This window comes from Monocercomonoides exilis (genome assembly GCF_001643675.1).
Source record: "Monocercomonoides exilis strain PA203 chromosome Unknown scaffold18-1597598, whole genome shotgun sequence".
In the NCBI taxonomy this organism is placed as follows: Eukaryota; Preaxostyla; order Oxymonadida; family Polymastigidae; genus Monocercomonoides; species Monocercomonoides exilis.
Window position 1 is genome coordinate 693014 of NW_027150563.1, and position 274866 is coordinate 967879.

The 274866-nt window shown below is 34.6% G+C and overlaps 65 protein-coding genes across 65 annotated transcripts in view; 35 read left to right on the forward strand and 30 right to left on the reverse strand.

The window, feature by feature from the left end:
• The first annotated feature begins 4990 nt into the window (after positions 1 to 4990).
• MONOS_14328 (uncharacterized protein) lies at positions 4991 to 7038 on the forward strand. Its single transcript, XM_067867123.1, has 4 exons — positions 4991 to 5224; positions 5318 to 5387; positions 5448 to 5941; positions 6006 to 7038. The coding sequence occupies exons 1-4, from the start codon at positions 5204 to 5206 to the stop codon at positions 6768 to 6770; spliced, it is 1350 nt and encodes a 449-aa protein (XP_067728825.1). The 5' UTR covers positions 4991 to 5203; the 3' UTR covers positions 6771 to 7038.
• A 4019-nt stretch (positions 7039 to 11057) lies between these two features.
• On the forward strand, positions 11058 to 12361 carry MONOS_14327 (uncharacterized protein). Its single transcript, XM_067867122.1, has 3 exons — positions 11058 to 11742; positions 11832 to 11954; positions 12048 to 12361. The coding sequence occupies exons 1-3, from the start codon at positions 11080 to 11082 to the stop codon at positions 12192 to 12194; spliced, it is 933 nt and encodes a 310-aa protein (XP_067728826.1). The 5' UTR covers positions 11058 to 11079; the 3' UTR covers positions 12195 to 12361.
• Positions 12362 to 13813: 1452 nt separating this feature from the next.
• Positions 13814 to 14341, reverse strand: MONOS_14326c1 (uncharacterized protein; the record flags this gene model as incomplete). Its single annotated transcript, XM_067867120.1, has 1 exon — positions 13814 to 14341. One exon carries the CDS (start codon positions 14339 to 14341, stop codon positions 13814 to 13816), a length of 528 nt encoding a protein of 175 aa, XP_067728827.1.
• A 162-nt stretch (positions 14342 to 14503) lies between these two features.
• MONOS_14325 (uncharacterized protein) lies at positions 14504 to 14965 on the forward strand (the record flags this gene model as incomplete). The annotated part of the gene is made up of 1 exon (XM_067867119.1): positions 14504 to 14965. The coding sequence occupies one exon, from the start codon at positions 14504 to 14506 to the stop codon at positions 14963 to 14965; it is 462 nt and encodes a 153-aa protein (XP_067728828.1).
• A 4286-nt stretch (positions 14966 to 19251) lies between these two features.
• Positions 19252 to 21212, reverse strand: MONOS_14324c1 (uncharacterized protein; the record flags this gene model as incomplete). The annotated part of the gene is made up of 3 exons (XM_067867117.1): positions 19252 to 19530; positions 19705 to 19860; positions 20715 to 21212. 3 exons carry the CDS (start codon positions 21210 to 21212, stop codon positions 19252 to 19254), a joined length of 933 nt encoding a protein of 310 aa, XP_067728829.1.
• An 8162-nt stretch (positions 21213 to 29374) lies between these two features.
• Positions 29375 to 31336, forward strand: MONOS_14324c2 (uncharacterized protein; the record flags this gene model as incomplete). Its single annotated transcript, XM_067867118.1, has 3 exons — positions 29375 to 29872; positions 30728 to 30883; positions 31058 to 31336. 3 exons carry the CDS (start codon positions 29375 to 29377, stop codon positions 31334 to 31336), a joined length of 933 nt encoding a protein of 310 aa, XP_067728830.1.
• A 4294-nt stretch (positions 31337 to 35630) lies between these two features.
• MONOS_17465 (uncharacterized protein) lies at positions 35631 to 35996 on the reverse strand (the record flags this gene model as incomplete). The annotated part of the gene is made up of 1 exon (XM_067870388.1): positions 35631 to 35996. The coding sequence occupies one exon, from the start codon at positions 35994 to 35996 to the stop codon at positions 35631 to 35633; it is 366 nt and encodes a 121-aa protein (XP_067728831.1).
• Positions 35997 to 36254: 258 nt separating this feature from the next.
• MONOS_14326c2 (uncharacterized protein) lies at positions 36255 to 36782 on the forward strand (the record flags this gene model as incomplete). The annotated part of the gene is made up of 1 exon (XM_067867121.1): positions 36255 to 36782. One exon carries the CDS (start codon positions 36255 to 36257, stop codon positions 36780 to 36782), a length of 528 nt encoding a protein of 175 aa, XP_067728832.1.
• Positions 36783 to 43531: 6749 nt separating this feature from the next.
• MONOS_18611 (uncharacterized protein) lies at positions 43532 to 45589 on the reverse strand. The gene is made up of 4 exons (XM_067871646.1): positions 45365 to 45589; positions 45202 to 45271; positions 44648 to 45141; positions 43532 to 44583 (listed from the first exon to the last, which is right to left on the reverse strand). Exons 1-4 carry the CDS (start codon positions 45383 to 45385, stop codon positions 44086 to 44088), a joined length of 1083 nt encoding a protein of 360 aa, XP_067728833.1. The 5' UTR covers positions 45386 to 45589; the 3' UTR covers positions 43532 to 44085.
• Positions 45590 to 53406: 7817 nt separating this feature from the next.
• Positions 53407 to 55440, reverse strand: MONOS_15070 (uncharacterized protein; the record flags this gene model as incomplete). Its single annotated transcript, XM_067867923.1, has 6 exons — positions 53407 to 53641; positions 54124 to 54298; positions 54375 to 54399; positions 54470 to 54535; positions 54676 to 54713; positions 54809 to 55440. The coding sequence occupies 6 exons, from the start codon at positions 55438 to 55440 to the stop codon at positions 53537 to 53539; spliced, it is 1041 nt and encodes a 346-aa protein (XP_067728834.1). The 3' UTR covers positions 53407 to 53536.
• A 702-nt stretch (positions 55441 to 56142) lies between these two features.
• Positions 56143 to 58096, reverse strand: MONOS_15069 (putative 26S protease regulatory subunit 6B). Its single transcript, XM_067867921.1, has 5 exons — positions 57631 to 58096; positions 57424 to 57537; positions 57089 to 57283; positions 56656 to 56931; positions 56143 to 56445 (listed from the first exon to the last, which is right to left on the reverse strand). The coding sequence occupies exons 1-5, from the start codon at positions 58064 to 58066 to the stop codon at positions 56276 to 56278; spliced, it is 1191 nt and encodes a 396-aa protein (XP_067728835.1). The 5' UTR covers positions 58067 to 58096; the 3' UTR covers positions 56143 to 56275.
• A 3281-nt stretch (positions 58097 to 61377) lies between these two features.
• MONOS_17466 (uncharacterized protein) lies at positions 61378 to 61994 on the forward strand (the record flags this gene model as incomplete). The annotated part of the gene is made up of 2 exons (XM_067870389.1): positions 61378 to 61529; positions 61796 to 61994. 2 exons carry the CDS (start codon positions 61378 to 61380, stop codon positions 61992 to 61994), a joined length of 351 nt encoding a protein of 116 aa, XP_067728836.1.
• Positions 61995 to 63124: 1130 nt separating this feature from the next.
• Positions 63125 to 64680, forward strand: MONOS_15067 (putative 3' exoribonuclease family, domain 1; the record flags this gene model as incomplete). Its single annotated transcript, XM_067867920.1, has 5 exons — positions 63125 to 63167; positions 63294 to 63416; positions 63467 to 63748; positions 63829 to 63997; positions 64128 to 64680. 5 exons carry the CDS (start codon positions 63125 to 63127, stop codon positions 64591 to 64593), a joined length of 1083 nt encoding a protein of 360 aa, XP_067728837.1. The 3' UTR covers positions 64594 to 64680.
• Positions 64681 to 64745: 65 nt separating this feature from the next.
• On the forward strand, positions 64746 to 68796 carry MONOS_15066 (Sec23B). The gene is made up of 7 exons (XM_067867919.1): positions 64746 to 64977; positions 65077 to 65921; positions 66025 to 66155; positions 66419 to 66499; positions 66628 to 66821; positions 67248 to 67413; positions 67770 to 68796. Exons 1-7 carry the CDS (start codon positions 64760 to 64762, stop codon positions 68436 to 68438), a joined length of 2304 nt encoding a protein of 767 aa, XP_067728838.1. The 5' UTR covers positions 64746 to 64759; the 3' UTR covers positions 68439 to 68796.
• A 14-nt stretch (positions 68797 to 68810) lies between these two features.
• MONOS_15065 (Centromere protein K) lies at positions 68811 to 70069 on the reverse strand. Its single transcript, XM_067867918.1, has 6 exons — positions 69833 to 70069; positions 69697 to 69780; positions 69512 to 69641; positions 69424 to 69468; positions 69237 to 69342; positions 68811 to 69119 (listed from the first exon to the last, which is right to left on the reverse strand). Exons 1-6 carry the CDS (start codon positions 69952 to 69954, stop codon positions 69019 to 69021), a joined length of 588 nt encoding a protein of 195 aa, XP_067728839.1. The 5' UTR covers positions 69955 to 70069; the 3' UTR covers positions 68811 to 69018.
• Positions 70070 to 72408: 2339 nt separating this feature from the next.
• MONOS_6809 (Vacuolar protein sorting 29A (Vps29A)) lies at positions 72409 to 73636 on the forward strand (the record flags this gene model as incomplete). The annotated part of the gene is made up of 6 exons (XM_067877073.1): positions 72409 to 72432; positions 72504 to 72695; positions 72768 to 72856; positions 72912 to 72982; positions 73069 to 73150; positions 73281 to 73636. 6 exons carry the CDS (start codon positions 72409 to 72411, stop codon positions 73411 to 73413), a joined length of 591 nt encoding a protein of 196 aa, XP_067728840.1. The 3' UTR covers positions 73414 to 73636.
• A 234-nt stretch (positions 73637 to 73870) lies between these two features.
• On the reverse strand, positions 73871 to 78371 carry MONOS_6808 (uncharacterized protein; the record flags this gene model as incomplete). Its single annotated transcript, XM_067877072.1, has 3 exons — positions 73871 to 74048; positions 74249 to 77167; positions 77681 to 78371. The coding sequence occupies 3 exons, from the start codon at positions 78369 to 78371 to the stop codon at positions 73945 to 73947; spliced, it is 3714 nt and encodes a 1237-aa protein (XP_067728841.1). The 3' UTR covers positions 73871 to 73944.
• Positions 78372 to 78864: 493 nt separating this feature from the next.
• Positions 78865 to 84630, forward strand: MONOS_6807 (kinesin, unidentified; the record flags this gene model as incomplete). The annotated part of the gene is made up of 10 exons (XM_067877071.1): positions 78865 to 78939; positions 78994 to 79089; positions 79144 to 79255; positions 79370 to 79551; positions 79609 to 79698; positions 79814 to 79897; positions 79977 to 80035; positions 80200 to 83910; positions 84009 to 84138; positions 84399 to 84630. 10 exons carry the CDS (start codon positions 78865 to 78867, stop codon positions 84480 to 84482), a joined length of 4623 nt encoding a protein of 1540 aa, XP_067728842.1. The 3' UTR covers positions 84483 to 84630.
• Positions 84631 to 84770: 140 nt separating this feature from the next.
• MONOS_6806 (Rac3a, Rho family GTPase) lies at positions 84771 to 85953 on the forward strand. The gene is made up of 6 exons (XM_067877070.1): positions 84771 to 84832; positions 84938 to 84986; positions 85074 to 85141; positions 85194 to 85237; positions 85307 to 85391; positions 85461 to 85953. Exons 1-6 carry the CDS (start codon positions 84788 to 84790, stop codon positions 85734 to 85736), a joined length of 567 nt encoding a protein of 188 aa, XP_067728843.1. The 5' UTR covers positions 84771 to 84787; the 3' UTR covers positions 85737 to 85953.
• An 8-nt stretch (positions 85954 to 85961) lies between these two features.
• MONOS_6805 (uncharacterized protein) lies at positions 85962 to 86421 on the reverse strand. Its single transcript, XM_067877069.1, has 2 exons — positions 86296 to 86421; positions 85962 to 86241 (listed from the first exon to the last, which is right to left on the reverse strand). The coding sequence occupies exons 1-2, from the start codon at positions 86410 to 86412 to the stop codon at positions 86119 to 86121; spliced, it is 240 nt and encodes a 79-aa protein (XP_067728844.1). The 5' UTR covers positions 86413 to 86421; the 3' UTR covers positions 85962 to 86118.
• Positions 86422 to 86425: 4 nt separating this feature from the next.
• MONOS_6804 (uncharacterized protein) lies at positions 86426 to 87314 on the forward strand. The gene is made up of 4 exons (XM_067877068.1): positions 86426 to 86648; positions 86696 to 86797; positions 86846 to 86933; positions 86995 to 87314. Exons 1-4 carry the CDS (start codon positions 86463 to 86465, stop codon positions 87168 to 87170), a joined length of 552 nt encoding a protein of 183 aa, XP_067728845.1. The 5' UTR covers positions 86426 to 86462; the 3' UTR covers positions 87171 to 87314.
• Positions 87315 to 87327: 13 nt separating this feature from the next.
• MONOS_6803 (uncharacterized protein) lies at positions 87328 to 89305 on the reverse strand (the record flags this gene model as incomplete). The annotated part of the gene is made up of 3 exons (XM_067877067.1): positions 87328 to 88994; positions 89057 to 89187; positions 89244 to 89305. 3 exons carry the CDS (start codon positions 89303 to 89305, stop codon positions 87328 to 87330), a joined length of 1860 nt encoding a protein of 619 aa, XP_067728846.1.
• A 241-nt stretch (positions 89306 to 89546) lies between these two features.
• Positions 89547 to 98225, forward strand: MONOS_6802 (putative Tat-binding 7; the record flags this gene model as incomplete). Its single annotated transcript, XM_067877066.1, has 1 exon — positions 89547 to 98225. One exon carries the CDS (start codon positions 89547 to 89549, stop codon positions 97905 to 97907), a length of 8361 nt encoding a protein of 2786 aa, XP_067728847.1. The 3' UTR covers positions 97908 to 98225.
• Positions 98226 to 98515: 290 nt separating this feature from the next.
• Positions 98516 to 100419, reverse strand: MONOS_6801 (uncharacterized protein; the record flags this gene model as incomplete). The annotated part of the gene is made up of 3 exons (XM_067877065.1): positions 98516 to 98879; positions 99372 to 99827; positions 99926 to 100419. 3 exons carry the CDS (start codon positions 100417 to 100419, stop codon positions 98516 to 98518), a joined length of 1314 nt encoding a protein of 437 aa, XP_067728848.1.
• A 2059-nt stretch (positions 100420 to 102478) lies between these two features.
• MONOS_6800 (uncharacterized protein) lies at positions 102479 to 104189 on the forward strand. Its single transcript, XM_067877064.1, has 4 exons — positions 102479 to 102565; positions 102681 to 102715; positions 102774 to 103276; positions 103348 to 104189. The coding sequence occupies exons 2-4, from the start codon at positions 102682 to 102684 to the stop codon at positions 104110 to 104112; spliced, it is 1302 nt and encodes a 433-aa protein (XP_067728849.1). The 5' UTR covers positions 102479 to 102565; position 102681; the 3' UTR covers positions 104113 to 104189.
• A 2767-nt stretch (positions 104190 to 106956) lies between these two features.
• MONOS_6799 (uncharacterized protein) lies at positions 106957 to 118545 on the reverse strand (the record flags this gene model as incomplete). The annotated part of the gene is made up of 5 exons (XM_067877061.1): positions 106957 to 107286; positions 107429 to 107492; positions 107552 to 115338; positions 115516 to 117042; positions 117804 to 118545. The coding sequence occupies 3 exons, from the start codon at positions 118543 to 118545 to the stop codon at positions 107585 to 107587; spliced, it is 10023 nt and encodes a 3340-aa protein (XP_067728850.1). The 3' UTR covers positions 106957 to 107286; positions 107429 to 107492; positions 107552 to 107584.
• A 678-nt stretch (positions 118546 to 119223) lies between these two features.
• MONOS_16789fu16810 (uncharacterized protein) lies at positions 119224 to 123521 on the forward strand (the record flags this gene model as incomplete). Its single annotated transcript, XM_067869660.1, has 7 exons — positions 119224 to 119442; positions 119512 to 119608; positions 119659 to 119750; positions 119804 to 119834; positions 119892 to 119995; positions 120576 to 121298; positions 121684 to 123521. 7 exons carry the CDS (start codon positions 119224 to 119226, stop codon positions 123412 to 123414), a joined length of 2997 nt encoding a protein of 998 aa, XP_067728851.1. The 3' UTR covers positions 123415 to 123521.
• A 69-nt stretch (positions 123522 to 123590) lies between these two features.
• Positions 123591 to 125069, forward strand: MONOS_6798 (putative 60S ribosomal protein L13a-1). The gene is made up of 4 exons (XM_067877060.1): positions 123591 to 123639; positions 123770 to 123870; positions 123980 to 123994; positions 124062 to 125069. The coding sequence occupies exons 1-4, from the start codon at positions 123611 to 123613 to the stop codon at positions 124907 to 124909; spliced, it is 993 nt and encodes a 330-aa protein (XP_067728852.1). The 5' UTR covers positions 123591 to 123610; the 3' UTR covers positions 124910 to 125069.
• A 56-nt stretch (positions 125070 to 125125) lies between these two features.
• On the forward strand, positions 125126 to 128347 carry MONOS_6797 (EpsinR-like protein C; the record flags this gene model as incomplete). Its single annotated transcript, XM_067877059.1, has 4 exons — positions 125126 to 125154; positions 125211 to 125409; positions 125465 to 125603; positions 125667 to 128347. 4 exons carry the CDS (start codon positions 125126 to 125128, stop codon positions 128345 to 128347), a joined length of 3048 nt encoding a protein of 1015 aa, XP_067728853.1.
• Positions 128348 to 128727: 380 nt separating this feature from the next.
• MONOS_6796 (uncharacterized protein) lies at positions 128728 to 130194 on the reverse strand. Its single transcript, XM_067877058.1, has one exon. It carries the CDS (start codon positions 130188 to 130190, stop codon positions 129354 to 129356), a length of 837 nt encoding a protein of 278 aa, XP_067728854.1. The 5' UTR covers positions 130191 to 130194; the 3' UTR covers positions 128728 to 129353.
• A 180-nt stretch (positions 130195 to 130374) lies between these two features.
• On the forward strand, positions 130375 to 134141 carry MONOS_6795 (uncharacterized protein; the record flags this gene model as incomplete). The annotated part of the gene is made up of 7 exons (XM_067877057.1): positions 130375 to 130434; positions 130510 to 130794; positions 130848 to 130922; positions 130978 to 131082; positions 131216 to 131590; positions 131672 to 131749; positions 131898 to 134141. The coding sequence occupies 7 exons, from the start codon at positions 130375 to 130377 to the stop codon at positions 133896 to 133898; spliced, it is 2979 nt and encodes a 992-aa protein (XP_067728855.1). The 3' UTR covers positions 133899 to 134141.
• Positions 134142 to 137243: 3102 nt separating this feature from the next.
• On the reverse strand, positions 137244 to 145430 carry MONOS_6794 (uncharacterized protein; the record flags this gene model as incomplete). Its single annotated transcript, XM_067877056.1, has 2 exons — positions 137244 to 143772; positions 143938 to 145430. 2 exons carry the CDS (start codon positions 145428 to 145430, stop codon positions 137244 to 137246), a joined length of 8022 nt encoding a protein of 2673 aa, XP_067728856.1.
• Positions 145431 to 146706: 1276 nt separating this feature from the next.
• On the forward strand, positions 146707 to 149508 carry MONOS_6793 (uncharacterized protein; the record flags this gene model as incomplete). The annotated part of the gene is made up of 4 exons (XM_067877055.1): positions 146707 to 146714; positions 146851 to 148717; positions 148774 to 149172; positions 149386 to 149508. The coding sequence occupies 4 exons, from the start codon at positions 146707 to 146709 to the stop codon at positions 149506 to 149508; spliced, it is 2397 nt and encodes a 798-aa protein (XP_067728857.1).
• A 652-nt stretch (positions 149509 to 150160) lies between these two features.
• On the reverse strand, positions 150161 to 151653 carry MONOS_6792 (uncharacterized protein; the record flags this gene model as incomplete). The annotated part of the gene is made up of 1 exon (XM_067877054.1): positions 150161 to 151653. The coding sequence occupies one exon, from the start codon at positions 151651 to 151653 to the stop codon at positions 150430 to 150432; it is 1224 nt and encodes a 407-aa protein (XP_067728858.1). The 3' UTR covers positions 150161 to 150429.
• Positions 151654 to 152763: 1110 nt separating this feature from the next.
• Positions 152764 to 154181, forward strand: MONOS_6791 (putative ATP-dependent RNA helicase FAL1; the record flags this gene model as incomplete). Its single annotated transcript, XM_067877053.1, has 3 exons — positions 152764 to 152774; positions 152893 to 153250; positions 153303 to 154181. 3 exons carry the CDS (start codon positions 152764 to 152766, stop codon positions 154179 to 154181), a joined length of 1248 nt encoding a protein of 415 aa, XP_067728859.1.
• Positions 154182 to 155516: 1335 nt separating this feature from the next.
• On the forward strand, positions 155517 to 158473 carry MONOS_6790 (uncharacterized protein; the record flags this gene model as incomplete). The annotated part of the gene is made up of 4 exons (XM_067877052.1): positions 155517 to 155547; positions 155615 to 155817; positions 155950 to 156121; positions 156250 to 158473. The coding sequence occupies 4 exons, from the start codon at positions 155517 to 155519 to the stop codon at positions 157971 to 157973; spliced, it is 2130 nt and encodes a 709-aa protein (XP_067728860.1). The 3' UTR covers positions 157974 to 158473.
• Positions 158474 to 161416: 2943 nt separating this feature from the next.
• MONOS_6237 (putative Poxvirus D5 protein) lies at positions 161417 to 161927 on the reverse strand (the record flags this gene model as incomplete). The annotated part of the gene is made up of 2 exons (XM_067876454.1): positions 161417 to 161754; positions 161828 to 161927. 2 exons carry the CDS (start codon positions 161925 to 161927, stop codon positions 161417 to 161419), a joined length of 438 nt encoding a protein of 145 aa, XP_067728861.1.
• A 504-nt stretch (positions 161928 to 162431) lies between these two features.
• MONOS_6236 (uncharacterized protein) lies at positions 162432 to 163046 on the reverse strand (the record flags this gene model as incomplete). The annotated part of the gene is made up of 1 exon (XM_067876453.1): positions 162432 to 163046. The coding sequence occupies one exon, from the start codon at positions 163044 to 163046 to the stop codon at positions 162432 to 162434; it is 615 nt and encodes a 204-aa protein (XP_067728862.1).
• Positions 163047 to 165303: 2257 nt separating this feature from the next.
• On the reverse strand, positions 165304 to 167566 carry MONOS_6235 (acetyl-CoA acetyltransferase). Its single transcript, XM_067876452.1, has 7 exons — positions 167458 to 167566; positions 167336 to 167395; positions 167173 to 167255; positions 167023 to 167113; positions 166568 to 166956; positions 166116 to 166370; positions 165304 to 165926 (listed from the first exon to the last, which is right to left on the reverse strand). Exons 1-7 carry the CDS (start codon positions 167525 to 167527, stop codon positions 165651 to 165653), a joined length of 1224 nt encoding a protein of 407 aa, XP_067728863.1. The 5' UTR covers positions 167528 to 167566; the 3' UTR covers positions 165304 to 165650.
• Positions 167567 to 167897: 331 nt separating this feature from the next.
• On the reverse strand, positions 167898 to 169281 carry MONOS_6234 (putative Ubiquitin-conjugating enzyme 6 B (Ubc6B)). The gene is made up of 4 exons (XM_067876451.1): positions 169135 to 169281; positions 168939 to 169059; positions 168805 to 168891; positions 167898 to 168744 (listed from the first exon to the last, which is right to left on the reverse strand). The coding sequence occupies exons 1-4, from the start codon at positions 169252 to 169254 to the stop codon at positions 168068 to 168070; spliced, it is 1005 nt and encodes a 334-aa protein (XP_067728864.1). The 5' UTR covers positions 169255 to 169281; the 3' UTR covers positions 167898 to 168067.
• Positions 169282 to 170246: 965 nt separating this feature from the next.
• Positions 170247 to 172590, forward strand: MONOS_6233 (putative sulfite exporter TauE/SafE). The gene is made up of 2 exons (XM_067876450.1): positions 170247 to 170599; positions 170682 to 172590. Exons 1-2 carry the CDS (start codon positions 170249 to 170251, stop codon positions 172245 to 172247), a joined length of 1917 nt encoding a protein of 638 aa, XP_067728865.1. The 5' UTR covers positions 170247 to 170248; the 3' UTR covers positions 172248 to 172590.
• Positions 172591 to 173821: 1231 nt separating this feature from the next.
• MONOS_6232 (putative sodium-coupled neutral amino acid transporter) lies at positions 173822 to 176093 on the reverse strand (the record flags this gene model as incomplete). The annotated part of the gene is made up of 3 exons (XM_067876449.1): positions 173822 to 173931; positions 174111 to 175943; positions 176000 to 176093. The coding sequence occupies 3 exons, from the start codon at positions 176091 to 176093 to the stop codon at positions 173822 to 173824; spliced, it is 2037 nt and encodes a 678-aa protein (XP_067728866.1).
• An 859-nt stretch (positions 176094 to 176952) lies between these two features.
• Positions 176953 to 177962, reverse strand: MONOS_6231 (putative Haloacid dehalogenase-like hydrolase; the record flags this gene model as incomplete). The annotated part of the gene is made up of 6 exons (XM_067876448.1): positions 176953 to 177151; positions 177227 to 177369; positions 177424 to 177543; positions 177591 to 177737; positions 177822 to 177866; positions 177939 to 177962. 6 exons carry the CDS (start codon positions 177960 to 177962, stop codon positions 176953 to 176955), a joined length of 678 nt encoding a protein of 225 aa, XP_067728867.1.
• Positions 177963 to 178035: 73 nt separating this feature from the next.
• MONOS_6230 (putative DENN domain-containing protein 11) lies at positions 178036 to 183748 on the reverse strand (the record flags this gene model as incomplete). The annotated part of the gene is made up of 4 exons (XM_067876447.1): positions 178036 to 180197; positions 180504 to 183228; positions 183303 to 183393; positions 183466 to 183748. 4 exons carry the CDS (start codon positions 183746 to 183748, stop codon positions 178176 to 178178), a joined length of 5121 nt encoding a protein of 1706 aa, XP_067728868.1. The 3' UTR covers positions 178036 to 178175.
• Positions 183749 to 183875: 127 nt separating this feature from the next.
• Positions 183876 to 185701, reverse strand: MONOS_6229 (putative Meiotic recombination protein DMC1). The gene is made up of 4 exons (XM_067876445.1): positions 185594 to 185701; positions 185229 to 185321; positions 184436 to 185105; positions 183876 to 184262 (listed from the first exon to the last, which is right to left on the reverse strand). The coding sequence occupies exons 1-4, from the start codon at positions 185669 to 185671 to the stop codon at positions 184087 to 184089; spliced, it is 1017 nt and encodes a 338-aa protein (XP_067728869.1). The 5' UTR covers positions 185672 to 185701; the 3' UTR covers positions 183876 to 184086.
• A 351-nt stretch (positions 185702 to 186052) lies between these two features.
• Positions 186053 to 187255, forward strand: MONOS_6228 (uncharacterized protein; the record flags this gene model as incomplete). The annotated part of the gene is made up of 4 exons (XM_067876444.1): positions 186053 to 186079; positions 186232 to 186336; positions 186387 to 186461; positions 186525 to 187255. 4 exons carry the CDS (start codon positions 186053 to 186055, stop codon positions 186603 to 186605), a joined length of 288 nt encoding a protein of 95 aa, XP_067728870.1. The 3' UTR covers positions 186606 to 187255.
• A 2101-nt stretch (positions 187256 to 189356) lies between these two features.
• On the forward strand, positions 189357 to 190919 carry MONOS_17467 (uncharacterized protein; the record flags this gene model as incomplete). The annotated part of the gene is made up of 4 exons (XM_067870390.1): positions 189357 to 189391; positions 189475 to 189530; positions 189871 to 189956; positions 190022 to 190919. 4 exons carry the CDS (start codon positions 189357 to 189359, stop codon positions 190415 to 190417), a joined length of 573 nt encoding a protein of 190 aa, XP_067728871.1. The 3' UTR covers positions 190418 to 190919.
• A 4116-nt stretch (positions 190920 to 195035) lies between these two features.
• Positions 195036 to 197200, forward strand: MONOS_6227 (putative 26S protease regulatory subunit 10B). The gene is made up of 8 exons (XM_067876443.1): positions 195036 to 195279; positions 195347 to 195458; positions 195516 to 195702; positions 195794 to 196066; positions 196175 to 196291; positions 196470 to 196554; positions 196699 to 196704; positions 196872 to 197200. Exons 1-8 carry the CDS (start codon positions 195072 to 195074, stop codon positions 197054 to 197056), a joined length of 1173 nt encoding a protein of 390 aa, XP_067728872.1. The 5' UTR covers positions 195036 to 195071; the 3' UTR covers positions 197057 to 197200.
• Positions 197201 to 197237: 37 nt separating this feature from the next.
• On the reverse strand, positions 197238 to 202733 carry MONOS_6226 (Replication factor C subunit 1, RFC1). Its single transcript, XM_067876442.1, has 8 exons — positions 202486 to 202733; positions 202322 to 202424; positions 201724 to 202225; positions 201422 to 201577; positions 201071 to 201183; positions 200813 to 200924; positions 197817 to 200614; positions 197238 to 197687 (listed from the first exon to the last, which is right to left on the reverse strand). The coding sequence occupies exons 1-8, from the start codon at positions 202654 to 202656 to the stop codon at positions 197488 to 197490; spliced, it is 4155 nt and encodes a 1384-aa protein (XP_067728873.1). The 5' UTR covers positions 202657 to 202733; the 3' UTR covers positions 197238 to 197487.
• On the reverse strand, positions 202659 to 208543 carry MONOS_6224fu6225 (uncharacterized protein; the record flags this gene model as incomplete). The annotated part of the gene is made up of 1 exon (XM_067876441.1): positions 202659 to 208543. The coding sequence occupies one exon, from the start codon at positions 208541 to 208543 to the stop codon at positions 202787 to 202789; it is 5757 nt and encodes a 1918-aa protein (XP_067728874.1). The 3' UTR covers positions 202659 to 202786.
• A 719-nt stretch (positions 208544 to 209262) lies between these two features.
• On the reverse strand, positions 209263 to 212822 carry MONOS_6223 (putative epidermal growth factor receptor substrate 15; the record flags this gene model as incomplete). Its single annotated transcript, XM_067876440.1, has 5 exons — positions 209263 to 210471; positions 210715 to 210826; positions 211022 to 212373; positions 212428 to 212456; positions 212525 to 212822. 5 exons carry the CDS (start codon positions 212820 to 212822, stop codon positions 209263 to 209265), a joined length of 3000 nt encoding a protein of 999 aa, XP_067728875.1.
• Positions 212823 to 213157: 335 nt separating this feature from the next.
• On the forward strand, positions 213158 to 215917 carry MONOS_6222 (Ca2+:Cation Antiporter (CaCA) Family Protein; the record flags this gene model as incomplete). Its single annotated transcript, XM_067876439.1, has 2 exons — positions 213158 to 214783; positions 214906 to 215917. The coding sequence occupies 2 exons, from the start codon at positions 213158 to 213160 to the stop codon at positions 215224 to 215226; spliced, it is 1947 nt and encodes a 648-aa protein (XP_067728876.1). The 3' UTR covers positions 215227 to 215917.
• Positions 215918 to 216181: 264 nt separating this feature from the next.
• MONOS_6221 (uncharacterized protein) lies at positions 216182 to 219088 on the forward strand (the record flags this gene model as incomplete). Its single annotated transcript, XM_067876438.1, has 1 exon — positions 216182 to 219088. The coding sequence occupies one exon, from the start codon at positions 216182 to 216184 to the stop codon at positions 219086 to 219088; it is 2907 nt and encodes a 968-aa protein (XP_067728877.1).
• A 4853-nt stretch (positions 219089 to 223941) lies between these two features.
• On the forward strand, positions 223942 to 225272 carry MONOS_6220 (putative DDE superfamily endonuclease; the record flags this gene model as incomplete). Its single annotated transcript, XM_067876437.1, has 2 exons — positions 223942 to 224277; positions 224325 to 225272. The coding sequence occupies 2 exons, from the start codon at positions 223942 to 223944 to the stop codon at positions 225270 to 225272; spliced, it is 1284 nt and encodes a 427-aa protein (XP_067728878.1).
• Positions 225273 to 228621: 3349 nt separating this feature from the next.
• On the forward strand, positions 228622 to 235578 carry MONOS_6219 (uncharacterized protein; the record flags this gene model as incomplete). The annotated part of the gene is made up of 1 exon (XM_067876435.1): positions 228622 to 235578. The coding sequence occupies one exon, from the start codon at positions 228622 to 228624 to the stop codon at positions 235576 to 235578; it is 6957 nt and encodes a 2318-aa protein (XP_067728879.1).
• A 2181-nt stretch (positions 235579 to 237759) lies between these two features.
• Positions 237760 to 238942, forward strand: MONOS_6218 (uncharacterized protein; the record flags this gene model as incomplete). Its single annotated transcript, XM_067876434.1, has 2 exons — positions 237760 to 237878; positions 237992 to 238942. 2 exons carry the CDS (start codon positions 237760 to 237762, stop codon positions 238731 to 238733), a joined length of 861 nt encoding a protein of 286 aa, XP_067728880.1. The 3' UTR covers positions 238734 to 238942.
• A 1143-nt stretch (positions 238943 to 240085) lies between these two features.
• On the forward strand, positions 240086 to 240744 carry MONOS_6217 (uncharacterized protein; the record flags this gene model as incomplete). Its single annotated transcript, XM_067876433.1, has 2 exons — positions 240086 to 240203; positions 240545 to 240744. 2 exons carry the CDS (start codon positions 240086 to 240088, stop codon positions 240742 to 240744), a joined length of 318 nt encoding a protein of 105 aa, XP_067728881.1.
• A 2824-nt stretch (positions 240745 to 243568) lies between these two features.
• On the forward strand, positions 243569 to 245336 carry MONOS_6216 (putative 40S ribosomal protein S6-1). Its single transcript, XM_067876432.1, has 4 exons — positions 243569 to 243605; positions 243696 to 243760; positions 243833 to 243999; positions 244075 to 245336. The coding sequence occupies exons 1-4, from the start codon at positions 243600 to 243602 to the stop codon at positions 245205 to 245207; spliced, it is 1371 nt and encodes a 456-aa protein (XP_067728882.1). The 5' UTR covers positions 243569 to 243599; the 3' UTR covers positions 245208 to 245336.
• An 862-nt stretch (positions 245337 to 246198) lies between these two features.
• MONOS_6215 (putative DUF2804 family protein) lies at positions 246199 to 247999 on the forward strand (the record flags this gene model as incomplete). Its single annotated transcript, XM_067876431.1, has 1 exon — positions 246199 to 247999. One exon carries the CDS (start codon positions 246199 to 246201, stop codon positions 247756 to 247758), a length of 1560 nt encoding a protein of 519 aa, XP_067728883.1. The 3' UTR covers positions 247759 to 247999.
• Positions 248000 to 249648: 1649 nt separating this feature from the next.
• MONOS_6214 (putative DDE superfamily endonuclease) lies at positions 249649 to 250803 on the reverse strand (the record flags this gene model as incomplete). Its single annotated transcript, XM_067876430.1, has 1 exon — positions 249649 to 250803. One exon carries the CDS (start codon positions 250801 to 250803, stop codon positions 249649 to 249651), a length of 1155 nt encoding a protein of 384 aa, XP_067728884.1.
• A 1095-nt stretch (positions 250804 to 251898) lies between these two features.
• Positions 251899 to 252427, forward strand: MONOS_17468 (uncharacterized protein; the record flags this gene model as incomplete). Its single annotated transcript, XM_067870391.1, has 2 exons — positions 251899 to 252037; positions 252105 to 252427. 2 exons carry the CDS (start codon positions 251899 to 251901, stop codon positions 252425 to 252427), a joined length of 462 nt encoding a protein of 153 aa, XP_067728885.1.
• A 1057-nt stretch (positions 252428 to 253484) lies between these two features.
• On the forward strand, positions 253485 to 253928 carry MONOS_6213 (uncharacterized protein; the record flags this gene model as incomplete). The annotated part of the gene is made up of 1 exon (XM_067876429.1): positions 253485 to 253928. The coding sequence occupies one exon, from the start codon at positions 253485 to 253487 to the stop codon at positions 253926 to 253928; it is 444 nt and encodes a 147-aa protein (XP_067728886.1).
• Positions 253929 to 254912: 984 nt separating this feature from the next.
• MONOS_6212 (uncharacterized protein) lies at positions 254913 to 255544 on the reverse strand (the record flags this gene model as incomplete). Its single annotated transcript, XM_067876428.1, has 2 exons — positions 254913 to 255149; positions 255515 to 255544. The coding sequence occupies 2 exons, from the start codon at positions 255542 to 255544 to the stop codon at positions 254913 to 254915; spliced, it is 267 nt and encodes an 88-aa protein (XP_067728887.1).
• A 4037-nt stretch (positions 255545 to 259581) lies between these two features.
• On the reverse strand, positions 259582 to 260455 carry MONOS_16376 (uncharacterized protein; the record flags this gene model as incomplete). The annotated part of the gene is made up of 2 exons (XM_067869286.1): positions 259582 to 260184; positions 260444 to 260455. The coding sequence occupies 2 exons, from the start codon at positions 260453 to 260455 to the stop codon at positions 259582 to 259584; spliced, it is 615 nt and encodes a 204-aa protein (XP_067728888.1).
• An 8682-nt stretch (positions 260456 to 269137) lies between these two features.
• The window catches only part of MONOS_12396 (uncharacterized protein), a gene marked incomplete at its 5' end in the record, with an annotated part of 6737 nt that continues 1008 nt past the window's right edge, over positions 269138 to 274866 (reverse strand). The window contains one exon of the mRNA XM_067865014.1: positions 269138 to 274866. This exon is cut by the window's right edge and continues 911 nt beyond it. Coding sequence (XP_067728889.1) covers positions 269764 to 274866 — 5103 coding nt within the window. The 3' untranslated portion in view covers positions 269138 to 269763.

Below are 274866 nucleotides of genomic sequence, written 5' to 3' on the forward strand. Positions count from 1 at the left end.
ATCAAAGCAATTTCCACTTCTTTTTGCGTTTCCTCATTTTCCTCTTTGTTCAATGCAACTTTCAGAAGACAAGGCAAGCTAATTGAAATCAATTCTTTTGAAATGCCTTCAAAGAGCATAAGATAGCATTCACAAAGATCAACAAGCAGGTTTTCGTTTTTAATTTCTTTTTTCTTATCTTCTTCAATAATCATCTTCTCAAATCTCATGGACAGTGAAGAACAATAAAAGCCATAATTAACAAAGGCATTAATCATGCGACAATAGCCAACATTCTTCAATATCAAAATTGTATTTTCCATTGAAAGTTTCTTTTCATCAATCATTTTGTCCATTTTATTAAATATATGCTCTCCAAAAGTCGATGCAAATTCATTTTTATCCATTTCACCCACCACTTTATTCATTTCTGCGATTTTTTGTTTTAGTTCATTGTCATTGCAATGTTCCAGCTCAGAGAACAATTCTACAATAAAAAACAAAGAAAAAAAGAAATCCAATCATCAAGAATTCAAAAGAAACAACATTTGCACACCAGTGAACATTTTAGTGTTATTCGTCTCCTGCTTTTTTGAAAATATATTGAAGATATAAAACAACAAATTTTTAACATTTACAATTATTGAGCACACGTTTGGATAGAAGAAATAGACGAAAAATTAAAACTCAAAAACAGTCGTATAAAAATATCTGCTTTCACACCATCGTTTTTTGCATTTTTATTGGCAAGTATTTATTGAAAATGCAAAGTTAAATCTTTTTCTGTTTGTTGTTATGGATGCAATGATCGAATAATTTTCTTTTAACTGGAATACCATATTGCAAAATGATAGGGAGGTAAGTGAACATTATCCGTAGAATTAGAAATATTATTTCCTGTGGAGACAACAAGAAGTGGTGGAGATGCGATAATTCTGAAATTCTGCCTGATGATTTTTGTTAATTGGATGACCAAGGGGAATACAACAATATCATCAATAAAACAAAAGACGGAATGTATGCATTTTTTATTGTTCTATTGATTGTGAAGATATTTCCGTCTGTATCCTTTCCAAAGCCCAGGAATCAGACTTATTGTTGAAAAGGCCAATCTCCGCTTTGTGGAGCAATACGATGAGAACGGAGCAGATTATTATATAACATTGGGAAATAAATGAAGTTACGCAAGATACATGATTTTTATTTGGAACAAGAGGTGAAAACAAATTCAATTGTTATTTTATTGAATGAAGATAATAAGAAGGAATTCTGTGAAGGCCAAAATCTGCACAAAATTATATAGCATTTTGGAATGTTAGGCAGGGGGAGCAGTTTGGGGTATTTTTTGGACAAGGAAAGTGGCTGGCAATATCGAGGGAAGGATATTTATCACAAAAAAGGCAAAAATTCAATGGAAAAAAGAACCCCAAAATATCTATTTTATTTATAAGGTTTTCCTGTTTCTCGGACTGCTCTGGGAAGATATGGAAAGCGACGAATTTCTATTTCTGATTCCGTTTTTGCCTTTTAACAAATGAGAAACGCAATCGATGAGATATCCAATTGTCGAATATTTGCTGGCAGTCGAACAATATTCAGTCCAATCGCCTTTGGATTTCATTCTTCGAAGAGACAGCCATTTTGAGTGAGCAAGGTGATTATTGTTCGAGGTTAATTTTCTTTATCACCACGGCAGATGAAAGAGAATTTGATGGTTTTTGTTTTCATCGTTTGTTTTTCAACAAAGCCGTTGTTTCGCTCAGTTTCTATGTTTGTTCATGGTCCTTTGAATTTTGTGCCTTGAGCATCAGAGAATGCATTTCAGATGCATTGTCATCTGCATCATGAACATTGATGAATGAATGCCAACCTTTCCATCTGTCTTCTTCGCTGTTGAAGCACAGCCAACTCATTCTCTTCGTTTTCATCAGGATTTATCTTCCTCATCCGCAATCTCGTTGGCATTTGATGCCTTCCAATCACGCAGGCCGAAGAGCAATGTCCTTCAAACACAGAAATGTTAACATTCCAATCTTCCTTGTTATCTCCATTTCGTTTGATTCAATTATCAAATCATCACCTTCATCACCTTTGCCTTCTTATTCTTATTTTTCTTCTTCTTCTACAACTACTTCTACTTCTATTTCTTCTTCTACTACTACTGCTGCTGCTGCTTCTTCGCTTTCTTCAACTTCTTCTACGTCTTGTCCTTTCCCACAAACTGTGCCATCTTGAACTTTATCTTCTGCTTCTTCTTCAACTCCTTCAATGCCATTTTCACTTTACTGAGTTTGATCAGGCTATCTACCATCAAATGCATTTAAGCTGTACAATCAGAATCACAAGCAAATTGAACAAAAAATAGCTTCATTCACAATTTTTCCTCTCAACGACCGTTCACCAAATATGCCTTCTTTTCATTCACGATTCTCGTGATGAAAAAAGGTAATTTGAACGAATTGATTTCATTTCGTTTCTTCTTCTTCTTCAACTCCTTCTTCAATGAAAATCAAAAATTATGTTGATTTTTATATTTCGTTCAACTCCCTTCGAATTCAGCGCTAGGCCTCATCTTCGTTATCAATTTGGATACACAAAAAGATATATCTATTTTTTACTCAGAACATCAGCTGAAGTTATATGATAATAGAAGAGACACTTAATTTAACACGAAAAGCCGATCCGAAGGAGCGAAATCAAAAAAGGAGGATGATTTCTCCGTTCTTATTTGAATGCTGAAAGGGACACAGATGAAAAGGAAAGTCCAACGAGGCGATTTTTGTTTGGAATGAATGGGTTCCAAAATGGCCTTTGGCAGATTTCACAACGTCACGCACCTTCAACATATCGCAGAAGATGAAACAAAGAGAGAAAGCAGTTGTTTCAGGAAAATCAATTATCGAAGGATAATTCTATGAAATAAGTGCGTCTGCAGCGCTCAAAAAAGGAGAAATGGGAATGGCAAAAGAAATTGAAAGTTTTGAAGAGATTGTTGCTATGCTTGAAGAAATGCTATTTAAAGAAAAGAATAATTGAAAACATTCATTTAAGCAACGAGTTTTATTTGAATTTGATGAAGAAGAAAAATTAGATGAGGAGATTTCAAAGAAATATTTCTATATGAGCTGATTTTCGGCTCTATGAAAGAAAAGTGATGATATGTCCTTCAGTTAAAAGGAAGATGATAGGTATAGGATATTTCTCTGATGTGGAAAATGACCGATTTAGAAAATGAAAGAATTAATTTGAGAATCAGATAAAGTCCATTATTTCCAGTTTTTTTTGTATCAACTGCGCTAAAAGTGAGCGTATGAGAAGAAACAAATGTTGAGGTGAGGAGGGTGAGGGAGGCGTCTTGGAGGAGGGAAATGAAACCGTTGAAGACAGGCTCCACCGTGATTCATGTGGTCTGTTGGGGTCTGCCACAGGCATCAGAATTAATTTCACCATTTGCAACGATTTTGTACTGTGCGATGAGGGGGAGCCAGCCATTGAAAGTTTCATTGTCAGCTTGTCCATTATTATACACTCTTTTAGTTGGGGCTGTTGAACCGCATTGCTGGAAAGGAGATTGAGTGATGCTGCTTCCATTGAAGAACACATCATTCCATCTGCCATTTGTTGCAGTGTTGCCATCGAAGAAACAGAATGTGATGAATTTTACTCTATTCATCCAGGAATATGTGTCTCTGAAAAACATTGCAGCACCTCCCCATGATGTTGATGAACTTGTTAATTTGTTGTTTATGAACTGGCAATCATCAACCAAAAATTGATTTGGTTTGTTATTCGGAGGCCAATGATATGTGAGAGAACCAGTTGAATCGCCACCAGAGTTTGCGATGCACTTGCATTTTGTGAACAGGAATTGGCCGTTTGAAGAAAAATCACCAATATAGAAATACAAACCAGCTCCACACCAATCAGTTATTGAACAACTTTCCACTCTGTTTTCTGAGAATGAATAAACAGAATTTGTTTGAGGATACCATATTGCAGCAGCTCCTCCATGAGCAGCTGAGCAGCTTGTGAAATTGGATTTTGTGATATCTATGTTTAGCAAATATGAACATAATAACGCTCCACCATTATCACCACTTGAACGATTGAAAATAAAACATGATGTGATTTCGAGATTAGCATTTGTGCATTCAACATGAAGCGCTCCTCCCCAATCACTTCCTCCATTTGAATCATTCCATTCGCACCACTCGAAGCGATGACTGTTTGCATCGAATAAAGCCTGTTATCCAATTTCTTCACAACCAGTTTCAATTCCAACATGCTAAACAGGACATTTGGTGAAAAGCTTGCTTGGAATACGAAGTTGTTTGTTCCAAAAAGGAGATCGAATCGAATAAGAGGTGCGGAGACTGGAATGGATGGGAAGAAAAGATGAAAAAGAGAAATCTTTGAAGAAAAATAGACTGAAAAAGTGAATCTTCAAAAAAATATAACAAATATGCAAACAGAAGAGATATTCAAAAATAATCAATTGAACAATAAAATGTTAGGGAATGACATCGCAGAGGAATAAAAAATTCGATTGAAAAATGGAAAATCAGAGTATTTTTTAAAAAGTTCAAACTGAAGAAACACGATATACAACAATGGACATATAATAATAAACATGATGTCACATCATGAACATTATTGCGCAAAATAGGTGTGGGATCTCTGACTTAAGAGCAATTTATTCAAAATTCTAAAATGAAATCATTTTATGGGAAATTGAGGATAAATTAAACAATTAAATCTTTTGAAAACAATTCTTTAAATAAATTTTTTTGTTATTGAAATTGTACACTTAAAAAAAAATTAGATTTCTTGTCAAAAAAAAAAAAAAAGACGTAGAAAAACATCACTGATAGACGTGAAGACAAAAATTTCGTCACGTCACACAGGTTAAATGAAATGATTGAAGAAAAAGTTTGGAACAAATCTCAGTTTTTTTCAAAACTGATAAAATTTTGCCCTATTTCGTTTTAATAATCATTAAACAGCATGGGATGATCAACATAAAAATGTTCTAATCTCTTTTTTGGGACAAACTGTACACACTGTACTTATTTACAAATGCTATTTTACAGTTAATGTCGTTTCGTTAATCTCTAATTTTCTATTTGGATATTTTCATCCCAAGAGAACCATCCGATCAGAATCTCCGCTGCCTCAAAGGAGAAATAACAAAGCACATTTTTTTTTCCATTATTGATTATCGGAAATGTATAGGAATTTACAGATAGTTTGAACACTGACGTTTTATTGATTTCCTTGAATTATTCTTTTCCTCATTTTTTACTCTCGATGCGTTTTGATTTGTATTTAAACGATAAAGTCTGTAGCAATTATTCATCAACTTTTATATTTGGAAAAGCAGAAGATGTACCGCGCAAATCAGTTCATCAGTTTGCAAGCATTGCCATACATTAAATCTGATTAATGTGATTCTTTTCTTTCTTTTTCAGAAGCATTTTGTGAACTAAGTTATTTAAATGGAGTTGAACAAAAGCAAAAGATTGAAGAAATGAATGAATTGATGGACAACATGACGATGAAAGAATTTTCATCTATTCTTAAAATTGAAAATTTGGACAGAATAATCGAACTGATTGATTTAAATACACTGCCGATGGAAAATGCATTCTTGTTGTTGAAAAACATGGGATACTGGAAAGTGTCAACAGAAACGTGGATTTACGATTTAAGTGTTTCCATACTTTTCAAAAGATTTGAGAGAATGATTGCTAAAGAAGGGAAGAAAAAGGAAGGAAAGAATGAAAAGCTACTGATTGGTCTTTGCCAATGCTATATTTTGCTGATTAAGGATGCCTCAAATGAATTAATACCAATTATCGTCCCATGCCTTCTGAATGCCGCCTTAAAGAAAGAGGAAAGTGATGAGGCACAAAAGGAGGAGGAAATTACGTTACTGGCTCTAGGTAACTTTAGTAGGTTGGTGGTATGTATATTTCTGAATCATTTCTGATATTTTTTTTGATATTTCTTTCTCCTTTTACAATTAGAAAATAGAAAAAGAGCTGTATTTGAATGAAATCAAAGAAATCATCAAAAATCATCAAAAGCATCACAATCTGACGCGGCTCGCCTATCAATCTGCTTGGGAGTTTTTGATAGGCAGATTACCAGATAACAGTTTGGAAGATGTTATTGCGAATGAGCTTCATTTTGCGAGAGAAGCGGCAAGAGAGCTGGAAGAGTCATCGAGTTGCATGGATTGGAAGAATGAAGATGCATTTGAAGAAAAGAGAATTTCGGAATCGAAAAAAGAATATCACACATTAAAATGGCTCAGTGCAATAGACCATTTTTTTTCTTTTTGCGAATTATGGAATGAAGAACTTAGCATTCTTATCGGCAGAGTTTCAAGGATATTTCGGGTGACAAAGGATAATGGCCATCACTTTAGCGAACATGCAATTCAGTGCTTATACAGTGCGATAGAAAACAGTGCCGTGGGGGTTATTGACTTTTTTAAAAACGGATCAGTTGATATCATTTTAGAGGAAATGGTTCGATTAGATACAATAACCAAATCAATTGCATTCAGTGTCTATTTTATGAAAGATATTTGCCATGCATTGGAGTTAAAGATGGAAGAAAAGGAAGAGGAGACAAAACGAAAAATAATGAAAAGAAAGATTTTTGAAAAGATGGAGGAAGAAGGATACGAAAATTTTATCATTGGGTTATTCCGTTTCACAGTTAAAGAAGATTTATACTCTTATGTTTTGATTGTAAATATCAACGATTTTTTTATTAATTGCTGATTTAAGTGCTTCTTGTTTCACTTCATTTGTGTTTGAACAAGTGCTTTCCACTTTCTTTTCAACGAAAAGAACATATGGCTTTCATATTCGTTGTACAGTTTTGCTTTTCATTCATTACATTATCATCATTATCATTATTATTATAATTTAATTGATTAATTAATTGATTGGAAATCTGAATAATTTGGTACAGTTTCATTTTTTTTTTCATTTTTCATATCTGTTTTCGCTTCACATTTTGATTCTCCTTAAACAATTGTAAATAAAATGCTTCTGTCTATTGTTGAATCACGATATTGCTAATTGAAGAATTTTGTGGCAGGCAATTAATCTCTGGAATAGACTACTCTATCATCCATTTCTCATTCTTTAGCCTTTCACACCAAAGCAGTTTCTTTTCTGCTTCAGTGACATCAGGTTCTTTGAAAACGAAATGATTGAGGAAAAACATTTTTGAAACAAAATTTCAAAGAAGAGGATGTTTGAGATACTGCTCAAATGGGAAAGAATTCATTTTATTATTGTTTGTGAAAGCAACAATTCATTTGAGAAAGATTTGTTATAAAAAAGGAAAAATTGCAATATATCATTTTTGTTTTTTGTTTTTAAAATGATTTATTACATTTTGAGGTTATAATTTGAGGATTTTTAAATAAACTTTAAAAAGCCCCCACCTTCATTTTTTTTTTTTTTTTTGCCATTTTGTGAAATGATGAAAAAAGAAAAATAAAAAGAGTAACGAAATATGAAACATTTCAGTTGGTTAGATATTTAAAAAATAATCAGAAATATTCAATGATAATGCATTTAAATATTTTCTATCAAGAAAATCCATTTTTTATGAAAGCTTGCGATGGCATCGTATCCATTTTCTTTCATCTTTTCCAACAACCCCATATTGGCTGCCTTTCTTTTCGCTTCTCTCTTTTCGAATATTTTCTTTCCTTTCGTTTTTTCTGAAATATTCATAAAAAGGCACCAAGCTTTGGCTTGCCAATTTGCCATTCAACGTTGGCTGCTGTACCTCCTTAAAAACAGCATTAACTGCTTCTTTGCTCGGCAACTCATCAACTGTGACAACTTCTCTTTCAGCAGCATTTCGAAAGGAACAAATGCACAAATTGCTAATTTCACTTTTGTTTTCTCTTGCTGCTCGAAATACCTGTGCAATGCTTCTGACAAATCCAGCAAGTTCTTCATTCCACAACCGAAAGTATTCAAAAAAATTAGCCAATGTTTGGATCCATCTCAATAAAATAAATTCTTCTTTTTTCTTTTCCAAACCACACATTTCCACAGCTCTTCTAATTCTCTTGCTTCTCTCGCAAAATGCAGCTCATTCACAATTGCATCTTCCAAACTTTCATCTCTTGCATGATGCAGCCCATAGACAATGATTCCTTTCAAGATTTTATCGATAAAAAATCTGTTAATCAAAAATTTCCAAGCAGACTGATACGCAAGACGAGTCAGATTGTGATGTTCCTGATGATATTTGATAATCTCTTTGATTTTATCCTGGAAAAGTTCTCTTTCAACACTCAATTCAAAAATTTTTAAAATGAAAATAAATGAAATTAAAAATTATTCTATAAACAAACAAGCAAAATGGGCATACAACCAGCTTCCCAATGTTTCTCAAAGTCAGAAAAGCCATTTCCACTTCTTTTTGAGTTTCTTCGTTTTCTTCCTTGTTCAATGCAACCTTCAGAAGGAGAAGCACACAAATCGATAATAATTCAGGTGGAAACAGGCTGCTAAGCAAAAGATAGCACTCGCAAAGATCAACAAAAAGCTTTTCATTTTTCCCTTCTTTCTTCTTATCTTCGTCAATTATCATCTTTTCAACTCTTTTTTTCAATTTAGAATAAAAAAATCCACTACTCCATATATTCTTCGATGCTTTGAAACATCCAGCACGCTTCAACAGACAAGTGCGTTATCCATTGATATTTTCTTTTCTTCAATCATTTTGGATATTTTGTTGGCAGCTCTACCGTGAAAACGGACTTGATTTCTTCTTGCCAATCTCTTCTACTTGTTCCTTCATTTCTTTTATTTTAATTTTTTATTTTTGTTTTTCCTCATCGCAATCTTTCAGTTCTTCAAACAATTCTTCAATAAAAAATAAAAAAAGGAAATCCAATTGACATGAAATCAAGTACAACAATGATGCAAACCAGTAAATCTTTCAGTTACGTTAATTTTCTTCATTTTTGAAAACATAGCTTTCAGAAAACAACACTATTTTAATCATTCACATTGAAAGCGTTTTCGATTGGATTGAAGATATAGATGAAAAATAAAAATTCAAAAAGACCATAGAAATATACTCATTTATACTATATATGTATATATATATATTATATATTAACATTTTTGATTTGTAATTACAAAGATAAAGAACGCTTTGTTTTTTCTGTTTGTTATAATGGATGTAATGATCGAATCATTTTATTTGACTGGAATATCCGTCCACGAAATGAGAGAACGGTGAGCGAACATTCCCTGTAGAATTAGAAATATCCTTTTCTGTGATATCAGCTAGTATGATGGCAATGCATCGACTTTGGATTTCTATCTGAAAATATTTGGAAATTTGCTAACCCAAGAAAAACAGCAATTTTATTAATAACACAAAAGATGTAATGCATGTAATTTTTATTGTTCTATTTATTTCGAAGATGATTCTATTTTTGACCTTTCCAAAGTCTAGGAATATGAGTTATTGTTGAAATGGCCAGTCCCCGCTTTGGAGAGCTATACTATGAGAATGGAGCAGATTATTATATGGCAATTAAGAAATAAATGAAGTTACGCAAGATGTATGATTTTCATAATTTTTATTTGGTGCAAGAGATGAAAACATATCCAACTGTTATTTTATTGAATGAAGACAAAAGATGATCTAGTTCAATGAGAAAATAATATCTGCACAAAATTATATAGAATTTAGGAACATATGGCAGAAGAGCGGTTTTTTGGCAAGGAAAGTGGCTGGCAAAATGGAAAGCAGGATAAAAAATTACGAAAAAGGAAAGAATTCAACGAAAAAAAGGATAATACCAAAATGTTGATATAATTTCAAAAGTTTTTCTGTTTCTCTGACTGCGCCAGACAGATATGGAAAGCGAAGAAATTCTATCTTTGATTTCGCTTTCGAACCAAGAGAATGGAGAAACGCCATCGAAGATACATCCTATAATCGAATATTTATCGGCAATCAAAGGGCATTCAGGTCAGCCGCATCTTGATTTCATTCTTCGAAGAGACAGCCATTTTGAGTGAGCAAGGTGATTATTGTTCGAGGTTAATTTTCTTTATCACCACGGCAGATGAAAGAGAATTTGATGGTTTTTGTTTTCATCGTTTGTTTTTCAACAAAGCCGTTGTTTCGCTCAGTTTCTATGTTTGTTCATGGTCCTTTGAATTTTGCGCCTTTGAGCATCAGAGGATGCATAACGGGCAATTTGTTATTTTCTGAATGAGCATCGATGAATGAATGCCAACTTTTCCATCATTTTTCCTCCTCGTTGTTGAAATGCAACAAACTCATTTTATTCGTTTTCATCAGGGATCATCCTCACATTCTGCAACTTAGTTGACTTTTTATGTTTTTTAATCATACATGTCTAAGAGTCATGCACTTCAAACGCAGATATTAAAATTCTTGTTTTTTTCTTCCGGTCCATTTCGTTTGCTTCAATCATCCAATCATCATCTTCATTATTTTTACAATCTCCTCTTCCTCTTCCTTCTCCTCTTCCTTCTCCTCTTCCTTCTCCTCTTCCTTCTCCTCTTCCTTCTCCTCTTCCTTCTCCTCTTCCTTCTCCTCTTCCTTCTTCTTTCTCTCGCCTTTCCTTTATTTTCAATTATTTTCGTTCCATTTTCGTCTGGTTGCATGGATTTGTTGTCTTTGCCTTTGCCTTTTCCTATTCCCATCCTCCACAACATTTTCCTCACTCTCTCTCCCAAGGCATTCACACACAATCCTCTTCAGTTCTATTGGCTGTTTCAATTCAGAGCCGCTTGCATCGATTCTGCGGGAAACAATCTGTTTGGAAGTGGAAGGAATATTTGAGGGGGAAGGTGGCTTATGTGCCTCAGGTGCTAAAGTTAGAAAAAATAAAATGTGAATTATTTATTTATTTATTTATTTATTTATTTATTTGTTTGTTTGTTTGTTTGTTATTTAAAATGGCCTGTTGAGTTATTTCATGGGGGAAAAAAGAAAGAAATACAAGTATCACAAAATTTAAAAAAAATTTTTTTGGTGATAGCACATAATTTTTTTTTGTTGTCATTTCAAATGTCCAAAACTGTAAGAAGCCAGGAAAGAAGGTTCAGCACGAATAATGAAAGGATGCATTTCATTTCATCTTCGTCAAAATTTCCCATCGTCAAAAAATTGCATGCATCAAAACTTAAGGGAAAAGTGCCGTCCAATGAAAAAACTACGATTTTTTCAAGTGCTACACCTGATACTTCAAAAAATTGGATGGAGGCGAAATCGAAACATTTGATTGACATTACAAGCACCGTCGATCAAAAGCACAATGAGAAACTTTATGAAAGAGGAAGCGAGAAACCAAATATCTCCAATTTGGCAGTTTTTCATTTGAAACAAAAAAGCCTTCTTGAAAAGATGCATTACACTAAGGAAAAATGCAATGACTTGCTGCGAGACATGACGATCGCGACACACGAAGACGATTTATCCGATTTTCATGATATAAGTGAAGATTTTGACATGACAAATACAGAAAAGGTGAAAACTGACGAAGGGTCAAATGAACTTACATGGATGCCCCACGCAAATGATGCTCTCGAAGAAGAGAGGCATGTGAGGAAAGCACCCAAAGTTTTTCGAAAGAAAATTTTTCCTGAAGCTATTGCTTCGAGCAAAACTGGACTTGAAAAACTCGTGAATTCAATTTCATCTGCGAATCTAACTTGCACAGAAGGAGGAGAGGTATCTCAGATTTATATTAAAGTTTATTTTATTTTATTTTATTCATTTTTTACATACTTATTTAAAAATCATTCTCATTTCTTAATTAGTTAAAATATGTCACTGATCTTCTTAACCAATATTACTTGTGGGGTCAATCTGTTGCACCTTCTTTTTCCTTTGCAACATTTCTGAGTAAACTTGAAGCTTTGCATTCCAACGAACTAATTAGGGTGTGTCATCAATCAGTTTCATACTTCAATTTTTCATAATTTATAACTTAAAATTATTTTCTTTTGTATTTGATGAATAAAACACGAGCACAGACTTCCCTCTCTAATCTTTCTAGTCGGCTCCTTGCAGTTTCACGGAGACGCACTTCTTTGAGTAATTTTCCGATTGGTGAAGAACTTATTGAGCAAGAGCCGGAGATTGATGATGGCGAGGCGTTTATTGAGAAAGAAGAAAGTTAATGAAGTGCTTTTTTCATCTCAATATTATTATTTCTATTACTATTATTTTGAATAAAGCTAATATTTCATGAACATATGATATTTATTTTATAAAATTTTCATTTCATTCAAAACATTCAAATTGTTTTTGAGTTTTTGAAAAAATAATCATCTTTTTCGAAATTCAACAATTTTTAACGAAGTCTTGTTTTAAACAAATTATAAAATTCAGGGCAAAGGAATGAATGCATATTTCACCATCCCCAAGTTGAGCCATTTCAATGACAAACAGAATTGAATGAAATAAAACAAAGTTGAATCAAAAAGCAAGCACTGCTTCGCTCTGAACAATTTGGATCACAAACGCTAATATATGCAAAAGTTCTTTCAACAAAATTTTCCATTTTAAATGAATTCTTTTCTTTTCCTGTTGTGTTGCTAATCCATTCAGAACAATTTTTCATGAAAGAATAAGAAAATGCAATAAAAACTTCGAATTATAAATATTTTTTCAGTCAGGTTTGAAATTCATCAATATCACGAGGATTGCTTTCCATAAGAACGCAACGCTGGCTTTTTCTGTTTCATCATTCTTTCATTCAGCTCACAATCCCATTGAATGCGCCATCTTCTCTTCCTTCAAGATATCTTTCATCCACCAAACATGCTCTTTGCTAAATGTTGTTAAACTATATGTCGGAACTGAATCTCACGAAAAACACCTAGAAGAATGACTTCGCTTGATGCAAAAAGCCATCACTTTGAGTGATGCGAACAAGAAAAATACAAATGGTGGATCAAATCATAGAGGTGCGCTTCATGTTGAATGCAAAAATGCAAATCTCACAATCACTTCGTGCTCATTCAACAATTGTTCAAATGCCAATGATGGAGTGTCGTAATTGGTTCAAATTTTGTGAAATGTGTTCATTGCAAAATCCAATATCACAAGTTGCTCTGAGTTTCATGGAAGAACGAATTGCACAGCTTGGCCCTAATCCACTTCTGATTGGTTATTCTCGGAAAACAAAGTTGAAAATTGGAAAATAACAGGTGATTGTGGAACTGGTTGGCATTTCGTTCTCGACAACATGCCATTCGATTCAAAAGTTCAATTTAAAAAATGTCAGCATATTACTAATATAGGCAGCAATGCGGCAGGGACAATAACGTTTCATTTTGCTCCACCAGAAAAATCGTTTCCATTTTTTCTTGAAAAGAATCAATTCATCAGTAAAATATTAGCAAATTCACAATATAATTGTGGTGCTGTGCTATGCCACACAACGATTTATAATTGGATAAGTGGAACAAAATTCATCTCGTTTTGTTTCTTCAATGGCAACTCTTCTGCATGTTACAGACAAAACAATATGTTATTCAGCAGAAGCACATCAAATCTCCATTCAACCGGCACATATCAATGAAATACACCAAAATGAGTGTGAAATAACAATATATCTTACAGTGAGACTTTCAACAGTTGGGTTCCCATCATCGCCCAGAGTTAACTTGTTGCCAGCAATGGAACTGATGCTGATGCCTGTGGCAGACCCCAACAAACCCCATGTGCCACCATCGAGTATGCCCTCAACGGCTTCATTTCCCTCCTCCAAGACTCCTCTCTCACCCTCCTCACCTCAACATTTGTTCCCATTCAAACACTCACTTTCAGCGCCATTGACACCAAACTCACTAGAAATGGAACAACTTCCACAGCCATAGCCTTCAGTGGTGCAACAATCAAACTCATATTTACAATCATCACAATCAACATCATCAACATCTTCTTCACCAGATCCATCTGCCTTGTCTGCCCTCTCCATCGCCCACAACTCCACAAACCCCATCACCCCCATTCTCTTCCACCTCTCCGAAAATTCCCCTTCCCTCAACCTCAACACAACCACCATCACCGGAACAACCTCCATAACAATTAAAACTCCCCTCTTCTTCCTCACTGCTGGCTCCCTCGCCCTCAACCACACAGCAATCACCAGTCTCACCCTCAACAGCCAAAGCATCTTCCACCTCACCTCCCTCACCGCTCCACTCACCCTTAACTCATCCAACATCACCAATATCACCTCCACAGCCATCCCCGCCAGCTGCATCCTCTCCTCTGCAACCACCCCTGCCCTCTCCCTCTCCCCCGCCAACTGCACCATGATCAACATCGACTCAGAACAGTTGAGCCAACAGACTCCCACCAATGGCGGGTGCATCTCATTCGCCTCATCTGCCCCTGCCAACTCCTTTTCGGTAACACCACCTTTTCCACCTGCTCTGCGAGCGAGGATACAAGTTCTGGAGGAAGAGGCGGTGCTCTCATGATCGAGTACAAGGATGATTCAGAAGTGTCATCCACAACCTTTTCCATCACCAATATCGTGTTTTCAGCCAACAAGGCCAGTGTCGGAAGAGATATGTATTTTGTGTGCGAAACATTTGTCGCTTCTGTGAAGGAACCCTTGTTCGCCTTCATGGGAAACATCACTCAGAAAGACAATTCAGTTGTTGGACATGACAGAACAGAAGCAAATGGAATTTCGATTAATAAATCTTTATCAACGGGCATGCAGCTGAATGAATGCGTGGAAAACATTCTTGGTATCAAAGCAATGTATTTCTGGCCATCAAAGATGTCATGCAAGAGCACACAACGCGATGGGTCTTCTGAGGAAGGTGCAGATCGTAAGGCAGAAATCATTTCATCATCTGACTTGTCGGTGAATTTACGTGCAAGTGACGACAAGGTCGAAGAAAGTTGGGGAGATGGCACACAAAATTGAAGAAAACATCTCATATGTGCATTTGATGAAATCGGCATTGCTTGTCGGGCATTTATTCTCTTCTTTCATAGAATTTCTCTTCAAATATGTCTTTCCTCAAAAGCTCTTTCCTTCATCGGTTCATTTTCTGCAACTTGTTGAAGATTTGTGACCTTGCGTAACCTGCCGAATGATATTTTGGAACTCATCCATTTCAATAAATCATTGTTCTAATACTCTTTCTTTTTGTCTGTGCCTCTTTCAGTTTCCTGATGAAAAGGCAAAATTGTCCTCCATTTTTATTGTACACGTTCCGATCAGCTTTTTCCAGCTCAAAATAATATTCATTTCATTGACATATAATTTCGGTTAATATTCTGCGAATGTATGCATTAAAAATTCGTTTTACACTTCTGAATATAAACAATCCGCAAATCCTAAAATTTTTTAAAAAAGAAGTTTCATGAGCACATAATATCAACATCATTATTATCTTCAAAATTAATTGGCCGAAAAATGAGAAGAATATAAAAAAAAAAAAAGAAAAGAAAAGAAAAAATGAATAATAAAATATATTATAATACAAAAAAATATGAGTGTGAAAGGAAATAAAATTATTAAATAGAAAAAAACAAAAGAATGAGATAAAAAAGAAGAAGAAGAAGAAGAAAAAGTGGAAGTTGAATGAGTAGAAAAAGGTGAATGAGAAGAAAAAGGTGAATGAAAAGGTGAAGAAGAAGGTGAAAAAGATGATGAAGGTGAAGAAGAAGAAGAAGGGCAAAAAAGAGAAGGAAAAGAATGATCTGTTTGACAAGAGAAGAATCCGCTATGACTGAACAGAGTTAGGCATTCCATCTCTTGTTTCTGAAAGAGAATTATCTGCGTTGTCCTGTCTAGCCAATTAACAGTCCGTACAAACAAAGCGAGGCTTTGAAAATGGCAGGAGAGGAGAGCATGCTGCACAAGGGAGTGGAAAGACTGCTGGGAGCGGGGCAGAAAAATGGGGCTCGTCCTCTGCGTGCATTTCCAGCTGCTTCCTCAGCAACACCACAAATGTTCTTGGCGATAAATTTATTGAAGGACTGGCATCGATTCCCACAAGCGCCATCTCTAGCCGCACACTCATCACTTAGAACAGCATTGTTGCAGACAAAGAAAGCAAATTCGTCCCAATCATTCTTTCATCCTTCAATCTTCCTGTGATTATAATCTTCTTTTCCCCAAAATTGATTGTTGCTGCTTCGCCTCAATACTTCCCACCCAGCATTGTGATTGCAGAGCTCAGCTGTGCCATGCTCGTCCCGACTGCGTGCCTCATTATCCAGCACGGTGCTGCATCATTCATCCCACATAGATCACTCACGTCACTTCCACTCACCACAACATATCAATCCTTCATCTCCTCCTTGCCAAATTCTTCCTTTCTGTGTACTGAACTGATCACACGTTTGGATTTGAATAGTTGTGCGCATTGCACGCAACCTTGTTATCTGTGTTTGTGTTGTAACATTCATGAAATGGATTTTCTGAATTCAAATAGACGTTTTTGATATCGACATATTCAACATCATGCCCACGTGGATTGGTTGCATCTCTGAAGCTGCATTGGTGAAAAAATAAGAAGAAGCAATAGAGTTTATTGTCGGATGCTGTTGCTTGATTGGATAAAGATGCAATCCACCTCCCTCTTGCCATGCCGAGCATGAAATGAACTTAATGCTCCTCATTTTGAATGCAGCTGGAACACTGTAACAATGCATCACTCCTCCACAATTTCTTGAAAGCGAGTATGAAGTGAATGAGCACTCAAACACGAAAGTGCTCTCCTCCTTGCCATTTTCAATCCAATACAGATTAAATCTGAAAATATCAAATAAGAAATCCTTTTTCGTATAACGCATTTCAAGTTTGATTTTAACTCAAATCCATGATTCTTTTCTTTGAATTATTTTATAGATTATGCTTTTTTTCCTCGCTTTATTAACGCTTCTTTTTTCATTGAGTAAAACCCTTCAAATATTTCATATAGTCTGCTCTAATAAAAAATTTCCTGACACCATCTTTTCCATTTGTAATATTTCATGTTATTCTATTCGATCTCTCAATCCTTTAGGCAAAATTTCTGATTTTCCTTTTTTATTGGATACCAAAACTGTCAGATGTGATTTTTTCTGAATTGTTTATCTTTAAAATAATAATGTGCATTAATGGAGAAGTTGAAAATTTTTTGATACATTCATTTTGATGTAAAGGATCAGAAAAACTTTTATTGAAGGACTAACTGCAATTAACTTGGCATTTCATGAATCAAAATTTTTTATTCGAATAAACTGGTGTTTTCTGGAATAAACACTGATAATTCGAACTAACATTTTTATTTTAAGAAAACAAAAAAATTCCAATTCCATCAATTATATTATAAAATAATACGATCAAGTTGATGCGAAAAAAATTTGTTACACACATAATATTTTTTTTCCACTTTTTTCTTATGGGTTCTATTATTTTTTTATCAGTCAAAAAATATAAATAAGTGAATAATTTAATATAAAAATGAACGGTTTAATAAATAAAAACAAAGATATTGAAAATAGGTGCTCCGAACATGATTTCTGCCAACAAAATAGTAAATATAAGTTATAAATAGAAAACAGTTTTTGCGGATGACAAGTAATTTTTCAATCTCAAACTTTTTTTCCCCTTCTTCTTCTTCTTCTTCTTCTTTTTTTTTTTTTTTTTTTTTTTTTTTTTTTTTTTTTGTTTGTTTGTTTGTTTGTTTGTTTGTTTGTTTGTTTGTTTGTTTACATATCTGTAAAAATATTTTCAAAATTATCTTTTTGCTTCAAATTATGAGATCAGAAAAATGTTTCATAAATATTTCAAAAAAATTTTTTGACTTCATTAGAAACGAAACTAACAAAAACAAAACTCAATAGCTTTAATATTGTGATTTTTTAAGTTTTGTAATTTTTGAACCCGTATTTTTCTATCAAATATTACGGTTTGATAATTTTCTTCAAATATTTATAAATGAAGACTGAAAAGTTGCAACTCTTTTCATAGAAAATTTTTCATTAATATTATCTCGTTAATCTTCATTTTGAACTATTATCATGCTTTTTTCATTTTAATGAATAATGCCTCCTCAAATGAATTAAACCTTTGAAGAGTCAACAATCTGAATAAAGGAATGATTTCAAAAATTGTCACACATTTAGCGAATCAAAAAAATAAAATAGATTAAAAAAAAGAATGAAAGAAAAAAATGAAATTAAAAAAACATCCTTCTCAATGAATTATATAGTTGCGTAAAAAAATGTAAATAACACTTTGCTTGTGGGAAAAAAAAAGGAAAGAAAAGAAAATGAAAAAGAAAAGAAAAGAAAAGAAATAGAAATTGTAATAAGAAAAAATCTCATTCAAACGCAAATCTTCTAACCATAACTTATATATTTTCATTTAATGAAAAGAAAAGAAAAACGTGAAAAAGCGTTCATAAATTCATCTTTAAGTATGAACTTGCATTATATTCTTATTTGTGTTTTTTGTATATTCAGATGATCTTCCAGACGATGTTTTAAGAATGTGTGGACAAATTCTTTATTGAAATTTATAATCGATTTAATGATTTATTTTTAAATACTATTGATTATTGATGTAGAATTGTAACGAACTGCGACTGTTCATCTATATGTCTAAATTTTTTTGAAAAGTTCCTTTTGTTGAATTTTCAAATAAAGAAATAATTACATGTTTCGATCAAATTTCTGTTCTTTCTTATGAAACTTCACAAAATGGGAAATAATCACATTTTCAAGATTTTATTTTTATAACAACAAAATTTGGTGAGTGGAAACAGAAATTTGATCGAAACATGTAATTTTTATTCTTTTTGAAAATTCAACAAAAGGAACTTTTCAAAAAAATTTCGACATATATAAGATTCAAAACAGAAAATTTAAAGAATCATATACTCATGAACAATTTTATGATATCATTAGAAATAATCAATATTTTTATTTAGCATGGTGCATATTTCCTGGAGTTTGTTTTTGTTGCAGATGTGAAATTGTTGAATTATAGAAATTTTTATAATCCTCTCTAAAACTCTTTCAATCTTATCATCGATCTCTCTTTTCTTTAAATCTTTTCTTTTCACAGCTTTCTTTTGAAATCATCTTTTATCTCAAGCAGCGTCTGCCTTCTCCTCCGTTTCCGCTCTTCGTGATAAAGCGTCTGTTTTTTGTCTCCAGTCGAGTTTTGTTCTTATGTTGTTCTGCTTCCTGACATTGACTCACTTTCAACTGCTACGCTTCTCCTTTTTTCTTTCCCTGGCTTTGTTTGGCAAGTGCTGTGGTTTCTTCTTGTTTCTTTTTCTGCAGCAATTTGAAGCGGTTTATTCGCAATGCTTGTTCGCTTCCCTCATCTTCTGTTGGCTGATTTGTTGAAGCTGCTACAAATTTGTTGTTTCCAATTTCTTTCACAGACGCATCCGCCACTTTCTTCATTCTTGACATAAACATAGTGAAAACATCTCCTTCTGTTGTTGTCTTTGTTGGCTCGGTTTGCATTTTCCACAACTGCTGCTGTCATTCGCATTTACTGTGCGCAGAATATATAATTAAGTTTGCTTCGCTTCTTCTTCGTCAAGATGCTCTGATTGCTCTTCCTCTTTGTGTTTTTCTTCTTCTTTCTCATTTTTCTGCTGTTTGTTATTGTGTGTTTCTTTACCAATAGCATCCTTTTTTTATTAATTCTACATTTCCAGATTTATCGAATTCAATTTCATCTTCTTCATTCTTCGATTTTCCTATTATCTTCTTCACTTTCTCGCCAAGTGGATCGTCAATATCAATGTCTGATTCTTCTTCATCCAACCCGTCTTCCATGTACTCATCATTCGAAATGTACTGATTCTGCAATATCGTTGACAGCAGCCTTGATATGTTAATGAGTGAATTCTGCTCCCAATTTTATTTTTATTATTTATTATTTTTATTATTTTTATGATTATTTTATTTTTTTGTTTGTAGCAATGATTAGAGAAATTTAACAAAGAGAACAAAAGATATTTTAAATAGATAAAAGAAAATCGGTGTCAATGACAGTTATTATGTTAAAAAAAACAAACCCTGATTAAGTCATCAGTGTGAAATGCATCCAACTTTCCCAGAAATGTCAAGAACGTAAATGAAGGAGCAACACTGTTTCCACACAAAATAACAAATAATACATGAGTCAACGAAGTATTTTTGGAGTAAAAGCAGTTTGGGTGAGGAGGTGGAAAAAAAAACAATATATATAAAATTAGAATTAGAATTAAATAAAACAAATTAAAAAAATTAAAATAATTAAACAAATTAAACAAATATAATAAATATAATAAATGGGTGATTATTTTTGAAATCATATTTTTTCATAATAAAATTTCGCTTCGAAATATTCACTTGAATATAAACTAAAGAACACTGAAAAGTGAAAATACTTATAAAAGATATCTTCTTCTTTATATTAACTTAAGAACTTTGTTCTTTAAACAGTTGTGATAGTTTTTGCATTTTATTTCAAAATCTTTTCACAATGACAAACAATCTTTGAAAAATCAACACCCCGAAAAATATATGATTTCAAAAATAATCACCCAAATATAATAAATATAATAAATAAAATTATTATAAAAATAAACTGAAAAGAAAGACAGAAAGAAAAAAGAAATATTAGAAATAAAATTGTTTAATAAGTTCCATTCTTCTCCACCCTCTGAACAAACAAGATTTGCTGATGTTATTGAAGACATAAGAGCTTCTAGCCCAATTGTTTTCGATGCAATTGCCTCTGGATATATTTTTTTTCTCAGTATCGTTGGAATTTTTCCAAGATAAATTTCATTCTCTGGATTTCCGCTTGTCTGAATCATTCCAGATAGCGCAGATTTGTTCTTGTCGGACTTGTGCTTTTCAGGCTTTGAAGGATCATATTCTTCACTGCTGTCATCCAAGTCGAACGAATCTTCTTCATCTTCTTCGTTATTGTTATCTTTTTCCTCGATTGCTTGTGATGACTTTTCGTCTTTTTGCTTAGAGGGGCGTAGTTGGTTGAACAGTGATGGCTTCTTCTGAGAGGAAAATGCTGATGACTCAGGAAGACCCAATTTCTCTCGCTCTTTCTGAACGCGCTTTTCTAGTCGCGCTTGTTCCACAGCATTTGTTAGCTCTATGAGGTGCCTTGATTCGTTTCTCGTCCAATTTGTTGACGCATCGGCTGTCATGCTTGCTAACACAGAATCCTTTTTTGCTGAAGGAAGCTTTCCTTTGAGCCTTGATGCGCGAGAATTTCGTAAAACTGAAAACTTAGATTGTGCTGAAACGAAAGGTCTTCGTTCTGCGCCTCCGCTGAATCCTCTTCCCCAATTTTACCCAAATTGAGACATTTTCAAAAAAATAAAAAATTAATTACATGTCAAGCATATGTTTATTTCTCTCAAATTGTAAATGCTTTATAATGTTAAAATGAAATGCGAACCTTTTCTGTATTCAATTGCAGAAAGAGCAAATGCACACGATTTGATAAGATAAAAACAAGTCTCCCAAATGACTGATAAAAGAATGAATTTTCCTCTTTCAAAAATTTCCAAATTCAAATTAACTTTCATAAAATTTTAACGAAAAAAAAAAAAAAAAAAAAAAAAAAAAAAAAAAAAAAAAAAAAAAAAAATTGGCAGGGACTTGAATTTTCAAACAATCAATACAGTTCTCAAAGAAATCTGTATTCCTTTGCAAACATTTTACAGCATAGATATGAACATGTTGATAAAAAATAAAAAAGGAAATAAAGAAAAGGAGAAAAAGATCGAAAGAAAGCCATTCTGTCATAACAATAAAAATAAACAAATTTTAAATTCAAAAAGCATCAAACAATGAAAAATACATATATACAAGTAGAAGAAGAAATTTGTAAGCTTAATAAAAAACAAAGCTTTCTTTTTTTAAGAGTTTGTCAAAGAAGATTTCTCGCTTTTGGCTGACTCTTTTCTTTGGCCATGTAATAAACTGTCTATAGATAAGTAATAATCCTTTCACAACTTCAATGTTTTTTCAAGCAAGTGCTCCTCCCTCCATAAATATGATAATCTTCTGTTCAGATTTTTGTGTTTTTTATCGAAATTTTGTTATTTTCGCTGTTTTTCTCTGCAAATCCCTTCACTCTCCCGTCTTTCGGGTGACTTCTGAGACCAAATTGCATTCTTAGCCAATCAAACTTCTGAACTCCAAAGCAAACAGCTGCCTATCTCTCTCCGCGCTCCCACATGTTTCTCAGATTTCTCCTCTTAGTTTCATTTTTAGGTGGATACAAAAAATACGCGGAAAGAAGCAATATAAAATAAAAAGAACTGAGACAAAGGCCAAAATGGAGGTTGATAGTGCAATCGAGCTTCAAAGGAACCAGAATCATTACAGGAAATTTCACTAAGCATGCAAATCTAATGGATAAAGAAAATAATCCCATATCTTCAGGAGACAAGTAGCTGTTTTGTATTTGAAAGAACATCGTAATGATTAATGATGCAATGAAAAGGAAAGAGGATATTAAAAACAGAGAAAATACTGTTCTCCATATGAGTGACTGAACAAATTGAGATATTTTGGACAGATGGGGGAAAATATGGACTTTCAAGCTTTTTATGCGCATTGATTGAAATAATAGTTTCACTTAAAACATTTTCAAACTTTATCAGATTTCAAAATAATTTTGATTTTCGTATCTGTAATACAAGCATCATTCATATAATAACATTATGTTTTATGACCTCATATGTATTTCAAAAAATAATCCCATTTATTACAAATTTTTTGATCACAAAAAGTTCATCAAAGGTGCATAATTTTTCAATGAAAATGCCTGAAGTCAAATATTTTACCCCAGATGGGCTTTTGGAGATCAAAAAGACAAAAGAATGAATCCAATACAAAATGTGAGACAGAAATAAAAGTGAAAAATAAAAAACAACATTTTCATAAAAGAAAACAAAATGAAAATGAAAAAAAGAAAAAGAAATAAGAAATAAGAAAAAGAATTAAAAAATGAATATTTAAATAAAGATATAAAGCAAGAAAAGAAAGAAAGAATAAAGAAAATAGCAAACCATCTGCTTAAAGTGAAATAAGCGATATTGAAAGCATCGTAAAAGCAAAAAATATTATATCAATCATCAATAAAATGAATAAGGCCAATGGATTAACAATATCTCCCTGGGCACTGAGCAATAGAACAGTCAAGCCAACTGCAATTGAATTAAACGGCCATGAAAATGAAAACGCCGAAACGCCTTCCCAAAAATAATAAAAGTCCAGAGCCGGAAGCGTCAGAACAACACAACATGCAAAAATGATACCTGCGATGATTGCTTCTCCATTCACAAGTGCAGCAATAGAAGTGTAAATGAAATAAGATCCCAACAGCAGGTCAGAAAACGTCAAAGAATCTGTGAATGATCCTTTAACTTCATTTCCGTTCGAATTAGTCTGAAAAACGATTTCGCAATTCCTCGAGAAAGCACCCAATCCCAAAACAAACAATAGTATTAGCATTATTTTCGCGAATAAACATATTTTATAAAAAGAACAATCAAATGATATTCAATTCTTATTCTCCTGGAAACTTGAGGGAAATCTCGCTTTTCCACCAACCTTTTGTAAATATAGGGTAGTCCTTTATATTTTGCACAAAGAATAAAAAATGGGTAAATAAAAAATGAATTATCAAAATTTTTTGATATTACAGAGTTTTGCACTCTGATTATTACGAATGCCGAACAAATATATGAAAAACTGCAAATTGCGAATGGTTGAAAACTTCCGGATATCATAACTATTCGTTCATGGAACATTAGAATTCAAAGGCGAGAAGAAATTGATAGGAGACATTATAATCACGGCAGGCCAACTAATGAAGTGTTGATAAAGAAGATACAACAAGCAGTGGAAGAAAATCCTCATATTAGCTCCAGAGCGTTGGCAGAACAATTTAGTGTTGGAAAAACGACAATTTTAAGGATTCTTCATGAAAAATTACATTTCCATTCTTACAAAATTAGGTGGGTGCCGTACGCACTGAATGAGGATCAGAAAAATCCGCGTTCAAACTGGCTTGCTATTATTGGAGAAATTGCGAGATTCACAGAAAAGAAATTTTGAAGCGCTGATAATAGGAGATGAATCCTTTTTCCACAGAAGGAATAATTTCGAATGCGAATGGAGAAAAGAAAAATCTGAAGTGTCAACCGTAGCAAATTACACTTATTCAGATAAGAAATTCATGTACACGATTTTCATTTCAGTTCATTAGTTGTTTTTTCTTAATATTCTACCAGAAAAAACAAAAATGAATGCAGAGTATTTCGTAAATTCGATATTAAAGCCCATTTGCCATATTCAAATAGACATTTCTTCCGTTTCTCCTATGGATTTTTTTATTCGCTTCGATAATGTTCGTCCGCACACAGCGGCAATATCAAAGATCTTTGCGGAGGAGCATCATTTAAATATTCTTCCGCATCCTCCTTATTCTCCTGATGTTGTACCATGTGATTTTTTCCTCTTCGGCTACATAAAGCAGGCTCTGAAAAGGGAAAAAATATCTAATTATGAAGAATTAGAATTAGAAATAAGAAATATTCTTCATTCAATATCTTCAGACATGATTATTCGTGCCTTTGAAAGTTGGATAAAGCTATTGGAATTTATGACAACTCATATCGGTGAATATTTTTATGATTGAATTTTTTTTTTTCTCATTAATTTTTTAACCATATCAAAATTTTTTAACAAAAATATAAAGGACCACCCTTCACTACAAGAAAAAGATTCCATTCGTCAAAAATTGGACAAAAAAATTTCAATAAATGATAAAATATTTCAACAATTCCGTATAGAAACCGAAATGCATCCTCCCATCCCTTAAGACTGATTCCATATCTGTAACTCTCCTTCAAGTCTTTTCCAGAACAAGGATGAAATTTTGAAACATTATGAAACGCGCATTTCGGAAGAAGACAAATCTTGTGGATGAAACGAATTATTGTCCTGCACCATATTTCTGTTGTTCTGCATGAGATTAGCAAATATATAATTGAAATAAAATAGAAATATCGTTTTTTTGCAAAAATGAAAATCAAACTTTTCCATTTTTGTTAGAAGATAAAACCGACGACTTACTCGCGAAAGCGATAATATGTCTAAATTTTTTTGAAAAGTTCCTTTTGTTGAATTTTCAAATAAAGAAATAATTACATGTTTCGATCAAATTTCTGTTCTTTCTTATGAAACTTCACAAAATGGGAAATAATCACATTTTCAAGATTTTATTTTTATAACAACAAAACTTGGTGAGTGGAAACAGAAATTTGATCGAAACATGTAATTTTTATTCTTTTTTAAAATTCAACAAAAGGAACTTTTCAAAAAAATTTAGACATATTATCGCTTTCGCGAGTAAGTCGTCGGTTTTATCTTCTAACAAAAATGGAAAAGTTTGATTTTCATTTTTGCAAAAAAACGATATTTCTATTTTATTTCAATTATATATTTGCTAATCTCATGCAGAACAACAGAAATATGGTGCAGGACAATAATTCGTTTCATCCACAAGATTTGTCTTCTTCCGAAATGCGCGTTTCATAATGTTTCAAAATTTCATCCTTGTTCTGGAAAAGACTTGAAGGAGAGTTACAGATATGGAATCAGTCTTAAGGGATGGGAGGATGCATTTCGGTTTCTATACGGAATTGTTGAAATATTTTATCATTTATTGAAATTTTTTTGTCCAATTTTTGACGAATGGAATCTTTTTCTTGTAGTGAAGGGTGGTCCTTTATATTTTTGTTAAAAAATTTTGATATGGTTAAAAAATTAATGAGAAAAAAAAAAATTCAATCATAAAAATATTCACCGATATGAGTTGTCATAAATTCCAATAGCTTTATCCAACTTTCAAAGGCACGAATAATCATGTCTGAAGATATTGAATGAAGAATATTTCTTATTTCTAATTCTAATTCTTCATAATTAGATATTTTTTCCCTTTTCAGAGCCTGCTTTATGTAGCCGAAGAGGAAAAAATCACATGGTACAACATCAGGAGAATAAGGAGGATGCGGAAGAATATTTAAATGATGCTCCTCCGCAAAGATCTTTGATATTGCCGCTGTGTGCGGACGAACATTATCGAAGCGAATAAAAAAATCCATAGGAGAAACGGAAGAAATGTCTATTTGAATATGGCAAATGGGCTTTAATATCGAATTTACGAAATACTCTGCATTCATTTTTGTTTTTTCTGGTAGAATATTAAGAAAAAACAACTAATGAACTGAAATGAAAATCGTGTACATGAATTTCTTATCTGAATAAGTGTAATTTGCTACGGTTGACACTTCAGATTTTTCTTTTCTCCATTCGCATTCGAAATTATTCCTTCTGTGGAAAAAGGATTCATCTCCTATTATCAGCGCTTCAAAATTTCTTTTCTGTGAATCTCGCAATTTCTCCAATAATAGCAAGCCAGTTTGAACGCGGATTTTTTTCTGATCCTCATTCAGTGCGTACGGCACCCACCTAATTTTGTAAGAATGGAAATGTAATTTTTCATGAAGAATCCTTAAAATTGTCGTTTTTCCAACACTAAATTGTTCTGCCAACGCTCTGGAGCTAATATGAGGATTTTCTTCCACTGCTTGTTGTATCTTCTTTATCAACACTTCATTAGTTGGCCTGCCGTGATTATAATGTCTCCTATCAATTTCTTCTCGCCTTTGAATTCTAATGTTCCATGAACGAATAGTTATGATATCCGGAAGTTTTCAACCATTCGCAATTTGCAGTTTTTCATATATTTGTTCGGCATTCGTAATAATCAGAGTGCAAAACTCTGTAATATCAAAAAAATTTTGATAATTCATTTTTTATTTACCCATTTTTTATTCTTTGTGCAAAATATAAAGGACTACCCTATATTTACAAAAGGTTGGTGGAAAAGCGAGATTTCCCTCAAGTTTCCAGGAGAATAAGAATTGAATATCATTTGATTGTTCTTTTTTATAAAATATGTTTATTCGCGAAAATAATGCTAATACTATTGTTTGTTTTGGGATTGGGTGCTTTCTCGAGGAATTGCGAAATCGTTTTTCAGACTAATTCGAACGGAAATGAAGTTAAAGGATCATTCACAGATTCTTTGACGTTTTCTGACCTGCTGTTGGGATCTTATTTCATTTACACTTCTATTGCTGCACTTGTGAATGGAGAAGCAATCATCGCAGGTATCATTTTTGCATGTTGTGTTGTTCTGACGCTTCCGGCTCTGGACTTTTATTATTTTTGGGAAGGCGTTTCGGCGTTTTCATTTTCATGGCCGTTTAATTCAATTGCAGTTGGCTTGACTGTTCTATTGCTCAGTGCCCAGGGAGATATTGTTAATCCATTGGCCTTATTCATTTTATTGATGATTGATATAATATTTTTTGCTTTTACGATGCTTTCAATATCGCTTATTTCACTTTAAGCAGATGGTTTGCTATTTTCTTTATTCTTTCTTTCTTTTCTTGCTTTATATCTTTATTTAAATATTCATTTTTTAATTCTTTTTCTTATTTCTTATTTCTTTTTCTTTTTTTCATTTTCATTTTGTTTTCTTTTATGAAAATGTTGTTTTTTATTTTTCACTTTTATTTCTGTCTCACATTTTGTATTGGATTCATTCTTTTGTCTTTTTGATCTCCAAAAGCCCATCTGGGGTAAAATATTTGACTTCAGGCATTTTCATTGAAAAATTATGCACCTTTGATGAACTTTTTGTGATCAAAAAATTTGTAATAAATGGGATTATTTTTTGAAATACATATGAGGTCATAAAACATAATGTTATTATATGAATGATGCTTGTATTACAGATACGAAAATCAAAATTATTTTGAAATCTGATAAAGTTTGAAAATGTTTTAAGTGAAACTATTATTTCAATCAATGCGCATAAAAAGCTTGAAAGTCCATATTTTCCCCCATCTGTCCAAAATATCTCAATTTGTTCAGTCACTCATATGGAGAACAGTATTTTCTCTGTTTTTAATATCCTCTTTCCTTTTCATTGCATCATTAATCATTACGATGTTCTTTCAAATACAAAACAGCTACTTGTCTCCTGAAGATATGGGATTATTTTCTTTATCCATTAGATTTGCATGCTTAGTGAAATTTCCTGTAATGATTCTGGTTCCTTTGAAGCTCGATTGCACTATCAACCTCCATTTTGGCCTTTGTCTCAGTTCTTTTTATTTTATATTGCTTCTTTCCGCGTATTTTTTGTATCCACCTAAAAATGAAACTAAGAGGAGAAATCTGAGAAACATGTGGGAGCGCGGAGAGAGATAGGCAGCTGTTTGCTTTGGAGTTCAGAAGTTTGATTGGCTAAGAATGCAATTTGGTCTCAGAAGTCACCCGAAAGACGGGAGAGTGAAGGGATTTGCAGAGAAAAACAGCGAAAATAACAAAATTTCGATAAAAAACACAAAAATCTGAACAGAAGATTATCATATTTATGGAGGGAGGAGCACTTGCTTGAAAAAACATTGAAGTTGTGAAAGGATTATTACTTATCTATAGACAGTTTATTACATGGCCAAAGAAAAGAGTCAGCCAAAAGCGAGAAATCTTCTTTGACAAACTCTTAAAAAAAGAAAGCTTTGTTTTTTATTAAGCTTACAAATTTCTTCTTCTACTTGTATATATGTATTTTTCATTGTTTGATGCTTTTTGAATTTAAAATTTGTTTATTTTTATTGTTATGACAGAATGGCTTTCTTTCGATCTTTTTTCTCCTTTTCTTTATTTCCTTTTTTTTATTTTTTATCAACATGTTCATATCTATGCTGTAAAATGTTTGCAAAGGAATACAGATTTCTTTGAGAACTGTATTGATTGTTTGAAAATTCAAGTCCCTGCCAATTTTTTTTTTTTTTTTTTTTTTTTTTTTTTTTTTTTTTCGTTAAAATTTTATGAAAGTTAATTTGAATTTGGAAATTTTTGAAAGAGGAAAATTCATTCTTTTATCAGTCATTTGGGAGACTTGTTTTTATCTTATCAAATCGTGTGCATTTGCTCTTTCTGCAATTGAATACAGAAAAGGTTCGCATTTCATTTTAACATTATAAAGCATTTACAATTTGAGAGAAATAAACATATGCTTGACATGTAATTAATTTTTATTTTTTTGAAAATGTCTCAATTTGGGTAAAATTGGGGAAGAGGATTCAGCGGAGGCGCAGAACGAAGACCTTTCGTTTCAGCACAATCTAAGTTTTCAGTTTTACGAAATTCTCGCGCATCAAGGCTCAAAGGAAAGCTTCCTTCAGCAAAAAAGGATTCTGTGTTAGCAAGCATGACAGCCGATGCGTCAACAAATTGGACGAGAAACGAATCAAGGCACCTCATAGAGCTAACAAATGCTGTGGAACAAGCGCGACTAGAAAAGCGCGTTCAGAAAGAGCGAGAGAAATTGGGTCTTCCTGAGTCATCAGCATTTTCCTCTCAGAAGAAGCCATCACTGTTCAACCAACTACGCCCCTCTAAGCAAAAAGACGAAAAGTCATCACAAGCAATCGAGGAAAAAGATAACAATAACGAAGAAGATGAAGAAGATTCGTTCGACTTGGATGACAGCAGTGAAGAATATGATCCTTCAAAGCCTGAAAAGCACAAGTCCGACAAGAACAAATCTGCGCTATCTGGAATGATTCAGACAAGCGGAAATCCAGAGAATGAAATTTATCTTGGAAAAATTCCAACGATACTGAGAAAAAAAATATATCCAGAGGCAATTGCATCGAAAACAATTGGGCTAGAAGCTCTTATGTCTTCAATAACATCAGCAAATCTTGTTTGTTCAGAGGGTGGAGAAGAATGGAACTTATTAAACAATTTTATTTCTAATATTTCTTTTTTCTTTCTGTCTTTCTTTTCAGTTTATTTTTATAATAATTTTATTTATTATATTTATTATATTTGGGTGATTATTTTTGAAATCATATATTTTTTCGGGGTGTTGATTTTTCAAAGATTGTTTGTCATTGTGAAAAGATTTTGAAATAAAATGCAAAAACTATCACAACTGTTTAAAGAACAAAGTTCTTAAGTTAATATAAAGAAGAAGATATCTTTTATAAGTATTTTCACTTTTCAGTGTTCTTTAGTTTATATTCAAGTGAATATTTCGAAGCGAAATTTTATTATGAAAAAATATGATTTCAAAAATAATCACCCATTTATTATATTTATTATATTTGTTTAATTTGTTTAATTATTTTAATTTTTTTAATTTGTTTTATTTAATTCTAATTCTAATTTTATATATATTGTTTTTTTTTCCACCTCCTCACCCAAACTGCTTTTACTCCAAAAATACTTCGTTGACTCATGTATTATTTGTTATTTTGTGTGGAAACAGTGTTGCTCCTTCATTTACGTTCTTGACATTTCTGGGAAAGTTGGATGCATTTCACACTGATGACTTAATCAGGGTTTGTTTTTTTTAACATAATAACTGTCATTGACACCGATTTTCTTTTATCTATTTAAAATATCTTTTGTTCTCTTTGTTAAATTTCTCTAATCATTGCTACAAACAAAAAAATAAAATAATCATAAAAATAATAAAAATAATAAATAATAAAAATAAAATTGGGAGCAGAATTCACTCATTAACATATCAAGGCTGCTGTCAACGATATTGCAGAATCAGTACATTTCGAATGATGAGTACATGGAAGACGGGTTGGATGAAGAAGAATCAGACATTGATATTGACGATCCACTTGGCGAGAAAGTGAAGAAGATAATAGGAAAATCGAAGAATGAAGAAGATGAAATTGAATTCGATAAATCTGGAAATGTAGAATTAATAAAAAAAGGATGCTATTGGTAAAGAAACACACAATAACAAACAGCAGAAAAATGAGAAAGAAGAAGAAAAACACAAAGAGGAAGAGCAATCAGAGCATCTTGACGAAGAAGAAGCGAAGCAAACTTAATTATATATTCTGCGCACAGTAAATGCGAATGACAGCAGCAGTTGTGGAAAATGCAAACCGAGCCAACAAAGACAACAACAGAAGGAGATGTTTTCACTATGTTTATGTCAAGAATGAAGAAAGTGGCGGATGCGTCTGTGAAAGAAATTGGAAACAACAAATTTGTAGCAGCTTCAACAAATCAGCCAACAGAAGATGAGGGAAGCGAACAAGCATTGCGAATAAACCGCTTCAAATTGCTGCAGAAAAAGAAACAAGAAGAAACCACAGCACTTGCCAAACAAAGCCAGGGAAAGAAAAAAGGAGAAGCGTAGCAGTTGAAAGTGAGTCAATGTCAGGAAGCAGAACAACATAAGAACAAAACTCGACTGGAGACAAAAAACAGACGCTTTATCACGAAGAGCGGAAACGGAGGAGAAGGCAGACGCTGCTTGAGATAAAAGATGATTTCAAAAGAAAGCTGTGAAAAGAAAAGATTTAAAGAAAAGAGAGATCGATGATAAGATTGAAAGAGTTTTAGAGAGGATTATAAAAATTTCTATAATTCAACAATTTCACATCTGCAACAAAAACAAACTCCAGGAAATATGCACCATGCTAAATAAAAATATTGATTATTTCTAATGATATCATAAAATTGTTCATGAGTATATGATTCTTTAAATTTTCTGTTTTGAATCTTATATATGTCGAAATTTTTTTGAAAAGTTCCTTTTGTTGAATTTTCAAAAAGAATAAAAATTACATGTTTCGATCAAATTTCTGTTTCCACTCACCAAATTTTGTTGTTATAAAAATAAAATCTTGAAAATGTGATTATTTCCCATTTTGTGAAGTTTCATAAGAAAGAACAGAAATTTGATCGAAACATGTAATTATTTCTTTATTTGAAAATTCAACAAAAGGAACTTTTCAAAAAAATTTAGACATATAGATGAACAGTCGCAGTTCGTTACAATTCTACATCAATAATCAATAGTATTTAAAAATAAATCATTAAATCGATTATAAATTTCAATAAAGAATTTGTCCACACATTCTTAAAACATCGTCTGGAAGATCATCTGAATATACAAAAAACACAAATAAGAATATAATGCAAGTTCATACTTAAAGATGAATTTATGAACGCTTTTTCACGTTTTTCTTTTCTTTTCATTAAATGAAAATATATAAGTTATGGTTAGAAGATTTGCGTTTGAATGAGATTTTTTCTTATTACAATTTCTATTTCTTTTCTTTTCTTTTCTTTTTCATTTTCTTTTCTTTCCTTTTTTTTTCCCACAAGCAAAGTGTTATTTACATTTTTTTACGCAACTATATAATTCATTGAGAAGGATGTTTTTTTAATTTCATTTTTTTCTTTCATTCTTTTTTTTAATCTATTTTATTTTTTTGATTCGCTAAATGTGTGACAATTTTTGAAATCATTCCTTTATTCAGATTGTTGACTCTTCAAAGGTTTAATTCATTTGAGGAGGCATTATTCATTAAAATGAAAAAAGCATGATAATAGTTCAAAATGAAGATTAACGAGATAATATTAATGAAAAATTTTCTATGAAAAGAGTTGCAACTTTTCAGTCTTCATTTATAAATATTTGAAGAAAATTATCAAACCGTAATATTTGATAGAAAAAATACGGGTTCAAAAATTACAAAACTTAAAAAAATCACAATATTAAAGCTATTGAGTTTTGTTTTTGTTAGTTTCGTTTCTAATGAAGTCAAAAAAATTTTTTTGAAATATTTATGAAACATTTTTCTGATCTCATAATTTGAAGCAAAAAGATAATTTTGAAAATATTTTTTACAGATATGTAAACAAACAAACAAACAAACAAACAAACAAACAAACAAACAAACAAAAAAAAAAAAAAAAAAAAAAAAAAAAAAGAAGAAGAAGAAGAAGAAGAAGAAGAAGAAGGGGAAAAAAAGTTTGAGATTGAAAAATTACTTGTCATCCGCAAAAACTGTTTTCTATTTATAACTTATATTTACTATTTTGTTGGCAGAAATCATGTTCGGAGCACCTATTTTCAATATCTTTGTTTTTATTTATTAAACCGTTCATTTTTATATTAAATTATTCACTTATTTATATTTTTTGACTGATAAAAAAATAATAGAACCCATAAGAAAAAAGTGGAAAAAAAATATTATGTGTGTAACAAATTTTTTTCGCATCAACTTGATCGTATTATTTTATAATATAATTGATGGAATTGGAATTTTTTTGTTTTCTTAAAATAAAAATGTTAGTTCGAATTATCAGTGTTTATTCCAGAAAACACCAGTTTATTCGAATAAAAAATTTTGATTCATGAAATGCCAAGTTAATTGCAGTTAGTCCTTCAATAAAAGTTTTTCTGATCCTTTACATCAAAATGAATGTATCAAAAAATTTTCAACTTCTCCATTAATGCACATTATTATTTTAAAGATAAACAATTCAGAAAAAATCACATCTGACAGTTTTGGTATCCAATAAAAAAGGAAAATCAGAAATTTTGCCTAAAGGATTGAGAGATCGAATAGAATAACATGAAATATTACAAATGGAAAAGATGGTGTCAGGAAATTTTTTATTAGAGCAGACTATATGAAATATTTGAAGGGTTTTACTCAATGAAAAAAGAAGCGTTAATAAAGCGAGGAAAAAAAGCATAATCTATAAAATAATTCAAAGAAAAGAATCATGGATTTGAGTTAAAATCAAACTTGAAATGCGTTATACGAAAAAGGATTTCTTATTTGATATTTTCAGATTTAATCTGTATTGGATTGAAAATGGCAAGGAGGAGAGCACTTTCGTGTTTGAGTGCTCATTCACTTCATACTCGCTTTCAAGAAATTGTGGAGGAGTGATGCATTGTTACAGTGTTCCAGCTGCATTCAAAATGAGGAGCATTAAGTTCATTTCATGCTCGGCATGGCAAGAGGGAGGTGGATTGCATCTTTATCCAATCAAGCAACAGCATCCGACAATAAACTCTATTGCTTCTTCTTATTTTTTCACCAATGCAGCTTCAGAGATGCAACCAATCCACGTGGGCATGATGTTGAATATGTCGATATCAAAAACGTCTATTTGAATTCAGAAAATCCATTTCATGAATGTTACAACACAAACACAGATAACAAGGTTGCGTGCAATGCGCACAACTATTCAAATCCAAACGTGTGATCAGTTCAGTACACAGAAAGGAAGAATTTGGCAAGGAGGAGATGAAGGATTGATATGTTGTGGTGAGTGGAAGTGACGTGAGTGATCTATGTGGGATGAATGATGCAGCACCGTGCTGGATAATGAGGCACGCAGTCGGGACGAGCATGGCACAGCTGAGCTCTGCAATCACAATGCTGGGTGGGAAGTATTGAGGCGAAGCAGCAACAATCAATTTTGGGGAAAAGAAGATTATAATCACAGGAAGATTGAAGGATGAAAGAATGATTGGGACGAATTTGCTTTCTTTGTCTGCAACAATGCTGTTCTAAGTGATGAGTGTGCGGCTAGAGATGGCGCTTGTGGGAATCGATGCCAGTCCTTCAATAAATTTATCGCCAAGAACATTTGTGGTGTTGCTGAGGAAGCAGCTGGAAATGCACGCAGAGGACGAGCCCCATTTTTCTGCCCCGCTCCCAGCAGTCTTTCCACTCCCTTGTGCAGCATGCTCTCCTCTCCTGCCATTTTCAAAGCCTCGCTTTGTTTGTACGGACTGTTAATTGGCTAGACAGGACAACGCAGATAATTCTCTTTCAGAAACAAGAGATGGAATGCCTAACTCTGTTCAGTCATAGCGGATTCTTCTCTTGTCAAACAGATCATTCTTTTCCTTCTCTTTTTTGCCCTTCTTCTTCTTCTTCACCTTCATCATCTTTTTCACCTTCTTCTTCACCTTTTCATTCACCTTTTTCTTCTCATTCACCTTTTTCTACTCATTCAACTTCCACTTTTTCTTCTTCTTCTTCTTCTTTTTTATCTCATTCTTTTGTTTTTTTCTATTTAATAATTTTATTTCCTTTCACACTCATATTTTTTTGTATTATAATATATTTTATTATTCATTTTTTCTTTTCTTTTCTTTTTTTTTTTTTATATTCTTCTCATTTTTCGGCCAATTAATTTTGAAGATAATAATGATGTTGATATTATGTGCTCATGAAACTTCTTTTTTAAAAAATTTTAGGATTTGCGGATTGTTTATATTCAGAAGTGTAAAACGAATTTTTAATGCATACATTCGCAGAATATTAACCGAAATTATATGTCAATGAAATGAATATTATTTTGAGCTGGAAAAAGCTGATCGGAACGTGTACAATAAAAATGGAGGACAATTTTGCCTTTTTCATCAGGAAACTGAAAGAGGCACAGACAAAAAAGAAAGAGTATTAGAACAATGATTTATTGAAATGGATGAGTTCCAAAATATCATTCGGCAGGTTACGCAAGGTCACAAATCTTCAACAAGTTGCAGAAAATGAACCGATGAAGGAAAGAGCTTTTGAGGAAAGACATATTTGAAGAGAAATTCTATGAAAGAAGAGAATAAATGCCCGACAAGCAATGCCGATTTCATCAAATGCACATATGAGATGTTTTCTTCAATTTTGTGTGCCATCTCCCCAACTTTCTTCGACCTTGTCGTCACTTGCACGTAAATTCACCGACAAGTCAGATGATGAAATGATTTCTGCCTTACGATCTGCACCTTCCTCAGAAGACCCATCGCGTTGTGTGCTCTTGCATGACATCTTTGATGGCCAGAAATACATTGCTTTGATACCAAGAATGTTTTCCACGCATTCATTCAGCTGCATGCCCGTTGATAAAGATTTATTAATCGAAATTCCATTTGCTTCTGTTCTGTCATGTCCAACAACTGAATTGTCTTTCTGAGTGATGTTTCCCATGAAGGCGAACAAGGGTTCCTTCACAGAAGCGACAAATGTTTCGCACACAAAATACATATCTCTTCCGACACTGGCCTTGTTGGCTGAAAACACGATATTGGTGATGGAAAAGGTTGTGGATGACACTTCTGAATCATCCTTGTACTCGATCATGAGAGCACCGCCTCTTCCTCCAGAACTTGTATCCTCGCTCGCAGAGCAGGTGGAAAAGGTGGTGTTACCGAAAAGGAGTTGGCAGGGGCAGATGAGGCGAATGAGATGCACCCGCCATTGGTGGGAGTCTGTTGGCTCAACTGTTCTGAGTCGATGTTGATCATGGTGCAGTTGGCGGGGGAGAGGGAGAGGGCAGGGGTGGTTGCAGAGGAGAGGATGCAGCTGGCGGGGATGGCTGTGGAGGTGATATTGGTGATGTTGGATGAGTTAAGGGTGAGTGGAGCGGTGAGGGAGGTGAGGTGGAAGATGCTTTGGCTGTTGAGGGTGAGACTGGTGATTGCTGTGTGGTTGAGGGCGAGGGAGCCAGCAGTGAGGAAGAAGAGGGGAGTTTTAATTGTTATGGAGGTTGTTCCGGTGATGGTGGTTGTGTTGAGGTTGAGGGAAGGGGAATTTTCGGAGAGGTGGAAGAGAATGGGGGTGATGGGGTTTGTGGAGTTGTGGGCGATGGAGAGGGCAGACAAGGCAGATGGATCTGGTGAAGAAGATGTTGATGATGTTGATTGTGATGATTGTAAATATGAGTTTGATTGTTGCACCACTGAAGGCTATGGCTGTGGAAGTTGTTCCATTTCTAGTGAGTTTGGTGTCAATGGCGCTGAAAGTGAGTGTTTGAATGGGAACAAATGTTGAGGTGAGGAGGGTGAGAGAGGAGTCTTGGAGGAGGGAAATGAAGCCGTTGAGGGCATACTCGATGGTGGCACATGGGGTTTGTTGGGGTCTGCCACAGGCATCAGCATCAGTTCCATTGCTGGCAACAAGTTAACTCTGGGCGATGATGGGAACCCAACTGTTGAAAGTCTCACTGTAAGATATATTGTTATTTCACACTCATTTTGGTGTATTTCATTGATATGTGCCGGTTGAATGGAGATTTGATGTGCTTCTGCTGAATAACATATTGTTTTGTCTGTAACATGCAGAAGAGTTGCCATTGAAGAAACAAAACGAGATGAATTTTGTTCCACTTATCCAATTATAAATCGTTGTGTGGCATAGCACAGCACCACAATTATATTGTGAATTTGCTAATATTTTACTGATGAATTGATTCTTTTCAAGAAAAAATGGAAACGATTTTTCTGGTGGAGCAAAATGAAACGTTATTGTCCCTGCCGCATTGCTGCCTATATTAGTAATATGCTGACATTTTTTAAATTGAACTTTTGAATCGAATGGCATGTTGTCGAGAACGAAATGCCAACCAGTTCCACAATCACCTGTTATTTTCCAATTTTCAACTTTGTTTTCCGAGAATAACCAATCAGAAGTGGATTAGGGCCAAGCTGTGCAATTCGTTCTTCCATGAAACTCAGAGCAACTTGTGATATTGGATTTTGCAATGAACACATTTCACAAAATTTGAACCAATTACGACACTCCATCATTGGCATTTGAACAATTGTTGAATGAGCACGAAGTGATTGTGAGATTTGCATTTTTGCATTCAACATGAAGCGCACCTCTATGATTTGATCCACCATTTGTATTTTCTTGTTCGCATCACTCAAAGTGATGGCTTTTTGCATCAAGCGAAGTCATTCTTCTAGGTGTTTTTCGTGAGATTCAGTTCCGACATATAGTTTAACAACATTTAGCAAAGAGCATGTTTGGTGGATGAAAGATATCTTGAAGGAAGAGAAGATGGCGCATTCAATGGGATTGTGAGCTGAATGAAAGAATGATGAAACAGAAAAAGCCAGCGTTGCGTTCTTATGGAAAGCAATCCTCGTGATATTGATGAATTTCAAACCTGACTGAAAAAATATTTATAATTCGAAGTTTTTATTGCATTTTCTTATTCTTTCATGAAAAATTGTTCTGAATGGATTAGCAACACAACAGGAAAAGAAAAGAATTCATTTAAAATGGAAAATTTTGTTGAAAGAACTTTTGCATATATTAGCGTTTGTGATCCAAATTGTTCAGAGCGAAGCAGTGCTTGCTTTTTGATTCAACTTTGTTTTATTTCATTCAATTCTGTTTGTCATTGAAATGGCTCAACTTGGGGATGGTGAAATATGCATTCATTCCTTTGCCCTGAATTTTATAATTTGTTTAAAACAAGACTTCGTTAAAAATTGTTGAATTTCGAAAAAGATGATTATTTTTTCAAAAACTCAAAAACAATTTGAATGTTTTGAATGAAATGAAAATTTTATAAAATAAATATCATATGTTCATGAAATATTAGCTTTATTCAAAATAATAGTAATAGAAATAATAATATTGAGATGAAAAAAGCACTTCATTAACTTTCTTCTTTCTCAATAAACGCCTCGCCATCATCAATCTCCGGCTCTTGCTCAATAAGTTCTTCACCAATCGGAAAATTACTCAAAGAAGTGCGTCTCCGTGAAACTGCAAGGAGCCGACTAGAAAGATTAGAGAGGGAAGTCTGTGCTCGTGTTTTATTCATCAAATACAAAAGAAAATAATTTTAAGTTATAAATTATGAAAAATTGAAGTATGAAACTGATTGATGACACACCCTAATTAGTTCGTTGGAATGCAAAGCTTCAAGTTTACTCAGAAATGTTGCAAAGGAAAAAGAAGGTGCAACAGATTGACCCCACAAGTAATATTGGTTAAGAAGATCAGTGACATATTTTAACTAATTAAGAAATGAGAATGATTTTTAAATAAGTATGTAAAAAATGAATAAAATAAAATAAAATAAACTTTAATATAAATCTGAGATACCTCTCCTCCTTCTGTGCAAGTTAGATTCGCAGATGAAATTGAATTCACGAGTTTTTCAAGTCCAGTTTTGCTCGAAGCAATAGCTTCAGGAAAAATTTTCTTTCGAAAAACTTTGGGTGCTTTCCTCACATGCCTCTCTTCTTCGAGAGCATCATTTGCGTGGGGCATCCATGTAAGTTCATTTGACCCTTCGTCAGTTTTCACCTTTTCTGTATTTGTCATGTCAAAATCTTCACTTATATCATGAAAATCGGATAAATCGTCTTCGTGTGTCGCGATCGTCATGTCTCGCAGCAAGTCATTGCATTTTTCCTTAGTGTAATGCATCTTTTCAAGAAGGCTTTTTTGTTTCAAATGAAAAACTGCCAAATTGGAGATATTTGGTTTCTCGCTTCCTCTTTCATAAAGTTTCTCATTGTGCTTTTGATCGACGGTGCTTGTAATGTCAATCAAATGTTTCGATTTCGCCTCCATCCAATTTTTTGAAGTATCAGGTGTAGCACTTGAAAAAATCGTAGTTTTTTCATTGGACGGCACTTTTCCCTTAAGTTTTGATGCATGCAATTTTTTGACGATGGGAAATTTTGACGAAGATGAAATGAAATGCATCCTTTCATTATTCGTGCTGAACCTTCTTTCCTGGCTTCTTACAGTTTTGGACATTTGAAATGACAACAAAAAAAAATTATGTGCTATCACCAAAAAAATTTTTTTTAAATTTTGTGATACTTGTATTTCTTTCTTTTTTCCCCCATGAAATAACTCAACAGGCCATTTTAAATAACAAACAAACAAACAAATAAATAAATAAATAAATAAATAAATAAATAAATAAATAAATAAATAATTCACATTTTATTTTTTCTAACTTTAGCACCTGAGGCACATAAGCCACCTTCCCCCTCAAATATTCCTTCCACTTCCAAACAGATTGTTTCCCGCAGAATCGATGCAAGCGGCTCTGAATTGAAACAGCCAATAGAACTGAAGAGGATTGTGTGTGAATGCCTTGGGAGAGAGAGTGAGGAAAATGTTGTGGAGGATGGGAATAGGAAAAGGCAAAGGCAAAGACAACAAATCCATGCAACCAGACGAAAATGGAACGAAAATAATTGAAAATAAAGGAAAGGCGAGAGAAAGAAGAAGGAAGAGGAGAAGGAAGAGGAGAAGGAAGAGGAGAAGGAAGAGGAGAAGGAAGAGGAGAAGGAAGAGGAGAAGGAAGAGGAAGAGGAGATTGTAAAAATAATGAAGATGATGATTGGATGATTGAAGCAAACGAAATGGACCGGAAGAAAAAAACAAGAATTTTAATATCTGCGTTTGAAGTGCATGACTCTTAGACATGTATGATTAAAAAACATAAAAAGTCAACTAAGTTGCAGAATGTGAGGATGATCCCTGATGAAAACGAATAAAATGAGTTTGTTGCATTTCAACAACGAGGAGGAAAAATGATGGAAAAGTTGGCATTCATTCATCGATGCTCATTCAGAAAATAACAAATTGCCCGTTATGCATCCTCTGATGCTCAAAGGCGCAAAATTCAAAGGACCATGAACAAACATAGAAACTGAGCGAAACAACGGCTTTGTTGAAAAACAAACGATGAAAACAAAAACCATCAAATTCTCTTTCATCTGCCGTGGTGATAAAGAAAATTAACCTCGAACAATAATCACCTTGCTCACTCAAAATGGCTGTCTCTTCGAAGAATGAAATCAAGATGCGGCTGACCTGAATGCCCTTTGATTGCCGATAAATATTCGATTATAGGATGTATCTTCGATGGCGTTTCTCCATTCTCTTGGTTCGAAAGCGAAATCAAAGATAGAATTTCTTCGCTTTCCATATCTGTCTGGCGCAGTCAGAGAAACAGAAAAACTTTTGAAATTATATCAACATTTTGGTATTATCCTTTTTTCGTTGAATTCTTTCCTTTTTCGTAATTTTTTTATCCTGCTTTCCATTTTGCCAGCCACTTTCCTTGCCAAAAACCGCTCTTCTGCCATATGTTCCTAAATTCTATATAATTTTGTGCAGATATTATTTTCTCATTGAACTAGATCATCTTTTGTCTTCATTCAATAAAATAACAGTTGGATATGTTTTCATCTCTTGCACCAAATAAAAATTATGAAAATCATACATCTTGCGTAACTTCATTTATTTCTTAATTGCCATATAATAATCTGCTCCATTCTCATAGTATAGCTCTCCAAAGCGGGGACTGGCCATTTCAACAATAACTCATATTCCTAGACTTTGGAAAGGTCAAAAATAGAATCATCTTCGAAATAAATAGAACAATAAAAATTACATGCATTACATCTTTTGTGTTATTAATAAAATTGCTGTTTTTCTTGGGTTAGCAAATTTCCAAATATTTTCAGATAGAAATCCAAAGTCGATGCATTGCCATCATACTAGCTGATATCACAGAAAAGGATATTTCTAATTCTACAGGGAATGTTCGCTCACCGTTCTCTCATTTCGTGGACGGATATTCCAGTCAAATAAAATGATTCGATCATTACATCCATTATAACAAACAGAAAAAACAAAGCGTTCTTTATCTTTGTAATTACAAATCAAAAATGTTAATATATAATATATATATATACATATATAGTATAAATGAGTATATTTCTATGGTCTTTTTGAATTTTTATTTTTCATCTATATCTTCAATCCAATCGAAAACGCTTTCAATGTGAATGATTAAAATAGTGTTGTTTTCTGAAAGCTATGTTTTCAAAAATGAAGAAAATTAACGTAACTGAAAGATTTACTGGTTTGCATCATTGTTGTACTTGATTTCATGTCAATTGGATTTCCTTTTTTTTATTTTTTATTGAAGAATTGTTTGAAGAACTGAAAGATTGCGATGAGGAAAAACAAAAATAAAAAATTAAAATAAAAGAAATGAAGGAACAAGTAGAAGAGATTGGCAAGAAGAAATCAAGTCCGTTTTCACGGTAGAGCTGCCAACAAAATATCCAAAATGATTGAAGAAAAGAAAATATCAATGGATAACGCACTTGTCTGTTGAAGCGTGCTGGATGTTTCAAAGCATCGAAGAATATATGGAGTAGTGGATTTTTTTATTCTAAATTGAAAAAAAGAGTTGAAAAGATGATAATTGACGAAGATAAGAAGAAAGAAGGGAAAAATGAAAAGCTTTTTGTTGATCTTTGCGAGTGCTATCTTTTGCTTAGCAGCCTGTTTCCACCTGAATTATTATCGATTTGTGTGCTTCTCCTTCTGAAGGTTGCATTGAACAAGGAAGAAAACGAAGAAACTCAAAAAGAAGTGGAAATGGCTTTTCTGACTTTGAGAAACATTGGGAAGCTGGTTGTATGCCCATTTTGCTTGTTTGTTTATAGAATAATTTTTAATTTCATTTATTTTCATTTTAAAAATTTTTGAATTGAGTGTTGAAAGAGAACTTTTCCAGGATAAAATCAAAGAGATTATCAAATATCATCAGGAACATCACAATCTGACTCGTCTTGCGTATCAGTCTGCTTGGAAATTTTTGATTAACAGATTTTTTATCGATAAAATCTTGAAAGGAATCATTGTCTATGGGCTGCATCATGCAAGAGATGAAAGTTTGGAAGATGCAATTGTGAATGAGCTGCATTTTGCGAGAGAAGCAAGAGAATTAGAAGAGCTGTGGAAATGTGTGGTTTGGAAAAGAAAAAAGAAGAATTTATTTTATTGAGATGGATCCAAACATTGGCTAATTTTTTTGAATACTTTCGGTTGTGGAATGAAGAACTTGCTGGATTTGTCAGAAGCATTGCACAGGTATTTCGAGCAGCAAGAGAAAACAAAAGTGAAATTAGCAATTTGTGCATTTGTTCCTTTCGAAATGCTGCTGAAAGAGAAGTTGTCACAGTTGATGAGTTGCCGAGCAAAGAAGCAGTTAATGCTGTTTTTAAGGAGGTACAGCAGCCAACGTTGAATGGCAAATTGGCAAGCCAAAGCTTGGTGCCTTTTATGAATATTTCAGAAAAACGAAAGGAAAGAAAATATTCGAAAAGAGAGAAGCGAAAAGAAAGGCAGCCAATATGGGGTTGTTGGAAAAGATGAAAGAAAATGGATACGATGCCATCGCAAGCTTTCATAAAAATGGATTTTCTTGATAGAAAATATTTAAATGCATTATCATTGAATATTTCTGATTATTTTTTAAATATCTAACCAACTGAAATGTTTCATATTTCGTTACTCTTTTTATTTTTCTTTTTTCATCATTTCACAAAATGGCAAAAAAAAAAAAAAATGAAGGTGGGGGCTTTTTAAAGTTTATTTAAAAATCCTCAAATTATAACCTCAAAATGTAATAAATCATTTTAAAAACAAAAAACAAAAATGATATATTGCAATTTTTCCTTTTTTATAACAAATCTTTCTCAAATGAATTGTTGCTTTCACAAACAATAATAAAATGAATTCTTTCCCATTTGAGCAGTATCTCAAACATCCTCTTCTTTGAAATTTTGTTTCAAAAATGTTTTTCCTCAATCATTTCGTTTTCAAAGAACCTGATGTCACTGAAGCAGAAAAGAAACTGCTTTGGTGTGAAAGGCTAAAGAATGAGAAATGGATGATAGAGTAGTCTATTCCAGAGATTAATTGCCTGCCACAAAATTCTTCAATTAGCAATATCGTGATTCAACAATAGACAGAAGCATTTTATTTACAATTGTTTAAGGAGAATCAAAATGTGAAGCGAAAACAGATATGAAAAATGAAAAAAAAAATGAAACTGTACCAAATTATTCAGATTTCCAATCAATTAATTAATCAATTAAATTATAATAATAATGATAATGATGATAATGTAATGAATGAAAAGCAAAACTGTACAACGAATATGAAAGCCATATGTTCTTTTCGTTGAAAAGAAAGTGGAAAGCACTTGTTCAAACACAAATGAAGTGAAACAAGAAGCACTTAAATCAGCAATTAATAAAAAAATCGTTGATATTTACAATCAAAACATAAGAGTATAAATCTTCTTTAACTGTGAAACGGAATAACCCAATGATAAAATTTTCGTATCCTTCTTCCTCCATCTTTTCAAAAATCTTTCTTTTCATTATTTTTCGTTTTGTCTCCTCTTCCTTTTCTTCCATCTTTAACTCCAATGCATGGCAAATATCTTTCATAAAATAGACACTGAATGCAATTGATTTGGTTATTGTATCTAATCGAACCATTTCCTCTAAAATGATATCAACTGATCCGTTTTTAAAAAGTCAATAACCCCCACGGCACTGTTTTCTATCGCACTGTATAAGCACTGAATTGCATGTTCGCTAAAGTGATGGCCATTATCCTTTGTCACCCGAAATATCCTTGAAACTCTGCCGATAAGAATGCTAAGTTCTTCATTCCATAATTCGCAAAAAGAAAAAAAATGGTCTATTGCACTGAGCCATTTTAATGTGTGATATTCTTTTTTCGATTCCGAAATTCTCTTTTCTTCAAATGCATCTTCATTCTTCCAATCCATGCAACTCGATGACTCTTCCAGCTCTCTTGCCGCTTCTCTCGCAAAATGAAGCTCATTCGCAATAACATCTTCCAAACTGTTATCTGGTAATCTGCCTATCAAAAACTCCCAAGCAGATTGATAGGCGAGCCGCGTCAGATTGTGATGCTTTTGATGATTTTTGATGATTTCTTTGATTTCATTCAAATACAGCTCTTTTTCTATTTTCTAATTGTAAAAGGAGAAAGAAATATCAAAAAAAATATCAGAAATGATTCAGAAATATACATACCACCAACCTACTAAAGTTACCTAGAGCCAGTAACGTAATTTCCTCCTCCTTTTGTGCCTCATCACTTTCCTCTTTCTTTAAGGCGGCATTCAGAAGGCATGGGACGATAATTGGTATTAATTCATTTGAGGCATCCTTAATCAGCAAAATATAGCATTGGCAAAGACCAATCAGTAGCTTTTCATTCTTTCCTTCCTTTTTCTTCCCTTCTTTAGCAATCATTCTCTCAAATCTTTTGAAAAGTATGGAAACACTTAAATCGTAAATCCACGTTTCTGTTGACACTTTCCAGTATCCCATGTTTTTCAACAACAAGAATGCATTTTCCATCGGCAGTGTATTTAAATCAATCAGTTCGATTATTCTGTCCAAATTTTCAATTTTAAGAATAGATGAAAATTCTTTCATCGTCATGTTGTCCATCAATTCATTCATTTCTTCAATCTTTTGCTTTTGTTCAACTCCATTTAAATAACTTAGTTCACAAAATGCTTCTGAAAAAGAAAGAAAAGAATCACATTAATCAGATTTAATGTATGGCAATGCTTGCAAACTGATGAACTGATTTGCGCGGTACATCTTCTGCTTTTCCAAATATAAAAGTTGATGAATAATTGCTACAGACTTTATCGTTTAAATACAAATCAAAACGCATCGAGAGTAAAAAATGAGGAAAAGAATAATTCAAGGAAATCAATAAAACGTCAGTGTTCAAACTATCTGTAAATTCCTATACATTTCCGATAATCAATAATGGAAAAAAAAATGTGCTTTGTTATTTCTCCTTTGAGGCAGCGGAGATTCTGATCGGATGGTTCTCTTGGGATGAAAATATCCAAATAGAAAATTAGAGATTAACGAAACGACATTAACTGTAAAATAGCATTTGTAAATAAGTACAGTGTGTACAGTTTGTCCCAAAAAAGAGATTAGAACATTTTTATGTTGATCATCCCATGCTGTTTAATGATTATTAAAACGAAATAGGGCAAAATTTTATCAGTTTTGAAAAAAACTGAGATTTGTTCCAAACTTTTTCTTCAATCATTTCATTTAACCTGTGTGACGTGACGAAATTTTTGTCTTCACGTCTATCAGTGATGTTTTTCTACGTCTTTTTTTTTTTTTTTTTGACAAGAAATCTAATTTTTTTTTAAGTGTACAATTTCAATAACAAAAAAATTTATTTAAAGAATTGTTTTCAAAAGATTTAATTGTTTAATTTATCCTCAATTTCCCATAAAATGATTTCATTTTAGAATTTTGAATAAATTGCTCTTAAGTCAGAGATCCCACACCTATTTTGCGCAATAATGTTCATGATGTGACATCATGTTTATTATTATATGTCCATTGTTGTATATCGTGTTTCTTCAGTTTGAACTTTTTAAAAAATACTCTGATTTTCCATTTTTCAATCGAATTTTTTATTCCTCTGCGATGTCATTCCCTAACATTTTATTGTTCAATTGATTATTTTTGAATATCTCTTCTGTTTGCATATTTGTTATATTTTTTTGAAGATTCACTTTTTCAGTCTATTTTTCTTCAAAGATTTCTCTTTTTCATCTTTTCTTCCCATCCATTCCAGTCTCCGCACCTCTTATTCGATTCGATCTCCTTTTTGGAACAAACAACTTCGTATTCCAAGCAAGCTTTTCACCAAATGTCCTGTTTAGCATGTTGGAATTGAAACTGGTTGTGAAGAAATTGGATAACAGGCTTTATTCGATGCAAACAGTCATCGCTTCGAGTGGTGCGAATGGAATGATTCAAATGGAGGAAGTGATTGGGGAGGAGCGCTTCATGTTGAATGCACAAATGCTAATCTCGAAATCACATCATGTTTTATTTTCAATCGTTCAAGTGGTGATAATGGTGGAGCGTTATTATGTTCATATTTGCTAAACATAGATATCACAAAATCCAATTTCACAAGCTGCTCAGCTGCTCATGGAGGAGCTGCTGCAATATGGTATCCTCAAACAAATTCTGTTTATTCATTCTCAGAAAACAGAGTGGAAAGTTGTTCAATAACTGATTGGTGTGGAGCTGGTTTGTATTTCTATATTGGTGATTTTTCTTCAAACGGCCAATTCCTGTTCACAAAATGCAAGTGCATCGCAAACTCTGGTGGCGATTCAACTGGTTCTCTCACATATCATTGGCCTCCGAATAACAAACCAAATCAATTTTTGGTTGATGATTGCCAGTTCATAAACAACAAATTAACAAGTTCATCAACATCATGGGGAGGTGCTGCAATGTTTTTCAGAGACACATATTCCTGGATGAATAGAGTAAAATTCATCACATTCTGTTTCTTCGATGGCAACACTGCAACAAATGGCAGATGGAATGATGTGTTCTTCAATGGAAGCAGCATCACTCAATCTCCTTTCCAGCAATGCGGTTCAACAGCCCCAACTAAAAGAGTGTATAATAATGGACAAGCTGACAATGAAACTTTCAATGGCTGGCTCCCCCTCATCGCACAGTACAAAATCGTTGCAAATGGTGAAATTAATTCTGATGCCTGTGGCAGACCCCAACAGACCACATGAATCACGGTGGAGCCTGTCTTCAACGGTTTCATTTCCCTCCTCCAAGACGCCTCCCTCACCCTCCTCAGCTCCTCCTTCGCTCTCTCCAAAATGCCAACATTTGTCGCCTCTTATACAAAAATTACATGTAAAGATGAAAGAACAACAACTTTTTCCTCTGTTGGAAAAGATTAATTAAACTTTCTTTTGGAATGTTCTTACTCATTAACTTCAACTTCAACATATTCTTTTACTTTTTCCGTTGAATGCTCCAAATTTTTCTCAAGAATTAGCTTTGCATAAGCATCTGATGATGGCACAGTCAATATTCACATACACTCAGCTCCACTAGCCCAGGAGTATTTTACCAAAGATTGGGATGTTGCAGAAATAGCGACGCGTTCGCCGGCCTTCAAAGTGCGTTTTTGCGAGAGCGAAAGGCAGGTGCTTGTGACTGCAGGAACAGACAGCAACAGTTTGGGCGAAGATATAGAAGCAGGAAAGTGGGTTTGATTCACAACAATTAAAACTTCAAAAGAGAAAGGGGAAGACCAGAAAGCGGAGGAAAACGAAAAGGCTAAGGAGGAGCTGGCGTAAGGGAATGGCTCGCGTGTGAAGGCTCAACTTCCTTGTTATCTTTTTTATTTTTCTCGTGTTCATCTCACAAAAAAGTTTTTGAAAGTTTTATCGTCTTTCGAGTATTTGAATATTTTTTTGAATAGCAGAAAAGCATTTTGGATGCCGGCATCAGAGCATTGATTACGTAGCGAAGTCAGCTGATTTTTTGAAAGATTGGAGAAGGATGAAAATATTTATGAGCTGAACATTTCAACTCAAAAAAATCACTCTCTTTTGATGAGCTGTCATTTTTCTGTTTAAAAACTGGTTTTGGCTTTGGAACATCAATCTTGCTAATAAAAGACACAACAAACGAGTGCTTCAGAGAATCGAGTTCGAAAGTTCAAATAAGATCAAAATGTCCAATTATTAATTAATAAATTCTAAGTTTAACTGTTTTTTTAAGTGGCTCTGGTGATGCTGCGGCAAAGACCTGTAAATTACCATCAAACATTTTAAAAAGAAACGATTTGAAAATGAAAAATCGAAGAAGATAAGTGGTTTGGCTTTGCTTGATATTTTTGGAATGATGATTTTCTGCTGAAACAGATTATATTAACAGCATCCACGGCTCTTCAAGCGAAGAGCTGCACCAAACCTTATTGTTTTTCGAAAAATATGTTCGGTGCAGAAATTGCAGCGATTATGTGAGAGACCTTCCACAGACGTTTTTCGTGAATTTTGTTGGCTTATTTGGAAGATTAAGAAGTGCAGATGAATACTTGGCACTTGACATTATTTACACTTTAGTTAATAAGGTGATAAAAGCAGAATATGAAAAAACCTACGAACTAGAAGCGCGAATGCATTATACTTATGGATCTTCCTCATTTATTTCGTTGATTAAGAATACGCAAGAATTTGAAAGCAAAAATAAGTTGATTATCATTTATTTGTTTGCACATCCGAAATACTTTGATTATGCGATTAAAGATAAATCCATTTGGGATAGCTATTTGACACTCGTTCGCCATGAAATTAACATCGAATCAAAAGATTTCGAAACACACATTTTACCAATAATGACACGTAGCTTTAGTGGCATGAACTTTCTTTTTTAAAATATGTTTTGCAATTTTATCTTTGCTTATTTTTATTTTTTTAAATTTTGAAGTTTATCCACCTCATGATGGCAATTTTCAACTTATTTCGGATCTTATATCTTTGCTAAGCAAGGCTGGGTGTAAGAATCCCTTTTTTTCATGTAAATGCATGGATGAGTTGTATCAGTACGTTTCGCGGGTGAATAGGGGTGAGCGGCTGAGTGGTGCTTTTGCAGAATGCTGCACAATTTTGATGGAGAAGACAATATGCTGTTTTGCGCAAAAGCCATTTGACTTCTTTGAGCGAAAGAGTCAGAAAAGTCAACAAGAAATGTGTGTGGAAAAGGACGAAAAACTGCTGTCAATCTTTGATGACTTTACGCCAATTAGTCGGCGTTCAGTCACCTCTGAGCATGTTGATTTGTTCAAGCAGATGTTATTCGCAATTAAACATCTTTTTAATAATTTGAAAGTTAAAGTTGATATTCCTCATATGAAATGTGTAACATTATTGCTGAAATGGTTTCTCGAAAATATCCCAATCAGATCGTTTGACAATGATATTTTTTTTATAATGGATGATTGGATTGAATCAAATAGGGAACTGAGTATAATTGAAATTCTTCCTCTTTTTTGCGATATATTTTGTGATATCGTCATAAAAGCAATAAGTGATGACAATGTGAGTAAATCGTTCACAACAATAGCAGTCTTAATATATAAATGTTTGTACGATTGCAAAGTTGAAAGCCAAGAAACGTTTTTTGTTGATAATTCAGATGCGCACAGATCTGCAATTGTTTTATATGATGCTTTGGAGGAGAATGGATTTGAAGACCTTTGTGATTCTCATCCAACTTCAATTTCACCTTTAGAACAACGTGCTTTTTTCTCCGTTTTTACGAAAATTTTTTTGTAAGTAATCTGGAAATATCTTTTTTGTTTTAGTATTTTGATGAAAAGTTGATTGCGATAATAAAATGAGTATTATTTATGGAGTCAGTTGTTAAACAGAACTTGTCTTTGTTTTAACATTCAAGATTCAAATTATTCTTTTGTAATTTGAACAAGCTTGTACTTTTTTTAACATCCTTTTTAACATTGAGGTTTCTTTTCTTCTTCTTCTTCTTCTTCTTCTTTATTTTTCCTTAATTTGTCTCTGTTTGTATTTTGCTCCATTGCTTCTTTATGTAAAGATAAAATGATTTTTGTTTATTTTATCAATCATTTTTCAGCAATTTTTAAACGGCCAACTTTTGTTGATAATTTTTGAACTTTGAAATTTTTATTTATTTCATTTTTTTTTCAACTTAAACGCTAAATGCTAAGATTTTCAACTCTTTTTCAGTCAACTTCAGCCGCATCATTTTTTTGAACAAAAAGATGAAAGTAATAATAGTGATCAACTTACCAGAAAATAAAAAAATGAAAAGACGCTTGGATTTTTACCCAACATAAAAAAAGCATTTTAACAATAATCTCAAATAAGTATCTCTGAATTCAAAAAAGGGAAATAACATAAAAACACAGATTATTTTTTTAAACTGGAAAATATACAATAAAGTTTATAAGTGTTTTTATTTAATTTTAATTTAAGTAATTTTTTTTTTTCTTTTTATTTTATTATATTTTATTTTATTTTATTTTATTTTATTTTATTTTATTTTATTTTATTTTATTTTATTTCATTTTATTTTATTTCATTTTATTTCATTTTATTTTATTTTATTTTATTTCATTTTATTTTATTATATTTTATTTTATTTTATTTCATTTTATTTTATTTTATTTTATTTTATTTTATTTTATTTTATTTTATTTTATTTCATTTCATTTTATTTTATTTTATTTCATTTTATTTTATTTCATTTTATTTTATTTTATTTTATTTTATTTTATTTCATTTTATTTTATTTTATTTTATTTTATTTTATTTTATTTTATTTTATTTCATTTCATTTTATTTTATTTTATTTTATTTTATTTTATTTTATTTTATTTTATTTTATTTTATTTTATTTTATTTTATTTTATTTCATTTTATTTTATTTCATTTTATTTTATTTTATTTTATTTTATTTTATTTTATTTTATTTTATTTCATTTCATTTCATTTTATTTTATTTTATTTCATTTTATTTTATTTTATTTTATTTCATTAGATAAAATGTGAAATGAATTGGGCATTTCAAATTATTTGTGTTATTTCAAGTTTCAGCCACCAATTTTGAATTAACCCAGTTATTTTGAAATAACCTTGAAAAACTTATATCTACTGGCCGTTTTTAAAAACATTGAATGAAATATTCTAAATCGAAAAATGGTTGAAATAATATTCGAAATTATTTTTGCTTGTTTTATATTATCATGAAATTCTGAAATTTATCGTTTTGGGATTCAAAGAAAATTGCTTCAGTCATTTTTGCTTGAAAAATTCAAAAAAATAAAAATAAAAATAAAAATAAAAATAAAAATTGAGTTTTCATATGTCGAAATATTTGATGTTTCTCAAATAACACAATTTGAATTAGATTTCTTTGTATAAAAATCTTTTTTAAAAGCTTTCACAAGTTTTGAAATTAATAATTCATCGATAAAAATGGAAAAATTGACAAAGAATTGCAATAACACATTTTTCATTTCATTTTCGAATATTCCGTTTGTCAAAAACTGCAAAGCAAATTGATAAGTGCGCTGTGTGAAATTGTGATACTTCTGATGATGAAGATAATTTCTTTGATTTTTTTTTCAAATACAGTTCTTTTTTCACTTCCAATGCAAAAAAAAAAAAAAATTAAAATGTGTTAATTGATTAATAAATATATTAACACACATCACATTGTTTAATGTTGCTCAAAGCTAGTATGGTTATTTCTCCTTTCTTCCGAACTTTTTTCTTTCCTCTTTGTTCAATGCGTCTTTCACAAGGTGTGACTCGCACATTGGATATGGATCCAAAGAACACAAGTTGTCAAGTGAAAATAAGCACTCGTAAATATCAGTTCGAAGCTTTTCAATCTTTTCTTCTTTTTTCATTTCTTCATTATTAATTATCTTCTCAAATCTTTCGTTCATCTAATATTTCTCAAAGCTTCCATTCCACTGGTTCATCAGCACATTTAAATATCCAATGCACTTCAGTGACAAAACTGCATTTTAGCTGATATTTTCTTTTCTTCAATCATTTTGAATATTTAGTCAAAAAAAAATCTTTTGTGAAAGCAGATTTGAATTCTTCTTTACTCATTTCATCAATCACTCCATCATCTTCAATGATTATCTGCTTTTGCAACCCTCATTTCAATATTCCAAACCAGAAAACAAATCTGTTCAAAAACAATGAAATAAATTCAATCATCATGAATTCATATTCAATTGCAATTTCATACTTGTTATCTTTATTGTTTTATTTGCTCTGCAGTATTTTCGCTAAAGCATTTCATCCAGAATGTGTTGATAAAATTTTTTTCAAACTTAATGAAAGAAAGCTTTGAAATGAAAATAAAATAACATGAAAACTTTTAAAACAAACAAAAGAAATTGCTCACAAACTTGTTTTAAATGCATTTTTGTTTGCACCAAACAAACGATAAGATGTGAACAATATGAATTGATCATTGACATAAATGAATGTTAATCAATTCGAATTTTTTGAAATAGGTTTAATATATATATTATGAAGTATTATGTTGTTTAAAGATAATAATGGAACCAATTGTGAATGATTGTGCAATCGTTTTAGGCAAAAACAAAAATTTCAAAATTCCAAAATTGTGTATTTTTTACAAAAGGAAGATGAAACTGACAAATAAATAGCTTCAATTGTTTGTTGAACATTTGTGTTTATAATAGAATTCATTATTTTTTCAAAATAATTCACATTCCCATTCCATGAAAAATGATCAAACTTTTTTTGGAAAACTAGCAAAAAATGCTTCATAAGCGAAATGCACAACACATTATTTAATGTTGATACGTTTTTGACTTCCTCCCTCAAAACATTGTTTTTTGACAAATGCAAGACTGACAGGTCACAAATGAAAAAAACCAGTATTTCTTAAAAACACTGCCTTTTATTTAAAATTACTGGGGAATCTTGAAATAAACAAAATATTTTGAAATATTTTTTTATTTCACAATTTATCTATTTTATTTTATTTTATTTTATTTTATTTTATTTTATTTTATTTTATTTTATTTTATTTTATTTTATTTTATTTTATTTTATTTTATTTTATTTTATTTTATTTTATTTTATTTCATTTTATTTTATTTCATTTTATTTTATTTTATTTTATTTTATTTTATTTTATATATATATATATATATATATATATTGTGAAATTATATTTAGTATCAATTTTAAAAATTATTGTTTCTAACCTTATAGATTTTCAATCAAATTTTTCAAATTTGAATATTATTTTGAGATAATACTTGAAATTCTCAATGAAACTATTTGTACACAATAAGTTACACTTTTCCGCATTTTTTTGAGATAAAGGAATGTACCCCTAAAGTACACATTTGTAAATTTTACAATAGTTTGTCTCAATTTTTTTTCACAAAAAATTATTGTTCCAATTAATAAAAAAGTTCCAATAAAAATATGATGGCAAGTTTGTTCGTTCAAAATTTCTATAAGAAAGCAATAACAAAGAAGCTAATATTATGTTTGAAAATACTTATCTTTTGATTTCTATTATTTCTTGAGTAATGTCATCTAATTGGCTCTTTTCACATTGAAGTTCATCAATGTCTATCATATCATTTGAAGATCCCATTGTAACCTATTCATTAAACAAATTCATAAAAAGATAAAAAGGATAAATTTATCATAAAAGAACGATAAAAATATTACAAATCTTTCTTTTCAAAAAAAAAAAAAAAAAAAGAAAGAAAGAAAGAAAGAAAGAAAGAAAGAAAAAAAGAAAGAGAGAGAGATAGAGATAGAGATAGTGAAAGAGAGAAAGAGAAAGAGAGAAAGAGAAAGAGAGAAAGAGAAAGAGAGAAAGAGAAAGAGAGAAAGAGAAAGAGAGAAAGAGAAAGAGAGAAAGAGAAAGAGAGAAAGAGAAAGAGAGAAAGAGAAAGAGAGAAAGAGAAAGAGAAAGAGAAAGAGAGAAAGAGAAAGAGAGAAAGAGAAAGAGAGAAAGAGAAAGAGAAAGAGAAAGATAGGAGGAAAATTAATTAGAAATTGGAATGGTAATGTTTTTTCATTTGTAACTCTTTGAAAATCAATTCAATGAAAACATGATCTTGACTTAATACATACACCAAATCTTAAAGGAGATGGCAATTCTTTTACAATCTTCTGCTGAATCTTACCATCCACTGATACAGAGAAAGTTGAAGGATTTTTCTCTAGATTTGCTTCAAGAACGATTGTGGTTCCTTGGGTGCTTTTATCCAATCCCAAGTGTGAACATTTTTTCATAAATATTGAACCACTATTAATTAATAATAATGAAATTAAGGAAATTTTGAAATTTTGTTGTTCGTCTTGATTCGTTAAAAGAAGCACACTTATGGGCATTGTAGCTTATGCTGTCTATAATATATGAGCGATACGAAAAAAATGCGAATAGATTTTGTATTTGTGAATACAAAAATTGTCAAACCTTCGCTTTGTCCTATCACACAATTCAAAAGAGGAGCATGATCATCAGCTTTTGTCACTCCAACAACTGTTGCAAATTTGAATTCAAGGATATAAAATTGGTTTCATAAATTGAAACGTTTATATGTAACAATGAATTTGTTCATAAAACAGGGGGAAATATTGATAATAATTAAAAACTTTTGCAAAATATAAATCAGATCAAACAAAGAAATGATGCCGTTGTGTGCAGTAATTTCACTCTACTACGAAAAAAAGAAGGGCATAATGAACAAACAAAATTTATTTTTTTAAATAAATTTTCAAATTACAACTAACATTTCAAATAATTTAAACAAACCATTGCCAAATTCCTGTCTTGTGAGAAAGAGGAAGTAAAAATGAAGCCCAATTTCCATCCTCAGTAAGATTTGTAACTTTAGTTCCGTCAAACGAGAATGAGGCATTTGGAGAAATAACATAGTCAGATGGAGCACAGGCCATTGGAACAGCTGACGACGAAGAAGAAGGCTCCAATGAGCTTGACGCCGTTGAACAACTTGTCTCAAACGGAGAATCTGCTTTTGCTTCTTTCTCAAGATTATCGTTTGATTGAGCTGATGATGGTTCAGAGGACTGATGCTGACTTGATGCAAACTGAAGCTTCGTAAATTTTCCTTCGCAAATAACTTCAAGTCTTGTGCAAACGGTGTTGCACTTCATGCTCGTTTCGTCTGCTTGCCCAAGAAATCTATTTCTTATGTCTGTGAATAAAAATAGCAGTTCTGCAACGTGTGGAATTTTCGCTCCGTCATCTAGAGCTGTGCTCACAATGGAACAAATAATACACAAAAGACGAGACAGCATTGGATCAAATTCTTTCAAAGATGCATCTGAATCGGAAGAGCACTTTTCCTGTTTATTCTTCTTTATCGGCTCCCAAAGTGGCGATAATGAAGTATCTAGTAAAATTGACATGTTTGATTGTTTCATGAACTTCAAAAGATCCTGATTCATAATCCATCTTAAAGTCTCAGCAATTATTGGAAATAGTGATGATGTATCGATTGGATAAGAAAAATGTGTCACTTTGCAAGACAAATGGATGATAGAAAGAGCGAAAATCTTAATTTGAGAAAAGGATTCTTTCGCTAAAGATTCGAGTAAAATGTAAAATTCATAAGAGATATTTAACTCTTTTGAATCAAAATCCGGAAATGCCGTCAAAATGCTTTTCCAAAAACAACAAAGTTTCTTTAATAACATTTCAAAATTACACTTTATAATTTGCTTCACACAGAAACTCCTTCATCATTGCAATCTTCTAAAACGCTTTGGAAAGTTTTGCAAAAGTCAAGCTGTTTCATAATTGGTAAATATGAGATATCTCAAAAAACAAATTTTGAAATTTTTAATCGATCAAATTGAAAATGCAATGAAACTTTCCGATGCCAGCACAAATAGACCTAATATTAATTGACTATTTGCTCCTCCTTTTAAAAGCAATTGTTTTTGAAAGTTCTTCAGAACGTTAATCTATAAAAAAATTTATTTGTTTCAAATTAACGAAATGAGTCAAGATTTGTTTTCAAACACTCCTTTCTTTATCATTTGATAAACTTTCTTCCATTTAACAAAAATAACTTAAATTTAATCTTTCTCAAACACGCAATATTTTGTTATGAAATATACCCATAATTAAATATGACATTTATATTTTTTGTTCAATTACAAAACGTTCGATCGAAACAATGAAATAAATGAAATGCATACGTAAATGAGTAGTTCAAAAGCAAAACAAAAAGTTGAAGAAAATTCTTTAATTGACTTACTTGTAGAACTGGAAATCAGTATCGGATTTTTTAACAACGCTCTTGTATGCTCTCTCAAAATCTTTTGGCAGCACAACGTATCTGTTTCTTCTTATAGCTTGCATACCAGCTTCCTGGCAAATTGACGCAATTTCTGCTCCGCTAATCTTATCCGGGCGAGCAATGTCTGAAAGAACAATAAATGAATTTATTAATATCAAAGAAAAATTAAGCAAAAGAATAAAACATTTCAATGAATGAATAAATGTTCAATAAATATAAATACATAAGAGAGAGAGGGAGAAAGAGAAAGAGAAAGAGAAAGAGAGAAAGAATTAAATAAATAAAAAGAAGAGAAAGAAAGAAGTGATGAATGAAAACAACATCTTAATCATACAATCTTCCAAATCAACATCCTTCGACAAATTCATTTTGGCCGTGATCACTTGGAATATCAGTCTTTTCTGCCTTCTGTCTGGCAGCGGGAACTCGATCTTCCTGTCCAGCCGGCCTGGGCGCAGCAGAGCAGGGTCGAGTGTGTCTGCCCTGTTTGTGGCCATAATCACTTTGACATTCACAGACTGGTCAAACCCATCCATTTGATTGAGCAGCTCCATCAGAATACGCTGGATCTCTCGATCAGATCCGTGCTTTGAATCAAAACGTTTTGTTGCTTAAAAAAAAAGAAAGAAAGAAAACAATTAAAATGGATCGTTTGGGAAAGAAAAAAGGAAATAAGACATCGTAATTAAAAGAAGAAAGAAAAGTTTGATGAATTTAGCATATAAATTTTATAGTTGCAAAATAATGAAAACAAAAGAATAAAATACCGATTGAATCAATTTCATCTACGAAAATAATTGCAGGAGCGTTTTCACGAGCCATTCTGAAAATGTCACGAACCATTCTTGGACCCTCTCCAAGATATTTCTGGACTAATTCCGACCCAACAACTCTGATGAATGCAGCTGTTGTGTGATGTGCAACAGCTTTTGCAAGCATGGTTTTTCCTGTTCCTGGAGGTCCTGTAATAAGTGAAATTCAAAATGAAATTAAAAGAATAAACGAAATTGAAATGAGAAAAAAATAATTTGTGAAGAATCATGGAGAAGCAAAAGTTCGAAAAGAAGTGATAAAAAAAACTGTGGAAAAAAATAATTCATGCCATATAGTAAAACTCCTCTGGGTGGATCAATTCCTATCTGTTTGTATAAATCAAAATGTGTAAGTGGTAATTCAACTGCTTCGCGAATTTCTTGCTTTTGAATATCGCAACCACCTTAACGTTTATTGGATAAAAAAGAAAAAGAAAATGTATGATCACATGTTTTAAAATATTTTAAATATTTGCAAAATATTTCATTGTTTAAACCAATATCAGAGTATGACACGTCTGGCCTTTCTGATGCAGACATAAGTTGTATGGTCGAATCGCTTTCTGGAGGGAGGACATCAACGACAGAGTCGCTGTGGCGATGGCAAGCTACGGAAGAATTAGGTTTCAGAAGTTGACGATCAATTGTTGACATCACTCGTACATAAACAGTTGAACTCAGTGAAGTCTGTACAATTCCATGATCTCTATCAACCATCTCTGCAAATTGACCAATCATAAGAGGAGGTGCACGCATTTGTTTGAGTTCTTCTTCAGCTCGGAGTATTTCACGACGTAAATTGTGGTATTCTGCTTTGTTGTACTCAATTCGTTGTAAAAGTTGGGTTTTATAACTTTCTTGTTGTTTAACCTTTTCATATAGCGTCATGCATTCCTTGCGACCATCCTCAGCTTTGCGTAAAGCAGCTGACATCAAGATCAAAAGAAAAATATTTAATATAATGGTAAATTTGATCATTGAAAAGTTTAAAAAAATAATATTTGTTTTTGAACAATTCATCTATCTCATGTGTTTTTTTAAATAACTTTTTTGATTTTTATTCAATAAATTCTTTTTCGAAAAATAAAATAATCTTTTATTAAAAACAGAAAAAAGTAGATCAAGAATTTTGCTCAAATAAAATGAATTTCAAATGCAAAAACACAAAGTGAATCAAAAAAAATCAATGACTCAGCAATAAACAAAAAAATCATCAATGGGTGGAACTAAATTATAGATATAGTGTTGTATTATAATCTTGCAACAGCTGAATCCGATGATGCAATCTTCGTATCCTTCTTCTTCCATCTTTTCAAGTACTTTTCTTTTCAACTCTTTTTGTTTATCCTTCTCTTCCTTCATTGCAATCCTTCCTTTCAATTTTTCGAAAATGCTTTTGAAAAAATATAAATAACACAAAGTTTGTTCATTGATCACATGTGATTGAGAAACCACATCTAAAACAGCATCAACAGCTTCGCTTTCCAGCAAGTCTTCAATCTTCACGGCTCTATTTCTCGCTGCATTGATCAATGAATCAATACATGCCCTGCCAATTCTTCTATAATTCTCCTTCGTTGCTCGAAATATCTGAACAATGCTTGCGATAAGCTCAACGAATTCTTCATTCCACAAATAACAGTTGTTAAAGAAAAAAGAGTGTGTTTGGATCCATCTCCTGATTATCATTATTTTTTTCGATTCTTTTTTGTTCATTTTCTCTTCTTTCTTCTTCCAATTCACATTTCTATTGAGCTCTTCTTGTACTCTTGCTGCCTCTCTTCCGAAATGCAGCTTATTCACAATAGTATCTTCCAAGGATCCATTGGTGCAAAATCTGTATATAAAAAACTCCCAAGCAGATTGATACGCTAGATGTGAAAGATTTCTGTGTTTCTGTTGATGTTTGATGATTTCTGTTATCTCGTTCAAATATACTTTTTGTTCCAGATTCTGTCAAAAATAAGGCGGGAAAAAGCAAACATTATGAAAATGAAAAAGAAGTGCACATACGCAATATCCTATTTCGCTCAAAGTTATCAAAGCCATTTCCACTTCTTTTTGAACTTCCTCGTTTTCCTCTTTCTTCAACGCAACTTTCAGCAAACAAGGTACGCAAATAGAATTCAATTTCAATGATGATGAGCCTCCAAATAATAAAATGCATTCACTAAGATCAGCAATTAGCTTTTCATCCTTTCCTTCCTTTTTCTCATCTTCTTCAGTAATCATCTTCTCAAATATTCCGTAAAACTGAGATTCTTCAAATTCATAAAGCCGCTTGAGTTTTAATGTCCTGTTATATCCAAAGTGTTTCAACAACAGAATGGAATTATCCAAAGTCAGTTTCTTTTCTTCAATCATTTCGTGAATTTTGTTGAATATTTCTTCGTTGAAAATAGAAAGAAATTCATCAGCATTCATTTCTTCCATCACTTCATTCATTTCAACAATTTTCTCTTTTTGTCTATCCTCATTGCAATCTTCTAGCTCACAAAACAAGTCTTCAAAAAAAAAAAAAGAAAAGAAAGAAAGAAAGAAAAAACATCAATAATCAAGAATTTAAATGAAACTGCAACTGAAAACCTGTGAACTTTTTTGTGTTATCTGTTTCCTGCATTTTTGAAAATACATCGCAGACAGAAAACAACGAAAATTCGTCATTCACATTGAATTCGCATATGATTGGACAGAAGAATTTTTTGATAAATAAAATCTCAAAAATCGTCGTAAAAAAATATCTGCTTTCACACCAGTATTCTTTGCATTTGCATTTAAAGAAAGCTACAAAAGAGAAAGTGGGTTTTGAAGATTAACTCTTGTTTTTATGGATGTTTCGATCCAAAAATTTTAGAAAATGAATTTATTCGAAATGAGAGAACAACGAATCCACATTATTTGTAGAATTAGAAATGTTATTTCATGTGGTGGTACCAGACAATGATTGCAATGCAATAATTTTGAAATTCAGTTTGATAATTTTTGGAAACTTGATGACCAAGATGAATACAACAATTTTGTTATTTTATGAAAATCTCTGTATGTGCGCATTTTATATTGTTCTATGGATCGTGAAGATATTTCCATTCGCATCCTTTCCAAAGCCCAGGAATATGAGTTATTGTTGAAATCTCCAATCTCCGCTTTGTGGAGCAACACCATGAGAACAGAGCTGATTATTATATAGACATTGGGAAATAAATGAAGTTACGGAAGATACATGTTTTTTATTTGGTGCAAAAGGTGAAAACAAATTCAGCTGATGTTTTGTTGAATGAAGACAGAAGAGGATGGAACTCTGTGAAGGACAAAATCTGCACAATATTACATAGCATTTGGGAGCGTAAGGCAGATGGAGTAGTTTGTGGTATTTTTTGGCAAAAAAAGTGGGTGGAAATATCGAGGGAAGGAAATTAATCACAAAAAAAAGGCAAAAATTCAATGGAAAAAAGAACCCCAAAATATAGGTTTTATTCATATAGTTTTCCTGTTTCTCTAACTGCTCCAGGCAGACATGGAAAGCGATGAATTTTTATTTCTGATTCCGCATTTGCTTCAAAAGAGTGGAGAACATTCAATGAAGAGACATCCAATAATCGAATATTTGTTGGCAATCGAAGGACATTCTACCCAATTGCATCTGGATTTCATTCTTCGAAGGGACAGCCATTTTGAGTGAGCAAGGTGATTATAATTTGAAGTTTGTTTTCTTTATCACCACAGCCAATGAAAGAGAATTTTGCAATTTTTATTTTCTTTGTCTGATTTTCAACAAAGTTATTGTTTCTCTTAGCTCCTATGTTTGTGCATGGACCATTGAATTTTGTGCGTTGTGCATGAGAGAAAGCATTGCAGCTGCATTGTCATCTGCATCACGAGCATCGGTGAGTGAGTGCCAACTTTTTCTATCATTCCTCCTCCTCGTTGTTGAAGCACAGCCAACTCATTCTTCATTTTCATCAGGATTTATATTCCTCATCCACGGTCTCGTTGATATTTGATGCCTTCCAATCACGCAGTCCGAAGAGCCATGTCCTTCAAGCACAGATAGATGAACATCCTTTCCTTCTTTCGCAGCTCCACTTCATTTGGTTCTATAAGTTATTTTTTTATTTTCTTTTTTATTTTCTTCCTCTTCGCCCCTCTCCTCTTCACCCATCTTCACCCATCTTCACCCATCTTCACCCATCTTCACACGATCTTCCCTCATCTGCTTCTCCTCGGCAGCCGCAGAGGAAGACTCGATGGCTGTGACGGAGCTAGCACTGCAAGCACGTCTGCTGTGCGTGTCTTTGTCAGAGATGCAGCGGGAGAAGGAGAGAAAGCAATGGGCACTAAAGCTGACAAATCGGTCGTCGTTCCTGCTGAGCACGATGCAATTCGGCACAGTTAAGCAGTTTGGCTGCGGCTCTTGTGTTTGCGGCAGCGTCGTCTGTTTCGATCACTGCAGACGAGGAGAGCATCAGCAAGGCAGATGAGGAGAGAGAAGAGAGAGAAGAGAGAGAAGAGAGAGAAGAGGGCAGATTCATCTGAAGTGAACCAAGAAGGAGGAGCAGAAGAGATTTGCGCAAAAATTTCACAGACAGCTGAAGACTTGGCTGATTCTAGTCCAACCATATCATTGTCACATTTTCATTGTCTTCTTCGAGTGATTGTGTAAAGGAGTGTGGAGAGCGAGCGAGAGAGAGAGAAACAAAGAGGAAGAGCGAGAAGAAAGAAAGAGAGAGAGAGAGAAAGAGAGAGAGAGGAGCGAATGTGGATTGTGATCAACCAGCTCCGATATCCACCGCCAGTTGCACCGCCTCCGCAGCTGCGAGAGATGGAGGAAGAGCAGGTGGGCAAGGCGAAGGGGGGTGTGTGAGAGTGGGGAAGGGGGAAGGGCAGGGAAGGAGAATGTAAAGGAGTTTATGTTGGAGCCGGAAAAGAAGCAGCTGCAAGAAGGAGAGATCGACTTTGAGTCATATTTGATATATGAGCTATGCGGGAAGCTTCCGATGAAGGTGGAGCGGTACTATGGTATGCATCTGAAGAGACACTGTGTTTTTATTTTATTTTTTTTTTTTTTATGAATGAATGTTTTGTGTGTGTGATTTTGAAAGTTGAAATTGGATTTTCTTAGCTTATAAATAAGGCTGATACAATCTTCGCCTCACTATTTTTTTCTGTTTCAATTTTTCAATTTTCTCTTTTTCTTTCTCCAATTGAATATGTTCTGTTTGATTGGGTGTGATGTTTTTACAGAGCTGTTTTTTTTTTTTTTTTTTTTTTTTTTTTTGCATTTACGAGAACGCATGATGAGTATGTGTTATGCTAGTGGAGGCATTTTCTGCTGTCCAATCCAAAAAGGGAAAAGAAAAGAAAAAGAAACACGAAAGGGAGGAAAGTGATAAGTTATATCCTCGACTATGCATGCTAAATATGCTGAAATCTGGTGTGCTTAGCCATGGGGCTTCAATGCTTTTGCCATATCCCTCCTTAATCTGTTGCTGTTATTTTCTGTTCAATAATTCTTTTATTCATTGTTCCGTGTCATTTTGCGATAAAAAATGATTGAAATTTTTTAAAAAAAGTGATTGTTGAAAACTGAAAAGTTATCTCTTTATTCATTGCAAATTGTGCAAATATATGTATGTATGTATGTGTATATGTATATGTATATATATTCATTAATATATATTTATATTTATAGTTATTGTTAATGAAAAAACAAAATATTGACTTTGAAACAAACCAATTTTCCTTTAATAATATAAGGAGTTCTTCAAACCTATTATTATTACAATTATTATTATTCAACAGGTTCAGTTTTATAATAATATTTTTGAAAAAATAACAATCAGTCTCATATTACAGTTTCGATAAACTATAATGGATATGGATCATAAAAATTTGATGAATACACAACAACAACGTTCAATTGCTGCAATAAGAAAGATTAATCCAGCAGGATTGTTTTTCACTGTTTTTTCTAACAAGAAGAAAAGATTGGATATGAGAGGATTCCATTCTTTTCGCGAATGTATTGTTTCTGTTGGTTTGCGGAATTATCTTTTAAAATTATGTAAAAATTTTTCGTTTGAAACTTGCATTTTTCTATTGATTGCTTATATATTGCGATAAATGCAATATATTTTTCAAAAAACTGGAAAATTGTTTTCAGGACAAATTTCAAAAGTTTTTGGCTCTTCCATGTGTCGAATGGGTGGGTGCACAATTTTAGCATCTGTTACAGGAAAAATTGTTCAACAAGAATCTCCAGTGCTAAATCCATCAGATCTCATTTGTTTGTAGTTTTTAATTTTTCCAAGATTCTTTGATTTCTATTTTTTTCAGCGGTTGATGTGAAATATACGTCGCAATGCGCTCCTTCAACAGAATTAAATACGCCTTCGAAACAATCAAAGTGCTTACTTGTCTCTCAACATTTGAGTGATCTTCTAACACGATCAATTGTTCCTGAATCATTTGTCGCTTTTTCTCCAACAACACTTGCCAGCGGAAAGAGCTTTCCATTATATGTCATGTGGGATCTGTCACTGCAAATTTCAATTCTTCAAGAAGATGGTTCATTGCTTGATGTAGCACTTTTGGCTGCAATGATGGCTCTAAATGATGGTTTGCCTTGAGAGTACTTCGAATGATAATTCAAAATATATGATGATTATCAATATAAATGTTTAATTATATTATTATAGTAACTCTTCCATCACTTTATCTTACTCGAGATCCAATATCTTCATCATACTGTGCATCCACTAAAGTTGATTCAAGTGAAGATTGCATTTTAATATCAAAGTCTTCAAGCTTGAGGTTCTGTGCTTTTCCACTCTCAGTAACTTTTGGAATAGCATCGATAAAAGATGGGTTTGTGCGATTTTAATTTTCTTATTGTTTTATGAATTTGATGATTTTTTTCATTGGTTTATTCAAATAATCTTTCACTAATGTGAAAAAATAACATTTCTTGTGAAATGAATATTTTTGTGAATCTTAGCCCCCAAATAGTTGTGGATCCTTCGCTTGAAGAAGAAGACGGAGTTGGAATGAGCACATTTTCACTTATCTTTAATGTGGCAAACGTTTCGTCGCATTCTTCCAAAAGCTATTTTGGATTGGATTTTCTTGATGAACCTATCTTCTGGCTGATTTTAAAAGAAGGTGGAATTCCAATAATACTCTCTATGGATGGTGATCGAAACTCGTCAGAGGCAAAAACTTTCTCAAACACTGTTGTCACACTTCAAACTGGTCAAGTCATTGATGTTGCTGATCCATTCAATTCGAAAGAAAACGCAGAAAAAGAACGACTAGATCAACTTGCAAAATCACTTCACCCTCAACCAGCGATAGTGAATAAGGAGACAATCAAAATAGGAAGAGAAAGGATCAAAGCTATTATTAATGCAATCAAAAATGAAGAACTTGAAGAAGATGAGTCAAAAATGGATATTGAAAAATGAACTGTTATAATTTAGTTTTATTTTGTTTTTTTATCAAAATTTTTTATATCTTTTGAAATAATTGAAAATAAAACGTATTGATGAAAATAGTCATGATGCGTTGCAGGTATTAAGAAAAAATTTAATTGCATCAAAATCTGATCGAAACCATAAAATAAAAACAAAGATGGCACAGGATCCACTTGCTCCTTTTTTGATGAGAGAAGATGTTACCGGAATTAGAACAACATGGAGCTGCTTCGTAACAAGTCAAGCTGAACGTCAAAAAGTGATGGTGCCTTATGCAGCTGTTTATTCTCCGTTGAAAACACTCAGAGAAGAACAAGTTATTCGGGAATTGCCAGTAATTTGCAGAGGATGTGGAGCTTCTCTTTCAGTTTATGAGTTTGAAGTTATTAGAGCTCTATCTTTTATTGTGTTTTTATTATGTTCATTTTTTTTTTTTTTCTTATTTTCATCTTTGGCCAAATAAAAATATTAAAGTCAAATATATGCTGGAGAGCAACGCTATGCATGCAGATTTTGTGGCGCATCTAATTCTCTTCCTCCACGAATGCAGAAACTTTCAGATGCGAACAAACCAGCTGATCTTAATTACCAGACGGTTGAATATGTTCTTCCTGATAAATCACCAAATCCTGTTTCTTTGATATTTGTGATTGATACGTGCCTTCCTGAATCTGAATTTTCTGCATTAATTGATTTTATGAAACAAGTTATCTCATTGATCCCATCTGATTTCAGAGTTGGAATAATCACCACTGGGAAAATGAACCATATCTATGACGTAAGCAGCGCTGAGGCACTTCGCTCTTACACTTTTAATGGAGCAAAAGATTATAATGAAACAGAATATTGGAAAATGCTTGGATTGGATGGAGCTGTTAGCCCTTCCGTTGCAAGTCGGTTCCTTGTTGGAATGGAAGATGGGTTAATGCTTGTTGATGCCATCCTGTCTGCATTGCGTGTCGATCCATTTGGCAGCGGACCAGGACAGCGTGAGTCTCGTGGGACTGGTTCGGCCGTTTCTCTTGCTCTTGCGATTCTGAAGAAGCTGGGGCCGAACAGCGGAGGGCGTGTGATGCTGTTCACGGGAGGGCCATGTACCATTGGACCAGGGAGAGTGATAAGCACAGACGCCTCGGAGAAAATGAGGCAGCAGATCAATTTTGAGAAGGAAACTGATTTGAAGTATTACCATTCTGCGAAGAAGTACTATGAGAGCTTGGGGAGGAGAGCGTCGCAAGCTGGGCATTGCATTGATATAATGATGGGGTGTCAGGATCAGTGCGGAATAGACGAGATGGTGCCACTGGTTTCACTGACTGGTTTGCTTACTGCTTTTTTTTTGATTATTATTTTTATTTCTTCGTTTTTAACTTGTTTTTTTGGGAAAAAAACGTTTTTTTTTTTTTTTTCACTTTATTTCAGGTGGTCTGACTGTTTTGTCCACTTCATTTGCATCGTCACAGTTCCGTCTGTCTTTCTCCAATCTGTTTGATCGTGGAATGTGCACAGCAGATGACCTCGACATGGCATTCAATGCGAAAATCACTGTGAGGGTTTGTTTATTTCGTCACTTTATTTTTTTTTTAATTTTCATTGATTTTTATTTGTTTATTGATTGACTTTAATAAATATATATATATTAAACTTTTTTCGTTTTTGTTTTTCATCTTTATTGTTGTTTTAAAACGTTATTTTAATTTTTTTCATTATTTTATTCTTTTCTCAATTTTTTAACAATTTCATTGACTTTTTCTATTTTCGTGTATAAATATTTTTTTATTCAAAATTTATTTAATTTCCATTGTTTTTTCAACAGCTCACAGAACATATGAAACTGACTGGTTGCATTGGCCATTGCACTTCAAGCCACGTGAAAGCTCCATTTGTTTCTACAATCGTTTGTCACTCTTTTATTTTCTGTTTTGATTTTTATTCTATTTTCTTTTCTTTTCTTTTCTTTTCTTTTCTTTTCTTTTCTTTTCTTTTCTTTTCTTTTCTTTTCTTTTCTTTCATCGCATTCAACAGGAAGTGGGCGAAGGAGACACAAACGTGTGGGCGGTGTCTGCATTGGACTCGGCATCGTCGATGATGTTTGTGTGGGACGTTGTTCTGGCTGACAGCGACACCAGCTATCGCCAGCCACCCATTCTGCAGATACAGACAGAATACACAAGAGCCAATGGACAGAAGATGCTGAGAGTCACTTCGATAGACTTCAGGTGTGTTGGAGTGTGGATTTAGATTGGATTGGTTTGGTTTGGTTTGGATTGGATTGGATTGGTTTGGTTTGGTTTGGTTTGGTTTGGTTGAATGAATGAATAAATGAATAAATTGGTTAATTGATTGGTTGGATTATTTGAGTTGTTTGAGATGTTCATGAGCAAATTTATTTGAATGTTTTGGTAATTTGAAATATCAAATAAGTCTTTTTTTTGAACATTATTTGATTGTATTCTTTTTGATATGTATATGTTAACATGTTTCAAAATAATAATTCTCTATTTGCTTTATTTCACCTGTCTCTGTTCATATTCTTTTTTTTTCATCTTCTTTCTCTTTCTTACATTTTTTTTTCTTTGATCGTCTCTTTTCACTTATTTATGAATTCTTCCTTCCTTTCTTCCTTTCTTCCCTCTTCATTTCAGATGGAGTGATGCTTCGAAGCAGCTGACAGATGTGATCCGCTCCTTCGACTATGAATGTGCTGCTGTTGCGTGTGCCAGAATGGCTGTGGAGAAGGCAGAGAGAGAGAAGAACGACACCCGCTGCAATTCAGCCATCAGATGGATAGATAAGACTCTTATCAACACTGTATGTGATGAGAATGAGAAAGAGAAAGAGAAAGAGACAGAGACAGAGAAAGAGAAAGAGAAAGAGAAAAAGAGAGAAAAGAATGAATGAATGAATGAATGAGAAGACATAACGAATGGTCAAAGAGGAAAACGAATTTAGTCTTTTGTTCAAATATTCATATTATAGCCCTTTCAGTATTGTTGTTGTGGATATTAATTGGGATGCATATTTTTTTTTATTTAATTCTTCTTTTTTGTGTCATTTCACACATTTTTCCTCTGTTTTTATATTGTTTCATTTATTTGTATGTTTAATCGTTTTTTGTTCATCTGTTTATATGTGTTTATATACATATGCATATACGAATATTGCAGTGCCAGCAATTCGGCATCTACACCCCCGGCCATCCCGAGTCCTTCCGACTCCCACCTCAGCTGTCTCCATTCCCCCAGGCGATTTACTACCTCCGCCGCTCTCGCTTCCTGCGTGTGTTCAACCACGCCCCCGACGAGACAGAATTCTACCGGCTGCTTCTGAACAGAGAAGGCGTGACCAATGGCATCGTGATGATCCAGCCGACTTTGCTCTCCTTTGAGCTGGGGCAGGAGCTGCCCCGCCCTGTTCTGCTGGACCTGTCGTCGATCAAGAAGGACTGCATTCTCCTGCTCGACACGTTCTTCCGCCTCATCATCCACCACGGAGAAACTATCGCAGCGTGGAGGGAGATGAAGTACCACGAGCAGCCAGAGAACGCTGCTCTGAAGGCGATGCTGGCAAAGCCCATTGAGGAAGCGCAAGAGATTCTGAAGGACAGATTCCCTGTTCCCCATGTGCTTGTGTGCGACCAGGGCTCATCACAGGCGCGTTTCTTGATCTCGCAGCTGAATCCGTCTACAACTCCATCGGCGTCGCTTTCGACGAATGCGGCGATTGGAGGAGCAATTGGCACAGACTCAGAGACAAAAGCACCGATATTCTCAGATGATGTGACACTGAAGAAGTTCTTTGACAGCCTGCGCACCGCTGCGACTTCAAAGCAGTAAGTGGAAGAGGACATTGGAAGAGTTGTTGTTTGTGTGAATGGGAAGAGAGAGAGAGAGAAAGAAAGAGAAAAAGTTAGGAACAAAAGAATCCTTCGCATTACTATTTCCTTTGGAGTTGCCATTGCCATTGGAAATGTGAAAAAAAATATTAGACCAAACAATGATAATCATGTCAAAACTCTCAAAATGTTCGCTTGCGCAGGATAATGTGTATTTTTACTCCATTTTGCTCATTTGCGTTGTTTGATGATTTCTAATTAGTTGCCTTTGATTGGAAATGCCTTATGAAAATTATCGTTAATCCATTTTTGTTTTCATTTCATATGCATTAGAAAAAACCAGAAAAAGAAGAAGAAATTGAACTTTTCTTTCGGCTAAAAATTATTCATCTTAGTATAACTAATTTGTAACAGATTGGAACAATAAATAAACAGGTGTTTTTGATATGTGATACAACAACCTTGTTTCAAAGTGTTTAACAACAAAAATCCAAAGCAAACGAACACGTTATTCAAATAGAAAGATTTTATCATTTCTTTTAAAAAAAACATTAAACAAATTTCATAACAAGCTGCTCCGTTCAGCTGGCCTTCTCTCTTTCCTCTTTTGACGTCTTCATGGCAGATTGCAGATCCATTGGATCAACAAGAGCTATACGGTTCATAACATGTGGATGCATAACTGAGCAGATATTTGAGATATATCAGTTATCATTTATCCCAGAAATGATCATAGTACAATGAAAAACATGTCAAGAGAGAATAATTGAAAAAAAAACAACAATTTTTGAAAAAAAACCTGCAATTTGGGAAGTGACTAAATATTCTATATGAGATTGGTGCATATTTTCACTAATTTCAATAAAGGGATCCTTTGGAAAGTCGAGTGCTCTCTGAAGTAAAGCCTATTTTGTGTGTGTGTGTGTGTGTGTGTGTGATAAATGTTCGGTTTCAATTGAAGCAACAATAATATAGCAATAATATACCTGCAATATGAATGATATTGGCTGATAATTGATAATCTTTCCTTTCTAAAAAAAGATATGTCAAAATGTTGTATTCTCAAAGGCAAACTATATTTGCTTCTTGTGGAACCTTCGGAGCGTTTGATTCCAGCATTTGAAATAGTTTTGTAGTTATGATTATATTTGAATCAGTTACAGCTTTTAATTTATTCTTTGTAACACTATCATTCTCTTGTTCTCTAAAAAATTAATTACGAAATTAAACCTTAAAATAGTTTTAAAATTTTCTTATACTCGTTTTGTTTCGATTCCATGGAAGAAATTTCTTTCTTAAGTGCTAAATTCATTGATTCAAGTTCAGATTGAAGATTTGAACATCTTTGTTTTAAAATAAACAATCAAAACAACTTCTCATAATATTCTTTCAAACCTCTTTAATTCTCCTTGAAATTTTTTAAGTGTTGATTCCTTTTCTTCTGCAAGTAAAGCATAGTCTTTTTGCTTTTCTGTCATTTCTTCAATGAGCATTAATAAAAAGTTTTCATCGCTCATGTCCTTAAAATATGCTGTAAATATTTCTGAATCGCTAAGTTCTTTTATTTCATCCTTAATTAAAGAATTTAACTCTTCTTTTCGTTTTATTTTTGAATCTTCAGAAATAAATGTCATTTGTGATGGTAAGATCAAAAAATATTCAAATTTTTTTGCAATGATTTTGGAGTTGTTAAAATTTCAAAAACAAAGACTGAAAACGAATTTGTAAGAAATATGAAATAAATGAATACGCTAACATTTATAAAAATATTTTTATTTGCGAAATAAAGTGAAAACATAATCAATTGTATTAATATATAAATGAAAAGGAAAAATATTCTTTTTTTAATTTGAATTTCAAAGTTAAAGAAAAGATGAAAGACATTGAATAGCTCTGGCTAGAAGAGTCAGTTTGCCTTTTTTTTTTTTTTTTTTTTTTTTTTTTTTTTTTTGAATTTCACAAAAGTGTGAATATTACACACACGTGCACATTATTTTCAACACAGCTTGTTGATAAAGTTGTAGGTTTCAAAAAAACTTATCAACAAAAATTCATTTTTATTCGCTAACATTTTATGAAAAAGAACAAATTTTTATTCTGTTTGTTGCTTTTCAGTTTAAAAGTTACATGAACATTAAACATGATATTTTCCTTGTTTGTTATTTTTAAAGTTACAAAAAACGAAAGTTGCATTATTTAGAAATATTTAAAAAAACGTTGTTGTTGTTTTGCTTGAAGAAAGATATTGATTGTCAAAAACAATTCATTTATAATTAAAGACATAGTCCTTGTTATTTAGGAAAAATTCACAACTCTTGTTAAACAAATTGTTCTAGGTGTTATTATTTTTGAAAAATGGGGGAAAATACGGACTTTCAAGTATTTTTTGAAAAAAACACTAAAAAATTGATTCACTCATAACATTATTTCGCTTTTTCAAATTTCAAAATAAATTTGATTTTCATATCTGTAAATAGGTGTCATTGAAATCAAAACATTAAGTTTTCCAATATTTCTTTAATGTCATAAAATGGACCCATTTAAATTATATTTTCAAATGAAAAAAATTCAATGAAAAGTGCATAAATTTTTCTATGAAAATACCTGAAGCAAAATATTTTTCCCCAAATAGCTAATGCTTTATTCTCAGGTTTGTTGAAATTTTCATTTGTTGATAACTTTTCGTCATTAATTCATCAAACTTCTTTTCAAGCAAATTATCTCAAGATAATTATGTTTTTGTGTCAATTTTTGAAAAAATGAAAAAATTGAGGGATTTATTTCTTGAATTCAAAAATAATATCTCATTTTAACAAACTTGAGAATTTTGCATTAACAGCTTTTCAAAAAGAATGACGCATATTTGAAAAATGATCACTTTTGTTTCTTCTTTTTTGAAGCAGAAAAGTTCACACATCATATTTCCACACAATTCACAACTTCTGCCATTTTTTTGAAAAATATTGCACTTCAAACATAAAATGAAAATGAAAAAATTATTAGTAATTCTGATTTATTATTGTAATTCAGGCAATGTTTTGAAGCATCAAACAATTTTTAATTTAAAGCATCCTATCAAAACGTTCATCATTTTAAATAGAATCTTGAGAAAAGTTTGAAAACATATAAGAAAAGTGAAATAAATAATTTTAAATAGAAAAAAATGTCGGAAATCAATTCTTTTTTGTTTCATATGAATGGTTTTTTCTTTTTTTCTTTTTTTCTTTTTTTCTTTTTTTCTTTTTTTCTTTTTCTTTTTCTTTATCTTTTCTTTTCTTTTCTTTTCTTTTCTTTTCTTTTCTTTTCTTTTCTTTTCTTTTCTTTTCTTTTCTTTTCTTTTCTTTTCTTTTCTTTTTCTTTTTTGTGAAAAAATTCTGTTTAAAAAATTTTTAATGAAATCAAAAATCAATTACAAAACAAAAATAAATCAAAAAAAGAAAAAGAAAAAACTTTCATTCATCAAATATCGCCTTATCACTTTGTATTTTTTTGAAAAACATCAAAATAAAAGTTTTATGCTGAAAAAAAATATCATCAAGAATCATCATCTGCGAAATAATTTTTCGTTTTTTTTTTTTTTTTTTTTTTTTTTTTTTTTTTTTTTTTTTTTTTTTATTTTTTCTCGAAAAGTTTTTTATTTTTTGATGAAGAAGTGCGACACGTAAAAAATTTGATTCATTATTATTATTGATGGCTTTCTTGAATAGAGCAGAGGAATGATTGAGTACGTTAGAATAAATAACTTCAACAGCAAAATGAACATTAAGAAAAAAAAAATATTTTTTTCTTCTGACATGAATAAGCGAAAAATCAATTTAGCGAACAAACATATTACTCATATGGACACTTTTCTTCTTTTCTTCATTTTTTCTCTGTGGATATTGAAAATGCCAAAATATTCAATTTTGAATATTTTTTAATTTTTTTGAATAAACATTTTTATGGAATTGAAAAGATCAAGATAGACACTTATGTCGGACCCGAGAAGCAAGCTTGTTTGATTTGTATAAATTATTTATTAAAGCATTCATTATTTATATAAACAAATCGAAACCATGAAATTTAGTTAGTTCTTGTCTGCGGGGATTTTCATATTCCTCACAGAGCAATTGACATTCCTTCTCGTTTTAAAACACTTCTTGTTCCTGGTAAAATCCAGCATGTTCTTTGCACAGGAAATTTATGTACAAAAGAAACATATGATTACTTAAAAACTCTTTCTAATGATGTTCATGTTGTAAGAGGTGACTTTGATGATGTTTGATTAACTTTATATCTATGAAATACAATTAAAAATTGCTTTCACTTTCTTTTTATAAAAATTTGATAGACAAGTTTGGGATATCCTGAAGAAAAGGTAGTGACAATTGGATCATTCAAAATTGGAATGATTCATGGCCATCAAATTGTTCCATGGGGGTTTTAAAACTTTTTTTTTATTATTTGGAGCTCATCATTTTTATATGATTTACAGAGATCCAGATGCAATTGGAATTGCTCAACGTCGTCTTGATTGTGATATTTTGGTTACTGGACATACACATCGTTTGCCTTTGTTTTTTAAAACAAAATTATAATGCTCTTAACATATTTTGTATTCTTAATTATTGCTTAAATTCCAATCATTGTAGAGTTTCAGGCATATGAACTGGAGAGTAGATTTGTCATTAATCCTGGATCAATCACAGGGGCATATTCAGTTATCGGAGATGGGTATGATTCTTGTTATAATTTTCAGAAATTAAAAGTGAATTCTTTTTACGTATGTGGCTGAAAACATATCATTTCCTATTTTTTGAATTCATCCTGCTTTATCCACTAATATCGAACCATTTCTTGATAGGGATACGATTGCTTCATTTGTTCTGATGGATATTCAGGGCTACAAAGTGACTGTTTATGTGTACAAAACCACATCAGAAGGGAAATTCAAAGTTGAAAAAGCTGAATTTACCAAACCTGAAGGAAGAACTTAGGAAAAAAAAAAAAAAAAATAGATGATATTTTTCTTTAAAGATATTAAGATATCAAAAAACTGTAATTATAAGAAGAACTTTTTTATTAACCTCACTTAATTCACAACCACTTTTGTGTAAGTTGCTCGAGAGTCTATTTATCAATTCAATGTTTTTATTTGCTTTTTTAGGCTAATGCTAACAAATCACGAAATTGTTTAAAAGGATGATTGTCCAATTTAAATTGAGTTCAATTCATGAAAGATGAATAAGATAGTAAAAAAAGAAAATCATTACAAAATAACAAACAATTAAAAAGCAAATGAAATGACCAACTGCACAAAGCAAACAGTTTTCTTATCTGGAAAGGAAAAAAATGAAAAAAGAGACTTATTTTAATCTGATTCACAACATTTTTCACAAAGCATTCTTCAGAAGAAATATGTCTTTCTTTTCTTTCATTTTTAAAAACATGCAAGCAATATAATTTATTCTTATTGTCACATTTTTTTCTTAAAGTTGTTTTAAAAAATATGAAGTGAATAAATATTTTCATATGAAGTGAGTGCTGGCCAACGAACGAGACTTCTTTTTGGCTATCCAATAAAGTGTCCTCACCCGATCCATTGCAGCAGTTGTTGTGAGCTGTTCATAATCTGTTGGAAAGAAGGAATTTTAAAATAAAATTAAATAGAATAAAAATAAAAATAAAAATAAAAATAAAAATAAAAATAAAAATATATTAATAAATATAAACAAAAACAATATCACTTAAAAATAATTATTAATCGCAAAACATAAAAAAAAAAATCATAATAAAAAATAAAAAAATAATAAAAACATTTCTTTTTCACACCAAATATCACCATCACATGCTGTTCCAAATGCGAATTCCCCACAATCCTTCTTGCAATGCACTTCTCTTTCAGAGCCAACAGCTCCGATTTTTCTGTGTCTCTTTCGTGAATAAACGCCAATTCGCTGCTTTCGTCCCATTTCTCTCCACTTTCGCTGCTTAATTCCGCTGTCCGCCTTTCATTTTCAGCATTTCCCATTCTTTGTGAATTAGTTGTTCCGGCAGAATTCTGGGAAGAATTAAATAATGTTGGGTGCTGCGAAGAAACACGACTCGAATTAGAAGAAGAAGAAGAAGAAGCAGAAGCAGAAGAAGAATTCGATCCAGCAGCAGCAGATGAACCACTTTGTTCTTCTTTCTCCTTCTCCCTCTCCTTCTCCCTCTCCTTCTCTCTTTCCCACTCCTTCCTCCTCTCCTCCCCCATCCTCTCATCATCTGCATCCCTCCACAGCTCTGCCTCTGCTATCCCATTCGCCAGATGAATCGCCCTCGTCGCATAAGACACACACCTCCGCCAGCTCTTCTGTTTCACTGCACATTCCGCCAAGTTCCCCAACGTCGCCACACGAAGTAAGGGCTGAGCAATCGAATATTTCAGCGAAGAATTGTAAAGTTTCTCCGCTTGCTGATAATTTCTCCGGCGGAATTCGTTGTTTCCTTGTAGCTTCAAATCAGATGCGATTGCAGTGACATCAGTGCGTTCTGTGAGTGACTGGGCCATTGTGTCTGATTGAAGGTCAGCCAGAAGAGCTAAGCGGGCAGCGAGGCGAGGCGGGAGAAGAGAGGAAGGAGAAGAGAAGGCGAGGACAGAGGGAGGGAAGGAGAGAGAGGAAGAAGAAGAGGATGGAGAAGAAGAAGAAGAAGAGGAATTAGAAGAAGAGGAAGAGGAAGAGGAAGACTGTGCAAAATCATCAGAAAACTCATTTGACACACTCCCATCTGAATGAGTAACACTTGTCTTGTGGAAGATGGCGCCACAGCCACAAGGGCAGAGAGAGCTGTAGAACTTGCGCTTTGCCAGAGAAGAAGAGGTTTTTGTGATTGGGAAAGAAAAAGCAGAAATTTCAGTGTGCATATGAAAATTTGGGGAGAGGGAGAACAAAAAGGAGTAAGGGATCTGTTTGTTAAGTGTTCTGGCAAAGGAAATGTGGAGGAGACTGTTTGAAGAAGAAGAAAGAGAAGAAGAAGAAGGAGGAGGAGGAGAAGAAGAAGAATGAAATGAGCCAGAGGAAAGAGAAGGGAGAAGACGAGGGTGTTGGAGAGCGAAAGAACAAGAAGACAGAAGCCTGGCTGTGTCACGAATGGTTGGGTGATTGAGGGCCAATGGGCGAGGCAGCTGCGAAGGAGCATACAAAGAGAAAGAAGAAGAATAAAAGGAGGAGGAGGAGGAAGAAGAAATAGAAGAAAGAGAAGAAGAAGAAGAAGAAGAAGAAGAAGAAGAAGAAGAAGAAGAAGAAGAAGAAGAAGAAGATCTTTCTCCATTTCTTGTGTCCTCCTCTGTTTCCTCCGTATCCTTCAGTAAAGCAAGCATTTCGTCTGTTCCATTGCCCACTGCTTCTCTGTATTTTGCGCATAACACCAGACTCTGCTGCAGAAGATGGCTGAGCGAGGCAAGATGAGAAGAGTGAGGGCGAGAAAGAGAAGTGATAGGAGAGGAGACGGTGCTGAAGAACAGGCGAGAAGAAGAGGAAGAGAGAGAAGAAGAAGAAGAATTTGAAGAAGAATTTGAAGAAGAATTTGAAGAAGAAGAAGAAGCAGAAGCAGAAGAATTACTTCCATTTTGCGATCTGTTCATTTCTGACTGCTGATAATTCCCACACCCGCCCGCACGTGTTGTTGAAGGTGCTGCCGGCAAAAAGCGCAGTGAAACAGCAGGAGAATGACAAACTTCAAGGCAGTCGATCATTCCACGGAGCATGTCAAACCAAGGGGATCCTGACTCAGCCAGGACATAATGTGAAGGTGAGGAGGAAGAGGAAAAAGAAGGGGAAGAAGATGATAACAACGATAATTGTTCATCTTCTCCTTCTCCTTCTCCTTCTTCTCCTTCTTCTCCCTCTCTTTCTTCTTCCAACGAGGAATTATCAGAAGAAGAAGAAGAAGAAGAAGAAGAAGAAGAAGAAGAAGAAGAAGAAGAAGAAGAAGAAGAAGAAGAAGAAGAAGAAGAAGAAGAACAATTCCTAATCGAAGCTGCCCTCTCAGCCTGTCTTATTCTCTTCTCCTCTTCTTCGTCTGGCGGAGGCGAATTCGCCCTCCCTTCGCTCTGAAACGCGGGAAAACTGAGTGAATCAAGCCACGGGCGCGGAGGAAATCCGCACAAATGCACACACGTCCCTCCCATCAGCGTGGTGATTGGGTGGATGGCAGGAATCGCACAGTGTTTGTAGTCGCATTGTCCTCTGTCGTATTCTTCATAGCCGTCTTCCTTGTTGAATGACAGCATCTTCTCTCGGTTGAGCTCTGTTCCTGCAACAAGCGCTGCACTCAGCACTGGATCTTCCATCTGCACCGAAATCGGCCTTCTTCTTCTTCTTCTTCCTCTTCCTCCTTCTGCTGCTGATGTGTTTGATGAGTCAAAATAGAAATTAGTGATATTTGTGCTATCACTTCCATCAGTTCCATCAGAAGAAGACACACAAACTCTTCTGTTCTGACTGAGCAGCTCAAACGAGCCACCAGCCAGCCAGTTTTCTGTGAGGAAGCGCTGATTTCTGTCTTCTTCTATTCCCTGCTGCGCGAGAAAGAGCACTTCGGGTGAGGAGAAAGTGCCGCTGTGGGCGACGGAGCAGAGAAGAGCAGGAGAAGCAGAGTGAAGGAGAGTGTGGATGAGACGGGCACCGCACAGAGAAGTGGGAGGGTGCTGCAGAAGCTGAGGGGCGGCCCAGATGGCAATGAGGTGGATGGGGGAGTAGCTTGGGGCTTGGGGTGGTAAAGGGGTGGGGTGGGGGATTGGAAAAGGAGGAGTGGATTTGAGATTGAGATGGGAGAGTTAGAAGTGAAATGAAATGAAATAGAAAGATTTAAAAAAAAAAAAAGAACATAAAATAAATAAATGGTGTATTAAATTAACATGGGAATTATTTATGAACGGAAACAAAAAAAAAAAAAAAAAAAAAAAAAAAAAAAAAAAAAAAAAAAAAAATAATAATAATAATAATAATAATAATAATAATAATAATAATAATAATAATAATAATAATAATAATAATAATAATAATAATAATAATAATAATAATAATAATAATAATAAATAAATAAATAAATAAATAAATAAATAAATAAATAAATAAATAAATAAATAAATAAATAAAATTTCTATTTTAATAAAAATCTTTTAGAAATAAATAATTATAATTATCATTTCTTTTTTCTTTTTTTCTTTCTTTCTTTTTTTTTTTTGTTATTATGCTTTAATCACATATCACCACAAACCATGCTGCACAAGATGAAGCAGCACCTTCGCGAGGATCGCATTTCCGTTGTTTTCCCAGTGCTCCTTCATGAAAAAGGGCAGATGAGAAATGAAATGCCGAGAATTAAGCAGATATTCACAAGGGCGCTGCTGTTTTGTCATGTTCTGCAGAAGAAGAAGAGAATGAGCCATCGCGTGGTGCTGCATCCTCCGCGCAAGCAGCTCTTTTGTCAGCACCGTGTCGTTGTTCATGTTGTCGATGAGGCAGAACAACTTCGCCTGAGAACGAGGGAACTTGATGTTTTCTGCTCTCAAGTCGTCCAATGCATCCGTGAGAAGATAAGGCATCCGATTGGCCAGCCAGACAAGAGGTATTACCAATGACGCACAGTCAAGTTGCGTTTCTGTAGGTGTCTGAAGCCATTCGCTCAGCTCAGGGAAAAAATCTTTGTTACATGAATAAAATGCAAGTACTCTCAGAGCAAAAATATACAACAGCATCGGCTCTTCATGCTCGCAAAATATTGCCTCCAGTATAAATCTTCGAGTTTCTTTTTGCATTGCGAAGGCTTGCTCACACTCGTTTGGATTCGATGAAACTAGTGAGCCAAGAAGATGAAGAGTCAAACATCGGATGATAAAACTTTTTTCAAATGAATCGGAAGAAGTAAATTCCGTAATCTTACGAGGTGTCCACTTATCTAAAAGCATTTTTAAAACCGAGGCAAGATTGCTGAAAAGAAATAACTGCAAATTTTTTCCATGAAGAATAATATTTGTAAGATTGAAAAGTTCGCTCTCAAGCTTTTCAGCATCTTCGGTTAATAATGAATAAAAATAGCAAGATAATTGGCTTGCTTGGTCAATTTGATTTTCGAGTCTATTCAACTTACAAAAGACGCATTCATTGAAATTTGATCCGACTTTGTGTTGGTGTGTGACAAATGTACCTACCGCTAATGAATACGTACTTCATCGTATGATAAATATTAAAATTCATGAATAAAAATCAGCAATCATATAAGTCATTTGCAAGGTACAAACCTCATTGTTTGATAATTATATTTGGCATATTATGGCATTTTTCCTATTATTGTTCATAATAATTTAACACACTTAAATAATTGTTGATACCAACTATTTTTAATATTCATCAAGAAAAGCAACGCCCATTAGTTATTTTTCTTGTTTGATAGAAGCTGAAATGACAAGCAATACAATGATGGCTGGGCTTGCAGAACTTGGGATTACAACAAAATCCCAAATGATACGCCCAAATGTATTGAAGAGATAACATTTTTCATGCTAGAACGTTTTCATTTCATTTTTTCAGGTGTATATTAGAATTCGTCCTGAGACACCAGAAGAATCTGTATACGGATCGTGCGTTGATGCAACAGAAGGATTCAATATTATTGAACTGACAAAGGTATATATGCTTTCAAAGAACAAAATAATATTCATCATAATTAATAATTACTAGAAAGACAAACCAAAGAAATCTTACACATTCGATCGCATTTTTGACGAGCAATCAACACAGCAAGAAGTATTTGATGCAGCAGCTCTCAAAGTTGCAAAAGGAGCTCTCAATGGTTGGAATTGTTTTTGATTTTCAAATAAGATTTGATAATTTCTAAAAATAGGAATGAATGGTGCGAACATTTAGATAATCTTTTGAGAACAACTTTTATTTATGATGATTTTAGGAACAATATTTTCGTTTGGTGGACCAGGCACAGGTAAATCATGGACATTAACGAATTCGTCCAAAACACCTGAAGAGCAAGGAGTTATTGCACGACTGGGATCATATTTCTTTGATGAAATGGGAAAAGTCACAGATTGGCAGTATTCATTTTCTATATCGTATTGCCAGCTGAACAATGATGTTTGCAAAATGTAAAATTTAACGTAAACGATGAATAAATTTCATGTAATTCTGTAGGAATTATCAGATCTTCTTCAACCACAAAGACAAAATCTGCAAATCCGCGAACATCCAGTTCTTGGGATATTCATTCAAAACCTGAGTCGGGTTTGACAATTACAATGTTCATTAAAAAAGATAATAATTTAAATGAAATCAATAAATTTGAATTCAACTCACATATTTCTATTATTATTATTAAAATTTTAATAAACAAAATTAGTTTCCAGTCAAAACCAAAGAAGAAGTGCTTTATTATCTTCGGCTGGGAAACAAGCAGATTGCAACACTTGCAGCTCAGAAAAAGGTTTGCAATATTTTTCTAATTCTTTTTTCCCCCAAAAAAGCAACAAAATTCACATTTCTTTTATTTTTTCAATTTGTAGACTGTAAATAGCGCTCACAATGTATTTATGTTTTTCTTCGAGAAAACAAAAATGGAAATGTTTGTGAAGAAGTGACTCTATTTCTTTGATATTCGAATTATTTTTTATATTTTTTTCCCGATGGTTTTTTTTAATCCTAACATCTTCCTCCTTCCTTTCACTTTCCTTTACTCTTTTCCTCTCATTTACCCACCCTTCCCCCCCCCCCCCCCCTTCTTCTCAGGAACGGCCCACCCCCCGACTCCGCCGAGGATGCAATGGCGAGTGTAGCAGGAGCCGTGCTCCGATCAAAAGTGATGGTGTGTGATTTAGCTGGCAGCGAGCGTCAGAAAGACAAAAGTGCCGATGGTAAAACGGCTCTTCGAACAGCCGTGTTGAAAGGGCAGCTGGCGGCTGATAAGGAGAAAGCAGCAGCATCAGGGAAAGCAGGGACTGGGGCTGGATTTGCAGCAGTGGCGAAGGCAGCGATGGCGCAGCAGAAGGGGAAGAAGAGCGGAGGAGGAGGAGTAACAGGGGGAAATAGCGAAGAACACGACGAGGCTGAGAAAGAGATGGCGTTTGTGAACAAGTCCATCACCGCACTGGGCACTGTCATGAATGCGCTGGCAGAGCGGAAGAAGCATGTGCCCTACCGCTCATCCACCCTCACCCGCCTTCTGCAAGAGTCCCTTTCAGGACAGACAAACATCTGCCTGCTTGCCACGTGCTGCCGCTGCCCTCAGAACTATTCTTCCACTTTGTCCACCCTCATCTTCGCCTCCCGCTGCGCAAAGATCCGCATTCGCCCTCAGGTGCATATGAGCGTCGATTATGAGGTGCTGTGCAAAGAGCTGACACATCTGCTGCAGATGGAGAGGACGATGAGGGCGAGCGACCAGGCGAAGTGGGAGTATCTTTTTCGATGCCAGACAGAGCTGGTGAATGCGAACATGGCGTTGATTGTGAAGGGGAAGAGGAGGGCGATGGAAGGGATGAGAGAAATGAATGGGATGAATGGGATGATGATGATGATGATGCGAGGAGGAGAAGGAGAAGGAGAAGGAGAAGGAGAAGGAGAAGGAGAAGGAAGAGGAGGAAGAAGGGGGTGGATAAGGGAGTTGTTGGGGCAGGCGCTGAGGATAAGGAAAGAGGCGCATGTTTTGTTAGCGGCACCAGAATTGGATGGAGTGAAGAGGAAGATGAAGATGCTGGCTGATGGGAAGACACCAGCTGAAAGCGAAGAAGAAATGAACAAGTTAACTTCTTCTTCTTCTTCTTCTTCTCTTTCTTCTTCTTCAGGTGATTCGATTGAGATGAAGAACGCAGAAGAGCTGTTGGAGCTGACTGTTCTGCAATTAACATCGCTTTTGAGAACTAACCCTTACTATCGAAGACTCTTCATTGGTGGATCTTCTTCTCTTTCTGCTTCTTCTTCTTCCTCCTCTTCCTCTCATTCTCTTCCTCTTCCCTATCAGCTCTTCGACTCCATCCTCAGCCACATCACTGTGATGTCTTCTGTTCTTTCCCACAAATCTGCTCTTTCTTCACTTTCTTCTTCTCTTTCTTCTTCCAATAATCTTTCTCCCCTTTATTTGTCTTCTCTGCTAAACGTGCGCTTAATTAGGCCTCTTGAAACATTGTCGTCGCATCTTGATGCATTTGTGAACGAGATAGCTGAAACTGTGGCTGATAGATGCATTCCTTGTTCTTCTTCTTCTTCCTCTTCCTCTTCTTCCTCTTCCTCTGCCTCTTCTTCTTCTTCTTCAGATAAATCACCCACATCATCAACAACCTCTTCTTCCTCTTCTTCTTCTTCTCCTCCTTCCTCCTCCTCCTCTTCTTCTTCTTCTTCTCCATCAACCTTCGACCCCTCTTTCTCCATCCCCCCAGACTCAGATGAAGTAAGAGAACAGAAAATAGCGCAATTGAAGAAAGTGCTGAACGAAACACTGACAAGCGCTTTTTACGAAGACTTGTCGTTTTTCCGAAAGGATTCGACGCAAAAAGCGAAGGAAAAAGCAGAAAAAGCAGAGAAAGAAGCGAAAAAACAAGAAAGAAAGGCGGAAAGAGAGAAGAAAGGAGGAGAAGGAGAAAAAGAAGAAGGAGGAAATTTAGATGAAGAAGATGAAGACAATGAAGAAGATGAAGAAGATGAAGAAGATGATGAAGCAGAAGAAGATTCATTGTTTCCTTCTGAAGATTCGTTGTCAGATGAAAGTGATGGCGTTTATGAAGAAGAGAAGAACGAAGAGAAGAAAGAAGGAGAAGGAGAAGGAGAAGAAGCCGATAGAGCATTAAGAACACCTTCTCCTCTTCCTTCTTCTTCTTCTTCTTCTTCCTCTTCTTCCTCTTCTTCCTCTCCAAAGCTCAAAACAGGTTCAAAATGGAATGTTGTTCGTGAGGCAGCATTTGGAACACCAGCAGAACAACAAGAAAATGGAAAAAATGATCAAACAGAAGAAACTTCCTCTTCCTCTTCCTCTTCTTCCTCAAATCCTCCTCAAAAGCTCCGCCGAATGAGCAAACGACGTCTGATGCGTCTTTTGCTGGAAAAACACAAAAAGCGCTGTTTGCAGCTGAAAAAGGAGCAAAAAGAGAAAATCGCAATGTTTGAGCAGATGATCAACCAAGTTGTGGTGCTGGACGGAGATGAGGAAGAAGTGAAGAAGAAGAAAGAGGAAGAAAAAAAAGAAATTGAGAAGGAAAGAAGAGAGTGGGAGGAAGAAGTGGAGGAGGAGGTGAGGAAGATGAAGGAAGAGGAGGAGAAGGAAATTGAAGAGTTGAAGAAGAAGATGAAGAAAGACAAAGAAGGAAAAGGAGAAGGAAAAGAAGGAAAAGAAGGAGAAAGAGGAAAAGATGAAAGTTTCGAGGAAGAAACGAAGAAGAAAGAAGAAAGCGAAAAAGACGTGGCACAGAAGATTTTGAAGGAGATTTCAGACATTTGCAATGAAATTGCTTCTTCTTCTTCTTCTTCTTCTTCTTCTACCTCTTCTTCTCTTTCTTCTTCTTCTTCTTCTTCTTCTCTTTCCTTGTCAAAATATGAACATCAGCCAGATTCTGTTGAGCGTATTCAAAGAGCACTTTCTCAGCAGATACTCAGATGGGCTGAGAAGAATTCGTCTTTTCTTTCTTCTTCTTCTTCTTCTTCTTCTTCTTCGAAAGGAAAAGAAGGAAAAGAAAGAGAAAGAGAAGAAGAAGAAGAAGAAGATAACGACGTAATTGAACGTTCAATAAAGCAATCACTGAAGATAAATGTTCTTCCTCTTCTTCTTCTTCCGCTTCTTCTCTTGCAAAACATTCGACTTTTGGGAGAAGTGCAAAGAAGAGCTGGGACAGCCTTTGGAGAGAAGAAAGGGATTGTGGGGTGGTGGAAGAAGGAGGGAGAAGAAGAAGGAGAAGAGGAGAAAGAGAAAGAGAAAGAGAAGAAGAAGGAAAAGAAAGAAGAAAGTAAGAAAAGTTCTTCTTCTTCTTCATCTAATGAAGATTATGACTCACAATCGCTTGTCAAAATGTTAAGTGATGAGCAGCTGATGATGATGGAAGAAGACGAACAAGGGCAAAGACTCCGTTTTGAGCTGTGCTTCCCAATTGAAATGGAACCACGTCCGAAATTGAGAGAAGAAAAGAAAGAAAAGAAAGAAGAAGAAGAAGAAGAAGAACCGAAAGAAACGGAGAAGATGGAGGCGAAAGAAGAAGAGAAAGAAGAAGTAGAAGAAGACGAATGGGAGAAAGAAAGGCAGAAGTGGATGGAGAAAGAGAAGAAGTGGATGAAGGAGAATGAAGAGTTAGAGAGAAAACAAAAGGAAATGAGCGAAGAAATGACGAAGAAAGAAGAGGAAATTGATTCAAAAGCCAAAAAGATTGAAGAAAATGAGAGAGAAATAAAAGAGCTGAAGAAGCCTGTTGTTTGGATGGAGCAGCTGCCGAAGGAGCTGAAGGAGGAGCTGATGAGAGAGTTTGATTATTATTATGATTATTATGATTTCTTTTTCTTTCTTTCTTTCTTCTTTCTTCTTTACACCCACATTTATTTATTTATTTATTTCTTTTTAGTGATTATCCAACACAGGATTATTACAACCGAATGGAGGAGCTTCGAAAGAGCATTGTTGCTCTCTTCGAAAAGGCGAAAGCAGCACGCCAGTCAGAAAACAGAGAAGAATCAAACAGATTGGAAAAAGAGGTGTGGATGATTTTTATTAGTTCATCTTTATGTGAAAGAAAATTTTATTTTTTCTATTTTTCTATTTTCTCTCTCTTTCTCTCTTTCTCTTTCTCTCTCTTTCTTTCTATCTCTCTCTCTCTCTCTCTCTCTCTCTCTCTCTCTCTTTTTTTTTTTTTTTTTTTTTTTTTTTTTTTTTTTATTTCTTGTTTAATTAATGAATACTTTTTTAAAAACAATCTTCTGCATTTTGTGATATTTGCTTTATCAAACTGCATTAGCTTACGGAATCATATGGTCGCTTCCAAATGGGCAACGAACTCAAATCTTTCTTTGTTGCAAAGGGTTGCTGTACCATTGTGTGAAATAAAGTACTCATTTTTGCTTCCTGTGTCTTTTGAGCTTAAAATAGCACAAAAATGATAAGTATTGTTTTTGTTAATGGTTATACCTTTTCATACTTTTTGTAAGAATATTTTTCATATTTATAACAACAACTGCTTCCCATTAAATTTATTTGTTTATTTCCAATTGTTTGGATTTGAAATTCGACAAAATAAAAATTATAGACATTTCTCACTCATTTATTTTCAATAATCCTATTTTTATTTTCATTTTAAACCAAAACAAAGATAAAAGAGAAAAATTGGGACAAAAGTGATCTGAAATAATGGCTGCAAATCTAAAGATTGTGATAGTTGGAGATGGTGCTGTGGTATGATATTCTTTTGTTAACAAAGATACAATCAACGTTTTTTCCTGATTATTATTTTATATGTAATGCCTCCACCTTCCTTTTTGCATCTTTTCTTTCTTTTAGGGGAAAACATCACTGCTTTATGTTTATACAAATGGATCATTCCCTGAAGGTTTCTTTCATTTATTTAAATTATTTTCTCGATATATTTTCACTATCTTGACGAATTTAAAAATTATAACACATTTTTCCCTTTCAGATTATGTTCCAACTGTTTATGATGACTACACAAAAAATGAGACATATCAATCTCAATCAGTTAACTTGGTAAGAACATATTTTTTATTTTTATTTCATGTTTATATTTGATCTTGTCAAGTCTTTGTGGGATACAGCTGGACAAGAAGAATATGCAAATGTGAGGTCTGCTTTTGTGCAACAGAAGCAATTAAGATTATTTTCCATTCTTTCGTTTATTCATTTCATTATTAGGACTTTGTCATATGATGATACGGATGTCTATCTTCTGGCTTATTCATGCGTTCAAAAAGAATCTCTTCAAGCAATTAAAGCAAAAGTTTATTTTTATTCTTTTCATTAACTGAACGCTTTTGTTTTTTTGAAACTTTTTCCCCCACCTTTTAAGTGGATGCCGGAGTTGCAAGCAAACAGCAAATCAAAGAAACCTGTTATGATTCTTGTTGGAACCAAAGTTGATCTTCGTGATTCTCAACCGGATTCACCAGATAATGTTTCTGATGCAGCAGCTGAAGCTATAGCTAATGAAGTTGGTGCTTCTGCACACATTACATGTTCCGCTAAAGAGAATATTCGCGTTTCTGATGTGTTTATGAAGGCTTTGGAGGTTCATTTCCAATTATCAGCACCGAAAAAAGAAAAGGGCTGCTGCACAATTTTGTAATGATATTATTCGTATCAATATCCAAGTTTTGGTTAATTTTATATGATTACTGACTTGTGATTTAATTTTTAGTTCACATCACAATTTCTTCCTTTTTATTTTGAAAATAAGTTTTTTTTTTATTTTTTAATTTGAATATGTTATCTTTATGAATGATGCATGAAATAAATCTAACATATTTTAACAATTGTTTATGGTTATTTATTCTTTGTTATTTTTTCATTTTTGTAAGAATGGAGCCAGAAAAACTTATTTCTTGAAATTTAAGCAAGCTAAAAAAGTAAACACTGAAAACTTGAACATAAATTGGATCAACTAAAAAGTATTAAAATGAATTGTAATGCTAGAATTCTGATGAAATGAAGAATTGAATGAGATGTAATTAAAATTCGATGTTTGAGGAGTCAACTTGAAATGCTTTCTTATCATTCTCTGTTAGGCATTCATGAAACGATAGTACTACATCCATAAGAGAATCTTGAAGCTTTGGATTTTCAGTGAGTTCCTTCAAAAACACATAGTTATGAAAAATTTGAAATATTCATCTTGAAGTTCATACTTGTGTAAATTCTTTTGGAAATCCGAAATCACTGACAACGTTTTTCACAAATTCTCTTTCACGATCGGTCATTTGTATTTTTGTATCATATGAAGATGAAGATTTTGGCGTTGACATTTTTCCAGTGGTTATGATCAATCTTCACAAAGAAATTAAAAGCTATTTCAATGCTATTAAGCATTTTTCTCGGAATCTTTCATTTTACATTCTCTGCAGAAGTGATTGAATTGTTGCCAGACAAACCACTACGCAATTTATCAATTGCAATTATGGAGGATTCTGCGTTATTTTTTCGCGTGAAAAATCCAGAAAGCAAACGTTGTTATGAATTTTATCCATCATGGCCAGCAGGAGTTTGTTGCATCATACTTTGTTTTATTGTTTTAAAGAGTGCTTATAGTTTCCAGCGGACTTTTTTGGTTTATTTGTGGAAAAACCTGAAATTCAAGCTAAGTTTGGGGTTAATCATGATGACGACAGATTTTTATGGTGCGAAGGAAACGTTTGAGCTATTTTTACCGTTCTAATTTTGTTTCTGAACTTTTTAAAGCCCTCAAATATTCTTATGCTTCGGGCAAAACCAAATGCAGGAGAGTACGGAGCAGATGGAACAAATTCAACTGTTCCTTTTTGCATGAGTATGGAATTGTTTTATTTTTTAAGTGGGTACTTGGGGCTATAATTGCATTTTCATTTCAGCGGCCAGGTCACAGATCATGGGCACAACCATTCCTGTTTTGCTAATAAAAACTGTTGTTGGCGCAATCTTAATGGCAATTCTCGCTTTTGCATTTGCCTATTTCATTGCGTGCACCCCCAAAGGCACTCAATTTTTAAAAGGAATTGTTGGACAAACACCGCCAAAGCAAGATTGAAAATATTTACTAATTTATCTCGTTTTAACTCAATGCTAATTCTTTAAAAAGTTATCCAAACGTAAAATTACACATCTCTTTTTCATTTCACAACATTTTAATTGAATTTTTATTTTGTATTGACATTATTTATGTTTAAAAAAAATAGCGATTAGATTCAATGCTTTTGATGAGATGAATATTTTGGCTTCGGCATTTTGCTCGTGAACTGACTTAGTGGTTGAATATTCTTTTTAATCATCCATGACGCTGTGTGGGACGAGCGAGCTGGAGGCTTCAGCGCTGAAATTGGGCTTGCAAATGGAGAAAGAGTCGAAGGTGAATGAACTGAAGGCTTTTGGAGCTTCGATTGATGGAATGTGTGTGGCTGGTTGAGAGGTGTAGCTGTTGGGGATTCAATCGAATGAATGGAAGAAGAAGAGGAGGAGGAAGATGAATATGAAGAAGGCTGCAATGTGTCTTGTGTTGAGCTGTTCTGCTGCAAACTTGGATCAGAAAATGATTGCATCAAATGCAATCTGGTTGGTTCAGGTGTTGACAATGAAGAAGAAGTCGAGCGATGAATGACAACATTTGGTTCTGTTGGACTTGCATGTGAAATGCGAGAAGCAGAAGACGACTGCGAAAGAGGAGAAGAAAATGGATGGAAAGCAGAAGTTGGAGAAGTGTAACGTGCTGAAGGAGAAGGAATCCGAGATGAAGAAGGAATGACAAAGGAAGGCGGTGATGCCGATAAACGCTTGGAAGAAGTAGGATTTCTGGTGAGCGAAGGGATTCTTGATTGATTGCTTGCTGATCCAGTCAAAGCCCCAGCTGATTCCACATGATAGCGAGGTTGATAGAGCTTCGAAATAGAAGAAGGAGAAGGTGATGTTTTAATATTTGATGAAGGATTTTGATGGGATGAAGAGCGAATCAGTTGAGAAGAACGAACAATGTGACTGTTTGATGGAGATGGAGTCAGATTTAGCAATTGATTGTGCACAGGACTCGTGCCAATAGTACTTTCAGAGATTGGAGAAATTGAGGAAGAAGCAGAAGAAGATGCTGGCTCTGAAGTTTGCAATGACACAGCTGATGAAGAGAATGAAGGAGGAAGTGAAGTGTCGGAAGTGATTGTTGACGATGATGTGATTGATTCAGGTTGAATGACATCCATTTGAGCATTCGTAACAGATTCTGCCGAAGTGCTTGGTTGTTGCATTGAAGAAGAAAAGGGGAAAGTTTGCTGCTCAATTTGATTTTGAATCAAATTTGAGGGGTTTGGTTCAATGTCCATTTCAATCGATTCCTTTTGAACTGTCCCTTCAGCAGTTGGTAAAGAAATTGGTGGAGATTTTGGATGTTCTGAAGCAAATGGAGAAATATTTGCGGAAGTCTCATCTTCCACCTCAATTTTTTGTGATAGAGATGTGTGATTTTTGCTTATGTCTTTATCAATCTGTTGTTGAAATTGTGAAATCTGAATTAGAGGAGTTGTTGTTATCGATGATTGAGGAGAAAAAAAGTGAAAATCGCTTGACATTTTCTTAATATTATATGACGGAGTTTGATAATTATTTTCGCGAATATTTTTGCTCATTGAAGCTTGATGTAGTGGAGTAAATTGATTTTCAACAGAATAATTTCGAATTGGATCAGAATTTTCCATATGATATTCCGACGAAATTTGAGCATTCAATTGCTCAAAATTATCGTTATGCTGCTCATTGGGAGAACTATTTTCTTCGATATCCATTTCTTCCACCGAAGATAAATATTCCAAAGGAACAAGATATTCTTCCTCGTCTCCGGGATCATCTGGATATTTTGAAACAAGTTTTTCTATAATATATATAAATACGTGGACAACAATAAGTTTATAAAAATTAAAATGCTCACGAAACCGATTAACTGTTGATTTGACCAATCCCGCTGTGAATTTCTCATTATCTTTTCTTGAACAAATTTCCTGGATGAAACGCTCAAATCGTACAATTCTTGCGATTTAACAATAATTTCTTTTGTTTCGTTTAGGCTAAAATAATTTGAAAAATTAATAAATTTTAAAATTTGAATATTTTTTACTCATACAAAGATCTTCCAGTGGCAACATATATAGGTTGCGTAAATGAATACAAAATATCAGAGTTCATAAATTGTATTAATTTTTTATTGAATATCTTTTGTGAAACAATATTTTCCTTCTTTTTGTTTAAGTATCAGGATTATTATGGTGAGAAAAAATAAGTAAGGGCGAATCCTTTCCCTTCAAATCTATTTCTAATTTTATTTTTTCAAAAGCAAGGTATTGTGCATCTTAACATTGTTATAATATGTGATAAATTATCAATATTTATATATATTTGATAATATTCCTCATTTCTTTGTGTTTAGATGCCAAAAGCAAAACAAAAAAGAATTGTCATAAGTCGGAAAAAAGGAGTGCTCGAGCAATTACTTCAAAAAGAAGAATTGGAAACAAGTAAAGGTGATGCAATGATGCAGGGAAATGATGTTTCTGAGGAAGAATTTCCCGAGTACGAAGATAGTTCTGAAATGTCTTCTGTTGTTTCTGATAGTTCTTTATTTGAAAAGAGTCCGTCTAAATCAAATTCAGAACAAGAACATCCATCAATGTTAAAGGATGAAGAAAGCAAAGAAATTCAAACGAGAAAATTGTCAATGAAAAATGGATTATTAGAAAGGAACTCTTCAAACTCAAATGATTCTGATCATGATGATGAACATAATGGCTCGAGTCAATCAGACGACTTTCTTTCTGCTGTTGAAGAGAATAATCCTGAAGAACAAAATTCTTTATCCTCGGAAACTTTACCAGTCGATAAGAAAGTGATTGATATTGAAAATGAGGAGGTTTCCGAGACTGATGCTCCAACAACTTCTCCTGTGCTTTCATCGCCTTATTTGACCGTTGGCAGACTAGACTCTTTTTTGGATCCTCCACTTGTCAAGCGCCTCGGAGGAGCTAGACTTAGAATTCAGTTGAAGAAAACAAACAGAACAGCATTTAGAAACAGATTGGTTCAAAAAACAGAAGAGGATTCTAACATTGAAAGAGAAGAAGAAGAAAAGAAAGAAGAAGAACCTAAAGAAGAGAACGAAGAGGAGGTTGAAGAGGGAAATGAAATAAATACTTCAAAAGTAACTTCTACGAACGAAGATGAAGATGAAGAAGATGAAAAAGAAGAGGAAGAAAGAGAAGAAAAGGAAAAAGAGGAAGAAGAGGGAGATCTACAATCTAATGAAACAGCGCAACACTCTGAAAGCGAAGCAGAAGCAGCGGCAGAAGCAGAAGAATCAGAAGAAGAAGAGAAAAATGAAATCGAAGAAAATACAAGTGCATCAGAAGAATATGACAACCATGGCCATTTGCATCGCCGGATGAACCTGCGCAAGCGAGGAAGAGAATTCCGCTCTTTTTTGAGCGACATCGCACACAATGCATCATTCGAAGATGAAGACGAGATGCTTGGAGCAGCAACAACCACGCCAAAAAGAAAGAGGAGGTCGTTTTTTCAGAGAAACCCTGATTTTCAGGAGGATATAAGTGATCAAGATGAGCAAGAAGAACAAGACGAGCAAGAAGATCTGCAAAGGCAAGCAAACCGTTCAAAATACACGCTCCGTTCAGCAGCCCCTAAATCATATCATTCGTATTCCCACACTCGTTCACGTTCTCCTTCTTCACCTTCATCTTCTTTTACCTCTTTTTCATCTGCTTCCCCTTCGAGATATTCCTCCCGCTCTTCAACAAGAGCCAACACTTCTCCTTCGTCTAAGACATCTCCATTCACAAAAAGGAACCTGAGGTCACATCAAAACACATTCGAGCAACGTTATCCTTCTCGCCGTCATGTGCCAACGCAACATTATTCACCTAACAGCGAGGAAGAAAGAAAACAGCCACGAAATTCGAGTGCAAAAGTGTATGAGACAAGAAGGAGAGGACATTTTTCGTCATCAGAAAACGAAGAGAACGAGGAAAATGAGGAAAATGAAGAGAATGGAGGAGAGAGAAGAGGAGGATATCAGCTGAGAGAAAGACCTCCGAAGCTGTTTGATTTGGGCGAAGTGTTCAGACACGAAGGCAACTGGAGAAGCGACAAAAGCCCCAAAAAAGAAAGAAGAAATTTACGTTCTGAGAAAAGAGAAGAGAGAGAAGAAAGAGGAGAAAGAGGAGAAAGAGAAGAAGGGGCAGAAGAGGAAGGAAGAAGGCCAAGCAGAATGGCAATGGAAGAGGCGATGATAAGAATGAGGCTGCAAGAAGAAGATGATGAGATTGAAGAAAATGAAGAAAATGAAGAAGATATGAAGAGAGAGAAAGGAAGAAGCAGAAGAAGAAAATCGAGCGGAAGAGGAGAAGAAGATGCAGAAGAAGAAGAAGATGATGAAGCGAATTCAAACAGAAGTGGAAGAAGAAGAAGAGGAAGAAGAGGAAAGAGAAGAAGAAGTTGCGAAAGCGATGAATCAGATGCAGAAGATGAAGATGAAGACGATGATGACGAAGTTGGGAAAGGAAATGACAAAGACGGAAGTTATGAACTGAGTCGTGAAGATGAAGGAGACGAAGAAGAAGAGGAGGAGGAAGGCAGCTCAGGAGCAAGCGGAACAGAATTCACATCTGAAGAAGAAAGAATGATGATGAAAAAGAAGAACACACATGTGTATCCATTCAGAGATAGAAGTGGAATCTCAAAAACTGGAGGAGCAAACCAGTCAATGAATGGGATAACGAATTCATCATCTTCTTCCTCTTCCTCTTCCTCCTCTTATTCTTCAATGTTGAGGAAAAAATCATCCACTTCTTCTTCTTCTAATTATGTTCCCAGGCCACCAGAACTTCGCAACTCCTCATCGAATTCGCACCGATCATCCAGAAACAAACGCCTTCGCCATCAAAACCATCGGCGATTCAACGAAGAAGAAGAAGACGATGATGATGAAGATGATGATGAAAACTCGAACAATGAGCATAGTCATAAGCGAAAGCATCATCGTCATCGTCATCATCATCATAGAAACAGTTCAGATAATTCTTCTGATTCAAACAACGGCTCAAACAGAAACAGCTCTTCGGACTCTTCTTCCAGCCCACCAAATAGCAGCAGCAGCGACTCTCATCGTTCTCATTCACACTCACATTCATCGTCTTCTGAACAATCCTCTCACAAACATCACCACAAACACCATCAAAACAGCAAGCACAACACATCTTCCTCTCATCCTTCTTCTTCCTCTTCTTCTTCTTCTTCCTCCAAAAACAAGCGAGCTGACATCCACCCTGTCCGCATCGACTCCTCCATCACCTTCGACAGCGTCGGCGGCCTCTCCCACGTGATAGCCTCGCTTCACGAGATGGTCATTCTTCCTCTCCTTTTCCCTGGCCTGTTCACGCGCTTCCAGACACACCCGCCGCGAGGCGTGCTTTTGACTGGGCCGCCGGGGACAGGAAAGACGCTGACTGTGAGGGCATTGGCGTCTGCTTGCAACAATGCGTTTGGGTTTGCAGATGAGAAAGAGCTGAGGAGGAGAAGGAGGAAGAAGAGGAGGGAGGAAGAGGAGAAGGAAAGAAGGAGAGCGGAAGAAGAGGAAGAAGAAAAGAGGAAGAAGAAGGAAGAAGAGGAAAATGCAATGAATGAAAAGAATGTTGAAGCAAATTTATCAAAAACACCAGAAAAAGAGCAAAATGATGATAAAGAAGACATGACAACACAAAAGAAGGATAAAAAGCCTGCCGGCAAAAAGTCATCAAAAGGAAGGAAAAGCAAAATAATGAAAGCGCTTGAGAGGGAAAATGACAGAGCGAAAGAATCTTTCTCACTTCATTCAAAGCCGTTCCTTCATCCACACACACATCTTCCTACTTATTCTCTGATGGAGCCTTATTGTTCTCGAGCCATTGAAAAGTATTCAAAAACACATCATTTATCATCATCATCATCACATTCACATTCACAACATTCTTCTTCTTCTTCTTCTTCTTCTTTTATTTCCTCCTCCTTTTCCTCCTCTTCTTCATCCTCTCGTCCCATTCGCCCAATCTCCTTCTTCATGCGGAAAGGCGCCGATATCCTCTCCAAGTGGGTGGGCGAGACAGAACAGCAGCTGCGTCTTTTGTTTGAGGAAGCCAAACGCCAAGCTCCTTCCATCATCTTCTTCGACGAGCTCGACGGCCTTGCCCCTGTCCGCTCCTCCCGCCAAGACCACATCCACTCGTCAATTGTAGCCACACTGCTTTCTTTGATGGATGGATTGGACGATCGAGGCGCTGTTGTCGTGATTGCTGCCACCAACCGGCCAGACGCCATCGACCCCGCCCTCCGCAGGCCCGGCCGGTTTGACAGGGAGTTCCGCTTTACGCTCCCTTCAGAGGCAGAGCGGGTGGAGATTCTGAAGATCCACACGAAGGGGTGGAAGCCGCACAGGCCAAGCAGTTCTCTCCTGAGAGCAGTGGCAGCACGGACAGGCGGATGGGCAGGTGCTGATCTGCAGGCGTTGTGTGCGGAGACTCTGTTGAGAGCACTGAGGAGGACGCATCCGCATCTGTATGATTTCAGAGAGATGAGGAGAATGAAGGAGAAGGAGGAAGAGGAGAAGGGGAAGGTGGAGGAGGAGAAAGGAAGGAGGAAGATGGAGCATATAGAAGAGAAAATGGAGATGAATGAAGAAAAAGTTGGAGAAGAAATGAAAGAAGAAACAAAAAGGCATACTCAAATAAACAGAGCAAATGAAAACGCAAGTGATTCTGCCTCACCAACAGAAGATGGACAACAAAATGAAATACCTCGTCCACTCTCTTCCTCTCATTCCGAAGTTGAGCATTCTTCTTCTTCTTCTTCTTCTTCTTTGAGTCTCTTTTCAGTTTCCCCTCAACCAACAGCTAAGCAATCATCATCTTCCCTTTTTTCTTCTTCTCTGTCTCCTTCAAGATCATCCACACCTTCTTCTTTCGATTCTATCTCTTCCACAATGCAATCCTTATCAACACCAACAAAAATACCAAACAGCATTCACCCAACAAAAACACCTTCTCCAAGCAACAAATGCCAAAATCGCTTCATCAACAGCAAAAGCAGCAATAACAGCAAGCACCCGTCTGATTCTTCTCCTTTCTCTTTTCTTTTGGATTCCTCTCTGATCATCCCCACGCTTTCTGACTTCGAAGAGGCCATTTCTGACATCGTCCCTTCCTCTCAGCGCTCTTCAATGAACATCGCACATCCAATCTCTCCTCTTCTCTTTCCTCTTCTCTCTGAAAATATCGCTTCTCTGTCTGAACTCCTCAAAATCACACTGCCTTCTCAAATGCAGTCAAGTAATCTGCTCAGCAACTTGTCAATAACCTCAAATTCTCCTTCGCCTTCTCCTTCGCCTTCACCTTCTCCGTTGTTTTCTTCCTCCTCCTCCTCCACTTCCTCTTCTCCTCCTCCTCATATCACTTATCAAACCTTGATTTATTCTAATACTTCAGCAACACTTTCAACCAGATCACTTTCTCCACATTCTCCTCCTCCGCATTCTCCTGCCAATTCTCTTCAGCCATTTCAACCTCTTCCTCGTTTCGACCTTTCATCGCTAACTTCCTTCTCGTCGCTTCTCTTTTCAAAACCTTCTGTTTCTTCTGATAGAAACACACTTCAACAAGGAAATGCTTCTTTCGATGCTTCAACAATACAACCATCCTCTTCTTCTTTTGACACATCTTCTTCTTCCACCTCCTCTTCTCAATCGTCCTCTCCCTTCCATTTCCATCTTCCCCAGCCGCATCCTCCTCACCCACTTGACTTCTCCTTCTTCCCTCTTCCTCCTCCTTCCTCTTCTCTTCTGTCTCCGTCGTGTGTCCTCCTCTGCGGCAGCCCGCAAAACGGGCAGAACGAACTGAGCAGCCATCTCTTGCACCTCCTCAGCGAAGAACGCACAATCCACAGCGCATCCCTCATCGCCCTCACAAATACGGATCAGTCACTTTCTGCTTCTGCTTCTTCCTCTTCCTCCTCCTCATCTGGTGGAGAAGGCAACCGATCAGCAGAGGAAGGGCTGAGTAAGATTCTTCTGCTGTGTGAGAGAGAGTTTCCGAGTGTGCTGCATATTCCGCGCATTGAGCTGTGGTGGGCGAATGCGACAGATGCGATGAAGGCGATGCTCATCCAGGCGATCAACAGCACCTGCCACGAAGAGGCAGAAGTGAAGAGGAGGAACAAGATGTCTTCATTGTGGGAGAACAGAAAAAAGGGAGGGAATGAAGCGAAACGCAAAAGAAATGAGCAACAAACTGATGATAGAACGCAAATACAGTCGAAATCGCCTTTTGATTCGCAGAAAAAGCGAAAGAGGGTACCCAAAATATTATTTCTCTTCACATCTGACTGTCTTCCAGAGGAGCTGCCGAATGCAGTTGTTAATCTTTTGTCCTCGACTTCGATGTTTCCTTCATCAAAGGTGGCATCTTTGACAGGAACAGCCTCGAAAAAGAAGCAGCTTTTGATGAACTTCACCTCTGCTTTCTCAGCATCTGGCACGCATATTCCTGCTGCTTTATCTCCACCTTTTTCTTCTTCTTCCTCTTCTTCTTCTTCCGCTTCTTCTTCTTCCGCTTCTTCTTCACTTTCTTCAGTTGTTGCTCCATCCACTTCAACATCTGCAACGCCAATAACATCATCTTCTTCATTTCCATCTTCTCCTTCTCATTCTCCTTCTCCAACTTCTTCTCCTTTCACATCATCCAAATCGATTTCGTGCACTCTGTTTAATCTGACTGCTGTTGTTGTTCTGTCGCCTCCTTCTTCTGATTCACTTGAGCACTTCTTCTTTGGCCTCATCATCAAAACACTTGAATCACTTGTCGCCAGAAACTCTGTGAAAATCATGTTGGACGAAGAAATGGAGTGTTTAGAGGGAATAAAAGGAAACAATGCAGCGAATAAAGTCGCATCTTATAGCAATTCTTTGGATGCTGCCCAGCACAAAGCAATATTTGATTCGGTGTTCCGTTCAGAATCAGTGGAAAAAGAAAGCAGTAAAGCGGAAATGGAAGATGACGATGAAGAAATGTCTTCTTTATCTTCTGCTTCTGCTTCTTTTTCCACTTCATCATCATCTTCTTCATCTTCATCTTCATCTTCTTCATCCTCCTCATCTTCTTCTGGATGCTCCTCAGCCTCTTCGTATTTCATGCACAGTGCAGTTGTGAAGGAGGCATCGTATCTTCGCGAGCTGCGCATTCTTCTCCACACAGCCGTCTCAAAGGCCATCCGCAGCAACAGACTGAAAAACTTCGATGCGCAGGCATCGGAGATATTCTGGTACAAGAGCGAGAGAGAAGCAGAAGAAGAGGCTGAGAGGGAGAAGGAGAAAGTTAGAGAGGAAGAAAGAGAGAGGAGGAGAAGCGAAATGAGCCTGTCAAAATACACTTCTCCATCACGTGACAACCGCAGCAGCAAGAAAGGGAAGAAGAGGTCGCTTAGAAATTCGTCTGGTTCTGAAGCTCTTTTGGAGGCTAATGACTTAGTTGACAACCAAACACAAATGGACTCTTCTTCTTCTAATCAAGAACAACAGCAAAGCAACGAAGGAATGCAAAGCACAGAACAAAATGACAACGCTTCTGCATCTTCGCTTTCGTATTCCATCACAAATGTTGAAGTTCCTGAATCATCTTCGATGCCATCTTCTTTTATGCACAATCCATACGGTTATTCTCTTCAGTTGTCTACCTCCTCCTCCTCTTCTTCTTCTCTTGATTCATCCTCACAACAAGCCCCCAGCTCTCATCGTCCTCCTCTTCTTCTCCAAGAGCTGATGGAAGCAATTGACGACAACCGCTTTTTGGATGTCCCCTCTTTCATTGCAGCTGTCTACACCATTCGCACTGCTGTTGACTCAGTTGCACGTGGAATATCCCTTCCATTTGTTCAGTATCCTTCTGATGCAGCTGACAGAGCGAGGCAAAAGAGCGATGCACGCAATTTCTTATGGAAAGCATCAGATTTGGTGGATTTCTTTGAGAACGAGGCGGAGCTGTTCAACCAGAAAGTGGTGAAGAAGTGTGCGTTGTATCAGAGGAGGAGAGCAACACGGGTGGAAAGACAGAAGCAGAGGGAGGTCAGAAGAATTGAGAGAAAGAAAGAGAAGGAAGAGAGGAGAAAAGAGAGGGCCATTCAAAGGAAAGTGCGTGAAGAAGAAAAGAAGAAAGCGAAGTTGGAGACGAAGGAGATGAAAAGAAAGGAAAAAATTGCAAGCCGATTTCGAAGACTACACAATCGCTTGCTGAGCAGTTTGTCTGCAAATTCAGAAATAAGCATTCCGACAGAAAAAGAGCTGGGGTTTGAGATTCCATCGTTTCTTCTCTCTTTTGCTGCACTTTTCAGCTCAGCTGCGAAAAGATGGAGTGAATTGCTTTCTCCGTTGCATTTGTCGTTCTCAGCTGTTGTGCGAATCGGAAGGGCAGCGGCAGACGATGCAGAAGCAGCAATTTCAGAGTGGATTGGCCAGCAGACATCATCTGAGACTTACGGAAGAAGTGCGAATGAGATGAAAATTGAAGATGCAAGTGATAATGAAACAAGAATGAGAACAGAAAATGCAAGTTTTGTTGGAAATAGCATTGCGAGTGGTAGGCAATGTGAATTGAATAGCAAAGAGGAGAATTCAAAATCTGTTCCGATTGCGTTTGTTGCCCATTTAGCTGCCATTCAAATGGATAGGTTTATCAGAGAATCTTTGTCATTTCGATGAATAATGAAAATGTTGCGAAATGATGCAAAATGAAGAAAATTTCTTTGACATATTTGATCATTCATTTTAATAAAATTTTAGATTTTTGCAATTATTTTGTGGTGATTTCTCTTTTTGGAAATTTTAATAACATAATTATCTGTTTCAGTTAATATTTTTCACCAAAATGAAATTTAATTCATTATATCTTCAGGTCTCTTGTACAAATTATTTCATTTTTATGTTTACCATTTATTTTCTCTTTATCTTTTTTATAAACTTTTTTCCCAGATTTTTTGATTTTTAACAAAAATAAAACGTTATTTTTGACTTATTGTACCAATTTGAGCAAACTTGGGGATGGGAAGTGAAAAATGTTCAATTTCATGAAAAAACACAATGAAATAGAGGTGATGGAGGGGAAAAAAGTGATTCAAATAACATCAAAAAGTTTTGCAAATAAAAACAGCATTCCTTTAGAAATGCTAATTTAATACAAAATTTTTTGAATAAAAACATTTTTGACTTGAATTATCATCATCAACAATTCAGCTCAAAGCATCTTTTCCTTAAATCTCCTATTTTTTCTTCTCTCTTTCAAATTTCTCTAAACTAAAATTACCTTCCATTCACAAACTCATTGCGTCTTCTCTTCCACCCAACACAATCTGTGTCAAATGAAATTCTCCTTTTGTTTGGTCTCTCTTCAGCAGCTGCCTCTCATTCAGCGTTTTTCTCTCTATCTGAACAGAATCTGTGTGATCGTCTAGACTCATCATTGGAAAACACGAAAATGGCATGGCTTCTTCTGGTGAGTACATTTCTTGTTCATCTGCTACCACTTCTGCTTCTTTCAAACTTGATTCATCTTCATCACAACTGTCATTTGTGTATTTTTCAAAATTCTGTTCTTTTTTCTCGTCTTCTGTTGATATTCTTTGAGAATGTGGCATTTTTTCATTTATTGCTGCTTCTTTAAGACTTGTTTTGTCACTTATTGGTAAGCACAAACATGTCATTTTGCAATCCGACAAGTTTTGCGTATATGCAGCTGTTGAAGAAGTTGGCAACACAGAAGAAAATTCAATGTTTTGTAGAGGCTTTTCAGAAAGTGGCAAAGGAGGGGAAATTATTGTTGAAATGTGACGTGCAGAAAGTAAATCTGAATCTGGATAAGAATCTGAAGAAGAAGAAGATGAAGAAGAGGAGGAGGAGGAGGAGGAGGAGGAGGAGGAGGAGGAGGAAGAAGAAGAAGAAGAAGAAGAAGAAGAAGAAGAAGAAAAAGAAGAAGAAGAAGAAGAAGAAGAAGAAGAAGAAGAAGAAGAAGAAGAAGAAAAAGAAGAAGAAGAAGAAGAAGAAGAAGAAGAAGAAAAAGAAGAAGATGATGATGATGATGATGATGATGATGATGATGATGATGAAGGAGATGAAGGAGATGAAGAACGGGATGAATCATGAGGAAAAGCATGAAGTGTTTGTTGTGACGTGGAAGGCTGAAGGATTGGCTGAGAAGAAGACGAAGTGGCTGTAGCATTTAGTATTGCATTCGATGTCATTGGCAAAGGAAATGTTGAATCAGGCGAGGAAGGAGAAGACGATGTAAGCGATTGCAATTCCGATTTAGAAATTGCAGTTGGTGAAGATAAAGGAAAAGAGGATAAGTAAATTGAGGAAGAGGATGAGGAAGAGGATGAGGAGGAGGAGGATGAGGAGGAGGAGGAGGATGATGAGGAGGAGGAGGATGATGAGGAGGAGGAGGAAGAAGAAGAAGAAGAAGAAGCTGACGCCAAGGGAGCTGATTCAACCTTTTCAATTCCGTCGCTCAGGACAAAAAAAAGTACATCTCCATCTTCAACGAGGGCAACAGCCAACGAAGATGCTTCTGGAATAAGAGAGAGGAGAAAGCGGACAGCCAGCGGAGATGGGAATCCGTCTGAGGGACTGCCAAACAGATGCAAAGTCAATAAAATTCCAGGGGGAAAAAAATATCGAATTTTCATTTATAAATTATTTGTTTATTTTTTACAAAAAAGCCAAACGTTGCAATAAAGACAACAAAATCAGGCGCAATTAATTGTGGGCATGGATGAAATTTCATGTCTTTATTGTTTATTTTCCTTCCTTTTTGATCGGCATCAGATTTGTTCTGATTCAATTTGGTATCTTCGTCAATGAATACAGAGGATGATTGAAATGAAGATTGTTGTTCATTGTTGCGGGATTTTTCTTTGCTTTCGCATATTTTTGTATATTGAACCAAAGATTTTTTGAAGGTTGGCAAAGGCTTATAAACAGAAAAAGCAAAAAGCTTGTTATAATTTGAAAAGGGTTCTGGAATTGTTTCTGTAGGATCCAAATAAAACCTGAAAACAAAATGCCCTGAATCGCGAAGATAAGAATACACTATCCATTGCTGAATTGAAATGGCATTCGGCAGCGATTGATATGTGGTAAATAACTTGTTGAATGAGAAAAAATTAGTCAAGTTTTCGTCCTCTTGATGAGCAAGTGAAATGTTCGCAATTTTTAACATTCCACGTTGAATCAAGTATCTTTTAAAACAATTTTATTTCAAAGAAAAACAAATGAATGCATACAGGCTTTCTTCTTGTGAAAAAAAAATCGAAGATTGCTCTATTTCCTCAATTTTTATGACTTCTGTGCGAGCACATTCTGGAAGGTGTGAAAAGTTTATTCCGTATGACCTTGTAGCGTTTCCTTTTGGATGTTTAACTTCCACAGACAAGTGGTTAGAATAGTTGCAGAGCTTTCCAAGCATACTAAAAAAATTTTTTTGAAAATTGATTATTTCAGACCAATTCCAATTCAATGAAATTAAACTCAAAAAAGAAATCAATTCTATGTAATAATTTAAAAAACTTATCACAATGAATTTTTAAATAATCAAATTAAAAGTGGTTTTTTGTGAATTGTTCATTTATGAATTTATTCTGGAATGATCAAAAGATTAACAAAAATGAATGTTTTTTTATGTTGGAAATAAAAACTCAGTAAGTTTAAAAGATTGAAATTCTTTTTCATTCATAAGTCATGCTTTTTTGGATTGTTCTGTCAGTTCTCTTCTAAAATTGAATATGCATGTGTCTAATTTAGAGAAGGCATTGATTTATTCCATTTCAATTTGTTAAATATGTGTGAAGAGTTGCTTCTTCTGATATCTTCTTAAAGTTCTTATCCGTTGTCGTTCGCTTGGATGTTCAAAGACTTTTAAATTTGGAAAATATGTCTTGAAAGTGTTTCAAAAAAAATAATCATCATCAACGAAAAATGCAAACAAAAAAATGGAGTCACTTGAATTTTTTACTATAAACACAAAAAATGAAGCATCTTCACCAACTATAAACTTGAAAAAAAAAAATGAGTTTTTGCTGAATCTTGCAGAAAAGTTGAAAGAATGAACATGGAATGGAATTGATAGATACTGAAGCTTCTCTATTGTTGCGCGTCTCAAGCGAATCTGTATCAAACAAGCTGTTATCAATTGCAACAACTGTGCTTGTGAATGGAGTAGAAAATGTTGATTTATTGAATATGACAAATATGTGAATATGATTGAAGGAGTGTTCAAATAGAAAGACGAAATCGATTCTGATGAGGCATTGCAGCGTTGCATCACGAACACAAACATGGAAATGCTAATTCAACAAGCAAATCAACAACAAAAAGAAAATGAAATGATTGAAGAAATGTTCAAAAAGTCACAACATCATTAAAATGAGGGATTGTGGGTGTGCGATGTTGATGCGGATAACAAAGAGATCAGTAAAATGTCAAAGTTTGATGGCATCAATACAAAAGAAGTCAATGGGATGAACAAATATGATTGTTTCCCTTTTCATTCCTTTTTGCGACAATTCGCTAATCAGAAGAATTAGTTTCAGCAAAGCATCACCCTTGTTTCCTTTTCTCATCTCAGCGACAAAGTCATCTTTTCCATCTTCCTCTCTCCATTTCATTTCACCTGAAATCAAATGGATTTTCTTTTCCAAATGTGTTTGAAAAGAGTCACAAAAAAGGAGTGAGCATCAGCTTCTGCTGATAACTCCACCAAACAAAGAACTTGGCTGCCTCATTTTTGGAACTGACAAACTGCAATTTTCAATTAACGATCTCTTTCTTGATGTTTGATGTTGTTTGTGCAAGCAGTGCGTTTTGTCATGTTCCTTTTCCATCAAGCCCAATTTGGTTTTTTGATAGTCTTCATATTCTTTTGAGATGATTTGCAAACGCTTTTGTGAGCATTCTTTTGCGATTCAGCACACTCCTTGAATCATCTAGAAACAGATGCAAATAATGAAAATGTGTTCAAAAAAAAAATTAAATAATTCATGATTTTGTTCAGTGTACAAATTTTCTTAACTTCAAAGCAACGGGTCCACTCTCTTCCAAGATTTTGATTGTTCATTATTTTCATTTTGAAATACATGACTGAATTTCTGATTTGGAAATTGTTGCTTCTTGAAGCATTGCGAATCAAAAGTTGTTTTCCATTTCATGATTTTGAGTAATTATAGGTTCGATCAAAAAGAAACAAAAGATTGGCATATCTTGGCTTCCACCGCCAAGTCAAGTTTTTTCTTTGCCGTTTCCATTTCTTGACAAGTTTTTGTGTGGTGAATCAATTAGGATTAACAAAATATCCTTTTCATTTAGCAAAGGTAATTAACAATATTTGTTTATTTTTCAGCAATCTCTCTTTTTTCAACCATAAAAATTTTTATGACCTAAAATAATAATTATAATAATTCGCGGAATGATTGTTTGCAAAGATAGAATGCAAGAATTAATCCTGGTAGAGAAGTTTTCAAGTTTGAAAGCATTTCATTGTTTGATATTTTCAATTTAACATTTTTAATAACTTTTGAGAGTTGTTTAGCGAAGCAGGATTCTGTGACGAAATTAAACAGAAGCAAATAATCGAAGAAATGAACGATTTGCTTGGAAAAATGGATAAAGAAGAATTTGAATCGTCATTATCAAAAGAACTGTTCGATCAAATAAACACAATGATTGAAGAAAAGAAGATATCTGAGGGGAACGCCTTCATATTGTTAAAGGAGATTGGATATCAAAATAGCTTGAGAGTTTTCCCAAATTATAATTATAAATATTCCACGTTGAAAAAAAGATTTGATAAGATGATTTATGATGAAGAAAGGATAATTAAAGGGGGAAATGAAACGTTTATTGTTGATTTAAGTGAATGTTATCTTCTTCTACGCAATTTTTTTCAATTTTTGCCATTACAATTAGTTTCTGTTTGTGTGCCTTGCCTTCTGAAGATTGCGACGAATAAAAAAGAAAACGAAAAGACACAAAAAGAAGTGGAACTTGCTCTGATGGCTTTATGCAACGTGGGGATTTTAGTGGTATTAAGATTTTTGAATGATTTTTTAATAATTTATAATATCATTTGTTGGATGTTGAATTTTTACAATAGGAAGTCGAGAAAGACTTTCATCAAAAGGAAATTACAGAAATTATTGAATATCACCAAGAGCATCGAAATCTGACGCATCTGGCATATCAATTAGCGTGGAGCTTTTTGATAGACAGATTTTTCAGAGATGAAAGTTTGGAAGCATTGATTTCGGATAAACTTCATTTTACGAGAGAGGCAACGCAAGAACTGGAAGAGATGTCAAAGCGCGTGGATTGGAAGGCCAAAGGAAAAACGGAAGAAAACAAAAGGATGAAAGAAGTGAATATCATGTTGAAATGGATTTGTACCATTAATGTATTTTTTGTATCTTTTCAAATGTGGAAAGAGGAATATTTCGGGTTGATTGATTATTTTATCAGCCTGTGTAGATCCTCAAGGGCATATGAACAAAGAATATCTGGAAAGTGTATGGTTCTTTTTCGTAGAGCTATCGAATTGAATGATGTTAGTGTTTACGATTTGCTTAAGCGTGGAGTTTTTAAGCAAATTTCAGAAGAAATTTACTTAAAAACAATGAATGACACAACTGCACGCATGTGTTTAGAGAGCTTTTTTGATCTATCCAAAAGACTGAAAGGAATAATGACAAATGAAGTGGATGAAATGAAAAAAAAAGAGATTAAGCGAGAATTATTTGATATGCTTGAAGAAGAAGGACATGAAGATATGATCCCAAGTTTTCATGCAACAATTTCATTACGTTTCAATAAGTATCGTGTTGAATTTTCATTAAATTTCGAGGATTATTTTGTGAATGTTTGAATTAAAAGAACATTTTAATCTCAATTTTTTTTTATTAGGGATTTTTTTTAAAAAAATAAACGAAAGCATTTCATTTCTTTTTTTATCTTTTTTGTCATCAAATCCAAATAAAAGGTAGAAGAAAATAATTTTGAAAAAAATAATTAAATTTCAAAAAATATTACATATGAGATTCTTTTCAAAATCAGAATAATTCAATAGAAACTTTATAGATCGAGTTCATTATATATTTCCAAAAGCAAAAGTGAAATAAGATTTATCCGTTTTTTGTTTTCTATTTTTATTTATTTTTTTTTTTTTTTATCATGTTCATTTTTCATGAAATGAAATACATTTAGCCTTTCAATTCCAATTGAAATTCTTTCGATAAAACACAAAAATGACTATTCATTCACAAAATATTTTATTATTTCAGAAATAATAACAGATACACATCATAGAAAAAAATAAAGTCATATAGGGAGCAACAGTGAAAAAAAGCAATTCAAAAAAATTTCATCGTGAGAGAATTTATCTATTTTACTCTGATAAGTGTTCTTTTTAATATTTGGATTTTGAATTTATTTACACTTTTGTTGTGTCCATTCAGATGAACAAGAAAATCCAACAATGATCTTCATTTGGAAAATGAAGAATCAAAGTTTTTCTTTTTTTCACTCAAACTGTTCTTTTTTTAAATGATCTATATCCTTCTCTTCGAACAGTTTTCTCAAACCTTTTGTTTTTGAATCAACATTTTCAGAAAATTCAATTTCACTGTTTTTCAAGCTATTTGACGGAACGCGTTTGTCATTTAATTCCTGGACTATTTCCTCACAGAAACACACACACACACACACACACACACACACACACACACACACACACACACACACACACACACACACACACACACACAAATCGACTCAGTTTTTGCAAATTTTCTAATAAAAGTGTTCATTTCATTAATATTTGTTTATTTACTGTTTTTATATCAAAATGAAAAAATAATTTTTTTCAGTGTTTTTTTTTTTAATTCATATTCAATCTTTCCCATTGTTTGTTCAAATTTGGGGAACTTATCATTCGAAATTAATCAAAATGAGTATTTTGAAACCATAATAACTTCAAATGAGATAAATCAGTATTTGGATAAATGAAAGAAAATTAATTATATGTTTAATGTTATTATCATTAGGGACAAAATATTTGAATTCAGGCATTTTCATAGAAAAATAATGCATTTTTCATTGACTTTTTTATTTCAAAAAACACAATAAAAATGGGTTGATATTTTGAAATACTAGTGAGATCACAACAACACATTTTGCTATTATATCAATGGTGTTTGTTCACAGATTTGAAAATCATATTTTTTGTAAATCTGTCAAAGTTTTATAATGTCATAAGTGAAACTATTTTTTCTTGCTCAATGCAAAAATTGCTTGAAAGCCCAAAATTTCCCCCATTTGTAAAAAGGGTGAGAATTTGAACCACCATTTGTATTATTTGTCAATAAACTTAAAAATTTCCGTTTTTTAAACAGAAAAAAAAAAAAACATCGTCGTTAACATCTTATAATTTTCAAATAAATTCATCTCATGTTGTTGGATAATACATTATTCTGAAATGATATATTACTCACATTGAAATCACTTCATTTGAACAATAAAAGGCAAATGAATAATTCAAAAAATGCTTTGTCAGGTTTATTCAATTGTGTGAAATATTTTTTTTGACGCTTTTGAATTGATGCAAATATTGTATTTTGATTGAATAATGCATAACAAAAACAAAAACAAAAAATAAAATGATTAGAAAATAATCCGATATCCTTAATGGTGATATTTTTCTGAAAAATCTGAAATTTTCTTGTTTTTTTTTGATAAATAATATTAGTGTGATTATTACACCTCTGTGACATGACAAGAGAAAATTGGAAAAATGACAGAATGACTGACAAGATATTTATGACTTGTTTAAAAGGGTTATTTGAAACGATTTCATAATTCTTAATTACAAAAATAATTAATTTGAAAATCTTCAAGAAATAATTCTTATTATTTTGTAAAAATCAAATTTTTTATTTATGTGATCAAGTTCCCAATATTCATTTTATTTGACTCGAAATGTCAGTTGAAAAGTACTTTTATCACAATTTGTGATTGACCTTCATTGACAAATGAGAAAAAGACATATATTTCATAATTTATCTACAGATTTTTTCCATTGTGCTTTGAAAAGTCTTTAGAAGTTTTAGTAATATTTTATTTTTTTAAAATTAAATTTTTTTTTTTTTTTTTTTTTTTTTTTTTGTGCGTGTGTGTGTGTGTGTGTGTGTGTGTGTGTGTGTGTGTGACAGACGAGGCTTCAAGTTATTTGTCAGATCACAGAGGAATAGTTATTATTTTTGAAATTCTAACTTTTTTCGGTATGTTGATTATTTTGAAAATTCTATGACATTTGCCAAATAGAAAAATATCAAATATAAAATGTTAATCAATCGATTCAAAAGCCGATAGTTGATGAAAAAGAATGATTGAGATATTCTTTCATTGGATATTTAAATTTTTTGTATTCATAAAAAAGAATTCAAAACAAAATAAAAATTACAAAAATTATACACCTCAAAAAAAGTTAAGATTTCAAAAATTATCACACACACTCAATTATTTTTTTCATAAAAATAATAAAGTGCAAAAAGGATGAAACAAAAAATTTTTAACACGACGCTTTAGTGTTGGTTTGTTGTTTATTTTCTTATGATAAAAGAGTGCGATAAAAATTTCCAAGCCTATTTAATTATTTTTCAAAAGTTTTTTAATCATTAATAAAAAAATAAAAACATACAGGATATAAATTTTCTTTTTCAATCTTATTTTATTTTATATTTTTGATGAAAAAATTTGGGTTAATAAATCTCCTTACTCGCATATTGAAAGAATACTTACAACAATGTCTTTAAAGAAAAAAATTTTTTTAAAAAAATACATTTCACTAAACTGAAAATCCGTATGTACTTATTAGACTAAACATTTCCGGAAATCAAATAATAATAAAAAAAAGTAATGAAAAATAAATTTGAAACAATTTGATAAAACACATTGAACAATTACACGATAAGCAACGGGGAAAAGCGATAGACGAGGCAGATAATAAATAAATGCTTCCGCTTAAAGCACTAGTTAATGAAAGCTGAGAAAGAATTCAAGAAGAGCCAAGGATGTGAAATGAAACAACGAGTCAGCACAAAAAAATGATTCAAAATACGAAATAGAATTTTTGATTAAGAACAAAAATAAATAATCTCAAAAAAAGTTGTTAAGCTATTGCACACAGTTTTAATTTTCAAAGAATTTTTTATGTTGCAAAAATAAATCGTAATTTCGACATATAAAGGACTTAAAAAATTATGTGAATGCAAACGATAAAATCAAAAACAACTAAAAAATAAACAAACCAATAAAACACTTTATTGCACATCCGAAAAACCCTAGTCCATTTGCTTTTTCAACAAAACAATCACCTCACCCAGAGTACACCTGTCATTCGGCTCATTTGCCCACATCTTCTCCATCACCTCAACAATTTCTTCTTCTTCGATTCCTTCAGTCAGTGGCCGCACCCCGTCTCTCATCATCTCCTGTGCTTCTTCTGCTTCACACTCGCTCAACGTCTCTTCCCCTGTTGTCATTTCATGGAGAATTAGTCCAAGGGTGAAAACAACTGCCTTTTCTATTTCCTCATCTTCATTTCCCACTTCTGGAGCTTTCCATCGTTTCATTTCTCCCTTCTCCTTTTCATCCTCTATTTTCTCTGCTAAAACAAATATTTCATTATTTCCTTCCTCAACGAAGATTGAATATGGACATAGCTGTCTCCCCATCATTTCCACTCTTTCATCTCCAACCGAAATCAAATGCTCAAATAGCTCTGCCACTGCCAAAACCACCTCCTTCCCATCAACAACATCCATCGCTCTTGTTCCCAGTGTGAAATTCCCTTGAACTGAATGAATTGTCGAGTACAATGTTTTCAGGCTCCTTTTCTCCTTCTCTCGAAATGGCTTTTTCGCTGATATCACATTGAGTGAATGAGAGTGTGGCATTCCAGAAACACAAACACCCTCAGATCTTGGTGAGGGAAATTCATAAACTGACATCTCATTTTCATTCAATGTTTCATCATTCGTTGTTGATGGCGATTCTGTCTCATCCTCCTCATCGTTGTCAATCAGCAAAGGAATTTGGCTCGTCATCCCTTCCAGCAACGTTGATGGCATTTCACTCATCTCAAAGCTACCTCCATTGTTTTCCCTTCTCCTTTCTGCATTTTCATTTATTTGCTCGTATTCCGATCCTGTTTTCTTCGCTTTCTTTTCCGCTTCATTCAGTTTTTTTCTCATCAGCACAATAACTACAACAAAAATTACTGCAAAAATGAAAAGAATAATTGCACAACATATGAACGCAGTAACGCCCCATTCTGATTTTCCTGACCCTTCAGTAATTTTCCCTTCTCCATTTGATGAGGACTCGCTCTTGTTCTTCAGAATGAAAGAATCAGTGAATGATGGATTATCGGCATTCCCAAACAGAATGCATATTCTCACTTCTGCCTCTTCTCCCGCCTCACTTATTGTCTCCTTTTGTACCCTCCCCTTTGCTTCTGTCTCTGATAGATATCCACTCTCATCAAACACAAACTTTTCAATTTGCTTTTCATCCCCAATCTGCTTCGCAATCATGAATAACAGGTTGCACGGGAGAAGGAGCTTCCCTTTGAACACAATCTCCACTTCTTCCACTTCTTCTCTCGTTTCAACACTCTCCAACACTGGAATGAAGAATGGAGATGCCCTCTCAGAAACAATCCCTTCAAATAGACAGCCCCCATTCAATATCCACAGCGAAGTATTCCTTTCCCATCCGTCTCCTCCTTTCAAACTGATTATATTCAGATTCCCATCTTCAGAGCATATAATGTTCCTGCGGGCTGATTTATAGGAAGGAATTTGCTTGTTATTGTTCAGAAATTCACCTTTTTCAATCGTAATGTTCCCTCCAAAAAGGGTGATTCCTCCGTCAGAAGAATTGACAATAGAAGTCTCTTTTATTGTTGCTTGGCAGTTTGTCACGTCAACGAGTGATCCATCCCATCTGCATATTTCATCGATTTCTCCGTTATTGTTCGCTTCAACGATAGCCTCTTCCCATCCATCAAAAAGACATGCATCAATCTCTAAATCTTTGTTATTAAGCACACGTAACTGTTTCCCCTTTGTAGCCAGGCAAGAGCAAAGACTTAGGGTGTTATTTATAAACTGAACAGACTTTTCTGTCAGACAAGATATTACTCTTCCTTCGTTTTTGCCGCAGCTAACATTAGTGAAGGTGCAAAGTGAAGCCGAAAATGCTCTTTCGACTTCAGCTTCGTTGTCTTCCATCCTCATAGCCTCATTATTCTCAACTTGAATTGCGCTCCCGTCTTCTACTTCAATTTTCTTAAACACGGATTGAAGCAAAGCAATCGTTGAATTTCCTGAACATGAAACAATCGCTTCTTTTGCTTTCGCTGAACTTACGGTTAATTGAGAAGCAGAAAAGGTACTTCCGGAGCATGAAACGAAGCATTTTCCGCTTAATCCTTCGAAGTTCACTCTGTCCATGTTGGTAGATGTGCTGCTCTTACAATTGATGATACAATTAACAACTGAAAACTCTCTAAACGTGGATTTAGTTATTTTCAATACTCCTCCAATAACAGTAACCAGGCTTCCATCAAATTGTGCACCGATTTCTATTCCAGCGAAGTTACATTCATTCATTCCAAGTTTGCCCTCCAATATGCCAATCAAAGAAGAGTGGGTAACCTTCAATACTCCTCCAAAGTTAAAAGCAACATTGTCTATCTGCACATTCTCTTTTGCTGTAATCGTGTATTCCCTTTCAGCACTTTTCGCAATCGTGCTGTTCATCAAAATTGCGCACGACTCATCCAGAGGCACCAAGCTTATTCCAATCAAATCTGCTTCTCCTTCGATGCTTGCCTGTGCATCAACAAAGATGGTTGGGAGTCTGCCTTCCGACACGTGCTTCGACACTTCGTTAATCGTTTTGCATGGCTGTGTAATGCTTCCACACCCGTTATTGTCTTCCCCCTTTCGCGAGACAAACACCTGCTCCCCTCTGAAGAACATAATCTTGTCAATCAGATCCCGATCTTTCTCTTCCTCTCCCATACCAATTTCTCTCCCATATATCGCATTCCTCCGCTCAGACACAGACTTCTCAAAGTCCATTACAAACTGCTCTGCACTCACCTGCGACTCGATGTTTACACATAAAATAAACACATCCCGCCCAGACCAAGCGTCATTGAAGCTGAAGAATGCATTTTTAAATCGGAATCCCAGCACATTTTCATTCCCAACCAGTCCATTCCTGCCCTCTGCAGGAACACCCCCGCAGTCCAGATACACACCTCCGCCTCTCCCATTTGCTGTCGATGCAATGCACTTTCCCATTGTCGTGCTGTTGATTTCAAACGCAATCCTCTCGTTGCTTCCAGCCCCCAGCGTAAAGAGCATGCTCCCTCCTCTGGCAGAACTTTTGCTCTCGCATCCATTCAAAATGCATCCATTCATTTTGTATTTGATACTGTTGATAGCTTCACAGCTCAATAGGCAGCTTCCATCGTCCTCTCGTCTTATACCATTCATCTGGCACGATATCAACTCGATGGCACAATCACCATTTGTTAGAGAGGAGAAAGATGAATCAGCTCCGTGTTCCCTTCCAGACAAGGCAGTGTGAGTTTCTGGAATTGAAAATAATGGGAATTTCAAAGTTAGTTCTTCAAACTGGCAATTTTCCATTTTACCTTCAACGTCTTTTCCCCTAAATCGCATCGGATTCGAATCAAATGCTAAATTGTCCAAAGAAAAATCCTTCATTTCAAACGCTCCTGAACGAACTTCAACAAGGCAATAAGCTATTCCTTTATTTGTTTCAGAGTTGATCTGTATGGAGCAATCTGTCATATGAAGCATTCCGCTTGATGATAAAATCAGAACTGACTGAGAAGTTGTAAATTCAGTTGGGATGGAGAACCTCAGCAACGTGAGCTTTAATGTCTTCTTGTTAAACAAAACACAATCTTCTGATCCAACAGAAGAAGAAGAAGAAGATAACGGAGTCAATGAGGATGCAATGGAAATCTCTGCATGCGCGTCACGCAAAGATCCAATTTCGTGTTCAGAAACATCAAAACACCTCTCAACATGTGCCAAATCCTCAATTAGAAGATGTGCAACAAGCTGATCAGGCTCTGAAGAACTTGTTACATGCTTCAATCCAGTAGAAAACGAAGCACAAGGAAGCGACTTCTTTCCACACCCCTTCACATCCGCCCCAAAACTCGATGACACAATAATCCTTTCTGAACTATAATCAGCAATGAACGCAAGCAGATCAACTGCCTTTGTAGTAAAATAAGATGTGTCCATTCCAGAAAAGGCATTGACGTCTGAAGTCCATTCATCAAAATCAATTGAAAATTGTTCTGGTTTTACAGAAGAATAAAGATCAACACATAAGAAAAAGATATTCTTCCCCAAGAAAGCAACATTATCTGAAAATTTTATCTTCTCAAAAACAAAGTCAGCATCAACACCAACAGAATCGATGCAGCAAAACCCTCCTTTTCCAGTTGAAGGCGAACAACTGCACGAAGATATCACACTCGTTCCACTTACAGAATTTCCTCTAACACTCAGCGATCCACCTGCCTTGAACTTTATTTTCATTCCTCCGCCTTTGTTGCTTTCTAATGAAGTTAAACGTGTGGCAGAGCAATTAATTAACGAAAGAGAAGAAGACAGAGGATCCGCTATGATAACAGATTTAGAAGAACCTTCTTTCGCAACGATTTTATCGAATGAACAGTTCTTGAAAGCAAATTCAGATGTTGCAGCGCTATTCAACTGTACTGATTGAACACCAACTTCAGCAGCAGTCAAAAGCGATGCTGTTTGAAGCGTCACAGATAAAAAGTGGCTTTGCTCAAAGGTTGCTGTGACAGATTGCAATATCACGAAAGGTGATTCTGAAAATATCAGGTTTTCAGCTGCGCAGCCATGAAGCAACAATTTTCCATTGGTTACAGAAACAAGAGAATAACTAATCGGAGTAAGGAAATTGCTTTGTTTGGCAAAACTACATGAAGAGAGCTGTAACACTCCCTCTGAAGCAGAAGATTTGATGACTGACAATTGCTGCCCCATAAACTCAGATGGCAACAAAATTATAACAGTGGCAAAGAAGCAACTCCCTGAAATGTCAATCACTGCGTCTTTATTGCTTGGAGACAGATCTGAGAAAATGGTTATTCCTGCTTCTTTCGAAGTTGAAGATGCAGAAAGAGTCAAATCCAGAAATTCGAAGCACGATTCCAATTTGACCAACGTGTCGAGAATGATCTCCTTGTCAGAACTGTCGTTCTTCACATTTTTCAGGCCTCTCCAAATTGAATGGCATGGAAAGTCTGCTGAGCCACATCGAAGGATATCGTAGCCTGTGCTGGACACGTGAACTTTGTTTGACACGAACTGAACCAAAAACGCTGCCAAATCCATTGAATCAAAAATGGCGTCTTTGCCAACATACGCTTTGCCTCCTTCGACAGCTGGATCATCAACAGGCAAGAATAGCCTATCGGCAGATACAGACTCGTTCAATGAATCAAAATAAAAGAAGAGATTTTTACCAATATGAGCTTTGTTATTTGAGTATTCTGATTCTACGCTTAAGTCATATTGACCTTCGCTTTGTCGCTTACTCAAATAGAGAAAACCTCCTTTTCCTGTTGCCTCGTCACAGAAACATTCTCCGACTTGGCAGCCAGCAATCTTAATCTTTCCCGTGTCTTTGAGCCATACATTGATTACTCCACCCTCTTTGCATTTTGCATTGCCAACATTTCTGAAATCACACTCTTCAATATTCACGCTTCCTTCCAGTTGAGATGAAATAATCGGACTCATCGCTGCCTGCGGAGAAGCAGAACATCTGTCAAATGAAATGTTCTTCAGCAACAAAGTGCTGCGTCCTCCTGCTGTCTCTGAGAAGAAAGCCGCACACAACAAAATCATACCAACTGAAATGTTATTCATTGTTATTGCTGACGAGCCTGCATATTTCATGAATGAGCTCTCCAGACGGAAGCTGTGCTCACCAATAGAGCAATTATTCAGCACCACTGTTCCTTCTTTCACTTCAATGACATGCAAAAAAACAGAAGAGTCCAGCTGTTCGCTTTCAAAACTTGCATTGTTCATATTAAGAAAATTGTCTGTTAAAATGAGTGTCTTCAGCACATTTTGCACAGATGGTAAATACAGTTTGATTTTGTTAAATGAGAGAGCATCGTGGTTGAATATTGCTGCATCAAACACCCCCATCGTGAAGTCAAATCGAAATGTAGAAAACGTTGAACTCCAAGAAGGAAATACGGTCATCGAAGACAATTCAATTGGCTTGCTTATTACTGCTTGCGATACAATAGATATTCCTTTGTTTGTGGCAGTTGAATCAAGAATCTTATCCATACCATATTCAAATGTCTTGCACGGCTCGCTTTCATTCCCACATCTGAACCAGTCTTCCCCATGCTCAGAACCAGCATTCTTCACATTGACAATCGCCAGATGAATAGTCATTAAAAAAATAAGATCGATATGTTGGTCAATTGAAGAAGCATTGCACCCACACATCATGTTTTCAACATCAGTTGTTGGAGTTAGAAGATTCCCAAATTTTTCAAATGTCACACAAGAATTAAGATTTGGTGCTTGGATGTATATATCTCGTCCATATTTTGCCTTGTTAGATTCAAAACTGCATCCAGTAATTTTATAATCGCTGCTAATATCTTTCAATAGCAAAAAAACTCCTCCTCCTTTTCCAGCCGATTCACTGGCAGTATTAGATGATATTAGGCATCGATTAATTTCAAATTTTTTATTCGCCCCAACTGCAAAGGAAATGGCTCCTCCATTGATTGATGCTGTGCAAGACGATGAAGAAAAATTGCATGATGTAGCATTGAAGGAGCCGATGCCAGTCGAAGAAGATATAACAACACATGAACTTGTCTCTTTGGTCGATGAAATTCGTTCAAATCCACAATTGGACAATTCAATTTTCTGCGAAGATGATCCACTCACTAATTGTGAAATAAGACCTGCTTTGGAAGAGGTGAACTTGAGGTTTGCAAATCGGCTTTCAGAAAACTTGAAAATCCCATTTTGAAGGGAGAACAATGAACAAGAGCAACATAATTCACTGGAAGCATTAAATGATGTGCTTTCAAGAACAAGTCTGCCTCCGCTTATTGAAACAAGCGCAATTGTTAAAGCATTTGAAGCACTTCCAACAAAAATACAATTTGAAAAGGTTTGGGTTCCGCTTGTTCCACTCAGCAACTTCTGAACTGAACTTCCTTGAGGAACTGAGCCAATTGAATAAACAATGTTTTGAGATTGAAAGGCGCCTGATGATATAAAAGCAGAATTCGCGGTTCCTGCAATTCCGTCAATAATAATTGTTGCAGTTGCTGATGAATCATTTCTGCTAATAACAACATTTGACACTTCAGTTCCAGAATAAGACACTTTCACAGTTCCATTTGCTTTGATTGTTCTGGAAGATCCATTTAGGCGTTGAATAGCCTGAGTAATTGTCCTGCAATGAGCGATTACTGATCCACAATACTTTCCATCCCCTCGCGACGCATTTGAAGCATGAATTATCGACGATGTGTATCCAAATATGAAGGGCATCAAATCAAAATCCCCCCGAAATGTTGCATTGTCTCTTCCAAACCACGCATTTGTTCTATTCGGAACATATGTCGCAGTTACCGCTGCTGAATAATAAGAGTCCACATTTGCGTTTGGCAATGAAGGAACGCATATAAAAACGTCTCGTCCAAAATATGCTTGATTCGACGAGAACTTGCAGCTGCTTATAGAAAATTTTGATAGCGATCCGCTTGTTGAGAAGTACAATGCTCCTCCTCTTCCACTGCTTTGACTGACGCAGCAACTTGTAAATGTGGTGTTAGAAAAGTTAATTTGAGAATCATCAGTGCTCAAGCATATTGCGCCACCATTTGTACCATTCTCGTGAAGGCTCGAAATCGAAGATATTGAGCAGCTATTAAATGCAAGAGATTTTGGATACTTTGCTGAGATGAAAATAGTGGAATAATTTTTTGATGAGGTGATATTCGTGAAATTGCATAACGAGAATGTTAACTTCGTCACTCCATTTGTCATTTGAAATAATGAATTGTATTGCAATTTTGCGTTCTTCGTAGCAATCCTATTGAAGGAAATGGTTCCGCTCGAAAAATAAAACAAACTATCAGATAATTCAGTCATCCAGTCACTTGGAGTCGAAATCGTAATATCAGAAACAGAAAGGTTGAAATTACCAGAAGAACCATATATAATACGAAAAGAATTTTTGTTCACATTTATTGTAAATGTAGAAATCGTTGCATTAACAGCTCCAGAAATGGAAATCATTGAGGTTGCTGAATATTTATTCAAATTAAAAATAACTTTTGTTTGACTTTCTCCGAACGCGTCCACTTTCCCTCTTGTTGAATTAATCACCCAACTGTCATTTTCGTTGTAAGTTCCGTTCAGAAGTTTGATTCTCTTCAAATAATTTGGCCTTCGATTGCTTATGGCTGTGTTGACTGATTTGCAAGCAACGTCAACGCTTAACCCACAATTAACTGTTGTGCTACCATTGGACGCAGCAATCTGATACTGATCCATTTTAATAAGCTTAGAATAATTTGTTCCATCAATATATACTCTATTTCCATCATTATATGTAAAACTTGATGAAAATGTTATATCAACATCTTTTGTTGTCCAATCGAAATTATAAACATAAAAATCTGGCCCAAGATTATTTGTTGCCTTGCAGTCATAAAAAACATTGTTTTTTATGGTTCCGTATCCAACTTCATTAATGTATATTCCTCCTCCATAATTTGCTGTGCAATTCTCAAAAGTACAATTCAAAACAGTCAAATTATAATTGATGGTTCCCCAAATTTCTCCATCATAAAATAGACCTCCACCGTTTGTTCCTGTACAATCTTTAAAAATCGTAGAAGTAACATTTGCATTTTTCCCTGTTATGCTTTGCTTTGCACGAGAAACATGAAACAATGACGAAGGAGTTGAATGAGAGCATTCATAAAATTCGCAAAGATCACAGATAAAATCTTGCGATGGCGAAGTAAAAGAAAGCCCATGAACAACGCCTCCATAAAATGCATCGTGAACATGAATAAACGTGGATAATTTTATTGCCGAAGAAATAACAAATGAGCAATTCTCCTTCGCAGAAGCTTCATTTCCTGTTTTCACCTTGGCTGTTACATTTGCAAAGTAACAGTGATCGACAGCTTCGTAGTTTCCAATCCCAGAGCACAGTAAAGACGACGATTTTCTTGATAAGATTGTGAAATCAGAGAAGCATGAATTTATTAGTTTTACTCCAGAAGAAGCTTCATTCTGCAAATTTACGATAGAAGGCAACTGTCTTTTGCATGTGCAAGTGTCTATCGAAACGTTTGAAAACAAAACAGATCCTGATGAAGCAAACGGAGTTAATGCTTTCGAAGAATAAACAAATTTTGTGTTGAAACATAAAAGTGAAGATTCTCCATCAAGAGCAGTAATTGAATATTGCTGCAAGTCAATGCAAAAAATATCATTAAGTTTTAAAGAAGAGTTTGACAAAAGAAACAAATAGTTTGAATTTGAGGAATTGCTGGGAATCGTTTGCTGCAGTCGCGTCGACTTAGCGGTTCCCTCGCTCGAAAATAATCCAGTTTTTTCAAATGCCCCATTTGCAGCTCCAAAGGCTGCGACAATGCAGCAAACAAAAAATTCAATCGTTAACAAATTTGTTTGATCTCGGAAGCATAACTTTTTTTCTGTTCATTAATCTTTTTCTTGCTAAACAGACAAATTCAGAAAAATTTCTTATAACAACAATTGTTCTTTCAGTGTAATGGTGAGCAAATTTGATTGAACAATTGGGACAAATACGTGATTTATAATTTCAAAAAAAAAAGAGAATGTCCTTATCATCACAAAAACAAAATAAATATATAAAGCAATATGTTATCAATCTTAGATATTTTGGTTGATGAAATAAAAAATCATGATTTTATTTTTAACTCCACGTTATTTGTTCAATGACTGATTTTGTCTCAGATGGAAAAGTGCGCTTCAAAATACAGAAATTTGTGTTGTCTTGCACCAAATACACACACCAAAAAACAAATAAAAGAGGAAGATAATACGTGATTTTTCTCTTTTTGTGAAGTGCCATTTCTTTGGTTTTTCTTTTCCCGTGAAGTGAGAGTGAAGTGTCAATTTCATTGAAAACACCATTCTTTGAGGAAGCATTTAATTGCGTCAGAAAAGAAGTACTTTTGTTTTGCCGCTAACGATGTTCGGCAGAAAATGCTCAGAAAGAATGCGCCTTATGTCTGAAAAAAATAGAAAGCACAGTCATGAAAAAAATAAAAAATATAAAAGAAGAACAATAAAGGTGGAATCACCATCATTATCAGAAATCACTTTATTTATTATTTTTGAATAAACAAAACAAGCAAACCTCCCTTTGTGTCTCCCAAAGTGAAAATGCAGAAGTTTTTCTGGTTGTGAAACATGTCTATCACAAGCAGCCGAACGTCATCTGTTCGAAGCAACGAATTTGCACATGGCTTGGATTCTGCTTCAGACGAATGCTGTTTCTTTTCTCCGTCTCCTTCTTCTTCTTCTTCTTTTTCTTCTTCTTCACTCTCTTCTTCATATCTGCTTCTCTTCTTCTTTTCTTTTTCAAGTCCCTCTTTGCTTCGTTCATATTTCAAGTCGCTTCTTTTATCCCCCTTTCCCTCTTTCTTGCCTTCAGGAACTTTCTCTTCCAGCAATCTCAAAAGCCTACCAGGCGTTCCCACACCCACGCAAAAATACCTCTTCTTTCTCATTTCCTTTGCTTGCTCATGCACCTTCGTGTGCTTTCCATAGAGGCAGCATACAATTTGCGAAGAGTAAGCAAGCTTATCAGAGTCCATTGCCGAAGCAGAAGAAGAGTCCTTTGGAGTTTTCTTCGCTTCTTTCTTTTCTTTTCTCTCTGAAGATTTTTCTGCTTTCTTTGATTCACTTGATTTTCCTGTTTGCTCGCCTAATTTTTGTTTCACGTATGTTTCAATCTCATTCATCAACTCCCATCCTCGTGATGCACTCATCGTCACAATCAATATTGGTATGACACATCCTGAGCGACGAGAAGGCACAAGTTCACCATCTGCTTCCCACCATTTATCCGAGCAAGCATCCAATGCCCGTGTAATCATTCCCACTGGCCTGTATAGCACTTGCGTTAATAGTTCAATGCCTGTTGAGGAAGTTGCTGAAACAGGATCGAGTTCTCTGGGTAGTGTAATGATTTGTTCAGGAGGTATGCTAACAGCATCCAAATCTTCAAATGTTTTGAATTCAGTTGTCAGCTGAGAAACTAAATATGCAGCTTGATTTTTCTAATAAAATATATGATTTCTTTAAAGAAATAAGAAAAAGAAAAAGAAAAATACAGTCGGTGCGCTTATGATTGTAAAATTTTGGCTAGATTCTAGCTCTTTTGCAATTCTTTCTCTACGCTTCGCTTTTGCTTTCTCTCTTCTTTTTCTAGCCTTGGAATTCGAAATAGCATCAAAAGGAAATAATGAGTCTTCAAAATCAATAAATGCAAATGAAATCACTTTAAAAATGCCTCAAACCTTCTGCAACAGATTTTTTATTCTCTTCTTCGTCTTTCTCTTCTGAATCATCTCCAAATGGCAAATAATTGGAAGAAATGTCAAAATCATCAAGATCATCGCCTCCTTGAACTGAAGAAAATCCAATTTTCTGTTTTTGCATTTTGCTATTATCTTTTTTAGATTCAATAGCTTTAGACATTCTATTAACCAAAATTAATCAAGATACAAAAAAATAATTATTTTGATCTTTTCTTCTAATTTTTACTTTGATCGATGAGTAAAGATTCATCTGGCTTTCCTTTTGCATGGAGCCAAAATGATCGAGCATCTACAAGATTTAGGCAGTTTTCAAAAGATGATGCGCTTGATGATCTTCGAGATAACAGGGATCAGGCTATTGGTGGATTGAGAGATGATTATAGGAGTAATGTGCTTGACAAACAGCGAGCTCCAAAAAAAGCATCTTCTTCTTCAAAGGGAACTCAAGCAACGGTATTTTATTCTTTATTTTATTGATAATGCTGATATTTTTATGATTTTTAAACAATTCTTGCACTTAAGAAAAACGTGATTAATTCATATTTCCAATATCTCACTTCCACAGATTCAAGGCAACTTTTTGCAGCATTGGAAAAGATAAGAAAGCTTTCAACTAAAAGTTTGTTTTTTCAATCATATGGAGTTACATTTTGTTTTTCTATAAAAAAGGTTCAAACGTTGATGTTGATCTTCTATTTTCACATGACATATTAACATATTTAATTAAAATATTAAATGAAAGCCATCCTGTTGAGATAATGGTTTGTCAACTTAAAATTCGAGAAAATATTAAAGATTAATTTTTTTTTAAAAGGAATCTGTAACAGAAATTATTTTGAATCTAGGTATGTAATTTGAGTATTTGCATTTTTTTTGTCAGCGCTATTATTCTTAATGTTTAGCTGCAAAAGTGACAGGTCCACAGGAGATGCAAATCGTGGCATCGGGTGCCGTGCCTATTTTGATGAAATTGAGCGTTTGCGGCCATCAGTCAGTTAGAAGCAATGTATTCTAAGCTTTTTTCATATTATATTTCATTCATTCTCAAATTCATTTATTTAATTTTGCATTTTCTCAATTTTTTCTGCTTATGATGGAATTACATTTGATTATTAACTTTTTTTTCAATCTACTTATCCAACTGCAATATCTTCACTTCTCCAACGCTCAACTAACATCTCATTCGCTTCTCTATTATCGTCTTCAATCGATTATTTAATTTTCTATTGAAAATACTAATATCAATGCTAATGATTTTAATATTCCCTTCTAATCTTCCACTTCCCTTCTCTCCTTCTCTCCTTCTCTCCACAACCCCAACAACCCCTTCATCTTCCCCCTTCCTCTCTCTCCTTCCTCTCTCTCCTTCCTCTCTCTCCTTCCTCTCTCTCCTTCCTCTCTCTCCTTCCTCTCTCTCCTTCCTCTCTCTCCTTCCTCTCTCTCCTTCCTCTCTCTCCTTCCTCTCTCTCCTTCCTCTCTCTCTCTCTCTCTCTCTCTCTCTCTCTCTCTCTCTCTCTCTCTCTCTCTCTCTCTCTCTCTCTCTCTTTCTCTCTCTCAATTCTCCCTTCTCCCTTCTCCATTCCCAGTCACTCTGGGCGCTCTCAAACATCTCTGGGGACAGTCTGGAGCTGACACACTACGTCAAGTCACAAGGCGGGGCAGAGTTTGCGCTGCTCTATCTGAAGACAGCGATGAGGGACATCTTTGGCGACAGCTATGTGTACAATAGCGCTTCGTTTGAGAGAGAGGCGAGTTTGATTGTTGCGGATGGAGAAGGAGATGGAGAAGGAGAAGGAAGAGGAGGAGGAGGAGGAGGAAGTGATAGCAACAGTAGTAATAATTGGGGGGTTGATGGTTCATCTGCAATGGATTCATCATCATCATCATCATCATCTTCTTCTTCTTCTTCTTCCTATTCTTCTTCTTCTTCTTCTTCCACCCCATCAGTTATTCTCCCTCCCTTTTTCGCGGAGCAGCTGCAGACGTTTGTGGTGAGTGAGGTGGAGTTGTGTGTTGTGCTGTTTTTGCTTCAGAATCTAACCATGGACAGCGAAAAAGGGAAGACATATGTGCCAGCGCTGCATCCATTGGCCCGGTTGATCTATCACCCAGACGTCGAAATCAAAGCAAGCGCTGCCTGCAGCCTCGCAAACCTCACAAAGTACTCGAAATTCTACAGCAAGCTTGTTCTGAAGCTGGATATTGTTGGGGAGCTGGTGAAGATCATCAACGAGAAGCAGAAGAAAGTGACGTATCCTGCACTGTACTTGCTGGCGAACCTGTCGCCGTATGCTATTGCGAATGCTGAGGTGTGATAAATGCTTTAATAGAGAATGGTTTTTTTTTTTTTTCTTTTTTTTCTTTTTCTTTTTCTTTTTCTTTTTCTTTTTCTTTTTCTTTTTTCTTTTTTTCTTTTTTCTTTTCTTTTCTTTTTTTTTAGTCTTAATCAAAGATTATTATTATTATTATTATGAAATTTGTTCTTAATTTTTGTATTTATCTTTATTTTTCTCTATATTCATTAATTTATTATTTATTTATTTATTTATTTCACATTCATTCAAAAATTTTCTTTTTTTTCATCTTCTTTCCTTCTTTCCTTCTTTCCTTCTTTTCTTCTTTTCTTCTATTCTTCTTCCACTTCCTTCTCCTTCTTCTCCTCCTTCCTCCTTCCTTCTTCTTCTTCCTCTCCAGTGGCTCAAAGAAACCAATGTTCTGAGCATCTGTGACACACTCGTCTCTCTCATCAGCTTCCCTCTCCCCCAAATTGTGAATGACATGCTGCTCAACTTTGCTATTCTGCTGAGCAACATCATCGTCGATTCCCCAGACACCATCTGGTTTCTGTCCCTCCACGACGTTCTTTTGTCCCTTTCTCTTGTTCTCCTTGACAATTCTTCTGATTGGAATCTTAAAAAGGAAATAATTACTTTGTTTGTGAATGTGGCTGCTTCATTGCCCGTAAGTAAAAAAGAACCTGATTTGAATGTGATCAGACGCAATTTCAGTGCAGCAACAGCGCTTTTGCATCAAAAATTGGCTGAAGCGCTGATTTCGCTGCTTCCTCTTGCAACTCCCATGGATGTGTATCATATCTTGTCCATTTTGAAGCATCTGCTGAGTTTTGGGGCAGCTATAGCGGTGGTGGAGAAAGAGGTGAAGGAGGAGAGGAGGAAGGCGAGGAAGGAGAGGGAGAGGAAGGAGAGGGAGAGGGAGAAGGAGAAAGAGAAAGAGTTGGATATGAAAGCAGAAGGTGAAGGAGAAGGAGAAGGAGGAGAAGATGAAGGGGAAGAATGGGAAGAAGAGGACGAAGAAGAAGAGGAAGAAGAAGAGGACGGAGAAGGAGGAAGAGGAACAGGAAGCACCAAAACAAACGGATTAGGGTTAACACCAGAAGAGGTGTCAGTGTATGATGGGAATGTTATATTGAAGCAGATAGATGTGAACGGGGGTATCCCATTGATTAAAGGGCAAATGACATCGCCTTCGAAACACATCAAAATGACAGCGCTGAAAATAAACAGCACTTTTTTGTGGAAAGTGGAGAGGGCAGACAGCAGGGTGGTGGAGGATGGGGGGATGGGGAATGAAGAAGGAGGAGAAGGAGGAGAAGGAGAAGGAGGAGGAAGAGGAATTGAAATTGAAGGAGAAGAGGGAGAGGGAGGAGGAAGAGGAGAAGGAGGAAAGGGAAGTGTGGCAGCATTTAATGGACACAGTGTGTTTTCATTGCATTCAACAGCAATTTCATCAAAGAAGAAGAAGAAAAAGAAGAAGAAGAAGAAGAAAGAAAAGAATGAAGAAATTGGAGGAGGAGGAGGGGGAGGAGGAGGAATGAGAGATGCAAGCACGAATCAAATGAATAGCTTTAATAACACTTCGTTTGGAGTACAACAAAGTTTTGTTCCTCAACAACAAACAATTGTTCCTTCTTTTCCTCCTTCTCTTTCTCTTTCTTCTTCCTCCTCTTTTCCTTCTTCTTCTTCTTCTTTCCCTTCTTCTTCTTCTTTTCCATTTCCTCAACCTCTTTCATCATCATCATCATCATCATCATCATCTCAGCAATCTTTTATTTCCTCTTCTCAAATTCAACCACAAATTCAACCACAACCACAGAATCCTCTTTCTTTTGCTTCTTCTCCTTCTCCTTCTCCTTCTCCTTCTCTTCCTCTTCCTCTTTCTCTTTCTCCTTCATTTCCTTCTTCTTCCACTTCATCCTCTTCTCTTCCTTTTGCTTACACCCAGCAATCAATAAACCCCATTTCACCAATGCCTGCCCCTTTCTCTAACACTGCAATGGAAGTTGTTATGCCTCCTTCTCTTTCTTCTTCTTCTTCTTCTTCTGCAACTTCTCCTCTTCCTCTGTCTGCTCCTCCTTTAGCTCAGCAGAATCCCATGCAATTACAATGGAATTCGATTTTTCAATGAAAATTAAGGATTTTTGTTTGATGTCTTTTTTGTATAGACCATTTCATTTTTCTTTCAATATTTCAAAAAATGTTAAAAATTAAAAGGAAACGTTTGAAAGCAGGTTATTTTTGAACATTATTTATAAATCAAAAAAAGGGGGTCTTGATCAAAAAATTCCACGATTCACCAAAATTAGATCACACAGTGGCAAGAAATGAAAACCATCGTTGTGGACTGCAAAGGGTTTGTTACACGTTATTTAAACGTTGCATTTCATTTTTTCCATTTTTTTGTTGACTTCTTGATTTGTGAAATCACTTATCCTCAATGCATTTGAATGACTGATTTTTGTCTTTATTTCGTGAAATTTTAGTCATTTAAAAGGAAGGTTGGCTTCAGTTGTCGCAAAACAATTATTAAAAGGACAACACATCGTTTTGGTTCGTTGTGAAGAGGCTAACGTTTCTGGATCATGTTTGAAACAATTTTTTCTTTATCCATTTTCATTATCAATTATCATGATGAATGTATTGGATAACACATCCATCATTTAACATTTCATATCCTTTTTTGTTTGTTTCAGTTTTCCGTAACAAGAGTATGTTTTTCACTTTCAACATTTTGTTTAAAAATGTAAAATTTATTTTATAATGATGTATTTTCAGTTCTTTTCATGCAATATCTTCACAAAACAATGAGACACAACCCTGCTCGTGGACATGTCCACTATCGTGCACCTTCCATGATGATCTACAAAGCCGTCAGAGGTATGCTTCCTCACAAATCAACTCGTGGACAGGAAGCCCTCAAACGCTTGAAGGTATTTGATGGTGTTCCACCAAAATACCAGAAAGTGAAGAGAATGGTTATTCCAGATGCACTTCGCGTTCTTAACTTAAAAGCTGAGTCAAAATACACACGTCTGGGTGATCTTGCTTCCCAAGTTGGATGGAAATATGCTGGTATCATCTCAAAATTGGAGAAAGAACGTCTCGCAAAATCAAAAGCATATTACTACCGCAAGCAAAAGGCAATCAAGATGCATGCAATTCAACTTCGCAAATACAGAAGAAAGGGAATGAACAAAGTCAGAGATGCATTGATTCAAATCAAGAAAGCCGAGATGATTAAAAAAGATCCAGAAGCAGCCAAGAGATTTGCTGAGAAGAAGGCAAAGAGACAAGCTGAAAAAGCGGCAAAGAAAGCAAGAAAGGCATACAGGAAGAAGATCCTCGAGAAAGTTGCAGCGAAGAAGGGACCAAAGAAGTTGAGCAAGAAAGAACAAAAGAGAGCAGAGAGGAAAGCAAAGAAGGCAGCAAAGGAAGCCAAGAAGAAGGACGCAAAGAAAGATGCTAAGAAAGACCAAAAGAAAGTCCAGAAGAAAGTTGAAAAGAAAGTTGAGAAGAAAGGAGCAAAGAAGGGACCAAAGAATGTTCCAAAGAAGGTTGCAAAGAAAGCACCAAAAGCAGTTGCCGCAAGCAAGCCAGCACCAAAGAAAACAGTGAAGGCTTAAGAGAAGTTTTCCATTTCAACTCACTGGCACAAAATAATTTGCATTTCCAACAATTGATTGTTTTTTTCTTGCGCTCATTTCTAGTTGTTTGGAGCAAGATTATTTTTTTAAACGCATTTAAAATATAAAGCTCCATTTCAAAAATTCATAACTTTTTCAAATGGATATGGGTATTTTTGATCGAATTTTATTTTCTGGGTTATTTCTATTGGTTCGATGACTTTTCGATATATTATTAATGAAGTGTATGTCATTCTTTTGTGGCATTAATATTTTTCACACAAAATTAATTTTCAAACAGCCAAACGCTTCCAGTTTTTGGATCTGAATGGAAAAGAAAAGTCATCTCTGTAACGACAAATGACCGTCAAATACCCGATTCACAAACGTTAATTGATATTGCAGATGCAACTTTTGATCATCGATGCTATTCCGAGATAATGTCAAAGATTTGGATGAGGATAATCCAAAAACCAAAAGACTGGAAGATATCATTTAAAGTTTGTTTTTTGCTAGAATTTTCTTCTGGTTCAAAAAGATTGGATCTTATTTAAGTGCTTAGGATTGCTTGATTATCTTATTAGAAATGGGAATCCCCAGTGCTTGAATGATATTCGACACAACAGAGAAAAGATCAGTCAACTTGAACATTTGGAATATACGAATAGTCACAATATTGAATGTGGAAGTAATGGTTTGAAAAATCTTCATATTTCACTTTTCAATTTTGTATTTTTCACATTCAATTTTCTTAAAGTTCGACAAAGAGCAACTGCTTTGCTTCAATTCATTGAAGATGACGAAGAAATAAAAGAAAGCAGAGAAGAAGCGTTGAAGTATCGGCATCGTTTTGTAGGGACAGGCTCTGGATCTGATGATGAGGGTACATGGAACTCTCAACCTCCGGCCTATGCGATTGAAGGAAATGACGAGTATGTTTTTGAGCCACCGCTTGAAAATGGAGCCAGCAAAAATAAAAATGAAGGAGAAGGAGAACAGGAAGGAGAAGAGGAAGAAGAATGGGAAGAAGGAGAAGAAGAGGAGGAAGAGGAGGGAGAAGGAGGAGAAGGAGGAGAATCTTCAGTTCAGAATGCTAATCGTTCATCAAGCGATCTTTTTGGAGTGCCCCATCCTTCTCCGATGCGTCCAATGCCCGCTGGCTCGCCGCTTCCTTCTCCTTCTCCTTCTCCCTCATCATCTCCTCATCCTTCACACGAAAGCAACAACAACAACACACAATTGCAGTATTCATATCAACAGAAGGCCAACCAGCAATATTCAAACAAGCAGCCATTTCAACAGCAGTTTCAAACAGAAATACAAACGCAAACGCAAACACAAACACAACAACAGACTCAAAATGTGAGTGATCTTTCGGCTGCTTTCTTTTCTGACAGAAGCTTCGCTTCAAATTCATTTCCGGCTCAGCAGAAGACGAATTTCGGGTTTGATTTTCAAAATAGTTCTTCATCATCATCATCATCATCTTCTTCTTCTTCTTCTTCTTCAAATAACTCTCAAACAAGCACTGAAAATAGCATCATTCATCATTCAACTGCTTCTTCTGCTTTCTTCTTTGGCTCTTCTCCTCCAACACCCACACAAAATTCTTCTTCAACGTTTTATTCCTCTTCTCCTTCTTCCTCATCATCATCTTCTCCATCTTTTAATCCGTCTTCATCATTTTCTTCTTCTTCTTCTTCTTCATTTAATTCTTCTGCTTTTTCAAACACATCCACACCAAACACAATGTCCCCTTATTCTTCGAATTCTTCTTTGCCTCCAGTTTCTTTAGAGGCGTCATTCTTTGGCTCTTCCTCTCCTTCTTCCTCTTCTTCTTCTTCATTTCCTCCTTCTTCTGCTACTTCTTCTTCCTCCTCATCATCTGTTGGACAACCATCAAACACACCTGCTCAAAATGATTTCTTTTCAACTGATTTTACTTCGTTTTCTGCACATTCTCCTTCTTCTTCTATCTCTTCTGCTTCTTCTGCTTCTTCTTCATTTAACTTTTCACCTTCTCCTTCTCCTTCATCATCATCATCATCTTCTTCTTCTTCTTCTTCTTCCACACAGCCAGACAATCTTCTTCCTCCCTCTGAAAATGACCCAAGCTATCAGTTTTTCTCTCACCAGCAGCAGAGAAAGGAGATGATGATGCAGCAAAGAAATGCTCAACAAATGCAATCTTCTTCTTCTTCTTCTTCTTCACCTTTTTCTTCTTCTTCTTCTTCTTCACCTTTTTCTTCATCTTTTTCATCTTCTCCTTCTTCTTCTCCTCCTTCTTCGAATTTTTCTCCTTCTTCCTCATCCTCTTCCTCCTCCTCCTCCTCTTCTTCTTCTCCTTATTTTTCTTCTGTTCATTCCATTCATCATTCACCCACTCGTTCCACTCCTCCTTCTTTGCCTTCCTCCTCCTCCTCCTCCTCTTCTTCTTCTTCTCTCTCATCATCTTTTTGGCCTTCATTTCAATCAGACAAATCTCTTTCTCCTTCTCCGCTTGCTTCTTCTTCTTCCTCCTCTCCTTCCTCTTCTTCCTCTTCTTCTCTTTCCTCCTCCTCTTCTTCTTCCGTTCCTCATTTGACTCAGTCTTTCTCTTCTCCTCTTGTCATTTCATCAACCAATCAGTTTCGGCAAGACACGCCTCAACAGCCTTATTCATCGTCTTCTTCTTCTTCTTCTTTCCCTTTCCAATCATCAACTTCATCACCTTCCTCTTCACTTTCTCCTTCTCCTTTCTCCTCTTCTCCCTCTTCTCCCTCTTCTTCCAATTCTTCCTCTTCTTCTTCCCTTCCATTCCAACAATCATCTCAAACATCCTTTTCATCTCATCCTCGTTCCTTCACTTTTGACTGGAGTGCTCCTTCTTCTTCTTCATCATCCTCTTCTTCTTCTTCTTCTCGTTCTCCATTGGCTTCTCAGCAATATCAGTTTAATCAATCTAATCAGTCAATTCAATCATTCCAACCATATCAATCTAATCAGACTTATCAATCTAATCAAACATACCAATCTTCTCAAACTTCTCCATCAGCACAGACATCGCAAACATCGCAAACATCGCAATTGTCTCAGTCATCCTATTCATCTGATCCACTGCAGCAGGCTTTTTCGCCTGCTTCTTCTTCTTCTTCCTTTTCGCCTTCTTCTTCTTCTTCTTCTTCTTCTTCTGCTTCTTCTTCATTTAATATTTCTTCTCAAACCCCTCACAACACTTACAGCTGGAATGGAATGCAACCTCAATCACAAATGACAACAGATCCATTTTCACCCCAAACGAATTCACAAACGCAATTTCAGTCAAATTTTTATTCTAATTCAAATTCAAGTTCTTTTTCAAATTCCAATGCAAATTCTTATTCTTACTCGAATTCTAATTCTCCTTTTGGCCAACAGCAAACACCCACACAACCACAGCAATCGCACTATGTGTGGTGAAAATGAGTGGAATGAGGAAGAGAGAGAGAGAGAGAGAGAGAGAGAGAGAGAGAGAGAGAGAGAGAGAGAGAGAGAGAGAGAGAGAGAGAGAGAGAGAGAAATATTGTGTAAGTTATGCTGCAATTATCCAATTGTAATTATCAAAACGAAAAAAGAAAGAAAGAAAAGAAATGAAAAGAAATGAAAAAGATGAGTTGTTTATTTTTGGCTTTTTGACTTTATTACTTATGTTTAAAAATATTTTTTTCTTTTGATTTTCATTCGTGGCTTTTTTGTGTGATATATAATATCCAAAATGTTTTGTTCCTTTTTTTTTTTTTTTTTTTTTTTTTTTTTACAAATGCGTTTATTTATTTGTAGATTTCTTTTTCGTTTCATTCTTTTTTTTTTTCAAAGCATTTCTGTTTGTTTGTATTACAAGAAAATCAAATGAAATTATGTGATATTTTATAAGAAAAGAAAAGGGGGAAAAAATAATAAAATAAAAATAACCCTCTTCATACATAACAAAGGATATGCACTAATAAAAGAGCGAAAAGAGCAAAAAAGAGCGATTCTGAAATGTCTCTTCCACATTATGCTGAAAGCCGAATGGAAAAGACACAACAGAGTTTGTATGAGTGAGTGTGGGGGATGAAAAGTAAAAAAAAGAAGAGAAATAAAAGAAGAATAGAAGAAATAAAGTAAGCATGATAAAAACTTCAAAAAAAAAAAAGACATTTGTGATTCAGAAATTTTCTGTCATCATCAAAAAAACATGTTATAATTATTATTATTGAGAAAGAAAAAGGTGAAAAACACATTAGTGCATAAATAGGGGGAACGAATTCAAATGGATAAAAATCCATTGCATTTGAAACTGATATGTAACATTCATTACAAACATTAACTTGAACACAGGTTAACGATTTAAATATTCATAATTATAAAACTGAAAAAAAAATATAAAAATATTATGAAGATGTGCAAGAGTCATTCAGATTAAACAATATTCAAAAGTTATTGCTTAACTGCTTTTTGGCTCTGACTGTATGTTCATGGGCTGAGAAATAGGTGAATTTAATCGAATCACAGGAATCGTAACATCATCTGATTCACAATCAGCCAAACGTTTCATTTTATCCTTGAACCAGAACGTTTCACCAAATTTTTTGTTAACAAGCAAAAAGATTCCGTACATGGCAGGGAGTCCAAGGTTTGTTTCAACTAATGAATCAATGATAAGTGTGAAAAAGCTATTTTTGTTCATTGGGCGAATTCCTGTGATCAGAAGAGAAAATTCCCATCCGAATTGAACAGTAATTCCAATGGCATTCAACCACAAAAGATTGATACGCTTTTTAGGATTGGTGCGGAACAAATTAATTATTATCACAATTGAATATGACACAGCAAGGAAAATTGCCATAAATCCATGGTAACTACCTGTTCCACGGGAAATAGAAACTTGACCAAAAGGTGCACCATAGTTGTCTGCAACAAGAGGAGTTGTAATCCATTCGCAGACGATAAGAATCGTAAATTCAATCGCTCTTTTATCTTTTCGAAGCCAAAGCCAAATATAGGCAAAATTTGTGATTCCATAACTCATCGAAAGCCAAAGCAAAAATAATGCAGTATTTGCTCCAACCACTTTTCTCTCATTTAAAGCAAGATGGAAAATTCCAAAATCAACAAGCCAATAAAGAACGCCTCCACAAAGAGACCAAATGAAAGTTGCGTGCCTTCCTGTGATGAAAAGTAAAACAAGCAAAAGGATAAGCCAAACGCAATCCAACGGGATATAAAGGTAGTTTAAGTTCCTGGATGGAACAATCTCGATATCTCTTGCTTCAAGAATCATTGTTGCTATTGATGGTTAAAGTGATCAATTTATTTTTCATTCACAATAATAGATAAACGAAAAAAATACGAATTCAGATAACCTTTTCAAAAAAAATGACAATTATGTGATTTTTTGTGAAACTCCTGCCCATTTTAAATTTTGGAAATAAACAAAAAATTAAAGAAATATTAAAGTTTTCTTAATGAATTTGAATGACAATAATAAACAATTTGAAAACAATCCATCATTGATTTTGCAACAGGTGTCAGGAACATTTTTAGCTTTCAGAAAGAATAAGGACGACATTTTATAATTTGAAATTTGTTTAATTTTAAAGTCGATGGACAGATGCGAACAAGCAACGATAAGTTACAGCGAAAAGAAGATTTCAACAGAAGAATTTAATAACATTCTTGGTTCCATACAAATGGACATGATTGATTTGAGTGAAAATCTTTCAAATCAAATTGATGAAATGCAACAAAAACTTAAAACAGTAAACCAGCTTCTAGAGAAAGCACAAGATACTGTTAAAATGGCATCTACTGATGTTGATGTGCAGGAACTTCCAAGAAAGCTTCATGAAATGAAAAAGAAAATTGAAGTTAACATATTTCAACTTGTTTGAAACAATTTAAATTAAACAATTTTCATCAAATTTTTATTTTCCAAAAGAGTGAATGGAATGATATTGCAAACAAAATACAGACTTCTGTCAAACAGCAGCTCTCGATTGCTTCAAAGACAAAGGTTTAACATTATGTTCATTTAAATCTTTCTTAATTAATTTCTTTTTGAAAATCAGAAAGAAGCAGAAGATAACATGAAAGAACTAAGCATGGATGATATATCAATTTTTAGTGAAACAAATGAAAGCCCTGACGAGGCGTACAAAAGTCATCTTGAAAATGTATCGAAAATCTTCTATTATATTTTCAACAATTACAACTTTTGACAATAAAAATTTTAAATAAAATTCGGCTTTTTATTTTCATGAAACGATTTGTTGATTTCTTGTCATCTTTGTTTTTATCTATTATCAGATTTTAGGTCAATTCGATAATCTCAACTATTTGTTTCAGAAGAAAGATATAACGCTGAAACAATTTGCGGAAGAATTGCGAAAATTGAAAGAAGAAACTGATCAATTTGTGGAACTTCTGACTTCTCAAATATCGAAAATTGACAATTCACTGGAAGAAATTAAGTTAGAGAAGGATGAAGTCGTGCGAGAGGCACAGGCTGGTAGCTTATTGGAAAAGAAAGAGGATTTAAATTCAAGCGCTCAAAGCGATGATTTAATGATTTCTTCTATGGACGGCAAGCAAGATGAACGTGGTTTTCCTTCAGAATTTGCAGAACTTATTTGTAAAATCGAAAATTTGGAGCAACTTACAATCAAAGAAAAGTCTCAATTGGTTTGTGTAACAGCATAATATTAAGCAATTATATCTTTATTTTGTATTCATCATTATAAATACGATGTTTTTTTGAATTAGATCAAATGGAGAAAAATCGCAGCTGAGTTGAATAAATGCATTGCAGATGCTGCAAAATCTGCGGATCAAACATTAAAGGTATGAATAAAAGCAATTGCACTCATTTTCTAATATTTGAAACGAATTATACATTCATTCATTCATTTTTATTCTGTCTTATCTTTCTCTCTTTATTTCTCATTTTTCTTATAATGGATTCTGATAAATTAATTGTTAATAAAATTAGAATGTCGAGCAATCACCAGAACTTGACAGCGATGCATCAGCATTTTCTGCTTTGGATTCGACAGGCTTTGAGAATCAAGCAAATGAAGAACCGCACAACTTTTCATCTTCAAACGAGAAAACAAGTAAATCTGAAAATGAAATGAACAAAAAAGAAGATGAAAATACAGCAATTGATGGAACTTTAAAAGATGAAAGTGAAAAAAGTGAGAAAACAGGAAAACATTGTTCTCTTCACAAAACTAAATCTGCAAATGAAGAAGAAGGAAAATCAGATGAATTAAGCTCATTGTCTGAACCTCGTTCAACAAAGAAACGCTTCTCTAAAGCAGACGAAAAAGACAGATTCTACGAGAGCGATTCTGAATATTCAGAAACAGACAGCGAAAGAGGGAAGCAACGTCTTCATCGTCATCGCAGTCATCGTCGTCATCATCATAATCATCATCATCTGAGCAGGCGGAGGCAGCATTCATCTGAAGAGCCGGCTACGCGGCACAGGCAAGCCAACCCGCGCTTTGCATCGCAAGATGTTGTTGAGCGCTATTGTGGAGAGGTGGATAGGATTCGGAATGCGGTGATGCTGGATGCGATAGAGGCAGAAAGGGAGAAGAACTGGGAGAAGGAGAAGCAGATGATGCTGGTGATGATGAAGGTGATTGAGCTTGAGCAGCAGAAGCGGGAAGTTCTGAATAAAGAAAGAGAAGAATTGGAAACGATGAAGAGGATTGAGAGAGAGAAAAGAAGAGAAGAAGAGAAAAAGCAGAGAAAATTGGAAAAGGAGAGAAAAAAGAAAGAGAAGGAGAGGAAGAGAAAGGAAGAAGAAGAAGAGAGGAAGAAGAAACAGATGGAAGAAGAAATGAAAAGAAAGAAAGAAGAAGAGCTTCGAATCCAAAAAGAGGAAGAAATAAGGAAACTACAGAACCTCCAAAAGATAGAAAAGAACGAAAAAATACATTTTTCTCCTCTTTTCGAAGCAGAACCTGAGCGAAAAAGCTATTTTTCTTTCTCTCCTTTGCAACGCATCAAATACACAGATCAACGCCTTTTATCTCCGACTTCACGTTCACAGCAATGTTCTCCCTCGGCAATGTCCTTTGATGACCTCCAGGCATCCTTCGACAGGCAAATGTGGCAAAGCCCGAAAGAACAACGACAAGAAGGAGAAGAACAGCAGCAGCAACAACGCCAGCCTCATTCCGCTCCTGCGACTCCTGTTTCTTTTCATCATGAACCGTTTTCTCAAACCTCCACCGACTTTCAGAACAGAAGCAAGCCTTTGCGCTTCCCAATAGTTTTGCCTGAAAAGATGCAGAACACACAGCCACTGCTTCATTCTCCCACTCAGCTCAAATCCAATCCTGATAGTGTTCCTCCCTCTGCTTCAATTGCTTCCTCTTCTCCTCGTTCAACTGCTGCTGCGTCTTCTTCATCATTCATCCACTCGTCATTGACTGCCTATGAAGCAAGTCAAAAGCTCACTTCTTCTTCATTTAAATCTTCATCTCGAATTCCTTCATTTCTCAATCATCATCCCACACATCATGCTGCCTATTTCCCTTCTCTCAAAACGTATTCACCCAAATCATCAACCTTTGCATCTCTTTCATCGTCACTCTCCAGTTTCACTTCAAAATCATCATCTTTTTCTTCTTCAACGCAAAAACTTGACTTTCCTTTTTCTGATACTTCAACATTACCTTTCAATTCTACTTCTTCCTCGTCTTCTTCTTCTTCTTCTCTTATTACGCAGACACCTCAATTACGCAAATTATTCTCAATTCTCGAATCCCCTCGAATACAGCATCTTTCTTCATCGTTTAAGGTACCTGCTTCCTCTTCTTCTTTCAAGTCAACTTCTTTCCAAGATTCTTTAACTTCTCCCTCCACACAATTTTCATCTTCAAATTCATCTCCTTTCGATGTGCCTTTATTTCGTTTATCTTCATCAATTTTATCGAATCCGCTGGAACAAGCCTCGAAATCGCGAAGCACAAGATGACACATTTTTTTCTTTTTATAAATTGATATTTAAGAGCACATTTGCTGCACAAAATTTGAATGAAGAAACTTTAATCGAAAAGTACTTTTTGAGAATAAGCATTGATACAATTCGATTTTTTTTTTTGATTTTGAGAAAATTTTATATTTCTCTTTTTATTTTTGTATTGAAAATGTTTATTTTTATTATCATTGCAGTTTTATTTTATTTTCATAATTCAATAAATAATCCAAGTGATTGGTATTCCTCCAAAAAACTTTGAGCAAATTGACTTGATATCGGACACGATAAAATGACTATTACTAAAGTTATCTCGATCAATTATGAAGCTTTATTATCTTTTTTGTATATGAAATAGCACGAAAATAATGCAAAAATATTTCTTTATTTCTCAGTCAAAAAATGTGGTAAAAAATGAACTTATTTTTTTCGAACTGTAAGAAAAAGAAAATTGAAATAAATATTTGAACAATATTTGTCCATTCTGATGTATTTTTTCACATTTGAAACGCTGAGGCTGTTGCTCTCACCGTTGAATTCAGAATACATAGATTTTGGATCCTAAAAATTGTACTTATCTGGAATGGAGTCATCTTCGTTTTCTAATTTCTCTTCTTCGTAGATTTCTTCTTTTTATCCAATAAACAATCAAACCCATCACTTTTTCTAACGGGATTCCGAGTGTGTTTTGGCAATTAAAAAAACAAAATAAGCTCTTTGACATATTTCTCTAACTCCTTATTTGGTGAAAAACCTTTTCAATTGAGAATGCATTCCTTCAATGGTATTTGAACAAGCACCAGTGAGTGAATCCACATGAACCATATTGTGCTGCACTGTTTTTCGAATGACGCCAATTGTTTTTTAATAGAAATAAATCTTCCACTCGTCACTTATTATTGTTGTTCACGGAAGAATGTGAGATGTGATGAGATGAATGAAAGTATTCGCAGAACCATCTGGTCCAATAAAAATGCGGAGTTTTTTTTTTGTAAAAATTGTCAGTTTTTTCTGAGGAATCAAAGATCTGTATTTTCTTTTTTCCACTCAATATTTAATGTTTTCTCTATCTCCACACACATTTGTCAATCTCCACTATAATTCCTTCCTCGCACAACACAAATGCATATATATTTATAAGATTCACACTGGAACATTTAAATGCACCACTCCAATAACCTTCAACCGCATTATACTCTCCAATCAAAATTTGAACATGCTTGTTTGAAACACCGATCCATAACAGAAATGTTATTAAAATATTTTTTCCTATTCTGATCATCGATTATGTTAATGTTATATCTTTGAGCACTGATCTTTTTGTTCCACACTTCCTGCAAGTTAAATAGTGATAATTTTCTGTATCATTTTCCAGTTTCTTCTTTTTTTTTGAATGCTGCACTGTGGATGTTTTTCTCTCAGAACTCTGTTCAAAAAGCCATTTTCAAGCTCGATCTGCGTTCATAAATGCGGTTTACTTGTCAAAGATTGATATTTTTTCATCTAAGGAGCTGCGATTTCAAGAAAACGATTTTTGACAAAGCCAATTATTTAAATTATTGGGTGATTATTTTTGAAAGTTATTATTTCTTTTTAAAAGTTCGGTTCGATAATAATACTTGAACATTAAAAAAAGATCACTGAAAAATGAAAAGACTTACAAATGGCATCATCATCTTCATTTGAGCAAAAACATATGACTGCCAAACATCTGTGATGAATTCAGCGTTCGAATACAAAATATCTGTGAAAGGCAAACAATCTTTGAGAAATCAATGCACAGAAAAAAGTTATAATTTCAAAAATAATCATGCAATTGAACCATTTCGTGATATTTTCCCAGTCGAATAACACTTGATTCTGAGTTTTGAAATTTTCAAATAATATTATAAAAAAAATAAATTACATCGACGTGATATTAAAATTTTGTCATGGAGAAGAAAAAATGGACTTTCAAGCTTTTAGCGCACAATGCATGAAAAAACTATTTCACTTATAACATTTTTAAACTTAATCAAATTTCAAAAAAAACTGATTTTCATATCTGAAACAAACATCATTGATTCAATAACATGTTTTATGACCTCACACGTTTGCTTAAAAAAAAAATGAACCCATTTCATTCATATTTTTTGATCACAAAAGGTTAATCAAAAGTTCCTAATTTTTCAAACAAAATGCCTGAAGTCAATGATTTTGTCCCATGTCAGAAATTCTTTCATTGTGCAGTATTTAATGTTTCAATTCAAATTTCATCCAAAGTTTTATCAATTATGTAATTTTTACCAATTTGTTCGTATTCTCAAATAGTTTTTTAATTTTTTTCATCCTTGTTTTTTAATTTGTATTTACGAATTTTTGACACTTTCAAATATAAATAAAGCTAAAACAATACTAAAAAAACAAATTGTTCATTATTCTATTAGATAATGCACATCAGGTTGTTCTTTTTTATAATAATATATTCCAAGTCCGAAAATCATTCATCCTCAGATTCGATTTTTAGCCATTTGAAAAAATAGAAAATGAAGAAATCATTCACATCCAAAGATCTTTTCATTTTCATGAATTCTTTTTGATTGATCAATATTCCAAAGGAAACAATCATTTTGATGATGATGAGCCGAACAATTTCTTTCAGAAAAGAGCACTGACTTTCATGTAAACAAGCAATCATGCTCATTCACAATTTGAATATTTCATAAAAACAAAAATGAACACTCAAAATGATATTATAGTGAATGTGAAAAATATCAACTCAAATGACTCCCTCTGTAAATTACATATTATCATCCTAAAATACACATCAAACGAAAAAAAGTTGCCAATGGTGTTGTTTTTTAATTTGATGAATACAGATTAAAAGAAATAAATAAATAAGAACAATTTAACAAAGAAAATGACTTTCAAATCAAATGACTCTTAACAAATCTCTCTCACACAAAAATCGGAACGAAAATACAAATAAGTGTAATTGTGAATGAAAAACATTACGTTTTCGAAAAAAAAAAAAAAAAAAAAAAAAAAAAAAAAAAAAAAAAAAAAAAAAAAAAAAAAAATACTCTGTTTGAAAAAAGGTGATAAAGAAAAGAAAAGCTCTTCTTTGAATTCCACAGTGTTAGGCTGACTCAATCCAAGTTGTCAGCCAACACCCATTTTCAATCACCAAACAACTCTGATTCTTCCATGTTTTGAGTATTCCTACCAATATCCAAAATATCGAAAGCAACTTAATCTTTAAATATTTTCTTCGAAATACAAATGCACATGGATAATCGAATCTTTGTTTCACTTGTGTCCCTTCTTATTTGCAACAATCTCCAAGATATTTTCCTCTCGGTTTCTTCAACACATCTCTTCCTTTTCTTTTCTTTCATCGTTGCACTTCTTGCCTGCCTCTTCCTCTTCCGCTTCCTTCTCTGTGCCACTCCTCTCTTCTCTCACACAGCTCGATCCCTCAACATAGCAAATTGCATCTGACATCGTCATCACTGCTGCACCTCCAACAAAATGCTGGAATGTCTCCCGCTTTATCTCCTCCAAGGAAGGCCGATTCCCTCCTGCCTCAGACAGACACCTCCCAATCAGCTGCTTAAGCGACGACTCAGACACTCTCGAAATATCTGGCCTCTGTCCATCTCTGATCTTCTCTCCTGCTATCACAGCTTCATACTCCCCAAATGGAATCTCCAGTGCCAGGCACTCCCACAGCATCATTCCAATCGAGAATGAAACAGACTTCTTTGTTGCTCCCATCTTCCTATTCATCAACAATTCTGGCGCCATCCATCGCAGACATTCCTTTTTGTAATCGTTCTCATCTTCAAATGCCGATGAAGGAGGCGGTGAGTCGGTGAATCTCTCACTCATAATTGAAATGTTTGACGAAGAGGAAACAATGGTTATCGAAGACAAGGAAGATGAATCAGAATCGTCGGATGAAAGGAAATCAGAATGCATCACAATGCAGATCACCATGTGCTCAGAGAACAACACAATGTGAGGACTCAGATTGGCCAATGATTGAAGCTTGTTTTCCATTTCATCAAAAGAGTGAAGAGCGAGATTGGCCACCCAGAACAGGATCTGGGAAGCTGTTTGCTCCCTCTCTTGGAGACTTCCGATCGCCATTTCTTTCTTCTCATTTCTTCCATGAAGCAACATAAACAACGAATCTCTCAGATCCACAATCAGCTTCTCATGGGGTGATGAGCAGGCCATTGCATCCACCAGATTCGACATCGATGAGGTGGTTGGACACAGACTCTCCGATCGAACAAATGTTGAATCTGAATCAGTTGTTGAAGTGGATGAAATGGAAGGTGAAGGAGTCTGCTTTCGAATTTCCTCTTCCTCATCTTCAACCTTCTTCAACATCCACTCAGGAATATTGTCTGAGTCTTTCCCCAATATGTATTCAGTCGATCCACTCTCAGCCAGCAAATGCTCAGATGACTCTGAATGCTGAAGGCTTTTCGCATATACCCTCTTCTTGATCCTCTCTTCATTATTCTTCTCTGCCTCTCTCTCCGCTCTCCTCCACTGCTCCTCAGGCGACATCTCCATCGTCACCATCTCGATCAGTTTCGGATCCTTTTTGACTGTGTCATTCACAATCTCTCTCAGATCTTTATTCTCATTCTTTGCTTTCCTCCATCGAACAATGAATATAATTGAAACAATCAGAACAATCAATAAAATCACAATCAATGTTACAATCACAATCAATGCCCATGACCACTTCCCTTCTTTTCCACTTTCAACTATCCTTTCATCTCCTTTTGGTGGAGTGATGCTCGCATTTTTCAAAATAAATGAGTTTGTTGAAGATGGAGAATTTGAATTTCCAAACAAAATGCACACACTCACTTCGATTTCATCTCCACAACTGCTGATGAGATCTTTCCCCACACGTCCTTCAACTTCTCTTTCTGACAAAAAGCCGCTTGAATCAAAATCATAATGTTCAATCTCTTTCTCTTCTCCTTTTCTCTTCACAACTGAGAATGACAGATTGCATGGAACAAGAAGCAACCCTTTGAATGTCAGCTTCATTCGATTTGTCTCTTCTTTTGCTTCCACACTCTCCAACATAGGAATGAAAAATGATGAATCCCTTTCTGAAGCAATCCCTTCAAAACTGCACCCTTCATTCAACATCCAAAGTGATGTGTTATCTTTCACTCCATCACCTCCTTTCAAACTCATCACATTCAATGTTCCTGAGTCTGAACAGATGATGTTTCTTCTCAGCGATGGAAATCCTTCAATTGAGGGATTGTTATTCTCAAATCTTCCATCATTAACGGCCAATGCCCCTCCACTAATTGTTATTCCACCATCTGGTGAATTCGAGATTGCTGTATCTTTCATCATCACAGAACTCTTCACAACATCCACAAGAGATCCATCCCATCTGCACATCTCTTCTTCTGCATTCAAATTCTTCTCATTTCTTTCTTTTGAGCTTCCATCAAAAACACAACTGTCCATTTTCACATGAAAACAATTCTCCAATTTCATCAATTTTCCTTTTTCTTTGTTTGAACTGACTCCACCCGTTGTGCAATTTGTCAATTGAATTGTCTTTTTCATTGAAGAACAAGATATTAATGTTTCTTCATCTCCTTCAACTGTGATATTTTCTGCATTTAATCTGTCCATATTCAATTGCCCACATTCAAAAATTTCTATAAGTGAATGAGAAACTGTTGAATTGAATATTTCAAACAAGTAAATCACAGACGGAAGTGGTGATGAAAGATGCAATGCAGATTCTTGAAGAATGAGATTTGATAATGTGCATTCCATAAGTTGTAATTCCCCTTTTTCCATATTATAAATGTGAAAAGGAATGTTTGCGAATGCTGCATTTCCTTCTTCATTTGATTGTTTTGAGCTGAATGAACAGTTCATTATCTCAAGAATCCCTCCATCCGGAGAGATTAATGATTCATGTGAAGAGATGAAATTTGTATCAAACACAAAGTTCACTCTCAGCGATGAAACTGTTCCAGTTGTTGTTATCAAAGCATCCTTTGTTTTTTCAATGCTCGATTTCACTTCAACTTCACATAAATCTCTGTTCTTCGAACTCAAACTCATCTCTTCCAGATTTATTTCTCTTCCAATCACACTCTTTTCAACAACAATCATTTGACTAATGAAATCTGAAGTCAAATGCATCAGTCCATAGTCAATTGAATAACATGGAAGTGTATTTGTTCCGCATTGCCTCTCATCTGATCCATAAGCATTGCTCGCAATGATTGTGTCGCTCTGATGGATCGTTATAAATTCAATCAGATTCGTATCATCCTTATATTCACACTCATCTCTTCCATATATCGCATTAATTCGTGAATAATGATTCTCTCGAAGATCAAGTCGAAATTGCCTTTCATTGATCTGCGATGTGATGTTGAAGCATTCAATGAAAATATCATTCCCCACACTTGCTGTGTTTGCACTGAACTTCATTCCCACAAATGTGAAATTCAAATCCCCTCTTTCCTTTGTTCCCAGATACACCCCACCTCCTTTCCCATTGGTGCAGCTGCATTGACTGACTTCGGACTTAATCATCTTCATTGATCCTGACTTTCCCAATGTGAAAAATATTGCCCCTCCTTTTTCACTCATTTCTGCTTTGTCTTCTGTGATGTTGCTCTCATTCACAACCAAACAAATCTTTTTCTCACTTGTAGATTCCAAAATGCTTGGTCCATTGTCACTTCTCTTCACTCCCGAAAATGATGAATTATCAATGTTGAGACTCATTTCCTCTCCTCCTTCATTTATCTTTGTTGTTAATCCAGTTCCTTTGATCAGAAGAAGACATCTTCCACTTTCATTCAACGATTCCACTCGAACATTCACAAAATGACAAGAAACTTCAGAATCATGAATAACAAAAATACTGTTTCCAACATTGCATGAATTCATTGACAAATCATTCACATCCACACTTCCGCCAATCACATCCACAAATTCACAATTAAATCCACTGTTCACCCCAGCTTCTGGATGGAATGAACATTCAGTTATTATCAATTCACCACCTCTGTTTGAAATTATTGTTTTGGCTGAATTGTCAAATCCTCGTGTTAATTGGAGCTGGATGTTGGACAATTCAAGATGATGATCATTTCGAATAAAATATTCCAGTTGACTTCCAATTGCCTTTTCAAAATTCAATATTGCTTTCACATTTTCTTCTCCCATCTTTACACTCTTTTTGATCTGATAATTGGACATGTTGAATGAATCTCGAATAATTGTTGGACCTGATATCTGAATTGTTTTCTTTCCAATCTCCTTTTTCATATTTTCCATCCCTTTCCACATCGTTTGGCATGGCTCTTCCTCACTTCCACAACGCTCCACATCATATCCTTCGGATGAGATAAATATCTCAATTGAGCTGAATGGAATCAGAAACATGAACAGATCTTTGTTTGAATGAAAATCATCACTCCCAACAAACAATGTTTGATCATTCATCATTGATGAATAATCGAAATTGAATGAGTCATTTGTCACAGAAGAATTAAAATCCTTTCCAAAAATGAACATGTTCTTTCCATATTCTGCTTTATTCTGATCAAATATCAAATTTCCTGACAACTCAAACTTTGTATCCGCATCTGCCAAAGAAAGCATCATCCCTCCTCCTTTCCCTTCTCTTCCACTCGTTGAGGGTGCACAGCACTTTTCAAATCTTGTTGATGAGACATACAGCTCAGAAGGATTCTCCAACAAAACTGACAGTCCTCCCCCTCCTTTTCCGTTCTCACTCACTTTGCATATCATAAATGTGCAATTCTCAACCCTTATTGTTCCTTTCGTTCCATCATCATCAGGACTCACACAAAGGCTTCCACCATTTCCTGCTCCCCTCGTGATGTTCTCAAATGAGGTGTTCTTCAATGTGATTGTTAAACTCTTCTCAATATGAATTGCTCCGCAACTCGGCAGATCACAATTTGTGATCGAGCAATTCTGAATTGTGGCTGAACTGCTTGTGGCGATCTCAATCAATCCACTCACTCCATCCGTGCCTGTCTGATTCATAATCACCTCATCCATCAGACACTCACAACTCCCATTCACAACAATCACACTTCCCACAAATCTCACTTCTCCCACACCCCCTCCACAGCTCATCCGGATAATCTCCACTTTCCCTCCACTCGCACTTACAAACGCATAATTCACAGAATTCACTCCACTCCCCATCTTTATTCCACAATCAGCAAATCTCAATGTGCCTCTTGAAGAATGAACAAATGATAATCGCTCTCCAATCGATCTTCCCAATTCAAACAATATCCCCATCAATGTTGATGAAACACTGTTCATCACCAATGCTTCTTGTGTTTTTGTTCCTGTTCCTCCAACTTTCAATCCAACATCTTTGTTGCTCGAATCAATTTCATATGACTGTTCATCCAACTCCACTTCTTCATCAAATGAAAATGTGCTTGTCAGTCTGATCATTCTCTTTGAACTCAGATACCGATATTCACTCGCTTTTTCAATTGTTCTGCATGGGAAATCTTCATATCCACACAGTCTGAATTCACTTCCTTGTTCTCTCCCACTCACATATGCTGGCGATGAAAATGTCCGAAGAAACACAACAAGTGGAACAATCACATCTGCCTTGCCTCTTTCTCTTCCACTGAGTTCACTCAAATCTGCAACATTGATTCCAACTTCTGGATTGAATCCAAGTGAAGTGCTGTTGATGACAGCTGACAAATCCTGTGCTTCCACAAACACATTCTTCCCTCCCAATGTTGCAGCACAACCAGCAAAACTCACTGTTGTGATCTCAAAGTCAAATGAGTCATCAGCCAGATTCAGCATCACCCCTCCTCCATATCCACTGCATTTGCACTGATTAAACGAAGTTGTCCCTCCACTGTGTGATATTGAATCTCCAATCAGAACCTTGCTTGCTGATGATAATAGTTCCACTTTGATTCCTCCTCCATTTCCATTCACACACTCACATCCTTCCATTGTTGTGTTCCACACCTCAAATGTCTCTCCTCCCTTCACACTCTTTGCCATCACCACTCCATCTCCTTCTGTTGTCCGATTCACATTCCGAATTGTCACATTCCCCAGCAAACTCTCTCCTGATAAAGATCCTGCTGATGATGGCTCTGCGAACAGAGGTTGACTCATTTTCATATTTTTTATCTCAACATTTCTCATCCTCAACTGAAACAGTGCCATCACAAATATCGATGCTGATATTTCTCTTCCTCCATTAACACTTGACAAGATCAGTACATCTTCCAATGAAAGAGTCCCACTTCCCACAGACACCACAAACACACTCGGTGAAGAATCTCTTGTCACGTTGTGATCGATTCCCACATGTACCACCTCCAGCTGCCCGCTTGCCACAGTGAACAGAGTTGTTGAAGATGAAGAAAGTGAATTCGTCCCAATCACGCTCATGTCCTTCCCTCTCCCAACAATCGAAATCTTCTTTTCCCCAACGTTGATTGTCTTCTCTTCGCTTTGATGATTCCCGCTCAGTACTGTGATTGTCGAGCTCAGTTGTGAAATGCTTCCCCACGTGGCATATCCCACCGTTTTGCATGGAGCTGCCTCGCTCATCCCACATATGCAGCTCGAGTCATCTCCATTTTCCCCAACAAATCGATCCTTCTTTCCTTCCTTCAACCACCACTTCTTTTCAATATGTTGATACTTTAAACCACTTGTGTCATGTGCATAGCACACTCTATTCTCATCAGCATTCGTTGAATACGATTCATAGAATGGATTGTTCGAAGACAAATAAAGATTGTGGCGATCATCAAACATCAGATCATGTCCATGTGGAGTGGAATCACTGCAAATGCAATCATGAAAAAAGAGAAAATAACAATAAAGATTGAAACTTGGAGCTATCGGTTGATACGGTCTGAAAAAAAATCCTCCTCCCCTTGTTGATGCAGAACATGAGAAAAATTGAATATTTCTCATTTTGAATTGATTGGGAACAGTTATACAGTACATTCCTCCACCATGAGAATTTGTAACTGTGCATGAATCAAAACTGCAGTCAAACACGCACGCACTTTCCTCTCCTCCATTTTCAGTTCCAATACATCCTGCTCCTGAAACATTAAAATTGTCAAGATCAACACCTCCTCCATAACTGCTTGCTTTACAACCCTGGAATTCACATCCACTGATTCTGATACAATGTGAAATTGTGAAAATACTCATTCCTCCTCCAGCCCAATCTTGCGTTGAGCATGATTCGAATGTATTGTTCTCAATCTCAACGATTTTGATTTTCGCACATAATATTCCACCTCCACTCCAATAAGCAAAACAGTTGTTGAATGCACAATGCGATATTGAAACAGTTGCGGATGACTGATCATACATGAAAATCGCACCACCATTTGAGGCCCCATCGGTGTGAGTATTATTTGTTCCTGATGCCTTCGATCCATTCCATTCACACCAAATGAATGTATTTTGCCCATTTGTTGAATCGTTCTGTTTCTCTGGATGTTTCTTCTTATCCTCGGTTCCAATGCATTCAACATTCCTTGTCCGGCAACATCCAATGAATGAGGAATTTGAGACAGTCAAAGAAGAAAAAGGGTTGTTAAGTGAGGGAACAATCCCACCATCATACACATCGCAGACTGATGAGAATGAGCAGCTACTCATAAAGCATGTGGTTTGGGAAAATGAAGTGGATGAAGATAAACAATCTGAAGTCGCTGTTGAAATGTTGAAAAAAGAAAGTTTGGAGAGAGAAACAAGAGGAATAGAATGTGATGAGATGAATGGTGCTGAGGAAACACAAAAAGAAGAGAAATGAGAAGAACTCACAGAAACAACACATTTCCCAGAATATTTCCCTTCCAAGGCTTTCGTAGAAAACAGAGAAGGAAATGTCTGCAAAAATGTGGTTGAAGACGATCTGAGTGAAATGTTTGTAAACAGCCCACAACTTCCACTCAAGCGAAACGGAGATGTTTCATTCATTGGCACAACTTCGCAATCATTCAATTCAACATGGCTCCCATGTCCTGCTTTGATAATATTTTCCCCATCATTTTGCCTCAGCCCCAATGATTCGAGTTTCATCGATGAATTATGAAGAATCAAACATCCTTCAACCTCACTTTCTCCAAAATATCTTCCTTTCCCCCATATTTTTTGCTCTTCACGATATTTTGAATAATTCGTTTTCTCATCTGGATTTCCTTCTTCTGTTCGGTTGTATCCTTCATTCAGCATTTTTATAAATTTTTTCATCCCTTTTTCGTGAATCTCAGCTTCTTTCGTTCCATCTTCATTTCCTTCGGCAAACACTTCACACATATATTTTTCATCATTTGCCTCATTTTGGAGCATATCTTCCCAAGGGTTCTTGAGATAAAAAATAATTCGTTCATTCGTTGATTTCTCTGCCTGCTCTGCCTCAGCACTTGTGGCACCAATGCAAAGAAATTGCACACAAATTATGCTAATAAGCAAACGCATTCCTAACAACATGGATACGAATCCCCACGAAGAATGATGATTTATTTTTTTTTCCTGTATTAGTTTTTTTAATTATGGGCACAAATCAACAAAAAAAATATTTCTTTTTTTCTTTTTTTTTTGTTCTTGGAGATATTGTATTCGCTATTTATTTTTTTTTTATCAATTGTGATTGGTTTTTGATGTATTTTGATTTCTTATTTGTTCGATCCTGAGAATAATACAAAATGAATTGTTCGAAATAATTGACATTTTGATTTTTTTGTTTTCTCATTGAGAAATGTGATGAAATTCAGCTGAGATGCAATAGAATTTTATTCAAAGCGTATGATTCAGATGAACAAATTTCTTTGAAAACAATAGTCCGAAATTCATTTTTTTTTTTAAAACTTTCATTTGTTAAATGAGCAAAAAAGGTTTGAATGACATGAATGATGTATCGTTAATTCATATTCTTGTTTTTTGGTGTTTGCGTGATTTTTTTGAAGTTCTTTATTGTCATCATCAGATCCATTGAGTTTTATATGAAATTGATATTTGTTGATTGATATTTTGGATGAAATGGATATTCTTGTTCAAAGAAATGGAGTTTGTTCTTTCTTTTAATTAATGGAGTGATGTGGGATATTTCATTCCTTTTTTGATTTATTTTGTGTTTTTGTCTGAAAGATACACAACTTTTATCGTTTGAGAGTTTTCAAATGGATGAAATGGCTGAAAAAGAGAGAATTTTTTGAAAGGCTTTGACATTTCAGTTATGGATATATTTTTCATTAAATATGAGACTATCGTCTGTTTGATTTGAATATTTCATCTTTTTTCGAAATTTTTTAAATTGTGATTTCACAATCTTATTTTATCTTCATGTTCTTTTCAGGGCAATGGAAGTTCAGATGCAAAAGCCAAAGGTTTTTTATTTATATTGACAGATTTCTGTTTGGTTGAAGATTTTTTTATATCTGGTAGAAAGGCAAAGAATAATTGAAGAACAGAGAAAGACTTTTGAAGAAAAGAGATTGTGATCAGCCTTGGAAAACAAAATGTGAAAATAATACACAAAAGGGCATAATCATATTGAAGAACAATTATTTATTTCATGCAGTGCTTGAGGATTGTATTGAATGGTTGAGACAATTCTGAGTGGGAATGGAATTGATGTTGATGATGATTGAAGAAGGGAACAGGCAACAGCATTGCTTGGAAGTGAAGAGATAGATAAGAGGGGAAAAAAGATCGATTTGGCAGAGAAAGAAGGAATTGAAGAAAAAGTGAAGATATGAGTGGGTTTGTTGATTTGTGAATGCGACAAAGTTCTTCTGGAAACGAAAAGAGGAAATCATTGGACAACTGAAGTTTTTCTTCTTCAAACATCACGTTCTTTTTCTCATTGAATCTTCATCAACTCCATCAACTTGGCAAGAAAAACCTCAAATTCCTCTTCTTCTTCTTCTTCAACAGAATGCAGAAAACAACAAGAACCATTCAATCGTCCATCAGTGCCTTTTGGATACCCTCCATTTTACCCATTTCTTTTCCCTCCTCCATTTTTGCCTTCACCTCCGCAGCAGCAGCATGCACAGCAAAATGAATCGAAGAAGACACAGAAATCTACAAACATTGAAGAAAAAGAAGAAGAAGGAGAAGAAGGAATGAGTTCATTGAATGGAAAAGGAAAAGCTACATGTGATTTGCTGGGACAAGAGCACATTTCAAAGCAGCAGAAGAATCCAAAAGATAGGAAAGTTGACAATTCCAAAAATGATGGGACGAAACAGACAAGAAGGGAAGGCAACATCGAAGATGAATTGGTTGCAGAGCTGAAAGATGATTCAACAGAAGAAAAAGAAGACTGCGATGAAGGGGGAGGAGAAGTGAAAGAGAATGAGATTGATAAGTTTTTTCCCTGTGAAAATGAGGAAGAAACTCAAAATGAAAATGAAAATGAAATGCAACATGAGACATCAGAAAACGAGGAAGAATTTCGAGGTGAAGATGAAACAGATAGAACAAAAGAAAAAGAAGAAGAAGAAGAAGAATTCCAAGAGGGAAAACAAAAGTCAACAGAAAAGAAGACATTTGTGTTTGGATTTGACAGCCAGTTGGGAGAAAGGATGGCATTTGATGACAGACTGGAAGAGGAAAGAAGATGGAAAGAGGAGAAAGACAGGCTGGGTGAGGCAGGCACGAGTGAAGCAACAGACTTTTCACAGAAACAACAGAAACAGGGAGATTTCGATGAAAAGAGGCAGATTCCTCAACATTCCAACAAATTTGAATCCAGAAAGAGGCAAAAAGCACCTGAAGACAGAGCCTTTGACAGAAACTCTGTGTTTTTGACATCGTATTCGCGACTTGCCTCAGCTTCGCCTTGTCTTGCCATCCCATCTGCATCTGAGAATGGCAGAGGAAAAGAAGGAAAAGAAGGGAGAAGAACAGATAATCAGGACAATAGAGATGATATCAATCATTTTTCATCATCATCATCAGTTTCTTCTTCTTCTTCTCTCCAATCTCCCCATCTGCACAAGACACACGCATCTCCTCGCTCTTCGTTGCATTCAGTCGAAGACCCAGTTTTGTCGATGACACTGCCTTCGCATTCAGGAAGTGAGCTTCTTCGGATGAAAGAGATGCAACAACAAACAGCTGACTCTTCCTTCACTTCCTCTTCTCCCTCCTCTTCTTCTTTCAACAGCTCTTCCATTTCGCCTCTTGAAGAAGATTCCTTTTTCAGAGCAGTCAAACATCATTCGCCTCCAGCTGATCTTTTCTTTCGCTCGCAAAAAGAGAAAGAGATCATTTCATCATCATCATCACTTCCTTCTTCTTTGGAACATCCACAAGTCCAACCTCTTTCTCAGAGATCAGCCCAATTCATTTCATCTGGTGTTGCACTTGATCATTCTGCACATTCAAACATGTTTGCGTCTTCTCCCATTGCTTTGCTGCTATCCTCCTCGATTAAAACACAGCAAAAAGCCAGTCTTTTTCCAGAAGACGACATTTCGACTCTTCTTGCAGATGGCCTTCCATCCAGATCGAATGCTGTTGGCTCGACTGATATTTCTGATGGAGTGAGCACACCTCCTGCTTCTGCAAAAGATGACAACAATCCATCATCATCATCTTCTTCCTTCTCTTTCTCCTCTTCTTCTTTTTCTTCTTCTTCCTCTGAGAATATTCATCCGTTCATTCGGTACAGCCAAAGCACAGCCGAGCAGAGTGTTGCACAGGCACAGCAGACAGATGTGTTGGAAGACGGATGGATGCCTCTGAGCGAAAGTGCTGTGATTCGATGGAGAAAGAGAGAATGAATGGTATTTCACATGAAACCGATGAAAAGGAAGAAGAAGAAGAAAGTGATGATGACGATATTGTGTATGAGCATGCACTTGGCAGCTCTGTGGAGTTTTGTGGTTCTTCATCGCTGGCAGCGCCAGGAGCCTTTTTTGGCTCGCCTCTGAAAACACAATCGGGTTCAGGGACGAGTTCAGCGATGAGGAAGCACACAGGATGGAATGGGAGAGGAGGGGCGGGTGGAGACTGGGAAAGGGCAGAGACAAAAGGGGAGAAAGATTTTTTGCTGATTTCAGGAAAGGCGAGGATCAAGAACTCGACGAGGATTGGGAGGGAAAGAGAGAAAGAGCAAATGAATTTGAGCAGCCGAAAGAGGAACACGAAAACCAAAAGCAAAGAAAGAAGCATCAAGAAAAAGGCAAGATCTCCTTCACAGACAAAACAGGTTATTTATTTGTTCATTTCTTTCTTTCTTTCTCTCTCTCTCTTTCAATTTTCTTTTTCTTTTTCATTTTATTTTTGAACAATTTCTTTTGAATGACAATTTTTGAATGTGTTGAAATGTGTATTTGTTTTTAATTCCATTCATTTATCAAATTATTTTCATTTTCCATGTTGTGCTTATTCTTTTGTGTGTTTTGTGCTCATTTGAAAGCAGAAGCAGTCTGTCTTGTCGGGTGCCTCTTTGGTGAGTGAAAAAGAGAAGCAAGAGCGCAAAATGGCGATTCTGCAGAAGATCTTGCAGCGAGCTTCTGAAGAGCAGGAGGGCAACGAGAGATAGCCATTCAGCTTGAACTGTTCACAATTGGGTGTTCATGAAAGGGTTTTTGAAGTGATTGATTTTTCTGTCTGTTTGCTTTGTTTTTCAGTTGCCAAGCGATTTCCAACATTGTTTGAAGAAAGAATCTGGATTCAACAAAACAATTACCACGCTCAAGCAAGTCGGTTCATTTCTTTGATTTGTTTTCTTCTTTCTTCGTTCGTCTTTTTCTTTTTCTTTTTCTTTTTCTCCAAAACTGTCACTTCAATTGACTCTTTCCTCTCAAAATTCAGTTCGTTCTCAATCGCATCTTCTGATCCTTTTTGCACAAGTTTTGTGGTGAGAAATATCCAAGTCAATTGTTTTATAGTGATGCAGATGGGATATTATGAATGAATGCATTTTGATGTTAATATGTCATCAAAGAATCGATTTTCCATTTGATTTTCAAAGACCATTTTTGAAATGAGAAAAATCAATGCTCTTGGTGAAGTCAATGAAGTCAAAGCAACAGGCATTGCATCCATCACTTCCGCTGGGCGAGAACAAATTCTTTCTCTCAACTTCATTTTTTCTTTAATAAACATCCAAATGTCCGGGAACAAAAAATGAAATCATCATTCATTTTGAGAACTTTCACAAAACCCATTCAGTTGATTTTCTTTCCTTTTTCTTTTTCAATATCCTTTTTTGGATTTGACATTTCAAATAAGTTATTGTGAAATACCTTCTATTCCAGTGACTTTATTGTTTTCTGTTCTTTCTAACTTTAATACAATCTTTGAACAGATGTTTCCTCACCAATATTCTCAATTTTTGTTTTCCTTTATGAAAAAAAGAAAACGATTGTTCCTTTTTGCTTGATTAGTGTCATCTTTTTATTGGCACTTTTTTCTTTATTGGCACCAAAATTTTTTGAAATGAAAAAAAATTGAAAACACATCAAAAAAAATCAAAACTCGAATCAATTACTCTTCTTTCTTTTCTTTTTCCATTTTCACGTTCAAAGGGATCAAATTCTTCAGTTGTTTCATCGTCATCATTCTTTATTTCTCTAAGTGAACGAATCACAATTTTCTCCAAAGGCAATTCCACTTCTTCAATTTCCTTTTCTTTTTCTTCAATTTCTTCAATTTTCATCTTGTGTTTTTCATTATATTCATCCCATTCATCAAGAAGCTTTTCTTTTGTTATTTCTTTTCCGAAGAAGTCGAAACAATGAGAATGAGAAGGAATGAAGTATTGAGAAGACTGAGGAAGCTTCATCAACACAGATCCAGATCCATTGCTGAGGACTCCGCTGTTAATGAAGGCTTTTTTGATCACAGATGGTGTGAATGCTGTGTGAAGGGTTTGTGGTAACACATCTGCAACAGCTGTTCTTTTTGAAGATGAGGAGGTGGATGATGGAGAGCTGTAATTGTTTGATAGCTCTGACTTCAATACTGCAAGTACGCCTCTGTCCGGCGGCTGCGATATGTGCGTGGTGTGTGGAACGAAGGTGACGACATCAATTTCGGCTTCCTTGAACTGTCTCCATATCGTCGGATCTGCCCGCGATGAGTGTGAATCCAGGAGATGAAGGCAACGGTGAGTTTCTTTAAGAATTCGCTTTCTTCTGTCAATGATAGCTGGCAGCAGAACTGTTAAGGCGTATTTTTTGAATGACGTTTTATCCATCCAGCCGTTTGTGTTTGGCCAAATGTCAAGCGACAGCATCAACAGTGTTGTCAGTTCTTTCGGAAGAGTTGCTCTTGGCCACAGCACGACAGACGGAAGAGAGAAGCCATCAGCAGCTATTCCAGCAACGAGAGTGGCATTCGGAATCCGTTCGGCAGTCTTTTTGAAACCAGCTTGTTCATCTGCGGGATGAACAACAACGCCACGTGTAGAAGTTGGAATGCGAAGCGAAGATTCATCTATGTTGAAGATTAATTCCTCGAAATATTTGTTTACATCGTGTAGCACTTGCAATTCCGTATACCACGGCTTTAGGACTTTCTGACAAGATGCTGCAAGTCTGTTAATATCAACTTGCTTTGGCAGCGAGGACTTCAATTCAGGATGGCGCTTTATGAATGCGTGAACCGTCTTCAGAGTGACTGTCTTTTTCTTCTTTTCTTCATTTTCTCCTTCTTCTTCACTATCGTTAATTATATTTTCCATCTAAATACAAATTAATATTCAATTCAAATAACAATTGCAAACCAGATCACGCGCTTTTCGTAACGAGAGGCTTGTCCCAGATCGAGATTCAATTATGACTTCTTCCAAGAATTGCTTTTCTTTTTCACCGCTGATAATTGGTGGATGACCAACTTTTGCAATCGGCCTGCCGTTTTTTATGGCTTTAACTGCGTGCTCCAAAGATTTTTTGCGGATTCCACCATATTAAACACCGTCGACCAGCCTGACAACATTGTCATTAACAATGTGCGCAATCCTTTCTAATCTTGAACTGTATTTTCTGTAATGGAATGTAGACATTGCTTCCTTCAGCCGCTTCTGCGCCGCTTCAGCTTTCTTCTTCACTAGTAATTTCATATATATATAATGGGTAATGATCGTTAATAAATTTTTTTATTTATTAATTCTCATTAAAGAATTTAAAATTAATATTTAAATTTTTGAATGAATTAGAAATATTTACAAACCTTTGTGCAGTCCAATTTCTCACGAAAGCTCAATGGAAGGACTTGAACCCACCCATTTCCCCCCATGAGAAATTGGATTTCTTTCAAAATACAAATCTAAAAATATTTGACATTTGCATTTAAACAAAAAAATATTTTTTAAAATATCATTTGTGGGTCAGATTAATTTTTATTTAAAAAAAAAGTTCCAATAAAGAAAAAAGTGCCAATAAAAAGATGACCCTATTATCATCCTTTTCTCATATTTGTTGGAATGTTCGCAAACACCTTTTAATTTAGTAATAACATTTTATTCCATATCCATTGAGAAAGACAAACTCATCAACGTAATAAAAGTGTGTGTTCTTTTTTAAAGAATCTGTTGAGCATTCTTGTTATTATTTGAATTTCAAACTAATGATTCAATAGAAGTTCAAATGGAACAATCTTTTCATTCAACAACAATGAACCGTTTTTCGTGTGATTTTTTTAACTATCAAAATAATGATATTGGTTGAAAAATACACAATTGAAAAATAAATCAGAAATTTTTCTTCTCACGAAAAGAAAATATGGTTCGAAACAAAATACCCATAACAAAAATTGTTTGTTCTCGATTCTTAATTATTCATTTTTTTTCGAAATGGCAACAACGTGTGACTATTTGTTATTTCTTTCTTTATTCACATTAATTATTTTATTTGGTGAAATATTCCGTTCATTGAACTTTGGGAAATGTTCTCATCACCAAAAAAAATGTTCTTCCTTTTAGAAAACAATCGCCATGTCCTTCACCTTCTCCCCCGGTTCAGCGTGTTGCTTTGACGGGAGGGGACAAGGAAATTGAGGAAACTTCGCATGAATTGTGCAAAACATTTGAGGAAATGCATTTGAAGGATGAATTGCTTCGTGGAGTTTATTCATATGGCTTAGAGACTCCATCACTTATTCAGCAAAAAGGAATCCTTCCAATTGTTAGAGGACGTGATCTTCTTGCTCAAGCCCAGTGTAGAACAGGAAAAACAACCGCTTACTCAATTGCTTGCTTGCAGAAAGTTGATCCTTCTTACCACTTCACACAAGCGTTGATTCTTGCTCCGTTTTGTGAACTTGCAATGCAAACGCACAATGTTTGTTTTTTTCAAATGTATTTTGATGATATTTTTACATGTGCTTTTAAAGATGATTTCAAAAATAGCGAGATTCATGAAAGGACTCAACATTTTGAGAGTTGTTGGTGGAGAAGCTATTAGCGAAACAGCAAGGAAAGTTGCTGAAGCTCCTCAACATATAATTGTTGGAACACCTGGGAGAGTGGCGCATATGATTCGTTCTGAAATTCTTGATGTTTCTCATCTGAGAATCTTTGTGCTCGACGAAGCTGACGAAATGCTTTCTCAAGGGTTTAAGGATAAGATTTTTGATATCAACTCAAATTTGCCGAAAAATACACAAACAGTTGTGATGAGCACAATTATGCCCCAAGAAATTATCGAGATTACTCGCCAGATTCTAAACGATCCTGTTCAAATTTTGGTTCCTCGCGATGAGCTCACACCTGACGGGCTGCGCCAATTCTATGTGGCTGTTGAAAAAGAAGAATTCAAAGAGGAAGCACTGTTCGACCTTTACGATTCGATCCAGGTTGCACAATGTGTCATCTTCTGCAACTCCAGGCGCAAAGTGGACTATATCACTGAAGATCTTCGGAGCAGAAAGTTCACAGTCAGTTCGATTCACGGTGCCATGGAACAAGAAGACAGAAACCGTATTCTGCAAGATTTCAAAGATGGGAAAAACAGAGTGCTCGTTACAACAGATTTGTTGTCGCGTGGCACTGAAGTTCAGCAGGTTTCGCTTATTGTGAACTATGACTTGCCGATGGAAAAGGAGTCATATATTCACAGAATTGGCATATCAGCCCGTTTTGGAAAAAAAGGAATTGTCATCAATCTTGTCACAGAAGAAGATGGACAGATGCTGAAAGACATTCAGGAATTCTATGGAACAAAAATGGAGGAAATGCCAGCTGATATCAAAGAACTGCTGCAGCTGAAATAAAAGAGAAAATGGTGAGAGAAAGAAGGAAAGGGAAATCTCAGCTATGTGAAAGGAAAGAAATGAGAAAAGAAAAAGATGAAGAATTGATGAAGATGAGAATGAATAAAAGGCAAATAAGTGAATGAGTGTTGATAGAAGAGAGAGAAATCAAATGAAGAAGAGATGAAGAATTGTTGAGGAAATTGTTTTGTTTGCTTGATACTTGTTGGAAATTGGATGAATTCTTCATTCAAATTGATCAAAATGGAAATAATCATCTGAAAAGAAAAAGAAAGAAATAAAAACCATCAGAGCCCTTTCTTTTCATTCTCTTTCATCTTTCTTCAACACAACTTTCAAAGGACAAGAATCACAAACTGGAAATGGGTTTGTAGAAGATAATGATCTGAAAAATTAGAAGGCATAACTCACAAATGCCAATCAGCCACTTTTCATTCTCATCTTCGGTTTTCAAACAACTTCCTCATCAGTTGCCATCATTTCAATTCTTGATGTCAATAAAGAAGATGAATGACAAAAGACAAAAAGATTATTCAACATATTGCGTTATCAAAAGTTTTTCAACAGTTTTTTCTCATATTCAAGAGTGAGTTTCACACATTTCTTGATTTTATCTTTTTCATTTCAGAAAATCCAATTTTTTGGTTTTTTATTTGATGACGGTACAATATTTCATCTTTGAAAATACGAATGTTCCAAAAACAAAAAAAATGTTTTCTTTAGATTTTTTCAAAAGCATGAGTCATTTCCAAAGATTAGCATCCTATTTGACATTTTCTGTGTTTCATTCATAAATGTGAATCCTCTTCAAACAGAGGTGGAATGTGATAGAATTCCAAATGAAAAGAAATAAAAAATATGAAAGCAACCAAAAGAGAAAAATTTAATGAATAAGAAAAAAATAAAACTGAACTTCTCCTAAATGTTTTTCCTTCTCTCACTCTTTTCTGCTGATCTCATCGTTCAATAAAGTCACAGCGATACTGCGATATAAATGATTATTATTATTATTAAAACTTATTGATACTTTCACTATTTCGTTTTGATTTGATTTCTAAAACTTGTCTGTGATGTTTATTTTCTTATTTTGTTTTTCATGTGGAAAAAAAAAAAACTTTTCATGTTGTTATAACATGATTGAATATTTTTTATTAGTATTTTTTCCACTTCTTTTGCAAATGAGATTTTGTATATAGGTGGAATAACGTTTTCAAAAAAATGAAACAGCTATTTCACCCACATTTTATTTTGATGAGAACATAATAAAGTTTTTGACAGAAATAAAAGTATATCTGCTTTGGGGCGTAGAAACTTTAAGCGTTGAAAATTTGTTGCATGCTTAAATGGAATAAAGATTTTAGAGCAGGTTAGAAACAATGTTTGTTTTCATTGATTTTTGAATTATTTTTTTATTTAATTATTTTGTTTTGCAGAAGTTGAACAATTTTTGGATGATGTACGATTCTTTTATGCAGAAACTCAAAGAGCTTTGCCAAAGAAGCTGATTGAAAAATTGTCAAGTTTTCTTTCTTCCCAATCTCCAAATTGCGAGAAATATCCTTTTAAACTTTTGCGAAGGGCAATCGTGGAATGTAACAATAAGCAAAATGAGCTTCAATTGCTTCTCAATGGATTGGTGTGCGTACTGAAGCACTGCTACAGTTTGACGAAATTTAGACATGATGATCCTGCATTCGAAATTCTTTTAAACCTTGACTTTCCCAAGTTGATTGAGGATATGTTAATATATTTTTTCAATTTGCAACAGAAATCATTTAACGAAGCGGTTCCTGTTATTGAGCTTCTGTTTCGTGTTGTTGCATATGGAAGGATTTTCAGCGAAATGAGAAGAGGCGCACAAGAGCAGATTGTTTTATTCAATTTGGACAAAGCATTACCAGAAAAGCAAAATGAAGATAAATTGATACTGGCAGATGAATGTTTGTTCCATTTATTTGCAATGAATTCGGAACCTTGGTCTTATCAGAGATTATTGAGTTTGCACAATGAAAATAGTTGCTTTTTTTCTTCTTATTTTACATTTTTTGTTCTTCATATACTTATACAGGTCGAATTTTGTTGGACAACAAAAAAATTTTGAAAAAGCGAATATTTCACGTTCTCAAGCAGCATGGCGAAAGCAAAAGCGAAAGACTGAGCTTGTCGGGGTTTTCAAAAGGGATGCTATTGAGGTTGGTGTTGTGCTTGGACAATGCGATTCGAAAGAAAGACAAGGAAGAACGCATTGAGCAGGAGCAAAAGGAATATGATGCGTTATCACACGAGTGGTCTAATAGGAGGGAAAAGAAAAGTTTTCTTGACGGATTGTATGGCTCAAAATCTCCGTACATTGAGGATGAAGAAGCATTTGGAGATGTTGCATTTGATACAGCCTGTGACGCGCTTTGCTGTTGGTGCGAATGTGTTTGTGGTGATGGAAAAGAGTGCATTTGCATCAGAAATGAAAAAGTGAGAGAGGCAGTGAACATGAAATGGGGAAAGGTGTGGCGTGACGTTCATAAAATGATGAAGGACAGTGCGATGAAGACGCTCGAACTGTGCTGCTTTGGGAAGAAATATCTCGGAGAGAGAAGAGACATCACAGACGGAGAGAGCAAAGTGGAAAAGTTGAAAAGGAAGAGACGGTCAAGATTTTTGAATCTTTTTTACAACACTGAGATGATTCGCAGCATTGTTGCAGTTGCGCACATTAATCAAAACAAAGACAATGATGAAAGTGCAATGAAGCTTCTTTTTGCAATAATTCGTTCGGGATGTAACGAAGGAAGAAGCAAAGTGAGGGATATGCTTTCTGGAGTTGTGTCGACCATTTGCGAACTTCTGATGAGAGGGAAATATAGCAGAGATTACAAATATCGGACATGGCTGTGTTTTGTAGGGGATATGATACAAACAACAATCACTCGGCCTTGTTTTGGGTTCATGCAGAAACCGCTGTATGGATACTTTGGAAGGATTAGCCCTGTATTCTTTCAAGCGGACATTTCTGCGCTTCGAGATATGCTTGAAGAAGAAGGGTACGGAGACCTGTTGAACGCAATTTCTATTTCGAAGTACCGCACGCAACCGCCGCTTACAGAGGTCCCATTTTTGTGGTACGAACTGATTAGCAACTTTGTCACACTGACTCGCAGCGAGGCTCTCTCATTGAGCAATCGCACTGTTGTGAGGGAGAGGTATGCAAACGAAGATTTCCTTGGGCAATCAAATTCGTTGTATTTCTATAACAGAAAAGTGAAATTTGAAGAATTGGATCCTTATTCATCAGTTTACAGCGATTCATCTTCATTCTCCGAGTTGGAGATATCAAGTGATGAAAGTGACTACTCCATCCTTTATTATTGGTATGATTATTTCAATGCCTATATAGAAACGATGTTGTTCAATGAAGAAGAAGAGGTCAGATGGGTGCAGGAGCCAGATGGATTGTGGAAAAAGAAAATGGAAAGGGTGATTCCCTTTTTTGATTGTAATTACTCCAGCAGATTTTTCAGTCACAAACGTAAATATCGGGCAAAGCACAAGTGGAGACGGGTGCAGACGAACAGAATGAGGAAGCGAAACAAAGGAAAAGTGCTGAAAAAGATGAAGAAGGAAAAAGGATTTCGAGAAATAGGGAAGAAAAGAAAGCAGAGAAGAGACGATGCGAAGTATGAGATGAGAACGGAAATGTGGGAACGTGCACTTCATGAGCTTTCAGATGAAGAACACCCAACTGATCCATATGAGTTTTCTGAAGAAGAAGAAGAAGAAGAAGAAGAAGAAGTGTGAAAAGGAGGAAGAGAACGAAGATCTTGGGAACAGTTATCAATAAAAACAAAAGCGGATTTGCAGAAGAGAGCTTGTGAATGATGCAAAAAGAAATTAACTCGTTTATTTTGGCTGGTTTGATATGTGAAATCTATTGAAGAGCAACGCATTGTTTGCATAAAATTTCAACATTGTTAATTATTTCTGGTGTAAAGAGATTAATATTTACGAAAGTTATTGTTTACGTTTATGAGTCATAGCTGATATTTTAAAGGTTTTTTTTTATATGTTTTTTTCATTGTTTTTTCATCAGTTTTTAATGGAATTCTGAAAATGATGGAGAAGTTGCTTTATGTTTCGGTGTCTGTTAATTATTTATTGTTTCTCTTTGTTATTCACAAATTTTTGTTTATCGTTTTCCATTGGCTTTGTATGTTAATCATTTGAACAACATGCATTTTGTTCTATTTTTGAAATTTTCCATTATTTATGCATGAAAAAAAGATTGTTACGAATATTGCATAATCGATTGATTTTTTAAAATTCGGAAAAACAATTTGAAAGGTTTTCCGCACTTTGAATTCGTTGTTATGTAGATTGCGATAATGTTGAAGTGAGTTTTAGTGAGAACTTGTTCATTCATGAGGGGAAATATATGTTAAAAAACTTTTATTGAAGATCTTTGCTCAATTCAACATGATGATCAAACCCAAATAATAAAATAATTAATTAATTAACTCAATAATAAATAAAATAGTTAAATCAAAACCAGATCTTTTTGATTTATTATCAATTGTTTGAACTCAAATCAATCTTCAGGAACTTTTTTTCAAAAGAATGGTTCATTGTTGACTATTTTTTTTTTTAATTTTCATTTTATTTTATTTAAGTTTTTGTTTTAATTGTGTGATGAATTATTAATTAGTTCTTTGTTCAAAAAAAATCCACCTTTTTTGAATGAAATAAAAAATGAATGCAAATTATTAGATTAAAAAAGAAAAGAATTGGTGCAAAATAAATTGAAAAAGTTAATTTTATGTTGTTTTTTTCAAGAGTCCTTCATTTTCCAAACTTTTCAAATAAACAGTCGAAATTTATTGATCTTATAATGAAGAAAAAAATTTGACTATTTTTTGGTTAACTGTGACTAAGTTGGGAGGTTATTTTTGTTATGAAAAATTTTTTTCGAAGTATTGATTATTTAAGGTTTTTTTTTTTTTTTTTTTTTTTTTTTTTTTTTTTTTTTTTTTTTTTTTTTTTTTTTTGCAAGTTATTTTTCCTTCACATGGATTTTGCAGATAATTGTCAATAGACAATAAGCTTTTAATGAATACATGACAAAGAAATCTGTAAACGGAGTAATTTATTTTCTGTATTCATTCATTAATATTCAAAGTTAATTTTTTGACAAGATTTTTCTGAGATAAAGATGATTTTTATAAAAACAATCACCTCTTTGGAAAATGCTTATATTACCATTTATTTCATTCAAGAAATGAAAATGCTTTAAAGTGAGAAATGCTTTAGAAATTAGTGAAAATACGGACTTTCAAGCTTTTTTTTTTTTGCACAAAGCATGAAAAGATTGTTTCACTCACTTCTTAATATAACTTTATCAGATTTTAAAATAGATTTGATTTTCATATCCGTTTACAGGCATCGTTGAAATCAAAACATGAAGTTCTCAAATATTTCAGGAATGTCAAAAAATGGACCCATTTTTGTTGTGTTTTTTTACTCAAAAAGTCAGTGTAAAATGCATATTTTTTCAAATGAAAATCCCTGAAGTGAAATATTTTTCCATATTATGTTAAATAATATTGCAACAGATGAAAATTTTACATTTTGCACAAAAATCCTTATTAATAGCATTATATCATTTGCGATTCACCGTATCTTAACCTTAGACACACAACTTGATTCGACACGTCAGAGATATGGTATATCAGCTATAGATCCATCTCGATAAAGATCAATCAATATTATTTATTTATGTGTATCTGATGGCTGTTATCATCTTGTTTAATAAGTTGGAATAAACAATGATAATAAGATAGAGATCGAGAGTTATTGCTTATATTCTTAGGGGTTTATCATGATTAGATTTTCAGTGATGTTCTATAAAGAAGGAGTTATTGATAGGAGTTAATCGATATGTATCTATAGCTGATATATCATATGTCCAAGTAGGAGATTAGCTAAAAGATTAGCTGAAAGTGTCGAAGATGGAAATATTAGTGTGAAAATTGTGTGTTATCGTTGATGTGATCGCAAATAAAAATAATAGATTAAGTTTTTGCTTCATAGCAAATGGATCGGAAGAAGATATACACAACTGTGGAAGAAGCGAAGGCTGCTCAACAGAAACAGATTATACAGTTTCAGGAAAAACGTAGGGAAGAAACTAAGTATTACAACGAACATGTATCTGAGAAACAGAAGAAATTGATTAAGTTATTGAGGAGAAAGGTTATCGAAGATGATGAGCAGTTAGATGAGTTGATGGAAAAAGTTAATGGTTATTTGCATACACCAGGTTGATTGGGCAAATTGTGTAAATTGATGAAATATAACAGACTACACACATTTGTTGTACCGTAGATTGTATCAAACAATGGTCACGGTGGCATTATGGTGGATTGTCGCATTGATGTTTTTCACTTGACTTGAGTGTTATTTTGGTGTATTAAGCTTTCAAAAGTCTAAACTGGTAAACAGGACACCGAATTGTGGCAATATCAAAGACTCAGCTGAAGGGAAATAATTGGTTGAATCTCCGTGCTGGGGGCGTGTCCTGGTGTTCAGGTGTCCAGGATAGTTTTGTTTCATCTGAAGTGAGCTGTAAACATGCCATTTCTGCCAACATGAGCATTTTCCCCCTAATTTTTTATGATTTTGAAGGTTTTTATTTCATTTCGACTGTATCATCATTTTGCCACATTGCCACATGGTATGATTGGTGATATATAACAGTTGGCATACACTTTTGTATCGTTTGTGTCTTATTGATTTCCTAAAAAACGAATATGTTCAGTCAATTTCCACAGAACAGTCGATGTTATCTTCATCTTCTCGTTGTTTGAGGAGTTGTTCATACTCTGACTTGAGTTTGTAACACCACACTTGATTTTCTCTTCCATCACTTTTCTTGTGCTCATATCTGTCTTTAATTGCCAATTGGAATGAGCGATCGTTCTTGTATTCAACTGGTCTTAAAAACAAAGTGCATCAGAACATCTCCACCCTTATTTGAGTTTATTGAAATGCTCCTGACAGAACACATCATTGACAGAGAGTGATGCTTCAATGATATATTCCTTTGCCTCCGTTGTTGGAATAGCTCTTGTGTTGAAATTGGTGAGATCTTTGCTGATGAAATAACAGAGAAGTTATTTATAGAATTCGTTGTAGAAAGAGTTTGTGAAATCCTTGAAGAATGTGAGATTGTTCTTGTATTTTGAGTTTCAATCACAAACAACATATCTTCTGTCACCAATCTCAATCTTTTCCGGGTATGTGTGATTTGTCACAAATATGAAGTTAACAACGTTCTCAGCTGTTCTTCTTGGCTGATTCTTCTCATTGATTCTGATTGTTGAATCCGCGATTATTCTCTTCAATGCGTCAAAGTTAGCTGTTCGATCATCTCCAACATTCTTCAATTCGTTATGAACAATGAAAATTTTCTTTTCGACGATAGAGTTGAACTGTCCTGTCAGTTCTGCAATCTCTGTAACATTCGGACATGAATATCCTGACAACAGTTCAGTTAGTTTATTTGTCCAGACATTCTTTCCAATACCTTGCAAACATTTGAGAACAAGTGATGTTTCTGCTTTTTTTCCCAGGATTTTGAACAATTGAAGAAATCAAACAGAGGATGTATTGATAGAGTTCTTCGTTGTCATTGGCAACAACTTTTCGTGTGAAATCAAAGAATGGTTTGACAATTTCGTTGTTTTGTCCGTTTGCCATTTGGTGTTTGAACTCATGGAACAGAGAGAATATTCGATAGTTATCTGAGAAGAACTTCACACCATCGATCGACAGAACATGTGAGTATTGTTCGAAAGCTGTCTCAACTGTGAGAGTCTTTTTATCATCATCCCAGAGTTTTATTGTTTTGAACAGTTCGAACATTGCTGATTTTGTCTTGAATGTTATCGAATAACAAGAGGAGTGAATGTCAAACTATTTCACAATGAATTCCATCCTTGCTTCAACAAACCTCAGAACTTTTGTGAGATCTTCAGCGACTTCAGACAGAAAGGAGTATTGATTTCGACAAGCTTTATCCCTGATTTCAGAGAACGAGAATGATGAGTTGAGATTAATTTCATGAACGGTAATCTCTCGTGGAGGTTCTCCCTTTCGCTCGTTTTCTTTTCTGAGGAGTGGAACGATCACTTCGTTGTTATATGTTGGATTCTATCTTATGACAATTTTTTGTAGAACAAATGGATGTGACTTGTTATCTCTTTATCTGTTTCGTTTCCCTTCAAAGTGAGTGATTGCATTTGATGTTAGGGCAGCTATCTCTCTGATTTGATTGAAAAGATAATCTATTGATTGGTTGTCGAAACCGTTAATGTTGACGAGAGAGTTGAGAGCTGCAAACAACGGTAAAAGAGTTAACTCAAAATCAAGTGAAAGATAGCCTGTGTCGTTATGTATTTCAACATCTTTAAGTCCATTAACAAAAGCAAGAGCGACAGTTGGAGACATATCAACGATTCCATCTTGTGTGAGAAGATTATATGGTTCAGCTGCCATTGCTACTAATGAATTCTCTGTTTTGAGATCAATACCGAAGATGTTAAAAACACTCTCGAGTGATGAAAGATCTCTGAGCTCTCTGTAATTGTTGAGGGAAATGTATTTGGTGATGATTCTTTTGCCATCTTTCATCTCTCTGAATGAAGAGTCAGCTTGAATAATAAGCCTCTGTTTTCCATCTCCAATACCTGCAAAAATGTCGATATCGTACTCTCGACTCGTGAACACTTTTGTTTGTAAACAAATATTTGAAGCGATAACCACACAGCTTGCAATAAATGAAAAGACCACAATGAGCTGTTTGCACAAGCCCGACATTTCGGGGGAATTTCTCGAGAATGGAATTCCTGATGGTTTTCGTTTGTTCAGCTTGAAGGGATTTGTTAATATCAACATCAATAACACAAAGATCCTCACATTTGCTGTTATCGATAGCTGTTCCAGTGTGTCGTTTGCCCTGCTTCTTGTCGGAATATTTCTTGAAGTCGAACAAATCAAAAATGTGATCTTTCATTCGTTCTCCCCGCGTTTGCTGCTCAGTTGAAATTGAATCGATTAATTTTTGGATTATGTTTTCAGAGTCTGTTTGGGGCTCTGTTATTTTTTAAAAATTATAAAAACAAGTTTTTTTTTAAACGAAGATATTTTCTCAACGTCAATTTATGTGGAAGATGACATTGAGGTTAATGTCGAAAATAGACGATAACAGTTAATTTTCACATTAATTGTATTTTGCCCATTTTGCTCAGTTTGACCGTTTGCCCACATTATCTCTAGAATGTTATTGACTCGGTGCACCCAGTGCAGGTGTAAAAGCACTGAGATTTGAGCTGATATTTCCACGCCACAGCATCCTAATTATCTGCCCAATCCACCCAGTGCAAGCAATGACAGTTAACGCATTCAACCAAAAATATAAACAAACTTCCAACTTAACCATTAACTTTTTCCATCAACTCATCTAACTGCTCATCATCTTCGATAACCTTTCTCCTCAATAACTTAATCAATTTCTTCTGTTTCTCAGATACATGTTCGTTGTAATACTTAGTTTCTTCCCTACGTTTTTCCTGAAACTGTATAATCTGTTTCTGTTGAGCAGCCTTCGCTTCTTCCACAGTTGTGTATATCTTCTTCCGATCCATTTGCTATGAAGCAAAAACTTAATCTATTATTTTTATTTGCGATCACATCAACGATAACACACAATTTTCACACTAATATTTCCATCTTCGACACTTTCAGCTAATCTTTTAGCTAATCTCCTACTTGGACATATGATATATCAGCTATAGATACATATCGATTAACTCCTATCAATAACTCCTTCTTTATAGAACATCACTGAAAATCTAATCATGATAAACCCCTAAGAATATAAGCAATAACTCTCGATCTCTATCTTATTATCATTGTTTATTCCAACTTATTAAACAAGATGATAACAGCCATCAGATACACATAAATAAATAATATTGATTGATCTTTATCGAGATGGATCTATAGCTGATATACCATATCTCTGACGTGTCGAATCAAGTTGTGTGTCTAAGGTTAAGATACGGTGAATCGCAAATGATATAATGCTATTAATAAGGATTTTTGTGCAAAATGTAAAATTTTCATCTGTTGCAATATTATTTAACATAATATGGAAAAATATTTCACTTCAGGGATTTTCATTTGAAAAAATATGCATTTTACACTGACTTTTTGAGTAAAAAAACACAACAAAAATGGGTCCATTTTTTGACATTCCTGAAATATTTGAGAACTTCATGTTTTGATTTCAACGATGCCTGTAAACGGATATGAAAATCAAATCTATTTTAAAATCTGATAAAGTTATATTAAGAAGTGAGTGAAACAATCTTTTCATGCTTTGTGCAAAAAAAAAAAAGCTCGAAAGTCCGTATTTCTCCCCGTTTGGTCTAATTATAACAAGATTAACATCAATTTTTTCCCTTTCATTAATCAATGCTCCTTCAAAAATTCTCAGTTAATCCTCATTTCATTCTCCTCAGTATTTCTTTTTTTGCGCAAAAACCTAATTGTTTTTTCATATTTTCAGGGTGCTCTTTTTTTCTTCATTCTTTCATTCTAAATTTATGAGCAAATAACAAAACAATCTTTGTCCTTTATCCAATAGATATATTGGAAAGACCTGTTAGCAAATAAATTGGAATGAAACAAACCCAAAAAAAAGTTATGCAAAAGAATCTGAAATGCGGCGCTCATTAATAATTATTATTTGAAAAAATTCGAATTCATGATGCTCAAATATTTTCCAAGTTCGTTTGATACTAAAGATTATTTTTTTCTTTCTATTTCTCAAATGTTTCTCTTTTTATTTCTTCATATCGAAACACTCAATTCATTGAACTCTCAACAATTTATGAGATATATATTTTCTGTCATTTCCTAATTATGAAAGATGGAATTCAAGCGAAATATTGCTTGCTTGTTTTCTTCTTCTTCATATCAAGCCATCAAACACTTTTGATCTCGAACCAGTAATCAGAAAAAAATGTTTATACATAATTTTGATATTTCAAAATTGAGAATTCCGATATACTTTCATTCTTCGTTTTATAAAACATAAAAAGAAACAAAAGAAACAGGAAAAAGAAAGAAAGAAAAACAATTTCACTCAAGAATAGTAAAAAGGAAAAGTGACTTGTCGCTCTGATAAATTGATAAACAAATCAATTAAATGTTTGTGAAATTAACACAATAGCAATATTAAATCATATTCGTACAAACACAACATCAAAAAATTCTCAAACAAAACAATATTGAACTAATGAATAAATTATACATTCAAAAAGCTAATTTCAATTATTATTAAAAAACAATCAAAAATTTTGTAAATGAATTTACGAGCTTCATATTTCTCGATTTTTTCCACATATATAATTAAATTCAAGATGACGATTCATCACTAATTCTTCTCACAAGTATTGCACATCCTTCACCTCCACCGTTACACAGAGCAGCACAACCTTTTTCTTTCCCTTTTACGGTCAGTGCATTTAACAAGGTACAAACTATTCGTGCACCTGAGGCTCCAATTGGATGGCCAAACGCAACTGCTCCCCCCAAAACGTTAACTTTTGAAGGCGAAAGCTTCAGAAGCTTCATAATTGCTAGTGCTATCACACTAAATGACTCGTTAATCTCAAACATATCAACATCATCCTGAGAATTGTCAGTGGCCAAGTGGCAACAACACAATTAAAAATGCATAAGAAAAACAAATATTACAAAATTAAAAGGTAATACGAAATATTTGATTTATTTTTTTTTTTAAAAAATGAATTTTCATAAATAATAATTTTGAAAAATGTTTATTTGAAAACAATATTTTAAAAAAATAAGTTTACACACCATCAGCCATCCTGCTTTCTTCAGCACTTTCTCAACCGCACCGACTGGCGCAATGCCATACTTCAGGGGATCCTCCGAATGCTCATCGAATCCTTCTATTGTAGCTATAACTTTCAGAGACAGCTCTGTTGCCAGTTTCCGGCTCACAAGCACAAGAGCCGCAGCGCCGTCATTCAATGCACTTGCATTCGCAGCTGTGATCGTCCCGTCTTTCAAAAAACACGGTGGAAGGCGCTTCATCTTCTCTTCGTTGAACTAATGACAATGCAGATTATGATCCCCAACAAATTTATTTTGGAAATATGATTATTCATTTCGAATGGCGTCATTTTTTGGAGAAGGTATATTGATTGAAGGAAAACATTATCATTTAAATAAGAAAAAAAAAAAAAATAAAGTATTATTTATTTGTTGTTGTTTAGCAAAAAATAATGAAAAATAAAGCCTCAAACCTTATCAAGCTGCTCGTCTTTTTCAATTATTTGTGTAGTCTTTTTCTTTTTGTTCTCTTTCTCAATTCCTACAATTTCATTTTTCAAATAGCCAGAATTCCTTGCATTAATTGCTCTTTGAAATGATTCTAATGCAAATGCATCTTGGTCCTCTCTCGTTATGTTTAAATCTTTTGCGTAATTTTCTGCAATGTCTCCCATATGTCGTTGAGAAGAAGCATCTGTTAATCCATCCGAAAGAAGAGAATCAACTTCCATTATTGTCCCAAGTCTCGACCCTGTTCTAGACGTAACATTCAGCCTTGGTGCCTGAGACATCGATTCCATCCCTCCGCATACTACACAGTCTTTTAAACCTAATAAAATTTCTTGAGCTCCAAGAATTATAGCTGAACAGAAATACAATCAATGATAACCAGCACATAACACCATTTGTTCGAAATATAATTAAGAACCTTTCATTCCTGATGAACAAACTTTATTGACAGTACAGCAATGGACACTTGAAGGAAGACCTGCTTTAAGTGCAGCAATTCTTGCAGGTCCCTTTTAAAAAAACGTTAAATCAAACAAATCTTTCGTTTTGAAAAAATGAAATGCAAAACCTGTCCAACTCCTGCAGAAACTGTGTTCCCCATATATATTCCTTTAACGTGACTTGGCGATATTTTTGACTGCCTTATGCTTTCTGTGAAAAAAATTCATAAAAAAAAAACACAATCAATTTATATAACACTTTGAGAATTGGAAACTACAATGCAATTATACCTTTAATTGCATGGGCTCCTAAATCTGTTGCACTGAACTCAGACAAATCACCCAGAAACGCTAAAAAGCAAAAAGAATTAAATACTTAAATAAAAATTCAAATCAAAAATATTCATGCAAACATCCAACCGGCGTTCTTGCATACCCAACGATACACACTTGCCGATCATTTAGTTGAACAGGAGTTGACATTATTCAGATAATCCAGAAAATTGAGATTATATTGATCTTAAATATTATATTTTATTCTTTTTCTAAACTTGGGATAATGAGAAAAATGAATAACGATGTTATTTATGTTTAGATGATTCACAAACTGTTTTTGCTCTTGCAATATCAACTATCTTACAATTACTCTCTTTTTATCTTTTTTCCAGAAATAATTATCTTTCAAGAACTTCAACAAAAGATTTCAGACTATGAGGAAATACATTTATTGACAAACAATTGTTAAATATTGGATGAAATCAAAAAGTGTGCAATAATAATATCCACACTTATTTTTGATGAATGTTGTTTCATTCCCTTTTAATTATGTGACTGCAACAAAAATGTTTACATATCAAACGCAAGTTTCTATTTTCTATCAACAAAAAATCAAAATAAAAAATAAAAAATACTAATAATAACAAGCAAAAACTGAAATGAGGATTTGGATACATATTCATATTTAAGCATTGACACATAAACATTATGACAAACAAAGAATCCGTCACCACTAATTTACTCATTTTATAATCTTCTTAAAATCCAAATAATAATCCAAAATACTAATAAAATACTAACTATTCGAAGGTGAAGTGGATATTCGTTAAATCTGTTCCATAACGATAATTGTGTTCTCTTTTCTTTATGGATTTTTTTCCCCTTTGAATCTTGCCCAGTTTGATGTGAACTTTTGGAAGAAGCAGGGTGAATTGAAGAAGATAAAGAAGAGGATGATGCAGAGGAGGATGATGAATTGAAAGAAGACGAATCAGAAGACGATTGGATATGACGCTGAGTTAGCACAGAATCTTTTCTTTCTTTCTCTTCTTCTTCATCTTCTTGATTCAATTTTTTTTCATCTGCTATTTGTTGAATAGCTTCATCGTCCTTTATTTCTTCGCCCTTGCTATTGATGGGCTCTTCATGAAACGATATTGAGCAGCTTTCTATTTTTTGTTCTTTTTCTGTTTGTGATTCACTTTGTTTTTCAGATTCAGTTTTTGCTGAGTTTTCAACATTTAGTTTTCTGTATTCGGAGTTTGAAAGGAAAGTTGAATGGTCCATTCCGCATATTGAACATTTGAAATTTTTTGATCCAAAAGCCAGCTTTTTACATTCCTGCTCTGAATAATTCAATGCTCCAACTCCACCCGCTGCATTTTCAGTGAAAAATGAAGCTATTGCAATTAGAATAGTACGAACTTTCATTATTAAAAAAAAGCAGTAATGTGCTAACCAAAAATTGAGCAAAATATGCACACTATCCCAACTGGCTCTCCATTCTTCGGGGTGAAAGCTTGTTACTGTGAGGCAAACCTTTGTGTGAGTACTAAATCTGCCGCTTGGAGCTACATCAAATATAATCATAAAATCAAACTAATAAAAATTTCCAAACTCAAAAACATAAGCTCCGGAGGCTTGTAAGGATATTCGGAAGGAAGACGAAGACGTCCATGGTATAAGCCTTCAGAATATGGACTATCTGGTGGACCGCGAATAGTGAAGTGAATTTCAAACTTCATTTAGATTAAACAATATTAAATATGCATTAGAACTTCAAAAAGAAACAGATTAAAGCAAATTATACAAACAATATCGTCATCCAATGGTTTTGCGTAAAATTCTTTATCGGGCCCACATATTTTTGTCAATTGTTTAATTTCCTGCATAATTCTCTTTATAGAAGGATTTTTAGCATTGTACATCGCCATGGTTCACGAAGTTCAAAAACTTAATATAAACCTTAATTTTTTTAAACACTCCAATATTTTTGTTGCAATGGAAATTGGATATACTGATAATAAGGCTTGAAGAAATGAACATTTGAATAAGAATTGGTTATGATCATGCCTTAATAAATTATTCAAAATGGAGGAACAAAGAACATCTTTACCTGATTCTAATGATAAACCTAAAAAAGAAAGCACTGTTGAGCCTGCTGTAGCTGAGTTATTTGACGAGTTGAAGCAAGTTTCGGATGGATTATTGACGTGTTTGATAACTTAAATGAATTATAATAAAAATTTCATAAAAATTTGTAATTTTAATATCTCTCGCATGATGAATACATTTTATAAATAAAAAACATATATTTTCTTCTATTCAGCTTCACATGAAAACTTTTCGCTTTTGACAAAAATGAATGAAATGACTGCATCTCAATACTCTCAATCTGCTGATGAACTTGAAAAAAGTGGAGAAGTGCTTGGACAAGTGTTTGAAAAACGTATGTTTTTATAATATTTGGATCTTATTCATTTACGGTTGCGGACTTTCGAATTTTCTTCGAAGTTCAACTTTTTCAACCTCATTTTGATCAAATTGAACAGATTGAATTCAGCATATCAAATCTTGAATCTCTTGCAAAATCTCTTGATGACTATTCAAAGCTTCTTGGTATGAATCACTTGCTTATAATTTCTTTAATTATATTATAATTCAATTATCTCAGAGCTCAGATTTAAGCGTCTTTGAAGATTTTTTCTTCTTCATATTTCTCTACAATTCGAATAACAAGTGGGTAAATTGGATTGTTTCGTTGTTACCTGATTGAAAATTTGTATTTTTGTTTATTTTTTTGATTGAATTCATTTCACATTTATTTAATGTTTTAAAACATTTACATATAAATTACATTATTGATTTGAAGAGAGAAAACATTGTTTATCACACTCTTTTGGATCAGACCAAAATGAAAATTTTGAAATGTTTCATCTTTTCATAAATTGTTTAATTATATCCGTTTTTTCACAAAATACAACATGTGATCTCAAGGTGGTGGATTTTGTATGTGGTACGGGATCTGGGTGCGTTAATGGAACTTGTGGCAAGTGCATTGATGACTCACATTGTAGCGAACAATCTTTTTGCAACAATGGTGTTTGCGAGCATAGAGGCTTGTTTCCATTGAGTGGCTGGACGGCAATAAGCATAATAGGTTCATTTGGAATTTCAATCCTCGGGGGTGCAACTGGACTCGGTGGCGGATCATTTGTTGTTCCAGTTTTGTGCCTTTGCTCTGGATTTACATCCACCCAAGCTGTAGCCATTGCGCAGGTTTTTTGTTTTATAATTTTTAGAGTGAAATTTGTTACCTGGTTTTGAAAATGTTCTTCTATTATGTTTTTAATTGTAAAAGGCAACAATTTTTGGTAATGGAGTTGTTGCATTTATTAATGGCATATTTGGACGTCATCCCACAAGAAATAGACCAAGAATTTCATTTGATATATTGTTTGTAATGTTTCCCTCTTTATTGGCCGGCTCGTTTTTGGGTGTTTTCGTGGCTCCTCTTGTTCCACAATTTGTAATTACCATCTTGCTTTGCTTCTTTTTAATATCAACTTTGGTGAGAACATTGCAAAAAGCAATTCGTGAATTCAAAAAAGAACAGCAGATACGCAAGGCCCAAAAGGCTGAGATGGAAGCCAAAAAAGATAGCTCTGTTACTGTTCCACCAATCAACAACGAAGATACGAGCTCAAATTCTTCGAGTGACAGACAAAGCGCAAATTCAACACAGTGCCAAGCGAATTCCGATCTTCACGAGGGAAATTTAGTTGAAGCTTCAGAAAGCTCCTCTGAAAATCGTGATGCGTCTGAAATTGTCCAAAAGTCTGACTTGGATAGCATAGAAAAAGGAAAAAGCGAAGAGAAGCAGATAAACGAGTTTCTGCAGAGCAGCTATGAAATGGAAGAGATGACTTCTTCCCAGCCAGCATATTGTCGGAAACGTGACGGTTCTACAGCCCAAGAGACATTCACTGTTGATACCGAGAATTCATCCACTTCACAAAATAGTCCCCCCTCTGAATCTTCAGCGCAGCGGACATCACATCTCACTGATGGTTCGCATGCTAACAATGACTCCGCGGCATCTTCAAGCTCATCAGAAGACGAGCAAGACAATTCACATCCTGCTGTATCTCCTTCTAACACTCCTTTGATCGACGAATCTCTTTCCCCTGAGCAACAGGCCCAGCTCGCCAAGATGCTCAAAAGCGAGGCACATCCTCCCATTTTGAAGCTCCTGTTCTGCATAGCAGTGTGGGCGACGATGATCGTGTTTTCCTTCGCGCGCGGCGGCAAAGGCGGAACTCCGTCGCTGTTTGGCGTGAAGCGCTGTGGCTGGGTCGACTGGTTTCTGTTTGCGCTATATCTGGTGCTTTCCCTTGCGCTTGCTGTGTTCGCAGGGTTTGTGTTAATCAGAGAGCACAAGACGAAAAAACAGTTGCACTACCCCTTTGCCGATGGTGATGTGCAGTGGCGCGTGAAGACAGCGGTGCTTTATCCGCTTTTCTGCATTCTCGCCGGTTTTCTGGCAGGCTTTTTGGGAATTGGCGGGGCGCTTGTGACTTCGCCAGTGCTGATGGAGATGGGGGTGATTGTGCCTGTTGTCACTGCCACAACCTCAGCGTTGCTTCTGGCCACGTCCTCGGCATCGACTGCGCAGTATGCAGTCTCTCTGTTTCTGCCGTATGATTGGGGTTTGTTCTTCTTTGGGTTGGGGATACTGGGATCGCTGGTGGGCACACTTGTGATTGCGAGGCTGGCGATCAAGTACCATCGATATTCAGTCCTTTTGTTCTCGATAGCGCTGTTGTTCTCGATTTCTCTGATTATTTCTGGATTCCATGGGATTTACACGATTGTGCTCATCATCATACACGGAGGGAGAGTTTCGTTTTCTTCACCTTGCAAATGAAAAAAAAAAAAGAAAAGAAAAGAAAAAGTCTTTCTTTTATTCCTCGTCTTTCATTTCATTTTACGTGCTTATGCATTTATAATTTTTTTTCGAGTGCATGAACCACGTAATGCTTATATATTTAAATGTGTATTTTTCCGCTGTTCCTTGTTTTTAAGAGTTCAAAAAGTTTTTTTCTTTTAATTTTCTATTCATACAGAAGTAATTTGACTGTTGTTTTCATTTGTTAAATATTTATATTTTTTGGCATGTGATTTTTTAATTTGTAATTCTGATTATTTTGTTGTTATCTTTGAAGAATTTTGGTGATTTCTTTTTCGTAATAAAACCTTATGTTCAGACATTTTTCGATGTATCTTTTGTCTTTTTTTCCATAAAACTGTTAAAACGCATTGCATGAATCAGCCTATCTATAGTGCAGTGCAGAAAAGTCAAAGAAAGCATTGTGAAAGTTTTATCCAAAAAAAAAAAAAAAAAAAAAAAAAAAAAAAAAAAAAAAAAAAAAAAAAAAAAATTATTTCTTTCGATTTAATTCATCTCTTTTAAATTTGTATTTTTTTGTTAAAAAAAAAAATTAAAAATGAAAAATGAAATTGTTCGTGAAAACAAACTATTTTTGACAAAGGAAAAAAAATTCATTTTCGAAAATAGCAAACGCACAATATGAGAGCAAATAAGGTCAAGAGGTGCAAAAAATGACCAAAAAGTTGATAAACAGAGCTTAAAAGAAAAGAGAAAGAAAGAGCTTTTGAGAGACTATCATTCTAGAAAATGCACATCATTGAATGTGGCAATGAAAATAAAGCGGAGATTTATTAAACAAAAGAATTCGTCATTACATATTGAAAAATTTCAAACGAAATTTGATAAAGTTATGAGACAAGCAGAAACAAAAAATTGTAACAAAAAAGAATAAAATAAACACATGAACTTAAAATTGAAATCTCTAATATAAATAGATACTAGAACAACAAATATAATTCAAAACAATTCTTTTTTCAGAAATAAATGAAAACAGTTCAAAATATACATAAACATATTCATAGAAAAGTTCAGTGAAAAAAGTCAACGAATGATCAAAATACAAGAGACAAAAGAATCTTTCACTCTCAAAGCTTTTGATGTATTCAAAAATACATCAAAAAGAAGGTGCATTTCATTGCTTTCTTGAGCGATTCCTGTGAAGGAGAAATTTCACAGACTCAAAAAAAGCATTTGACAAAAGATTAAAAGAAATTTAGCAATTATAAAAAGAGAATAAAAATTGTTTCATTCAATTTGAAAAGAACAGAAAATAAATAGACAAAATGTTTGAAACAAAAAAAAAAAAAACGTTTAAAATAGAAAAACATATTCAAGCAAAGTTTTGCTCAAAACTTCGCAAACAAAATTGATAAAACATAAAATGCAACATACAAATGGAAGTTCAACCAAAAACATTCAAAAAATTCGCTCAGCATTTATTCTTTGAGCATAACCAAACATAAACTAACACTTAAAAAGTAAGTTATCAAGGCCTTAAGTTATAAAATAAATTCTAACATTTCTAAGGCACCTTCGTTGCTACAATATTCTCAAATAAAAAACTGCATAATAAACGTTGCGATCCCCCATAAAATGAGAAACCCATGAAACACTACAGTTGCAATGAGTTTTGATTTGCTCTTCAAATCATGTACTTTATCTAAGAATTCAAATAAATATTCATTTTGAAATTGCATTTCGAAAACAGAATAGAAAAGAAAGAAATTATTTTTTTATTTTCTAAATTTAAAAAAAATAAAAAAAAAAAAAAACATTTAAATAGAATAATTCCAAAATTTAAAAATAAATAAATAAATAAAGACTTTACAATAAACAAACCTTTATGATAACTCTTAATGTACAGAACAATATGGCAGAAGCACGGAAGGCTGTAAATATAAACACATCCGCAAAAACTGCCGGCAAAACGCAGCACATTTCCAACAGATGGATAAAACACTGCAACAAGCGTTGTAACAGCCACAAAAATAAGCGAAAACGGAATAACATGAAACCAAAACGATAATTCTATTTCATCTTCATTTTTTTCTTTCTCTTTTTCTTTTTCTTTCTCTTTCTCCTCTTCTTGTCTCTCAACCTCATCTTTCTCTATTTGCACTTCATTTTCCGTCTTCATTTCTATTTTATACTCATTCATTTCGGTTTCCTCTTCGTTTCCATTCGGTTTTTGGCATTCATTTTCATCTATTGTGATTGAAATGCAATTTATCGCCTGTATTGCCTTCTTCTCATTTACACTATTATTCTCAGTGTTTGGAGTAGGCTTGTTTGTTGAAGAAGAAGATACAGAAATGGAATGTTGAAAAGAAGAATCAGTAATGCCATGAGATGAATGAGAAGAAGATGGAGAAGGGTGGAGGCACGCAGAATCAAAACAGCCTTCCGCTGTTAAATCACCTTCAATATTCTGCAAATGGTGAGCAGTCATTCCTTCAAATGGCAAAGTTATCTGCTCTGAATCAGCCACCTCAAACCCCTCTTTGCACTCTGCCTCAACATCTTTCGAAATGTCTGTGCAGACCGAAATGAATCTCTCATTAAAGACACCTTCAGCACCATTCACTGCTTCCTGTTCTCTCGAAAAGAAGGAAGGATGCTGGCCACATTCACAGGAAGAATCGATGCTAATTTGAGACACTTCCTTTTCACTGTTCTCTTCTTTGTTACAAATCTTGGTGCAATTGCTGCGATTATCGATTCCAACGATACTGTTAATAGCATCACTGTTTCTATTTTCCTCCATCTCTATCTCACATTTTTCTGCATTAACTTCCATTTTTCTGGATCGGCATGACCATAAAAGAACACATCTTGGACAGAATGCAGCAAATATTGAAGAGCGCATTGATCGGAAAATGACAGGAAACGTCACCAGCATCTGAAAAATAAGGCTGATGCGTGCAATAATGGCAACAACGCTGCCGGACGCGAGCATCATCAGGTAATTGTCAAGAATCGGCACATTCGTCTCACCAGTGTGTGGGTTTGTGAAGTGGTGGAACCCAAAATAGCCTGTTACGCCCACAAGCGCATACAACACAATATCTACCGTAAATCCTAAGACTATGTCTCGTTCGTCGTTTTTTGGATTTTTGGAATTGAGAAATATTGAAGGAATGATACTGTGAATGAAAAATGACATTGATAAAACGCCAAGCGAAGAAGGAAAAGTTGGTTGACACAAATCAATCAATTCATTATGAAAGCCATGAGGCGGTGCCAACCCAGTTATAACAATAATGACCGAAACAACAATGACAGATATAATTCCGAATGATGAACCTTTTATTAAGATTGATTGATTTGGTATCAGAACAAGTCCAAAAAGAATAACGGCAATAAAAACTGCGGACATTTTTGTATTCCACCATATTCCCACTTTAGCATTTGCAAGATTACAAATGGCTCGAACAATCTGCTCAAAATTCTGAGCAAGAAAAATATGTAAAGCAATTATGGCGACGAGAAGAACAAGTGCCGTAACTCCTCGAGCAACATAATATCCAGATTTCCCAAAAACTTCCCTGCAACGAATTGAAAAATCAGATGTGCCCTTGCTGTTGCGCAAAACTAAAATTGCAGTGTAGCATGAAATGTACCCTGTGAACAAAACAAAAAATATTCCCAGAGCAAGGCCAGCCTTCGATATTACTTTAAAGAAGTATCAGAATTAAAAAAATTTTTTTCATTCAAAAGAATAATCAAACCCCATGGAAGAGTCACAACAGTTGAGCCTATCATCAAAGTTGATATTGAAAAGATATTTGTAAAGCTGCTGTGTTTGTTACTTTTTGAATTCATCTGTGTAGTTTATTTTTTAACTTTTAGAAATGAAATATTTCAAAAATTTTGATAAATGTGTATTTGAAAAGTAATTATGGGAACATTTTTTTAAAAAAAGTTCTTCTGTGAAAAAAAAAAAAAAAAAAAAAAAAAAAAAAAAAAACAATCCAATTGATTTTTATTTTCAGAAAAGTTAAAAAACATATGAATTTATTCATATCAATTTTCTTTTGTGCAAACTGAGTTCATTTGATTCATCAAATATGCATTTGCTTTTCGAAAGGAAGTAACTATTCAAAGAGACTAATGTTCTAGCCTGATTATTTCAATTGAATAATAATATAATGATATGCTTTTATATCTTACGAAATTTGCTGGAAATAATCACTGGAATTGAATTTTGATATTCACGGTATTTTCTTTTCAAGCTTATGTTACAAATATTTCATTCGTCAATAAGGAAAAGCTGAGAAATTAAAAAATTGCTCTTTTGAAATAATAATTATTTTTCAAACAATCGAAAAAACAAGCATAAAATTTTAATTATTAAAAACATTTAAAAAAAAGCTTTGAAGAAGAATTATAAGGGAAAAAATATTCATATTGTCTTTCTTTCAAAAAAAAAAAAAAAATAGAAAATTCGAAGTTCAAGATTTCTAACAATAAAAGTTATGAATACATAAACATAAAAATCCTCCGCTTAAAGAAATATTCAATATAATTAATAATTCTTTGAAGAATTTTATGTAAAAAATTTTTCTCAAAAATGAAAAAAGGCAATTCAAATGGAAAAAAAAAGACAGATGTCGAACAAAAACTGGAACAAAAAATTGCATTTCAACGAATTTCACCAACAAAATTGGGAACAAACAAGAAATTAACTTGCCTCTAATTTTTCGTTGATTTGTGGAATTTGTCCAATTATTTTCAATTCCGGTTTTTCTTTTAATTCTTCCTTTATTTCCCCTTTAACCAGCAATAAAACATCATTCAATGAGCGAAGCCAATATGTGGGAGCAACATCAATTGTTTCAGGAACTCTTGCATATGGAACAATGCAACTATCAATTCCCGAACTGAACAAATAAGAAAGTGATAAGATCATAAAAATGCAGAAAATGAATAATTTGAATAATAATTTAAGCGCAAACGCGTTTGATGCCTGAACATCAGGCTTTGCATCACCAACAAATAGCACCCTTTTTGGGTTTGTAACATTGAAATGCTTTAATGCGGCTAAAACGGCAACTGGATCAGGTTTATACCCACCATAAACATCCGGGGGAAATAGCTCCTATTATTATACGCGGAATTTAAAAAAATTAAGTTACAGAAAAATAATTCAAACATCTACAAATTCCATAAAGCCCAGAAATGAACAATCTTCTATCAATGAAGGCTTACGACGATTAGAAACAATTCCAATTTTCACTCCAAGTCTCTTCAATTCGCCCATTAAATCTAGTACCTTTGGAATCGATTAAATTATAAAATTCAATTAATTAGAAAAGAAACCCCAGGAAATGGCTTAAGATAATTTTTCCGAATTCTTGTCTGGACTTCTCGATAAGTTTCTTGATACATATTAAACTCCTCATCACTTATTTCCCTGCCCAAGAGTACATTAAATTCACCGCGCAGAGATAACGACTGCAGTTCATTCTACAATCATTTTCATTATAAACAAATAACAATGAAAATAAATGGAACATCCGAACGTAACATAAATAAAACAATGTGTCATACAGAAATTTCTTCTTGACTTTTCGTATATCCAAATGCTTTTAAAGTCTGATGATATATTTCACATAGCAAGCCTAAACAGCTAATTAAAAAAGATAAACTTCAAATTACAAAACATACCAAATGAATCCGATATGGTACCATCCATGTCAAATAAAACTACATCGTATTTCAATTCAAAAGCCATGGAAAACTAAAAAAATACAAAAAAGTCAGAAATTCAAATTTAATATGGTTTTTTGATCAAATAATGCTGTTTTGAATTCAAACTCGAGTCTTCACATTTCAAGTGAAGAGTACAAAAAACAAGAATAAAAATTATAACATAAAAAATTCCTACAAAAAAATATATATTCATCACTGACAACAGCTTCCAGTAATTGTAAGATTAGACTTAGTTCTCCTGCTCATCTCATTCAAAAACAGGATATCTTCAGAGCCAAAGCTAACAGCTCCGGACAAATGTGAGTGGGGCAGCGGCATGTGCTCCCCCACATTCGCTGTGCTCTCGTCCTGTCTCTGGAACAACCTCTTCAGCTCCGAGAGGGGGATGGTTTCTTCAGTGTATTTGAAGAGCACATGCATGGTGAGGGTGTTCAGATATACGAAGCGTTTGAGGAGCGAAAGCATGTCTGTATCGCTTGCTCTGTCGCACTCCCACCAGAGCTGGCTGTGGAGGAAGGGCTGGAGAGAGGAGAAGAGGAAGGAGGAGGAGGAAGAAGAAGAAGAGGAGGAAGAGGAAGAGGAAGAGGAAGAAGAAGAAGAAGAAGAAGAAGAAGGGGAGGAGGAAGAAGAAGATGGTGATTGATTTGAAACATTTGAAGAAGAAGAAGAAGAAGAAGAAGCTGTGTGTGTTTGTTTTTTGAGGGAAGGAAGTTGGAGGAATGGAAGAAGCTTCTGGTTTGTCACTCTGATTTGGATGAAAGGAGCATTTGAAGAGGAAGAGGAAGAAGGAGATGAATATAACACAACACCAGGACCTTTAGAAGAGGAAGAGGAAGAAGAAGACAATAAAGAAGAAGAGGAGGAGGAGGAAGAAGAATGAGAAGAAGAAGAAGGAGAAGGAGAAGCAACAGGAGCGTGCTGATATGACATCCCTTGTTCAAAATCGCTCTTCTTCATGTTTGGATGAGGTGTACCCGAACCAATCACAATTGCCCCAACATGCTCGTTCTCTTTCTCTTTCTCTTTTTTACTCTCTTTTTTATTCTCCTTCTCATTTTTTCCCTTTCCTTTTCCCTTTTCTCCTCCTTCTTCGCTCTCTGCCAATGAAGCAGAAGGAGTGCTGGCTGTGCGAGAAGCGTTGGCTGAGCGGAGGATCAAGACATCGTACAGCTCTGGATGATGGAGGAAGAGAGTGTCTGAGGAGCAGGCAATGAAGGAGGGGGGAAGAGAAGAAGAAGAAGATGATGATGATGATGATGATGATGATGAATTTGATTGATAGCTTGTCTGATTGGGGGAGAAAGGCGATGCAAACAAAGACACATTGCCAATAGGAACACATTGAGGCACAACAAGATGTCTCTTCAGAGAAGAAGAGGAAAACGGAATGGGGGAATCAGTTTGTGTGTTGGAGGAGGAATAAAACGAGGAGGAAGAAGAAGAAGAAGATTTTCTCTTTCCTTTCTGTTTTTTGCCGATGGTGGAATTGCGGTGCTTTCTATGTTTTTTGTTTTTCTTTGATTTATCTTTTTCTTTTTCTTCTTTCTCTTCTTTTTCCTTTTCATCTCCATTCTCCGCTTTCTCTGATTCTTTTATTTTCTCTTCTGTTTTTCCTTCTGCTTTTTCATCCATTTCATCATCAACAACATTATTATCTTGTTCTTCTTCCTTCTTCTCTTCTTTACCTTCCTCTTCCTCTTCCTCTTCCTTCTCCCCCTCCCCCTCCTCTTCCTCCACTCCAATCCCAAAGAAATCTCTTCTCTTCCTCTTCATCTGGCTCGCCATGCTCTCCACGCTCACAATGCACAGGTCTTCTTCTTCCACCACTTTCGGCTTCTTCTTCAGCGCTGACAGAAAAGACGTTTCTTCTTTTTTTGCTTCCTTTGCATCTTTTGTGAGTTTATCTGATTGCTTGCTATTTCTCTCTTTCTCTTTTCTCTTTGTTACTTCTTCATTATTATTATCATCATCTTCCTCTTCTTCCTCACTTTCTTCACTTTCTTCTTCTCCTCCTTCTGAACTACCATCATCTTCATCCTCACTTCCACTTTCATTCTCTTCTTCCTCCTCTTCCTCTTCTTTCTCCCTCTCCCTTTCCCTTTCCTTCTCCTTCTCTCTCTTCTCCCTCTCCTTCATCGACACATCGAATATCGGCACAAACCTCGCCAGCTCGCTCAGCGCAAAACACGCATCAGATGCAAAAGAAAGAGGAGGCTGAGTCAAAATGAGAATCCGAAGGCCCAAAAGAACCGCGCGATGGAGGATAAACAGAGGCTGGAACAAGAAGTTGGGCTTTAAAGGGGAAGAGAAAGAAGGAAGAAGGCGATTGGGGGAGTTATTAAAGGAATTGGATAGGGGAGAAAGAGGAGAAGTGAAGGAAAAAGGAAGGCAAGAGGAGAGGAGAGGAATGAAAGGGATGGAATGACGAGTGTTTCGTCGGGTTTTGGATGAGGAAGAGGAAGAGGAGGAAGAGGAAAAAGAAGAAGAAGGAGAAGAGGAAGAAGAAGAGAAATGATAAACTAAACCGGGAGCTAATTGAGGAAGTTTGTTTGAAGATACAATTTGAGAATTGGAAGAAGAAGAAGAAGATGATGATGATGATGATGATGATGATGAAATATGTTCGTTTTCATTCTTTTGACTCTTTTCAGTTGAAGATGAATGTTTGGAATGATGATGATGATGTCTGTGATGATGATGATGATGATGCTTATGATTATGTTCGTTCTCTTCTTCTTCTTCTTCTGCTTCATCTCCACTTCTTTCTCTTCTATGCTTCCTCTTCCTCCTCCTCTTTCTTCTCTCTTCTTCCCTTTCTTCTTCTTCTCCTTCTCCTTCCCCTTCCTCTTCTTCTTCTTCTTCCTCAAAAGGCGGAGGAGCCGGAAGAAATTCGCTTGTTCCGTCTTCTCCTTCGATGGCAATCGCATCTGACGGCTGCCAATCATCATTCAAACCAAAACGACCAGAAACAACGCTTATTCCTTTGCGGTTGGAGGAAGAAGAAGGAGAAGAAGAAGAAGAGGGAGAAGAAGAATGATGATGATGGTGACGATGATGAAGAGAAGAAGAAGAAGAAGAAGAAGAAGAAGAAGAAGAACGTGATGAAGCAGAAGAAGCAGATGAATAAGAAGAAGAGGAATAAGAAGAAGAGCAAGATTCTGAGTCAGAATCAGAATCAGAGGAAGAAGAAGAAGAAGACATTTCATCTTTTGAATGCTGTTGTTGAAGATTAGTGGATGATTTGAGGGGGGTTGATATTGCAGAAGAAGAAGGGGGAGAAAGAGAAGAAGAAGAGGAAGAAGATTCATAAGCAGAAGCAAAAGGAGAATCACTTGAAGGAGAAAGAGAAGAAGAAGGAGAAGTTTTATTGTCTTCAGAAATCACCACAATTTTATTGCTTTCAATTGTTTTTCCATTCGAACTATTGAAACTTTGCCCCACACCTTCCCATTTTGAAGCTGGTTTTGAGTTATTTTTGCTATTTTTGCTGTTTTTGCTGCCAAAGCGAAAAGAAGAGAGAAGAGAAGAAGAAGAGGAGGAAGAAGAAGAGGAGGAAGAGGAAGAGGAAGAGGAAGAGGAAGAGGAAGAGGAAGAAGAAGAAGAAGAAGAAGGATGAGGAGGGGTATAAGAAATCGAAACAATGCGGTTTTTGATGATTTCTTTTTTCTTCTTCATTTCTTCTTCGCTCAGCTCTTTCAGGGCGTTCAGAGAAGAAGGCGAAGAAAGGATGAAAGGAGGGGTGGAGGTGGGGGAGACACGAGAAAGAGAAGAGGAAGAGAAGGAAGAAGAAGAAGAAGAAGATGATGATGATGATGAAGAAGATGATGATAAAATAGAAGAAGAAGAAGAAGAAGAATGAGAAGAAGAAGGAAGAGGAGGAGGAGGAGGCATTAGAGAAGGAGCAGAAGTCGATTGAGTATAAGGCGGAGGGCAGAACAAGAAGGACAAAGCAGAAAAGAAGCGAAAGGGAGATATGAACGGGATAGGAACAAAGGAAGACTGTGCTATGCGTGTGGGCTGTGAAAGGGAAAAGGAAGAAGAGGTTGAAATGTTGCTGTTGTTTTTGTTGTTGCTCTTCTTCTTCGTCGTCTTCATCTTCTTTTGATCTTTGTTTTCTTCTTCTTCTTCTTCTTCTTCTTCTTCTTCTTCACCTTCCTCTTCCTCCTCATCTTCTACTGATTCATTGAAAATGGATGCATATTGCGGGGTGATTGGAGATTCAGCTATTTTTCCATGTTTGTGTGATTTGGAAGATTTTGAATGGTTTTCATTTGTTTTTGTGGAGTTATGTGTTTCTTTGTCATCCTTTTCTTCTTCTTTCTCTCTTTCTTCTTCTTCTTCTTCTTCTTCTTCATTTTCATCTTTACCACTATCATCTCTTTCTCTTTCTCTTTCTCTTTGTCTTTCTTCTTTTTCTTTTTCTTTTTCTTCACTTTCTGCTTTTAACTGCAATTTTGTTTTCAATTTTCGGAGAAATTCCGGATACAATGCAAATGAATGCGTTACTGATAAAATGTCCGGGAAAAAAAAGATTACATTTGGCACAGATTGCTTCAGGGAGAAATTGCCGGCAGAAGAATAATTAATTCGTGGCGATAATTCCTCTCCCCGCCCGTCCAGAAATATCGGAATTGCGGGTTTCGATTCCTGACTTAACGAATAAGTCGACAAAGTTGCCAGTTTTTCGCTTCCTTCAGTGTATTCTGTGTTGTCTTTTGCTGTTTTCTGGTCGTCGGATTCGGATGTGTATGACCTGATTGAATACGCAGGCGGAGATTGCGTTTCGTTCATTGATGACTTCCCAGCTGTTGATATTGCTGCTGCTGCTGATGAAGATGAAGATGTTGTTGTTGTTGTTGTTGAAGAATAGGATGAGGTCGCTGTTGATGTTAATGGAGTGATTGGAGACAAAAGTGCAGTGTGCTCTGAGGGCTTGGCTTTGAGGTCTTTGACTGTTGTTGGGTCAATTATATCTGATGACTTGCTGTCTTTTATCCCAAATAGTTCGCGGAAGAACTTTAAAGTGGGCGAAAGTCCGCTCAGTGCACTTTCTTTTTGAATAGATTCGTTTCCAAATTCAAGAACAGAAAAATCTAATACTGGAGGAGATATAGAATAAAGAGGAATGTTTAACGTGCTGAATCGTTGCTCTCTCTTATTTGCCAGTTGAAGAACAGCAAGTTTCAAATTATGATTATCCATATAATTTGAAAGAAGTTTGTAATTCTTATTTGCTCCAATATCCCTGAGCAAAAGCAAAATCAATGCAAGCGTAAATGCTATTTCAAAGACATAAGAAATGGTAAATAAAAGCAAAACCTGACGTTGTTCAGCAAAAAATCAAGATGGACAAAAAGAGAAAATGGCGAATAGCCAATGAATCCAACAGCAAACATCTTTGAACCACGGTCTAAACACGTTAGATTTTATTTATCATCAAAAATAAAACAGTTTTAAAGTTTACTTCTGAAACATTCCAAACCATATCTCCTATCAACAACTTGATTAAAAACTGCAATGCCCCAATATCCGCATAAAGTGAAAATAAAATAATCCTGCTCAATGAAATGGCTTCCAGAAGGAAGAGTTAGAAATTCTAATCCACCATCAAGGAATTCATGGCAATTTTGAGGATACATATATTCCACAACATTTCCTTCCTTAATATCAAAACTTGTGATGAATGCTGCTTTAAGTGAACCGCAACGCCAACCGTACGGATAAGGTTTCACGGTTGTATGTAAAGGAAGCACAGAGGCAGACATAAAAGCAAAATAAAAACTTTCTAAAGTTATAATGGAAAGATCAAAGAATGTTGAAATCATCAAAAAAGAATGGAACAATTATCATTTGAAATTGATGCTAGAAATAACATAACAAATTTAAAGGAAATATTACCTGAAATTTTTTATTTTGATTTTTTTTTAAAAAGTGAATTGTTTAAATAAAAATAGAAATGAAAGTGAGCAAAATGAATGAAGTTTTAAAATGAAACAGAAAAAAAGCTTACAAGAAGCATCAATAGAAGGATGAGCGATGTAGATTTTATCTGCTTATATCTCTTCACAATTCCAACTCTCTTTCTTTCTTCCTTCCCTCTTCCTCATTCGCTGGAGTCTGTGATCCCCTCGCTTGAGATGGTGAATGTGCACTCAGACTCAGGAAGCAGCGGACTGTCGTATATTTTGCACACTCGCTGTTCTCCTTTTCCTTTCCGCAGAAACAGACGTGTTGTCGATGCATGAGCCATTATGTGTCCTCCAATCGGTTTCTTTGGATCTGCTCGTTCAAAGCATGAATGGATTAAATTATGAAATTGCAAAAAATGAAGCACAAATGAGTTGGCAAAAAGAATAATGTCAAAAACAATTCTTTCTTACAAAGAAAAAAAAATATTTTTGGTTTTATTTTTTTATTTTTACAATGCACTCCATCACACAAGTCTAACACACCTGCTTGGAACATTGCAGCAGCGCCTGGGTCAGCCACAACCTGGTTCGTCACAAGCACAGCCACCCCAAACTCCTCCGCAATCTTCATCAGCATCGACATCAGCTTTCCCAGCCGCTGCTGCCTGTCAGCCAGCTCACCCCGCCCGCTGAAGTCCACCCGGAACAGCGCTGTCACGCTGTCCACAATCACCAATCTGAACTGATCCTCTGCCATCTTCGCACACACTTGTGTCAGAAGCCCCGTCTGCTGCTCGTGTGTGTATGCCCTCGCAAAGATGATGTTGTCCAGCACCGCCCCTGGGTCCAGTCCATACCGCACGGCAATCGGCTCAATCCGCTCCGGTCTGAATGTTCCTTCAGTGTCGATGTATGCCACCTTGCCATTTCCTCCCCCTGCTTCCAGAGGCAGCTGGCACGTCACACACAACGTGTGCGCCAGCTGTGTCTTCCCCGTGCGGAACTCTCCAAACACCTCCGTGATGCTCATCGTCTCAAGCCCTCCGCCCAGCAGCGTGTCCAGCTCTTTCGAGCCTGTTGTAATCTTTACCACCTCCTTTCGTTTCAGCAGATATTCGCTCCCTGTGATGAACCCATTGAAAACCACTTTCTGTACCGCCTCCAAGATTTTGTCCAGCTTTCCTTCAGAAATACCCTTCACTTGTAGCAAATCCTGTTTGTGTTCATTTGGTAAAAAAAATTCAGTTCAAAGCAAATGTGAACAGCATTCAGATAAATGAATATTTTTAAAAAGGCATTCAATTCGAGCGTCAACTGAACACTTGTTTTTTCAAACTTTTTTTGTTCGCATTTGAAGGCTCTGCACGGTGAAGCATCCCGCCTCCTTCAGCTTTTTCACATCTCCCGCGTTTATGCCAAGTTCCACAAGCTATTGTTTCCAATTCATCCCACGTTTCACATTCCAAGAGAAAGAAAGCAATTATCAGACAGAGGTTGTAGAAAAATTAAGCAATATAGAGATTAGAACCCACAACAATTTCGACATAATTCAGAAAAAGAAGAAATTTTAATGCAAAAAATACTCAAATCTGAAAAACAAAAATAGAAAAAAGGAATTGCAAATGCATTTTTGTAAGCAAGACAAAATAAAGAAGCTCCACTTTCAAATAAGTCCATCACAATTCACCAGATTTTTCACACCTTGTCAATTTCCATAAAACTCTGAATATCAGCAGAAGCCTCTTCAACCATTTCTTCTTCCATTTGCTCTGTGCTCATTGTGTATTCTTTTTTGCTTTGCTATTCCTTTCTCTTGAACTTCCGGCATTCTTTAGAACATTTGAGAATTATTATGGCTTAATCAATTTCTTTTGAAAATCTTTTCAAACTCAAAAATCCAATGGACAAGAAATTATTGACTATTAAGTTTATCACAAATGTGTTTTGGTGATTGTTCTTTTGTTTTATACACAATGCACGAAAGGATTTCTGAATTCTTTAATCAACTTTTTTAATTTTTTTTTTCATTTTTTCTTGTTCTGAAAAAATGAAACAAATTTTAAAAGCAGTTTAATAAATAAAATTAATAACAGTGAATATCAATAAATCGAGTCAAAACATGATTATATTATGGTTATTTTTAGCAGATAATTAGAAATTATGAGTATATTGATCGTTTTGTTCATAGTCTGCTTTGTTTATTCAACCAGCATCAAATATAATTTATCAAAATTTATTATTTATTGTTATTATTTGTGATTGCTGATGACATGTTAATTTTCATGTTTTTATTGACTGTCAATATGAAAATGAATTTTTGTGTTGATATGTGTATTTAGCAAGTAAGTATGTCAACAGAAGGAGAAAATCACGACGAAAAACTCGACCAAGAAAGCGAGGAAGATGAGGAAGAGGATAAGCCTATTGAATCGGCTCTTCCACCTGTTTGCATTTTTAATTATATGTTTATTAAAAAAATTCATTTGTATTCTAGCGGAAACCAATTGCACCGAAAAGCAAAGCTCTCGCATATGGAAAGTTGCAACCAAAGAAAGGAGCAGGATTCCCTGTTTGTTTTATTATTGATTTTTTTGAATCTATGCAACATGAATTCTTTTTTATTTCAATTTAGGGAAGGCAACACTTCGACTCTGCTGATTACTTTAAAGAAAAGCAAACAAAGAAAGATCATCCATCTCACCCTGCTCAATAAGATATTCGTCCATGATATAATTATCATTTTGTTTTCTAATTATTCTGGAAAAGCATAATTTTATACTGTTTATTTGCCTTTTGCGCCATTTCTTACACTTCGTTATTACAAATGATTTTTAACAACCGATTTTTGATAGTTTAATAAGTATTATTATTGATGAAATGATCTTGTTTTATCGTATTTATTTGAATCCGGATGTGTTTCGTTTTATTGTTCTCAAATACATATATTTGCTAACATGAAAAAAATGCTCTATCGTTGTAATATGCGCCGTTGACTTCTTGACAGATTTTTGTTAAATTTCTGTGGGAAAAATTGAGGAACCGAACGTATAATTTTTATGACCATATATGTTCTCATTGAAGATGGCTTTTTCTGAATAGGTACTCGTTTTGTGAAGTGGAAGTCAATCAAATATTAGTTATAAAGAAAAAACACACTTGCAATCCTGAAGTTACGTTGGAATGATCGGAGATTATTTAGAATTGAAATAATTCAAAAAGAATTTTTATAGAAAAAAGGAATGCAACATGGAACATGTGTACAAGTTGGAAGCAAATATCTTTCTCTCGAAGCATTTCATATGACACCCAATCGTTGTTGGTTTCAAAGTAACATATTTTCTTTTCTTTTCTTTTCTTTTCTTTTTTGAGAAAAACAGAGAGAAATATAATTATTTTCGTTTGCTTTTGACTTTTGTCTTTTGTTATCTTCTCCAGTTAATCAAAAGGAATCCGTGCTAAAAATCAGCATAACCAAAGAATGTCAAGTGCAATTGAACAGAGTTGAACAACAATTTCAACAAGAAAAACAGAATCAAATGAGAAACAAACGTCAGAAACATATAACGTTGATGATGCCGAAACCAAAAGCAAAAACAACAAAAATTCTTTGAATTCATCAAAAACTTTATAAATTCACATGAGAAATCCAAATCACAACAAAATATCTTGCATTTCCGCCAATGCGAAAAAAAACTAATTGTTAAAAACCAAAGCAAAATTCTTGATTTATCTTCGAAATAAAAAAAAATCACTCTTCCGAATACCGTTCTCAAAAGTTTCACAAACAATCAAAAATGAATAAGAAAAAGAATAAAATACTTAGTCTTCTTTTTCATTCAATGATGAAAGCATTGCTATGTTTTTATTCTCCTTCAAAGCATCTTTCTCTTCCCCCTCATTTTCAGACTCAACATAGGCATTCTCAACATCTTCGTCATCGACGTACCAATATCCGATCGGATCATATTGATATTCATACTGCGAGTACTCATTTGAAGACATTTCTCCTGCATCCAAGCACTGAACAAGTTGAGTGAAACATGTTTCTTCTTCAACTTCCAATTCCAAAATGCCATTGACTTGTGGTTCATTCGCTTTCTCTTTCTCTTTCTCTTTCTTTCTTTCTTTCTTTCTTTCTTTCTTCTTTCTTTCTTCTTTTGTTTTTCTTTATCATTTCATTCGTATTCTCCAATTTTGGTGCAGAATGAAAGAAATCAAATTATATGCTTTGGTTTGCGACGAAGAAGATAAAATTGTTTGGAAGACCTTGCAGTATTGGAAGGAGAAGGAGGAGGAAGAGAAGAAGAAGAAGAAGAAGAAATATTTGAATAGAAGATATGTTTGACAGCCAAATGCGTGTTGCACAGATAGAATCACCAAACTTTCGTAGCCAAGCTTGATGTTTTTTTATTTCCCAAATTCTTTCAAAGCGAAATTCAGATGAGATTGTCCCTAATGCTGCTTGATTTCCAAAAAGCTCTCGACAATTGGATGTCTCGTTGATGGTGGTTCTCATTTGTTAAAAGGCAAAAGCGGAATCAGAAACAGAATTTCGTCGCTTTCCATATGTGCACAGCGCAGTCCGAGAAACAGGAAAACCTTATAAATAAAATTGATATTTTGGGGTTCTCCTTTTTTTCGTTGAATTCTTGTCTTTTTTTGTGATTAATATCCTTCCCTCGATATTGCCAGCCACTTTCCTTGCCAAAAAATACCATAAACTGCTCTTCCTGCCTAACATTCCAAAATGCTATATAATATTGTGCAGATTTTGTCCTTCATAGAATTCCATCCATAAATCTTCATTTTATAATATGAAAGTTGAATTTGTTTTCCCTCTTGCCCCAAATAAAAATCATGTATCTTCCGTAACTTCATTTATTTCCCAATGCCTATATAATAATCAGCTCCATTCTCATTGTGTTGCTCCACAAAGCGGAGATTGGCCATTTCAACAATTACTCACATTCCTGCACTTTGGAGAGGATACAGACGGAAATATCTTCACAATCAATAGAACTATAAAAATTACATACAATATCATTTTTGTGTTATTTATGAAATTGTTGTGTTTCCCTTGGCCATCCAATTGACAAAAATCAAAGGTCAGAATTCCAAAAATATTGCATCTCCACCATTGTCTGTTGTCACACAGGAAATAATATTTCAAATTCTACAGGTAATGTTCACTCACGGATTTCTCATCCTGTGAATGGAATATTCCGTTTTTTCAAATCTGATGATCATTAAATCCATTACAAAAAAGACTCAAGTTACAAACCGTTGTTTTTCTTCCTGGATGCAAGCCAAAAAATACCAACAGTAAACAGGATGGCGCGAGCACAGCTATTTTCGTTACTGCACAACGTTGTGTTTATTTGTCTGTTTCTTCTGTTCAGGCATGGGCTCATTCAATATGAATGATGAAATGGAATTGCTTTCTGGCTGCAATTACTTTCAAAAAATGCAGGCTGCACCTTGCACAAATGGATGTTTATGGTCTGCAGACATTGTTTTAATGGAATTCTTGTTAATTTCATTTCTTTCTTTTTTTCTTTGATTGAATTTTTGTTGAATAATAGTTTTGTGGGCTTGAAAATTTCGCGGAGGATGGGCAGAAGCAGAAAACCCCTTGGGCGTTATAGAGTGGATGAGCGAAGATGAATTTCAATCCGTTTTCGAGGCAGATCTGCTCAACAGAATGCAGAAAAAGATGGAGAAAAGAAAATATTCACCAGAAAATTCAATGTTGATATTGAAGGTTGGTGGATATAATAAAATAATGAAGGGCACCCCGAATAGTTGCTTTCGTTTTTTCTGAGTTGAACGAAAAAGTTGATAGGAATGATAGGATGAAACTTAGAAGAAAGAAGAGAAAGAATGAAAAGCTTCAAACTGATCTTTGCGATGCTATATTTTTTTTGAACCAGTACTTCTCGCCTAAATTGTTTTCAATCTGTGTTCATGTCTTTTGAAAGCTTCATCAAACAGAGAGGAAAACGTGGAGACTCAAAAAGAAGCGGAAATAGCTTTCCTGGCTTTTAGTAACATTAGCCAATATAGCGTATGTTCACTTCTATTTCATTTTTGATGTTTCTGAATTTTTTCTAAAAATCATTTATTCATAAGAAAGTGGAACAAGAACTGTATTTGAATGAACTCAAAGAAATCATTAAATATAATCAGGATCATCACGACATGACCCACGTTGCTTATCAATCTGCTTGGTGTTTTTTGATAGACCGATTGTTATACGATAAGAATGTGGAAGAAGTCATCGTGAATGTACTGCATTTTGGAAGAGAGGCAGCAAGAGAATTTGAAGAGCTGACAGAATGCATTGATTGGAAGAAGAACGATGAGAATGAAAAAAGAAGAAGAGAAACAAAAGAAGAGTTTATTATTACAAGATGGCTCAATGAGGTTTATGATTTCTTCGATTCATGCATATTGTGGAATGAAGAATTAGTTGTGCTTTTTAGCAGCATTGTTCGGGTGTATCGAGCTGCGAAGGATAATAACTGAGTAGTTAGCAATCAGTGTATTGATTCACGAAGAAACGCTGTAATTAGCAGAGGTGTGAAAGTTGAAGATTTATCGAAAGGAGGGGCTTTTGGTGTTGTTCTGGAGGAGATTCATCGACCAACGATGAACGTAAGAATAACGAATGATAGCTTGGGATATTTTCTTGCGATGTCATTTCGATTGAAAGAAAAGAAGAAAGATGAAAAGGAAGAAGTGAAAAGAAAAGGGTTGAAAAGGAGATTATTTGAGAAGATGGAAGAAGAAGGATTCGAAGATATCATCATAAGCTTTTATGAAAAATTTGATTTTTTCAACAGACGATATTGCCATGGACTATCATCGAATATTTCTGATTATTCTGTTAATGTTTAATAAAACAAAACTTTATATTTTATTTCTCAAAAGTTCGAATTTTCTTTTTTCATCATTTCGCAAAAAAGAAAGCAATTGACTTTTTTTTTCTGAAAAGACAAATTTTCAAAGCTTTAAAACAACAAAAAAAAAAAATTAAAAATGAAACAAAAAATTTTTTTGATCAGAATTTATGGATAGTGGTTTTCCTGATAAAGAAAAAATTGGAAAAACATACTTGAAATTTTATTAAAGTTAGTGCTTGTTGATCGTTTTTATTAATTTTATTTTTTTCGAAAACGAATTCAATTCTGATTTCGTCAAAAATAATTCAATCATTTTTACGTTCAGGTCTGCAAAAAAAAAATACTCGGGTTTATAAACGCTCTTTCCTTTTATAAAAAAATTATTCATAAAAAAGTCCAGATGAATCCGTATTCTGCATTACGATAAATGAAGTTTTCATTCAAAAATGGAATAAAATGGAATTGAAAAACACGTTATTCAGAAACGAATAATGTTATCTCCCAAAATTTCAATAAAATAGCAATAGTAATTTAATATTTTGAAAATGCAACGATGCAATCCAATCACACAATCTTCGAATCCTTTTTCTTCTAGCTTTTCAATCAACTCCCTTTTCATCTTTTTCACTTCTGCCTCATGTTTTTCCGTTTTCATCTTTCTATTCAACCGAATTGAGATTTTTTTGAAAAACGTCAAACAATGATAAACTTCATCTTCGTCCAATGACTGCAACTGAATCTTCTCTAAAAATATGTCAATAGCTCCTCCTTTCAGCAAGTCTTCATCTTTCGCATTTTTGCAAAAAACAATTAATTTTAATAACTCAACGCATGTGTTGCTAATTTCTCTGTGTTTACCCTTTTCAGATCGTGACACTCCAACAAGGATTCCGATAAGATCAGTAATTTCTTTATTCTGAAAGTCGCATCTGAACAAACAAAAATCCAATGTTTTCAACCATCTCATTATTATACTCACTTCACTCATTTCAATTCTGCTCTTTTCTTCTTCCTCTTCTTTTCTCTTCCAATCAACACATTTTGTCAGCTCTTCCAATTCTCTTCTTGCCTCTCCAACAAAATGAAGTTCATTCACAATTACAGCTACCAAGCTTTTGCCATATTCTAATTTGTCTGTCAAAAACTTCCATGCACACTGATAAGCAAGATGCGTAAGAATGTGATGTTTCTGATGATACAAGATAATTTCTTTAATCTCATTAAAATACAATTCATATTCCGTCTTCTGAAAAAAAACAGGGAAAAAAAATCAGCAAAATTTAAAAGGGAATAAAAATGTTCATACGCAGCATTTAACATTGCTCGATGCAAGCAAAGCCAGTTCCACTTCTTCTTTTGTCTCCTCGTTTGCCTTTTTCCTAAATGCAAAATCCAGAAGACAATGCGTACAAATACTTATTATATTTTCTGGGAAAGAACACTCTATGCTCAATAGATAGTATTCGCAAAGATCAATCAAAAGCTTTTCGTTCTTTTCATCTTTTTTCTTTTCTTCTTCCAAAATCATCCTTTCAATTCTTTCGTTGAGTAAAAAACATTTAAATCGAAAACCTGGGATTCCTTTGATAATTTTTAAATATCCAATGCGCTTTAGCAACAAAACTGCATTTTCAATTGAAATTTCCTTTTTTTTCATCATTTTTTCTAATTCATCTAAAACATTTCTTGATAAAGCTGATTCAAATGTTTTTCTTTCCATGTTTTCCATCATCCAATTTATTTCTTTGATCTTCTGCGTTTGTTCATCTTTTTCACAATTTTTTAGCTCAGAAAATAATTCTTCAAAAAGAAAAGAAAAGAAACAATTTAACAATAAAAAAGAATGCTTATTGGAATGACTTCAAACTGGAAAATTTTTCTAAGGCAGTTATCTCCTTCATTTTTAAAACATAGCGACCAGAATACACACAGATTTTTATCATTCATATTAAATGTTCAATTTTTTGAAAAGAAGAGATTGACAAAACATCAAAATTTTAATTAATCATAGGAATATACGCTCACACACCATCATCTTGCGCATGAGAATTTTTGACAAGATATAAGAATGAAAAACAATTATTTATTCTTTCTGTAATGAAGATATGGAAGCAATGATCAAAACATTTTATTTATCATTAATATTGATTTGCACATGAGAAAGAAATAATGTTTGTTTATCACTAAAATGTTCAAAAAGCTTTTATGAATGAAAGAATTCGTTTATATTAATTATTTGTTCATTTTTGTTCATTTTTTTTTTCTATTGTCTTCTTTTTTTGAAAATTTGAAAATCTGGAGTATTTTTTTCTTTTCTAGAATTAGTATGTTTGAGAATAAAAACCTTTTATTGTTCTGCGTGTGATAAACAAATTTTTATCAATTATCTTTTTTGCATCCCAGCTATTAAATTTCTTTATTTTTAGCAGTTCGATTTTCATTGAGGTGCAACAAATCAAAGAAGAGAGCTCGACATTGAACATAAAATGGTATTCAAAAACGCATGCGTATTGGTTGCAACTTCACTCGTTTCACAGAAACAGAGGATGAAAGCGAATATTTTTGAAAAATATAAGGATGAAAATAAAGAAGATGGAGAACGAAAAAGAAAAAATATTTTCAAATAATTGAACAGCAGCTTGAAAAAAGAAAAAGAAGGATTGTTAAAAATTTCACAAAGAAAGAGACTGAAAGCATCTTTCACTTTTCATTTATGAAAGAAAAATATTTCAAAGGAGAAAGAAATCAGTGTCGGAGTAGAAATAGAATATAAGTTCAATCAATATAATGATTATTCGTCATGTAATCTTCTCACCAGAAGTGCATTTTACATGCTATCAACAGAAAATGATAGATTATCTTCATTCAGCTATTTATGTAATTGCAACGGAAACAAACATCTTCCATTTCAGCACATTCTCAAGAGCGATTTAAAAAACAAACAAATTTGACTTCAATTTATTTTCAAACTTCATTTATGACATTTCCAACAAAACAATGCCAAAGTTTTTCCATTTCATCTCAGCTGCTTTTGTGCTTCGGTAAACATAGCCAATAAATGTGATTATTCATTTCTGTTCTTTCCAAAAGACGAACATTCACTTCTCCAAATTGAAATCTGCTTTTGGCAAATCATTCGACTGTTCAAAAAAGTTTGGCACAATTTGACATTCCTTTCATGAATGATAACAATTGGACAACTCCTTCGTTTTTGTTTCCAACAATTTTTGATGAATCATTTTTCCTTTATCGTTTTTAATTGTGTGGTTTTTCTGATCAAACTTTTTTTACTATGCGATGATCCTAATCAACAATGGGTGAAGATATCATCGGATTCTTCATTTTCAATCGATTAATGAGGGGGAATAAGACTCACAGAATTAAACTTTTCTTGAAAAAGTTCATTTCAACATAAGATTGACAATAACACATTGCTTTTCATCTCAACTGAATGAACAGAAGCACGACGGATACAAAATTATGAAATGTTCAGATTGGAAATAAGTCGTGACAAATTACGAAAAGACATTTTTACTGGTAATCGCATCTTCCTCTTTATCTTTTTCAATTTCTTCCTCCACTTCCTCTCCTCCTCCTTCTTTCGCTTTTCAATTTCATGAAACACATAATTTTATTTGTTCGTCGCTTAAGAAAAGACAGGCAAACACGGTAAAGCTTGCTCAATTAATTTGTTTTTTCCATAAAACTGAATTTATTTATATGAAAACCATATTGTTAACAAGAAGAAATGGTGAAAGAGTGAGTTAATATTCAAGTTACTTGAAATGTTCTCACAACGACTAAGCATAGGAAAGAAATCAGTTGCGCTTATTAAAGAGAAAAATTTCCACCCGACTTTTTTTTAGAAAAGCTTCTTAACACGCGTTTATGAATGAAGAGTTTATTTTTTGTTAGGCTTATGAAAAAAGTGAACAAATATCAACAAGCTTATAATCATTTGTTCTTTTCAAAACACGCTAATAATAAATAATTTGAAATCCATCATGCACTCTTTTTTATATCATTTTTTTTAACAGATATTGAGAAATTTCTTGAATAACATGTTATTTTCAGAACGAAAAATCAATTTTCCTATTCTTTCATAAAAAGAAAAAGAAAGGAAAGGAAAGCAAAGCAAAGCAAAAATTAAAAAAATCTTTTTGAGCAACAAAATTTGAAAAAATTACATGCAAACGATATTTATAAATCCACCTAAGATTCTTTAAGAGAATATGGGTTATATTGATCAGTTTTGTTTTTGTTTGATATAATTTGAAATGAGTTCTGCAGAACGAGAACAAGCAATTAAAGAATTCAGAGAAGCTCAAATGAACCATCTTGCAAAAGAGCAAGAAAGAAAGGCCGCACTCGAGCGCCTTCAAAAAGTGAAAACTATTTTCGATCAAACTGAGGAACAGATGAAAGCAATTCAGACAACAGGACAAATGATAGGAGATGTCCTTAGGGAGCTTCCAAATGGAACATGTATGATATTTCTTCTTATTTCAAAACTTGACATGTTTGAAATTCTTTTCGATTTTCATATTTTCAGTTATCATGAAGGCAAGTCACGGACCCCGTTATGTTGTAGTTTGCGCAAATCATATAGATAAAGAAGAATTAAAACCTGGAACTCGAGTAGCAATGGATCTTGCAACATTAACGTTTGACATATTTCTCCGATTATTATTGCTGTTGAATGTTTTTGCGATTTTTTTCAGAATAATGCGAGTTCTTCCACGCGAGACAGATCCTTCTGTTCATAAAATGTCAATCGAAGATCCAGGAAACGTTTCATTTAATGATGTTGGTGGATTATCTGAACAGCTTCGCCAAATTAGAGAAGTTATTGAATTACCTTTAACAAACCCTGAATTATTTTCACGTGTTGGTGTCAAGCCTCCAAAGGTTTCCGATTTTATCTTGTCTTTCTTATTTTTTCCCTTCTTTTTTTAAAATAAAATTTATTTTTCAACTTAAAAAAATTATTAAACAAAAGGGAGTGCTGTTGTATGGACCTCCTGGAACCGGAAAAACTCTTCTCGCGAGAGCCATTGCAGCAACGACTGATGCTTCATTTTTAAAGGTTGTTTCATCTGCTATTATTGAAAAATACATTGGAGACTCTGCGAAAACTGTTCGAGAAATGTTTCATTATGCCAAAGATCATGAACCATGCATTATTTTTATGGATGAAATTGATGCAATTGGAGGAAAGAGAAATTCTGAAGGTACATCTTCAGATAGGGAAGTTCAAAGAACTCTTATGGAAGTTTGCTTGTCAACTCAATTTTTTATAACATAATTTTTTCTTTAACACATTATTCTTAAATTTTTCCCGCTGTTTGGTTTAACAAAATGTAAATTTTAACATTTTCAGTTGTTGAATCATTTGGATGGTTTTGATGCGCTTGGCAAAGTGAAGATGATTATGGCGACAAATCGTCCCGACACGCTTGATGCTGCCCTTTTGCGGCCTGGTCGATTGGATAGAAAGGTTTGGCGAAATCTCCGATTCATTGAAATAGAAGCAAATAGTAATGCTAATGATTTTTGAAAATTATTCTCTTTTACTATGAAACTTTTTTATCTAACAATTATTTCAATGAAATAACTTTTTTTTTTTTTTTTCGATTGACGCATTTTCATTCAAACATACATATTTCATTGGCTAGATTGAGATTCCGTTGCCAAATGCAAGCGCTCGCCTAGAAATTTTGAAAATTCACTCAAAGCCAATTAACAAAATAGGAGAAATCGGTTTCATCTTTTTTAATTTTCATTTTTTTATTTAAAGCTTTTTATATTTGTTAATTTTATCAATTATTCTCATTCTTACTTGTTGAAACAAAATGTCATAATTCTTCTATGATTTGATGCAAAAAAATTTGAAATCTTTGAAAGATTTTGGTGTGTTTCTTACTCATTTATCGTAAATTTTCAAAATTTATTAAAAAAATCAAACATTCTTTTGAAATATATTTTTATACCTATTTTTACTTTAATAATTTTATTTTTAACTTCATTAATATTATTTTTTGTTTTTATTATTTATTTTTTTATGACAAATAATTCAGAACCAATTGTGAAGTTATCCGATGGGTTTAATGGCGCTGATTTGAGGAACATTTGCACAGAAGCTGGTTTGTTTGCTATCCGTGCACAAAGAGATGCAGTGACACAAGAAGACTTCATGAAAGCTGTGAGGAAGTTGGAAGAGACGAAAAAGCTGGAAGGAACATTGCATTATGAGAAAGTTTAGAGAAATGAAAATAAAAAGCATTAAAAGATTCTCGTTTCATCCTTATTACACCCTTTTTTTTTGAAATTAATAATTTCTGAAGAAACTATTTTTATTTTCCACTTCAAAAAATAAACAAAAATAAAAAAGAATATTGAGCAAGTATTTAGAACTGCTTTTATACCTAAAAAATTATAATGCAATTTTTCTTATCTTATCCAATCAAATCTTATCTTTCATTCTTATTTGCTTGAAGCTCATTTCCAAACCAAATGCTCACAAACACTCTATTTTTCAAAATCTGCTTTTGAGAAAATTTTTCATCAAACAAATTAAAATTTCAATTTCTAAATTAAAAAAAAAAGCTATCTTTCCATTAATAAATTAAATAAAATGATTTTTCTTCAAAAATGCGTTTCACATATGTAAAAAAAAAAAGAGAGAGATTAACTTTATCTTTTTGTTCTTCCTCCTTGTTTTGTTTGCTTTGTCTTTGAAGATGTTGGCAATTCTGACTCAGCCATATACTTTTCGATTGCTTCTTTCAATTCGTTGACAACTTTGTATTCCTCCTTCCCAAATTCGGACAAAAGCTTGTATCTTTCCATTTGTTCTTTTTTCTGTTCTTCTCCTGCTTCTTCATCATCGAATCCTGCATTTTTTATGAAATAGATGGAAAATATTTTGACAAGTTTCAAAACAAAATTTAAAATGATATTCAAACAAACAAGCAAGCAAACAAACAAATTATTGCAAGAAATAAAAATAAAAGAAAACACACCTTCAACAACAGCATCTATTCTTGAGTCCAAATCTTCTTGCTCTTCTTCTTCATCCTCCTCTTCCTCCTCTTCTTCATTCTCTTTATCACCAAAGTCTCCGCTTCCCCCTTCTACCACAATATCGCTCTCCTTCCTTGCTTTCTTCTTTCTCTTTTCATCATCTTCCTCTTCCTCTCCTGCTCCATTTGCCCCATTTCCATCTTCTTTCCTCCACTTCGCGTCCAAAAGCCGTGTCAGTCCATAATACTGCAGCACTTTCCTCAAAGGCGATATCGATTTCCCTCCAAACACTCTCGCTGCAACCATCTTTTTCACACTCATCCGAACTGCTTTCGTCTTCTCGCTTTCTCCTCCAAGCGCTCCAGCTCCTCCACTTCTCCCCAGCGCTGACGATGCTGCAGCACCTGATTTTCCTTTCCCTCTCCCACTTCCACCACCAACAATAAACATCGCAGCCACAGACACTTCGTTCTTCTTCTTCGACGGATTCTTCACAGCGTCCAGCGCAGTCAGCGCTGTACTCACTTTGTTCCCATGCTCTGCATTGCATCTCCTGGTGAATGCTGCTTTGATCGGCCCAGGAATCGCCAGCTCTCCTGTCAGCTGTTTGAATGTCGTCAGCTCAATCAGATCGTCCCAGTCCACACGAGACATGTTGTACTCATCCAGAAACGAGATCACTCCATCCACTGCCTCTTCAATCCTCTCTTTTCTCGCAGTGCTGTCTGCTTTCCCTCCTCCTCCTCCTCTCCTTCCTGAAGAGCTTCCAAGTGAGTCAAGCCCATTGTCAGAAAGATCCTCAATTGATTCCATAAAGCTGCTTTCTCCTCCTCCTCCTCCTCTGCCTCCTCTCTGGCTGTTCATGCTCTCTTCTTCTTCTTCATTCCCAATGTCCATCAGTGGAAGAGTGGATTTCAACCGCATCACTTTCAGCACCCCATCTGTCTGTAGCCTTGTTTCTGGGCACATCATCTTCGGCGATGCCCTTACCCGGAATTCATGGCACATCCTCTTCCCTTTCTTCATCGTCTGCATCTGCCCCATCATTGTCGGAAATGTGATGATGTTGTCCTTGCCATACCCGAACTCCTGAATATACCCACGCACATAGAAACCTGGTGTGATTGTCGATTGAACCGCATGCATCGGAGCCAGCGTCCAGTTCATCTCAGAGCGGATCTTCGCCTCAATCACATCGCCAAATGAGACTGACTCAGCAGCAGCGGCAAATATCTCCTCTTCCCGCAGCTCGCGATTGTCCAGCCCGAACAAAGCGGAAGACGAGAGCGAACCAGCCAAATTGTGTGACGGAGAAGAGTAAGAGGAAGGCACAGCGTATTTGTTTCCGTAAGGGCTTGAGCCTTCAAACGCATTCATGTTGTTTTCTCCTTTCAGAGAAGAAGAAAGCGGGAAAGACGACGAAAGCGAAGAAGGAGAATTCCTTCCCTGTGAATTAACTATCTCCATCTCCTCGTTCTTCACCCCCATCTCATCCAACCCGCTGAAGTACTTCTCGTTGCTTCTCTTCCACGGCAGAGTGAATCTTCCTCCTTTTCCCGTCGCCACTCTCCGGCACCCGACCCATCCTTCGTGCAGAATGCGCCGGTGGATCGGCGGGTCAGCGAACAAAGAGCGGTACTGCAGCGGATACGCAGGCAGAGTGCGGATGTAGTTCTCCTGCATAAACAAAGGGACGATGCCGTTGTCCACAAAGTAGTAGTCAATGCGCTCGTTGATCGTGTTGGCGTGGTAGCTCATCGAACTCAGGAACTTCGGCACGACAGTGAAAACAGTGACTGCCACATCCTTCTGCATCGCCTTCATCTTAGGGCGGAAGTGCTGATAGTCCATTGGAGTATCCTTCCACATCTGACACACATTTAGAATCTGTCTGATATCTCCCCCCGTTGACTGGATCAGCGTCTCCAGTACATTTCGGTCAACAGTACACCCTTCAGTGTTTAGAATGGGGATGATCCTGTTCAAGATGGAGATGCTGTGCGGACGCTGGAACGGCAGGTCGAGGCACTTATTGCGCAGCGTGCGGATCTTCGGCGAGGTCTTGTCGTTGCAGATGCAGATGATTGGCACCGACGTCTCATCTATCAGCTTCACCAGCTCCGCCATGCCTCCTCTGTCGCCGCCTGCCATTCCATCCACTTCATCCATAATGACACACAGCTTCTTCCCAGTGCGAGTTATGTGCTTTTGAGTCACTCGCCCGCTGTCTGACATCTCACTGTCGTCTTCATCGTCCTCATCATCGTCGTCTTCCTCCAGCTCTCCTTCAACATACCTGCCTCTTCCTCCTCTCTTCGCCATCTTCTGCTTCTCCTCCTTCATCTTCTGCCTTTCTTCCTTTTTTGTACCCCAGAATCCTTGCAGCGTAAACGACTGCAGTGCATTCGAAACAGCCTCCGTCAGTGCGTTTTTGCTTCGTGTGTCTGACGCATTGAACTCCAACACCTCATAACCAGCTTCTTTGCACACAACATGTGCTGCTGTTGTCTTTCCAATCCCTGGCTGCCCTGAAATAAGAGCTGCATTCGCTTCACTAACTGCTTTTCCGTACTTGCTTCGCTTGTTTCCCTTTGCAGGCTCTTTCTCCTCTTCCTCTTCTTCCACATCATCTTCATCTTCTCCCTTTTTGCCTTTCTTCTTCCTTCCCTTTGTCTTTTTCGCGCTTTTTGTAGGTGTCCAGTTTTTCAGCCAGTTCAGCAGCTCCTGAATGGATGTCTGATTGCCCATGATGTCTGCGATCTTCGTGGGGCGATACTTCTGTGCCCAAAGACTTGAACTGAAGTGAACGAAATTTGATGTGGATGATGAAGGTGATTTAAAAAATCATTGTCAGAATGGATGTTTGATTTATTGTGTAAGAATAAATTTTTAGAATTGTGAAAGCAATTAAAAACAAAGCAGTCCATTAGAAAAGAAAAGAACAGTTAAAATTGAAAAGAATTTTTACAAGAAAAATAAAATCTGAGACACAAACTTCACAACTGTAGGCTTAACTGTTGCTTTTATCAGCTTTTGTGGAATGGTCAGCGTTTGCACAGTTTGCGTGTCTTGTGCTTTATTGTTCTTTAGCAAGTCGAAAAATTCGTCTGACATAGAAAAATTAATCCAAAGAAAAAGACATGAATTTTAAAATTTGTTTAATCATGAAAAAAAGATAAAATTTAATTGAATGACTTTTCTCGTAAAAAAAAACCACAAATTTTCTTTGATCTCGCTTGTTTTCTTCGCAAACCTTCATTCAATACTTTCGTTCCCAATTTTTTTGCTTTTTCTGCTTTTGAAAATCCTGTTGCCTTCCCTTGGATGAGATAGTTGACAGTCTTACTAACTGAGCTGTGCACAGTTCTGTATAAAAAGTAATCAAAACAGCAATCAAAGAGTTTTCAAATAAAAGGGCAAATTAATAATTATTTAATTTTTTTATCAATCTCAACAAAAATAAGAGCAACGTAAATGACTTTTTTCATACAAAAAAATAAAAAAATAATTCTTCACCTTTTTCATATCCTCACAATTTTCCATTTTCACAATGAATCTCTTCATTTTCTTTTTTGAAAAAAAAATTATTTCTTCATCTACAAACCCTCCATATTGTTTGATAAGATCAATGCATTGCTCTCTTCCCATTGAATCCAGCTGCCCCGTCACCGCAAAATGCAAGCCAGCCAAGCAGTTTGGCTGTCCAACTGGAATTTGCTTCTTACCTGGATTCGCAGGTCCGTGGCTTTTTGCTGCCAAACTGTAGAAATGAAATGCATATTTTAAACAGAAAAACGAAAATAAGTTGTATTATTTTTTCAAAAATACACATTTACGACAATTCATAAGAAAAAATTCAAATACAAATTCAGAAATTCAAGGTTAAATCCGTTCAGAAAAGCACACTATGGATTGAATTTGCCCTTTACTGGAGCAGGACCGGAATCTTCTTCCTTTTCTTTTGTTTCTTTTTTCTCCTTCAAAGGTTTTGAAACTTCCTTCTCAACACGTTTTTGCTTACGTGGTGATAACACTTCCGAAGATTGCTTTTCTTGGTGGAGATAAGATTTTGGATGATCACTCTGACTATCTTGGCTGTCATCCTTTTGAATTGTGATGTGTTGAATTGGCTTTTTTGGAGTATGAATTGGAGGAGAAGCAATAGGAGGTTGCACATAAGTTTTAGAAGCTGGCTTTAAATCTTGTGTGTGATGTGAAGCTTGCGGGGGTTCATGCAGATCAGGCTTTATATCAAAAGATGAAATAAGTTCTTCTTTTGGAGATACAGAAAAAGAATCTGGAGAAGAAGGAACAGGCTTTTTTGTAAATGGATCAATTTTTGGTCCACCAACTTTCAAAAATGAAAAGTTAGATTTTGGAAGAGGAGGTGCTTGGAGAAACGAATCACCTGTCAATTTATCGATCATGACAAAAATTTAAAAAATAGTTCAAAAAAGAGAAAGCATTCGTAACGAAACATTACAATAATTAAAAACTTTCAAACTGTCTTTCTTTAGCAAAGCAGGTGGAGGAGTCATCGGCATGAAAAGAGGAGGAAGAGTTCCTTTTGGCTTTTTCGGTAAAATCTCACGCGAAAGATCTATACCCTGTAAATATTGCATAAAAAATTGAAATTAAATAAAGGAGATATTTATAAAATCATTATACCTTCGTATCATTGTCAAACAAATTTGTTTTTTCAGCCATTTTAAAATAAAGGGATCTCAATTCTTTTTTAAACATAGTTGATATTTTATCGAAAGTGGTCAACATGCATAGGATCATGCTCATTAAAGAAGAAAAATTACATATTTTTTTCAAAAAGCCTTTTATCATCATATTCAGTTTTGTTGAATGCTTTTCTTACCAAACTGTTTTCTCAAAATCATCATTCACAAATGTCAAACAAAAAAAAAGTCCATCGTTAAAAAGAATGCATCAATTTTTTGGTATAATCTGACGAGCATGATTATGTCAAATTTTTGATTTTATTTCTTGTAAATTTTCCTTCGAAAAGTGAAGTTACAACTCTTTCATATGCAACAATGATTAAAGTTGCATTGATAAACATCAAATGCTCGTTCTTCTCTTTAGCAGCAATTTTAATTGCTCCAAAAAGAAGATCAGCAAGCTCTGAATTCTGCATTGTTGAAGGAAGATACGAAAATGATTGTGCATTTTGTTTGCTTTTGGATAACTTGTCACTTTCGAAATTGGAAGAAAATGAATTTAATGAAGCAGAAATATTCTGTTTCATTGCTCCTCTCTTCTTTTCTGCTTTTTTGATGTTTATTTCTTCTTTCTTTATAAGTTGTGGATTCTCACTTATCTTCTTCGTCATCGTCATCAAATCAGTATTTTCTTCTTCTTTTTCATTATCTTCTTCATCTTTTTCATCTTTTTCATCTCCAACTTCAGAAGAAGCAGAAGAAAAAGAGAAAAATGAATAAGAAGAAGAAGAGGAAGAAGACAATTGTTTTGACATCTGCAAAAAGGCGTTGTGAAGAGGAAGACTCAAAATAAACTGGAATGCTTCTTCGAATGTCATAACATCTGCTGTTAAAATTGATAGACTCTTCATTCTCTGTTGTGTGTTAGATGAAGAAAAAGAAGGGGATGAAGAAGACGACGAAGAAGAAGAAGACGAGGAGGAGGAAGAAGAAGAAGAGGAGGAGGGAGAAGAAGCAGGAGAAGAGGAAAGAGAAGAAGAAGAAGCGATTTCATTGAAGTAGCCAATCAGATGACTCACAATGAAGTGTGGATTGAAAGAATAGCAGAGAAGCTGAGTGAGAAATTCTTGTTTTGTCAGCTGGATGCTTTCGAATGTTTGGACAAGATGAGAAGGTGAAAGGAGGAAGTCATACGGGAAAGGAGGGGAAGAGGAAGAGGAGGAAGAGGAGGAAGAGGAGGAAGAGGAGGAAGAAGAAGGAGGAGATTGAGAAGAAGAAGAAGAAGGAGGAGGAGGAGAAGAAGAAGAAGAAGGAGGAGATTGAGAAGAAGAAGAAGAAGAAGAAGAAGATGATGATGATGATGATGATGAAGAATCAGTCAAGTTTGATGAATTATCATCATTTTTCTGTTCTTCTGTATTTTCTGATGAAGGTGACAATAAATCTTTTGAGGAGAAAGCCGAAGGAAAAGAGGAAATAGACAAAGAAGTTAGAAGTGATGAAAGAGAAAAATTTTTGAAAGAAGAAGAAGAAGAAGAGGAAGAAGAAGAGGAAGAGGAAGAGGAAGAAATTGAAGAAGAAATTAATGAAGAAGAAGAAGAAGAAGAAGAAGCAAATAAAGAAGAATCCAATGAATCCATCCCACTTATTGGAGAAAACAAAATCATTGGATTAATTTTGTGTGAAAATGTTGTCGATGAAATTTGCTCAAAAAACTTCAAAGAAGCTTTTCGGCTTTGCAAAAACGGCTTTTCAAAGGGAGTTCTTTTGATTGAACTGAAAATGGCTGAAACGTTGAATGGAAGATTGACTTTGCAGCTTTGTTTATTATTGGTTATTTTTTGGTTATTTTTTGTTGCTTTTTTATTATTTTTATTATCAATATCCTTCACATTTTTCTTCTTCGTGTTTTGATAAGAATTTGAGATTGAAGATGATTTTCTTGTTAAATAGCTAGTTTCGATTGTCTGATTGATGTTCGGAGAAATTTGAGGCATATCCGGAGAAATAGATATGTTTTCTGCTGTTAAAGCATTCTTTTCAGCTGAACTGTTTTGAATTTGCTTTTTCTTTGTTCTTTTTGTGTGTTCAGATTTCAATTTATCTCCCTCCTCCTCTTCCTCTTTTTCATCTCCAGCTTCAATCTCTACAACTTTTTCTTCTTCTTCTTCTCTTCCTTCTTCTCCCTCTCCCTCTTCCTCTCCTTCTCCTTCTCCTTCTCCTTCTCCTTCTCCTTCTCCTTCTCCTTCTCCTTCTCCTTCTCCTTCTCCTTCTTCCTCTCCTTCTTCCTCTCCTTCTTCCTCTCCTTCTCCTTCTCCATCAAAGCACATTCCATTCATTCTGCAGGCACGAAACATCGTCAAAGGAGATTCATTTACTTCACACAGCTCATCAATCAACATTTCACTTCTGAACCTCCTCTTTCTATTGCTTTCTTCTTCTTCTTCTTCTTCTTCTTCTTCTTCTTCGTCTTCGTCTTCGTCTTTCTCTTCTTCTTCAATCAAAAAATCATTGAATTCATCATCATCATCATCATCTTCTTCTTCTTCTTCTTCTTTCTTCCTCTCTCTTTCTTCTCTCTCAATTTCTTTTATTATTGGTATTTTCGATATATTCGACAAATAAGAGTTTTCTGTAAGTTTTGTAGCATCTTTCAGAAGTTCGTTCAAATTTTCATTTTTCCCTTTGCATTCTGCTTTATAACCTTCAAGAAATGATAAAATCTCTTTTCCCTTTTCAATATCGATTTTATTTGTTATTTCTTCTTCTTCTTTCTCTTCTTTATTCCTTTTCTCTCCTTTCTCCCCTCTCTTTTTCTCTTTCTTTTTCTCTTTTTCTCTTTCTCCTTCCAAATCTTCACTATTATCAAAAGTTTCTTCTCCTTCTTCCCTTTCATCTTCATCTGATTCATCAAGCATCAAACAAAATGGAATTTTCCTTTCTTCTTCTTCCTCCTCCTCATCTTCTTTCTCATCTTTTCCTTCTTCTCTTTCTCTTCCTTCTTTTCCTTCCTCTTTTCCTTCCTCTTTTCCTTCCTCTTTTCCTTCCTCTTTTCCTTCCTCTTTTCCTTTTCCTTTTCCTCTCCCTCTCTTTCTTTCAATCACAACATCTTCCACTCTCTCAAACTCAAACTTAGTCGGCTTATAAAACGTGAAAATTTCATTCGCCAATTCTTCTGTTTGCATCTTGTCGATTTTCCCCATCTCTTCTTTCTCCTCTTGCTTCTTCATTTCCTTCCATTTTCGGTCGAAAATTGGATTTATGATATTCTTCTTCTTCTTCTTCTTCTTCTTCTTTTTCTTCTTTGTTGTTATCATCATCATATTCATGCAGTTGTTATTCAATATGCAATTATTTTCATTATTTTCATCTATTTCCATTTCTTTTTTCTCTTCTTTCTCTTCTTTCTCTTCTTCCTCTATCATTTCCTTCTCCTCCTTCTCCTCTTCTCTTTCTTCTTCTTCCACTTCTTCTTCTTCCTTCACTTCCTTCTTCTCCTTCTCTTCTTCTATTAATCCTTTTTCTCCTCTTCTTTCTCCTTCTCCTTCATCATCATCATCATCATCATCTTCTTCTTCTTCTTCTTCTTCTTCTCCTTCCTTGTTCATTCCATTTTTCCCTTCAAATTCCTTCTGTATTTCATTTATGCTGTCCAAAAAGAAAGAAGAAATTCGATCTATCAAAGTTGAATGAGAAGAAGGTTTTGCAACTTTTTGAGGAGAAAATAGAGAAACATCTTGTTGGTTGGAGTTTGAGGGATGTTTTGAGGGAGAAGAAGAAGAAAAAGATGATGGTGATGACGAAGAAAGATTTGAAGAAGAAAGTGATAATGAAGAAAAAGAAGGCGATGAAGGTGATGAAGGTGATGAAGATGATTTTTTAACTTCTTGAATTTTTTCTTGTTTAAGGTTTTGCTTTTGTTCTTTTTCTTTTTCTTTTTCTTTTTCTTTTTCTTTTTCTTTTTCTTTTTCTTTTTCTTTTTCTTTTTCTTTTTCTTTTTCTGGCTTTATTTCTGATTCTTTTTCTTTTTCTTTTTCCTTTTCCTTTTCTTCCTTTTCTTCCTTTTCTTTCTTTTCTTTCTTTTCTTTTCCAATTTCTGTTTCATTCTGCAATGAATGAAGAGAAGTCTTAGGAATAAGAGGCAAAGGCGATTCAAATGGATTTCTTGCTGTGTAAGGTGGAAGAACAGAAGGACGTTGCTTTGGAGGGGAAGAAAGAGAAGAAGAAAGAGAAGAAGATGATGACGAATTTATAGAAGAAGAAAAAGAAGCAGAAGAAGCAGAAGAAGCAGAAGAAGCAGAAGAAGCAGAAGAAGCAGAAGAAGCAGAAGAAGCAGAAGAAGCAGAAGAAGCAGAAGAATGTGAAGAAAGAGGAAGAGATGAACAATCATTATTATTATTATTTGTTTTTGAAGAAGAAGAAGAAGAAGAAGAAGAAGAAGAAGAGGGAGAAGAAGAAGCTAATGATGATGATGTTTTTGCCATTGATGAAGAATGAGATATATTTTGAATTGAATTTAGTGTAGAAGAGTTTGATATGGTTTGTGAAGGAGTAATAGAAGGAGAAGGAGAGGGAGAGGGAGAGGGAGAGGTGGAAGGAGAGGGAGAGGGAGAGGGAGAGATGGAAGGAGAAGGCGTTAAAGAAGGAGAAGGAGAAGGAGAAAAAGAAGAAGAAGGAAGGGAAGATAAAGAACATGGAATAGCAGAAGCAAGAGAATGAGCAGCAACTGCTGCAGAAGCAGAGTCTGAAGGAGAAGGAGAAGGAGAAGAAGATGAAGAAGAAGAAATTGATGATGATATTGTTGCTGTTGAAGATGTGAAAGAAGAAGAAGAAGAAGAACCAGAAATCATCTCATTTTGTTTCTTTTCATTTTGATCAGTCAAACTTGCACATTTACGTTCTTCTGATGTTTCACTGGCTTTCTCCTTTTCAACTGGAGATTTCGATTTTGAAGGCATAGAAGACGATGAAGGCAATGAAGAAGATGAGGAAGAAGCAGAAGAAGATGTTGATGATGAAGGTGAAAGAGAAAGAGAAGAAGAAGAAGATGATGATGATGAAGCAGAAGATGAAGGAGAAGGAGAAGGTGACTGAGATGGTGATTGAGGTGGAGAAAGCGATGCCAAAAAGGACAAAAGAGAAGAAGGCATAGAAAGAGGCAGCTCTGATGGGATTGGAGGAATAAGAGCGAGATTTGGCAGGAAACCGGTCTCGTAGTTTAAAGAAGGGGTTAATAGCTGGGAATTAGAGGGAGAATGAGAAGGGGTTTGAGAAGGGGTTTGAGAAGGGGTTTGAGAAGGTGTTTGAGAAAGAGAAAGAGAACGTGAATGCGAATGTGAGTGAGAAAGTGATTGTGGTTGAGTTTGCGATTGTGATTGCAAGTTATCTTGACCGCTGCGCAGTGGTGTAGAAGCTGCTGGATGCTTTGGTGTTTCTTTGATGGTTGGCGTTTTTGTGAGGTTTTTCTCTGAATCTTGGTTGGAATTTGTAAGTGAAAAGGCTTTGGTGCTTTGGGTTGAATCTGGTATTATCATTGTCTGGACAACTATTGGAGTGTTTTCTTTTGTCGGAGTTGATGGACTTTCATCTGAAACTTTTTCTTGTGCTGAAACATTGGAAAAATTGTGATCTTTAAGAATGGTTGACCCTTCAGGTTTTTTTGTTGAAATAAAATTTACATTTGACGAAGCTTTTTGACTCTCATTTTTGCTTTGTGTGTCAGGCTCAGATTTCTTTTTCTTTGTTTGCATTTTGCTTTCTTTTTTGATGAGTGAAGTAATTAATGAAATCTCTTTCAAATTAAAAAGATTGTCAACTTGAAAATGATTTCCAGAATTTTTCATTAGCTTCAATAGATCTTTTGCTGATGGAAGTCTGAAGTCTTGACGATTTTTTCTTTGCTCAGAAGAAGTTGAAAAATTTCTTTTTGTAGAAAAATCACTTTCACTTTCACTATTAAATAGACTGTCAGAGTCATCATCCGTCTTTTGTTGAGGAACATAACGTTTATTTTCTAGAACTTTGTTCGATTCCATCTGTATTGAGTTATCTTCCATGGAATCTGGAAACAACTAAATTTTGGAATGTATCAAAATATTAAACACAAATAAAATTAAAAATAGGAATGAAAAGTAAAAAAATATAAGTTCCATACAGATGAATCGTCATCCATGCAACAAATTTATTGGGCAAAAATTTCTCAAAAACTTTCAGAAAAAAAATTTGTAATGGCTCTTAAGGAGAGTTTTAAATCAAATTTATATTATACTGAAAGAAGTGAGAATTCCTTCATCATATTTTATAATTCAAAATTGAATCACCAATCAAATAACCACCCGCTGACTTGAAGGAATCTGCATTAATTATTTGTTCATGAACAAATGGAGTTTTTTCATTTCTTTTTAATTTCAAAAAGAATGAATGAAAACATAAACAATGTTCTTGAAATGTAATCATTCTCTTGGATAGTTTATCAAAATGAAAGGAAATATTTTTTCTTATTTTAATCTTGCACAAAATATTCATTTAATTTTTCATTTATCCGAGGATTAAGTTTGAGAACAAAATAATTAACAAGATAATATCTTCAAAATAATCGAATGACTGATAAAAAAACATAGAATCATAATCATTTTAAAGAGAAAAATCATTCTATTCCATTTTATTTGCTTTCGTTTTTTAATTAAATAAACAAATATTTCATCATTTCTTTAAATATTGCTAAAAAAATGAAAAAATAAAATAAAAAAAAAAAAAAAAAAAAAAATTCTTTCACTTAACCAAAAAAGGATGTGAAATCAATGGCAGGAGAAGCCTGAGGGGTTGGATTTGATGCATTTTGCATTGAAAAAGAAGCTGAGGAAGAAGAAGAAGAAGAAGAAGAAGAAGAAGAAAGAGGAGGAGAAGGAGAAGGATTTGAAAAAACAGTTGAAGAAGGAGAAGAAGAATTAGCAGGAGAAGAGAACGAAGAGAAATTAAAGAAAGCAGATTGAGAAGAAGAAGAAGAAGAAGAGGAGGAGGAGGAAGAATTAGAAAGAGGAACAAGAGGTGTCAACTTCTTTGTTTGAATAGGATTTTCATTTTGTTTAGCTTTTATTGCTGAATTATTTTTATTTCTTCTTCCTTCTTCTTCTTCTTCCTCTTCCTCTTCCTCTTCATCATCTTCTCCTTCTTCTATAACAACATTAGCAAAGCTATCCATTTTCATGTCTTTTGGGTTGAAATATTCAGAATTTCTTGTTTTTTCTTCAAAATTGTTTGTTTTCTTGTCAAAATTGTTCATTTCGAAGGAAAAAGAAGGAAGCTGTGAAGAAGAAGAAGAAGAAGGTAATGATGAAGAATTTATAGGAGGAGGAGGAGAAGAAGAAGAAGATGATGATGAAGAAGAAAAATCAACTTGTTTTGAAGAAGAAGGGGAAGAAGAAGAAGAAGAAGAATTTGAAGGAGAAAAAGAAAACAAGTCATTTTGAGAAGAGAAAGAAAGAGGTTGAGGAAAAGAATCAGAAAAAGAGAAGGAATTTGGAGGAATATTGTTATCTATCATTGGAAGAGGAAGAGGTTGAGAAGAAGAAGAAGAAGAAGAAGAAGGAAGAGAAGAAGAAGAAGAGGAGGAGGAGGAGGAAGTAGAGGAGGAAGAAGAAGAAGGAGAAGAAGAAGGTGAGAAAGAAGAAGAAGATGATGATAAAATAGAAGAAGAAGCAGAAGAAGAGGAAGGAGAGAAAGAAGAAGAATATAAAGAAGAAGATGATGATGAAAATTTTGAACCATTTCCAACATTATTCAAAAACTCCTCCAGTTCTTTCTTCGCCTCTTCTTCTTCTCTTTCCAATGAATTTATTTCTTTTCTTTTTTCCTCCATTTTTCTATTCATTTCTTCAGATTGTTGATTGTAATGCTTCAAAGAAGAAGAAGAGAGATTCAATTTGAGCGAAAGACTAAATAAACTGCTTTGAAGACGGGTTATTTCTGAGAGCTGCATTGTTATCTGATGAAAGAGTGGAAGAGGAAAGAGGAAAGAAGAGAAGGAGAAGGAGAAGGAGGAAGAGAAGGAGGAAGAGAAGGAGGAAGAGAAGGAGGAAGAAAAGGAGGAAGAGAAGGAGGAAGAGAAAAATATATAGAGACAAAGATAAACATAACATTTGTGAATAGGGGGGAAAAAAACAGGGAATTTTTAATACAATGAGATTGAAAACAAGACAAAAAAAACAAAAACAAAAATCCATCAAACCTTCTGTTTAAGTTCTTCTTCCATCTTTTTCTCTTCCATTTTTCTTTTCCTTATCTTTTCTTCTGCTTCTGCTTCTTCTTCTCTTCTTCTTTGCAATAAAATTTCGTTTTCTCTATTAAAATTAGTTGAATAAGAATGTTGAGAAAATTGAGAGGGAGAAGAAGAAGAAGAAAAGGAAGAGGAAGAAGAAGGAAAAGAAGAAGAAGAAGAAGAAGTTGGATTAAAAGAAGAAGGAGGAGGAGAATTAAAAGAAGAAGAAGAAGAAGAGGAGGAGGAGGAGGAGGAGGAGGAAGGAGATGACGAAAACGAAGAAGAAAATGAAGAAGAAGCTAAATTCGAAGGATTGCTAGAAGAAGATGTATCAGAAATAGGATTTTGTTGATTGGATGAAGGAAGCATAGAAATAAGCATATCATCTGAAGCAGTGGATGAAGAAGAGGAAGGGGAAGAAGAAGAAGATGTTAAAGAAGAAGAAGACGATGAAGGAGAAAGAGAAGATGAGGAGGAAGAAGTATCTGGCAATGAAGAAGAAGAAGAAGAAGCGGAAACAGAAGAAGAAGAAGAAGAAGAAGAAGAGGAGGAGGAGGAAGAGGAAGAAGAAGAAGAAGAAGCAGATGATGATGATGATGATGATGATAAAGATGAAGAAGAGGATGATGAAAACAAAGCAGAAGGAACTCCATCTCCAAGCATCGACTGGAATGCGGATGTTATTGATGATATGAGTGGATCTTCTGTTTCCTCTTCCTTCATCACTGGAGCAGGAGCAGGAGCAGGAGCAGGATCAGGTGCAGGTGCAGTTGAAGAAGAAGTAGAAGAAGCAGTTGTCGTAATAGGCGCCTGCGATTGTTGCTGATTAGCATACATTTGTGAAGCATCTCCTTGTGTTGCTTTGCCACTTTGATCCATTCCAAAGCCAAATCCAAAGCCAAGTCCCTGTTGAGACTGCTGATTTGGTTGTTGTTGCTGTTGCTGCTGCTGCATCGGAGCCTGCTGTGGGTAATCACGCATCCCACCATATCCGCTAGCACCTGCTGCTCCTGCTCCTGCTCCTCCTCCTCCGATCATTCCTTGCTGCGAATACGGAGGAAGCTGCTGCTGCGAGAAAGAGCCTCCAAGCATCCCTCCTCCCACATTCATCTCACCTGCACCTGAACTGCTCATCATCAGCTGCCCATTCATTGAAGGCTGATTCAAACTTTGTACCTGTGAAAAGGAAGACTGGCTTGAATTTGACTGAAGAGCTGCATTTGACTGAGGAGCGGGATCTGAAGCAGGCGCCGGTGATGCAATGGACAACGTGGGGAGACTGGAAAGCAGAGCAGGGGGAATTTCTGATGGGATTTGTATCCCTTTCTTTTTTTGGTTGGCCAAAAACACAATTGCAACAAATGTGTCTTTGGTGATTGTACCGTGCTGAGGATTCAATAACTGCAAGATCTGCATCGCATCATCCATCATTGAGCCGTTTTTGACAAGAAAATCTCGGACTTTCTCTTCTTTCATAAATGGAAGTCCAACAGATCCTTGATTAAACACAATTCTCAATTCATCGATTTCTGATTGAGGAATCGAAAAAGGATCAGAAGGAGATTGCGGTTGAGCTGGATCTTGACTCGGAGTTGCTTGATATGGAGAAGGTCCAGATGGTCCAGAAGTCTAAAATTGGAAATTAGCATGAAAGATTCAACACATAAAAAATCAAAAGCAAACTGCTTGTTGAAACATAGGCGTTGATGGATCTAAATATCATATGAAACGAAAAATATCAAAAATAACCAAAGCACTTGAAATATTGTTGTTTTTAAACCTCTATAAGATCGAATAACATTTGGATCCATGATATTCAATCCACGTTGAACCATTGCAATAAGCCTAAGCGCATAAAAAAAGTCATTTTTAGTGAGGAATGGAGTGCTTGGTTGAGCACTTTGAGACCAAATATATCCTAGTGCTTGCCGTGGAATATTCGAAGATTCCAGGACCATTGCCTTTGACATTGGAAAAACACCTCCTTCACTCCATAAATTAAAGTAATAATTGAAGCATTGCTGTTCCTCTAAAGTGTAAGGAGGGCCTGTCTCTCTTGTTGGAGCAGAAAATTGCATAATTAAATGAATTCTTTATTCAAAACAATAAAGGGTTTCAAATATTCAACAAATTTTAACACCTCCGATTGATTCTTCATTATTATTTAAGAAACATTGATTTTTTTTCCCTTTGAAATTTATTTTTGAAATGTTTTTCGTTTTTTCGAAATAGAATTTTTCAAAAATTCATTTTTTGAGCTAATATTTGCTTAAGTCTGTTTTCTTTTTGATAGATCATTGATTAATATTTTTTGCATTAAAATTGATAAATTGAAAAATCAATTTTCGTTTATAACGCGATTATTTACGATCGCAACCATTGTTTTCCATTTATAACTTGCTGATTTTTAATAATGCATCAAATAAAAAATCCTCCTTCACAAGTTACAGTTAAACGAAGCAGATGGCTGATTCCTGGTAAAATTCTCTTGTTTATTTTTGCCATTGCTATGATGATTTCCATCAATGTTTCCACTCGTCCAAAGTCAAGAATCTTGAATAAAGATTCTTTTTTCGTTACTCGTCCTTCACAAACACCTCGTAAAGTTAAGCCTTGGATTTCACGATCAAGTTATGGTATTCAAATGGTCAAAACATCTTCAAACACATCTCATCTTCTTATGGAAGATGATGATGACGATGACGAATGTGAGATCCCAGACGATCCAAAGGTTGATAAATGCGCGTACGTTAAAGAAAATTGTGAAGAAGAAGGAGGAGAAGGATTAATCAAATACCTTTTCATGAGATATTGCAGCTTTGATAAAGTTCCTGCTGCATATTTTGTAATTCTTGTAATATTTTTAATTCTCTATTTCATACTTATGAGCTCAACCGCAGAGCACTATTTTGTTCCTTCATTGCTTTTTATCAGTGATACAATTGGACTTTCTGAAAGTATGGCAGGCATCACGTTTCTGGCAATTGGAAATGGTGCCCCAGATATTTTCTCTCAGATTGCTGGTGCTGGTGGAGAATCTTTTGATATTACGCTTGGTGAGGCAATGGGATCAGGATTATTTGCAATTGCAATTATTGTTGGTTTGGTGGGAATTATCAAGCCGTTCGAAATGTCTGTTGCTTGCTTCTATAAGGATATTCCTGCATATCTGTTATGTGGCATTTTCCTAATTGTGACTGTAGCAATGGGCCAGTTCACACTCACATTTACCATTTTATTCCCAGTGCTCTACATTTTGTATGTGATATTTTCTGGCATCTGGGAGTACATCGAGAACAAGCGGAAGAAATTCCGTTTGAGCATGGAAAACTCAACCATCCAAGAGAAGGACAAAGTCGAAGAGGAGACGCCTCTGTTGAGGAAAGACGGTGACAATACGCCAGTGCAGAACGAAGAGACTGCCATTGAAGACAAAGAGAAGAAGGCCAACGAGCACAGCCACCACGGCGGAGAGCATGGGGAAGGAGAGCACATCGAGCGGGATTACTCGCAATACAGCACGGGAAAAGCGATTGGGTTGTATGTGCTGGACAGTCTGAAGGAGTGGATGCACTGGGACCACCACGGGATCTTTGGGCGCATCATGGCTATTGTTGAGCTGCCCTTCACTTTGGCACGTGTAGCCACCACGCCGCATATTTCTGAGTCTTCCTGGTCGCGCTCAGTTGTCAATGGCATCTGCACGCCGATTTTGTGTGTGGCGCTGACGGGAGCGTGGGAGATGGATCTGGTGGAGGACAAATTTCCCGCCTGGGCAATGGCACTGATTGTGTCTGTGATTATAACTCCTTTGACTGTCTTGCTTGACAGACCGAAGTTCAAAAGATACACATTTGTGAAGGCGTGTTTCGCACTGTGGGTGTTTGGCATTTCGATCATCTGGCTGAATGCCATTGCAACGGAGCTGGTGTCAGTGCTGAAGACGATCGGGTACTTCACTAAAATCTCTGAAGGCGTGCTGTCTGCGACGGTGCTGTCGTGGGGAGCGGCTTTTGAAGACACTGTGGCTAACTTGGCGGTTTGTTTTCGAATTTTTCATTCTTTTATTTTATTATAATTATTATTTCAACCTATTTTCAAAATCACTTATTCCCCATTTTAATTAATGCATTTATTTATTTATTTTTCATTTTCAATCAGGTTGCAAGGCAAGGCCGTCCCATGGCAGCAGTCGCTGCGTGCTATGCAGGTCCTCTTGTCAACTCGTTCATCGGAATGGCTCTGTCCTCAATGATTTTCTTTGTGAAGAACAAATCCATCTCCCCAATCCCCTTCAAAAGAGGCGGAAACTCATTTCTCGTGTCTGGGTGTATTGTGCTGTGTCTTGTGCTGACGTTTGTTGTTGGCCTGATCCGGAAGAGGAAGATTGAGAGGTGGTTCGCCATTACGCTGTTTGTGTTCTATGTGTTGTTCACTGCATTCGTCATTATGATCGAGTCGAAAGTGTTTGGGGATATATAACACACAAAGTGGAATTAAAAAAAAAAATAAAAAAGAATTTTTTTTTTTTTTTAAATTGCAATTATTACTATTACTATGGCTATTTCTGTAACTATTTCTATAAACTTTACTGCTGTTTCTATTTCTTTTATCATTGCTAACAAATGAAAGATTTTTAAAAGTGTTATAAATATTTTTAAATTTTTGTTTTTTATTTTATTTTATTTTATTCTTTTTCACTTTGATGACTTTCCATGTTGACATGTTGGAATTGGTTGGTTTCTATGCTTTACAGAATTGGCGTTGTCTTCTTTGTCTGCAAAAAAACTTATTTTTTTCGAATGATTCTTTATTTTTTTCTCTCTGTCTTATTTTTATTCTTTTATTTTATTTTCAATAATATTTTTTTTTCATTCATTTTTTATATACATGCTATTTTTTCTCTATAAAAAGGATAATTTGAATTTTTGAATGTTATTTTTCAAAAAGAAAAAAAAAATACTTTATCTTTTTTAATTTTTTATTCAATTTACACTCAGATTTCTATTTTATGCTTTTCAATTCTGTTCAGCGATTCTTATCGCCTTCTTACTAATCTAATGATATAAATTCATCTTTACGAGAGACGTATCTCTTTTATCGCTCTTAAATGCCCTTCATTTCGCATGACTCACTTTCTTTTTATTTTATAAAAATATTTATGACGAGCGAATTTTCACTTTATAATTTTTGAATTTTTTACAAAAACGACTTCAAGAATTTTTTTAAGAAATGCACATGAAGAATTGGACGAAAAATGTTCTTGCGAATTCTTATAATTATTTCATGGCATTTCTCTTTGGAAGAATTATTCACTTCTATCATAAATAAAAAACTGTTTTTTCAATAAATCATAATGGGAAGAACAAATTAATTTTTGTTTTTATGCAATAAATAACGAGAAAGGGCAACGTTCGCGCATTAACACATTTGAAAAATGTCATTTTCGTTCGATGTTAACGATTATTCTCCTTTACAAAATCCATTTAATTCTTTGTCAAACATTTCTTCTTATGAACCATCGACTCTGTTTAATAGCAAAAAATACACATTTAAATCACATAAACCTCCTATCATAACTTCATCAAATGAGCACGAGCAAACAGATAACTACAATTCCAACTCTGCTTACGCTTCTAAGCGTTCAGATTCAGTTGGCTCAATCAATTCCTCCTTTTCATCCGTTTCCTCTTCATCAAGGACTCATTTGTTTCACCCAGGATTAAGCGATACTCCATCGGATGTTAATTCTTCATTTCCTTTATCTGCTCCTGCGTCTTCAAATGTTTTACTTTCAAATTCGTCATTTCATCCTTCTTCACCGTATCTTCCTCAAAGATTCTATTCTCGTCGAAGACGAAAAAGCAATCCACTAAAGGTTATTTCACAGAGTTTACAGCAACAAGCAAATGCTTCTCCTTCTGAGTCACAAGATGCTTCTATTCCATCAGAATCATTTCATATCTCTGAATCTTCAACTCCTTCAACAAATGTCACACCGCGCTCCACTTCTCCTAACGTTTCATCCTCCTGTATTTTAATGAAATCTTGCCAATCTTCTGCAACTCCAAATCAAGATACATCGTCAATTCATTTGTCAAAAGATATTTCCGAAATTCCCATCACATCGAAACGATCATATGTTAAACCTTTCACGCCACCTTCTTTAACACTAAACGCAACTTCTTTATATACTTCTTCATTTCAACCAAAAGGTTTTATGATGCCAATTGGCGATTCCCCTCAATGCACGCAATCAATTTTACGTTCAAATTCACTTTTTTCAATTGATCCTGCGGTTACCTTCGAAAAGATTGATCTTGCACTTGGTGCTGATGCTGAGCTCAAGCAAGCAGTGACAATGACGTCTCAGAGCGAGTGGACAGCACAACTTAGAGGATTAACAATCATTGTGAATGTTGCCAGAGAATGTGGCAGTGAAATGCGCGCTTTATCAACCAATGTCCATTCTGTTGTGCTGGCCATTGTGCCTCTTATTGAAAGCCTGCGTTCTCAGCTGGCGCGTGCTGCACTGGCAGCGCTTTCCGAGCTGTTTCTGAGGCTGGGGCGATGGCTGGATGGGGAAGTTGAGACAGTACTTCGCGTTTTGATGAAGAAAGTTCTGGAGACGAATGGATTTATCGGTGCTGGTGTTGACTCTGTGCTGGGTGCAATGTGTTCTGTCAATCACGCCTCTGTTCTCAGAAACCTGCCAAAACTGTGGCTGTTCAAAACGCACAAGGCTGTTGCTGTGAGAATGCGGGTGTATCGGTTCACTGCTTACGGCCTATCGAGACTACCGCTTCCTGATGCTTCATTGACTGCACCAGTCACTTTGGAGAGAAATTACTTGGAATTGTCTCAAAACAGAAGATTGTCCCTTGATTCGGTGATGGTTGGTCCTTCATCAAGGAATAGTTCTTTTGATGATATGGCATCTTCTTCTTCTTCTTCTTCAATGAAACAAGAATATGGAGAAGATTCAACACAAACGCCGAAATTTTCAAGAAGAAAAAGCTGTGAGAAAATTTCATCGGTTGTTTTCTCCCATTCTTCGGTGAGTCCAGTTCCAACGATTACACAATTCAGACAAAAAGAAGTGCCATGTACCTCAACCTCAGCAATTGCTTCACGTGTTTCAACGCCTTCTTCCCCCTTTTCCACTCCTCGTCTGACACCTTCCCGCTCCCGCCTTCGAACTCGTTCTATTCAGTTTCGCACTGACTGCTCATCAAAAGACAAGAAGTTTGATCTGAGCAGAGGAATAGATCTCCTCCAATGGCCTAGCATGCAGCAACTGATGGAAGTGGTGTGCAAAGGAATTCAGGATGCAAATGCAGATTGCAGAGAAGAAGCGAGGAGGGCTGTGTTTGAAATGCTGAAGAGAACTGGGTGGATGCGTGTTCATGGAGAGAAAAGTGAAGGAAGAAGGGAATCAGAAAAGGGAAAAGAAGATGGGCAAGACAATTTGGAGGGGAAAGATGAAGTGAATGAAATTTTTGATAAAGAATGTCTTGTGAGGTTCAAGCCAGTTGACAGCTGGGCTCAGAAATTCATAACTAAGCCAGACGATTGTGCTTCTTTTATGAAAGTTGTGACAGCAGTTCAAACAGAACCCGACAAATACAATGTGTACAGCAATGTCGCATCATCAGCTTTGCCGTCTGCAATAAACAGGTCTTCGAGGGCAGCATCGTTTGACTTGCAAACCGAAAAAATGAATGATGATGCTTCGCGTTCTTCGCCTTTTTGGATTGAAGATGATGTGATTGAGAAGGACAAAGCAGCAGTGCAACGAACTGGCTCATATTATGAGAGAAGAAAGACAATTGGGGGTGATTTGTGCAGATACGTTGATGCAGAAGCAAGGAAGCCAGGAGAAAGAAAAAGAGTTGTGAAGTTTGCAAGTGGTTGTTCAGAAAAGTTATGCAATGAGAAACTATCGAAAGACGCTGGGTTTGCTGTTGAGTCTCGTCAAAATAGAAAAGAATCAGAGATGTTTCAAAATCCTTCATCTTCTCCTTCAAATGCTTCTCCTTCGACTTCAGCTGATCGTTTAACTGTTTATTCTCCTGCCGAGCCAATTGAGATGAAAAATTCGTTTTCGTCATTGCATTCTTCTTCTTCTTCTTCTTCTTCTTCTTCTTCTTCTTCTTCTTCTTCAACATGTCAAAAATCATCTTCTTTGATATCGTTTGCAAAGGATCGCCTTGCTTATTCGCCTTCTCAGATGACATCTGCTGCTATTTGTGAGTCATTTCCTAGAAACAAATGGAATGAAGGAAAAAGGGAGAGAAATATCGAAAAGAACAATTTGATGAAGAAAGAAGAAAAGATCGAATAGTTTTACAAGAAAGAAAAAAGGAAAGAAAATTTGAATTCTGTTTGTTATGAACCAACAACTTTTCTTAATGAAGAAACTTGCAAAATATACAGAGATGATAACAGGTGATCTTTTAAATTATTGTATTTGCTATAAAGGAAATATCAAAGATTGTGCTTCATTGAACAGCTCAAATGATGAAAGGAAATCAGGCAATTTCTTTCAAAGCAATGAGAGAGATGTTGATAGTCGTAAAGCGAGCATATGAAAGAACTTTTGAAGGGATTTTTTAAAGGTTTTTTTTTTTTTTTTTTTTTTTTTTTTTTTTTTTTTTTTTTTTTTTTTTGGATGTGTATTAGTTTTTGTTTTCCATAAAAAATAAAATGTTGTTCAATGGATTTTAAAATTCCAAATAATATTTTGGAATAATTAAATTTTTATTTGATTAGCATATCTTTGTGAAGATAATAATATTGCTTTCGTTTTCTTTGAAATTTTCTGCATTTTAAAAAATTTTGGATCGTGATCTTTTGTTATTTTAATAAAAAAGAAAGAAAAATAATCTATCTGATGAATATTTTTCAAGATTATGCTGAAGCTGTAATTTATAAGTGGAATATTTTTTGTTTTGTGACAGTTATTTTCAAATCTTTCAATGACTTTTTGCGCCTTCAATAATTATGGAACATAATCAGAATTAGATTTTTCCTTATTTGGTTTTCGTTGAAATTTTCTGACTGATACGATTGAAATTGTTATTGATATGGGAGAAAATACGGACTTTCAAGCTTTTTATGCACAAAGTATGAAAAAATTGCTTCACTCTTAACTTTTGATCGCTTTCTCAGATTTAAAAATAAATTGAATTTTAATATTTGTAACAAGTATCGCTGATGTCAAAACATTAAGTTTTCCAACATTTTACGAATGTCAAAAAATGGATTCATTTTTATTGAATTTTTTGATCTCATGAAGTTCATCCAAGGAACAAAAATTTTCTATGAAAACACTTGAAGTGATTGATTTTGTCCTAAGTCAAATTTTTATCTTTCGCGTATCATGGTAATCACATCTGTGAATTGTTGGATACGGACGTATTCACCAAAAAAAGAAAAAAAAAATTAATAAAAGAAAAAGAAAGAAAGTTTTTTTTCCCCAAAATTTTCATCTAAAATAATTCTAATTCGGAAAAAAATAACTTAGATTCGGTATTAATATTTCAATTTCGAAAAAGAATAATTCGATTTCGAAATTCATTTAAAACAGAAAATCAAAAAAAAATTTTTTGGATGGATTTCGGAAAACGTCAAGGAATTTTTAACCAGTCAAATATTTAAACTTAAAAAAAAAACTGATTTTTTAAATTGAAACAATCAATAAATCTATTTTTTTTCAAAAATCATCACTCTGTTGATAAATTATATGCAAATAATCCATTATTTTAAACAAGCTTAAGGAAATAGTGAATTTTCAATCACATTTATTGAATTTCAAAAGACAAATATTTTTTACCGATAATTTTTTTGTTTCTTAAGTGAAATTTTGATAAACTTGAATTTTCAAAAAATGAAAATGAATTCATATTCTTTTCAAATAATAACATTTTCAATCAAATTGAATGAATTTTTTAAAAGGAAATGCATCATTTTTTAAATATTCAAGAACAAAGTGTGCTCACGAGATAAAAATCAAGAGAATGTTTACAGCAAAACGTATGTTATTAATTCCACAAATCAAAAAATTTTCATTTCGAAATCTAATTATTCTTTTTCGAAATCGAATTAATAAATTACGAATTTGAATTTTTAATATTCGATTTTGTATAATTATTTCCGAAATCGCGTTATTTTTTTTCGAAATAGAATTATTTTTGGTATAAATGATTCAAAAACAATTATGAGAAATAAAACTGTTTGATTAATTCGATAACTTTTAGAAGCAAAACGTTGAAAAGAAAAACGGAAAGGATTCAAAAGTTTTGAAGAAAATGAAAACAGTCTCAGAAAACGCAGAAAAACTGAAAGGCAACCAAAGCTTGGAAAGCATTCGGTTCTGAGAAAGGAATAAGTGGGAATATGTTATTTTCAAAAAAAAGAAAAAAAATATTTCAGAAATTATGATTTTGACTTTGTTTTTTATTGAGAAAAAAATTTTTTTTATGGATGATTTTCATGTAATTTTTTGTGTCCGAAAAAAAAAAAAAAAAAAAAAGACAAACAAAAAAATAACTCATCCCTTTTAAACTTCAATAATATTATGCATTTGAAAAAATAGAATTCTTTATGATCTATTTACGCAGCGATAATCAAATATCAACACAAAAAACCGCTTCCAGTTGCAAAACTCAATAACCTTTCCAATAATAATATGAAATTCCGGAACAATTGACAATGCTTATAACATATGGCTTCTTTTCATCAGTCAGAACATAATCATTAACAACAGAGGATATGATTTCGACACCTGTAAAAAACCACAACAGATCCTACGTGCAACCATTAAGTTTGCTTTCTATAACTTCTCCCTCATCAAACATGGATTCAAAATCAACCTCAACTTTACTTTTACCCTCTCCCAGCCACTCACTTTCTTGGTGCATCATACAAAAATCACAGGCAATTATGAGCTTTTTGATCATCAATAAAATTAATTCAAATTTTCTATCCTTATTCACTTTTATGATTGAACGCGAAACATCTTTTCTCAAGCGTTTTCTCTTCTGGCTTTATAACTTTCAATCAACTTATCAAAATTTCAGAATGGATGTTTCAGTGTTCTCTCAATCAGAAGGGAGTTTTGCATTTATATTTCGTCTGAACCCACAAATTGTTTATTTCAACATTGTTTTTTGGATCAATATGACAGAACACCTTCTATTGAACAACTTTTAAAAGCGCTCATCTTCATCTGACCATTTGCGCACAAAAAATAATCAAAATAGGAGATTATTTCCCTTCCAAGCTTCAGAGATAATGCAATGAAAGATCAACAATACTTAAAAAAGAATGTAAATCACATATTTTGTTATCTTGCTATCTGAAAATTGAGTATATGCATTTCAGATATTAAAGAAGGAAAGAGTTCATTCATAAATTCTTCGTGAAGGGAACAGAAAGTTCAAAGTATTAACCTAGCGGCTAAAAGATCTCTCTATCTTCGCGTCGGATAGATGGATAAATTCCTGTTAAGTTGACATTTGCCCAATGATTGTCGCGAATATATTTTTTGGAAATGGATCATTTGTGGGTGATGAAGATGAAGTTAGAAATGTGTAAATAATTAATAACAATGAATCAAACAAAGCGTTGAGATTTCGAAATATCAAATGACAGTGCACGAAATGTTTCTTTTGATAACAAAGTTTATAATAGAAAAATGAATGGTTACGAGTTATTCAAAAATCTTTCCTTTCATCCTCATAAGCAATCTTGTCACCAAAATTACTAACATGCAATTGAAGAATCTGTGAAATGTCCATTGAATATCAATCCATCATCTATGAAGTCTCAGAATGAGAATCCAAATGATAATTCATTCATATAAAATAGAAACTGATATGTAGAATGAATTCATTTTATTGATATTGCATCCTTGTAGTTTGGACAAAGAGAAAAACGGTTCATATTTTTTCCTGCCTGGTTGATACTCATGAAGTTGCTTTCGCCAAATTCCTCTTCAAATCTCTTTTTATCGTAAAGCAAACGACTTGAAGCATTCAAAAATGATCCAATAAATTGATCAAAAATTTGCGTGCATCTGTGGTTGATTAAATGATCTTGAAACGTTGAGTGTTTGCTATCGGAGCCTTATTTTAAAAGCAATCTTTCAGTTATCTATTTCAAATGGCCAAAACAGTTTTTGCACCAGGCCTCAAAAATTTGTTTTCTGCTATTTGATTTATTTTCATATTTATTCATCAATGAATTTGCTGATCAATTCAATTAAATTTTCTAATTTTAAAATTCATTCATATTCAACATTCCCATGAGTCATCAAGAATGAAATTTATGAGTATGCAAATCATAAACAATTCATATTCTTCAAATATCCTATAACAAACTCTTCCAACTTTCCTTCAGAATTGAAGCCTCTAAATGAAACAAAGACGAACTCTTCCAGAATAGGATATGCCAGTTTCCCTTTCTTGTAAATGGAATTACATTATCTTCTTTGAAACATATCCAATTTCAAAAATTTGGAAACAACTACCTAAATTATGAGTTCTCAGAAAACCGTTTTCCACAAATTCAAACAATACTGTTGGTTTGATCAAAAAGAAACATAAAACAAACATTTCGAGACTTTTACAGCTTGACAAATACTATAAAACACTTCCTTTTTTATTAATTATCGTTATGCAAAAGATCTGGTGCTAATTTTTTTTTATTTTCTATCTGCAAAACAATAAAGATTGTTTGTGTTTATTGTTTCTTTTATTAAACTTAAAACTTTACCAAGCATATTTAACATTTTTTTTGCGATAACAATGGAAGTCAGCGAAAACGGAAAACAAAGGGCAGAATATTCGAAGATAGGGTTAAAATTTTATCTCGACCTTTTTTTTTTATCTTGACCTTTTTTTTAATTAATCATTAACTTTTCCCACAATTTCATATTTTTAAAGATTTTTAAGTATATATATGAATTCAATAGATAAAAATAAATACATTTTGAAACAAACCCAATTTCGCATGGGGGGGGAGATGGGGGGGTTTAGCCCCTTCATTGAACTTCTGTGTGGAACTGGAGGGTTGCATGGGGCATAAAACATTCAGTTTGTTTTAATGTTGTTTTTCGATTTTTTTTTTTTTTTTCATTTCATTTCAATTTAAAAAATAAAAAATTATTATGATCTTAAAAATATTATTAAAAAAATGAAATTTTCTACAGAAACAAAATTTAAAGAAGGTCAGAAAAAACTGCAGCGTGCAATGTCTTCGCATAAAAACAAGAAGCATTACATTCGGCTGGAGCGAATGGCTCACATCGTTGTAGATGGAGTAGTTATCATTACGGATGCTATATATTCCAAGAGATTCAGCTGCACAGGGATTAAGAATGCAGTTAGAGCGCTGAGAAAAGGAAGGCTGGTTGGAAAAGTTGGCAGACCTGCAGCAGTGGTGGGCGAAAAGGAACAAAGAGTAATGGATATTATTCACATTGAAGCAGAGTGTGGCACATGTTTTCCTTTAAAAAAAACAAAAGAATTAGTTTGTTATATTTTTATTAATTTTTTTTTTAATTATTTGTTTTTCAGATAGAAAATGTAATAAACGACAACGATGATGAAGACGCACAATTTACCGAAGTTTCAATGTCAGCCACATATGGCTTTGTCAAGCGTCATCCTGAGCTGATGACTGGAACGCCGAAGAATCTGGACATCAACAGACTGGCTGTTTCGTGCAGAAGTGTTTTAAAACCCTGGTACAAAACACTCGACGAGCTGCACGAAAAATACCATTATAATCCTGCTTTAATTATAAACATCGACGAATCTTCAACGCGCGTTCCCACAGACTCAAAACAGCTAGTTGTGCATACAACAGACACAAAAGCAGGTTTCACGAAAGAACCACCAAGAATGATAAATTCTTCATTCGTGGCAGCTGTTGCAGCGGATGGAAATACCTTTCCTTCTGTCATTATGTGGCCAAGAGCAAAGCCGCCAGAAGAGCTGAAAAGCCTGTTATCTCCAACGCTTGAGATATGGGCAAATGGAAGCGGCTGGATGGATAACGAGTGCTTTGAAAGGTATGCTCTCACCATTCTTCTACCTTCCATCATCGAAAGAAGAAAGCGCATGTCACTTGAAAACGAACACATTCTTCTCCTTCTTGATTCGCATGCATCTCGCGCAGATCCATCGATCTGGCGAGAATTCCAAAAACAACAAGTCGACGTTTTAACCTTCGGACCACACAGCACACACCTCTGTCAGCCGTTAGACAGAGGAGTGTTTGCTGTATTCAAATCTGAACTGACAAACAGATTTGAGGCTCCCTCTTCTTCTTCATCTTCCTCCAAACGATCAGAAATTTCCGACATTCTGCCTCAAGCCATCCACACGGCATTACCTCCTTCTGTCATTCAAAAAGCATTTGCATGCAGTTGTGTTCTTCACAATTCTTCTGGACCAGTTCTTTTGAAACTGTCCGAATCTTCAATTTGCCCTCTTCCATCTCACATAAACAGGTTTTACTAATATGGAAAAGTGATATCCGAAGAAAATCTTTTAGAGAAATGGGAAAATCATTTGAAAATGAATATTGAAAGGAAAAATGAAATGGATGAAAAGGAGAAAGGCGAAGTGAGACTGTGGTGGATAAACAGAAAAAAGAATAAAGAAAATTTCTCCACGTTAAAAACGATGATTCTGACGATGAAAAGAAAGATCATGCATTAAATCGAGGTGAAGGAAAAAGGAAAGTTATCAGAAGTATTTATTCTGATTTTGTTTTCTTTTTATTATGTTGTTTTTTTGAATTTTTTCACTTCATTTTTTTGTGTCAGAATGAAGAAAAAGGGTCAGGATTAAATAACAACCCTATCAAGTAAGACTCAATTTTTTTCGTTATTTTTGAATTTAATAAAATATTTGCATACTGAAATTTGTTCCATGAATCAGTTTTGAATCTTTCTCGAAATTCTTTTTTTAATTCTTATTTTTGCATAATAATGTGTGGGTTGTTATTATATGAAAAAAGAAGAAATCTGAATCAAAACATAGTTTTTTTATGAATAATAAAAATAATTGCGAAAAATTTCTTGCTCTTTTATCATTGACAAAGAATATCTTGAAACAAAGAAAATAAACAACAAAAGAAAAAATGATGACAAATATATGTTTGGTTTTGAATTTCAAGGTGATTCCAAAATTTTGCGCACACACACAGAAATTAGACAAAAATGAAAAAAACACAGGAAGCAACAGCTGGCGTCCACAAGAAGACACTAATGGGAAAAATTCAGAAACAGATTAAACTTAAAGACGAAAAAAGGAAACATCCCAGCTTCTTTTTATTCTCGATAATTACAAATGCAAGATTCTAAGCACCCTTTTATCGCCCATTCCAACATTCAACAAGCTTCTGGCTTTCAAATTGCATTTGAGAATTTTCATCACATTTTTTTTGATTGCACAAAAGACAATCGGTTTCTATACTCTCTCTCCCATCATAATGTGAAGGTCACCAATCAGAATGAACATTCAGCACAAGACAAGCGATGCATTATCAGATGAACAAATGTTCAATTCCAATGATTCTCTCATCAAAATGAAAGCGAAGGCAATTGGCTGCTCAGAAGAAGAAAAAGACAGTTTGTTAAGAAAAAACAGAAAATAAAACAACTTGGAAGAGAGATAAGTTTTGGGGCTAATTATAACTTAACATAGTCACTGAGAACATGTTTTTAGTCAATATTTTTATTTATGTTGCGTATTAAATGATAAATAAAAAACTTATAGGTTCGAAAATTAAAGAAAATTTCTAATATTTTTCAACTAATTTTTTATGAAAAACACCCTAAATATAATCTTTTTGATAAATAAATATTAAAAAATTCATTATTCCGAATTCTTCAAAGTAAAATCAAGTTTTTAAATTTAATATTATTAATATATCTTTCAATTTATCAAATGCGTTATTAAATACGTAACCTAAATGCGAAATATCTGTTTTTTCAATTTTTCAAAAATTGATCGCTCCCGCAATATTTAACTTCATTATAGGTTTTTGACAAAAAAAATATAAGATTAAAAACCAAAAATTCGATTCAAAACGTGTTTTGTTTATTTTATTAAATCACGTTTTATTAATGTTTCAAAATTTTGTGAACATTTCAACGACTACGTAAAGTTATCATATGCCAGTGTTTGAAGCGGTCGGAAAATGAAAGTTGAAGAGCGGTACTCACAAAATAACTTTGTTCAAATTGGACTCGAAAAAAGTTTTGGTAGATTTTCCAACAATAATCTGATCTGGCAAAAAGGAACAAACTTTGCATAAGGAAATGAAAAAGATGATGATCGATGAGTTAAAAGAACATGTTCTTCTTCTCACTTGTTTTTCACTATCAAATGGTTTGAATGTTCATAAGTTGAATAGATAAGTGGTTGTATGCTTCGTGATGGAGTGACCGAGAAAGCAGCAGAAGAAGAGGAATTTGATTCATTTTTCAGTTGTTGATATAGATGTTGAAGATTTTATGTGGAGGAAGAGGAAGAGGAAGAGGAAGAAACACTTCACTCACATGGTGATTCTACTATTTCGTTAGCAATGTCAATTTGTCATATCTTCAAATCTTCAACTTTCCTCATCAACTATTTTTCTTCTCGTTCTTTTTTATCGTCCTAATCAATCTTTTTTTCTCTCTTATCCGTTTTTTCAGTTCTTAGTGTAGATAATGCCTTTTGCCTTTTTTTATCTTCAACGTCAATTCCATTCTCGCTCAGAATTGTCTCATCCATTTAATCAAATCCACAAGATCAGCATGAAATTAATAATTGCCATTCAATATGATTCATGAGAAATGTGTGTTTTTTTCTCATTTTGATTTCCAAGGCTCATCACAATCTCTTTTCTTCGAAAGTCTTTTTCTGTTCTTCAATTATTCTCTGCCTTCTACCATATATAAAAAAATCTTCAACCAAACAGAAATCTGTCAATATCATTAACAAAAATCTTTGGCTTTTGCCTCGAAACTTCCATTGGCCCTGAAAAGAATATAAAGATAAAATTAGTTTGTGAAATCACCATTGAAAAAAAAAATCAAAAATATGAAATATTCAAATCAAACAAACGATAGTCACATATTCAATGAAAAATATATCCCTAACTGAAATGTCAAAGCCTTTCCAAAAAGTCTCTCTTTTTTGGCCATTTCATCCATTTGAAACTTCTCAATCGATAAAAGTTGTATCTCTTTCAGACAAAAACACAAAAAATAACAAAACAGGAACAAAATATCCCACATCACTCCATTAATTAAAAGAATGCACAAACTCCATTTCTTTGAATTATTATGTCCATTTCATCCAAAATATTAATATAAAAATATCATTTTCATGCAAAAACTCAATGCATCTGATGATCAAAATCAAGTGAATCACAAAAATCACACAAACACCAGAAAAGATAATATGAACAAGAACAGAAACATTTTCATCATTCACACCTTTTTTGCTCATTAAACAAATGAAAGTTTTTAAAAAAAAATGAATTTCGGACTTTTGTTTTCAAAGAAATTTGTTAATCCTGATCATACGCTATTTAAAAAAATTCAATTGCATTTCAGCTGAGTTTCATCACATTTCTCAACGTTATCATAAAAAATTCAAAATATCAATTATTTCTAACAATTTATTTTGTATTATTCTCAGGATCGAACAAATAAGAAATTTAAACAAATCAAAAACCAATTACTGCATTTTATTGAAAATAACAAATACAATAATCTTATGAAAAAAGTGATGAAAGATTTTTATCTGCCCATAATTATAATATATTATTCAGGAAAAAAAGAAAACGCTTTCTTCGTGTGGATTCATTCCCATGCTGTCAGGGATATATTCTCTTATTAGCATAATTTGTGTGCAGTGCTTGTGCAATGGTTTCACAAGTTCTGAGGGAGAACAGGCAGAGAAATCAACGAATGAACGAAATATTTATTGTCTCAAGAACCCTTGGGAAGATATGCTCCAAAATGACGCAAGTGATGGGAAATATGTGTGTGAAGTGTTTGCTGAAGGAAATGAGGATGGAACGAAAGGAGCTGAAAAACACGAAAAAGGGATGAATAATTGTGTTAAAATGCTGAATGAAGGATACAACCGAATAAAAGATGAAAATCCAGAAGAGAAAATGAAAGAATTAATATTTTATGAAGAGCAAAAAATAAGGGGAAAAGGAAGATATTTTGGAGAGAGCATGATTGAGGGATGTTTGATTCTTCATAATTCATCGATGAATCTCAAATCATTGGGGCTGAGGCAAAATGATGGGGAAAATATTATCAAAGCAGGACATGGGTGCCATGTTGAATTGAATGATTGTGAAGTTATACCATTGAGTGAAACATCTCCATTTTGTTTGAGTGGAAGTTGTGGGCTGTTCACCAACATTTCACTCAGATCGTCTTCAACCACATTTTTGCAGGTATTTCCTTCTCTGTTTTCTTCGAAAGCCTTGGAAGTGAAATATTCTGGGAAATGTGTTGTTTCTGTGAGTTCTTCTCATTTCTCTTCTTTTTGTGTTTCCTCAGCCCCATTCATCTCATCGCCTTCTATTCCTCTTGCTTCTCTCTCTTACCTGTCATTTTTCAACATTTCAACAGCGACTTCAGATTGTTCATCTTCTTCCACTTCCTTTTATCAAACATCATGTCTGATGAGCTGCTGCTCATTTTCATCAACTTGTGATGTGTATGATGGTGGGATTGTTCTCTCTTTGAACAACCCTTTTTCTTCTTTGACTGCCTCAAATTCCTCATTCATTGGATGTTTCAGAACTAGAAACGTTGAATGCATTGGATCGAAAGATGTTAAACATCATCCAGGGAGACAGAATGAAACATTCAATGGAGCGAATGCGTTCATTTGGTGTGAATGGAATGGATCGAAGACGACCGGAACAGAAAATAAATGGGAAGACGGAGTGTCAAGTGGTGGTGCAATTTGCATGTACAGTCAATCAAGCGCATCAGTTTCAATTGAGCACTGCTCATTCAATGATTGTTATGCTTATTGTGATGGAGGAGGAGTCATGTGTGCATATATCGAATCTGTTGAGGTTGTTAACAACTCATTCAATGCTTGTACATCACAAAATAATTATGGAGGAGGGATGTTTGCTTATTCGATTTCGTCATGTGTCATGATCAGTGGATGCGAATTCCAGAAATGCAAAGCGAATAGCATCGGAGGAGGACTTTATCTTTACACTTTTCAGGTTTCTGGATCCGGCTGTATTGGAACAGAAAGTGGGAAATGGGAGAGCGCTTGTGTGCTTGAGTGTTCATTCACTTCATGCTCTGTTTCAGGTTCCTATGGAGGAGGGATGTATTTTTTCAATGTTTCTGAAAAATTCAAAATGAGGAGCCTCCAATTTATTTCGTGCTCGGCATATTCATATGGTGGAGGATTGGATCTTTATCCATATCAATCAACAGCTCCAAGTGACAATCATTATTGTTATTTTCTCTTCTTTCACGATTGTAGATGTACCAATACCACTCCGTATGGCCACGATGTGTATTTTCGAGATTATTACAATCATTTTTCATCGAACAACCCATTCTACGAATCTTATACAACGAATAGTAATGATACGAGAGTGTGCTATTATTATAATAGTTATCAGCATACAGAAAAGAAGGATTGGCTGAGCGTCGGGATGAAGGATCGATATGTTGGGGTGGGTGGGGATGACTCGAGGAGTTTGTGTGGGATGAGTGAGGCAACACCGTGCAAGACAGTGGGGCATGCAGTGGATGTGAGTTTGATTCAACTGAACTCGACAATCACAGTACTTGATGGAAAGCATGTGAGCGAAAAGGAAACAATCAATGTTGGGGAAAAGAAGATAAATGTTTTGGGAAAAGGGAAGACAGCGAGCTTGATTGGGACGAATTCTCTTTCTTTTTCATCGACAACGCTGTTCAGCGTATCTACTGGTCAACTGGATGTGGGGCATATTGGGATCGACCACAACACGACAAGAAGCCCATCGCCGAGTGTGTTTGTGGTAACTGTGGGGAGCGGGACACTTTCGCTGGAGGATGTTCTGATCAATTCTTCAATATCAGAAGAGAGCGAAATATCTTCATCGGCATTTGTGATGGAACTGTTTCAGTTGAGGATGAGTGATGTTGAGATAAAAAATATGGCGATAAGCCAACCTCTGTTTGCTGAACCATCATCAGCAGGATCGTCATCAGGAGAGAGTTTGCTGGGGAATGTTACAATTCGGAATGTGAATCGGACAACAAAAGGAGATGGAGTGGTGATGGCAAAGAGTGTGAAGGAAGGAGAGACATTTGTGGTGTGGAACACAACGATTGAGGAATGTGAGTGTGTGAATGGAAATGGAGGAGGAATCAAAGTGGAACTGTTATCATCAGCAAGCAAGGTTCTGATTGGAGATTCAATATCACACAGTGGAGGAACAACTTCGTTCAATCAGTGCAAGTGCAGCAAATGCGGAGGAGGGATATTTCTTTCTCTGGCAGATGCAAATGCAAAGTTTGAATTGTCAAATACTCTTGTATTTGAGAGAAATGAGGCAGAATATGGGAGGAATATGTTCATTTTAGCATCTGATCTGAACAAAACTGTGACAAATGAGTCATTCAACTTCGATTATTCATCTATGATAAATGATAACAATTTGTTTGTGGGGAGTGACAGCATTCATTCAAACAAGGATCTGTTCATGTTCCTCGTTCCATACAGCTCATATGAGATATTTATCTCATCAAAAGGATTTGATGTGGCGCGTTGTGGAAGTGAAGAAGAACCGTGTTTTACAATGTGGAAAGGGATGGAAAACATGAAAAAGGAGATTGGAATGAAAACAATTCAGATTAATGGATCATCCATAATTCAAGATTCATTCAACATGTCCAATTATCAGATCAAAAAGAGTGTAAAGATGGGAAAAGAGAATGCGAATGCAGTATTGAATTTTGAGCAGGCAATTGAAAGTCAACTGGAATATTTCATGGTGAATAACGTTCATCTTGAATTATCAAACATCCAACTTCAAATAACATCGGGATTTGACAACTCAGCCAAAACGATAATTTCCAACAAAAATGGAGAATTGGTGATAACTGGATGTTCATTCCATTCAGAGGCAGGAATGAACAATGGATTTGATTGTGTATTTGTGGATGTGGTTGGAGGAAGCGTGGAAGTGAATGATTTGTCAATGGAATCATGTAATATTGGAAACAGTATTTTTGTCATTCATGATTCTGGAATGACCTGTCATTTCTTGAATGTTCGAGTGGAATCGTTGAATGAAAGTGGAGGATGTCTTCTTCTGATCAAAGGATCTGAATCAGGATTAAAGATAAATGAAGTGGATGAGGAAATGAATCTCAACATTGATAATTCATCATTTTCAGGGGTGAAGAGAAGTGACAATGGACCAACCATTTTGGAGTCGATGAGCGAGAATAAGATTTGTTTAGTTATGAATGAGAGCAGCATCACAGATGACAAAGCAGAAACAAGTGAAAAGGGTGGGGCAATATTCTTCACATTTTGTGCATCTGGATCAATGAAGATGATTGACTCAACAATCAGCCATTGCAGCTGCACCAATGGGAAAGGAGGAGGAGTGTATTTGGCAACAAAAGAAAGAGGAGAATTGAATTTCACATTTATGGAAATGAAGTTCAGTGCGAACACAGCAAAAGTGGGGAATGATATTTTCATTGAATGTTTCAACATCTCATTCCAGATAAATGAAAACCAATTTCAGTTTGATCTTCGAGAAGGCCATTTCAATCGAGATAATGCAATATATGGAAGAGATAAGTGTGAATATAAGGAAGACACAAATCTGATGGTATTTATAACGATCCATCAGAGTGACACAATCATTGTGAGCAGCGTGAATGGATCGGATGAGAGACAATGTGGAACAAGTGCACTTCCGTGTCATTCAATTGATTATGGGCTGATGCATCTGACTTCAGATTTCATGAGTGTGATGATTGTTGTTGAAGAGAGTGCGATTGGTGGAGAATTAGATCTGAAGGAATTGAGTTTGAGTTCGAAGAACAGAGAAGTTTGCAAAGCTGAAGTTGAAACAGATATTGAAAGGACAAGAGAAGCATTGATGACAACAACTGGAACAGTTTCATTGATGAGAGTGAACTTTGTGTTTGATTCGAATTTCACCTCTTCTCATGAATCATTTATATCACCAGAAGGAGGAATTCTTGAAATGATGAATTGTTCATTCACTACAAAACAACTGAAGGAAGGAGTTAATGCAGAATTAGCAATCATTCAATTTCACATTATAAAAATGGAAAAAGGAGAATTACAACTTGATGGATGCACAATGTCAAATCTCATTCTTCAAAAATCTTCAATATATCTTTCATCTTCTCTTCCATCAGTGATTTATTCGTTTGAGATCAGCAATTCAACGATTTCTCATTCACTTATTGAAATTATTGAATGCGAACAATTAAACATGGATAGATTATGTGTTGAAAATATCTCAATGAATGGAGATGATGAATCATTGATATCTTGCTTGACAATGAAAAATACAATACAATTGACAAATTGCACAATGGGTGGAGTAAATTCAAAGACAACAAAAGGGAAATTGATGAAAGCGGAGAATTGTTTGGATGTGAAAATGGACAGTTGCATTTTCGATGGAAGCGCAAAGGAAAGAAATGAGCAATATTTGAATACAAAAGAAGAGATGTGCAGATGGTCTGGATCTCTTGTGGATGTTGTGAAGAGCAATGTGGAGATGAAAGATACAACAATCTCACATTCACCGGATGGTGGAATAACAATGAGTAGAGGAAATATTGTAATTGAGAAAGGAGAGTTTTTGAATAACAATCCATCTATTGAAGGATATCCATCACTGAGAAGAAATATCATTTGCTCAGATTCTGGAACATTGAATGTGATGAGTTTGAAAGGAGGAGATGGATTGGAGAGAAATGCATCTCTTTGGATGTTGAATGATGGATGCAGTTTTGAAAGGATTGCTTCAGAAAGAGATTCATCATTTTTCATTCCTGTGCTGGAAAGTGTGGAAGCAAAAGAAGAGACAGACAGAATGAAGCTGACATTCAAAGGGATGCTTCTTGTTCCATGCAATCTGTCATTCTCAGTTGTGAAGAAGAAGGGAGAAGAGAAAGAGATTGAAAAACATGATTTTGATTCAAGCGGCTTTTTGTCAGAAAGAGAAGCAAAAGGGAGCGTGGGAAAAGATCTAATCAGCAATTGTGGAAATGAAATAGAAGTTAGCACTCATATTTTGTTTGGGAATTCAAATACTCTCTTCTCAACAAACTCTTTCATTCTGAAGAATTTAAGTGAGACTGAACCAAAAGGAGATGAAAGAATTGTTGAAGGAGGAAAAGAAATGAAATCTTATTGGCTGTTGATTGTGGTTGTTTGTATTGTGATTGTTGTGCTTCTGTTTGTAATTGTTATCATTCTGGCTGTTCGATGGAGAAAGGCAAGGAATGAAGCGAAAGATTTGAGAGAGATTGCGAACGATAATATCAGAAAAGATCCAAAGCTTATTGAGATGGTGACGATGGAGATGTCACCTGAAGAGCAATGGAGGAGAGCAGAGAGAGAGGCAGAGAAGAAGAATGAAGAGAGGATAAAGAAGAGGGTGTATGACAAGACACTGGAACATTCAGAGTCATCAGAACATCTTCTATCTGAGAGTGGATCAACAGAATATATTCTGGGAAGAGATTCAGACAAGATTCCTGAATGGGCATTGGAGAAAGAAGAAGAAGAAGAGAAAAGAAAGCGAACACCTTCTCCATCCATTTCATCCACAGACACATCAGACACGGAATCCACTTTTGTTCGAGGACAGGACCTGTGCCCGACCACTTCATCGATGTCGAATCTGGTGGATGCAATGGCATGTTCATCACCACATGAGAAGTTGATTGTGGACTTGAGAGATTCGTTGTTTATGTTGCTTCATGGAAGAAATGAGAAGAAAGAAATGGCGATTGGGAGCTTGAAGGAGAGAGAGCAAACAGCTTCCCAGATCCTGTTCTGGGTGGCTAATCTCGCTCTTCACTCGTTTGATGAAATGGAAAACAAACTTCAGTCACTGGCCAATCTGAGTCCTCACATTGTTCTATTCTCCGAACACATGGTGATCTGCGTTGTGATGCATTCTGATTTCCTTTCATCTGATGATTCTGATTCATCTTCCGTCTCTTCATCAGCTGCTGTGACATCTACCAGTGAGGATGATGATGATAGTGACAGCGACTCCCTTCCCTCATCGGCATTTGAGGATGAGGATGATTACAAGAAAGAGTGCTTGAGGTGGATGGCACCAGAATTGCTGATCAACAAGAAGATGGGGGCAACAAAAGAGTCGGTGGCATTCTCGATTGGAATGATGCTGTGGGAGTGCCTAACGCTGGAGATTCCATTTGGGGAGTATGAAGCTGTGATAGCAGGAGAGAAGATCAGAGATGGGCAGAGGCCAGATATTTCGAGAGTGTCTGAGTCGTCGCTGAAGCAGCTGATTGGGAGGTGTCTGTCTGAAGCAGGAGTGAATCGGCCTTCTTTGGGGGAGATAAAGCGGGAGACATTCCAACATTTTGTTGGAGGTGGAGCAGTGATGACTATGTCAGATGCAATTTGCTATGTTGAGGGATCGAGCTGTGTGAGAGAAGAGAGGAGCTGTACAGAGAAGGAAGCGGAAGATGAAGAGGAAGATGAGAAGTGCAACGATGAAAAGAAAGAAAAGGAAGAGACGTGTTGAAGAAACAAAGAGGAAAATATCTTGGAGATTGCTGCAAATAAGAAGGGACACAAGTGAATAAAAGAAATGATTATTTTTGTGCATTTGCATTTCGAAGAGAATATTTAAAGATTGAGTAACTTGTTATATTTTGGAAATTGGCAGGAATATTCAAAACATGGAAGAATCAGAGTTGTTTGTTCATTGCAGATGGGTGTTTGCTGACCACTTGGATTGAGTCAGCCTAACACTGTGGAATACAATGAAGAGCTTTTCTCTTCAAAAACACCTTTTTTTTCAAACAGAGTATTTTTTTTTTTTGAAAACGTTATGTTTTTCATTCACAATTACACTTATTTGTATTTTCATTCCAATTTTTGTTTGAGAGAGATTTGTTAAGAATCATTTGATTTGAAAGTCATTTTCTATGTTAAATTGTTCTTATTTATTTATTTCTTCAAATCTGTATTCATCAAATTAAAAATAACACCATTGGCAACTTTTTTTCGTTTGATGTGTATTTTAGGATGATAATATGTAATTCACAGAGGGAGTCATTTGAGTTGATATTTTTCACATTCACTATAATATCATTTTGAGTGTTCATTTTCGTTTATAAGAAATATTCAAATTGTAAATGAGAATTATTGTTTGTTTTCATGATAGTCAGTGTTCTCTTCTGAAAGAAATTGTTCGGCTTATCATCATCAAAATGATCGATTCTTTTGGAATATTGATCAATCAAAAAGAATTCAAGAAAATGAAAAGATCTTTGAATGTGAAAGCCATTTGAATAAACAGAAAATGAAAAAATCAAACAATCGGACCAGAGGAAAAAAGAAAAAAACACTTGGAACATTTTTTGATAAAACAACAGACTTTTGAAGTAATTCGTTTTTAATAACAATCTAATTGCTTTCAAAATTATTTTTTTATATTAATTGAAATTTGAAGGTATTGAAACTTCGAAATTTGTAACAAACACATCTTTTGAACTAAAATTAATTTATTCAAAATAGAGGAAAATGAAAAACCAAAAAAAAAATTGAAATATATTTATAGCTTCCACTTTTTGATAGATTTCTGACTCAAAAGAAATAAAGAAAGAAAGAAAGAAATTTTTTTTCTATAAAACAACTGATATGAATTCACAATTTTCTGCTTTAAAAGAAGTCGATCTCCTCGAAATAATGTGATATTGATGGTGATTTTCTTATTAATATTAATAAAGAAAAACACATTCTTAAGGTTAGTTCTCAATTCATTTCTTTCGGTTCATTTTTGGAAAAGGTCCAAATTGAACCAGTAGCGAATTTGACGTTTTTATATAAATTTTCATTGTATTATTAATTAACGTTATTATTTAACTCAATATAAAAGTAAAAATCAGAGAAATATTGCAATGAAAAACAGAAATAAAAAATGTTGAACGGTCCCAAAAAATATTTATTATATTTTCATTTTAACTTTTTGGAGTGTAATGGAGAGATTTTGTTGTTGTCGACAAATTTAACGCTTATCGAAAAATTATTCATCGCGTCATTTAAATTAATTTATGTTGACGTGTGTTATATTTTTCATAATCAAATTTTATTGGAAATATGATTCTTGCTCGATGATATTGAATTTTTGTCTGGAGCGAAACATCCACTGAATTGAGTTCTATATTTTAGTGTGAGTGGAATGGATCAAAAACGACTGAAGCATCATCTTCTACGACTGATAGAGTTTCCAGTGGAGGGGCGATTTTCTTGCATAATCTGGCATCGGGAACACTTTCAGTGAAATTTTGTTCATTCAATGAGTGCTATGCGTATTATGCTGGCGGAGGAATTAATTGCTACAATATTAAGTCTGTTGAGATTGTGAACAACACATTCGATTCATGTACTGCGCAAAGTTATCATGGAGGTGGAATGTTCATTTTGACGATTTTAACGTGTGTCAGGATCAATGATTGTGAATTCCAGAATTGCAAAGCAAATAATGCTGGAGGAGGACTTCTTCTTGTAAATTTTCAGGTTTCAGGAACAGGATCCATTGAAGCAGAAAATGGAGGAGGAGAGAGTGCATGCTTGTTTGATTGCAGGTTCACTTCATGTACACTTTCAAGAACTAGTGGCGGAGGGTTGCGTTGTGAAAGAGTTCCGACTGCACTTTAAATGAGGAGCATCCAGTTTATTTCATGTTTAGCAGTTTCAAATGGTTGAGGATTGTGTTTCTGTCCTTATCATTCAGCAGCTCCAAGTGACAAACATAATTGTTATTTCATCATCTTTCACAATTGCAGGCGCACTAATTCCACGCCATGTGGCCACGATGTGTGTTTTGAATGTGATAACAGCCTCTTTTCGTCAAACAATCCGTTCTGTGAATCTTACACAACGAATACAAATGATACGAGAGTGCACCGCCAATCTTATAACGGAAACAGTTGTGTGCTTCAGCATACACAAAAGAAGGATTGGCTGAAGGAAGGGATGAAGGATCGGTATGTTGGAGTGAGCGGAGATGATACAAACAATCTGTGTGGGATGAGTGAGGCAGCGCCGTGCAAGACAGTGGGGCATGCAGTGGGGTCGAGCATGGCGCAGCTGAGCTCGACAATCACAGTGCTGGGTGGGAGGCATGTGAGCGAAGAGAAGACGATCAGTGTTGGGGGAAAGAAGATTTCTGTTATGGTGAAAGGGAAGACAGCGAGCTTGATTGGGACGAATTCTCTTTCTTTTTCATCGACAACGCTGTTCAGCGTATCTACTGGTCAACTGGATGTGGGGCATATTGGGATCGACCACAACACGACAAGAAGCCCATCGCCGAGTGTGTTTGTGGTAACTGTGGGGAGCGGGACTCTTTTGATGGAGGATATAGCGATCGACTCTTCGACATCAGGAGGGAGCGGAATGACTGAGTGTGTGCTTAAAGAAGCACTGTCTCAGTTGAGGATGAGTGATGTTGAGATAGAAAATATGAAAATGAGTCAACCTCTGTTTGTGGAGCCATCAACAGAAGAATCTGTCCAAGGAGAGAGTTTGCTGGGGAATTTGACAATTCAAAATGTGAATCGGACAGGGGGAGACGGAGTTGTGATGACAAAAAGCGTGAAGGCGGAAGAAATATATGTGGTGTGGAATACAACGATTGAAGAATGTGAGTGTGTGAATGGAAATGGCTGAGGGATAAAAGTTGAGTTGTCATCTTCAACAAGCAAAACTCATATTGGTACATCAACATCGCAAGATGGAGTAAAATTAAATCTTGTGGACGAATTTTACAAAATATGAATAAAGACTTAATTCAAATTGTTGTGATATTTCATTTGTTATTCAATGCATTCTTCTCAAAATTTGCTATTCGAAATTTTTAATGATAATTTAAAACAACATTCTTATTTGTTTTTTTTTATTAAAAGAAACAGTAATGTTCAAAAAACAACAAAACAATGAATGAAGAAAATAATCAATATAAAGCTCAAATACGATATAAAATACGAAATGAAAAAGAAACAAATATATTTATGGGTTTGATCAAATATTTTGGATTTTATTATTGAAGCAAAGATTTTTGAAATTTTTTCGATAACATAGTGTCAAATAATTATAATAATCAATAATATATCGAAATTTCATAAAAAAAATGTCAAATTCACTACTGGTACAATTTAGACCTATGCCAAATTTTGTTAATATAGTTAGTGTTAATAATGGTGGACACTTTCAATAACTGTGGACAGTGGCTTTTTCTCAACCACCGTTGACAGTTACTTTTTAATAATTAACCCAATTATTCCCTTATGGAATACAAACTTATATGAATTGTTTCAATCACACATCCAACACTAAAAAATTTTTAAAAAACAATTTTTTCTTTTCGGAGAAACTCAAAGAATTGAAATTCTCAAATTTTCTCCGAAAATTAAAAATGTTTTTTTCATAATTCTGCAGAGAAAGTTGTTTCATTTCTGTATGTCTAATAAGTTCACATTCATTGAAGGAATAATTGGGTTAATTATCAAAAAGTAACTGTCAACGGTGGTTAAGATAAAGCCACTGTCCACAGTTATTGAAAGTGTCCACCATTATTAACACTAACTATATAAGTATTTATCACAAAAATAATGGAATGTTTATCAATTATTTTTTCACCCATGTCTCTTGTTCCTGATAAGAAATCAGATGTTGCTGATTATAACAAGCTATTTCAACATTTTGAAAAGAGTTGGGAGTGGTTCATTCATTTTATCAACTTTAATGAAACGAAAAAATGCCCATCTTGAACAAGATATATGAAATTAACAACGGTTGATGTAACACACATATCATGGAGATGTTCAGCATGTAACAAATTCATTTCATATTTGAAGGAGACATCTTTTTATGGAAGTCATATCAAAATCAACTCAATTTTTCTAATTCTTTTGCGTTTCTGGCTAAAAATTCGAATTGATCAATGCTCATTTTTCACTGGAGTTAGTCGAAATACAGTCGGTTCTTGGTATTCTGTTGCAAGAGCATCAATTGGAATTCGAATGTCGAGTGTGAGGTTTGTTCTTTGGGTTGAAGGATGCATTGTGGAAATAGATGAGGCAATTCTGAGAAAAAGAAAGTACCACAAAGGGAAAAAGAAGAAACAAATTTGGCTTTTTGGTACAGTGGAAAGAATAGAAAATGATGAAATCGGAAAATATTTTATTATCAGAGTTCCAAACAGAAAAAAGGATGCTTCGAAACACATCATTGAAGACAGCATTCAGAAATGCACAACTATTCTCAGTGATGAGTAGGGTGCAAATAAGTGCTTGAATGAATTAGGTTGCAAACATCAGACAGTTTGCCACAAATACGAATTCAAAAATACAGAAACAGTAGTGTGTGTAAATTGACAGAATGTTGTTGGTCTCATTTTTTAGGATCATTGCCTCCATGTGGAATCAAAGAAAAGTTCATCGATGATTTTATTGCTTCATTTTAATTTCAACATGATAAAGAAATACTATTCACAGAATTTGTGAGGGATGATACTAATTACAAACCTACTGAATCAGCAGTTCCCCATGACTATGATGATGGAGAAGGAGACGATGAAGCAGATGTTCCCCAAATTGAGCAGGAAGCAGGTGTTATTCATGAGGAAGAAGATGATGATCCAGGAGATGGAGCAGATGGTAGTGAATATCCTGAATCATAACGTTTTTGAACAATATTTAGAAATTTTGTAATATTTTTTCTTACACTAAAAAAAACTTAAATATTAAAAACCCGCTATTTTTAACATGTCATTAATGCATTTCAACAATTAACAATTCAAAACAAAGTTGTTAAAATCATTTTTGGCTAGAAAGGAAAGGTGAGCATATGGGGCAATATTTTTGCATTTATTAAAAAACAAACGATTTGTTCCAAACTTTTTCTTCAACCTTGTCATTATAAGTCTTTCATTCCCATGTCAAAAAAAAAGAAGAAAAATTTAAAAAATGAAAAAAACAATTGAAAGTGTGGAATGGAACAAAATTCAAAAAGAAAAAAATTTCTTCCCATATGCCAATTACACCATTTATTATTCAAATTTGGTAAACTTATTATTCGAAATTAATAAACTTATTATTCAAAATTAATAAAATTGAGTATTTTTTTTAAAAAGTTTTTTTGTGAAAAATTGGTTTTTGGCTGAATATCAGAAAATATTGAAAATATTATATTCACTCAATATTCGAAATATAGATGAGAATTTGAACCCAGATTTTTATTATTTGTGAATAAACATAAAATTTTCTGATTTTTCAGAAAAAAATCATCATCATGGAAATAGGATAATTTTTGAATTATTTCACCTCACATCGATAAATAATGCATAATTCAACCTAGAAAAGTTGTTTGCATCAATGATACAAACTGAATACAAATATTATTCAGAACTGAATAAATTCAAGAATGCACTTTCTGAAATCTTTATTTGTTTTTTGTTGTTCATTTGTATAAACTTAAGTTTTAATTACTTTTCTTGATTTGATAAGACATTATTTATCGATGTGAGGTGAAATAATTCAAAAATTATCCTATTTCCATGATGATGATTTTTTTCTGAAAAATCAGAAAATTTTATGTTTATTCACAAATAATAAAAATCTGGGTTCAAATTCTCATCTATATTTCGAATATTGAGTGAATATAATATTTTCAATATTTTCTGATATTCAGCCAAAAACCAATTTTTCACAAAAAAACTTTTTAAAAAAAATACTCAATTTTATTAATTTTGAATAATAAGTTTATTAATTTCGAATAATAAATGGTGTATATTTTCAATGAAAAAGTTGTTCGGCTAAAATTAAGTTCGAATTTATTCACAAAAAATTGTGAAAAATTGAACATGATTATATTTAATATTAACTGAATCTTTATTTAGTTCTTTCTCTGTTCCTTTCTCATCTTTGTCTTGTCTCTGAAAGACATAAGACTTCTTGAGCAGAATGTTCCCGCGAATTCAGATGCAAAGTCAAATAACAATGCGTTTCTACGATGTATTTTAGCCAAAATTTTCAGAACGGATAATGTATTCAAATAGATATGTTGCAAAAGGAAATATTCATATTCTTTTGTATGCAGCGTTTTCTGTTGTGTCTGTGTGAACGCATTCTCCACCAATGGCAGGACGGAGCAAGAAAAGATGAGCCAACTGATGTTGGCAGAAAGAGACGATACACCATTGATGACCAGAAGGGAAAGCATTCCTATCTTTACAAAGGTTTTATTGAAGCAAAGTTTGTAAGAAATAATCTCCGTCTCCACTGCAGAAGTTGACTGTATCGCAAGATAAGCATCAGATTTATATGAAAATTATTGAATTGGTAAATTTAAAATTCATGCCATTATAGACAACTCAAAAATTTGCAAACATAAGATGAAAAAAGTTCTTATAATTTCTCTTGCATAAGAACAAAATAAAAGCAAACGAGGAAATCCTGATTTCAATGTACTCGATTTTCCATTGAAGGCTACATTAAAGGCCTGGAGCTTCATAAAGTTTCTTGACTCAACATGACTGTGAATTTTGGTATATGTTTTGGGAAACATATGGGGAACACCGTTTGATAAAAATTATTTCCGATTGACCACATCCAAAACATTTTTTTTTTTTTTGGAAAAAAATGTAACAAATATAGAATATACGAGTGAAATGGTAACATCATCGCTGATTATCATCATTGTGAACTAAAAGAATCCAATTCCGCAGCCAAATCTAAGAGTTGCCATTTCAAGGATACGAGCAAAAACATGTGCAAGTGGTAAATATGAAATAAGATAATCCTGTTCCCCGTCTTTTGGTGTTCCAGTCGTTCATAAAGCGTAAGCAATTGTGAAAATTGAATCAGGTGGTAATGGACGATTTTCAATTAAATTGGACTTTCTCAGAGCTATCTGATCCAAATTTTATAATTATACATTCAGAGCGAAAATAATAAGGTTAAAAAGGATAATCAACTCCTATTACACGTCAAAATTGGGGAATTTTCCAGAAGATTTAGTCTCTTTCACAAATTTTTATTCGTCCGATGTCAACACAATATCTTTCGAATCCAAATATAATTTTATGAATTGATACAAAACATTCTAACAAGATTCAAAGAAAAAATGTAAGTGTATTATTTTGTAAAGTTCAACATCGCAACTATCGGATACGTTGATAAAACATTACAAAAAAAAGTGGAACTGAATAATTTGAACTTTAACCATGCTTTCCAAGTTTGAAAGAAAAATAGATGCAATAACCATAACGAGTTTTGATTTCATTTTTTTAAAAACACCTTAAAATATTAATTAGATAAAAAACGAAATAGAAAATGATAACAATTAAGTATCATTCATACCCTTCTTAACCTTAATATGTTAAATACAATGAATCGGATTCATTCGTTAATTTTCATTACACATGAAGAAAATATCACTTTAATTTTTCTATTTGATCTTCAAAAAAAATCTATTATTTGTATTTTATAAAATATATTTTTGGATCAATATAAGATCAAAATTGTTTGTTGAGAAATGAAGGTTTGAGTCTTGCAAGAGAGCTCTGCGATATTATCATAATTTTTGTGAAAATGATTCTTTTTGTTGTTTTGTTTTCTTTCGAAATACTAGCTCAATATTTCGTACCCAGCCACTGGGCAGCAAAAGTTGATTGAGATCAACGATGAGCAGAAGATGTATGTTTCATTTCTCAAATTACTTTTAACACAAAATGTACAATATATTTTTTTTCTTTTTGATTCTTGAAGACATATCTTCATGGAGAAACAGATGGGACAGGAAGTTGATGGAAGTGCTTTGGGCGAAGAATTCAAAGGATACATTTTCAAGATCTCTGGTGGAAACGACAAACAAGGATTCCCAATGAAACAAGGTATTTTGAGTGCAAATCGTGTTCGCATCATCCTCAAGAAAGGTATTGATATCATTACAGATTATTATTTCAAAAAATGTTTTTCAATCTATAATGAATTTTTTTCCCTGTGATAAGGTGATAAATGCTTCCGTGAACGTAGAGAAGGAGAGAGAAAGAGAAAATCAGTTCGTGGATGTATCGTGTCCAACGATATCTGCGTTTTGGATTTGGTGATCACAAAGAAAGGGCCAAAGGATATCGAAGGAATCACAGACAAGCCAAGGCCCAGACGTCTCGGACCAAAAAGAGCTGGAAACATTCGCAAACTCTTCGGATTGCCAAAGACAGCTGATGTGAGGAAATATGTTATCCGTAGGAAGTTGCCAAAGGGAGGATCAAAGGCACCAAAGATCCAAAGACTCATCACTCCACTTCGCATTGCTCGAAAGAAATATCTTGCAAAGAAGAAGATCGCATCAGCAAAGAAGACAACAAAGGAGCTTCTTGCATACAAGAAGATGCTTCTTGAGAAGAGAAACGAGAAGAAGAAGGAGGCCATTGAGAAGGCAAGAAAGAAGTTGCAACTGAAGAAATTGAAGGAGAAGAAAGAAGCCAAAAAGAGATGGCTGAAAAAGATTGCCAGCATCGAAAAGAAGACAGGAAAGAAATACGTCGTTGCTCCAAAGAAGCCGAAGACAAAGAAAGTTGAGGTTGTCCAAAAAGTTGATACAAAGAAATACGACGTTGATAATGTTGACAAATCACACAAAGCCGCTCCGCTTCCAGCTATCTTGCTTGCTGAGCTTGACAAGAAATCAGGAAAGAAATCGAAAGCAACAAAGGCAACAAAGACAGCAACAAAGGCCCCAGCAAAGACAGTTGCTCCAGCAAAGAAGGCAACAAAGGAGACACCAAAAACTGTTACCAAAGCAACAAAAGTTGAGAAGAAAGTTGCAACAAAAGAAGCACCAAAGGCAGCAGCCAAAGCCACAAAAGCCACAAAAGAAGTGAAACCAACAAAAGCAGCCAAGCCCGCAAAGGAAGCACCAAAAACTGCACAGAAAGCAGCTCCAAAGGCAGCCCCAAAATCCACATCAAAAGCAACTGAAAAAGTTGCAAAGAAGGCTGAACCTAAGGCTGCACCAAAAGCATCTCAAAAGGCTTCACCAAAACCCAAACAAGCTCCAGCTCCATCAAAATCTGCTCCAAAGACAGCTAAAAAAGCTGCACCAAAAGCAGCAGCAAAATCTGCGCCAAAGAAGAAGTAATTTCTTTTAGTTTAATTTTTGGCTGGATTATTGTTTTGAAGGCATGTCAATCTCAACAAACTTGAAATATTCTACTCAAGAATTTTTATTTATTTTTTTTTGCTGAAGGAGACAAAAATCAAAAGAAAATATATCAAAAACAAAGTACAGACTTTATTTTTTAGAGTGAAAGAGTTTTTTTATTCGTTTCTTAAGGAGAATTAAATTTCTTTCTATTTCTATTATTCCGTTATTTATTTTTGTTTTTTTACAAATTATAGCGATCTAAATGCAAAAGAAAATTTTTTATTTTTTGTTTGAAAAATGAAAGTGCCAATAACAGATTCATCTTTTATTTTTGTTCATTTATTAACATTACTTATTTGTGAAACATTCTTGCACCGAAGTTTGCTAATGCGCAACTTTTTATTTTTTGAATTCATAGGACGATTTTTGATTTAGGTGTGCGAAGGATGGCAAGAATTAAAATTCCAAAAAGAGACTTTATTTTTGATGAAATTAGATTTTTTAGTGGTATGCATCTAGAGATTTCAATTACTTTTCAATAATTAAAAAAGAGTTAATTGCAAACAATATATTTTTGGAAAGAAAATGTTTATTAGACTATGAAGAAAATGGAGATGGAACCTTTTCTTTGTATGCCATTTTTATAATCTTGATCGTAATTTTGAAATGATTACAGACTTGTTGCGCATTGTGGTTTATCAAATGACATTTTTTGGATTTTATGTATTTTTTATCATCATTTATTGGTGGTTTTATCGAAAACAAATAACAAATTATGGCGATTGCATCTTGGACATTATGGAGCTGGAAAACAATTGTTACCGTTCCTGCTACAGTTAATATTTTTAATTTTACCGGAGTATTTTGTATGTGAATTGAAAAGATTAATGGATAATTAAAAGTATTTTTTTCGCCTTTTTTCTTCATAAAATGCAAGCTTTCAATTTTTGTTTATAAGCTGACAATTCTTTTTGCACCCGGATTGATGACAATTTACCGCACATTTACGCTACTTATTGAAAAATTTCCACGCTTCAGTTTTATTAATGCAATTATTACTTTATCCGGTGTAGGAAGTATTAGAGCATTTATTATGACGATTCGTTATTTAATTGAGGCTCAATACGTGATTGTTAAGGAAGGCAACACAGAAAAAATCTTGTTGAATGATGATGTCAACGATTTAGGAGATAAAATTAGCTTTAACAGAATCGTCGTCTTGCTTTCTGGGAGCAGTCGAGCTGCACTTGGATCCAACATTTCTGATGACGCCTCTTCGAACACAGAAAATGGGTCATCTTCGGCTCAGCACGAAGTTAAACCGGTGCAGAATCATGTGACAGCCTTGTCGCCTGTACTTTCTGCTGAAGGCGTACCTTCTCCTGGATGGGCATCGGATGGGGCTCTGTTCAAGTACAGCAGAGAAGCTGTGCGGGCTGATCCATGGCGCGTGAAGGAGTGGGACTGGTACCAAGTGAGCAACAGCCACGTGGCTCTGCAGTTTACGTTTGGCCATGCGTCCTATGCGGGGCAGGTGGGAGTTATGCTGTTTGATTTCCAGAAGCAGAAGACGATATACGTTTGCGACTGCATATTGCCTGTTCCTGTGCTGTGGATGAAGCTTGATGCGAGCGCAGGGGAAGATAGCGTCTTGGAGTACAAGAAAAAAGGGATGTGGATGCAGATAACTACGAAGGAGAAAGGAAAAGTGAGGCGAATTGCTTGCAAGACGGAGGAATTTGAGTGCGATGTGACGCTGAGTCGGTTGAATGACAATTCCATTGCGCTGGTTGTTCCGTTTAAAGAAAGCGAAAATCAATTTTATTTCAATGAGAAAATTAATTGCATGTCGGCTTCCGGGAAGGCAACTGTAAATGGGGTGGATTTCATTTTCCGAAATGCGTCGCAAACGGAAAAGAGGAAAGATTCATCGATTTCGCATATTGTCGAGCCATCGAGCAAACTTGATTCTTCTTCGAGTGAAGCAAAAGAAAGCTTATTGCTTGACAACTCAAGTGAGAAAGAAGAGCAAGCGAACGAGCAGGATGATAATATGAAAGCCAAATCAGAGGTTGGAAAAGATGTTTGCGTTGACCGAGCTGATTGCGATGAAGCGTGGGGGCTGCTGGACTGGGGAAGAGGGGTATGGCCTTATCACAACGAATGGTATTGGTCAAATGCAACTGGAAGGGTTAATGGAAAAGTATTTGGCTTCAATCTTGGCTGTGGATTCGGGGAAACTTCAAAAGCAACAGAAAATTGTTTGTTTTTTGAAGGAAGTTTACATAAATTAGGAAATGTGAAGATAATATGCGATCATCAGGATTACATGAAGGAATGGAAGTTGGAGGATGAGGAAGGAAGAGTTGCTTTGGCATTAAGTCCAACATTTGATAGAAAAACTGAAACGAAGATGTTGTGGGTTGACAACTGCACTCATCAAATGTTCGGGAAGTTTCATGGTGTTGTTTCACTTGATGATGGAACAAAGCTTGAAATTGATAATATTTTTGGATTTTCGGAATATGCTGTGAATAATTGGTAAAGTTTCTCTGTTAATGAGAGAGTCTGAGGATTTTAACTTTCTCTTGCAACGTTGTCTTTATAATTTTTGATCATGTATAGTGGATGACAAACCTGGATCTCGTATTAACAGTGATACGAGGCTTATATCACCTCGTTTATAACCAATGTCTGAGGTTATCACATATATTTTGCTCTATTTTCTGTAATTTTTTTCGGTTATAATCAAACGAAAACCTCAAATAGTGTACTAATTTTATCAAGACTATATTTTTTATCTTGACTCTTTTTGTAAACTTTCTGCTGCTTTTTTTAAAAGTTCAGCAAAGGTTTGCGGTAAAAAACTTATTAATGAACTTTCTAATTGAAACTATTTACAACATTCAGGAAAATTGAATTTTTCAAAACAAAACAAAAAGAAAAGAAAAGAAAGAAAGAAAGAAGAAGAAGAAGAAGAAGAAAACCTGGTTCGAAATAGATATTTTGGACAAAATATTTTCCTTTCTGAGTTTTGTTCAACAAAATAATAATAAGTCTTTGATGTTGTTCTTCGAATTTTCAACATCTTTTTTAATAATTAAGAAAGATTTGGCAAAACGGCTTTAATGACAAACACTCACTTTTATTTTTATCAAACGAATGAATAAATAGCAAAAAAATACACTATTGAGAAGTAACTAATGCAAAAGACATATATTAACATATTTGTCTAAACTTGAAATGATTAAATATAAAATTATTCACAAATGAGTGAAAATACTGTCTTTCTAGCATTTCATTGCAAAAAACATAAAGCTTTTGTTTCGCTTAAAACTTTATTAAATTTTCTCAGATATCAAAATAAATAGAATTAAACATCCGCCTTCTTTCATTATTGATATTAAAATACAGATATCGCATTAAATATAGGACATCGCACAAAATACCTGACATCATCGATTTCTCTGTAACTGCAAGAGGAATTATTTTTGACAATTTTCCTCAAAATATACACCAAAAATTATTCAAAGTCGAAAAACTTTCAATCGAAATCGAAAAACTTTCAACCAAAGTCGAAAAAGTTTCAAACGAAATCGAAAGTTTTCATTCGAAGTCGAAAAACTTTCATTCAAAGTCGAAAGTTTTCATTCGAAGTCGAAAAACTTTCATTCAAAGTCGAAAGTTTTCATTCGAAGTCGAAAAACTTTCATTCAAAGTCGAAAATTTTCATTCAAAGTCGAAAAAGTTTCAAACGAAATCGAAAGTTTTCATTCGAAGTCGAAAAACTTTCAAACGAAGTTGAAAAACTTTCAATCGAAATCGAAAAACTTTCAAACGAAATCGAAAATTTTTTATTCAATGAAAATGAGTTTTAAAATGTTTTGGATTTTTTTTGTAAATAATTTTTAATTTCTTTTTATTTTTTTATTGAAATGTTTGAAAATTATTGTTTTCAAAATAAAAATAAAAGTGAAGAAAAGAAAACAATAAAAAAGAAAAACTTCACTCGAAAAAAAATGAAAAATAAAGAGAAAAATTCGTGACTAATCAACATCTAAATTTTATTCATTTTGAAGATCTTGTGATAATTGATGAAAAGAGTTTGTTTCTGGAATTTCAATCAACGGAGAAGATGTATCTTCTTCTTGCAAAGAACTAATATAACAATCTTGATGAAATTGTTGACAAAAACTCGAAGAAATAACAGATGAAGAAGCTGAAGCAGAAGCTGAAGCAAAAGAACATGGCATAATTTGAACATCGTCACTTTCAAGCTCAATTTCTTCAATGCGTGATCCTTTTCAATTCGCTTGAGAACTTTTGTACGAATCACTGAGATCTTTTCCTTGATGTGCTAAAGGAAGAAAATTGAATTGAACCATGTTTAAACATTTCAAAACGTCCTTTCGAGTAATATCTTCCAACGATTTATTCAGATGCTCAATTTTTTTTTCACCATTTTTATCAAAGAAGGGATTTTCAGTCGAGCTTTCCACATTCCAAACACATATTCGATAGGATTCAGTTCGCAACTATTTGGTGCAGTGTATAAGATACCATAGTTCTTAGAAGTTATCAGATTAATCACTGCCTCTGTCTTATGCAGCCCCACGTTATCCATCACTAATAAGAATGATTCCCTTCCATGAGATTGAAGTTTCTCCATTAACGATAATAGGAATACTCTAAAACTTTGGTCATTTACGCTTCCTTCTACAAACGTGACATGCTCAATTCCAGAAAGTTCACTTATCGCTGTAATTGCTGTGACAGTTTCTATTTTCGCTTTCTCTCTGTACTGTATACACCGTTTTCCAACTGGTGAGCGACCTTCAGTTCTTAATTCCAATGTGTTAAATCCAGTCTCGTCAATGTAAACGAACGTTCTTCCTTCCATTTGATGCTGTATGTATTTTCTCACATATTCTTTTCTTAGATTTAATGTTTTCTCATCAGCTCTTGCATTTTCGTATTTTCGCAATCTTTTTTCAGAGAAAACAGGGCATCGATGATCAATCATTTTATCCGATTTCAAATGGCGACCAATTGTTGACACAGAAGGTTTTGATTTACATAAGCCACCCACTGAATCTGCTAGTTCTTTGGAAGTCACAGTTGGATTTCTCAGGATTATTTCTGCCATTTTATTTGATGCCTCTTTAGTAATCTTTTCGTAAACCTTTCCTCCTCGTGGCTTTGGTGGCTTTTCTTCCCGTGCGATTACTGAAGCTGTGGATATGCTAATGTTGTATTTCTTTGATAGATCTTCCAGAGTTTTTCCATCCTTGTAATCTTTTTTCAATAATTCTCTCATGTCATTTGGAAGTTGAACAGATTGCTTTCTTTTCTTCTTTTCTTCGTTAATTTCGATCTTCTTTTTAGGGCGCCCTAGCTTCTTTTTTTCCATAATTGTCTCGCATTGCAGGAACGGGAACTGGTCAGTCTGTTCGGAATTAGGAACATGGATGTCGGCAGGAGGAATTTCTTTTGTTTTTTCTTCAATTATTTTTTCCAACTCTTCAGATGCTCTTTTCAATTTTGAGTTTATCCTTTCCGATGAATGATGTAAAGACGATTTTTCTACCATTTCTTGCAATTCTTGAACACGTTTTTTTGTTTTTGTAAATTCTGTATTCATTCGTTCGTAATGTTTATCCCAATTTTTAATATTTTTAAAAATTTTAATATGATTTTGTGGGATTTACTCCCCATGTCACCCACCAGTTTCTTATGAGAGTTAAATGGAGGAGAAGCCCCCCCATTTCCCCCCCATAAGAAACAGGTTTCATATTAAAATACAATAAACATAAAGATCAATTTAGACTAATATACAGAAAAAACAATTATCAGCCAAAATTGTGGGAATACTTAAATGAATCTTCAAAAAATGGAAAAAAAAATCACAAGTCTTGAGTTATTTTATGATTTTAAATAATTCAAACAAATTTTTGCACTAAAATTCTTGCTTTTAACAAAAAGAAAAATTTGATCAACAATATTTTCATTTCAAATAAAAGAAAATATTGCAGAATTCAAACCTTTTGTTTCGTGTCAAATTGAACATATCGTTTGGAATTCATTTCGATCCATATTTTCGAAATTTTCATTATTTTGCTTTTCACTTCAAAATTCTGGATTCTTAACATACCTTGCAAAACTTTCCCTCCTAATTAATTATAAAATCAACAAATAAAAATAATTAGAAAACGAATAAATCAATTGATAACAAAGTGTATTCAAAGAAAAAATTATAATTTCTTATTTATTTGCATTCGAAAAATTATAACTAAACATTTAAATGTGAGTTAAGAAGGCCAAAATACCAACCAGTTCCACGCAAATCTGTTATTGAACAATTTTCCACTCTGTTATCTTGGAACGTCCAAACAGAATTTGATTGCGGATACCATGATGTGACTGCTCCTCCATAAGCAGCTGAACAGCTCGAGAAATTGGAATTTGCGATATTGACATTTAATAAATTTTGAGCGAACAACGCTCCACCATGATCATTGGTTGAACAATTGTTGAATGAACACGATATGATTGCAAGATTAGCATTTGTTCAATCCACATAAAGCGCTCCTCCTCGATCTGGCCCACCATTTGAATCATTCCATTCGCACCATTCAAAAAGATAGCTATTCAGGTTGAATGAGAACATTCTTTCAAGTTTTAATTTATGAGTTTCGGATCCGTTATATCTTACAACATCATTTGGAGAAGAACGTGTTTGGTGGAGAAAAGAAGCGTTGAAGGCAGAAAGAGAAGTGGATTGGCTGTTGATGTTGGGGAGGATAGTTCCATCGATGGCGTTGTGTGTGTGGAGGAAGAGGGATGAGTGGATGGAGAGGGAGGAGTGAAGAGAGAAGGAGGGAATTGAATTAGTGTTGACGTTGGCGGAAGTGGAAGTGGAAGAAGAGGTGGTTGAGGTGAATGGGTTGAGTGAGCGTGAAGGAAGAGATGGAAGAGATCGAGGGGATTGGGGAGAGGAGATGTTGGAGAAGAGGATGTTTGAGAGATGGAGAAGGAGGTGGAGACTGGTGAGTGGGCATCTGGGAGAAAGAATATTTGGGTGGGGGAAGACAAGAAGCAACTCTACGGCAGAAGATGAGCAAAATGAAGAAGGAAAGGAAGATGGAGATGGTGATGTTATAAGTGCCGGAGCGGACGAAAAGCGAGCAGAAGGCGCTGGTCAAGAAGGAAATTGAGAAGCGGTATGCAGCATTTTCATTAAAAACAGAGGAACAGAAGAAAATGAAGGTGAAGTGTGAAGAGTTAGCGCATTGGCTTGTTGAGCAGGTGAAGGAGATGAAGGAGCAGGTGGAGATGGTGAAATTTAAGCATGTGCAGGGAAGGTGGATCAGATAAAAATGTTGTGAGGAGGAGGATGATGAAAAGGCAAAAGAAAGAGTGCGATCGTGATGTTTGAGATTCCGCAATCCCCGCATTATGATCCGAAGAGAGAGAGAGCGGGAAGAGTCGGAGTGGCCTGAGAAATCGCTGTGTTGAACGGGGACAGTGATGCCTGGTGCATGTGCGGCAGTTCCACCAGCAGTGTAGATGGTGATGGAGCGGCTGATGAGAACTATCTCTGAGTAGCTGATGCAGGTGGTGAATGAAACAGCGCATATGTTTCAGATGATGCTCCAGTTGCAATCGTCTGAACCGATTCAGCAGAGTAATCAGCTGCTGGAAACAGGGCCTAAATCTTCGATAACGTGATCTTTTTCGATTATCCAGAGGATATACGGAGATAAGATCTCTGAAGACATAAGCTGAGGATGTCGAGGGCGGGCTGGTGTGGTGCTTCCAATGTGAGGGTTTGGAGATTTTGTGTTTATATGGCTGTGGGAGAAGCACTCTACGTAAAAAAAGAGCGAGGCAACGCGGTAGGATGAGATCTTCGGAGTGGAGCTGTTCCGGAAGTACTTTCAGAAGATGCAGCCATTTGATGAGTTTGCGCTGGAGAATTTTTCTGGAGATGAGCTGTCATTTTTTATGTTATTCAACACAGTGCTTGAAGGAGATTCGAAGAAGAAAACCATGTTGTTTTTTGGGGGATTTTGATGGGCTGCATTCGGAGAAAGGTGAAGAAGAGTCATCTGTGTTTGTTGCGTTTTTGCCGAACCTTCATCGGGCAGAAGCTGCAAAGATGAAAGATGAGTGGAGGAACCCTATAATGACAAATGTTTAAATGATGAATCTTCTTCTTCGTATTTATCTTCGTCATCTGGTGTGACTTGTTGTGTCATCACGAACGATGATATGGAGTCTATTTGGTATGTGCCATCTGCGAAAACTGCCTGTGCTGTTGCTGCGGATCTTCCAGTTAGCTTGCTGATTATTTGGATTCTGTTTGTCGTCATTTTCATGGGTGCTGAATGTGTTCCAGCACAAATACTTCTTCATGCGCTGCCTGAAGATGCCAAATGTGTGAGAAGCTGCCAACTTCAGATTTCCTCAATTCTTACCACAGAACAGCTCAGTTGTGAAGACGGTTTGTCGGAGCTGGATGATCAGGTGCAGGTGCTTTCGGTGGTGTCAGCGGGGGCAGGGCTGGATCGAAGCGATGATGCTGGTGCAGCTGGTGGGGCGGGAGCTGGAGAGGGAACGAGGTGGAAGAGGCAATCTGCTTTGCTGTGCTGCTGGGGAACGGGCAGCGTGTGCAGCTGCTTCACAAGGAGATGGTGTGGCAGAGGGAGGGATTGAGGGAGGAGTCAATGTATTGTCATGCTTCATCATCAGCATCTCCTTCTTCAGCACAGTACAAACAAGTTCTGAATTGCAAAGAATTGGCAATCGACAATATGCTGCTGTTCTTTGCGTGTGCGTCGGGTGTGATCGATCCTTCCATTTCTCCTCCTTCATTTTCATTGGAGTTGTCATTTCCATTGCAATCGTTTTCTTTTCCTTATTCTTCTTCTTCTTCTTCCTTTTCTTTCTTTTTTCCTTTCTCTTGACTTATCTTCAAGCATCCCTCAAATTTCTATTTTCATTTTTCATTTTTTCTTCCTTTTCATTCAAATTTTCTCTTTCATTCAAATTTCTTTTAAATATCTTCTTTTTCTTCTCGATCATTTGCCAAATTTCTTCTTCTGCCACATCATCAACTTTTGTTTCCCTCTTTTTGCTTTTAACAAGATTCGTCCTATATGTCTTCCAAAGCCTTCAAAAATTTTTTATCTTCTTTTCCATTCATTTCATTTATATTTCACGCCCCCTCACTCCTCCAAGCGCCCCTTCAATTGCTGTTTTCTGACTTCTTTAATGCATTTAACATCCTTTCTTTCCATATTCTATAGGCATATATTCGCAGTAAATATACCTGCGAAACAATCTAATTTCAACAAAAATAATAATTAATGAAAAAGAACATTGAAAAAAGAGGCAAACCTATGACTGTTATGATAATCATTCTTTTCAAATTTTCCTCTCCTCCTCCAAATATTTCTCCATTCTACCAACAAAACCCATCCGCCACATCTTCGCTTCATCTCTGCTCCCAAAAAATCGTTTTTTTACAATCCTCTGTTCTGCTTCCACTCAAATAACCTCCACAAACTCCATTCTATAAAAAAACTGATAAAGAAGAAGATTCCATCTGAAGAATCCCTTCCCATCTCTTTTCGCTGTATTGCCTTCTTCTTCTCTCCATTTCCCCCCAAAACAACAACAATACCACCACGCCAAATATCACAGTCCCTGTCTCCCCATCTCCCATTCCCCTTCTTCCAACCAATAAAAATATAAATACCTCCATCCTTTTTCTGTCTCTTTCCATTGCAAGACACCTCCCATAGTCAACCCCTCATCTTCCTCTGTCTCCACACCTCCAATGCAAAGCGCCAGCGCTGATGTTCCTTCTTCCCGTCTTCCTCCACCCCCACCTCCATCCCTTGCCCTGCAAATGAGAGGCGCGACCAAACTGTCCTTTCAATAAAAAATTAAAAAAAGAAAAAGAAAAAATATTTTCTTTTTTTTTCTTCAATCCCACTTTTCCTTCTTATCAAACACTCACTCACAAATACTCTCCCTCTTGCTCCGCCTCATATGAACCCTCTTCTCTCTCCCTGCATTTGAAAAAAAATATCATCCCTTTTCCCTATCTCTCCATTTCCTTTCCCCCTTATATCCTCTCCTCCAATAAATATATTCCATTCACTCCACCCATCTTCTGTCCTTCTTGTTTTCCCCTCTTATCCCACCTCCTCCACATCAAATTCCATTTCTCAAATAATAAACACTGCCTCAACTCCTTCCCAATAGCAAAAATCTCAAAAATAACCCTTCCCAACCTCATCCTTATCCATCTCCCACACATCCATTATGCCTCTTAAACCTCCCAAAAACACCTCTTTTCCACAAAAAATATCCTTTAATCGTTCCATTCCCCTTCAAAACCCTGCTTCCTCCAAAAACTCAACTCCATCACTCCACACCACAAATCCATCCTTTTGTTATCGCATTGTCTTTGTATGCCCATTCATCCACGACACATCGAGTTGTGCTCCTTTTCTTTTGTGGCTCAAATTAGTTATGGAAAATGATCAAGAAATGCCAAATGCTCAGAAACTGTCAACGGGGTCAGATTCCGAAGCTAAAACAAAGACAGGTTGACCAAGTGAATTAATTACAGTGAAAGGGTTGGGTGTTACAAAACGATATCTGCTTGATGGAAGATGAAATTGTTCATTTTGATTGATAGAATGCCGTGAAGCAACAATATTTTCGATGGAAATGCAGAATTTTTACTGTATGTATTTTATATTGTTCTATATGTTGTGAAGGTGTTATCATCCGTATCCTTTCCAAAGTCGTGATTCAGACAATTTATTTAAAATGGACGATTTATTCTTTGCAGAACAGAACTGCAATGAAACGAGACAAATATTTTCTTACAAATATATTGGAGCCTGAATGTATTTTGTTACGAATATTTATGGAAGTTATTTTGGACTCAACATGCGCAATGGATATAAATACGATGAATATGAATTTTGCGAGAACGAAGAGCTTCTGGATGTGGAAAACTTGCGGACATAAGAGATTTTATTTTAACTTACGACGACGATGAAAAACTCTATCCGAAGAAAAATATGAAATAGATATTTTTGAAGAAATAAATGATGAGAGAAAAAAATGAAGAAAAACGAGGAAAAAGGCTGAACAAGAAGTTTGAAGACAAACAAAAATGAAACTGCACTTTTGTCGAAGTAAGAACTTAGAAGAATTGAAGTTAATAGCTGTGCTTTTGTAGGACATCATTAAAACCTTTTTTTTTTTTAAATTGGAATTTTTTAATCTCTTTTTTTAAAGAAATTCTTCAACAAAAATATCTGAAATTGTAATGAATATCGTTAATTGTGATTTTTTCCCAATTGTTTATCAAAAAACAATAGTGAAAAAGGTTTTATTTGAATAATCTTTAAAAATCACAAAAAAATATCTTTTATTAGTCTTTTCAACTAATTTTAATAAAAAAACAGTAGAGCATTTTTCGATAAAATGTTTTGAAAAACTTCAAAAGAATGCATAATATATTTTTTCACAAAAAAAATCTGGCTCCCTGAGTAAATGCAAAATTCCCCTAAATTTTCAAAATTTCCATAGACAATTTCAAAATAATTGGGTTATTTCAAAATAACCCAATAATTTAGAAAAAAATTCTGCATTTCACGATTCATCTAATAATCATGGAATATTTTTTTGATCTGTGGTGATTTTTCTAAAAATTTTCATCCGTATAAAAATTTTTCTTTAATTGAAGAAAAATGTTTATATCGTTTTTTCAACATAATCAATATTTCCTTTATTTTCATAATGATGTCAACTCAAAACTGAAAAATAAACAATTTTTATTAATTTTTAAAATTTTTGCATAAACGTTCAAAAGTTCAAATCACATAAAGTGATATTCAATAATTCAACAATTTTGAAAAATAAATATAACTTCTATATGAATCTTGATAATAAACATTGTATTAAAAGAAAAATTCAACTGTATTTCTATTTGGTTTTATTCATTTTTTCTGTATCTTAAGATTTCCTAATAATAATTTCGACTTCGTTTGAAAGTTTTTCGATTTCGTTTGAAAGTTTTTCGATTTCGTTTGAAAGTTTTTCGATTTCGATTGAAAGTTTTTCAACTTCGTTTGAAAGTTTTTCGACTTTGAATGAAAACTTTCGATTTCGTTTGAAACTTTTTCGACTTTGAATGAAAATTTTCGACTTCGAATGAAAGTTTTTCGACTTCGAATGAAAACTTTCGATTTCGTTTGAAACTTTTTCGACTTTGAATGAAAATTTTCGACTTTGAATGAAAGTTTTTCGACTTCGAATGAAAACTTTCGATTTCGTTTGAAACTTTTTCGACTTCGAATGAAAATTTTCGACTTTGAATGAAAGTTTTTCGACTTCGAATGAAAATTTTCGACTTCGAATGAAAGTTTTTCGACTTCGAATGAAAACTTTCGATTTCGTTTGAAAGTTTTTCGACTTTGGTTGAAAGTATTTCGACTTTGAATAATTTTTGGTGTATCTCATCAATTCAAACTCATTTGATATTCAAAACTTTTAAAATATCTTCATTTGTGCTCAGAAAAAATAATTTTTTAGAATTAAGGAGAAACTCAAAATCCTGGCATAGGTGCATCTGTGCTTCTTTTGCAATTTGCTCTGTTTGGAATAAACTTTATGATGAAATAATAGATAAAAATAATTTAAAACTTTTGGGTGGACGAATTTTTTGAAATTGTTTTTTCTTGTTGAAAAAAATCAATTTTGAAAAATCACCCATAAATATTACAATTTTTAATCAAAATAAATATATAAGGATAATTACCTATATATAAATACATGCAATGATTTTAATTGTTATATTAACCTTTTGTATCAATAAATTTCTGAGAAATAAAACATTTCAAAAAATTAAAATTTAAATGAATAATTTTTGATCAATCCCACAAATAAATTATAAATTTCTAAAGATTTAGGATTAGCTTTTTTTGTGATGTGTGGGGTGAACACTTTCCAATATACCACAATTTGAATATATAAACATTATATTATCGTATGCACTGATTGTTATTTAAAATATTCTTCTACTATTAACAAATTTTGATTGTTAGAATATGAAGCTGATAATTATGCAACATGAAACTTCATGAGTCTTCCATTGGAGAAATCTATTAAAGAATTTTTGTTCATTCGATAAAATTTATATCATATTATATTATGTTTTGTTTTAATGAAAATTATTCATTTGTATTTCAGTTAATTTAAATTTTTCAATTCAATGAATGAAAGAATCACTGAAAAAAAGCAGAATGAATCGAAAAAGGAAATATATCGTTGAAACCCTTATCGAAACACCCTTCGAAGACGTGCGCAGGTGAAAATAATTGATTGATGAGAAGTCGAAATAAAGATAGTGAAATGGAAATAGAAAAAAAATTACAAAGAAGAAGAAGAATTTGAATGAGGAAAAGAATATAATAGGCGCAGGTGACTGAAAAGATGATATCATTAAGGAAACAATAATTTCAAAAATCGATGAATTTGATTATTTGAGGTCAAAGGTGAGAAAAAATTAGAAAGACTGAGAACAAAAAGGAAAAGAAGAGAAACAGGAAAATAAGTGTTGACTGGTGTGTATATTGAGTTTCGATGTGGAAGATGAAAAAGTTAACAAAATGGAGCATTATAGTTTTTGTTATTGTTATTTCTTCAATTCCTTTGACTGTTTTTTCAAATATTCAACATTTCAGAAGAATATTATTAAAAATTATATTTGGGTAGTTAGTTAAAAATTGATATACATTTTTTTGCAACTCATTATTCATGAGAGCAATGTATTGGAATTATTAAAAATTTTTGACTTCATATTTTTAAATATTTATAATTCCTTTGAAACGCTCTTCATTGAAAAAGAATGATACAAGAATCCTCGATGATTGTCACTTGAAAATGAGCAGTCATGCACTTTATTCTATCTCCCTCACTTCCACATCCATCGATCACAAGCGCTTTCAGAAATGAACAAGAATCTTCGATTGTGCCTCCATCCATCAATTTCACTTTTTTTCTCCTTCTGTTCCATTTCTGTCAATGCTATCATTTTTTTCTTTTCATCGATTGGCACAAGAAGATTTCATCTCCACTATCCCGATTCATCATATCCACACACTTCCCACTTCCCACTCTCCCATTCAACACCCCTCCATTCCTATTCCCTCTCTGAATTGATTTGAATGTGCAGTTCCAGATTTTCGCATTAATCCCTTCTCCAATCTCAATCTCATTTCCATTCTCAAAACGAGTTCATTCATCGTTGTGTTCTTTATCTCAACATCCCCTCCATTTCTCAGCTAAAAAATAGGCTTCTTCCCTCATTTTCTCTTGTCACATTCTTCACAATCACCTCATCAATCAATCCTCCAACCCCTGCTCCATCAAAAGTCACTATCACTGATTTGGTTATTGCAAAATCTCCAAATTCACAATTTGCCAACTCCACTTTCCCTCCTTTCCCACAAATCAATCCCACTCCAATCTCTTGTGATTTTGCTCCAAATGAACATTCCTCAAATTTCAATGTGCTTGCACCGCACAAAAATACATACTCCTTTCTTGATTCGGCAAATGTTGATATCGATAATGCCAATGACGAAAACGATATTATTTGTTCGCTCTTTATCAAAAATTCATTTTCTCCTCCTTCGACAATTCCAATCTTTGCCTTTTCAATATCTCCACCAATGTTCATTTGTTGAGTGTTGAGTATCATTTCATCAATAAAAAAACTTCCATCAACAAGTTTCAGTGTTGCTGGTGATGTGCCAAACACATTTGTTCCTGCATATGTCAATGTGGAGCATGCAAAGTCAGAATATCCGCACTTATGATAGTTCATCCCTCCATTTCCCCCATTCACAAACCCAACACTCGGCTTCTCTCGTAGATCAAACTGAAATTGACATTTATTGATCAAAGATGTAATGTTGTAACATTCAATGAAAATATCATTCCCCACTCTTGCTGTATAAGCACTAAACTTCATCCACATAAATGTGAAATCCTATTTTCCTCTTTCCTTTATTGGCAAATACGCTCCTCCTTTCCCATTGAAGCAGCTGCAATGACTGATTTTTCTGTTAATCAACCAATTGATCCAGATTCCACCAATATGAAGAATATTGTTCCTCCATTTTCATTTGAAATCATACTGTCTGCAACATTCCGAAATGAAAATATAACAAATATTTGACATAATTTGAATAAAGTTAAAATATTCTCCAATATTTAAAAAAATAATTATTTTTTTAACGATTTTCCGAATGAACAAAAATTCTTTAATAGATTTCTCCAATGGAAGACTCATGAAGTTTCATGTTGCATAATTATCAGCTTCATATTCTAACAATCAAAATTTGTTAATAGTAGAAGAATATTTTAAATAACAATCAGTGCATACGATAATATAATGTTTATATATTCAAATTGTGGTATATTGGAAAGTGTTCACCCCACACATCACAAAAAAAGCTAATCCTAAATCTTTAGAAATTTATAATTTATTTGTGGGATTGATCAAAAATTATTCATTTAAATTTTAATTTTTTGAAATGTTTTATTTCTCAGAAATTTATTGATACAAAAGGTTAATATAACAATTAAAATCATTGCATGTATTTATATATAGGTAATTATCCTTATATATTTATTTTGATTAAAAATTGTAATATTTATGGGTGATTTTTCAAAATTGATTTTTTTCAACAAGAAAAAACAATTTCAAAAAATTCGTCCACCCAAAAGTTTTAAATTATTTTTATCTATTATTTCATCATAAAGTTTATTCCAAACAGAGCAAATTGCAAAAGAAGCACAGATGTACCTATGCCCGCACTTTATGAATTGATTGCAGCCCATCCAACCACTTCCGTTTGGCAGGATATCTAGAGTTTGTGATTGCGGCGGCTTCATTTCGTCATGAAGGCTCTTGCTTTACCATAGAATCACAGAAGAAAGTGTAAATCCATCAACAGCCACAGCAGCAACTAGAGTTGAATTCGCCATTTTGGTGGTTCTTTGCGAAATCCTGGATTTTCGTTTTAAGGATGAACCACGCTCTGCTTTGAATTAATATGGACTCTCAGTGATTACTCATCCATGTTGAATATTAGTTCTTTGTCGTATTCATTTTTTTCATGTGGACCGTCCAGCAATGAATACCAGGGCTGCAGAATACTTTGGCACGACACCGCAATGCGATTAACATCAACATTTTTAGGCGAACTTTTCTTCAGCTCATGATTGCGCTTCACAAATTGGTAAGTGGTTCCCATTGAAATGTTAATGTGTAGTGCGTCTTCGTCATATGTATCATTAATCACATTTTCTATCTGATATATTTGTCAGGATTATTAATTATTAAAGAACAACGAACCAGTTCGCGAACTTTCCGTTCAGGCAAACAGCTTCCAGATCTTGATTCAATGATAATTTCATCCAGTACAATTTGTTCTTTGTTTCTTATCACAAATTGCGGTCTTCCAACTTTTGAAACCAGCCTTTTGCTTCTCAGTGCCCGAACAGCGTTTTTGATCCTTTTGTGTGAGAATTCCATGGAGTTTATTGCGTCTGTGATCCTGACAACTCCATCCACCACAATGCGCGCCATCCGTTACAGCCGATTGTCAATCCTTCTGAAATCGAAAGATTTCATAGCAGCACGTAATTTCCTTTGTCCAGCAATTCTCTTTTGTTCCACAGCAATTTTCATTTTTTCTATTATGGTTTTGATCTTAAGTCCAATTCATTCATTTATTAATTTTCATTTTCAATTTTCATTGAAATACAGTCCAAACCGGATATAATCACATCGGTTTTTGCATAACTTTTTGTGACTGTGTCCGATTGTGATTATTAGCGATGTGACTTTACACAGAAAAAATACGAATATTTATTAATTCAATTATTAATTTTGGGTAAATTTTTAATTTTTAAAAATTCTTCAGAAAAACAAATTATTCACTTGCGAAACGAATTTTTATCATAAATACTCATTATTTTGAATTATTTGAGCACATTTTTGAAAAAGCGAAAAATTGATATTTTTGATTAAAAAATCGATTTTTCAATGAAAAAATCACCAATAATAATAAAAAAATGTGATTATATGTTTTCATCACTGTAATTATATGCGATGAAAAATGAATGAAAAACTATCAAAAAAAATCGGTGCATCGAAAAATGTGATTATATACGAATGTGATTATATACGACGTGATTATTTCCGGTTTTGACTGTATATATGGGTGATTATTTTTGAAATCATATATTTTATCGGGGTGTTGATTTTTCAAAGATTGAAAATTTTTCGAAAGAAAATTATTTTTTCAAAAGAGAAAAAGCATAATGATTGTTATTAAAAACAAATGGTTATTCCGAATCAAATATAAAAATGAATTCAAGAAACCTTTTCACGTTTCAATTTTTTTTTATTGATATTCAAGAAATATTTTCGAACCGAAATTTTTGCATAAAAATATGATATCAAAATAATCACCAAATTATATAATGCATATGTGTAGAATCACATTACCGTGCAGAAAGTGAATTTTAAGTTTTTGTCATACAACTCTTTCTAATGAAGAAAACGGAATAACTGTTGATCATGGCATCTGACCGATCATTCCCAATATTAATTCAGAGAATTGCGAAATTTTGTTTTTTTATGCAGATCATGAAATGAAAAAGTTGAAATAGGAAAAATTGAATTGTTTGAATTTCTGTGTTTTGAATACTTTAGGGTTAGAAGCAAATATGCAATCTTCATTCATTAATTTTAAGATCTTTGAAATTTTACTTTTGTCATGTTAAAAATGTGAAAATAAAAATGATATTTTTGGATTTATATGAAAACACAATGATAGACGTTTGGAGCGCTTTTATAAGGGTATAAGTTTGTGCCTAAAAAGCAAATTAAAATTTTTTTGGTTTCTGTAGCGATGCTGTTTTCCTATAACCTTTGAAAGCTGCATTCTCCGCTGTTATTAATTTATATGAGAACATGTGATGAATGAGTTTCTTCAAAATCTTTAACAGTTTCAACAGTTATAAAGAGATATTTGAAAAATAAATGGTCAAATAAGATTATTTTTAAATAAGTTATGGGGTTGATCTGTGAGATGCTATGATCGAAGGTCATGCTGATTGATTATCATCTTTCTTTGCGGAATTGTGACTTTTCCGCGTTTATCTTTATTAATTAAAAAATGAATATTCAAACCGAATTTTCACGTTAATAACTACATGGGACAAATTTTTATTTTTGTTTGAAAAAACAAAGATTTGTTTCAATCATCCTTTGAAAGCAAATCGTGAATAATCAAAGGTTTATGGTTTCTTTAGGGAACTTAAATAAATATATAAATTCACTTTATTGAAATACAGTGTATTTTCGAACCAACTTTTATCAACATTCTTTGTTGTTGAAAAAATACTTAAAAAATCCTTTTTCACACTTTCAAATGTCTTTTCTAAAAATTAAACATTATATTTCTTAAATACAAAAGTGAACTTTTTGAATCAATGAATTTTTCTAAACTTATTTTATTGCTTTTGAGATTGTTTTGTTGAATGAAAAGGCTCTTTCCAGTTGTTTTGCTTCATTACAATAATATTTAAATCTCTTAATAAGAGTGAAAAAAACCAATATTTGATAAGATGGTGTTTCATATTGCACATCTTGCATTTTTTTTGTTCATTGTTGCACAATGAATGAATTCTTTGTGACGTAACTTGATGAATATAATGGGTTCATTTTTTTAAAAAATACGTTTGAGGTTGCAAAACGATATACAGATATCGCATTAAATACAGTCAAAACCGGATGTAATCACATCGAATATAATCACATTCGTTTATAGTCACATTTTTCCATGCACCGACATTTTTAGCTCATTTTTCATTCATTTTCCATCGAATATAATCACAGGGATGAAAATATATAATCACATTTTTTATTATTATGCGTGCTTTTTTCAATGAAAAATCGACTTTTTGATCAAAAATATGGGTGATTATTTTTGAAATCATATCTTTTTTCGGGGTGTTGATTTTTCAAAGATTGAAAGTTTTTCGAAAGAAATTTTTGTTTCAAAATAAAAATAACATGATAATTGTTTTTTAAAATACAATTGTTTCAGTTAAATGAACGATTAAAAATGTTTTGAATAAGTCTTTTCACTCTTCTATGTTTTTTAATTGTTATTCATCAAATATATTTGCACCGAAATTTTTGTTAGAAAAAATATGATTTCAAAAATAATCACCCATATCAATTTTTGTTTTTACAAAAATGTGCTCAAATAAGTCAAAATAATGAGTATTTATGATCAAAATTGTTCAAGCAAGTGAAAAAAGTGTATTTGTGTTGAATTTCCAAAAATAAAAAAATCGACCCAAAACTAATTATCTCAAAAATCAATTTTTATTTTCTTCTGTTTAAAGTTGCATCGCTTATAATCACAATCGGATATTGTCACAAAAAGTCGTGCAAAAACCGATGTGATTATATCCGGTTTTGACTGTATTGGACATCGCTTAAAATACCGGACATCATCGATTTCTCTGTAACTGCAAGAGGAATTATTTTTGACAATTTTCCTCAAAATATATCTCATCAATACAAACTCAACTGAAAAACGAGACTTTCAAAATAGCTTCTTTATGCTTAGGTAAAATTATCGATTGAAATCTCGGAATAATAGGATTTTGGCATAGGTACATCTGTGCTTCTTTTGCAATTTGCTCTGTTTGGAATAAACTTTATGATGAAATAATAGATAAAAATAATTTAAAACTTTTGGGTGGACGAATTTTTTGAAATTGTTTTTTCTTGTTGAAAAAAATCAATTTTGAAAAATCACCCATAAATATTACAATTTTTAATCAAAATAAATATATAAGGATAATTACCTATATATAAATACATGCAATGATTTTAATTGTTATATTAACCTTTTGTATCAATAAATTTCTGAGAAATAAAACATTTCAAAAAATTAAAATTTAAATGAATAATTTTTGATCAATCCCACAAATAAATTATAAATTTCTAAAGATTTAGGATTAGCTTTTTTTGTGATGTGTGGGGTGAACACTTTCCAATATACCACAATTTGAATATATAAACATTATATTATCGTATGCACTGATTGTTATTTAAAATATTCTTCTACTATTAACAAATTTTGATTGTTAGAATATGAAGCTGATAATTATGCAACATGAAACTTCATGAGTCTTCCATTGGAGAAATCTATTAAAGAATTTTTGTTCATTCGGAAAATCGTTAAAAAAATAATTATTTTTTTAAATATTGGAGAATATTTTAACTTTATTCAAATTATGTCAAATATTTGTTATATTTTCATTTCGGAATGTTGCAGACAGTATGATTTCAAATGAAAATGGAGGAACAATATTCTTCATATTGGTGGAATCTGGATCAATTGGTTGATTAACAGAAAAATCAGTCATTGCAGCTGCTTCAATGGGAAAGGAGGAGCGTATTTGCCAATAAAGGAAAGAGGAAAATAGGATTTCACATTTATGTGGATGAAGTTTAGTGCTTATACAGCAAGAGTGGGGAATGATATTTTCATTGAATGTTACAACATTACATCTTTGATCAATAAATGTCAATTTCAGTTTGATCTACGAGAGAAGCCGAGTGTTGGGTTTGTGAATGGGGGAAATGGAGGGATGAACTATCATAAGTGCGGATATTCTGACTTTGCATGCTCCACATTGACATATGCAGGAACAAATGTGTTTGGCACATCACCAGCAACACTGAAACTTGTTGATGGAAGTTTTTTATTGATGAAATGATACTCAACACTCAACAAATGAACATTGGTGGAGATATTGAAAAGGCAAAGATTGGAATTGTCGAAGGAGGAGAAAATGAATTTTTGATAAAGAGCGAACAAATAATATCGTTTTCGTCATTGGCATTATCGATATCAACATTTGCCGAATCAAGAAAGGAGTATGTATTTTTGTGCGGTGCAAGCACATTGAAATTTGAGGAATGTTCATTTGGAGCAAAATCACAAGAGATTGGAGTGGGATTGATTTGTGGGAAAGGAGGGAAAGTGGAGTTGGCAAATTGTGAATTTGGAGATTTTGCAATAACCAAATCAGTGATAGTGACTTTTGATGGAGCAGGGGTTGGAGGATTGATTGATGAGGTGATTGTGAAGAATGTGACAAGAGAAAATGAGGGAAGAAGCCTATTTTTTAGCTGAGAAATGGAGGGGATGTTGAGATAAAGAACACAACGATGAATGAACTCGTTTTGAGAATGGAAATGAGATTGAGATTGGAGAAGGGATTAATGCGAAAATCTGGAACTGCACATTCAAATCAATTCAGAGAGGGAATAGGAATGGAGGGGTGTTGAATGGGAGAGTGGGAAGTGGGAAGTGTGTGGATATGATGAATCGGGATAGTGGAGATGAAATCTTCTTGTGCCAATCGATGAAAAGAAAAAATGATAGCATTGACAGAAATGGAACAGAAGGAGAAAAAAAGTGAAATTGATGGATGGAGGCACAATCGAAGATTCTTGTTCATTTCTGAAAGCGCTTGTGATCGATGGATGTGGAAGTGAGGGAGATAGAATAAAGTGCATGACTGCTCATTTTCAAGTGACAATCATCGAGGATTCTTGTATCATTCTTTTTCAATGAAGAGCGTTTCAAAGGAATTATAAATATTTAAAAATATGAAGTCAAAAATTTTTAATAATTCCAATACATTGCTCTCATGAATAATGAGTTGCAAAAAAATGTATATCAATTTTTAACTAACTACCCAAATATAATTTTTAATAATATTCTTCTGAAATGTTGAATATTTGAAAAAACAGTCAAAGGAATTGAAGAAATAACAATAACAAAAACTATAATGCTCCATTTTGTTAACTTTTTCATCTTCCACATCGAAACTCAATATACACACCAGTCAACACTTATTTTCCTGTTTCTCTTCTTTTCCTTTTTGTTCTCAGTCTTTCTAATTTTTTCTCACCTTTGACCTCAAATAATCAAATTCATCGATTTTTGAAATTATTGTTTCCTTAATGATATCATCTTTTCAGTCACCTGCGCCTATTATATTCTTTTCCTCATTCAAATTCTTCTTCTTCTTTGTAATTTTTTTTCTATTTCCATTTCACTATCTTTATTTCGACTTCTCATCAATCAATTATTTTCACCTGCGCACGTCTTCGAAGGGTGTTTCGATAAGGGTTTCAACGATATATTTCCTTTTTCGATTCATTCTGCTTTTTTTTCAGTGATTCTTTCATTCATTGAATTGAAAAATTTAAATTAACTGAAATACAAATGAATAATTTTCATTAAAACAAAACATAATATAATATGATATAAATTTTATCGAATGAACAAAAATTCTTTAATAGATTTCTCCAATGGAAGACTCATGAAGTTTCATGTTGCATAATTATCAGCTTCATATTCTAACAATCAAAATTTGTTAATAGTAGAAGAATATTTTAAATAACAATCAGTGCATACGATAATATAATGTTTATATATTCAAATTGTGGTATATTGGAAAGTGTTCACCCCACACATCACAAAAAAAGCTAATCCTAAATCTTTAGAAATTTATAATTTATTTGTGGGATTGATCAAAAATTATTCATTTAAATTTTAATTTTTTGAAATGTTTTATTTCTCAGAAATTTATTGATACAAAAGGTTAATATAACAATTAAAATCATTGCATGTATTTATATATAGGTAATTATCCTTATATATTTATTTTGATTAAAAATTGTAATATTTATGGGTGATTTTTCAAAATTGATTTTTTTCAACAAGAAAAAACAATTTCAAAAAATTCGTCCACCCAAAAGTTTTAAATTATTTTTATCTATTATTTCATCATAAAGTTTATTCCAAACAGAGCAAATTGCAAAAGAAGCACAGATGCACCTATGCCAAAGTGCGCACTTCCAACACTCCTTCAAGGAATTATCGATAACAGAAAGCGCATGTCACTGGAAAACTTTCGCTGCTTGCTTCTCATTGATTCACACATTTCTCGCGCAGATCCGACAATTTGGAGAAAAGTTCGAAAAGAAAATATCGACATCATCACCTTCATTCCTCACAGCACACATATCGCCCAGCCTCTTGACAGAGGAGTCTTCGCTGTTCTCAAAAAAGAACTGCAAACAAAATATGAACCTCCATCTTCATCGACATCTTCATCATAAAGAATAGCTTTTATAAATGTTCTACTTCAAGCAATTCATACCTCCCTCTCATCTGCTGTCAAAAAAAGCCTTCACAACAAGTGGAGTTCTTCATGACGAATCTGGACCGATTCTTTTGAAGCTTCCAGAAACATCGGAATATCAACCTTCATCACATTCAAAAAGATTCGACTTCTATAGCAAGTTAATAACTGATGAGAAGCTACTGAATGATTGGAGTAATTATTTTGGAATTGAAGAAGAAGAAAAAGCTGAAAAAGAAGAAAAAGTTGATGATGAAAAGAATTCTTCAGAAGAAATTAAAAAAGCATGGCAAAAGACGATAATGAGCTTTAATCTTTAAATGAAACGAAAAAAATAAAGAGAAAATTTGGTGAAAGAAGATAATCGTGAAAATGAAAACGAAGTTTTCAATTTGATTGAAAGATAAGAGAAAAAAAGAAAAGTTATACATAAATTTAATTCGTCATTAACCTTTTTTCAATTTTAATTTTATTATTTTTCATAACAAAAAAATTTCCCAATGAAAAAAAAGGGTCACAACAAAATAACTGACCCTATTATTTTTATTTTGAAAAAAAAATATAATCCCTCATTAATGTGCTTTATCAGATTTCGCTGTTTTCATTCATGTGACATGATTTAATTCTCAAACTATCTGATAATCTTTCATCCCAGACATCGAACAAACAAATAAATACTTTGATATTTTGGAAAATAACATGGAACGACAAAAAGGAAAAAACATATAAGAAGAGATATGAAACAACAAGAAAAGAAAACAGTCTTTGAAATAGTCACGCGTGAATACTCCCATGAAATTCAAGCGATTTCATGGAGTATTCATTTCTATTTGAGATGAACAAAAAGAAAATTAAATATAGACACAATATTTCCAATTCAAGAACACAAAAACAGATAATGCACATACACACAATATAAGACATGCAAATGAGACACTTTTTGTGAAGCTGTTTAAGAGAAGCGGAAGCATCGAAAGGAAAAGAGAAATAAATGTATCTTTGATGAAATAAATTACACATTAACCATAACATGAAGCAGCCATGCACAAAATCACTTTTTCTTTCAGGAAGTTCTGTTGAGCAATAAATACAAAACAAACCAAAAGGAACAAGCACAACCTTTATTTTGGAAGCGTTTCAGACACTCTTTTCAATTCGTCAAACATGAATCCAACAAACAAAGAAGCCAACCAAATAAGAATCAAAGAGACTCATCGAGTTCATTCAGAAAACGGATCACTTCATCAAGTGAAGGCCTGCCACCCGGTTCGTCTGCCCACATCTTCTCCATCACCTCAACCAGCTCTTCTCCTTCAATCCCTTCAGTCAAGGGCCGAACGCCATCCCTCATCATCTCCTGCGCTTCCTCCGCATTGCATTCACTTAAAGGTACTTCCCCTGTTGTCATTTCATGGAGAATCAGCCCAAGTGTGAAAATAACTGCCTTTTCAATTTCCTCATCTTCATTTCCCGCTTCAGGTGCCTTCCATCGCTTCATTTCTTCCTTTTGCTTTTCATCCTCCAGTTCTTCTGCCAATACGAATATTTCGTTATTTCCTTCCTCAACAAAGATTGAATATGGGCATAATTGTTTCCCAATCATTTCCACCCTTTCGTCTCCAATTGAAATCAAATGCTCAAACAGCTCTGCAACTGCCAAAACCACCACCTTCCCATCAACAACATCCATCGCTCTTGTTCCCAATGTGAAATTACCTTGAATTGAATGAATTGTCGAGTACAATGTTTTTATGTTCCTTTTCTCCTTCTCTCGAAATGGCTTTTTCGCTGATATCACATTGAGTGAATGAGAGTGTGGCATTCCAGAAACACAAACATCCTCAAATCTTGGTGAGGGAAATTCATAAACTGACATCTCATTTTCATTCAATGTTTCATCATTCGTTGTCGATGGCGATTCTGTCTCATCCTCCTCATCGTTGTCAATCAGCAAAGGAATTTGGCTCGTCATCCCTTCCAGCAACGTTGATGGCATCCCATCCATCTCAAAGCTTTCTCTGCTCTTTTCTTTTCTCCTCTCAGGCTTATTTTTCATTGCCCCCTCTTTCAACCCTATTTCCTCGATTTTCTCAATCATTTCACTCATCTTCTTTCGCAGCAGCACAACAACCATAACAAATACAAAAATAAATATCAAAAACAACACAGCAATTATAACAATAACAATCGCACTCCATTCATTGTTTCTCCCTCCTTTATTGATATTTCCATCTCCTTCATCAACAGTACCACCTCCTTTCGATTCTGATACACTCTTGTTTATCACCACAATTCCATTGGATGAAGATGATTTGTTTTTTCCAAACAGAATGAATATGCTCACTTCTGTTTTATTCTCCATCACTTTCAACAGTTCAGACGAAATCGTTGAATGCACCTCGTTCTCTGATATGAAGCCATCATCTTCAATGATGTTTGTGTGTGAATGTTCAATATCTCCATTTTTCATGCTTATCTTCACCCACAAATCGCATGGCAGAAGCAGCTTCCCATAAATTATTAGCTCCATTTCTCCGGTTGCTTCTTTTCCTTTCACACTCTCCAGAACTGGAAAGAAAAACGGCGATGCTCTTTCTGATGCAATTCCACCAAGAGCGCATCCATCATTCAAAATCCAAAGAGAAGAATTATCTTTGACCCCATCTCCACCTTTCAAGCTCGAAATGGTCAGCGATGCAGAATCTGAGCAAATGATGTTTCGACGAAGAGAAGGATATTTTCCATTGAATGGATTGTTATTCAGAAACTCTCCTTTCTCAATTTTCACATTGCCTGAGGACAAAGATAACCCACCTTGTGGAGCATTCGAAATTATCACATCCTTCATCACCAATGAAGAATTCGCTGAATGGACAAGCGATCCATTCCATTTGCATATTCCTTCAAATGCATTGCTGCTCTCACTTTCGCTTTCTTTCATAAGCACTCCTTCAATCTCACATATGTGCATCGAAACATCTTTCATATCACACACCTCAGCAACACTTCCTTTTTTAGATAAGGAAATGCAATCTGAGCAAGAACAGTTTGAAAACTCTAAATGAGCAGAAATTGAAGATGCCCAGAGAACAGAAGCTCCTTCCGAATACCTCGAACAGTTGTTGAATGAGGAGCTTCCAATCGAAACACTTCCCGAAGTTGAACCATTTATTGAAATAACACAACCACCAGATAACTTTATTCCATCTGCATATACTCCATTAAATACAATATTTCTACAGCTGCCAATCTCAAACACATTTGTTGTTGATTCAATCTGTTCTAATTTCATATTTGTGATATTCATCTCATCTCCATTTAGCAGAAACGAAGGCTTCTTGAACGAGAGGAACGATATCGTGCAGTTGTCAACATGAAGAATTCCATTTTCGATGTTCAATAATGTTGAATTGAGAACAACAGATTCAATGTTTTCTGATTGGCCAACAGAAGAAAAATCAACAAATGATAAAGAAAGCTGGCCATTTGTTTCATGGATAATAGAACTGCTTGAATAAGAAAATGGCTGGCCAAAGTTGAATTTCAATCTCTCAACCCGAACAATCCCTGTTGTTGTGATGACGTTTCCCTCATCGCAAGAAATTGTTGAGTTCATATATACCAGAGCAAACAATGGAGATTCAAGTGAGCGAACGATAACATTCTGCACACTGCATTCCTCATTGATGACCGTCTCCTCTGATACTAACAGCTGTGAATAACGTGACGGAATAATGTGATTCACTCCGACATTCAACGATTCACAAGGCATGCTGAACTCTCCACAAGACTTGAAACCAGAGTGATTTTCAGAAACAGCTGACACAAATATCGTCTCGCTTTGGTATTTCATAACTCTCAGCAGAAGATCTTCTTCTCCAACAAATGAATCTGTTGTGCAGCCCCATATCGCCAGCTCCTTCACAAATGGCAATCCGAAGTCCAACATGAATTGCTCTTCAACTATTTGTGCTTCGATTGAGTTGCATTTCACGTACACATCTCTCCCTCTGAATGCAGAGTTGTCTTTGAATGTGATATTGGATAATACAAAGTTCAGAGGCTGTTCAACTGTCGAGGTGCATTCCAGAAACAGCCACCCGCCTCTTCCTGTGCTTGAGCAGAAGCACTCAGAAATCGTGCAAAATGAGCAATCAAGACTTCCTCCTTCATTCAACGCATAAAACATCCCTCCTCCCTTTTCGCATTTCAACCCTCCGCATCTCTTCATCGTTGTGTTTCTTATCAGTATTTTCAAAGACATATCATTGTCATTTCTAATGATGGGAATATCGTTAGTTGTGTTTTGTGTGACTTCTTCGAAAATACTCCATTCAATAACAACATCTTGTTCAACTTCATTTTTCTCTCTCCCTGAACTCTTTGATATCCTCAATCCGCTTGCTCCTTCCAGCACAACATTCTTCATTGTCAAGTTCTTGATGTTCAAAATTGTTGTTGACAAAACAGAAATAATATCCTTTGAAAAGCAAAGTGATTGAATTGCCACAAATTCCAACACAACTGTGCCTTCACCTGCATCGATCAACCCAAAGTTAATCATTTCTTCTTCTCTGCTTTCCTCATTTTCGCTGAATGAACAATCTTTCAGAGTCAATAGTCCTTCACTTGATCCAATATGCAACAAAACATTGACTCCACTTGCGAATGACGATGGAACAACAAAGTTTATCAGTTCGAAATTGGTAATACGCTGAATCTTCATTGCTGCTCCTTCGGCTCCTTCAAGTGATGAGTGACATTCCAAAGAGCACATGTCTTTATTATTTGAGCTTATTGAAATTCCACTGAGATCAACACTTTTTTGGAGAACTCCTTTTCCAATGATGTTAATATTCTTTTCATTTCCCTCAGTCAATCGATCCAATGAATAATCAATTGACAGGCAAGGACAATCCGAAAACCCACAGGCACCCATGTCTTTTCCATCATCTCTGATAAATATCTCTGAGCCAATTGCTCTCCAGAAATACACCAGTGGAATAGCATTCTCTGTATCATTCCCATCAAACCCTCTCATGGAATTGAATGAAATATCATCCAGATTCTCAGTCACAAATGGAAGTGAGTCATTTGTGATGCTCTTTGTCAAGTTCAATGCTTCAACGAAAAGATCATTTCCGTATCTCGCAATATTTGATTTTTCAGAATCGAAAACAGGTGATGAAATCACAAATGAAGAATAATCATCAATCAACTTCAGTGCCATTCCTCCTCCAAAGCCAGTCTTTTCTTCTTCTGCTGGTGCTGTGCATCCTGTGAATGTGCATGAAATAACATTCAATTGAGTATTTCCTTTCAATTGAGCATTAATGGCCCCTCCTCTGCTTTCATCAGCCAATACAGAGCATCCATCAAATTCACATTCTTCAATATTTATTTCACCATTTGAATTTTTGTCATTGTTGTTGTCAATGCTCACACACCCTCCACTTCCAGCTGCCCTTTCTATTTCTGTGAAATTGCAGTTCGTCATGTTCAACCACTGAGTGCTTATTAACTCGGCTTTTGTGATGCTTCCTGATAATGAGATCAATGGATTTCCGCTCAAAGTGATTGACGAAGCTGAGAACGAATCAATTGTCAGGATTCCTGATTCAACAGACAAGGAGAGAAATGTCAATTCTAATGATGGATTTTGAAGGGAAAGAGAACAATGAGACAAAGTCAGTTGTGAAAAAGAAGAAATAAAAGTGGAGTGTGATGAAAGAGAAGGAGGAATAGAGAAGATGAGCTTTGATAATTCTGTTTCAACATTAGTTGTTACCATCACTGAGTTTGATGTTGAACTTGCATCAGAGACTGTCCAGCCACTTTGATCATCATTTCCATGAATTTCATGCTTCTGTTCACCAAGTGCCAATTCATCGCTCATCGAAATCATTCCACTCACAACAACTTTCTTTGTTCCTGTCAACCGTGTGAGGGAGTGTTTCATTGTCAAACAAGGGAATTGGATAATTCCACAATGAGAATGATCAGATGCCTCAATGTTATTCACATAAATTTCTGAAGGGCTGGGAAGGAGATAAATGCACAGAGGAATGGCCAAACTGTTGTTTCCATTGTCATATCCTCTCACCTTGTCAGCAGTATCTGACGATGCCGTAACACACGAGATCTTTTTTGATTTTGCAGTCATTTCCAGATTTGGTGATAAGACGAAGATATCTCTTCCCCACTTGGCTGTGTTTGTTCCAAATGAGGAAGAAATCAGGAAGTCAGGATTGTCGTTCATCAATCGAAGAAGGATTCCTCCCCCCAGGCCATTCAATGCCGAGCA

Coding starts and splice junctions, on each gene's coding strand:
- MONOS_15069 (XM_067867921.1), bottom strand. CDS start 58,066: ATGTCAGCTGCTTTACGCAAAGCTGAGGATGGTCGCAAGGAATGCATG. Junction 57,538..57,630: donor CGTGTCATACTCTGATATTG/GTTTAAACAATG, acceptor ATAAACGTTAAG/GTGGTTGCGATATTCAAAAG. Junction 57,284..57,423: donor CAGAGGAGTTTTACTATATG/GCATGAATTATT, acceptor CACTTATTACAG/GACCTCCAGGAACAGGAAAA.
- MONOS_6804 (XM_067877068.1), top strand. CDS start 86,463: ATGCTATTAAGCATTTTTCTCGGAATCTTTCATTTTACATTCTCTGCA. Junction 86,649..86,695: donor ATCCATCATGGCCAGCAGGA/GTTTGTTGCATC, acceptor GAGTGCTTATAG/TTTCCAGCGGACTTTTTTGG. Junction 86,798..86,845: donor TTTTATGGTGCGAAGGAAAC/GTTTGAGCTATT, acceptor AACTTTTTAAAG/CCCTCAAATATTCTTATGCT.
- MONOS_6216 (XM_067876432.1), top strand. Junction 243,761..243,832: donor ATCAACGATGAGCAGAAGAT/GTATGTTTCATT, acceptor TGATTCTTGAAG/ACATATCTTCATGGAGAAAC. Junction 244,000..244,074: donor TCGCATCATCCTCAAGAAAG/GTATTGATATCA, acceptor CCCTGTGATAAG/GTGATAAATGCTTCCGTGAA.
- MONOS_6235 (XM_067876452.1), bottom strand. CDS start 167,527: ATGTCAACTCCTGTTCAACTAAATGATCGGCAAGTGTGTATCGTTGGG. Junction 167,396..167,457: donor TGCAAGAACGCCGGTTGGAT/GTTTGCATGAAT, acceptor TTTGCTTTTTAG/CGTTTCTGGGTGATTTGTCT. Junction 166,957..167,022: donor TTGTTCATCAGGAATGAAAG/GTTCTTAATTAT, acceptor ATTTCTGTTCAG/CTATAATTCTTGGAGCTCAA.
- MONOS_14328 (XM_067867123.1), top strand. CDS start 5,204: ATGTATAGGAATTTACAGATA. Junction 5,388..5,447: donor CCGCGCAAATCAGTTCATCA/GTTTGCAAGCAT, acceptor TTTCTTTTTCAG/AAGCATTTTGTGAACTAAGT. Junction 5,942..6,005: donor GTAACTTTAGTAGGTTGGTG/GTATGTATATTT, acceptor TTTTACAATTAG/AAAATAGAAAAAGAGCTGTA.
- MONOS_6806 (XM_067877070.1), top strand. CDS start 84,788: ATGGCTGCAAATCTAAAGATTGTGATAGTTGGAGATGGTGCTGTG. Junction 84,833..84,937: donor TAGTTGGAGATGGTGCTGTG/GTATGATATTCT, acceptor TCTTTCTTTTAG/GGGAAAACATCACTGCTTTA. Junction 85,238..85,306: donor GAAGAATATGCAAATGTGAG/GTCTGCTTTTGT, acceptor TTTCATTATTAG/GACTTTGTCATATGATGATA.
- MONOS_18611 (XM_067871646.1), bottom strand. CDS start 45,385: ATGTATAGGAATTTACAGATA. Junction 45,272..45,364: donor TGTATAGGAATTTACAGATA/GTTTGAACACTG, acceptor TAAACGATAAAG/TCTGTAGCAATTATTCATCA. Junction 44,584..44,647: donor GTAACTTTAGTAGGTTGGTG/GTATGTATATTT, acceptor TTTTACAATTAG/AAAATAGAAAAAGAGCTGTA.
- MONOS_15066 (XM_067867919.1), top strand. CDS start 64,760: ATGGCACAGGATCCACTTGCTCCTTTTTTGATGAGAGAAGATGTTACC. Junction 64,978..65,076: donor GCTTCTCTTTCAGTTTATGA/GTTTGAAGTTAT, acceptor AAAATATTAAAG/TCAAATATATGCTGGAGAGC. Junction 65,922..66,024: donor GCCACTGGTTTCACTGACTG/GTTTGCTTACTG, acceptor ACTTTATTTCAG/GTGGTCTGACTGTTTTGTCC.
- MONOS_14327 (XM_067867122.1), top strand. CDS start 11,080: ATGTCCAAAACTGTAAGAAGCCAGGAAAGAAGGTTCAGCACGAATAAT. Junction 11,743..11,831: donor CTTGCACAGAAGGAGGAGAG/GTATCTCAGATT, acceptor TTTCTTAATTAG/TTAAAATATGTCACTGATCT. Junction 11,955..12,047: donor ATTCCAACGAACTAATTAGG/GTGTGTCATCAA, acceptor ACACGAGCACAG/ACTTCCCTCTCTAATCTTTC.
- MONOS_6229 (XM_067876445.1), bottom strand. CDS start 185,671: ATGAGCACAGAGCAAATGGAAGAAGAAATGGTTGAAGAGGCTTCTGCT. Junction 185,322..185,593: donor GTTTTATGGAAATTGACAAG/GTGTGAAAAATC, acceptor TGGAAACAATAG/CTTGTGGAACTTGGCATAAA. Junction 185,106..185,228: donor TTCAAATGCGAACAAAAAAA/GTTTGAAAAAAC, acceptor GAACACAAACAG/GATTTGCTACAAGTGAAGGG.
- MONOS_6233 (XM_067876450.1), top strand. CDS start 170,249: ATGTTTCATCTTTTCATAAATTGTTTAATTATATCCGTTTTTTCACAA. Junction 170,600..170,681: donor AAGCTGTAGCCATTGCGCAG/GTTTTTTGTTTT, acceptor TAATTGTAAAAG/GCAACAATTTTTGGTAATGG.
- MONOS_6234 (XM_067876451.1), bottom strand. CDS start 169,254: ATGGCGATGTACAATGCTAAAAATCCTTCTATAAAGAGAATTATGCAG. Junction 168,892..168,938: donor TCCGGAGCTTATGTTTTTGA/GTTTGGAAATTT, acceptor TATTTGATGTAG/CTCCAAGCGGCAGATTTAGT. Junction 168,745..168,804: donor ATGGAGAGCCAGTTGGGATA/GTGTGCATATTT, acceptor TAATAATGAAAG/TTCGTACTATTCTAATTGCA.
- MONOS_6798 (XM_067877060.1), top strand. CDS start 123,611: ATGAAAACCATCGTTGTGGACTGCAAAGG. Junction 123,640..123,769: donor ATCGTTGTGGACTGCAAAGG/GTTTGTTACACG, acceptor GTGAAATTTTAG/TCATTTAAAAGGAAGGTTGG.
- MONOS_15065 (XM_067867918.1), bottom strand. CDS start 69,954: ATGAGCGATGAAAACTTTTTATTAATGCTCATTGAAGAAATGACAGAA. Junction 69,343..69,423: donor CAATATCATTCATATTGCAG/GTATATTATTGC, acceptor CACACAAAATAG/GCTTTACTTCAGAGAGCACT. Junction 69,120..69,236: donor AGTCACTTCCCAAATTGCAG/GTTTTTTTTCAA, acceptor ATATCTGCTCAG/TTATGCATCCACATGTTATG.
- MONOS_6227 (XM_067876443.1), top strand. CDS start 195,072: ATGAGTTCTGCAGAACGAGAACAAGCAATTAAAGAATTCAGAGAAGCT. Junction 195,280..195,346: donor GGAGCTTCCAAATGGAACAT/GTATGATATTTC, acceptor TCATATTTTCAG/TTATCATGAAGGCAAGTCAC. Junction 195,703..195,793: donor TTGGTGTCAAGCCTCCAAAG/GTTTCCGATTTT, acceptor ATTAAACAAAAG/GGAGTGCTGTTGTATGGACC.
- MONOS_6805 (XM_067877069.1), bottom strand. CDS start 86,412: ATGTCAACGCCAAAATCTTCATCTTCATATGATACAAAAATACAAATG. Junction 86,242..86,295: donor TTCCAAAAGAATTTACACAA/GTATGAACTTCA, acceptor GTGTTTTTGAAG/GAACTCACTGAAAATCCAAA.
- MONOS_6226 (XM_067876442.1), bottom strand. CDS start 202,656: ATGATGATAAAAGGCTTTTTGAAAAAAATATGTAATTTTTCTTCTTTA. Junction 202,226..202,321: donor TGCTTTGCTAAAGAAAGACA/GTTTGAAAGTTT, acceptor ATAAATTGACAG/GTGATTCGTTTCTCCAAGCA. Junction 200,615..200,812: donor GTTAAGCCTACAGTTGTGAA/GTTTGTGTCTCA, acceptor CGTTCACTTCAG/TTCAAGTCTTTGGGCACAGA.
- MONOS_6796 (XM_067877058.1), bottom strand. CDS start 130,190: ATGATTCTTGAAGCAAGAGATATCGAGATTGTTCCATCCAGGAACTTA.
- MONOS_6800 (XM_067877064.1), top strand. CDS start 102,682: ATGCAAGAATTAATCCTGGTAGAGAAGTTTTCAA. Junction 102,716..102,773: donor CCTGGTAGAGAAGTTTTCAA/GTTTGAAAGCAT, acceptor ATAACTTTTGAG/AGTTGTTTAGCGAAGCAGGA. Junction 103,277..103,347: donor GCAACGTGGGGATTTTAGTG/GTATTAAGATTT, acceptor TTTTTACAATAG/GAAGTCGAGAAAGACTTTCA.